At 41.1% G+C, this 254,121-nt stretch overlaps 2 protein-coding genes and 2 long non-coding RNA genes across 24 annotated transcripts; 2 read left to right on the top strand and 2 right to left on the bottom strand.

The window, feature by feature from the left end:
- Positions 1 to 16,792: 16,792 nt before the first annotated feature.
- Positions 16,793 to 20,935, top strand: LOC311433041. Its single transcript, XR_014690515.1, has 3 exons — positions 16,793 to 16,990; positions 18,905 to 19,092; positions 20,505 to 20,935. It is a non-coding gene; the product is annotated as an uncharacterized lncRNA (long non-coding RNA).
- Positions 20,936 to 23,205: 2,270 nt separating this feature from the next.
- Positions 23,206 to 189,837, top strand: THRB (thyroid hormone receptor beta). 21 transcript variants are annotated; one of them, XM_084511778.1, is made up of 12 exons: positions 58,569 to 58,588; positions 60,073 to 60,269; positions 61,961 to 62,094; positions 64,352 to 64,381; positions 79,377 to 79,480; positions 137,480 to 137,544; positions 167,803 to 167,903; positions 172,156 to 172,303; positions 174,761 to 174,966; positions 178,045 to 178,191; positions 182,437 to 182,695; positions 184,174 to 189,837. In XM_084511778.1, exons 6-12 carry the CDS (start codon positions 137,538 to 137,540, stop codon positions 184,413 to 184,415), a joined length of 1,110 nt encoding a protein of 369 aa, XP_084367904.1. In that variant the 5' UTR covers positions 58,569 to 58,588; positions 60,073 to 60,269; positions 61,961 to 62,094; positions 64,352 to 64,381; positions 79,377 to 79,480; positions 137,480 to 137,537; the 3' UTR covers positions 184,416 to 189,837. The 21 variants fall into 21 exon arrangements, with proteins under 21 accessions (XP_084367891.1, XP_084367901.1, XP_084367890.1 ...); XM_084511763.1 differs by having other exon boundaries at positions 79,009 to 79,480; XM_084511766.1 differs by having other exon boundaries at positions 79,006 to 79,480.
- LOC311430812 lies at positions 43,529 to 44,767 on the bottom strand. Its single transcript, XR_014689040.1, has 3 exons — positions 44,700 to 44,767; positions 44,307 to 44,421; positions 43,529 to 44,166 (listed from the first exon to the last, which is right to left on the bottom strand). It is a non-coding gene; the product is annotated as an uncharacterized lncRNA (long non-coding RNA).
- A 33,393-nt stretch (positions 189,838 to 223,230) lies between the features above and the next one.
- On the bottom strand, positions 223,231 to 244,041 carry NR1D2 (nuclear receptor subfamily 1 group D member 2). Its single transcript, XM_084511749.1, has 8 exons — positions 243,895 to 244,041; positions 241,462 to 241,722; positions 239,389 to 239,477; positions 238,268 to 238,412; positions 236,001 to 236,617; positions 232,469 to 232,654; positions 228,416 to 228,626; positions 223,231 to 223,936 (listed from the first exon to the last, which is right to left on the bottom strand). Exons 1-8 carry the CDS (start codon positions 243,908 to 243,910, stop codon positions 223,740 to 223,742), a joined length of 1,722 nt encoding a protein of 573 aa, XP_084367875.1. The 5' UTR covers positions 243,911 to 244,041; the 3' UTR covers positions 223,231 to 223,739.
- Between the last annotated feature and the right edge of the window lie 10,080 nt (positions 244,042 to 254,121).

Below are 254,121 nucleotides of genomic sequence, written 5' to 3'. Positions count from 1 at the left end.
TACTAACAGGTTCCTTACAAAAAGTATATGATTAATATAGTTTTTCACTGTTGTCACAGATCTCTACAATTCATGTAAAAATGCCTCCAGCTAAAGTACATAATTAATGGCACCATAAAATCTTATTCTGTAATATCAAAAAGTGATTTATTACAGCAGATAAATGCATTCATCTAGAAAACAATACATTCTTGTATTGGAGGCACACTGTTAAAGTAGATAAAGTAGTGTGGTAAAATTATCCTTGATAATCTTTAGGTGTTTATCTGAGAATTTTAATGAAAGCTAAATGAAATCACCTCTCAGTAATTTTTTAAAATGTATTTATCTCTGTACACTAAATAAAAAGAAAATTAATAAGTTTGAAACTTCAACAAATTCTTGTCCATTTAGAAAAAAAAAAAGGGTTAGTCTTTAAAAGACACACATTGCTAATCAAACACATAAGGCAGTTACATTTCTGAATTTGTTGCTCTGTAACAAAGAAATACTATAATATGTCTATTATATTCTTCATTTTTTCATAAAATAATTAATAATTAATAATTACCAATAATTTCAGTGCAGATGTATTTCTGCAAAGCCAGATGTATTTCTGAGTGTGATTATGGTATATTTCAATCCCTGTGAAGGAAAGTCACTACTGTAAGATAAACAGTTCTACACAGCAGTGCCAAAAAACAACAAAAATTCTGTTTATTTGCTTTTTTTTTTTTTTTTCAGCCAGTGTATCTGAAAAAAAAAAAAAAAGTTGATTTCTGAGTCTACCTCATGAATGGTTTCTACCCAAAGAGGAAGTTTAAGTCTCTGAATACCATGTGCAATAATCTGAGCTGGAGTTCAGAATAGTTCAGACACAGTTACAAATATATCATGTACTTACTATCCAAAAATAATGGCATAGCAGCCGACTACTTTTAATATTTCCTTCTCCAAATTTCACTGAAGTAAATAGAAATGTTTCCACTGATTACATGAGTTCTGGAACAGACTGTACATGTCTTCAACTCAGTGAAGGTTCTGCCTAAGGAAAGATTACAGAAAAAATGATTCTATTTTAAGAAATTAAGAAAATGCCTATTTTAAGAAATTTCCATTTAACATTTTTGTTCAGCATCCCAGTACTTAAAAGGAACAACAACAAAAAAAGCTAAGATAGAGTCATTTGCTTACCAAACTGCATACTTTTCTGCTATATCTTCTTAATATTTTAATCCTCTAAATGACACTTTTCTTTGTAAGTATTTAACCTCTTATGTATTCAAATATCAAGTAAGAAAAATGAGGGAATTATTTGACTAATGTTTCAATATTAGCAATATTTTGAAAATAAATAATTTAATTAAAATTATCCAGTAAGGTTTAATTAAGTATAAGTAAATTCTGGCATTTGCATTGCAAGATTTAATTGACTTCTTTGACTTACTAATAAATACTTCCTTTTTCCCACATACAGTAGATTAGAAAACTGCTGGAGGTAAACTTCTGAAGTACAGTGAATTGTCTACTCTTCATGACATCAATTACAGGCTAATTATTCTGGTCTGTTTAATTTCTTTTGGTTCCAACTAGTATTGTAATGTGTATGTTTTGCAATGCAATCAATAAATACACTAGCACTAAGGCAATAAATATAACGCACTACCTTTATGGCAGGTCATTCCTACTGGAATAGATGTAAACAAAATAAAATTTTCTCATGTCTCTGTGATTAACAAGATATTATATAAAATGAAACTTTTCATTAGAAAATGATGCACTTTTCATGTGTCATGTAAATAGCAAGATTACCATACAGAATTTCCACATATGGAGTACAATCTGTCATGATGATCTTTTTCACTAATGAGTACATATGGTTTTTCCTCATGTTTTCTCTGAACACTTGTACCTAACCCACAGCATTCCAGAGTAATCAGATATTATGGCAACAAGCCTGCATAAAAAAAAAAAAAAAAAAAAAAAAAAAAAAAAAAAAAAAGTAGAACTTTGCTTAGACAGGGAAATCAGAACTTTGCTCACATATATGTATGTGAAACTTTATTTTTTTATTTTATGAGGAATGGGGAGAGCAAAAAAACTTCATATTCTTGACAACTAAAAATTGATTGTCTGTAAGAGGGATTACAAAATGTACTTGCCTGTGATAACAGAGGACTAGTCTTGATGACTCAGTCCTATATTCCTGTTTAGGACAAGTCTGACTTAGTGTGTAGAAAATAGCTTAGGAACCCTCCAAGAGTCATCTGGAAAGGAATTAAATAAAGCTAACTCCAGTTTCATTAATTATCTATATGTAGGGAGGAACTAATATATTTGGAGTATGTTAAGACTTGTATTTCATTTATTCTGATGAATTACAATAAAGTATGGCTTCATAATTACTTATGCATGAGTTAGCAAGCCATGAACCTCCTAACAGGGAAGTTATTTTCTTCTCTTTTACCTGGAATAGGAATGTTAAATGCACGGTGGGAATGGAGCCCAGGTTTTGGTGTTGCTACATTTGTGGTGTCACTTTGATACTTGGTGATGCTGCAAGCACATAAGATACCAGTGTCCACCCCTGAAGTTTCTCTCTTCCTATCAAAGACCTAGGAATAAAGGGAATGGGGAAAGAAGTTTTGCTGAAATGCTAACTTGAACTGAGAAATGTGGGACACAGGTGGGAATTTCTGCTTGCCTGGACATCCGCACATCACCTACAAAATACATCACTTAGCTCTGAAGCTCAGTCCAGACAAGCAAAAGAAAAAAAGGTATGTCTTCCATGCCCATGCCTTTCCATCATGCAGGAAGATGATCTTGAAAAGATGTGATGTCATGACAAATAGGAAATGATAATGCATGATGTTGCAGCATCTGTATCAGCTTATTTCCTGTTGCTTTTGTGTAATTACAAGATTTTGATCATGTAAACTTTGCATCCAATTTTCTCTTGTTTTCTTTCATTCTCATCTGTTTACATAGCAATTCATAACAGTCAAATTAATTCTCTCTCTGGGCTGTCTTCTCTTTCTCCCTATGCCCTGCTCCTCTCTCCTACCTCCCTGTGCAGCTTGCATGTGCCCAGTCCCAACCAGTGGGTCACATCAGTCTTTTCCTGTCACAGCTGAGGCTTCTCTCCTTCTGAACATTATGTAGATGCCTACCTACCTCAACAAGAGATTTTGTCCACTAATCAAAGAGCAAATGGGGAAATAGAGAAGGCTGCTGGTGTCAGGACATGGCAGGGACTGGCTGTGCTGAGAGGGACAACAGGGCAGGCAGGGCAGGGACCTCGCTGACAAGGGTCCAGTCCCACTGCAACAAGAAATTAGCCTCTGCTGACTAGCTCTGCATTATCAGATGATATCTGATATCTGATGTGGTTTGTGTAATGTTGGTTTGTGTTTTGTGCTTCATTGGTTTTGCCACACCATTGGTATGGAGAAGGAGTCCAGTTTCCCCATCCATGTCACAAGTACATGGGCTGGAGTTAAACTGCAAGAAAACTGGCTGTTTTTCAAGGATAATTATAGCAAATTTTTCTAAGCTGGGCCAGCACTATTCTGAAAGTGCAGCAGGGCATTATGGCAAAGTACTTTACTGTAAATTTAGACAGGCAAAGTTGACTGTAGCAACAGTCCATGCATTTTAACAGAATACATAAATACTGTGAATAGTAGATAGTTATGTCTAATGTGAAGTCATGTTTACAATCAAACTGAATGTGTCACTAGATCAAGAAAGTATCAGACTACTGATTTATTTATTTTTTTTCCTCACCAACTTCTCTCTGAAAATTTGTTATCAGTGATCCAGGCTTTAGTGTTTGTGTGATAGATGCTTTTATCAGCAAATGTAAGTGGAAAAAATTACAAGGCTTGTGTCTGTAGCATTTTGTGGATTGACATAAGGTTTATTATTGTTCAGTCATATTAACAGACATGACATTGAGAGAAAGATTTATTGGAACCATTCTAATATCAAGATGCTTCTGCAAACACAAAAATAGATTTAAGACCTGAAGGGTATCCAGGATCATTTCAATGTCACATACAAGTTTGGCAGTCCTCTTTACTTTGATTTATCTGCTCTCTTGCTGAGTCCATAGCCTCCAGGGCTGGCTCCTTGCTGACTATCATAACATCATGGATTTCACTTGCTCTAAATAGGAGAACTATTTATGTAGCACTTTCATAAAACATGATTATATTATTAAATCATTTTTATAATAAAATGATAATAATTATGAATGGCTATTTTTTTTTTTAAATACTTAAAATCTTTTATGTCTTTATTTAAATTACCTCTTCTAAGGATTTTGTAACTGTACCAAGTAAACTGCAAAAATACTAAACATAGTAATGGAAATATAAATATATTTCACCTGACAAAACAATATATAACTCAGGCAATTATTTTCTCTTCCTTTAAATACAATACAGATTTCACATACCTTTCCTGTGTTTATCTATATTTTTTTCATAAAACTTATGATTACAAGGGCTCAAAGACCTTATGCAAGAATTATTTTTGATTAAAAAAATCACAAACATCCAGTGATTATTTTGTTAGCTGTGTTGGAGACCTGTGCAATCAATAGACATTTCTGAAAACTGTTGTCTACTGGAGACAGTGTTTATCTACTGTAGTTCTGTTATTTTCTGCCTTTAACCATTTTTATTTCCACTTAAAACATTTTTGAAAAATACTCTTCTACTCATTATGCATTGTCTCATATATAACTGTACCTAAAAAGAAAATTATTTTTTTGGCTTTCTGCCCTGAGCATTTGGCATCACCTCAATACCAGTTTTTCCATCTCATTATATAGCCCAGTTTTTCTTCCCCGGCACACAGCAAGAAGGGGATGTAAAAGTTTTAAAGGCCAAAATATATGTTTGGAATGGCAAGAATGAACAGGGAAGGAGATAGTTTGTGAACTTACACTTAATATTTTTCAGTTCTGATCTATTCAACAATAATACAACGTTCACAAACGATGACTTGTTTCTTGTTTAACTGAATTTATTGTCTACAAATCCTTCCTTAAAACACAGCTTCATACTTTTATATACCTTGACTTTCGTAAGGCAGCTGGGTTGGGTTCTTTCTCCCAGTTTAGCCTTCTGAAAGGTATTGAAGTGGTAAATGTAGATGAGTTATCTAGGTGCCTTCTGCAGTCAATGGATACAAACACATTCAGATAGTCATTTGTCACAACCTAAAATATGTCAGATGAATGGACCATTTCATAAAACTGTCTCTGTGAACTATTGCAACAGTGTAAATGATGGAGACCAAATGCCTGTCTCTTATACAGCTAAAGTTAGATAAGTCCCTCTATTGGTGTTTGTGTTGGATTTACTGTCTTGATTAAGATAGTTTTATTGTTTCTTTGTCTATTCTCTTTTGTCTGTGGTAACTATATAGTATAGTCTATTCTCTCTTGTCTGTGGTAACTATATAATCCTGTTTGCTCTAGGCATATTTTTTTTTTTTTTCCAATCCTATGTATAAATTCTAAGCTCATCAGGGTAGGAGAAGTAGTCCATAGGCTTTACCACAAAGATCAATAAGGAATAATTCCAGTGCAATGAAAAATCTTTTAACACATATCCTTTAAACAATCCATAACTGCTATTTTATACAGTGAAATGTATGATATCTGTCCATGAAAACAAAACAAAGAATTTAAAGACTGTTGCTGGAAACTTTTACTCTCACAGGAAGCATTACAGAGGACAATAGAAATATTCTTGTAAATAGAGGTTTGAAATCTGTGAGAAGACATGCAAAAATTGGAATTACTTCCATCAGTAAAATTCACTGAATTGAGCCTTTAATTTGCCATCTGCAAATGTGGCCCAATAAAGATGTATGAAGATTTTCCACCTAGTACTTACAACTCTAGATTGTGTTATGTGATAGTCCATAACTGAATAAATATATGGTATTTCTGAAGCACTGTGAAGGGGTATAAAAGCATTGCTTTCTTTGGGGCTCTTCTAGTGAAATTTCATATATTTGAACAGTGTACAACTACAAGCTACTTTTATTCCTTTTCCCAATTTTTAATTAAAATTTATGGAGGCAGGAGCCAGAAACAATATCTCTGGGTATATTATATAGGAAATTCTTGGCACCTGATAGGATTAAACTTTCAACAGTGAAAAATAACTGTCCTCTTCAGAATGACTAAGGCTACAACAGCTTCTGAAGTTGCTGATTTAAACAATCTATAACAACACTGTCCTCCTACACTAAACCTACTGGATTCTAACAGTCCTCATACAGCCTGTAAAATATATCCACTTTGTGCTGATTCTTGAGAAGATCATTCTAATACCCTCACATCTAGCTTAGTCTTTTCTGCAAGTTCATTCATCATATCAAAATTTCATAATTCTGGTTGGTTGAAATGAATCCTTTGGCCAGTTGGAATATAAAAAATGTTTTCTTTCATAAACTTCAGGGAGTTATGCTGGAATGAGTTTGAACTAGACTTAGAAAGGGCACTTTCTTGCATCTTATGTGAAGTAAGACAGAGAGAACTTACTACCTTGCTGAGCAGGAGAGTTCAGACTTTACAAAGCATTGATCCAGCTCTCAGAATTTTTCATCAGCTACTGTTCATCACTGGTATTAAACACGTAGCTGCATATTCTGTTGAACACATCATTTAAGGTAGTTTCATAGAGAACTTCTACCAACTCAGAACAGGATACTACCCATAATTAAATAAAAATATAACTCCCTTGACTACTTATGTAATAAATATTTTAAGTATCATATTACTTAGCTTTGGAAGAAGAGTTTGTAAATATTGAAATGATAAGTCACTGTCTATGTGATTGACACATCTAGTAATAAATGTGTCTACCTACTTCAAATCTCTGGATCTAACTGGTATGTTTCAAGAGTTCAGCAATCTTGTGCTTGCCTCTTTAGGAACATTTTGAATCAAACATCTCACAAAACTTACACCAGTAAGTAGCAGTGCTAGCTTTTATGAAGGCCAGACTCACAGTATACTGTTGACGAAATCACTTGCTAGAGTGGCATTTTAGTTTTTACATTGTGTGGTTAGCTGAGTCAGTCACTGACATCCATGGAGGACTCTTCACAGTGAGGTCAGTAAAGATACTTTTTGCCCCCCAGAAGTCTCCTCCTCTTTGACTGTGCCCTTACTGTTTGAAAGCTCTCAGGCTCCTAAGTCTGGGTATAGGTCATGGATATCCCATGACCAATTTTCAGAAAGAAAAAAGGTGGCTGATGTACAGCCACATGGTCCTTGGCCCCAGTGCCAAGGTTTCTGTGAAGACAAACAGGGGTTCATCAAACGGAAATGTGCTGCTGTGCTTCTGAGTCCCACCTCTGATTTAGGTGACTGGAGAACCCAAATTCTGGGGCTTAGGCATGCTGCCACCTAAGAGATGCATCTCTCCCCTTTCTACAGTTTCTTCAAATTCTTATGCTGTTGCCAAGTCAAGTTGTTTGAAATATGTTCTGTGGTGCTTAAGTATTCCCTGATAGATTTTCTTATGTAATATATATATATATATGTCTTATGTAATATATATTTTTCTTATGTAATATGTACTATTATATAATAATAATTATAATTGCCTCATATTTACTTTTGCACTTGTAAATGATCCATCTATTTTTAATTTAGTTAATGCAGTTCCTTCTACACTGAGACATTTCCCTGTATACACTGGTACAAATATCAGCAGAAATCTTAAAATGTTCATAGCATTTTCTAGTTGTTGGGGGGGGGTTGTTGTTGTTTCTTTGTTTGTTTTCACTAGGCTATGAATCACTCCCTGATACAAAGGACCTGATCCTGTTTCTATTTATCTCAACAGAATAACTTTTAATTCCCCTGGGACAGAGATGAGCTCATCGTGATACTGAGAAAAGCTTGTTTTACTTTTTTTTCCCTTGCAAAAGCATGTGTTTTGCTATCCTTTTGTAAGACTGAAGTATTTGCCAATATTTAAACCTTATTTAGGCAAAACTCCCATGAGAGCTGGTAGTATAGTCCTATACAGTATAGGACCTACTGGCTCTTCATAAGGGGAAGAGGGGAAAAAAAAAAAAAAAAAAAAAAAAAAAAAGAACAAAACACTGACATGTTTTGCTTTCCTGTTAAAGAAAATCAATAATCTATGTTCCTCGGCTCCTCTTGTGAATACTTTAATGCATAAGGGCATACTTCCCTTAGGGCAGTAGGATGAGCGTGAAGAGTCCCACGTTGCTGCCTGTGAGAATCTGGTTGAGGCTGGGGCAATGCAGAGGTTAGGGAGGCTGTGAAGGCAGGTCGCTCTGGGAACAACCCAAGACCAATTACTGTGTGGGCAATATGAAGAAGGCTGAAACCCCCTTGCTCTCTCTGACAAACTGAGCATGGTCTTGCTTGGTCAACGTCTTCACCTGCACTTTTTCCTTACAACTTTTTATTTTCCTTCTGTCATAATTAACTATTAAGGTGGAATCATTGAATCATATAATATCTGAGTTGGAAGGGACCCACAAAGATCATCAAGTCCAAGTCCCGTGTCCCTAAAAAGGATCATATGTCTGAGGGCTTTGTCCAAACGCTTCTTGAACTCTGGCAGGCCCAGTGCCATGACCACTGCCCTGGGCAGCCTGTTCCAGTGCCCAGCCACTGGATGGGTGAGTCTTCAGCTCTGGGTGCAGAACCTTTCCCTAACCCCCAGCCTGACCCTCCCCTGTCCCAGCTCCATGCCGTCCCCTCGGATCCTGTCGCTGTCCCCAGAGAGCAGAGCTCAGTGCCTGCCCCTCTGCTCCCCTCGTGAGGGAGCTGCAGGCCGCCATGAGGCCTCCCCTCAGCCTGCTCTGCTCGGGGCTGAACAAACCAAGGGACCTCAGCTGCCCCTCATACGTCTTCCCCTCTAGACCCTTCACCATCTTTGTTGCCCTCCTTCGATCACTCTCTAACAGTTTTATTATCTTTCTTATCCTGTGGTGCCCAAAACTGCACACAGTACTCAAGGTGAGGCCGCACCAGCACAGAGCAGAGCAGGACAACCCCTTCCCCTGACCAGCTAACAATGCCAGAATACCTGATACATTCTAAATTCAGTGTATGCAAATTCCCTACCAAGTCCCACAGATAAAATTACAAATTATGGTGAAATCTTACATTTACCAGGTATTAGATCTGTCAAATGAATCATGCTTCTGGGGAATCAGATGTTAAGGTTTGTACATACACAGTTGTAAGTGAAGAAAAATAACATATTAGAATAAGTTTACCATTTAATGACTTTGGGCACATGATTTCTTTAACCCATCCTGTACACAGAATGTAGAAATCACACAAATGGAGCAAGACACAGATAATAACTATTATAGCTCTCACTAAGTCATTATACGACAGTTGCAATTTATAATTATTACCAACCTAGGTCTTAAGGAAGGAGGTGCTTTTCTGGATGATCTCCAAGTCATTCTTTTTATCCTTAGATACAGACTCATTGCAGAGTGTCACAAAGTTTTCTTGCTTCAGAAGCAGGAAGGATAAAACAATGTAAAAAAAATTAAAGCATTTGATGCAGTGAAGCTGAAGACAGATTTATTTTACTTGCAAAGTTTACAAAGGAAAAAATCATGTATTGAAATATTTTTCCTGTAGTTCCTTTGATTGTTGAAATTATTCATGGATTTTCCTTTTATGTGCTCTGATGGATAAAATATATTTAAATATATTATTGGGCAAATATAAGCAATGTAATCAAATTTTTAAAAAATGACCATAATTACCATTGGATTTCTCTTCAATTGCAAATTCAGTGCTAGCTCTGAAGTAAACAGAGCCAAATCCTATTTGTTCTGTTTTCTAAAGAGATAAAGCACACCGCAAGAATCCCTTTACAGCAGAGCTTCAGATGGAAATGAGGAACACAGCCTAGCTCTAATCCAATTCAGAGGCCTGCTCCTGAAAACAATTGTGAAGTACTGTAACTGCTCAGCCCTTTAGTGATATCTAGTGCCTAATTCAACAGCCAAATTGTAATTTAAGCATGTGACAAATCTAATTTCTTATAGTATATGCTGTATAAAATAGGCAGGCCAAACTTGGTCTGGATATTGATGAAAGCAGCAAATGTCTATACTCTTGATATTCTTACTTATTTAAGTGTCACGTCATTTTAGAAATATCTCACAGGAGTCAATGAAAGTCTTAGGCACATCTCTGCTAGATGCTATACATCCATGCAGCTCTACAGTGTGGATAGTCCTGTTCTATGTGTATAAGCTGTAACTACCCACATTTCTTGATGCAAATGGCACCATGTCAGTTAATCTGCTGTAGTGATGACATCAAGTGACTGGGGAATCTTCCACCTCTTCCTACGTTGTCTGTTACAAACATGGAGAAAATTTAGCAGCCCTGGCTACCCGCATCCCACAGGTGGCAAGTTGCAGTGTAGATCTGAGCTGGGAGGTGCACCCAGCTTTGGCTGCCCACTGCTGAAATCACTGCAGGTATGGCTATCAAGTACAGATGTTAGTCTGTTTCTGTAGAAAAAAATCCCAACCCAACCCAAACTTGCCAAATCTTTTAAAGTAATAGAAAGACACCCCACATACAAACAAAACAATAAAAATCATCCCTAATACATTTAACATGCAACTAAAGTATTCTTTCTGTGACACGTGGTATTGGAAGCACACCAGCTTCAAAGGAAGATACATAACACAGCTATGGGATTTCATCTCTTTAATTATATTCCCATTACACAACAGAAAGTGACTTAGATATCAGCTTTATGGATTTTCTATTGACCTTTACTCTGACAGGTAAATTTCCTTCTGCTACAAAATGTTCTCTGACACTAGCTATTTTAATAACTATCTTTATATCATCTGCTTTTGAGAAGGTTATGTCTTAAAGTCCATTAGCAAGGATGACCCTCATTCTTCATCATTAAATTCATTAAACCCAAGAGACATAATCAGTAAACAAAATGTTCTTTTCAAAGAAATTTAAAGTTTTGAAGTTTAATCTTGCATTTTGTTTGTCTTCCATCTGATATAATTCTGTATCTTCTTGTTGGAAAAATAGTGTCAGGAGGCCTTGATGGTTTGGCTTGTATTTCCATTAATACATTCTTGCCAGATAAATTATTGCCAGATCTTCTCAGCCACTTTCTTTATTAACTCAGTTAAATTTCTCCTTTGGGTCATTGTCCGGTAGTTTGTCCAACTCATTGAGCTGCTGGCAGAGTGAAGAATCCAGTGTCCGGAAGAGTACTTTAGTGGCAAAGATGATGAAATCATAACATTTATGGGCTCACGCATTTTTTTAATTGAGAAACAGGTTTTTAAAAAAAAACAGTCACAGCAGATGTATTTCTTTCAGAATACAAGGGACAAAACAACACAGTTTACTAAAATAATTTGTTTGGGTCTGACTAGCTGCTTTTCAAAGCCAGCTTTGCTTCGTGTACAAAGCTTCTATTCACTACAGCAACCACAGACTGCTGTGTTCGTGAGGAGTGGTGCAGTGTCCCTCCCACTCAGGGAGCAGGCTTACAGTTATCTTCTTATTTGTATTCACTACACGGCTAAACTCTTCCTCCCCATTGAACTCTTTCTCCCACCACGTTTCCACAAATCTGTCTAATGAGATTAATAAATAAAGCTTTAAATGATAACCAGATCAATAAGACTTTATACTCCTGGAGCTTTTGTAGTTGGCAGTGAAGTAGGTCTTCAACATCCTGAACTACTTTCCATAAAAATCAGGAGAAGCTCCTGCTGATTTAGATGGAGCTTGTCCCAGGCACTGCATACATCTTTATATCACAAATCTATTTTCAAAAAAAATGATGCTAGAAATACAACACAACCAAATTATATTTTTATATTGCTCTGATTTGCTCTAGCCAAAATGTATCAAATTTACAAGTGGCAGGGAAAGCTATCTCCCTTCTCAGTCCTAGTGTATTAACTTGACAAAACTTGGCTCTATCAACTTGCTTAAGAAGCTGCATATCAGCTAGGAGCCTTTCTCTTGTTCCTCCAGTGTGTTGTCATCAGCAGGCCAGCTATGCCATCAGCAACACTTGGCGGTCTGATTGTCTTCAGTAGCTGTGCACACATACGACGTGTATATGTCCGATGTTGTGTAAGATAAATAAAAGAATCCGTTTCACTTTCTTTGGTTGGCTTAGCTATGTAGAGCTAACAGACGTAAAAAATAACTCCCTCAAGCTCCCAAGCAAATAAGTCAATATGAAGACACATAGGCTGCAACAAATAATGTTCAGACTTTAGCAGGATGTGATGGGAGGCTCCCCTGCCTCAGAAAGCAGTGGGAGGCTATGCCCGAGTCACAGGCACTCTCTCTCTTCCCCCTTACTGTTCCTCAAACTGTGCTGTCGAATGCCAGGTCCGCTCAGCAAGGTTAGATCTTAGTTTTCCTGGAGTTTTGGCCCATGTTATACATCCATCTTGGCACCCGTTCAGCCTGCAGTCTTCTCTGATTGCCAAAAAGCATGCTAGTAATTCAGATGCTGGTAGGCCTGGGATATGACTAGCTGGCCACTGGGAACAGTATGAGAACTTTATTGTTTTCCATGGCCCATCATAAACCAAGAATGATTAGCCACATGTAACTGAGCTGGCTTTGGATTTTAAATCCTAAGACATCAAGCATTCCAATCTACTTCAGCTAGTTCTTTTTCTTTCTATTGCTCTGTTGAAATGTCAAAAAAAAAAAAAAAAAAAAAAAAAAAAAAAAAAAAAAAGCTTCATTCTAGCACAATAAAAAAATCAGAGGTTATCAAGAGGCAGTTCAAGGACTTTTCAGGGCTTGTCATGTGAACTTATGCAGTCCTTAAGTACACTTATATACGTAAGTCCTTAATTCAGCACACCACTGAAAATGGGTCATTTCTGTATGTCTGCTGGGACATGGAATTTAACAGGTTAGTCAGACGCAGAGTTATGCAAACGTGGGTCAAAAAGCAATCCTTTTGCAGACAGTTTCAACAATCTGATCCAAAATTTGCAATTAATTCAAAAGCTGACCAGAGAGAGATAGGAGAGGAACACAGCTAAAAAATAAAACCTTGGAAAACAGATGGGATTTTCTCCAGGAGTGTACTGAGGAACTGACAGTGAGAGTTGACTCTGAGTAGATTCTGCTGTATTATGCTCTCATATCCATTAAAAGAACTGTTGAAAAATTAACCACCATGCAGGAGTTCAAGAAATCTCTCAACCATGTGTTTATTTTTCAGTCGTGACACAGCTTTATGTATGTAAGAGAAAAAAGCAACCTGCCATTTGTTTTAAAATTACAGACTCCCAGAAGCCCTCTCTCTTAGATATAAAATATATATCTCTTATATGCTAAAATGTATCTCTTATATGCTAAAAATAGCAGTACTGAAATACTATCTATCCAGTTCTCCAGCTGGACTTCTTCCAGCATGTTTCACGTGCAAGACATGTCTTACAAACCTGCTGAGGAAAAAGAGGAAGCTCTTCCTCTCCACCTCTTCTCATGGTCTTCCAAAGCCTTCAGTACCTGCCTCAGTACCCTTGGGCCGTTCAGCTCCTTCCTCACTTGCCATGTCCTCATCTAGTTACTGCTAGCTCTGTTAGGTAGGAACAATGGTTTTGGTGGGAGAAGGAGCAGCTCTTCTACACTGCAATGAAATTAGAGCAGAAAACTGTATGGGCAAGGTTGGGCACTGCCCACCCGCCCTGGTTTCAGCCAGAGACAGCATTGCCTTGTTTTCCTCTTCCTAATTCAGCCATATGTTTGTGTTTTGTACATGTAAGTGAAGTGAGCTGTAGGTTTGCTTCTAACTCCAGTGGGATTGAAATTTAACCCACTCTCTACATTTATTCTTGTAATATGAAGTGGAAGAAATGGAATTTCAGCAGAGCTTTTACAAACAGAGATAACACACACAGTTAACAACATTTGGGTGAAATTCAACCCTGCTGAAGTCAATGTGAAGTCAATCTATTTTTTTCACTACGCCTCTGTTTAGCCCACACTTGAGAAGAAAACACACACAGACACCGAAGTGTTATTGAGTTAAATAAACATTAGTTACAGGAATTGAATGGAGGAAACTACCTAATTGTTTGTGTCTTCGGTCACAACTGTGAAAGCTGCCTCCACAGTGGTATAGCTGGAGTAATATTATAGCACAAAAGTGATATTATTCCTTCAGTCTTGTTCTTTCCTCTCTAGCAGCCTTCTTGGTGATACCCTCAGCTAATTTGGAAATGCGGCAGCAGTGTGTTGCGATACTATTTTGAGTATTGAGGAAAAGCATCTGCTGTCTGTACGAATATTTGTTTATTGCTGTGAAAAACTAACAGTAATCATGCAGATCTAATCTGAGAATTGTGTGTTAAAATTGTTATGCAATTTCTTTTGTTTGCACCCTGACAGATGTTCTGTTAGTACTCGTGTATTTCGTTTCAAGGTGTTTATAAGGCTGTTTGTAATGATTTGTTTAATTACTGTGCAGTGAGATACCAGATACCAGAACTGACTTTACCTCTGCTCCTCACCACCCTGAGCTTGTTTGCAGTAGGTCTGAACCTCATAAAATTCAAGTTGTTTCAGCGGTCTTTGCTGTGCAGATGATGCAGTGCATTAAGTTGCTTTCTAAATCCCCTGGTTTGTCTATTAGATTTTATCTGTACAGTGAAGTTGCATCTAAATTTATTTAATATGTTATGTTTACTGTCTTTTGTCTGTTGCTTTTACATGGTTTTGCTGATGTGGGTAAGCAACCTCACCTCCATTTATTCTAAGGGAAAACAAGAAGCAAAGAAAATTAGAAGCCTGTTTAAGAATACAGCAGAAGATGGTGGCAGTCCTGGTAATTCTGCTTAAGTCCCTTGGTGTTGACTCTCATGCCACTGCCCTTGACTGAGCTGCCAGAAGAGAACCTCGTGAATAAGCTGGGCTAGTGGGGATGCACTTCTGCAGACCCAACTTTCAAGGGAAATTTTCCAATACACACGTGAGAGGATGTTGAACGGTAGATAAGCAGTTTTATTTTAATATACTCTTGGAGGTCTAATATTCTGTCATATAATAGTTTTTGTACAATATCAATTAATTTCAATTTCCAGAAGATTATTAAGATCTTTTCAATATAGTGGTCCAACTGTAAACTGCGCAAAACTGCTTTCAGAAGAAGATATAACATATTTGCTCTCTATAAAAAATACAAATATATATGTGTATATATACTTAGCTTTTTTTATATTTCTTTTAGAATATTTATAAATATATATATATATATATAAATATGTATACCTGTGTATAAAGGCTTAGTTCTAAAGCTCAGCTCTGAACAAGGAAACCAACTGGTCTGAGAAGCCACACAGCCTGTGCAAACAAGTCTAAGACACCAGATTTTTGTTGTAAGGCTTTTGGTAGGAGCTCACAGTTACTCAAAAGTCTACACACTGCAGCACTTCCTACAAGAAGTGGTTTCACCAGTTTTGCAACCTTAACGAAAAATCATTCCTTTACAGAGAAAAAAGATCCTATTTCTTAAAAATGTGACATGCTTCATCTGTGTTTTAGCTACTTTTAAGAATCAACGAAATGAGAAGATTTTTTTCTTAGGAACAACAGTCTCTGTCCCCTAGCTGCTTGTGAGATACCTTATGCTGCTGTGCTTCAGCTTCCCTAAGCAGCAACCCTGCCGCCCTATGGAGCCAGCATATCCTGTTGTGAAAGTATAACACACCCATGACCTGGGAGACAGAATAATTCTCCTGGATGTTTGCAGAGCCTGCTGAATTGTAAAAAATGTCGTAGTTCTGGAAAACACACCGTATTATGAGCACAGAAGGAATTTATATTTCTTTTCAGATTACATGCTTCATATTGGCAGGATGGTAAAAGAGGACTATTTATAACACACAGTAGTTGCAAAAAGTTATATCTCATTTATAAGGAATGAAAAAAAGAAAGGTAATATGATAGTTAGAAGGTAATATGGTAAACTAGCTTTATATATTTTGATGTTGATACTCAAATAATTTATGAATAGAACTGGAGCTCTGGTTTAAATTTTGAATTTGGGGTGCAATACTGTGCCTGTCCTCCCTGTTATTTGCTTCCCTTCATTCCACTTGCTCACAGGGGAAATTTCTAATGGGCTACAGCCATAGGTTAGGCAGCCAGAATTTCACTTTGCAATAAGGATCAGCAGTTCTCCCTTTTCTCCTTTCACCAAAAGACATTCTCATAAAGTGCCTTTCCAGTGGAAGAGGAACGAGCAGGCTTTTTCCTTCTGACCTTTGTTAAGTAACTTGGCGTGCTTTTCCTTTGTTTGTTTGTTTGTTTTTGCAGTTCTCATTTCCAAAACATTTCCCGTGGACGGTCCAAGTGCACTTCAAAAGTGAAAGCTGAGTATGTCTGCACAGCGTCTCCCTGTACGGCTGCCTGAGATGAAGTACACAAAGTAACTGATCCATGACTCTTAAACTAGTTGGGTCCATCCACAGATGTGCCCAGGTGCACACTGTTAATCCTCTTTGAAGCTCCAAAACGTAACTAGTTTGAAGGTTTGGGTTTTTTTGTTTTGGATCCCAGACCTCTTTCTTGGTGGAGTTCTGATCTTGGCACAGACAAGGTGGGTCTGAAGCCAAGTGAAGAAGTCAGGTCAGCCGGTCAGGGGCAGGATCAGGGTGAAGAAATCAGGTGCAGGCACAGCTGCAGCATAGCCCAGGCAGGTACCAAGGGCTGGGGCATAAATGCAGCTCTGGAGCAGCCTGATCCCAGATCAGGCAGCTGCACCATACCACAGTCAGCCTTCAGAACAGGCTGCCAAACCTCCAGGAAGGATGAAGAGGTTGACACTGAGGTTGATCACAGACATCAGGGTCTGTACATCCTTCCTTAGCTTTATTCTGATTGCAGCTCCAGCTGAGGAAAGAAGAACAGAAGGTATTTCTCTGTCTGCAGCAGAAAAAAATGGTAATTAACACACACTCTGATCTCATCTGAATGTGTTTTTAACATGGATGTTCAAGATTTTTTTTATTTTTTTTTTAATAGCCTACTTTTAACTTGGACCTCCCTGAATATCCTCACAGGGGTATTGTTACTGTAATAGAACATACTCCTACATGATCCTACTTGGTTAGCCTTAAAAATACTTTAAAAACAGAAAGGAAGAACAGAGTCTTTGTATAGGAATGCTAAAATCTATCTTCATTTATGGGAAACTGTCGATGAATTGCCATGGAAACATTTACTAATTGTCCATGTAGCCCATAAAAATAGTAACAGAAAAGGTAGATCTGTCAAGAAATGACACTTCATGAGAGGTGAACTGACCCAGAAGAAGAATTCTGAACAGAGACAATGTGGTATACAAAGAACTTTCCTTTTCCAGAGTATCTCTTTGCAAACTGAAATCACCTTAGTATCTGCCCAGATGAGACCCTGTTCCTCTTGAGGAAGTGTGGTATCACTGTGATCCTTGATGCCTCTTTACAGTCTGTCCTTCAAAACACAGTGGTTAGAAGAGGTTGGACTGTGACTTTGATCAAGTCAGGACACCCATCCATTCCCTATCCTAGGTTCAAAGATGTCATTAGTCAAATTTCTCCTTTTTTTTTTTTTTTTTTTTTTTTTTTTTTTCTTTCAAATTCTTTTTGACTATATGTAGAAATGCTGCTTTTCACTCCTAGGTATATCTACTCTAGGCTAGGTGTGATGCAAACCAAGTCGTAGCTCTTTCCCTGTGGAATCTGCGAAGTAACTTAAAGCCTCACAGCAAATCAGCATAATAAGCAGGAGATGCAGGACAAAAAATTGCACTCGGGTAAAACTAGGTTAGTCAGAAGTACATCCTCAGAGGTTCCACTGGTTGTGTTTCTTTGTTGTTGTTGTTGTTTTGTTTGTTTGTTTTTGTATATTTTGTTTCATTCTTAAGATATTTTTAAAAATTAATGCCAGAATCTTGTTATTAGCCATTAATACTCCATTGGCCAACCTAGAAGGAATTTGGGCTCCTAAAGAAAAAAAAAAAAAAAAAAAAAAAAAACTCTTCAGGTCTCTCTTTAGGTTCTTGATGTTAATTGCCATGTAGCGAAGGACTCTGTCTGTTCTAGGAAGTATTTCTGTAGCTGTTTAAGTCTAAAAATACATTGTGAAATGACAGCGCCAATTCTGCTCATGGCTAGTTCATACTGTCAGCTAGCAGTTGAGCAGTTATTGACCTAATGTGGTTGTGTAGTACTGGATCTAAACAATTCTTCACTCATCTCTTTCATCATTTAATATGGGCAGAGAATAGAACCAAATAAAAGGAAGGAAGTTGGCTTTTTTCTTTTTTCTTTTTTTTAATTCCTATTACTAAGGAATCTGTTTCCTACCTGGTCCCTGTGTGAATGACCAAGTAATGTCTTCTCTGAAATGAAATCCTCAACCATTGCTGAAACAGTGGAGCTTAGAAGGAGTTTGTACTCCTTCTACTTTCCACCTCACTGTTTCTGCAGAGAATTATAAGGAGAAATATGGATATACTTTAGTTAAAATGAGGCAGTGCCTGGAAGTGTGCCATATGGGCACTCTGAACATGCATGCCAGCCTATTTCAATGGAAGAAATCTTGAGTAAAATTGCCATTTCAACCACTGTATGTCTAATACTGATATTAAACCAGTAATTCCCCCTGACAGAATGATAACAGTGGCATTTTTCAGTTCATTTTGGACTGGAAACAAGCAATGAAGCTGCTCATGCTTTAAATGTTCCTTTTAGAAACATCAAATGTCTTTATTCTCTGAAATCCATGTCTGAAAACCTGAGCAGCCATGAAATCCTGTAGATGCACAAACTGAAGAACACTTAGGGCTTAGTCATGTAATACCTCTTTTTGCAGATCTCATCCAGGGATCACATGAAGGATTAACTAGGAGGGTGAGAGGAAGAGCTACAAGACTGGAGACAGAAGGAATGGCCACAGCAGAGCTATGCAGCTGGAAGAAAGTGAGGGCCCTGTGCCAGAGGAAACCAGAGGAGCTGGATGAAGACAGGAGCTGTCCAAGCAGACTGCTTTTTCTTCACTAGGTGGGAATGACTGCAACATTGAGGGCTTTTCTCTCTAAAAAAATTCAGCTCTTAAAACAATTTTCTTAGAGCAACAATACCAGGATAATCCGTGAAGTGATCTTCACTAAATTTGACTGTCCCTTTATTTCTTCTGTGGATGCACATTTTTGTATGGTAAGCTGGCTGAAGCAAAGCACATGGAAGAAACTTTGGTCCTGATGAAATTTTACTAGATACTCATCTTGATGGATTGTTACACAATAGTCACTGCTGGTTTAAAACAAGTTAAGACCTAGCTCCAGTACACATTGTGCAGCAGCCACAGCAGTGGCTGGTCAGCAAATGACCTAGCAAGCTAAAATGCATCCTTCTCCATGTAAGCTTTGCCCTTTTTTTTTTTTTTTTTTTTTTTTTTTTTTTGCTAGTGTATAGAGAGGGTATTATTCTTGTTCAGTTTCTGTCATGCATCATTTTTCTACTAGTCTGTTATTGTAACTTGTAGTGTCTATCAGCATAGTCTAAAAGCAGTCGTTAGAGGAAGATTGAATGACAAAAACATGCTAATATGAACAACAGAGAAGCAAAAATAAAAATAAAAAAATCACTGAAGCATTTGTCAGCCTCTATCTTTATTTGTTTTGTTGTATCTTGAAGCAATGTGTTATATCAAGGCAAGTAATTACTATCAACACAGCTTTATATCCAGGTGCATGCACAGATAAATTATGGGTGAAATGAGACTAAATACTCTGCTTGATGATTAACATTGAATACAGTTGCAATGAACAAGGCGATGCTAAAGCTGTATGAAAGCCCATCAAAAAAAACTCAGTGGAAAACCATTAAATGTTTTGGGTTTTCTATTGATTCATTATCAGAAAGGTTTAAACACCTAGACTGTTAGGCTCAATAACAGCATGCTGAAATTTTATTTTGGTAGTGACATAGGTCTTAAATGGCCACTCGGATAAGATGTTGAGTGTCTGAAAAGGTGAACTGAAAGGCTGTTCTGCATGACCATAATGACCATATGCAAAAATAATTCCAACGAGAAACCTAAAATTCAAGCATTGCTTTAAAAGGCAAAGGAGTGTAAGAAATGAGTCAAGCTGAATACCTTGGCAGTAATATGCAAGCCAGTGGGGATATCTGGAAGGAAATAATGTCACAAATTGGCAAAGCAGCAACTGCATTTATCTGCTTAAATAAGATTCAGTCCCTGAAAATCTACAACTTAAAGAACAAACTGAATATTCAGTTCATGCTATTTTCAACTTAACAGATGGATGTGAGAGCTGGAAATCTACCAAAAGTATAGACAGTCATTTAAGAAGTCTGATAAAACACTCTGAAAAAAACTTAAGACTCAGAAAAATAATAGTTTTTTTTAAATAAATGAATATATAATCTTTTTTTTTTTTTTCCCCCAGAATTTAACAATATCTTTGTGCCATATATCAACCAGAAAAGAAGATGGCTGTATCTGGGATATATGCAAGTAACTGGAAGGAAGAAACTCCAGTGTTAAAAGTATATTCAGAAGCAGAAGTGCACAGAAAAAGGGTGAAAAAAAAAAGGGCATCCTCTGCTGAACACTGGTACTGCTTATGGGACTTGGTATCGTGGAGAGGATGATGATAGCTGCTCCAAGAGATCAGAGGGCGAGGGGCTGCCCCGTGCCTGCCTGAGCCGCAGGTCCGTGACCAAGGACAGCTCCCGCTCAGCCATGGGACACTTCTCTCTGGGATTCTCTGTTCCTGCTCGGAAGTCTGCTTTGGAACCAGCAGCTGTGACTTCGGAAAGTAAGTACCCCTATTTTACATAGACTTTTGTGTAATTAAAGTCATCAATACTGAGGGCATTTGAGAGTTCTTTGGAGTCTGTGCAACATGGCAAAGTAAGCACTACAGCACACTTCACGTGATTGCACTGAGTAGCTCAAAGTTTGAGTTGATTTACCCCACTCATTTCTAAGGACAAAATCTGAGAATGTCTTTTTTTTTTTTTTTTTTTTTTCCTGAGAAAATACAGAAAGGTATTTCTGCTCTTTTTTATTTGTATACTTCCAAATAAATCATTTGTGACATAACAGAAAATACTGCAACAGTCTATGAGGAAGCATGAGCAGCAAAGTCTCAGACCCTCCTCCAGACATTGTTTTTCATTACACTGGGCCCTTTCTATGCTAAAATACTTGCCAGTTCCAGCCAGTTGTGTCTTCCTCTATAGTTCATTGGAGTAGAAGGTATAAAACCAAACGTAGACTAGAGGTGTTTACTTGCTGCTGAATGGAACTAAAGGGATCCCACAAAACCCCAAATCTTTAAGATGTATCTCAAGAAAGGTCTTGAAGACACCATGTTCTCTTGTCTCCTGATGGTCACCATCCTTGCTCTTGCTCCCGGTTACATCGCTCTCTTTGAGCAGTCAGCTGGCTTCCCTTGCCGTCCTTCACTAAGCTGAAGTTTGTCCTTACTCCCCTTCACCTTGCTCTTTTGTCATTGATTGTTTTTATTTAAGCACCATCCTTCCCCTCATCTTTTGTCCTGTAACAGTGCAGCCTCATCAGCTCTTTTGCTGGCTTATTGCAATCCTGATTTATGGACCTTCTTCTGTACAGAGCAACTAGCCACATTGGATGTGAATGATGGTGTAAGAGATAATGATGGTTTGATCACACCTTATATATTTCTACTAAGTGAAAAACTGTACACTTATGTAAAAATTAGTGTATTTAATTCAGCTCATTACCCCTTGCTATTTTAAAGCATGTAATTTTTGCTTTCTCTGGAGCAAGAACAGCCCTTCCTATTGGTTGTGGAAGACACTGAAACCTTTCTAGGCCATTGTTCACTGCAGTGAGTCCCAAATCTGGTATATCCATGAGCATGACTGGGGGAGACCCTCTGCAGCATACTGCCAGGAGTCAGGACCAAAGTATTAGATAACCTTGTTAGAGAAGCTTGTCTGCCTGCCTGCACTATTTCCTGCTCGGGTCAATCCATGTTTGTTGAGTTTTGTTGCCATTTGTTCAGTTACATGATTACATTAATTGCAGTTTAAAATGCATGTTATGTTTTAGCTGGATTACCAAGATGCTGTGTGCTTTTTGTGTAACGGTAATTAAACTGCGTATGCGAGAAGTTAGACTTTCAATATATTTCAGTGCACTGGAGCCAGATGATTATTCTGATAGCTGAAAGGCACAGATGTTTTTCCAGGACTGGAATTCAGTGGCAGCAGCTTTTACCACGTAAACATGATGCTGAAAACACTGAGGCGCAGCGAGTCCATGCAGCCCCCTCGTGCTGCATTTTCAGAGCAGAAGTGTTGTAAGGGAACAGCGTTCACGAAGTTTAATCGCTAATGGGATGGTATTGTCATCGTTTTACCACCTTTGAACCGCACTTCAGTCTCAGCTGTGGTATTATTAGCCCGTCTAGTCAAATTAATTGCATCCCCTCGTAGGAGTCATGTAGGCACTTAGCTTATTTATATATTTCCAGTGATTTCCAGTGCAGGCAGCTCTGTGATAGCTAAACTATGCTTTGTCCTCCTCTCTCTTTTTTTTTTTTTTTTTTTTTTGCTTTCGTTTTATTTATTTATTTATTTTTTATTATTGGATGTCAAAAATACCGGTGAGGGAGTTGCAAAGAGAAAAAAAAAAAAATGTAATTTCCAGAGGTAATTAAAGGCTGTAAACCAAACGAGCGTGGATTTTGGGTGCCCAGTAGCTGAGCCTCTCCACCCGGCTACCGCTGTCCCTCGGAGCGCCGCCTGGGCGCTGCTTCCCCAGCCTCAGCCCTCCGGCGTGCGCCGGGCCGTCCCTAGCGCAATTAATTAATTAACTGCGGGGCGGCCGGGTCCCTCCGCGTCCCTCCCGTCTGCGGGGACACGGGGCCCCGCGGCGCCAGCCCCGCTGCCATGGCAGCAGCCAGCGGGCGCCCGGCCCGGCCCGGCTCGGCTCGGCTCGGCCCGTCCCGGCCGCCTCCCTCCCTCCCTCCCTCCCTCCCTCCCTCCCTCCCTCTGTCCGTCCCTCCCCGTCTCCCTCCCTCCCTTCTCCCTCCCTCCCGCGTCCTCCCGCGCCGCCTCCCCGCGGGGTCAGCCGGGGACGGCGCCCGCCTCCCGCCGCAGGAAGCGCCGCAGCCGCCCCGGCGCCTCCCGCTCGGCGCTCGCCGGTGGCAGGCAGGTGAGCCGGGCCCCGCGGCGAGGCGGGGGAGCTCGGGGGATGCACCCCGGGGCGGCGGGGGGTGGGCTCCGGCTGAGGGCGGCGGGGGGCGGGGAGCCCCGCGGGGACGGGGTCGGGCTCGGGGGGTTCCCTCGGCCGGGCTCCGACGGCGCCGGGCAGCCCCCGGCACTGCCGGCAGCGCCGTGCTGCGGGCGCGGTGGGATGGGGGATGCCGCCGGTGCCCTCCCGGCGCCCCGATGGGTGCCCCCCGGACCCATCTTGCTCCCCCCGGCCCTATCGTGCTCCCCCCGGGTGGCAGGTGGCAGGCAGGAGCTGTGAGGGTGCCGCTGTTCGCTCCCGGTGCTTGCGGCTATACGGAGGGTGTTTAAACCCCGTGGTTTAAACGCAGCCTCCCAAAAGCAACCCGGTGCCCCGCAGAAGCGATGTGCCGGCCCTCGGGGAGCGATGCAGGAGGCAGGGATGCGGAGTAACTCAGCCCGAGTGCCAGGGCAACAGGTGGCGGAGCGGAGGAGAGGCTGCTCGTCTGGCATCCTCCTCCACCGGGGCACAGCCTCCCCGCTCGCTCCGACAGCGACAGCGGCGAAGTGCATGAGGCAGGATCCGCTCTTGCTATGTCTTCGATAAGGAACCAAGAGGCTCGTTTATTTTTAGGAGACTGGGAAGGCAGCTCTGGGCAAAAAAAAAAAAAAAAAGAAGTGTGTCGCGCTTGTGCCTCAACCCTGTGACCAGAGGAGCGGTGCTTGATGAGAGAATGGGGTCTTTTGGGGGTCTGATGCCGCTGTGCGTTCAGGGGTGACTTGTCAGGAAGGAAGCTCTGCTGAGCTGGGCGGCGTGCTTGGCTGGTGCGCAGGGTTGTCGGGAGGTGCGGAAGAGACAAGAGCAGAGAGAGCCTCAATTAAAGCAAAGCACTGCAGACATAACCTGTAGGATAGCTACATCAGCGCTCTTTCACACGTTAGAGACAAATTTTCCCCCAGAAACTAAGTATGCTGTAAAGGAAATACTGCGTGGGGTCTGAGAGACTAAACAAGTAGCGAAAGAAAGCAGAAAGATAACGTCATTAAAAGCCAGAAGGTCTATGTTGAGAAGCAGGATTTCCAAAAGGAGTAAGGCTTGGTTAACAATTCCAAGCAGAACAGCTTGTTGGTCTGGAAAAGTTTAAGGTCTTGGTCTTTTTCATTGCATCAATAAACATAAAATGAAAATATACAGCTCCTAGTATAAACTCATACTGAGCACTTGACATAAAACTTGAGCAGGACAAATGAAAAGGCATTGTTAGTAATAAAGTCTTGGGAAATGGTATCAGGATATATGAGGGAAATGAAGAAAGACATATTGTCTCGGATTTAAAAAGGAAATCTTTTAAAAATGAGGCCTAGTGGAAGGAAAGAATGGGAACCTGCTCATGCAACAATGCTTTGTTTTTATGGAAAAAGCTGAAATGGAAAACTTTTAAGGAAAAAAAAGGTTGGGGAAAAAAGTGAAATCCAATGAAATGTCTTTGATGATAGTGGAAACCTTTCAGTAAAAATAAGTGCTCCAGATAAGGTAAAAATTTTTAGGTTATATTTGAGTTAGTTGACTGGAGTTAGAAGAGTCAAACACAAAAAAAAAGGCAGGTTAGGAGGAGAAGAGAGAAATTTATTTTCATCACATGAATCATCCAGATCTGGAGATCAACCAGAGCACCACCCCAGAAGAGAGGCAGCTCGTAGGAAAGTCATGGAAAAGAATGGCCAAAAAGGAGTGGGAAGCAGAGCATCTGTAGGTAGCTCAACTGTGTCCGATCTTCCTGGAGACTTCTGTCTGGGAGGGAGGGTTGCAGAATTTCTGTCCTAGGGACCCGTGGGATAGTTTTGCTGTGTGGACACTAGATAAGACCCTGGGATCTTACTGTTTTATTTTTTGGGGCAAAGATGCACTGGAGAAACTTGAGAAATTGTTGAATGCTCTTAGGGATGATTTTCCAGGAAAGTGAAAAAGATGAAGCAGGAAAAAATAGCTGATACAGAATGGTGTATGTGGCTGCCCCCGTTGACGGATGTCAGAGGGAAAGCCAAAAAGTTAACGAGGAAAAATTGAAACTCCCTCACGAGGCACTGAAAACCAGGAGTACTCGTAGGAAATAAAGATTTTGTGTACAGCTGAAAGAAAGAGAAAGGGATTCAGAGGCAATTTACTGGAAGGTATCAGCAACTGTGGAAGAGAAAGAGCAACTGTGATAGGGGCTGGTGTTCAGAAGCTCACGTACAACAACACGGACTATTCTCTATGTTACAGAGCATTGCCCAAAGCCCAGGGCACCCTAGAGCCCTTATCAACCTGGGCCTTCCACGCCACAGAAAAATGAGATTTTCATTTAAAAGAAGGGGGGAGGCAATTACTGCCTCTGATTTCTTCATGCACACAAAGCAGATGTGGAACTTTATAATGTGTTTTTTTGCCATAAAAAAGAAAAAAAAAAAAAAAAAAAAGGAAAATTTGAGGAAAGCTTTAACAGAAAGACAAAAGCAGTGAAGCATTGCAGTTATGCATAGACAGTTAAAGAAAAGACATAAATAAAATGAGAAAAACAAGATGTCTGTAGTAAACTTCCTAAGCCCTCCAAGTCAACAAAGCAATTCAGCAATATTTGCAATCAGTCGTAAATAATGGCAGTCATTCATAACAAGAGGTATTCTTACATAAGGATACATCCTTACGTAGACCTTACATTTAGGCCTGACCTTGGTTTTCTGAATATATAGCAGTCTGGTTTTGGTGCTACAAAGTTCATAATACTTCCATTACAATTCCTCAATTTGCATTTCAAAAAAAGTGCTCTGCAACTGAAAACACTAATTACATCATTTCTAATCAGTTAATCTTCTGTACTTAGCAGTTTAGTAAAATGTCAGGGAGAATACATGAAACCTATGGAACCTGAGGAAGCTACGAAACTCAAGCTGGAAGAGGGCTGGAAATGCACCAGCTCTTCCAAACATTTTGTGATTTTTACATTAATGGATTAGTGAGCAAATAATGGGAGGAAGAAAGAGAATCCACACAAAGCTTTCAGCATATTAGCTAAAATATTGCAATTGTGTAGTGGCTATAATTTAAATGAGATATTGAGGAATGTAAAATTTAGTGCCTTATATAAAGGGAATTATGGATTTTGTTATCTTTCTTTAGTGAATTAACATTTTAGCTGTACTTAATAAATGTTAAGAGGTTCAGTCTAGCCATTTTTGGAAAATGACAGAATACAGAAGCCATGTGGCTATTTCAGACAGATGTTTTCCTTTAGGTTTCTAGAGATGGGCACAAGAGAAACCCTTGCCTTTCTTCTGTATGGCTAGGTCCTGGTGCTTACCTTTGATCCAACTCATGGTAAAGTAAAACTTCGGGAAGTTTACCTGTCCTCCTGATAAAAGGTAAGGAGATCTTTGTTGAGAAGTTTGACTTCTGAATGACTGTTTCCAGCATGAGTTCAAGGAATATAATACTTTGTGTGGAGATGAAATGATGAGATCCAATTTGTAATCTAGCCGGCTGAAGACCAAATGGCAGAGAAAACTGAGTAACTAAAATTGATAGGAAGAAACTTAGGTCTGTGCCAACTTTGTAATTAAACAGGGTTTGGAGTGGAAAAAGTTTGAAGTAACCTTCTTAATTTTGTTAGTACATTGGCAGGTTAATAATCTTTTAATTAAAAAAGTTAATAAAAAATAAAAAGGAACTGTAAATAAGTAAACAAATAATGATGTAAATAAGTAAATAGATAATGAACTAACTAACTAACTAAGCTTAGTAAAGTGGGGCCTTTGTGATATGAAACTACAGAACAAGTGCACATCTAGAATGGAAAACGTAAAAGTTTTTACTATACGGGTGCATATTTTGTTCTCCTTTGATCTGGCCAGGGTATATGCATTTTGGTTCCTCTACCATGCTAGTGTTTTAATTTTTAATTATTGGTTTTCACAATAAGGATGCATGAATTATTTGCTGTTTTGAGATACAATAGGAGATATATTTAGGATCTGAAATCTGTCACATCCTCTGGGATTTAGCTGAATGATTTCATTAGATTTAGAGTTAGTGCAGTAAGTCTAGAAATGGGCAGATGCTAAACATAATGCAGAATTTTAATTATTGTTTACAGTTAATTAAAATGCTATTTTTGTTTGGTTTGCCTCCCTCTGGCATCTTCAAGTCCTAATTAATTCTTACCTGTGGGTGGTGGGATTAGGATTGGCAACAACACGCACCTCAAACAGCCCACCAGCACCTATGGCTGTACATGCAGTAGTCCTGCAGAAGCAGAGATCAAATTCTTGAGAAGTTAGGTAAAGGTGGCTATTGTTGTTGTTGCCAAGATTATTTTTATCGTATTGTCAACATATGTGTTAATGTACAAACATGCAGGTAAGGTATAGAACTCATGAAATTTATAAAAGGTAAAGACTTTGTATACATGAGAAATTAGAGTGCTGAAGACAAGATGTATAGAAAATGTTAAAGGGGAGCCAATGTTCGCTTGACATATAAAGGAACAGCTTGGCACTGTTCCTTCTGGTGAACTACTCAGTGACATTTATGACACTGATAAAGAAAATCTGTGAGCAAATATGATTATCTGATGTGGTTCAAGGAGCGGCTCTTTGGCACTTTTCTATGGAGGTGGTATTTTCAGGTGCATACCCAGATCGTGATTGAGGGTTCCCTTCCCTTCCCTTCCCTTCCCTTCCCTTCCCTTCCCTTCCCTTCCCTTCCCTTCCCTTCCCTTCCCTTCCCTTCCCTTCCCTTCCCTTCCCTTCCCTTCCCTTCCCTTCCCTTCCCTTCCCTTCCCTTCCCTTCCCTTCCCTTCCCTTCCCTTCCCTTCCCTTCCCTTCCCTTCCCTTCCCTTCCCTTCCCTTCCCTTCCCTTCCCTTCCCTTCCCTTCCCTTCCCTTCCCTTCCCTTCCCTTCCCTTCCCTTCCCTTCCCTTTCCTTTCCATCGGAATACTATAAGTTTGGTTTTGTTTTGGCTTAGAAGTGCTTCTGTAATTGGTTTCTAGAGCTTTCTTGATTTGACCTAATTGGACATTTTGGAAGGTCGCCAATGTACAGACTAGGATTTTGCCAGTTTTCCATCAATGATTAATAAAGCTCATTTGAAGGATCAATTAGAGTTCCAAAAAGAAGATTTTGAACTGGAATTGTTATAAAACCAATGAGTGCTATTTTATTAATGGGCATTCTCAATGTTGAAGGATGAAATACGGCACTGCAATGAACTGCAAATGTACATTTCTTTCCAGAGAATCCCCTTCCTTCAGGTGATTATTACATTGTACCAGGAATTCTATGGATTGAGAATCAGTTTCATTTTGCTTCATAATTACATTTTTGGCAAAATTCAAATTATTGTTTTTTTAAAAAAAATCATTAGACCATTATAAAGTAGTTTTGGCAGGAAAGATTTCTTCAAAGGTTTATTTGCTCTTTATGGTGCTAAAAGTGTAAGCGCTGGCTTTCTGAAGGACTAGTGAACTTAAAGAAATGATATGTTTGGAGGGAGGAAAATCAGGCAGTGCATACAGTCATCAGTTTCTAATCATCCTCAACTCCTCCCTGAGCTCTCATTTTTATAAAGATAATTAAAAAGCAAAGTGCAAGTTGTTCAGCCAGTTTTGGCACATCTCTAATTTGTTCATTTCCCCAGTACACGGGTATAGGTTTGATGGAAAGTTTTTTGTTTGTTTGTTTGTTTGTTTGTTTCTGAAGAGAGGGCTGACACTAGTGGATAAGTTAACAAGCAGGAGGTTCCCACATGTTGGAATTAGCTACTTATCTGTCTCATCCATTGCTTGTTTGTTCACGTTTTGCTCATTCAGATGTATCCTAAAGAAAAGAGATTTCCAGCTATTAGGGTGGCTCCCATTTCTAATTTGTTCCAGGAGTTCATAGCCGTGGGTCTGAGCACACCAAGCAGGATCTGTAGGTGTTTACATATTACTTGTCATTTGGATCATAATTAGCTTTTTAATTTTAATGTTACTGGGTTTTGGCTGACCAGGTAACTATGAGAAGCATGTCCTCCAATTACATTTATGCTCTTTTCTGCACAGTGAATTTGGAGTGGAAATGATTACATCTGTCATTTTTTCATGCCTCCTTGGTGCCACTGTTCAGCTAGTGGTTTCTACCAATAGATGTGTACACAGAGTGCTGTGTGATGAGTTGCTGTACTTACTCTTCAGGAGTAAAACCTAAGCCTTCACTGAAGTACTTTCCTCTTCAAAGACTGATGCACATTTGGTAACACTGCCACTCTGCTTCAGCAAGCTTGTGCTGTGAAAAGCCAGAGCTTTCACTCAGGTAGGACTCCTCCTTGGCAGGTTCTACAGAGAGATTTTTCAAGCTGTCCTCCAAAGCATCTTTGGGGATTCCTGGCAGATCAGGTGTTCTAGGGGAAGGCACTGCTTCCTTTTTCAGACACTATTAGCATAAGTATCACAACACGAAGCCCATAATCACACTCAGAAGACGCTTTCCTCTTGTAAATCAGGCAAGTCTTGCTTAAATTGGCATTTACTGAAATAGGACTGTTGGAACTGTACCAGTTCTACATATTACACCGAGCAGGTATATATACTGCACTACGTGCTATGCTTGCAGTAAAAAATGGCAAGAGACATTCTAAAATAACAGAATTACAGTACTATACAATTACAGCATTTCTGCTAGCATCATGGTAATATTTCTTTTCCACACCTTTGAAGAGAACTTGGAAACCAAAATGCTTCAATAAAAACTACATGCCTAAATTATTCAAAAAATCCAACTGTGATTTGATTCAGGATGAAAAAGTAAACTGAGCTCGTGCATTCCATGTTTTAGGCCTGCTGAAGTAAAGCTAAGAAAAAGATCATTAAAGCGAGATGTGGAGAATGAAATAGAAAGATGATGGTGCATTGTCTTACATTTTCACTTACTGAAATGAGTAGATGTCCTAATTTTCTCCGGAGAAGAGATACCAGGCTTCTAAGTTCTGTTATGAGTTTAGCAGAAAGGTTGAATCTAGATTTCCAGTTTTTATCACTTTACTCTATGTTTCCTGGCATCTGTATGTTTCTTGCTAAGTGTTCCATAGTAATGCTCAGTTGCAAATAACATTTTGATTTAGAATATGACGAGCTGCTTATTCCATCAGTTAATCCCCCTCACACCTGGTAATTGAGGTCTGTATGGTCTTAGATTAGGAATGAGAGAACTTGCTAAGCTCTTGCTTCTGACAGACCTCCAAAATCAAACCTCTACCCAGCGGGTTTTAGCTTTCCCTCAAAGTAACCCAGTTATAATTATTGTAACTGCAGGAGTCTTTCCAAGCCCTAATCTTTTAACTGAAACCACAGTGGTTTGGGACAAAAGATCTGGTTTCAGTAGGACTTCTGGCCATCTTTACCTTCTTACAGAGCTGCATTCATGCTTGCTTTGAGTTGTCCTGAAGGAGATGTCCCTTATCCACCACTGAAAGGGAACTGTATGGAAAGCTTTGGTGGTATCACATCCATTTCAAACTAGAGACTTTTCTGCAGGTCAGTTAAATGCTGTTTCTTCTCATCTGACAGGATGTCCTCACTGCTGTCCCAATCTCATCCTTTGTCTGTTCCACTCAATATGAAGGGAGAGCTACACATCTGAGCTAATGAGCCTGTCATTAGTCATCTACTTTTTCAAATAAATATTAAAAGTACAGCTTCTGCTTTGTATTTTCATGAAAACCCAACTGGCCCACTGTCATTTTTGTGAGATTTGGAGTCATAAAAATTGTCATCACAGGTGGCAGCACAAGAATGACCTTGATTATTTCTCCAGAAGATAAGAAGGATGAATGGCCATTTTTGTTTATTCAGTAGCCCTTCTAGCCCAGTCACCTTTGGCTGTCGCTGACAAGTAGAAGATGTTCACTGTAAGACTGGAAGAAATAGGATAAGTGTAGAATTTCCTAACTCCTGGCAGTCAGAGGTTATGGGAATTTCCTGAGCCAGAGATTTCACTGGATTGCATCATCATGTTTACTAGCCATTGATAGACTTATTGACCATAAATTGTCTGGTCTGTTTTGAACTTTTTTGAACCTCCACATCATCCTTTGATGACAGTCCAAATAGCCTTTTTTAGTAAAACAGTTTTTGCAATAAAAAATGAGAATATGCACAAAATCCTATTTAGTCTGGAAGCCTGCTTCAGTGTAGGAGGGCTCTGACTGCCTTCCCAAATACTTTGTTGTTGCAGTTTAGAAACAAACATCTTAAAAATTTTTGATAACTTAATCTTGCTGTTTTTCTTTCCCTGCAGATTTTGTTGCCCTTGTTCATTTGGTTTTGTGAACTAAGCATTAATATCCTGCGTGGCACACGCATCCCTGAATAGCTTGAAAAAAATCCCTTGCTGGATTTTTCATGCAAAATCAAAAATGGGTGTTTGTTGAAATGTGTGGTGATGTGAACTGTGTATTGGAGGTTAGATTGTGCCTCTAGGTTTGTTTCTTTCACTTGCTTTCTTCCTTGTTATTTATTTTTCTTTTCTGTTTGCCTGGATTTTCATACGTCTCTTCTCTCCTCACACATCTGCTGTGGTTCCCTTTGAATTCTGATGATAGAATGGAATTGGATGTCTGTGCAAAAACAAAGTATTATTTCATTAGGTTATTTTTAGGTTCCCCAGAAGTTTTGAAACAGACATAGATTACACTGTATGGTAAACTGGAAATTGAAGATGGAAAGAGTTACAGTTAAACAATATATAGCATTAGTGGTTTAATATTGAATTCTTACAGTAAATGGATATTTGCCCTATACAAAGACTATAGGATGTTGGCCAAATACCTTTGGTTACCACTAAAATGTTTCAGCCTTTCATGGCATTTAGAGCAGACTGGCTTCAGTTATCATTAATAATAAATGAAAGTTACTCTGAAGTCATTGTATTCAAGTACTACCTGGTGGCGTTGATGTATGTATAAACACTGGTCATTCGCGGTTTAAAGAAGGACCCACATGGGATGCTTTTTGTTGTGCTGAGTCACTCCTGTTAGTCCAAAATGTGAATTATGATTCCTTCATTTCCACATTCACTGCAAGGTTTTTAAAATGAAACATTTTGGATTTTCTTTGCCAAAAGGTAAGGTTCTCATTTAATCAGAAAACTCCACAGCAATCTTAAATTACTGACACTATGGGCTGCTGTACCATAACTGATCTTGTCTTCAGACTTCATTTTCTCATGCACTGTGGTGCATGATGTTGCAGAGACTTGAGGAAATGAGAGGTCTGGAAAATTGAAAATAGTAGAAAAAAATGTTTTGTAAGACCTTTCTTGAGCAAGTGATTAGGGACTCCTCTGTCCACCAGATAATGGTGGCCGTGTCCTTCAGCTGCTGTCTTGTTCTATTGGTCTGTGCTATCTGCCTGCTGGTGGATAAGTAAATAAGCGGCTGCCCCCCAAAAACCAAACCAACAAACCAAAAAAACAACAAAACAAAACAGTTGAGGTTTTTAAGACTTCCAAGAAGGACAAATCCATTTGTATATGATCAGATTTGCTAGGCAGCCAATCTAAACTCAAAGATCCATAGGGCAAAACAAGCAAATAACTATAAGAAGGAAATCTGTAAGTTGATGGTAGATTTAAGACATCCATTACCATTAGAAAGTCCAGCTGAACTAAAGTTCTCCTCTGCCTGCCCACCCCCAATGTGTTGGTTTGGAAGCCAGGCAAAAAGTACTTATGAGGAAAATAAATAGGTAAAAGTAAATAGAAATGGGTAATAGGTAAAGTTAATAGGAATTAAAAGCTGAAATCCACCAAAGTAACAAGTTCTTTCTTTATGTTAAAATGCAAAAGAAAAAATATAGTTCCACTGAGAAGAGCCTCATGCCTTGAAAGATTTGCAGATACTCTTCCAGCTCACCTCAGAGCATGGTATTTGTCATACATGCTCCTGCTCCAGCTTTTGGTCATTTACAGAGGTCAGCGTTAACTTGGTTTTATGTTGAGGGAAGTTTCTGCCTCTTGTCTTTGGGAACAAACTCATGACCCTTAGGTAACTGATGCACTGGGAGTAAAAATGGCTATGACCATTTTTAGTCACAGCATCACAGGGGTCTTAGGGTCCTGGATCACCTAAATCTGGGGCTCTCTGCTTCACTGGTGTCCTGACCACACAGCTGCACTGCCCTACATCCAACCTCTTCGTTTGTCACTGAAATGCCATCGGGTCCCCTTCCATCGCTTCCCCCACTCCTGCCCTACTGCCTGCGAGGCACTTGCAGTCCATGTGCAGTAACATCCTCTGCCCAGGCAGGTGAGGCCGAGCAAGGAACCAGGAGTAAAGATGTCGTGGTGTTGAGATGCAAAGCCAGTGGGTGGCGGGGCGCTTTGCGACACTGACCTATCCCCTCCTAACCATGTTTTGTCTTCGGCGGGGAGTGGCACTAGAAGGCATTAAAACATTGTGCCTGCCGGGTATCTGCAAGCACTTGCGGTTGCCGTCGGTGGATGGTGGTGTGGAGCGGTTTGTGTGACGGGGACGATGACACAACTTCGGGCTCGTGTTGTCACCATCACATGACACCGTGTCCCCACATTTCAGTCATGTCAGAGCAGTGCATCACCGCCCCACTGGCTCGTTGTGTGCTTTGTGTTTAGCAGCACGTATTTATGACATGGTGAGCGAAGAATGAAGTTTAACTCATGTCCTTAACTAACCCTTAAGCGAGGGATTAACTGCCTACTGCATTCTTCTACCAAGTATTAATCACTTAGCATTATTTTCATTTTTTTTAAAAGTCCTTTGTTTCCGTAGTATGTCAGTACACAGTTTGGTTTGAAATCAGGGGTGTTCAGGGTGCTGCTGAAACATTAGTCATGGCATTACTGCTGTCGGGCTGACAAGGGACCTGTTGTGTTATGGCTTTGGGTGAAGGAAAAACTGCATGCCGATGGGCTGCAGTTATCGACGTTCACTCCTTCTTCACAAACCTGTCTTCCTGGCTGTGGTAGAGTTAAAAAAATAATTACAAGTTTTTCAAAGGATCACCCACATACACATGGTATGAGAGTTCTTTTCTTTGTTGGTTTCATTTTATTTGTACATGACTCACTCTTGGCAAAATGAGTGAGCCTCATGAGCCTGTAAAAATTCTGTTTGGATTAAATGATTTGCATTAAATGATTTATAACTGCAAGAAGGGTTTAATATTCCTGTAATTCCTCAAGGAAAAACAAACCGATCTTAGTCTTTCAAGTAGCTGTTGCCATCGCGCCTGTGCCTTCAGCCGCCATCTTCCTTCCAAGTCGATAGCTGCTGGTGGGACCCTTGGTATTTCCCCTTCCCTCCCCGCCTCACGACTTATGGACCGGTTGTTGGTGGGGATGCACTGCCACCTTCTTCCTTGCACATCCTTCTGAGCGTGACCACAGGTCCCAGAACGTATGGCTCCCCCGTACTTGCCATCAGCAAGACAAAACCTTTCGGTGACACGTTTCTGAGACCCAGCTCCCCTGGTTGTGTAGGACAGTGCCCACCGCTTCCCTGCCGGCACCCAGCTGCGTGCTCATCCCTGCACCCTCCCTGTGGGGCTGCCTCCCCGAGCCCAGACACTGCAGGACAGCGGCTGGCAGGCTGCGCTGCCTTCAGCCTCCGGTCGCACGGAGCCCTCCTCCTCCTCCTTCTCCTTCTCCTCCTCCTCCTCGCCGTGTGCCGGGCCGCCACGGCAGGATTTTCCCCTCGGCAGCCCCGCTGAGCGGCGTTGCGGCCGGAGGTGAGCGGCGGGCGGGCGGCCCCCGGGAGGGGGGGAGCCGGGTCACGGCCGCAGCCCGGCGGCGGCGGAGGGGAGGAGGCGGCGGCAGGCTGCCGGTAAGGGGGCTGGGGGCCGGAAAAGTTTTGGTTTTTTGTTGTTGTTTTTATTTTTTTTTTTTTTTTTTGCCTGGTGAAGTTGTGTCCGACTTCCCCGACCAGCGGAGCGCGGAGGGAGGCTGGCAGGCTGCCGGGGACGGGATGGGATGGGATGGGACGGGACGGGGCGGCACGGCAGCACCTGCGCTGCCCAGCCCGGGACCCCGGCATCGGGAACGGCACCGGGAAAGGCACCGGGAACGGGCAGGGCACCGGCGGGGCAGGGCAGGGCAGGGCAGGGTGCGGGCGCTGCAGCCGGCCCGCGGGGCCGGGCGGCACGGCGTGGCCCGGGGGCTGCCCGCGGGGCGCTGCGGGTTGGTGTCGCGGCTCGGCGCCGACACAGGGCGCTGGGCTTCCCTGCTTGCTGTTTCCCCAGCTCCGGCCTCGGAATAAGCCTTAGAGAAGAAGCGGAGCAGAGGGTTTGTTATTTATGAGAAATTTTCCGCGGTAAGGATGGCATTTTTAGGAGGCTTGATCGCGATCGGTGCAATGCCATGAGGGAGCAGCGCTGCCTTACGATGAGATCCTGGGGTTCCCTCCTTTACTTTGAGCGCTATACCACAAAAATCCTTGATCGTATAGCATTTTTAAAACCGACCTCACCGTGGCTAGAAGCTGGGCTAAGGCAGTGGGAAGCACAGCCCTTCGTTTTCTCCCAGAACAGCTGTTGAAGGGACAACAACAACAAACGTTTTGTGAAACTGGATATGCCTACTTCCTTCCTCACCAGCCCTTTATTTATTTATTTATGTTCCTACTAACCAGCTCTAAATCGCCCTTCGTAACAGTCCGGGGCCACTTGAAATAGCCTCAGCTTTCCTTCAGCTAATTATGACCTTCGGGTGAGTCCGTGCACTCCCCTGTTACTCGCTGACAGTGGAGCAACCTGCGGTGACACCGAGGTCTCCGCCGCCTGATGGTCCGGACAAAATGCAATCGTTCCATGGTTCTGTCCTGCAAGAGGGGGAATGTGACTGCGGTTCGTGTCAGCTTTTAGCTGTACAGGCTGTGAGCTTCAGGGCTGAAATGGCTCAAACCAAGGTCTGCTAGAGTCAGTGGAAACCCTCCGAGTGTGATTTTAGGGGGTTTGGATCAAGTCTTGCATGAACTGGTGTCGAGCACGTCGTGGCTCCTCTGAACTGGTCAGTGCTTTTGTAATCGTTGCATATCCAAGTCATTATATAAAGCCAAATTTGTGTTTTCTCCTTCTCCGTGCGGGAACGTTCTTGCAGTTTGCTGAATAGGAAGCGCACTCAGTGCTTTGGTTCACCTTCTTGTAGGATGTGGCATTAATTTTATTATACGATCATTTCCATTTATGTGAGGACCCTGTGCATGCTTTTTTCCAAATTTCTCCCAAAGTAGGAGACTTAGTAAAAGTGAATCTGCTTTCATCGAAGGCTGTTGCCCTGGAGGACAGGTTTCTTTAGGTATTTTTCCAAGAGTTAATGGCAATGGAACATCTGAAGTCATGAGACGTGCTTTCTCTGATGTGCGTATTGTACTTCCCTTGTTCTGTATGCTGTTGTTACCTGCTTGTATTTATTTATTTTTTTTTAATGTGGAAGGGAGAAAGTTGCAAGTGGTAACAGATACTGGTGCTTCTTAAAGAAGCTTGCAGAATAACACATACCTGTGGTACACATATATCCTCCTGGCTTCCCTGTTGATGATGAGCAGGATTTTTCCTCTTGGCTTTATGTAAAAATCCAGCCAAGAGAAAAGCAGGGAGGAGAAGGATTACTAAACTTAAATCATGGAAGATTGTCAGAGTTTATTGTCTAATGTAGCCTGTCTTGAAATTTGATTCTGTTTGGAAGGGAACCAAGAGATGAAACCTCAAAAAAGCCACCTGATTTGAGGCAGGACATCCTCCAGCAAGAATCTCATTTGCTACAGGAAGGGTGAGACCAGGAATTTTGGCTTGCTGGAAAAGGAAACTCTGGAGCTCATTATCTCTTCCCCATCATATTCTGGTTTACTGATTTGGGGTTTGCTTATAACTAAAAGTTGAGGAAGGCAAAAGAGGCATGAATATGAAGAAGCTCAGGTAAATAGCCTGGGATGAGGGAAGCCATTAGAAGGAAGGCAGCACAATTTTTATGGGTCCTCATGTCTTGGATTTCCTTGTCGGACTTGAGAAGCACTAATTCTTCCAGGCAAACAAATTTGCTCTTTAATTGGAGATCTCTGTCATAGCAGAAGGCAGAGCTGTAGAGCAGGGTGCAGAGTAGCAATGCGGAGATGTGTTATTTCTTCTGTCATGTCCTTTTGCGTGCTGGATTTCCAAAATAGATGAGAATCTGGCATCTGGAGGAAGGGAGGAGGTATGCTGAGGGCTGTCCTCCCGCCCACATGGAGTGAGGCAGAAGATGCATTGGCTTATGGAGTGTATGGTCAGGATCTAAATTTAAGAATTTTCTGTCAGAGGGGGCCAGCCAGGAAAGATATCCCTAGTATTTTCACTGTTCATCTTTGTCCCCTCCTTTCTGAATTTTGGAAATGGTTGTATATACATTACTAGATTCTGTCCTACATGGCTCCGTTTGAATAAATGAATGCTGTCCAGTAGTTCCAGGTTTGCAACAGCAGAATCCTGCTAGGCTGTGAAGGTACTCCTTGTATCTGCTTACCTGAAGAAAGACCCCCGAGTCTTTGTGGAAGTCTGTATTGGCAAGTGCAGTGTAGGTATGTAAGTCTGGAGGTTTGCTTGAACTAATTTAACCTGTCAAAAGAGTGAGCAGAATAATCAGCATGGCTGTTAGCATGGCCATACTGCTTTTGATGCTTTTTGAACTTGTCATTGAGCAGTGGAGGAATACCCTGTCTTCTCTGGGACGAGTTGGGATTTTTTGTATTTTACAGGGATAACTAAACAAGTAACGCATGTATTACAAGAAGCTTTGTTATGAAAATGAAGGGCAGACTATAAATAAACATAATTTCTGTGTAAAGATTAAAGAATTGTATTTCAATTCTCTGTTATTTCATCAGTTGTTTGTGGTCCGAGATGACATTTTGAATAAAGTAAATGAATCTTGCATAAGTTGTTTCTCTCATTTAATTCACAACATGTGAACGACATCATTTCCATTACTCACCACAACTACTTTAATCATGCTGTGGTAGGGGGACAGTGCTAGTAAAAAGACTGATTGAAAAAGTTGGTTCTGTTGTTAACCTTTTCAGTTTATGGTCACATTGCCAAGATGTGTGCAACAGCCTGCTACTGGGCAGGATGAAATTGTAAGCAAATAAAATGCCTTTTTAAAATATGAGTATTAACTTGTGTATCCAATTCAGAATGCTTTTGATCATAAAAATCTCATTTTATCCTAACATACTGTAGTTTATTAGAAATTAAAGGTCCTGTGAAATTTAAACCAATGAATTAGTCAGAGCATAAAGTAATAAACTGCAGTTTAAAAAACTACTATATATCCTCACATATCTTAAGTATACAGAAGTGTAATTTTTACTGATGAACTAAAATGGCAAATACTCTTATGTTATAATTAGATTATATGCATGAAAGCAGTGTGATCATTCTAGATTTTAGAGCTGTTCTGTGTCCTCTGGTGAACCAAACCCAATAAATTAGGATTCTGTTTTCCACGGGAAGAAATAAAAGGACCAATTGTCAAGCTGCGTAATAGGAAGGTAGAAAACAGGGCAAGGAGATCAGTGCTTCCTGAAGTGAATTTAAAGTCAAAATGCAAGTCTTTCTTTTGCTGGATGAGGAAGGAGTGAAGTTAGCACATGTAGAACCAGATTACTTATACGTGTGCATACGCAATGCATACTTTTTTTTAACTTGGAGAGAAGATCATTAATTATTTCTGCCTATTTTAGCACTGATCTTTGGATACCTTCTGGATTACTTCATGGAAGTTGGTAGGAGTTAACTGCAGTGCACAGGTATGGCAACATTACGTGGCTGTAGGACATGCTTTGGAAGAACTGTTTTGGTGTCAGAAAAGAAAGGAGCTCTTTGAGGAAAGTTAGAAGTACTTTCCAACTATATAAGTAGTTGGATCATTGGACAGTTGCTCAGTAATTGATATCGTATTGACACACATATGGATAAACCATCTATATTAAAAATACTAACAAGAAAAATACATTTCTATGGGTTAGAACAGCTTTCATCACCACCGCAAGACTGCTTCATGGTGTCACACATGACATGTTTGCTCTCATTACTTACAGCTGTACAGTGTTCTTGAACTCAGGGCCTTTTCCCCTTTCGTGCAGATCTTCACATCTTTCTTCCACCCTCTTGGTCTTGCACCTTGGCCTCCCTTAGTACGTTTTTAACTCTGCCTCCCACCCATGACTTGGCATCATTTCCCTTGACCTAGCTATGCCCACTACTTGCCAGATGCTCCAGCTGAGCTATATGTCAGCAGGAGTGCTGCTGCTACTGCTGCTTTGTTTCCTACCTAGAAAAAGAATGAGCACTAATACATTGGAGGCATTTCTTCCTTAGCATTGTCTTTTTTCTTCTGGCCTTGTCATTCCTGGTCCATCTGCCTACTTCCTTGCCACTTGACAAGTGGGATTGGCATTGCGTGACACCATACCATCTGTTTTCTAGCTTTAGATTAAAAAACATATATATTTCCATGGTTTATTAATTTACTCCTCGCTCTCTTTCTCCATCTCTCTTTTATATATGTCTAACTTCTAAAAAATAGGGTGCATTTGTGCGCAAGGTGCTTCAAGTAAGGTTAGGACCTGTAGCATTTCTGTGTAAGGCTTAGAGTGACTTTGTTCATGGTGAAGCCTGTACTGGGTCTGGCTGGAATGTTAACTTTCCCGGCAGCAGCCCATACAGTGCCGTACTCTGTACTTGTAGCTGGAACAGCAGTGTTATCACACCAGTGTTGTGTCTACTGCTGAGCAGCAGTGGAACAGCATTGGGCCTTTCTCTAACCCTCCTAGGGGGTGGGCAAAAAAGTGAGAAGAGAAACATCACTAGGGCAGCTGACCTAAACCAATCAAAGGGATATTCCATACCATGTGGTGTCACACTCAGCAATAAAAGGTGGAAACAGGAAGAAGGGGGGGGGGGGCTCTCGTTGAGAAGACGTTGGTCCTCCTCTCGAACACCGGCTGCGTGCGTTGAGGCCTTGCTTCAAGGACGTGGTCAATCATCGCTCATTTGTGGGAAGTAGAGAGTAATTTCTTTCCTCTGCACTTCCATATAGCTTTCATTTATTTTGTTTGTTTGTTTTCCTCCCTTTTTTCCCCTTTCCCTTTTATTTCCCCTTAGTTAAATTGTTTAGTTCATGGTAGTCTTTATTTAATTATTATAATTATTTCCCTTTAATTAAATTATCCTTATCTCAACCCGTGAGTTGTTCTTTGCTTTACTTCTCCCCCTCCTTATCTAAAGGAGGGGGAGTGAGAGAGCGGTTGTGGGGTTTAGCTGCCCAGCACGGTAAAACCACCACACTTCAGAAAACAGAATGGTTTATCTCAGGCTTTTTTTTTTTTTTTTTAAAGTCAAGTGTCTTAGTTTCCATACTGCATTTATTCTCTGAAGAAAAAAAAAATGAAAAAAAAGATAAGGTGATGCACATTATCTGCTTAGATAAACAGGGAAAGATTTTGTACAGTTGTATTTGTGTAACTCTGGAATATACATGCACATGTGCATTACAAGAGTGTTAGCCTAGAAAGCATTTGTGAAGCGAAACGAGCACTTTCATTAAATATTAATGTATAATTTTATTTGTACAAATACAGGGAATTATATCTGGAACACAGAGTACTTCATATGCCCTGTTGAACTGTATGCAATTTATGTTGTACTGTTTGGCTGATGTGACTTGCTGAAGTGATTTGGGTTATTGAAGTGCTGTTTGTGACTAGAATGTAACAGCTTAGCTGGGCCAGATGACTTGGATCATCTCTTTAACTGCATAAGTTACTGATTATTAAGGTTATAATGTCAAGCACTAAGGAAAAGAAATACTAGAATTAAGGTTGATTATGTAGCCTTCATTCCAGGATCTTTGAGAATATGCAGATAAATCAAGGTTTAGAGTCCATGGACAGCACAGCTTCACTATTCAGGGTAGTGAGTATGTAGTGATAGTTGTATTTGAAAACTGCAGCTCCTATAAACTTTGTTTCAATCTATAAAATTTCTGAACAACAGATCCCAGGACGTGCAGTTGGCTATGTACATTATGGGGAGCATGTGGTCTGTGACTGCAAGGTGCACATGTAACCATAATTTGTCACTGATTATTGTGAATTTTGAGTTGAAAACCACTTAGAAGATGTCCACCAAGAAGGTATCAAACCTTATTCTCCAGTTTAGCATTCAACTGTTGCAAGCCATTGTAAGTGTTGTAAGTGGGTCGCACATGCACTGCAGGGCTGTCTCTGACAGGGTCCTTTCCAAGGAGCGGATGGTGGCACTGTGTTTTGTGAGGCAGACGGATCTGCTGCTGTGATGCTTTCAAGAGGCCTCACATCAAAAACACTGTTGTTTTGCAGAAGTACTCGCTGTCCTAGGAAGTTAGGTGTGAGTGAGGAGGCCGTGGGCTGGGGCTCAGCTCTGCCTGCTGCCAGTGTTCACCATTTCTGATCAAACGCAGCTGGGATCCAACCTGTCAGCTGTGGTTGTGGAGCATTTCCCCCCAACTGCCTAATAATAAATACTTCATTATTAAACCCTTTGTTTTTATCTTTCTTATGAGAGACATGAAGGGTTAGTGCCCAGTGACCAGGCTTTGGCAGCACTTTTTATCTGCTGCTGAGGGGCTTTTGTAGCTCCAAACCAGCCAATGTGACATGGACAAAGCCTTTCCACCCTGTGTAGGCCATGCTTCTGATCTGATGAAATCAAAGGAACAAGCAAGCCCCAGACTGGGGGGTCGATGTGCCAGGCTGGACCTCTCTTTGCCCCAGTCTGTTTGGGTTTGATGGGCTGCCATCCACGGATCATCATGGGGCAGGCACATGGCCAGCTGGCTGTGAGGGCTGCAGTCCATGGGTCATCATGGGGCAGGCACATGGCCAGCTGGCTGCAAGGTGCTGAACTTCTGCCGGTGACGGGGCTCTCCTGGGGATAGGGCAGCCCCAGCTGCAGTCATTTCTGCAGCCAGTACCATACCTCTGCCTTCAGGCTCTGCACTGGCTTCCTTACAGTGCCTGTTACCTGGCATGGAGCTATGCACATGGAATATGCATGCTTTCTTCTGTCTTTAGATCTTCTGAAATGCCTGATAGCTGTTAAATTCAAGAAGCTGAATGAAACTTCTTTTTTTTTTTTTTTTTTTTTTCTCCCAAATACTTGAAAAGTTTCTGTGGAGCACAGATAAACTTTGGCACTCTCTCTCCATCTTTTTCCCTTTATGACTAGGTTTTCACAGAAATAACGGGTTAATTCATGACATATTGGCCTTGCTTGCCAGATTACAAGCTCTGCTCAAAGGAATAGGAGAACTCAAGTAGATGAAAGAAAGTCTAAAGTTTTGCATAAAGACCAAAAAACAAAAACAAAACAAAACAAAACAAACAAACAAACAAAAAGAAACCACAGCTTGTTCATTTGGGTACTTATGCAGAAATGGCAAGACTGCTTTGACTGGTTGAACACTAGCACATGTTGCACAGAGAAGGTTGCACTGTCACCATCATTGAAGATAGTAAAAACCCTATTGGATGTGGTCCAGGGCGTGAGGTGGGTGAGCAGGGGGCTTGGACTAGATAGTCTCCAGGGATGCTTTCCAGTAACAGCCACTCTCTGACTGAAACTTTCCGAAAAAGTTCATCCTGAGATGGACAGTCTGATATGGGGAAATTCAGTTCACATGTTTAGAGCATGATTGAAGTAATAAATAATTTAAGATAGATCAATGTGATGGGAAGCATAGAGCACACTTTAAAAATAAGCTGGTCTACCAGTCTTGCCTATAATAAATTCAGGGGAGTCAATAAAAATATTATGAATTCATACCAAAATAACAGAGAGCAAAGCTTACCACTTCTGTCTACACAAACAACTTGAGCTGTTCTGTGACTATAAAAATGTCCTACACATATTTTCCATGTGCATGTTGAAGCTGCCAGCATGTTTCAAACTTAGAACCAGAATTCATACTCTTGCCTTTGCACATGTGGGACCGGTACTCAAGATCAGTGCCTTTGAACCCATATAAAGAGCCATATGGGCATAAAAAAGTAGCCAGAACTTGACTGAGCTTAGGAGTAGTTTTCTGATCATGCTTTGTTCACAGGAATGTAAGCATAAAAAGCCAAATTTACATAAGCAAACTACTCCGTGAACCCTTGCCCTCCCCTCTCCCTTGACCTTTGCTGCCCAGCTTGGCTTCCAGAGCTTTTCCAGAGGTCTTTTTCTTGGGTTACATGTTTCTCTCCAGTGAGAAACCCAACTTCTTAAAGCAAAAAGTGGTAGAGTTGTAGCCACAAAACCTGAAATCAAGCAATCTTCCCTCTCCTGTTACCAAACCTAATGAGACAGCCCAGTGGGGACCACTGTGGGCAGTGGCTGGCAGCCAAGGCATTTGCCAGTCACCTCCTTACCTTTGCTGGTAGCTTGAGATCATCCACAAGCAGCTGCTGCAAGCTTGTGCCCGAAATATAAGTTCATGTTAGTTTAACCTGTATTTTGTTGCAATACTGCAGGCTGATTTTTTTTTTCTAAAAGCTTTCAATTTCTCAGTATTTTTTACATATTTTATTTCCTCAACTTGCAAAGACCAGCAGGAAGGGTTGTCGGCAGTTCACCTTGGAGGTGGAGGGCAAAAGGGAAGTGGATTGTTGACAGGATGGTGCTTGCTGTCTGGGCAGGCATAACATGCAGTAAAATGTAAGGCTTGGGCTCCCCTTTGGGATGTTCAGCTTCATGCCAAGTTACAACTTGAGCTGAGTCTCTTCAAAGCATGTCTGTGTAGATACATCCATAGTCCATTTTGATGATCATAACTCTGCAGCTGTATTAATGAAATGATGGAGAAGGAAAGGTATTTAAAGGAAGAGCTTTACCATTTGTAAGTGGAAACTTAAAAGATCAAATCTACAGTCTATTTTTTTTTAAATGTTTTGTTGCTAAGGGTTTCTTGATACGTCATACCTAATCTTGTTGATACTTCTCTAGGTTTTGTTCCTTTAAATAGCTTTGGATGAACATGCCATAATTTTGCAGAGATCTCTTCAAGTCAATGAAAGCCATTTGTCAACATGGGTAGCTGGAAGAAGCAAATGCACTGTAAGCTCTATGCAGTCCTGAGACAGGCTATGTTTAGGAAGTGAGAGCAATATAATATTACTGTTTGCTTTTTAAAGTTATATGATCTAAAAGAGTTTGAAACAATTTGCAGATTAGGTTTATGAAAACGTCAGTATCATTTTGTCTTCCTTAAGAGTAAAATATTGAAGCCCAGAAAGAGCAGTATACAGGAAGAATTTGAGAGATTCAACTTGGCAGATGTTGCAAGGCATCAGATAGAATAGGACTGAGATTTACCTATTACTGTGTGGAGCTTAAGACCTGCAATCTCTGCTAGGGGATCCAAATTTCACAACACTTGGGTGATGGTGTAACAGGAAGAAGGGTGTGGGTAAAACTACAGAGCGACATATGAGTAATTCAAGACCTCACCTGTTTTCCCATCTGGAGAGAAGGGCTAAGTGGGGAAAGCAGATGGGCAGATCAGAAGTTACAGTTTAAATGCTTACTTTTGAGTTTTTAAAAGAGAGCTTATCTGTATTGAGGATAATCTTTGGGGATTCACATTTGTTATACACTTTTTGTAGTTTTGGATGGAGGCTGTTTAATCAAGTCAGAAAAAACAATGGCAGGTGTTACTCCTTTTTATACAATATCAGAATGGAGAATCTAAGCTACGAGAATGTAGCCAACAGATGCCAGCAGACTTTGTGACACTTTGCTATTAATTTACTTAAGATGTGTTTCTTCAGTAATGTTCCTAATAGTGAATTGTTAATATCAATGGAGTGGAATTACTGTCTTATTTCAAAGTGCAAAATCTTGGTGACCATCAAAGACAGATCATCAGTTTAAATAGTACCCCGAAGTGTTATGTCACGCAAAAGAAGTTACGATCCCAGCAATGATATTTGAAATTCAGTCAATATTGTGTATCTTTAAATGTGTATTTACACATTTTCCTGCAATATTTGAAACCAGGGGTCAGGATCCAAAAAATGAAACTTAGTATGTAAGTACAGCAGAGATTGGCTTCAGTGGTTCTTATTGCCTTAGAAAGGGGAAAGATGAAAATAAAGGTAGGTGAGCAGTGAACTGAAGCTTAATATTTTCCAAAGTTCAACAGTTTTGTGAGGAAAATGATCTGCTACAGTGTGCTTTTAAGATGAAAATCATTTTATCTACAGTACTAAATTTGGAATCAGTATATCCAGCCATCTGCATCTGTATATATGTCAAGCCTAATATCTTGATTTAGGGATTAAATTTATACTGAGCTCTTGCTTGTTTTTTGTTTGTTTGTTTTGTTTTGTTTTGTGTGTGTTTTTTTTTTCTTCTTCAGACTGCTATATCACTTTTTTTTTTTTCTAATGTAAAATGGAATCTCATTAGTGATTTTTGTTGCATTTCTTGTTTACTGGTATCTTTGTGAACAACTTGGTGAATTTTTTTGAAAACTCAGCTTAAGAATCTTTTTCTTATACCTTTATATGTCAGTTAGCCAGTGGTTGAAAGTAATTAATGCTCTTCCCTTTTTAATCAAAGCTGTATCTGATCAACATTATGTAATTCAATAAATATAACAGAAACTACCAGATTAGCATATGGTATTCTTTTGTTTTCTCTGGATGTACAGCATATCAGATACTTCTATAATATAATAAATGTGTTATATATTATATATGAATATTTTATAGATCAATATCTGGATTCTGTCAGTAAATGCATTATATTTTTTGAGTTAAAAATATAATTTTTTATTTCATTTTCTGTCAAAATTTATCTTGAAGTTCACGTTTCTGCTGAATTACCTGTTGCTAGTTAGGAATAATATTGTCACTTTGGTTAACATAAGGAATTGTGACTTTATGAGGGTGCCTTGGCTTTGATGTTTCCCTGACGGGTTACCTGCTTTGAACCGGTTGTGTAGACAGCAAAATCTGGTTGTCTGCTTGGACAGATAGGACAGATCCCTGTTTGGTTAGGCCATTATTAAATTGGAGGAAGTAACTGGAATTGGTAAAGCAAAGACAGGCATGGCAATAATACAGGAAGAAAAAAATGAAGCAATGCACTATCAGGCAGAATGCTGTCTCTTTGCTGATAAGATTTATGGCTGTAAATAGAGGTCATGACGTCGTTCTGTGGAGATCACAGCTTTTCTCAACCTTGTACCATTTCCCTATGGCTCACATATGACTGGTTCTAGAACACCATGTTCCAGCTCTGTGCTCCTCACTATTTATTATTTTTTCTGACCAGAAGAGATTAAACAGGAGAGAGTTCAGGGAGGAGCTGGAAAAACAGTAAAGGGAGTGAAAGGAAAATGGCATTAGTGAAGACTGAAAGGTGCCTACTTAAGTATATTGGTGACGTGTCTAAATTGTCTGCAAATATTTGTAAAGAGCAACTGTAAAAAGTGAAAGTACTTTTGATTTTTAATAACAGGATCTTTTATTCGAAGGCACACAAGTAAGACTTTGGGCTGGGACAGTGTTACTACTTTGGAAGTAAGTGATCGATGGGAAACCTTTAGATCTAAGTTGTATAAAGCGTTAGCAGCTGTATGGTATAGAATGAAACTACTCCGATAGGATGAAGGATAGACAGCTACTGCAGTCCCCGCTGGTGTGACTATTTTGATAGTTGTGACATGTTTTGGTTTTATGTGTGTTGAACACTAAACAATGCCTTTGACCTAATTTAAGTGTAGTATAACATTGAGAAAATTAACTGTTTACATCATGAAAAGAAAAAAGGAAAGTACATTGAAGTATTTCCTGTTGTTTTATTTTTCTTAATGAAACATTTGCTATAATATAAAGCCAAACAGCAAAAGTCTGATTTTATTTCGTTTGCCTAATGTGGGTGTATATAATACTGAAAGAGCCATGTGACTTTTTAGATGTTATTTAATCTTCCCTTTCAGCTTTAAACTGTGGCAGTTAAAGTACCCTAAAGGGGTCTTTATTCTGGTTGAAGTGCTCAGCCTGTGTTCATGTTTTCCTCCTCCTTCTTTTCTTTATGACAGTGTTTTCAGTTTTGAGGATTATTGAGGAAGAAGTGTCATCTTTTTTGTTAAGATCATTGTCAAGTAAAGCTACTCGATGCCTTTTCAGTGATCTTAGCAATCATCAATCAGCCAAAAAATGAGCAGTACCACTTAGAACTGCAGGTTACATATGCATGTGACCCTGATTCAGAAGTATAAGTGTCTTTAATTTAAGAAACTTGTATGACAGGTTATGTGATCCTTCCTGGGCTTGCCCGTCTCACTAGCTGTCTGGGTCTTTTCTAAAAAACGCTACTTAAGATGTTAAGTATGTTTTTTTAAAACTTATGATGTGAAATCACATCATCTCAAAAACCTGAACTGTGAATAACAATATGTAGGTTGTAGATTGGTCAAAGCATGGGAGGCTGCAGTTCAGTAGTGTGCAGGGAGAAAAACAGAGGGAAGAAATGGGAAAAAGAACTGCTGTCTCCATGCCAGAACTGTCAGATTTGGTATATATTCCAATCATATATATATATATATATGAATATTATATGTATAATACTTTTATTATATATACGATGTCCACATATTATTGCTTGATCCATCACTCCCCAAAATGTGGTGGCCATACCCCACCTTGAACGGAGGTTTAATTCACAGTTGCAATGGTAAAAATTCAGTGCTCTTTACAACTTCCCAAATCTGATGTGACTGTTTCTTGCTCGTGTCAGAGCCACCACTCGGACAGATGCTAAGATGTCACAGGATGTCACAGAGATCATCAGCCTACATTTAATTTTTCTTTTAAAATGGCATATGAGATTTGCAGATGTCTGGGAGGTTGCTCAGAAGGGCTGGGAGCAGATTGTTGCAGGCTAAGACCTTACAGACTAATGGTATTTTGAATGGACATCATATAAGCATATTTTTCATAACCTTCATTTTCCCTTTGTGCCAGAGTAAGTCTTGGAGCCTAACCATGAATTTGAAAACATATAATGAAAAGGGGGATATTTCACCACAGTCAGTGATTGGAGATGAATTCCCCAGCAATAAATTCTCAAAGTATAAAAGAGGAAATATGCTAGAAGTATTCTGATTACATGTTGTAAAAAAGAGAAGTTTGACTGCATGCTACACTGTTAGATTTACTGTACCATTTCCCTCCTGATTATCAAGATCTGGAGTTTCAATGGTCTGGATTGTTTGTAAGTACAGTAACCCATCGAGAATAATGAAATAACCGTGGCCTGTTTCCATTGTGTCATCCAAATGAAAAGCCCTCTTCCATTTGTTTTTGTATTTATGTACAATTGTATTTGTCTGTTTGTCCGTAAATGATGCTTTTTAGGCATATGAAAATAGAGAGAGTCTTTCCAAGATCTTCCAACTTATTTTGATCTAATTATGGTTATTTTCTATAGCTTTTATAATTTTAACACTTTATTATGAAAAAATGCATGTAACTGATCCAATTTGCAGTGCTGTCTGTTTACCCATGTTGGAAATTATTCTTTAACTCTGTGTGTTTGCTTTTTTTAAGGATATCATGACTCATTATTTACTCATGGGTAATCATCTTTAGTAAACACTGCATCTTGTGAGAGCTAATACAGAGCTGCGTGTGTATCAGTTAGAAAGAGACCCTTCGATTCAAAAGCTCCTGCCAGCTGTCACCCCCACAGCTAATATCACCTCATAATACAGAGTTAGTTACAAAATACCAAAATAATGGCAGTGTTTAGAGAAACATGAAAGCCTGCGAGTAAAGCAAAACTCGGGAATATGGAGGAATTCAGGTCTGCAGCAAAACATACTCAGGCATATAATAGTACAGATTTATATTTTGTGCTTGATACCTCACTACTATGTTTGGCTGGTATTTTACATTTTTTTCAACTAAAGAAAGCAAAAATCCCTGCATAAAATAAAAAGAAAATAATTTAATCCTTTGCTTTTCCTGTTATGAGAAAGGAATACTTTGTCTCTATTTCCAGGATCTTTCCTTAAAATGATATTCTAGGTTTAGATTTTGAATCATTCCCTGTGATGACTCCCTCATTTTGTCTCCTATTTATAAAAGGAGTGAAAAGATTTAACTCATGAATTTTTCATGTGGACTACAGACTTGCTGTTCGGGGACGAATTCTGTCCTCGGAAGTCGGTGTCTCTGGTTGGTTGTCTGAGTCAATGGGAGCCTTGCGAATGTATTTCAGTGTAGTACCAAGACTTAAGTGCTTTGTTTCTGTCATACATATGGGAGTAAGAATTAAGCAGATGATAGATAAACTGATTGTAGAAATAGATAGGAAATAGAGGTTCGTTTTCCAGTCCAACATGCTGCTGCCAGTACTGGAGCAGGAGTAAAACCATTACTCACTGCCCTGCGGGAGCTGCACCCTGCAATGAGTGAGTACCATATTTTTAAATATCTAGTAACATCATGAAAGGCTGAAGTCAAAGCAGAAGTTCAGATCTTAATTAGTGAAACTGCCTTTCCTTCTTCAGCGCCGTGAGCCAGAAAAATCTGATTATATTTTAAACTTTCAGAAACGGGCTTTTTCGTTTCACTTCTCAGTGAAACAAAGAGGGAGGCAAGTGCAGGGAGCTGCTGCATGTGCGGTAAGGGGCTGGTCTCAGGTCTGTAACATGTCCACCAAGTTTTATGTTTAGGGCAGCCCTTGCCCCTGTATTCTTTTGGCCTCCAAGATTTTCTGTACTTTGAAGTTACTAACTGAGTTAACCTTTGACCAAAAATTTCAAAATCACCTCATGAAAAGCTCTTCCGTGTATGCTGCCTGATAAATGAAAATCTCTCTTATGCTTATAGGACTCATAAAGCCTCTGCAGAAAAGACTGCAGGCTTTATTAAATCTGAATTGCAGTTTTTCTGTATCATCCTTTTTAGGAGGAGGCATCCCAGTTAAGCATATGAAGTCCTTCCTTGCTTTTCGACCTCTAGAATGTAAAACTGGGCTTAAGTAGTTACAGGGGAAAATGTTGGTGGTGCTACCATGATAGGAGCACCTTGCCCCCAGCAGGGGTCTGTCTGGGAGATAAGAGATTGCACTCAGCAGTACTGTCTCAGAACCTGCCTGAAATAAAATTGGAAAGCAATCTGAAAGAAAATGAAACAGAAGTACTTCACCCCTCCCCTCCCCCCATGTTTTTTGCACCAAGACAAATTTAAGGCTGTTGTTTGACTAATTCAGCATCTATTTTCTGAAAAACAAAACAAAACAAACAAACAAAAAACAACAAGGCACAACATCAGCAGGTGCGAATTGCACACGTGGTTCTCTCAAGCCACTGACACAGTGGGTCTCCTTAACCTCTGTACAAACTCTTGGTGGAAGACAGGGATCCCTTTCTGGTACATGCTATATCTTGTGTCTGAACTCCAGTCACTGATCTCTGCTTGAGCATCCCAAGATTTGTAAACACATTTGTTAGTGGCTTTGTGGATTTCTGTCCTTCTCATGCCATTTTTCTGCAAATTTCCTTGTGATGCAGTCACTGGGAAGCTGGCGGGTTTGCTCTTTGTAAGACGATAGCTGGGAGCCCGGTTCCTGTGGGCTGTACAGTTCAGAAAATGCCTGATTCTCCCTCAGGAGAGGGGGTTTTCAGGCTGATGGGCAGTCTACAGGACCACCCCCAAGTGCTGTCAGAGGGGTGAGGGCATGCCTCTGATGGAGCAAGATGGAGATGGCTGCTGATGGCCCTCTTTGGAAGCATCCCAGTAGGGCGCTGTTAGTGCTCGTTTGGGAGGTGAGATGTACCTGTAAGGAACATGCTGTCTCGTAACGGCAGTGTCATTTATTATGGGATACACAGTGTGGGAAGGCAGACATGACACGAGCTATCTGCTGCTAGCAGAATAATGCAGGATGATATTTTTAAGAGAAATCGTAAACATGTTTGGCATATAGACACCATAAAGTGTCTCCTGTAAGACTCATTCGTCCAGTATTGCCTAATCAATTTGTCTAGAGATCGTTGTTTTTGAAGGTTTGATTTCTTTTATGCTTCATGTCTCACTCTGGCACTCCAATGTCTGACTGATGAGGTCTTTTTATGCTATGTGCTATATGTGTAGCCCTTATGAACTTGTCTTGCAAAATCACTAGATTTTAATCAAATGCTTCTTTGAGTACTGAATCCTAAATATGCAGACTTGTTGGCACTCAGAGAGCTTTATTTATCTATCAAAACACATTAAAAACAAGTAAGTCTATCGGAGCTGGCTATCTTGAAAGGGTTAGGATTAAGATACCAGATGTAGCCTGCGGCAGCACTGAGGAGGATAATGGTAGACAGATGGACAGAAAGATTGGGAAATAATTGACTATTAATTTAAATTTTTTTGGAGGTTATAAACTCACTTTCCACCAGAACAGGTCTGTCATTACCTGTTTGCTCTTTCTGAGCAGTTCCTGATCTCTCTGAATTCACTGCGGTATGCAATTTTGAGAGTCTTTTCATGGATAATCGTGGCTGTGAAGGTTGCACACGGGTGACCAGGGCATCCTTGGAGTTGTGTGAAGGTGTTGGGTCAGGAGCTCTGCAACAAGGCTTGGTCAGTTCACAGGTGTGAGTTGTCTTTGCAGCCATGGTGTTGAAAATCAGAACGTATAAAAAATTAGGGATTGTACCTGGCTGAAATTTAGGGCAAAGTAGGCACTTTAGATACATTTATAGGTATTCTGTAGATATTCTTACTTTCTGTATCATGCCTGGGTGGTTACAAAAACTATGATGTCTCTAGCTACTGGTTTCCTTGTTTCTTTCCTTTTTTCTTAAATTCAGGAAAAGAAAAAAAAAAAAAAAAAGGTATTACGGGATTATGCTAGCAAAATGTATCGACCTTTTTTTGATTTTTGAAATCCCATCTCATAGTGGAATTTCCTGGATTTTTTTTTTTAATCTTCTAAATGATTTTCTGCGGAGAGTTAAACTGCTCATAGAGGTTCTTAGACTTAAAATATGAGCTGTGCTGAACAAACAAATAACAGTGCCTGTCGAAGCCCGTTGAATTGATGTCTGCATAGCAACATAAACACAGCACAGCAGAAGACAGTAGTTGTGGAAAGGACCTGAGGAATCTGAGAAGTCTCTCCTCCTTTGCTGCTAAAATATCTCAAAAATGGAGAGAAAGCTGATAAAGCACCCTACCCACTTTGTTGGAGACAGCCAGCATACTGTATAAAAGCGAAAGTTTAGCTTTTGGCTTACATAATAGAAAGGGGGAAATGTCAGTGCGGATTATACAAGTTGTACTAAATGCTTGTCTATTAAAAGCAATTTAGTTTTTTCCTGCTGTGCTGGCATATAGAGCTGCTGTCGTGTTAAACCGACACAATTTCAGCTATGTTCATTTTTTGTTTTTTCAGAAAGTTTATGGCTGTCAGTCACTTATGGAAGTGGCTGGGAATTACTAATGCAGAAACTGTGCGACAAGGAAGCAGCTGCTTTCCCGCTGGTATCTGCTTTTTGTTGTCTGTGAGTGTGAGTGCAGGGTTTGGTGCTGGGCAGCAGAAGCAACAGCATGTGGACTCAGGGCAAAGCAGAACAAGAAACTTGTGGAATGTCAGTCCTTCAAGCCGTTCAAGGCAAACTGCTATTAATGAGAGTATTGCTGGGTATATTTGGGGGAATTTTGACCCTTAGCATTTATATGCAGTGGTAGAAATATGATCTGTTTGGTTTAATCTTCTGGAGGTGCAGTGCTTGAACTGGTCTGATACAGCTAGCATATGTACCCCCATGTCGAAAAGTAGACAAACTTTCATTGCTACTATTTTGTTTTTTTCATCTAAAATACAGGCAAAAGGTGTTTAGTTGTGAGGAATATAAAGTATTTCTCCATGTAAGGAAGACACTTATTTTTGTGTGTTATTGCATGTGTTTATTCCCTTTGTTCCAGCCTTGTCAGTTGAAAATCTTTTCTGTGGTGTTTTGTTTTGTTGTAGGGAAAAAAAAAAAAAAAAAAAAAAAAAAAAAGGGCTTTTCATTTTCTCCAAATTATGGTGCTACTTTGATAATAGTTACAGGAATTTATTTTTTTGCTGGCTTTTGATACTAGATACAGGATCGTGAATTTTCAGAAGTGACTCATGATTTGGCATAAGTCCATCTTAACGCGTAACCTAAAACATCTGAAAGATGGTATTCAGTTCTTACTGGAAACAAGGTTCCATTAAAGATGGTCTTGTTTTCCTGAACTCCAGACAATTCTGTCTGGATAACAAGATTCTCTATAATTTTACTGTCCTTACAGCACCCAGTGATGTAGTGGCTCTTTCTCCTTTTTGCTTGCAGTTAGAGATTGTGATGCTACGAGCAGGTGATCAGGCAAGAGCAGACGTCAGTTCCTCAGTCTGTGATTCAGCAGAGGGAGGACACTGGGAGGAGGATGCTGGATGGGGTGATGTAAAAGAGATGGGTACATATCGGGGGGCAAATGTAAAACCTCTGGAGGGTTCTCAGAACAGCAGCACTGTGATCGGGAGTGCCATTCGATGACAAATTATGTATTGATAGGAAAAAGTGGAGCACTGTGTTTATTCCTGCCGAGGAGACATTTTTCAGATCTTGTCACCAGTAAATACCTTTGAGGATAACCTGAATCAGTACCTTGTCACTGAAGCGCGGCTACGAAAGCAGTCCGTAAGCATTCACTTGTTAGCATGTTTTGTTCAGAAACAGTTTCTTTGCAATGCTAAAACAATGGTAAAAAGTCATTTCAAAATCATAAGTAAAAAGGTCTGATTTCAAATAGATGAGGCTAGCACAGCCATCTTTTGTGTTTACAACATGACTTTCAAGATAGCATAAGATGAATAATTCAAAAATGATTTTGGAATTCACCATGGATACATCCTATGTGACAGGTTTACAGTTCAGTATTGTTTTGAGTGAAGAAATCATGTAAAAAAATACAAGAAAATCTAGAATAATTCCATGTATCATGCAGAAGTTCATCAAAACAACCTGATAATAGCTGTCAGCATTCACTGGAAGACATGCTCATAGTTAATCGTTTTGATTCTTCATCGGTGAGGAAACCACAGAATATTCTGTCCAAGTTGCTGAAGATGCCATCCAAAATGCAGTCCAAGATTTTGATTAAAACAGAGTATGCCTTTTGCACAATGAGATGTTGTGGCTGGATCTAATTAACAATGAACAATTGGAACCACAGGAGAACAAAATAAAATAATGATTCAGATAAGTCAGAGAGCTTTTCCATTACATAGCCCATATGACTGATCCCAAATACTGATGTCATAGATTGAGCCTGAAATAAAAAAATAAATAAATTAAAAAAAAAAAAACAATGTTGAAATATTATATGGAACAAAAGCTCTTCTGGTTTGTAACAGGAAAAAATGCAAATTTCTGTTCCATTGTAACTTAGCTGCAATATTCAGCTGCTTTGTCATACTGTACTTCTGATGCATTTGCAGAAGAGAATTCCTTCCTTATAATCACCAAGCAAAACATGCTATGAGAGCCTTTTTTGAATGAATTCTAGAAACAAGAAAGTAGCATATTTTGTGCCTAATATTGCCTGTGGATAATTAGACCTCTGCCTCTCCCCACTTTTCTCTCTGATTTGCTTCTCTGCCCCCCTTCTATACAAGTGGGCTTTGAGCATCTCCTTTCCCCATCAGCTCCATGCAGGCCTGGGAGGAGCGTGGAGGTGATGGTACCCATTTCTTCCCCCTGCCAATAACCCGTGTACTGTGGGTTTGTTGCACGTGCCTCATACCATCATATTTTTTCCTGCACATTACCATCGCACTGCCATCCTGCATCCCTGTCCAGCTCAGGGATCCATGCCAGAAGTCAAAACATTGTAATTAATACATATATTTTTAATTTTTACATGGGAGACATTACTCAGGGTATTGACATCTGTTGCATTGGATCTGAATTCCTGTTTGCCATCTAACTGCTGGTAGTGCCTCTCTCCATCAAAGCAATTAATCAGCTGGTGTACTTTTTGTCCCATATAGCATTAGTAATTGTTTTAAGTGTTGAAGGATAACCTTGAAAATCCAGTACATACTGCCTACCAATAATTAATTATTTGCAAAATTTGAACTACGATAATTAATCACAGATCTTAGAGAAGAGTTTTGCGAAAGTAATTTCGGTTAAGTTTACTGGAGTTTCTTGAATAGCGAACAGTCAGATTCTCCCATTTTCAGTAAGTTTAACAGTAAGCCAGTAGGGTCAAAAGGATCTCAGGATAACTTTACACAAAATAACTTGACTTTTTTTTTGGTGACCTCTGACTCAATATTTGATTATGAGAAGATGTAGAAATCGACTTGACAAGAACAGAAATAGTGTTATCCATTGCTAACTAAAGAGTGTGCACCATATTGTAGAACAACTTGTAAGTTAGATCCTTCTCATAGGAAACTCAAAGTGAAACTTAATGTCCTCTTTAGAGCAGACGGTTAGGTGCTTGAAGGTGTCTTTGCTTTTGCATTTCTCTAGTTGTGGGGCAAGCTGGCTGGCAGTTGGCCCATGGCTTGCTTTGGAGCATCCTCAGAGACTGATGCCTCTTACACAGGTGGTCCAGCACAAACACAAGAGCGTGGTCTTTGTCCTCAGCACTGTGTTCTTCTTATTCCTTGTCATGTTTGTGCTGGTGGCACTTGACATGATTGGTAGCTGCAGCGGGCTCCTCGGTTGGTTGTTCTTCTGCTCATGCAACCATGCAGCTGCTCGACGGCTGCTGGTGGGGACCCTTTGGTCTCTGTTCCCATTTGGCTGCCAAGACTTGCAGCATCTGGCACGCTTTGGCAGCTTGCTGAGGTACATCATCTGCCTTTGGTGTGGTTTACTGCTTTGGGTTCAGAGTTTGGCCTGCTCATTTATCTCTCTGTGCTAACCGTGGAACAGGTATATGCTACCAAATTCAGCATGCATAGGAGACCTTGGCAGAGACGGCAGGCATCCTTTAGGACATGCATTTAAAATCCCTTTTATGGAAACATTGCAGAAAGGTCTGTAGCATAAATGGTGATAATACTCAGAGGATTTCTTTAAAATATGATTTTGCATATAGTATTTCTTTCAATGCATCTTTATGCATAAACCCTCTCAGTTTAATTACAGCTTTGTAAATCCCCATTATTTGTTCTCTATTAGTAATGAAGGATTTGTCTGTTGAGTTACAATGGCAAATGCCTCATAAGCCTGACAGCTGAGTATTATCTGTGATATGCTGGAGGGGAAAAAAAAAAAAAAAAAAACACATGCAAATACCATTGTCTTTCTAAAAATACAAAAATGTAAATTAAACTTTCCTATGGAGTGTCCAGAATGTGGAAAACACCACTTTCCCTCTTTTTGGTACTCATGCGGTCAGATGTTTTCAATGTGAATGATTGTACTTTTGAATCTCAGTACTTGGATTGAATTTTTCCCAGTCTTCTTGGGTAGAAATAAACATAAAAGGCTATTGCAACAGTGGTTTTGATACATCACTACCTATTTACTAAACAAATGTTAAAATCTGTCAGTTTGTCTCTTAATCAGAGTTTAGCTCAGTTCCACCCTTCATAAAAACCCTGGAGCTTCAGCCTGTTTGACCTTAGCTCCAGACAATAAAGCAAATATAATTTATTAAGGCTTTTATTCTTTTAGCTTAGCCAGAAAGTCTTGATTCAACAGTATTTTGAGTTTAGTCATAGTTGGTTATCACTAGCAAGTGTTTTTATTGTCAGTAGCAATGTTTACTGCTCTAAAAATGATGAAGAGAGGTTAGGCAGCTGCGAGGACTAATTAAGTGCAGTTGCCTTTCAGTGAAGATGTGTGATGAAGACGATGTAGTTGTATACGTATATATTGTGCATAGGGGAACATTTTCCAAAGCACTTCTTAGCAATACCTGTTTCTATTTCGTTATCTATTTCTTATAAAGGCAACCAAAAGTGCCATTTGAGAAACACTTCCCAGCAGAGTTGCTGGCCTGATGATTATGTCAATTTGTGCAATATTCCTTAAAATCATTATTGTACCATAAAAAAAGAAGAAATGACTCTTCTATTTAGGCTTGCTTCGCTCTGACTTTCAAATGGCAGATTACCATTTTATTTCTTCTTAGGGTATTTATGTAACTTTCCACATGTGTGCAGAGCTGAAGGATGTATTGCTTGCTCATGCAGTCTGTAGCCACATCTCTGCACTGCGCTGAGGCTGTTTGCTGGGGCAAATAGGGACTTAAATGAGGACATGCACAACACAGGTAGAAACAAAAAAAAGAAATATATCAACCCAAAACCTCAATGGGATCTTGAAGGATTAATGTGCTATGGACTAGTTCACCACAATTTGCTTTTTGTTTGTTTTTCTCTTTTTCATTAGATGCATATATTTAGCCTCTGCTTTCATAGCACTTTTTTGCTTTAGTTTTGGATGGGAGGTACTGTGAGACCAGTGTACTGATGTCATGGATGTCATCTGCCATTCCACGGAAAACCTTGCACCACTGACTCAGTTTTTACAAAAAGTTCTGGGGAACGAATAAGCATTCTGGGTGTATCATGAGTAGGTGGAGACTGCCAAGCTTTCAGCTCTGTAACATCTTGGGTTGGGATTGGCATTCAGAAAAAGATAATGTAGCAAAGTCTGTCCTGTTTCATTCCAGGACTCAGCAACCTGCACTGGCTGGGGATACTGTACAGCAACATTTGTTGTACATTCATTCTGGCCAAGTCACTGGCCATGTTTGTTCTGCCATCTCACAGAAAACACACCAAGGGTGAAGAAAACAACCATAATTGTTCTCATACAGTGGAGAGGGTATAAGCAGGAAAATATGTGCTTTCTGATCTAAGGTTTGAAGGTCCAAGTCTTAGTTCTCATGTAGTTTGTGCTTACTCAAGACACACAGACAATGATTAAAATCAGGTGTCTGGTTTGAACCTAAGGATGAAATTCATCTCCCCTCGTTTTGGCTGTCTCAGCTTGCCAGCTCTCTGGGTTCCTCTTCAGTGAGCTGATGAGGAAATTCCAGGCAGCTGTTTGCACCTCCACTCTCAGAAGTGGCAGCTTCCACCTGTAACTACAGTGTTTGTGAGGGATAAATACCCCAGTCCCCCTCGCTTTCTGTTTTGTCACCTTCATATGTTGCATTTAAAGCTTGCAGGTGCACCTAGATTTGAATATTGTTAGTGTTTTCTGACATTTTGGGCAATACTCAGAAAAATGGCGAATGCTAATAGTTCAAAAATACATACAAAGGCTGATTTTCAGCACCTCGGTGCCTTTCTTAATTGAGCTCTTGAGCTTAGGTCAGATTTTCAAGCCTGAGGTGAATGGAAGGTTTCTCATTGCCTTCAGTGTGAGTCATGGCAATGGCTTTGGTAGTCCTGCGTCAGACCCTGTAGAGATGGCATCCTCAAATACCTTTCAGAGGGAAAAAAGAATTAGGTTTAAGGCATGTGATTATGTCATGCACAGAGAGAATAGCTGCCTTTTTCTGAGACCTGCTTAGCTCTCTTGAATTTTATGCAATCCCTACATTAGAATAATATGTTAGCTTTTCTCTTTAATGGCACAAATAGCAGAATTTGCAAAAAGAGTAGAAAAATAAGTGTGGTTTTGAAACAATTACTTTTAAAGTACAGTTTTTATTTTAAAAGTAAATGGATTTCTCTTTGTCCTTTTTTAAGTCAAGGAAAATTGTGACATTAATATTTATAATGTAAATACAATCTGCTGTAATGGAACTTGAAGGCCTACTAGCCAAAATAGCTTTTAATCTTGTTAATTCTTTGTTAAAGCAGAGCTTTGTAACTGAAGTGCTGGAAAAACAGGACCATAGACATTGCTATCTGTGGATTCACCAGTTGCTGGAAAGGATAATGTTTTCTGGACAGCTTATTTGTAGCATTTCCATATCTTTGCCAGTAAAGCAGCTGTGAATTTTCACTTGTTTAGGAGGGTCTTGGGCAACAGGTAACCATAGCAGTGGTGATTGTTGGTTCCTCATTATTCCACTTCTGAGCAGCAAGGGCAACCTACCTGGCTGAAAGTTAAGTCTTCTTTAGACCCCCAGAGAATTCTGGCTTGTAAATCACTGAATTCTATGATATCTCTGACATCCAGTCATCAAAAGCAGTAATAGAGGATGGCTGAGGAAAGAGGCTTGTGCTTTGCATTCAGCTCTTTCATGGGCAGAAGGGCAGGCTTGCAGTGGTAGCTCTGAAGTGGTGCTGCTCATGCTGGTGGGGTACCAGAGCACAGACCGCATGTTCCTCTTGCAGTTGGCAATTATGTGTAGGCATCTGTAGTTGCAGCTGGGGTTGTATTCATCATTGCTTTTTTTTGGCAATGATGGTTAATTTTTAATCTGTACCTATGCCTTATACGAAGGTTTTTTTTATGTGTTGTCTGCCTTCCAGCTACAATCTTGTCTTTGCTGTCCAATCTAAACATGGGCTTTCTTCTAGCCTGTTATCCTGCAGATAGCATATACCAGCATGATAGTTATGATTAGCATTGTACTAGCAGTAAACATTCTCAGGATGCATCTGTATGTTGCAGAGAGCTTGGGCTGTGCAAACAGGCATATCTGCAGCCTTCCCATACCCGCGGAGACTGAGTCACAGTAAGGAAGCACCAAACAATTCAGACCGTCTTATGTTTCAGAAATGAAAGCGCCTGTCACGGTTCAGACTTTGGCATGCTGCAGCCATGGCTTTTCACTCTACAAAGTGCATGGCACAACTTGCTAACTGCTGCGAGTGCTGGAACTGTGAAATCGAATGGCCTTGAGTCAAGAGTGGTGGGCAGGAAGGATTAAATTGCTTTTCTGTGCCAGCAGATTTTGCATCATGAGAAGGGAGGTGTCAGTGAGATTTTCCCTGTTTTTTTATTTATTTATTTGTTACTGTTGTGTGTTTTAATTCTTAGTGGGAGCTGCTAAGTAGAACTGAAAGCTGAAATTAATGGGGTGGCTTTGGGAATGGATTTATCTCCTGGTTGGGATTCTTGGTCCCCCACCCACTTCTTTTTCCTTCCTCAGCTCATATGGAGTGAGAACTCAGTGGCCTTTCCAGGCTCAGTTGGCTTTCTGTGATCTTCTGTGGAAAAGGAAATTGTAGCTGCTTTGCTCAGTTGGTCTCCTTGTGGAGCTCTGAGCATCAGAGCATCCTGCAGGGGCTACAGAAGTAAACTGAAGCGAAGTCTGGGGCAATGGTGAAGACTAGAAAGCTGAAAAGGTTTTGATCTTTTGGTAACTTTAAAGATTTTTTCCCCTAGTTGTGTCTCTCCAGTTGCGGTCTGTGAAGGATTTCAGGTGTGTAGAAGTAATTTAAAATAGGATGAATGGTATTTTGTTGGATAATGATGTATGTATAAGAGGAGAGGAGTGCCCTCATCCCTACATATGATACCTGCTCAAAGGCAGGCAGAATATGTAATTTATATCTAAATTTTGTAAATGCACCTGGATGCCTTTTGTCCTACTGTGTACTGGATAAGTGCTTAATCATTTGGAAAGAACTTGTTTCAACTATTTGGATGTATTCATTATAAAGATCAAAACCATGATTTGGTGAATGGTAAGATGTTGCCATAGCTTCAGCTTTGCAATATCTTCTAAACAGTGTGTGACAGAAAAGATGAAACAAGAATGACTGAAGCAAGAAAGAACCCTTTTATGTGTATAACTCCATGCAGTCAAGAGTTTTCGAAGTCTGGTAAAGGAGGACATTTTCATCTATATCAATTCTGCTGTCCAATCAGTTTGGCAGTATTAATTTTCTGTGGTTTGTCTGCAGTTGGCGGTGAGCATTCTCTAAGAAGACTCATGAAGAGCGTCAGTAGTGAAGCATGTTGTTAAAACAGTTTCCATCAGTAGGTTTTTAGTGTTAGTTTTTGTATTTATAAAACCCATTCATAATGAGCTGTTCTGAGAAAGATGGAGCTTGCAAAGAGATTTATGATTTTTTGTGTCTGAACTGAAAGGATAATGTTAAACACCTTGTTGAAATTAGAGGCTTCTGTCGCAGAGCGCAGACAGTAGGCTGCTTAGTTCAGCCCAGTGGTAGCCGTGTGCTCTTGAGGCAGTCTAGCAGAAATACTGAGAGTGCATCCAAAGTTAATGCAGTTGGTGACAGGCAACAAGTACAGTTTTTACTGTAAAGAGACATATGCTTTGAAATATGACACATTTGAATACTGCAATAAAAATGTCTTTTTTTGTTGTTGAGATCTTCTCCACCTAAGCAAGGAGTTCATTAAGCACGAAAGCAGTGCAGACAGTTAACGGGAAATGTTATCTTTTTTACGTAGATGCAGGGAGCCCACATGAAGCTCTTTGCCAAGGTGTCAGGCAGGTAGGGCAGGAGGCCTGACAAATCTTCTGCAATCTTCTGCAGGACCTGCTGAGTGCCTGGAGCCTCACTTACCAGCATGGTTTTGGGCACGGTGGGGTGGAGGTTAACTCTGACTGGTGAGATGCTAGGTCATCTGAAGATGGAAAGAAGCTTGCTACTACCTGATAGAGAACAATAACCTGCACTTCTTTCTCTAGAAGTGGCCCTCTTCACCAACTTTCTACTGGGACCATCAAGCTGGGCAGGCAGGGGGTCCTGTGAGAACATGCGATAGGAGGTGCTTGTGGCTTCGTTATAGATTGCTCTGTTATCAGCTGCTAGACCAGATAAGGTAAACTTTAGCCCTTCAGCCAACTGTTTCTTTAAGCATGTTAGGAGATATATTTTTTTTTATTTTTTTTTTTTGAAGTCATAAAACCTGCCAAAGTCAGCTTTCATTCTTCTTTTAAAAGTACGTAGGATGAGTTAAATATGCTTCAAAGCAGTCCATGCTGTGAGTGTTTCTAGCATAGACATACTTCGCTTCAAAAGCTGGGGATCTTGTCACAAGTCCAGAATGATTTCAAGTCGTCTTCAGACTTCCCTCTGTACCTGCTTTGAGGTTCAAACAGGCCATCCTGTAAGATATTCCTTTCCATGCCCACAAAGTCATATGCTGATCTTGTAAACTTCGTGCTGTGGACCACTGTAGTACTGGGACAGGTGAATAACAAAGAATCGGAGACATAAAATGTCCTCAGCTGCACTCTGGCTAGCTTCAATGGATGTTTTGCGTGAGAAAGGTAAGAAGGATTTGGCTCATGCTGTAATAAATCCTGTTCAATCCTATTGAAATCCTGCGTAGCATCCAGTGATACAATACCTACTGGTCCTGTCCCTTGATTCCTGTAATGTATGCAAAACCTATCTTAAGTTATCTCTAGTGGTGACCCAAAGCCAGATTGGGAAGTGTGAAGTAATCTGGCGCTGATGCATGTTTTACCAGCTGATTATAACAAAGGGCTGCAGAAAATTAAACTTATGAGTTCTGATATATTTTACTAAGTAATGAAATGACCTTATAGTTATTCTCTTTCCTTTGTAGGCACATGTGTGCAGATGCTCAGCTGTGTTAAATCAGACATTGTAAATGTCAGCTCTGATGAGCTGATTCTTAAAAATGAGATCTTGTGCTGTTTCACAAAATGGATGTTCAATCTGATGAATTTCTGCACTTCAGGAATGTCTCTTTTCATGTTTACTCATTCTTTTTCTGATACAGGCCCATGTTAGGTCTCATAAAATACTCAGTGAACATGCTCTAAATTAAGGAAAGAGGTGATTCTACTATTCACTTAAGCTTTTCTTGCCGTAGATCAACAGACTCACAGCCATTCTTAGAGGACTGTGTTATTAACTCCTCTGTCCCGTGCAGAGTAGTATTTTCATTGTAGAGCTGAGAATTTGTATCTTTAGCTGTGGCACTGATCCCATGCTTTGAGGACAAGCTTTGAATTCATCCTTGACAAAGACAAACAAGTTCCCTTCTTGTTTTCCCTCCCTCTGTAAAACCCTAAATGCATTGATTGATGGCCAGTGAGGTGTACACAGAGTGCTAGAGGCCAAGACACTTTGCCTCACTCACTGTGAATCACTCACTGTGATTCTCTCCACTTTTCAACAATAATGGTTGTCATTTTACTAGACTTGCCTTTGTGTTTTCGACTTTATGCTGCGTATTGTACTAATTTAGAAAATGAAATCAAATAAAGTGTGATTCTCTACGTGTATATATTAGTGGCCAAAATTCCCATTTACTTCATAGTTACCAGAATGCAGTTCCCAGTAATAATGCTTTTATACCTGTAAGTAGCCCTCTCGGGTTGTGAGGGACTGAACACGTCACAAAGAAACGAAGGGTTGCTTACATTATTATTTTTGCAGACCTCAAAATTAATCAGTTGTTCTGAGTCATGCTGGAACTTTTTCAGAAGAGTGTTACAGCTTACTTATTTTTGAGGTTTCAAAACATGCACCAATGTACATTGGTAAGCTGTTAGCGAACGTGTCTTTTAGAATGGGTTAGCTGAAGCAGATGTTTAATAAAATGGCGTGATGCTTTCATTCTTCCACAGCTGGCACTGACTTTACCTGTTTTGGGATGGAGCAGAACCTGGCTTATTTAAAAACAAACATACAACAAAACTTCCAGCTTTGAATGGGCATATTGAGATGCAAATCCATCTTAAAAGAAAAAATATCCAGTGTTAAATACAAGTAATAGCAATACAAATACTGAACAGCCTACAAAGCATACCTAACCAGCCTGCAGTTCAGGTGGTGAATTAACTAAATTGGTTGTTTGTATTGTTATTTCCAGAGTATTTGAAATGTTTGTTCAGAAACAGTGGCTAGCTAAGATAATAAATAAATAAATACCTCCCAAGTTGCCGAGAGTGATTAACTATGACAAAAACGGAAATTCATTTCAGTTATATAAAAAGACACCCATAGCTTTGTGTTGATTGAAGTGAAACTGAAATAAATAAAAGTATTTTTACCAAACGGATCTTTAATACACATTTCTTTACTTTTTTTTTTTTTTTCAGTTAAAGAACAGAAAATGAAGCTCTAATAAGGTAAGAATTTGTTATTCCACTTTAGTAAAATATTCGAGTCAGTTGAAGTTAATTTTTATGAAATATGCTAAGCATTTCAGAGTGGATCCTAGATACAGAGTGGGTCTGTATGACAAAACACAAATTAAAAAAGAAAGAAGGTAATATTGCAGAATGAGTGAAGTGAAATTTGTCGATTTTTATTTTATTTTTTTTTTTATGGTTACTGAGCCAGTATTTACTCTTTTAGTCACAAATAGATACTTGCATAGATTTGGAAACATCTTTTTGCCCATGGAAAATTTATAAATTTCACTACTTGGGAAATTAAAATATTTGTTTGTAAGGAGAACTTTCTTGCAGTTTGAAAATGAAACATTAGAATATATGTTGATGAGTAACTTATAACAGATTTCTGATTTGTGAGGTATGGTGGTGAGAGCTTATGAATTACACAGGTAATTAAATTGACCTTTAGAGAAGGAGCAAATTCTTGTAGGAGTAAATATTTTCTCCTCTTCTACAAGACATGATTCAAGCTGCATTCTGGAGGTTGATACTGTATTTGCCTCCTGCTAAGCAAGAGACAGAAAGTGCTCTTTTTGTATGTTACCATCTGGAAGGGGTGTTTAAAAAATGGGGTTTTAATTTTTTTATTTCTTTCATCGTTAGCGAGGATGCTGACTTTCATGTGCTGCATTATCTAGAAAACTGTATGCTTATACTGTGAAGCAGCAATGTCAAATAACATATAATCAGGTGTGTAACAGCAAGCTGTTGAGTCAGGCAGCTGCTGTAGGAACCTGTTCAGAAAGTAACATAAATATGAAGTTACTTTTCAGTTGCTGGTTTTCAGGTAATTTCCTCAGTTTTTGTAGCCATTCATGTGATACTGAGGAAGGGAAGTGTTATTAGTAATTGTTTTCCTTTTTACCCATATTTGCCTGAATTGTTTTTTATTGGTAATTAAAGAAAAAGCTTTCAGGGTTATGTGCACTCTGTTTTCAAGTCAGACATCTTCCAAAGAGAAGCGTAATTAAAAGGAAGGGTTTTTTAACCTGCTGACATCTTAAAGCAATAAAACTTGATACATCTGCATGAACTGTGTTCCTTATTTCCGAGGGACATCCTTGGAATAGGGAGGAGGGAGGCTAAGAAAAAAACAGTTAAGCTATGCAAAATGTAAACTGTCTGAAGCCACAAGTGAGTAGAAATGTGAAATATTAGTGGAAAAAAACAGAAGTGCTGTGAAAAAGCAATGAGGTGTCATATCAAATTTTTTGTTGCAGTAGATTTTAAGGTGATGTTGTAAATAGCAGACAACCTAGCTTTGGATATTCTTGCTGTGTATTGGTACACGGAGTGCATGTGCATGTGCACGTATATGCAGTTACAAAGGTGTGTGCATACATAATGTATCTGAGAGACAGCAAGATGCTGCTGTTCTGCACCAGGTCCGTGCAAAGGACTGAAAGCCCTTCAGTCATACAGTCAGTTAAGGAACTTTATAATGTGTTGAGAATCACATGGGTAGTACAGGGATTTAGTAAATGCCAGAGGAAATTCTCGTTCTGAGCAGTCTTTGTACACTGATCTCATCAGCGTCCACGATCCAGAAAGGACACAAGTCCTCCTGTCTCCTCACCAGGATTCAGCCATACAAGAACTGGCCAAATGTTGCAAAAACGAATTAAGCTCTCTCTGTTGTTAGTTGATCACCTAGCACAAGAGAGCCTTATGCAGAGCTTCTGTATGCTACAGTAATATAAATGTCTAAGTAATATGTGTAAGTAATATAGCATGACAGCAGTAGTGGAAATTTACTCATTTTGTTTCCCGGAGTCACAACTGGAAGTAGTTTAGGGTACATATTGTACGCTCCGGGATTCCTGCCTTGGCAGTGCCTGCAGAAGTACTGGCTCATTCTGTTAACAGGATTTATAAGTGATTTTGATGTAGTAGAAAACCACCTGCCATAGGCCATTGATTTCTTTATGAGTTAACTGCAGTATTTAGGAACTAATGATCTGGTTGGAGCTTGAATTAATCAATTAAGTTAGAAGGGAAACCCTCCAGATTGCAGTGCTATTTCTCCCAAATTTCGAGGTCTTACAAACGCATTACTGCTCTGAAAGCTGGGAAAATTTATTAAAGATCTTCAGTGACTTCTTCTCGTACTTGAATTGAGTTTTCTCTTTTAGTCTATATAGTCAAAAGCTATCTGTAATACCACCAGGAAAAATAACCCCCAGCAGCTGTGTGCGTTGGATTCAGGAATCTCTGTTTTGATGTGCCAGGCAGGCAAACTATTTATCTCAAGTCAGAGAATTTCGGGGTGTGATGTGGTTAATATCTAAAAATATCTATGTAGGGAGATAGGATAGGGCTCCAACAGACAAAAACACAGCAAGATAAGCAAGTTCACATTGGAAATACGATACCGTAGGTGTAATTAACCATTGGAAATGCTTAGAAAGGAATGTGGTAGATCACTTAGAGTAATTAAATCAAGATTAGATCTCTTTCTGAAATATCTTCTAGTAGAGTTACAAGTTCTTGTGCTTTGTAAAGAAATTGCTGCGTGAGGTATTATGGCCTGTGCCAGGCAGGAAGTCAGACCAGATTACCATAATAGTTCCTTCAGGCCTTCTAAATCCACATATCCATGAACAAAGGCTCTTATGTGGTACAGGCAGCCACAGAACTTCCAAAATCACCGCTGAAGCAGCTCACTCTTGTTTCAGTGGTGACTTACCGTGATCCATTGAAAGGTTTAAAAGTCTTTAAGCAGATCCATGAAGAAGCTTCGTGGTGGGTACAGTGCTGCTGAGCTGGCAGGTTTTGCATGCTGCACTGATGGGTGATAGTAATGAACCAGTTTCTGCTATGGTTTGAGTAGATCCATAGTCCAAAGGCACTTTTTTTTTTTGTTATAAATCTTCTAATATTTCATTGGCTTCCTTAATAGTTTGCATTTGTATTAAGATCGCTGAAAAGTAATAATTTATATATGATGTTTATTGAATCCCTTCTGTGATATAAACTAACATCTTGAATAAATTCAGAACTTTCTTCAGTTATACTGTGAGCATAATGCCATCTTTAATGTAGGGCTTTTCATAGTGAAGTGCTGTATCTAAAATCTGAATATCCATACAAGTAGAAAGGGTAGGGTAAATTTCTAGTAGATTATATAGAATTTCTAATACAAAGTAATTTGCTCTCTCCCCAAACTTAAAAAGAAATATCTTGTGCGTTTGCTCTGGGACCTGCATGGGACACTGAGAGAGTGTGGAGGATGCTCGTCCTTAAGTTTTCATCTGCTACAGGGAAGTGCATCCTTGTTTTACTGGATAGGAGGCAGCAGGTCCTTTTTAGAGAAAATACTTAAAAATGGTTGATCAAAAAGTAGTTCTATACTAGAAGAAATACTATGTTCTGTGAGCAAGGATAGCCCTGAGTCCTTTTTGATACTTTGGTTGAATCATTAATTTCAACATCCAAAATTAATTGGGAATTACTGTGCAAGATCCTGCAAATGGAAAAATCCATCAAGTTGGGATCAAAATGATGTCATCCTACTGCACCTATATAGCACAGCGTCTATTACAGATTGTAGATGTAACTCTGCAGTAATAGGACAGAAGTAATAACTGAAAGTTATGTTTGCCATATGTGTGTGTAAAAAATAGTTCAGGAGCGTTTTCGTGTCATTCTGACTCTGCTTGAAAACCTGCAAAAAAGCTGTTCTGTTAAACCTTCAAAAGCTAGAGCTCTCCAGGATGATTCGATGGAGAGCCCAGGCACAGCAGAAGATTTTGTGTCCTAGTGCACGTGACGGTAGCAAGTGGTGGGCAGCCCGTACCTGGCTTGTTCCTGTCCTCTGACCATCCCTGCTGCTCTCCCTTTCAGGAATAACCCAATAACACGCATATATATTTTACACGTGTCTGTAGGACAGGACAAGGGCATCCCCTCTTAACTATGATGGCAGTCAGGGCAGTCTGATGCAGTGCTGGCACACAGGTGCCTGTGGTGGTGCACTTGACTTAGGACTGCGCTGGGGTGATGAGTACAAAGACCTGAAACATCATCTTCCTGCTACTTGTGGTGTCCTTGTTTGATAGAGGTTGACTTTGGCACCTGCAGTTTAAACTACAATTAGAAAAAGTACCACACTAAAACAAAAGAAGAGCAAAAACAGATAAGAGAAATACCGTTATGCTTGATAATCCAAAGCAACATGGATGAGATAAGTAAGTCTGTGATGCTGCACATGGAGGCTACACCTGCTTTCACAGACTTTCAAGGAAAAGGGAAAGGTTAGGGAGGATGAGAGGCTGGAAAAGGATGAAAAGGTGAATTACCCTTGCTGATAGGTAAGGGATTTGCAGCTGTGGTGAGGTAGAAAGGAGAGAAAGCTTTGATTAGTCAGGACTTGAACATATTTGGCTGATTACTGTGAAGTAACAGTTGTGATTTTTTAGTCTGATGGTTTTTTATGCACAATCTGCCTTGAAAATACATTACACACCTATGGTTTTCACAAATTCCTGCCAGCCATAATACTGGCTGCGGAGAGCATTTCAAAACAAACTTCAGGATGCCTTTATTCACATGTTTTTGGTACCACAGAGTCACTCTTACTGGCCACTTCAGTTATGAAAAGGAGGGGAGGAGGTTGTGCCATGGGAAGAAAATTGCTATCTCTGTTAATAAATGTATTTGAGCCATCAAATCGCTGCTGTTTTCTTCTGTGTGAAAGCTCATGGCTAAGTCATTTAATATAAAAGAAAACAGTCTCCCACAACACAGAAGAAATTCCTATACTAGACAGTGATACATGAGGCTGCAAAATTAATTTTGGATATCATTGAGAGCTTTCGTGGCATTTCTCTTGGTTCAGGCAGTACTGTGAAAACATTCCAGACGACAAAAAGGAGGAGCTGTGCTGAGGTCTGGGGACTTTCTTTGGCTCGTTTCCCATGTAATGCTAGCCCAGATTTTTGTATTTATTTTGAAGAATGGTGCTTCCATTAGAAGCTTAGCTTTACTGCATTTAAAAGCTATTGAATCTAGTGTCCTGTACTTTGTTTACTTAACAACCCCTGTACAAGAAGCTACGATTTTGTCTGGGGAGCTGCCTGTTCCCTTCCAGGAAATAAACGTACCCCTTTTATTTTTAATCCCCATGCTGTGTTAGAGCATGGCTCAGTGTGAAGAAGTGCCCTGGTGCTTACACTGTGTTGGCAGTGTCTGCTCAGATCAGAGTTAAGCGTGCTCTGCTCGCTGTTGCGTAATGCCACAAAAAGTGTTGATTCAGGGAAATTCGGATGCCGTGAGGGAACGAGAGCATCAGGAACGTTCCCTCCTGCTTAATGGAGACGTGGCTTTTGGTGACGACTGCATTTGAAAAATAGCAGACTGTGCGTGTGCGTGCTCATTGACTGAGTCCAACCTGAACACCATGATGATGTTAAAATCCCAGGGCACCAAGTCCTGCAGCTTGGTACAGCCCTGGGAGGACGGACATGGGTCCTATTGTGGCAGCCTTTAGAAGATTGCTTCTGAAAAACTGATGGGCTGGCCAAATAGATAAACTCCCATCAGCAGGGGAGGCAGCCTGCTGTTGGTTTGGATACATCTGCTTCTTTTGGCTGTGAGGGTCATCTCACTGATTGCAGTGGGCTCCTAAAACCTGCCTGTGTTGTGGAGAAGAGGGGCAGGTAGGAGAGCAAGCACTGTGTCAGAAATTTGGTTTGTCTTTTGGCATTGTGGAAATAGTCTTCTCACCTGGACCTGGGGGAAGGCTGGGCTGCTCATCTAATTTTTCTCCCTTTGTCATTTTACACAGTAGTAGCCCCCTTCTTTTATTCAAGAGGGATCCTGGTTATTACAGGATATTTCAGAGTACTGTATGCTGCTGCTAGTACTAGTCAAAGCCTTCTGATGAAAAATATGTATTACTGTAAAGGTGTGTGAGAATGTGGCCTGTTCTCTGAAATATCAATTCAAATGCGCAGCTAGTTACAGCCAGATGATTTATAATGTAAAGTAAAGGTTGAAAAAATCAATGTTGGGCTGAAAATCATTAGTCCTGTTCTCTCTAAGCAGCATGTACCTACCCACTCCCTGCATTTCTCCCACTTTTAGGGTCTGAGACTCCATAGAAGGCCTGCTTAGAAGCTGCTGCAGATCAAAATGGTGTTGGCTAAATCTGCTTTAGGTCATCTTTATTCTTTGGAGCAAGCTTTGGCTCTGTAGTTTCAATTTCCTTGTCTGCGGCTTTAATCCAGTGCTCTTCCTTTAATTACATCCTATAGATACATGTCCCTTTGAGTCCTCCAGCCCTGCCCCTCTGCAACTTTAGGGTCTCAGTTGTTCACACTGTTGTGTGGGAGACTTAATGTGAATTATTTAATTTTGTCAGTCGAGGTAAACAGACAGTAAAAACATACGCTGCAGCACAAAGTGTTCTCTAATCACTTATTTGACAAGTGCATTTTAATTATTTAGCATATCTTGTAAAAGTAATGAAGCCCTAGTAACATGAGACTTAACAGTCTGCTATTAAATTTTCCCTGAGAGGTGAGAAAAGACTGCTGTATTCTTGGGTGCAAATTGAGAGCCTGCAAACTAATGAGATTTGACTAAGAATACGTAAAAGGGGCCGGAACCTCTCGGTGCTTCTTAATAGTTTCGGTAATAGGTAGTAAATCCAAGAGCATCCCACAGCTAGACAAGATTCTGCCTGTGTTGGCAAACCAGAAGATACCGTCTGATGCCTTGCCAAAACAAAACAGAGTTTTCTTGGCCCAGCTGTAGTTTGACTGAATGTGTAACTCAGTAAGAGGAAAAGCCGTAAGTCACAGCCTTGCTGAAGAGGTATCATTCAAAATAATTTTCTGTAGCATGATATATTTAATGTTTCTGCAAAATAAATATTTAATCAGAGCTAATATTTTTGGTTCCCTAAGGCAGTGAGAGATGTAAAAGTTCTAACTTTTTACTGAAGTAAGTGCAAATGCAGTCTATCAGGAAGTTCAAAGTAAAATGCATACGTATCCTAGGGTTTCTGGAAAGTGAACTGGAGGTGCAACCAGCCAAGGTGGATGGCTAATTCTGTTACTGACAAAGAACAATTTATCTTGAGGTTCAAAAGGACTCCCACCTCCAAAAAAAAAAAAAAATAAAAAAATGGGGGTGGAAAGGGGAAGAACCCCAAAAGATAATGTAAACCAAATTGCAAGCAAGCATGCCTGCTTGATTGATTTGGGTAGTGAGATGAATTAGGTCAGTTAAAATTGCACTGCAAAAATCCCAAACATAAATACAGTCTCAAATGCTGTTCTTGCCAGTTACAAAGCAGGCTCCCGATGCCAACCCCACTCCAGAAAGTGGAGGGTCCACAGTGAATCTCCTGGGCTCTTTATTCAGAGGCCCCACTCATAGGATGTTGTGCATAGGGAGTGCTTCTGGTCTGAGCTGTTCCCCAAAGTGCTCTGGGTGCTGGTGCAGGCACTGGAGATAGCTTCCTATGAAAGCTTCAGCTCCCAAAATCTTCAGACAGGAGAATGGGAGACAAGGATGTAAATTTCTTTTTCCTCATGTTTTTTGGTTTTGTATTTTTTTTTTACTGGGAATTATTTTGTTTGCAGAGGGAGCAAGGACTGAACAGAGTCCACTGTATTTTTCCTATAAACATGAGCTGCTGACAGGCTCCTTCTGCAATTTTCCCTTCATCTGTGAAAAGGTAGGCTGCCGTATACTCAAGAAACAGTACGAGCTCTTCCCCTGTAACATGACGGGCAGGCCTGTATTTGTAATGAATCAGGCTTGAGGCAGTTGTCATGTTTGCATTTAAGGAAACTTTCCAGACGCATCTGTCCATTAATGCTCTCCCTCCCTTCTGATCTGTTAGAAGCTTATTCCCATCCTTCTGGCCATCAGAATCTTTCACTGCCCTTTAGCAAATTAATTTAGAAACCAATCATCCCTTCTTTGATTTAATAAGCACAGGAAAAAAAACAGCAGAAGGAAGGGTAAAATAATAAAATTTGAGGGAAGGAAATTGTACTTTCTGAACTAGCACTTGAAGTGCATGTGCACGCCGTAGAAAGTTAGCACATGTACGTGGAGGTCACCCAGAAACCAAGGAGGATGTTCTCTGCCACATCCATCTGTCACAACAGAAAAGAAGTACCGAATTTTTGCTAAGAGGAGGTCAGGTTAAAACATTTCTTAGTCCTTTAGTTACAGTAGATGTGTAGTACTGAGAGAAAATCCTATTAAGTTGTGACAAGTCTGACACTTCTGGCTTCCTTTATGTTAACACAGTAACCATACACAATGTTAGTCTCACCCCTCACCTGGGCAGATGCAGGGTGCCTTATTCCTGACAGTTCAGAGTGGGTTTGTAAATTGAAAATGCAGGCAGGGTAATAAAAAATTCATTGTAGAGCCACTTTAACATACAGTGCCACTACTAGCCTATCAAGATTTCCTAATAAGTAGCCACAATGCAGATGTTCTTTACCACGTAATTTCTTGAGATACGGGAAGTTGTATTTTTCTGGCAAATTTGTAAAATCAACTGATGGGAAGTTACTGGGATTTATGGGAAGAGCTCCAGCTTAGCTGGCAGAAAAAGGTAAATGAAAATGGCAGCGAGTGCTAACTTCTCTCAACAACCTCTCCTCAGGTGGAAAATGGCAGGCTGACCCTGGTGGTTCCCATCATGCATGCTTACACTCTATATTCTACATTTCTGAAAGTTGTTGAAAAGTAGAGCTTTCACATATAGGAGGATGTGAAAGTTAAACAAGAGCCTGATGTAAAATGTGTTAACATTCATAGTTCTGTTTGAATGTTATTATTCCCCACTTCCTTGAAAGAAAATTTAAACAGAACTTGTGCTGATTTGTTATTCTTATGGAATCCTAAAACTTGGTTCTGACTGACATGGCATCTTACTCATTGTGTCAAAGCCTTTGAGATCCTCTTAACTCTTTCTGTCTTCCTTAGAATGCCGGTAGAATTTGCTCAGGCTAATTCTTTAATTAAGTGGAAATTACACAAATAGGAGTTATTTTACACTCATGCTTCTGTAATGAGATAGAGCTGCACAGCTGACCAGAAAACAGTCCTTTGCTGCTGTTCTCAATTCCAGCAGGTTTTTCACTTTAAGGGATTTTCAAACTTTCTCCTAGTCTTTATGCGTCATTTTATGTGTTTGAAGTGAAATTCTGATGAGAGAGAGGAAAATGAACCATGGACATGAAGAAATGTGCAAGGACAGATTGTGAGAGAGATTTCCTGTAGAAGAATGGCATGGAGAAAGCAGTGCTGGAGGAGTGGTTTAATCAAAAAGCACCAGTTAGAGCTGCTTGGGATGGTAAACTGTCATATAGGAAAAATTAGATTAACTGAGAAAGAATGCATGTCAGGAGAGAGGAGTTTCATTGGACTGGAAAAGCCTTCCCCAGGGACAGTAAGTGGCATAGTTTTCCAAAGAAAGTGTCCCTATTCATTTGGAATTGTAAACTCAATTGAATAAATACTAGAAAATGTAACTCTGAAATCTGCAGTGTTGGGGCAAGCCGGGTCTGAGCAGAAAGCCTGCTTCACCTCTGTTGTCTGACTTGGTTGAGACAGCTCCGTGAGTCTAGTTCAGACTTTGGATAAAATCATAAGGTATGTTTTCTCCCTCCCTCCTTCTCTCTTTCCCCTAAATGTTATTATACTGCAGCTTGGCTCTGTCCACATAGGCTGGAGCAGACTGTGTTGTAACTTGCTTCAGCCGCCACTGAATTTAACAGCTTTTGGCTTTGTAAGCAGTGCCTTAGGAGAACTCTTGCTCATCTGTTCCCTGAGCCAAAGGAAAACTCCTCCAGTAGCTTTCCCAGTGTTTTCTCTTGCTGGAACACATAGTTACCAATTGCTAGGTGAAGATACACTACCTTTAATCATCTTTTGTTTTTGTGTTTTCTGTTTGTTCAGCTGACGTATTCTGAAACATACACTTTGACTGGAATGGTGAAAGAGCCCTTTCACAATGGATTTTTTTTCCTTTTCCTGTATTCCACACAGTTAAATTCTTCCACTGGTGGGAAAAATACTTTTCCTTGATGTAAATGTGTGGCAGGTAGCTGAGTACTCATATAGCCATTCAGACTTCCCTGTTAAGTATAATTCTGCAAATACTTTTTCATAACAAAAGGATTTATCTTTGGAATCTTGTTCAGGAACTTCTTTACACAAGTTTATCTGTTGTTCACTGTTGGTTCTTAGGAAATCAGATCCTATTGGCGTTTAGTCTGTAGCTAGAAAAATGTCTGCTGGGAACTTCTTAAATAGGACGGCAATAAACATTTGGATTATATTTTGCAAGTACAAATCACTTGCAGGTATTTGCATATTTATTGAATTTCAACTTCCACCTCTGGTTAGATGACACATAAACAATTAAATAGCACCTCTGGCAAAGTATTAGTCTAGAGAGCCAAAGACATACTGGGAATTCAGAGAAAGGTTTCTGAAGTTTTAGAAGGAATTGGGAAAGGCTTACACTTTGATTTGTCTCCACAAATTTAATATCAACTTGGAATTGATGATTTAGGCTTTCACTCTGATATATTTCTAAAAAAAAAAAAAAGTATATTAGCAATATCTCTGTCCAAAAAATATTCATTGTAGCATTGGGTGGGGGCAGGGACTGTACCTAGGTCTGCATCATTAAGGGAAAGAATGATTAATTTAAAGCCAACTAAAATATATGAAATATTCCTTTTTTTTTTTTTTTTCCAGGATCTATGGATCAGTCTCCACATTGTACTTTGTAGTAGAGGTCACTGATAAATTTGATGTGCTGGAAAGGTGTTAATAGGTTTTCTCCAGCTGTTGAGGCAAGGCCAGAGCAGTCGGGGGAAGTGTAAGACTGGCTGTACGTCCAGCCTGACTGCTAATACATTGCTCAAGTCTCAGGGATGTTTCCTGGCAAGAAGTGTCTAGCAGCTTCAGCTTTCCTGGTGGTTTTATGATGATTCAAAGGAAGAAAAAAAAAAAAAAAAAAAAAGCTCTTCAACCTCATTTTCATTGATAGCCTAAATCAGCTTCAGGCAGAGGTCTGCTGAGGCCAGTAGGCCAGAGTATAACACTGTGGTGTGCTGACCTTGCAGAGGTGGGTGTGTGGATGTGTTCCTCGCCTGCTTTGTTTTAGGAAAGTAGTTGCAAAAACTGTGAGAGAAAATTAATGTAATTAATTATAATTAGTATGGTGTTTATAGTGGATACATGTTCCAAAATGTGTAACAACAGTGAAGGAGATTTCATAACTTTCAGGAGCTGTAGATTTACAGGAACAATTAGATGATTTAGGCCAGCCTCGAAAATCTTTTGAACTTGTCCATTTGTGTCTTTTAAAATCTTTCCAGTTACTGACAATTAAATTTGATGCCTAGATGCTTGTTTACATAAAAGCAATCAGCACACTCTTTCTGATTGTGTCTCAGTGTGTCATATTTATTTAGCAGCATTGCTGGATTTTAAGTTCTGGAGATGAACCAAAGTGCTATGGGCATGAGGCTTTCCTGTATGTCATTCTCTGTCTTTTTGTGCACATGTGGATATGCACTGAAAGTGAAGCTGGTAAACACAATTTTCAAACCAGAGTTTTGTCTATTTTTATTATATAGTCATAAGGTTCTCAAGAGATGATACTCTGCTTTGTAGTTTGTTCTTTCACATCCACTTGTCCTTTGAAAATCTTACTAGTTCTATAAAATCTATATTGTTTCAAGGGAAAAGACCAATACAGGACAGTTCAGATTATATGATCCACTCTGTAACGTGGTTTCACACTTTGACAGGAATGATAAAGGATTGTAGTCAATACTTTGATATGCAAAAGATATCCTTGTTAAGTTCTTAGAGTACATTTTGTTTTTAGCCACATGCTTTTGCAATCATTTACAATTTTGCAGAAGATCCCAGTGAGTATGGTCTGTATCAGAGGTTCGTGTTAACTTCTGTTCTATTGCACAGGCATGAGAAGATACCTCTTATTACCTGTCCTCTTAGCAGAAAATGAAAATTACTCAAACTTTGTTGACCTCTGGCATGAAATTCCTACTATTACTTCTTTCATTTTCTTCCATTGAGGAGGGATCAATTTTTCCTTAAGCTGTAGCAAAGCTTCACATTCAAGAACTCCTTCCCTACATGGTAATTGCACTGCATTATCTTCCTTTCACTTGTATATACATAATTTTTCCTGCAGTTTTTGGGAACTATTTGCAGTTGTCAGTGGATTAAAATTCTTGTAGCTAAAGGAAATGGAAGATGTTTTCCACCTTTGGTCACAACCAAAACCTTTCACCTAAGTGAGCTTAGTTTAGGCTGGGCAGATGACTGCCTTTCAGAGGTGGCCAAAAGTTTAGAAAGTCAGTGGCCAGAGGAAGCAGCCAGTGCTTAATGAAAATTTAGAGTTTGTATGGGTTTTGTCTGGGCTATTTCTTTTTCCTTGAAGGCAGAGACAAGGCAGGATGTGCAATGATGCAGCAGCGAATGAAGCATAGCAGAGAAGACACTGAGACTGGATGCAGGAACAGAAGCAGATTTTCTTTCTTTGGTGGTACCTGTTAGGATCTATTTTTACATAGAAATGTCACCTGACAGAACTCAGGGGAGAGGATATCCATGTAGTCTAGACGCAGTTAGAAACAGGGAGCTGAAGGCATGAGAGAAGAGGAGAAGCAGTCAAGGTAGTCTGAATGCACAACTGTATTTAAAAATAGCAGTTGGAGGGAAGGGGTCCTTGAGGAAGATGACTGTGGATGCATGTGGCTATAACCACAATGTAAAGACATACACTAGTTGGCTGTTGGGAAACCATGTGAAAGACAGACTTGTTATGATGGAGAACTTGGGAGAAAAAGGCTGAAAGAGATGACAGTAAAGCAGAAGAGTGGCACCAGAAAAAAAGGATGTCAAGATGGAGATGACTAGAGACTTGAAGCTGAGGAGGTGCAAGTATTAAGGAGCTAGGGGGAGAGTAGTTAAAAGATGGTTGGGCTGCAGCTTGGGAAAACAAAACAAAATAAACAAACAAACAAAAAACAGAAAACAAACAGAAGAAAACAACATGAAGATCTGGAATCCCTAACAGTATGAGGAATAGACAGATATCTGTGTCTGAACACTCCCTTTCTTTAGGTGGAGAGAAAGATCTGTCAGCAGAACATAGCTAGAGGAAAGAGCAATGTTTTCTTTTCTAGGACAAAGAAATACCATATTGACATAAAGCCAAAAAGGTCCTGAAGAAGAATATTGAGACAAAGATCTCAGCATCCCTGTTGGAACAGAACAAAGATTAATGTGCCAAGCCAAAGAAAAGCTCTCCTAAAAGCTGTGGCTGTTGTGTTATCAGTACAATTATTTTGATCCCTAAGAAGAAAAGTGAGAGAATGACAAGCAAACGAGTATCTACAAACAGTTATGAAGAACTTAAGGTCATAACCTCTTAATATCTACATTTATCATACATCATATTAATATCATACAACAGCCATGTCTGTACTGGTAAATTAAATAGTGCTAGGAAGCGTTCCCGGGACCTGAAAATTGATTGTACCTACTGTTATCTGTTCCTGGCATAGTATTGGCTTATATCTGCAGGAATTCACCTGACCTATTCCCAGTATAGTTTGAAAGTAATCTTGGGATTATTCTGGATAGGACAGTAGTTTGGAAGCAACTGCCCTGCTCTGAAGGGTGAGAGAATTTAATAGCATGGCACCTTTCTGTGCCAGTTGGCCTCAGCAGTCTTGGGCATGTTTATTTTTTCTGCAGAAATATAGAAGTAAATGGTTCCCTTCAGTAGATGCAATTTTTGGAAACTTAGGACACTGACTGTTGTGGGTGCAAGTTGTGACAGCCAGTAAATAGGATTTATTTAAAAGGTTACTGAACTGAGATATGGAAATGCTCTCTCAGATTTCCTCTTAATTTAGCATGAGGGCATTATAGAAGAGCTAGTTAGAGAATATAAGCTTGGATGAAGTATGAATTTGTTTTCGTATACGTTAATACAATCATAAGCAAAAGTAGGTCCATAAAAAAGGCTCTTTCCTACAGAAGAACAAGTCGTGAAATTAAGGATACAAGTTGGTGAGATTTATAGGTAGTTACGTTGGCTGGACTAAATAGCCTTGACATTTAAAAGTGGAGAAAATACTTTTAAAATACATTTGAAACGTATCAAAACAAGGGGAAGCTCCAGACTGAAGCAGGTAAGTAATGTGGCCCCATAAGAAGATAAATATGTATCTAGGATGGAACAGGGGTAAGGTGAAGACAGTGGAGGTGTGGAAGTTTTGTAGTGATTGTAGAGTAATGTACAAAATGAAATTTCTTGTGCTGCACTTCATATAACTTAAGAAAACTTAACACTGGAACAGGTGCAGAAAGAAGAGCATTTCTGAGACCTGTATTGTAGCAGAACAGACAAGCAAAGTGAAAACTGAGACATGCTAAGCCAGAATTAATAAATACATCAGGGAAGGAAGTGCTAGAGAGCAAAGCTAGTTAATTAACCTGAACAGTGCTGACACATTTACAAACTTAAGAATAACAATTTTCTGTTCTAGCAGAAAGCAGTCAGTTGATTCTGAAACTGAGTTAGATCATCCACGTTTCTAGAGAAGCATACGCCTCTGTTGGCATTTTCTAAATGGGATCTGTTCTTAACCAGAAGCATGGGCAGTGTTTTCTGAGGAACTTCAGGGATACACAAGAGAAGTTGCACTTTTCTCTTCAAATATTGGAGCTTCTGAAGAGCCAAATACAACATCTTTGGAACAGACTGTGCAGGATATTTCGGTGGTTCTCCTCCAGCATATCATCATCCTCTCACCACGTATCCTGCTCTCACAGATCCTTTCTGCTTCAGCTCTGCCATTTAGATTTGCTCTGCAGTGAGTCGGTTTTGTACAAGCTCATCATGGTCTTGCCATCACAGGTGCTGTGCTGGTGGTGTCCTGAATGACATCAGGTGTTCAACTATTTTGGGAAATCAAGCCCACACAGCAAGAGGTTATCTGAAACAGCTTATCTCTGGGCAATGTAAGTCATGTCTGACTGTATCAAACTGTTGCATTAGATTTTTCATGCTGTGGTGTGTTACTGGAGCAGAATTTCATGGACAGCATTCAAAACATCCATCAGTGTAATGTTGTGAAAAGTTTTGTTTATATATGGCTGAACTTGAATGTGAGGTGATAATAATAACCCCAAATTGTGATGGAAATTAATTTAAATGTCTTTTCTGTTTCTGTTGGCCTTTACATGTTTCTATAAATACCGTATAGTTGAATGAATACCAGACTGATGAATGTGGAAGCCTGCCTGTCAGTGTTTCAAAGGGAAAGCATTCAAATATAAATAGCCTTTAAAATATAAATAGTGAAATCTCCATACTGTATTTATCACTGACCACTTTCTTTTTCCTTTCATTGAGTCTCCCATTTTATTTTTAGTGATGCTTACTTAAAATAGTTTCTCAGTTTTCCTGTTGGCGATTAGAAGGCCACTCTGGAATCCAAGTAATTTTAAAGCCAGATGGTGAGTGTGGAAAGTGTTCCTTGCCTGAGCAGTGAGAGTTTGAAATCTTGTCTGTCCTTCTTTACTATAGCATCAGTGTAAAGCGAAGCACGTTTCATCTCAGCTTTTTCCGTTTGATTTATTTCACATACATATTCTTGAGTTGGTTTCAGGATGTGATTCCAGCATTGTTCAAGATCTCTGTTTCTTCTTATGTTGATGCTATTCCCTCGCATATGTTTATAGCTATGGTTTTAGTTGACTTGTTAAAGTCAATAGTCTACACAAATTTCACTGCGTTGGCAGCCACCATATTATTTATTTATTTTTTTTTGGTTGGAATTCCATGAATTCTGGAGATCACCTCAGCTGCACACGAAGTAATCTGAAACAGTTAAACTTTTGTTGGTTTGTGGGCTTTATCTTGTTACAACTGCGACCTGCTGTCTGCTTACCACTTGTGTTGTTACTTCTTTTTCCTCTTCTTTTTGTGCGATAATATATACATAATTTTAAAGCAGGGTTCAATCTAGCATTAACCACACTGCTGTTTGGTAGGTAGGGTTTGCAGGCCCAAGCTGATCTTCCATCATTACTTGCCTGAAGGGACAGCTAATGCATCGCTTGGTTCTTTTCTCCTAAGCTGTCTGTTCAGGTTGAAGAAAGGTAAGTCTCATTGAGGACCAGCTGCTTTAAGCATCACAGTTTGCACTGAGGTTGCCTTGTTCCATAATTGTGCATCCCTACTCACGCTTCAGTACCTTCCCAAGTGGGTGGGAACATGGTCACCATGGCATCCTCATGACAAGCAAGAGGAAGGGAGGAGAAAGTGAAGAGAAAATGGGATTTAAGGCTGGAAAGAAAAGTTTGAAAACCTACTAGTAGCTCTCCATTGTGTTTACAGCCCTTGAAAACAGCAGCTGCCCATCCTTAAGAAGTACTGGGATTTGGCATAACCTGCAGGCAGCAGGCTGACCAACACATCTGCTGCTGAACCTCAGAGATACAACTGGCCCACCTGTTTAAGAACTAGCTCTAGCAGGGCAAGATGAAGTAATTGCATGGCAGCTTCACACCGAAGCGATGTTCACCAGAGAACAGTGTGTTCAGCCTGGTAACTGGGAGTGAGGATCCACCCTGGAGTGATCCCAAAGAGGGTCATTTGAGGGCCCTGGAGCACAGTGGTGCCAAGATCTTTGCTTGGGTTTCTCATGGTGTTTGTGGAGCCCCAAGATCAGGGATCTGGGAGCTAAAAGTCATTAGGATGAGAGATGACATTCCTGTCTCTGCCTGAGTCTGTGCTACTGTAGTTACCCCATGAGACCACTCGCACCTTGGATTCCTTGCATCTGTAGGGAGGCAAGGGAAGGAGCAGGAGTGTGTTCTGCAGCTGTGCTTGAGATGTCCAGGATGCATTGCCTTTAGTCAATTAGGAAATCCCTGAAACAGCCAGCTGCTGCTCGTGGACTAAAGCTCTTTTCCTTTCCTTGTCACGGGGGGAGTGTTTTTCCTGCCAGTATGCTGTCATAAAGATGCTTCAGCTTAACATCTGAGCAGCTTGCTAATGCATCCTAGTAATGACAGGTAAAATGGTCTGGTTTCATGTGGCTCCTAGATGTTGGGGAATCACAGAATCATTTAATCATTGATCTTTATATTTATGCTTCAAGGCATGCCAGCATCTGCAAGCTTTTTGTTAGTTTAAAATGCGATTTATGTAGTTATATTTTTATACAGCGCCTTGGGATGCTTACTGTAGAAGGCTCTTAAAATAGGTATAGCTTAATGTGCTGCTCAGACTTCTCATTAATCTGCTTGTCTTCACTCTTACCCAGAGGTAAAATACAAAGCCTACGAAGTGAGGAGTCTGGAATAAAATGATAGAAAATGGGGCTCTGAAATAAAGACATTAAGCACAGAGGACTCAGACTAGTGGTGGAGGAAACAGAACAGGATGTTCAGAAAGTCCAAACCCTTTGGCATGAATTAAGGAGCTTGGAACGTAAGCAGGGCTACAGTGAATTTGTGAAACAATGTTTGTCTTCCTAAACTGAATGCTGGAAAGCATCCACTTCACACTTCTCCTTTGCCAGCGCCCTGATATCTATTGTAGCACTCATCTTCTGGCTTCTTTATTTTCAGAGAAACATTTGACTTTGTGTTTAGAAGTTATTTGTGCTTCCCGCTTTCTTCTGGTATTAATATGATCTTCTTGTGGCTATGGAACTAAAATTTGGAGTCCCGGCCTTTGTCCCTGCTGCACTGCACTGTTTCTGGTGTTTGTGTTTAACTGCAGCCATGGGCTTGAGAGGCTCCACTTCCACTTTGCTTCACGAGGGCTTTGTCTGCATTGGAAAATCAGCAGGGCCAGGGCTTGTATTTGAGTTTTATATTATGATTGCCCATATTGTTCAATTTCTAGCACACCCCATGATGAGGTTTTGGCCAACTAGGACATTCCCAGATGAAACCTATGGTGTGAGGGGGGGAGAAGGAAGCTAAGGAAGGCCTTACTGAAAAGGTAACTATGCTTTGGAGGGCAAAGGAGTTTAGGCATATGGCGTTGAGCTGGCTGGATCCCCTGAACATCTGGATCCTGGTGCCTGTTATGTACTAGACCAGTCTCTCTCAGGCTTAGTGTTTGAGGAGGATGCTGCAATGCAAGCTTCTGCTTCCTAACTGCATTGCTAGCGCTGTTAGCAGCAGCAGCAGCGTCGAGCCGCCACCTCCTCCTCCTCCCCGTGGGCCATCTGATGAGGCTTACAGCACTGCTTACGTAGCACCAACATCTTTTCTCTTTGAATAGGAGTTAGAACAGGGGCACAGCTCAAACTTTGTGTCAAGCTTGGGTGAGTTTTCCGGAGTGTGGTCTTCCATAATGCAGCTAACTTCCATAATGCAGCTAACTTGCAGGCAGAGATACAGCAGTCGCTCACAAAGCCGGTGTTGTCACAGGCCCACAGCAGCAACTAAGATAAATAATTACTGCTGTGGTATGCATGTGTTTACTTATCACACAGGGATGCAGTTAATTGCACATACAGATCATACGTTTGTTTGCACACATGGATCTTTTTGAACCTCACACCCATAGGTTCATTCTTCAGGTTTGGACGGGAACGCTGTATGGGAAAATAGGTGGTGTTTACTTGTCTCTGTGGGATTGCCAGTCTGTGAAGACCGCAGCGCTGCAGATGCTTTGGCTAAGCATGTTCTTCCAAAAATTGCTTGTGTAGGCTATATCTTTACATGCGATACTTGTTACGGTCCTGTGTTGCTCTCTTTCTTTGTTTTCTGCTGTCTCAGTTGTTAGCTGGAAATGCAGAAGTTATTAAAAGCAAGGTCTCCCTCAGTCAGTGTTGAAAATGTGTTTTCATTAGTAGTACATGGCATGCTACTAGAATGCACATCACTAGTTGCTGTAGGCTGTTGTCCGGAAAATTATAGGATTGGCTCCACAGTGAACATGTATTTAGTATCAAGATTTAAGCTCCTGAGCTGGTTTTTGGTGCCTCTGGAGCAGCGTTGTAAGAACCCCTGCTGAGTCACTGTATGAACCAGTATAGCTCTTCCTTGTCATGGTGCTTTCTGTCCAGTGCTGCTATTGTGGGGATTAGAGATGCTGAGCAAAAGGGATTTAGTTGTGTCAGTGCTAGGTGAAACGATGGTCAGGTGAGCGCTTTATTTGAAGCCACAATGGCAACAGTCATGCAGAAATGAAAAGGAAGAGCTTCAGAGAGGTGCAGAGCCAGGTATATATAAACCACATTTGCAGTTGTTGCCAGTTTATGTTCTGCTCTCAGTATTTATTAGCTGAAGAGATGAAAAGTCAATCTGGAAGGGATTGTGCTGACTACAAGTTTCTGTAGCCCTTGGTGGTGCCAGCTGCAAAAATAGGCGAATCTGGCTGCAGTGGCAGGGCGTGATTGGGCAGCTCCAGTGCAACTGCTGCCCCGCGGGGCTTCGGGAGGTTTTGGCTGGCAGCCGTGAAATGTGTCTCCCGGGGGAGGACAGTGTTGCAAACAAACCTTGCCCTTCCCTATCAGTGAATTCCTTTGGTAGTAGGCTGGCACCCGTACATCTAAACATATTCATGACAGAGATGCAGTGAGTTTCTTTTTTTTTTTTTTTTTTTTCCCTGTCTTTGAGATGGGGACGGGGGTTTTACATTGTTTTCGTTGATCCGTATCTCCCGTATGACTCTTCAGAAGGTCTCATTATAGCAGCCACTCATTAGTGGTGGCTGTGTACCTGGCTGAAGGCCCGGTAAAAACACGTTTCTCAATTTCACTCTCTTACGTGGCCTAAACCAAATACTCACAGCTTCCCATTGACTTAAGTGGCTGTTGGTTGGATCAAGCTGCTCAGCCATAGGAAATGGAGCACTGGGGGAGTAGCTCCTATTTTTCTTCTTGAGCTTAGCTTTCTTTAGAACTGAAAGGTCCCCTGCATCTCAACCCAAAACAGTACCTTTGAAGCAGGCTGTGTTGTTTACATAGGTAAAGAGATCAGTATTAGAGGTTAAAACCCTTTAAAGTCTTTATGAGTACTTTGGAGCACTCCAGGAATAAGAAATCTCAGTAAGAGCCAGTCTCTCCTGCAGGCAGAAACTGGACCACGGCACATGCAGACAGGCCAGTGCCAGCTCACACGAACTATAATGACACTTAAACTGTTGAAGTCAGTATCCAGGTCAATGGGTAGGTCTCCCCATGCCATACCAAAGCTCGTGTTGCTGTATGACCTCCTCCTTTAGTACCTGCTGTAACAAGATTAAAGTCAGCACTGCTTTGCTTACCTGGCTCCTTCCTGAATAAAGGGGACAAATGGTCGGTGAAGCCCTGAGCACATAGAAAACAATGAGAGATTCATACTCATTTTTGCAATGATTTCAGGGCTTTTCTACACTTCCCTGCAGGACAAATTACTGTGATGCCTCAGTTTCATTAGTGTTGTTCAAACAGCAGTTTTTCAGTCCTTACCCTTGCACAAGTGCCAAAAATCACAGATGTGGAAATGGTGGACACAGTGATTTTTCACAGTGTTCATGACAAAAAGGCAGTTGGCTTCGGAGATCAGAGGCATCTTTAAATAAGAAAAAGCTCTTTAAGTGTATGCTTTTTTGTAAAGGCAGTTTCTCATTCAGAAGACCGCAGTCAAGTGCAAGTACCCCCAGCTGGAGCCCTCATTCCTCTGCTGCAGTGTGGTCTTGCTCCTGTTTGGAGTTGATGGGCTTGCTTGAGCCACTTCAGCTCATTGCCCAGGGTTTTCATCAGCTTCCGAATTTTATTTGTTTTCTGGAGTTTGTTCTCTTAAAAAATATGGTAGACATCAGTAGAAAAACAACTGAAATAAGAAGTATTGGCTTTGTTTTCCTTTTTGATACTGTATAAAAAAATTAAGGACATAGATTATTATATTCAGAAAAATACTCTGCAGTAGCTGGAAGGAAAGGGCCATGAGCTGAAAACAAAATTTACAGTACAACTCCATGTATGTTGTCAGGGACTCATTCCCATGCAGCCCAGCAATGGCACAGAGATTTTGGGGATTATGTTCAGATTAAATGTCAGCAAGAGCGGAGCCTTGGCAGCGGGCCAGGAAGGTCATATGAGGCAAGTCCCAAACTTTTACACTTAAATAAAACTCTGTTCTACTTAATACCCGTAATATGCTGCAAATCTTAACACAGCTAATGACTTGGGTTAAGAAATCACATCATAACTTGATATGTATCTTTTTTTTATTATTTTTAGTTTGGGAACTTTTTCCAGTTTATTGGTATTTAAGACATTGTCAGCAATTTTGTTTGGGTGTTAAGCATGTACTGTAGATCTTCTTTGTAGCATAACATAAAGAAACGTTAGTCAAAACTGCCACAGCTCTTCAAAATTTTCTTTTTTAAACTTACACATAAGTAGAATGATAATCTGCTAATACTTCCACAGGGATTAGTACTACACAGAAACATCCCTGTTATTTGTAAAATGGAAGTCGAATTGCTAGAGCTCCATGGTATTAAAAGGAGAATACTTTATTATTGAAGGGGAATGAAAAAAATAGATACAAATTATATAGTTGGGAATTGTTCTTTCTTTTTATCTGTGGTTGGTCTGTGCCATTCCAAAATACCTGTGGAATTTTGAAGGAAAATGCTGACAGTCTTGTACTGCATTAAGAGTGGCTTATTTTGGTTTAATGTGATCCTCTTTTGCAACAGATTGATTTTTAACTACAACAGGGCAATCTTATGCTGGGGGATATCTGCCCATGGAGTTGCAGTACCTTAGCTTGAAATTAATACTCTTTTAATCTACTTGCCATCTCTGAAAAAAAAATGAAACTGTTTTAAAGTTACATATTGAATACTTCTAGTACTCTAAATGTGATCCTCCCACTATGTACAATTATGAATATAGGATGGTTTTTATGCCTCTTCCCTTGCTCTGTGGCACTGAATTCTGCAGTATGGTGAGCACTTCACGCACATCAGGTGTTACTGAGAGCATTTTAAAGAGACTTTCTTGGATGTGCCCAAAATACTGAATCAAATCACAGCTGTTGGATTTGTTTTTGCCAGTGAGCTTCAGTATATGCTGCATTGCTCCAAAATGGCCTCATGTAAACAGGAGCAAAACTTGGAGCCAAAGCAGCGGACTGTGGATTCAAGATTCCAGCTTTCATTTCTAATTATGTATACACCCCCTATTTGTAAACCTATTTTTAGGTACGCTGTATACATGTATATATGAACATGTATTTGTATACATGTTCATATATATATGAACATGTATACAAATACATGTTCATATATATACACATGCATGTATGTATGTATAAATGTGTATGTATTTGTGCACTGAAGTTTATTTTCCCCTTCCTCCTCCTGTCTTTTCCAACCTTCCCTGCTGCAGTGAGACACCAGAGAAGGAGGAGGAGGGGGGAAAAAAAAAAAAACAACACACTTATTTTTGCTGACTAAGTCCAACTTTGGCATAGGAGGATCTGCAAACTGATCTGAAGTTTATTAAGGAAGGAAACTAGGAGATAATAATTCCAATTGTTATCGGAAAGGGTCCCAGAGATAACAGTGGGGTCAGAAATCAGAGAAAGAAGTGCTGCAAGACGTGGCTGGCTGCAATAGCAGGGCACCAGGCTGGGTGACCGGGGGTCCTGAAGCAGAAGTGCTGCTGAGTTTGGCAGTCAAAACAGGTCCAATCAGTTTGTTTATGAAGGATACAGTATGCAAGCCTGAACATTTCAATGCTTCTTTTAAGTGCAGATATAAAAATTTGTAACTTACAATAAGTCCTTTAACTAGGATAATGAATAAGGTAAATTGATAAATAATTTTAATAAACACCTTATGTCCTACCGTTTATTGGACTGAATTAGGAAATTAATAGGACTTTCCCACTACTTTTATTAGACCTTAATTTTAAGTACAGTCAGTGAAGCTGAACAGTCCTACAGCCTGAGACTTGCAAACAAATCAAACCCTATTTAGTCGTTTGAAGGTAATGTCACACTAAATAGCCAGTTAGCATGTTATTTTTATATTTTTTTTTTACTATAAAACATGCAAATATATCATCAAACCATATTTCTGTCTCAGTAATATTTAGAAACACGACACAGTGTTTCTCTTAAAAATTAAGTTTCATAAAAGCAGTCTCACATCTGCAGAATGTTTTTTCAGAACCCTCCCTCTGTTTCAAGACAAAATGTGCATTCAGCTTGGGAATATGTTCATAGCGAATCTTCATTTACCTCCCTAAGAAGCATTTCTGTATTCTTTTAGGTTTCAATTTTTTTAAGATAGTTACTTCATGATTTTCTGGGCTCCTGTTTGTGTGGCTGTAGCTGGCTGGTGGCTACGGTGCTGCTGAGTTCTGCAGTTTACCTCAGTTGTGTTGTTGTTTATGATGAGTGCAGTCTGAGTCCCTTTTTTCCCACGTTTTCCCCCATTTCCATGAACTGTTTCTCTAACTGGATGTTTGTGCCTGTGATGCTCATGAGAATCCCATGGTATGAGATCTGCTGGGTGCTGTCAGTGTGCCACGGTGGGTGCAGGTGACCCACATGTGCTGGCCATCAAGCTGGGAATTACATATTTAAGCATATAAATATGGAAGAATTAAATTCCATTTAACTCTTCAATTCTGTTCAGTTCAGGGTTTCTCTTTATAAAACCACGTAGCGTTATTAAGCACCAATCTGCTGAGTAAAATAAGCAAGTGTGCTTTGTGTGTAAGCAAGGGCTTGTAGCCTAAAACGTTGCTTCAGATGCTTTGTGAGTCAGGCCGTTCATGATTGCGGTGACGAGATTATTCATGGTAGGCTCCTCGATGTGACAATGGCCCTTTGTTTTAAGTCTGCATTGCATATGTATTACACTTCCGATTTGCAGATTGCTCCTCTGCTAGGAAACAGCATTGCAGCAGGGAACAAAAAGTGAAGGTCAGTGCTGCTAAATTCAGGATGTTACTCAGTGCTGGAAATAATTGGGAAGGTTCATAGTTGAATTAAAAGCTTTAATCATGACTTTCATTGAGATGATACTGCTTCCTATTGTTCCTGAGATTGTTTTTTGTTTTGTTTTTAGCATTTTGTTTGTGTGCAGGGTTTTTTTCCTTACTCTCTCTGCTGATTAGAACAGGGTAAATCTGGGTAAATCCTGCTAAGAGCATTTCATTATTCATGACCATCCAGGAGTCGTTTTCTCTTGGTAGTGGTGGTCCTTTATGTGCACATAATTTTGCTTAAGGATGGAAGGAAAAGAAAGCAGCATTTTTTTATGATTTGGATTCAATTTCGACATTTACTTCTAACTTTTTTTTTTAATAAACTAATGCTTGTTTCCATGAAATAAATGCTCTCAAGTCCCTATGTTTCGAGGTGGTTATCTCCTGCTGGAATGTGGTTATTCTTTGCAGCACAACCATGACTGGTTTGTTTCAAGCTCTGGTAATGCTTTCTACGTCCATGCAGTTAGGATTTGTCCCCTGTACAAACCGTCAGTCCAGATGCAAGCACAGCAAGGTGAGCCCCAGACCCTTCCCTTGAGGGGAGCCCCCCATCTGATCTTTCTGCCTTGCAGGCAGAACCTGACGGGGCATCCATTCCTCCTGGGCACAACCTGGCACACAATTTTGTGGCAGCTCTCCTGGCTGCCCAGTGAGGAGACCAGGTTGTCCATCAGGTTGGTGACGATGTCTGGATGCAATGCTCCCCTTTCCCTGCGGAGTAAGCACCACTTGCTGCAGCAGAAGGGTGAAATAATCATGTTTCTTGTGGAGGGCGTCAGCAGCTTGTAAGGAAAACACAGAGCAAACTCCATTCCTGAAAAGCACATCTGCAGCTCAAACCGTTCTTTTGTTTTTAGTTCTTTGTTGCCAGATTTTACCCTTGGAACTTGGAGGTTTCCATATGTTTCTGTTTGAAACCATTCTGTTCCGTGTAAGGTGAACAAGGCTCAAAATAAACTCTGCAGACAATGCAGGAGCTCTGTACTATTATTTTTTTTTCTCCAATTAAATACTACTTAATATATTCCAAAGGAAAAGATTGTTTAGGTTATCTGGTTTTAACTATGAATTTTCAGCCCAAATACAAATCTGATTTCCAGGTCATTTTGTTCCAAGTTAGCTTAATATTCATGCACTCACTTTCAGTGATAAAAGAAAGAAGCAGCTAATTGTTTGACAGGAAGAATAAAGTGTTTGACTTCTGGATTTTGTGAGGCATTATGACATTTCTTTTGAATGTGCAGCATCCAAATTATACATCAGTAAAGTAATACTATGTTATGCTATCTGCACTTGTACAAGCAATTTCATAATCTTAGTAAAAATATACAATGATCTGAAAGCTGCTTGCTTATATATATTTTAGTTCTGTATTACACTTCACAAATTCCCATCTATAGTTATTACATTTTTTGCATCCTGTGATAAGTGATAGACCACTGTTACTCTTGACATCAAATATAAAAATTGTGTTTTGTTTTGTTCTGTTTTTTTTAATGTGCATACTGTGAGATTTGGTGATCTCCAAAAGCATTCAGATTGCAGCTCACAAAAATGCTTCCACTGTCATCACAGAGATAATCAAATTGAGTATACTGAAACAGAAATAAACTTTGAGAATCATTCACTTAAAAATGAGATTAAATTGGAATGGGACTTTTTAATATAGTTTGCCCTAAAAAGTTATGAGGTTAGTGGTTATGAATTACTATCTTTTCACATCTAGGTCAGGGCTACTTAAATTGCAGACTTTCATCTAGATTTGGACCATGAGTGTTTTTGACCTGGCTATGACTACGTGAAGTTTCTCAGATGTTGATAGAAACATGGTACTTCATGCTGATTTCCTAGTATCTTGGGGAGCAAATTCACCGTGTCGATTTGTCAAGGTTGTGCATGGCTCCTGGATGGCCATGAAGAGGTAGATTCAGCGCACTACAACTAGCTGAACAGGCTTTAGTAAATGAACTGAGTAATTCAGGTTAATATAGTGCTATTTTGTTACTTAGCACAAAAGATTCATTTATGAATGAAAGGAAAAATATGTATATATTAAACTACAGGATTCTGTTCTTAGTGGACTCCTTGAGTGGACTCCTTAAAAAGAAAAAAAATGCAGTTTTTCAGGAGAAATAATTTCTATGAAGACATTTCAAACCTTTGATGTTGTGATCAGAAGTTAGTTACCTAGTTTAATAGGTACGATTTCTGTGCTATGCTTGAAGAAGCTGTAAGAATTCAGTGTTGTTGATGAGCATTATCAATGCCACAAAATGTGTTGGGAATTGGCAGTACAGATTTTTGACCCTTTGTGTTCTGTTTGTAAAAGTGCAAAATGAGTAGTAATTACATTGTGACTCTGATGATACGTGTAAGCTGTAAGTGTAGAGCTAGGAAATGATCTCCTTGGAGTTGCTAAGTATCAAGTTTCAGTTGCCTTATTTCTTCTTGTCTTTTGAGAAGTCCAGATAATTCTATTGTATTTGTAATTGCAATTTTACAGCAAATACCAGATGTTAACTCTTTTCAGCAGGACCACTAACACAGTTACTGCATGTTCACAGCAGGAGCAGAAATGTTGAAAATAAAATCCTCCCATTTCCAGTTTCCACAAAACTCTTAAGGAGGATGGTCACATGCAAATACTCTTAAAACTGTTTGACAGTGCCATTCAAAAATGAAATTGTTTGTTATTCTGGTCGTTAGCTCAAGCACAACCAGATAATGATAATCCTTAAACATGTGGTTATTAGTTGTTGATTTTATTAGTAACGCTACTATTTCGTTCTTTCACTGCAGCTCTCCAAAGCAGTCTATGTATTTTGTATTTCTCTTTCACTGACATAAAGCGCTTTTTCTTTTTTAATTTCCATACAGAAAAGTATACAAAACTTAAACACAGAGCTTTAATAGGGAAGAATAAGAAGGAAAATAAGATAAACTAGCCCTAAAAGTAAAGGACAAAATGAAGTCTAAAATTTAAGTAAACCTCTTGACTGAACTTTGAAATATTTATCTAGACAAGTGTGGTAACTCTTTCCTCTGTGAGCACTTTAAAAAAGAAATCTCAATTTGCCTAAGGCTGAAGCATATCACTACTAGAGATAAGTTGTTATCTGTAGAACATTCAATAACTGACAGGTAACAATCATCATCTTATTCTATATGGTAGTTAGTTTATTTGTATCAAAATCTGTTTCTTAACATATTCATGAAAGATAGACTTTTTTCTTAATGTGGAATGTAAAAAAATAAATAAAGGCACAAAACCACTACCACTAAAATCCCTTTTGTATACTTCTAAAAGAACTTCCTTGGTTCACAACTATAAGCATGCTTTTAGCAGTACCCAAACATTTATTCTTCCCTTTCTCTCTTTTTTTGTTAAAGTCCTGCAATAACTATACCTCAAGAGCGTCTTCTCTTCCTTCCTGTTTTCCCCTGTATATGGGGTTATATCTTCTGTACACAGAGACATCAAAATACTCATCTATTGATGTTTGTTCTTAACACCTCTGGAAATCAGTTTTGCCCTGAGATAGAATTTGTCCATTATTCCACTTAGCACTAGATAAAATAAATCTTCTTGCTTAGTTGGAATGGAAATGTATTTCCACACTCGTGAACCTCATGAACTTCTGCAGGGGAGTGCAATTGCTTAGTCTTCAATTTTGTTGACGCTTTCTGGATGCCTAGCATCATTGCTTTCCATTACCATAAGACTTTGCAATGCTTGTGGTAAAGGCCTTTACACCACACAATAACAACTCTACACTTCCCTATATACCCCTATCTGGACAACTGGCTTTGAACAAGTGATGGTACTGTACTTCTGTACCGTACTCATGAAATATTAAAAGAAAACTATAAACATGAAGAGAAGCTGTTCCAACTAGTTTTGCCAGGAGACAATATCACTAAGTTTTCTGTATGTATAAATACTTCTTAATCAACTGGAAATTTCATAAGGAGTTTTTGATGTAGTGTGAGAGCTTGGCTGTAGAGCTGGAGTAGCTGACCTCCAGAACTGAAGACCTTGAAATCCATCAAGTGGATTATCTTTTTGAAATTTTAGTCTTGATTTGTTTTACTAGTCTGTTGTACTTGAACTGATACTGGCCAGTCAATTTACTGCAGTACTAAAGAGTGCACAAGTAAAGACAGGTATCTTGGTAGGCAGAGTTACGAAAACCTTTTGGAAATGTCTGTTCATCTAGTGGTGCAGTGTGTGTGGAATACCCCAGAGGTTACTTTCTTTAAATATTCCCATTAGACTCCTAACAAAGGAGTACTTTTGACTGGTTGCTGTCTTGTGTTTTGGAGTATAACTGATGTCTTGGGTCAGCTGCCGATACACCAATGTGCAGTGATACTTGAGATGTCACTGAATGTGTCCCATTTGGGCTCTGGATGTGGCTGTATAAGAGTATCTCCTGTGGGAGGTAATCCCTGAAGAGATTGCTGTGAAGGTGTAAGCAGGGAGCAGAGTGAAGTCATTCTGTCAATTAAACTCATATTAGTATCTTGGTGTTTTGTTGTTGTTAATGGTGTTTTTTTTTCAACCTTGTGTGTTTGACTTTTTCCAACATTATAAGATTAAATATTCCTTGAAAAGGGTACCAGATAGGCAGAAAATGTATCAGTCAATAAGAAATTGCCTTGGTATTCCTCTTGTCTTTCAAATGATCGAAACTTAATATTTTCCCTTAGCCTTTTTAATGTGAGGATTAGCAGATGTTAAAATGTCCTTTATTTTGGTTGATGGTCTCTTCGTTATAAACCTGAAGACTTCTTAGGGAGGTTCAGAGCAGTTTTCAATGCCTTTCCTCTTGGATGAAAGCCAGAGGATTCCAGCATTGTCATTCTGGCACAGTAGGTCTGTTTTATAAAAACAGGTGTCTACGTGTGTGTAATAAATCTAGCTGTGCTGATAAATCTGAACAGATAATTTAAAAGTGTGTATTACAGTGAGCAAGACTGATAATTTACCATGTCAAAAAAATAAAATATAAGAGTCATTTATGCAATCTATGTAACGTACAGTAATTCTGTAACATAATGGATCCTCTGTGTAAGATACTTCAACATTTCTGTTCAAGATGTTTTTGATTAGTTGTGTATTTTATTTTATCCCTCTCTGTCTTTCAGTTGAAATCTGAAAACCTCATTCTCTTCTTGCTCACAGTGGTATCAAATAGCCAGGTTAGCCAGTTACAGTTCATGACAACAGGTGTAAAATTAATGAGGAAACAGAGAACTGAATCATGCAGATTAAAAATATATGTAGTAAACTAAAATTATCAGCAGGGTTACATTATCAAAGAGTCATTTTTCCAAGTGATGTTCCAGTCTACTCTTAGAAATCAAGAAAGCTTTTTAATCCTTCCCATGTCACTTACATCAGACTGTTGCTAATTAAATTACTAAGATTCATCAGAGTCTCGGGTATTCTAGAAATCTCTGAGAAACGGACTGGCCATTTTAGTGCAACGTGTTTCATCATTATCATTGTGACTTGTTAAATACATTTTCTTAGAAATTTTTGGGATCTCAATTCTTATATCAGCTTAATGCTCTATAGGATTGGCATAATTATTGTCCTGCCTTCCTCCTGATCAGGATACCCAGCCAGAGCTAAGGGTAGCCTAGGTAAATTAATCACTTTTTTCACTTACTTTCAGCCTGCTTTGATCACCCCGAGTTTAGGAGCATGAATTCCACGCAATCTGTCAGAGATGCCAGATGGAAGTGAGGGGTTGTTCAGTGCATTGTCTGAAATGTATGAATTCTCTTCAAACAGGGAAAACCGTTTCAAGTATAGCACCTTTTTTATGTGTCCTGGAACAACAGTAGTCATAGAATCTAGTTCTCATAGCTGTCTATCGTAGGGAGCCTGCAGGCATAAATTTAAACTTCTAAAGAGCAGTAGTATCTATAGGTAAGAGACTTGATGCACATGCAAAATACTGTGAGAATAATATGTGCATTACACTTGGATTCAACTGTAACTACATTTTGTGACCAAGAGGTGGAATGAAAAATGATTTACAGTGTTGTAATTGCCGTTGCTTTTTCATGCGTTTTGGATTTGGAGCTCTTTTATTATATATTGCAAATCTCTCCCAGGTGAAAGTAATAAAGATGGCAGGAATAAAACCATGATGATGATGACCATGCTTATAGAGTTGTGTGATAATCCATTCTAAATCAAATGATGATGTTCAATAAACAAACACCTACTGCAAAGAAAAAAAGCACTGGGACGTCTACACTACCCACTCAGTAATACTGCATTTCCCTCAATTGCCATATGTGTAATTTGAAAATAATTGCACCTAAATCAGCGAAACTATATCACAGCTCTAGAAAAGACAGGAATTAACTCATGCTAGGTGGTTACTGGAGACCTGCAAAAAATGCCACTACATACTGTGGAAGCACAGCATATTGTAGTCTCACCATATCTGGCATAAATAGTTAAGAAACTGAAATGAACAGAAAACATATATAGCAGTGAGCTGATCAGGAGGAGCAGTGTGAATCAGGTTCTTGCATTGTGAGCTGTTGTTGCCAGTTTTTACATTTTTTTATGTGGGAGAGTTCTGAGAGCAGACCCCAGTTTGAAATAAAGGCTAGCATAGGGGTTGTCTTTGATGGGTCCATTCTTTATAACCAGTAACAAATGTATATTTAGACAAGCAGGTACTTGTCATAGCTTTTATACTTGTTTTCTTGCATGGAGTGATTTAAACTTTTATATAAAATGTGGAAAACAGCATACAAGTTTTTTTACATATTCCTGTTTCTTGTGAAATATAAAACTTAGAATTACCAAGATATAAACCTCTTGTAACATTTTTCTTGCAGAATTAAGGTTAAGCCCTATAGTCACTACCAAGTCAATGTGTAGAATAATAAATAAAAAAAATCCCACAAGCCTTCTGTTTACCATTTCTATGGTCCGAAAATTCTGAGTTTTAACCATCCTGTTCAGCCCATGTATTATGTGCCCAGCATTTCCGCTGCTGAAGAGCATTGATTTGTTGTGCAAAAGTTGACGATACTAATTAATTTACCTGAGCTGCTTTCCTGAGTTTCTGCAGTTAGCATGACGGGGCTGTTGACTGGGATGGGTAACCCAGATTCTGGAGGCAGACTCCTGAATTTGTTGAGGTAAATCTCAACAGTGTGCACAGGGCCTTTCTGAACATGCATGCAGTATGCCATGGATATTACACTTGTTGCATCTTGGACTTTATTTGAATAAAAATGTGGAGGCTTTACTCTTACAGATGGAAAATGAGTGGAATGGACAATTGGACCAGAATTGAATTAATTGTTCCAACACCAGCTTTCAAGTGAAGTTGGATTGAAATCACCTTGCTTGTGATTTAGAATTGAAGGACATTTTTAGACACCAAAACTAAACAGAAACAGAAGATCAAAAGTTACCATCTGGTTCATGGAGAACAATCCTATGCTTTTGGCAACATACAGTGTATGCATTCTCTGTAGTACTCTGATCAATGTTAAAAAGTAGTTTGTAACCATATATTAATGTGTTACATACATACAACCTCTAGGCTGCAGGTGCAGGCCATGCGTTGAAACACTGGCACAGAAAGCAAATGTGACAGGCTGGATTCAGGCAGGAACAAAGCAAGTTTTTCTGAAGATAATTCCAATTTTCAGAAAGAATTGCACTGGGTTGACCAGGTCTTGTCACTGCAAACTAGATGCACTATTACCACAACTTTTCACAGCAGCCTTGCCGTATGATTTTTTTGTTGCTGTTTTTTTTAATAATGATGCAAACTTTATTTTTTTTTTTGTACCAGGAGAAAAAGAAGCTAATTAAGTCCTTTATAAATACATGTGGAATATGCCATAAATAAAATCTTGTATGAGTGCTACTTAAGGTTATAGTATTCATCTATCAGCCTCAGAAGAAAATTCCAATTATAATCCCAGCATGATGAGTGGTTTGTTATGTGTGTAGCGTGGATAGCATGATAGTTTACCTTCTGTTGATATACTGGTAATTTACTGAATAGTGGCATGAAATACTGATTTTTTTTATGGCTGTCTAAAGGCATACTATAGTTGTAATGCTCCATGTTCTCCAGACTGAAGTGGTTTGGATGGCTTCTGTGTTTTATCAGGGTTTAGTTCTATGTTAAATGTGTTTTACCTTACAGATTTATCAGCTTTTCGTAACAATTTCTGAGTTGTCTGAAATACTCTGCCATCCCAAATCATTCAGTCTGTGTTACAGTCCCACAGACACCACGTCCTGACAGCTGCCTGTCCTGCGTGATCATCTGTGCTTTCATTCTCTTACAGAAAGTGTAATTAGAGAACAATGATTTAGCTTTTGGGTTGACATAATCTTCAAACTTACTGCCATATTATTCTCTTTTTATCTGCTGCTGTCATCTTATCCAAGTATTATACATACCTCTTCTTTCTCTCCAGTTCACCTGCCAGCTCTCTGAGGTGGAATATCATGACCGTTAGCAATATAAAAACTTCTTGTCTAGGAGAGGAAAGGAAAGTTATGTCTCGTAGTCAACCTAGTGTGGGAATTCAGAGAGGCAGAATGTAATTAATTATCGAGCTTGAATTTTAGCCAAGGCAGTATTAGACTAGGAGTTACGGTTTATGAATTTCGTTCATCCCAGTGATGATAGGAGGAGCAGGAGGGAGACATGAGAGTGGGATTTTGTGCTAGCATGAAGAGTTTGGACTTGTACTGTGGCAGTATATTTTGGTTGTTACCACCCTGAGCTGTGCTGCTTTATGTGTCTGTGGCAGGAGGGTGGGGGTAAAAAACGATAGCCCAGCTTCAAATCAAATTATTTTCAGGATAAAAGTTGTTAATTATACATAAATCAACCTCACAAAAACAACCAGAGCATGAAAGAGCTACAGTGCATGCCCTCTGCCTTTCACAGGCCGTTTCCAATTCACTTGGTGCTTTGTGTTGTTTTTCTGAGGCAATTCTTTTCACTTTATGTGCATCAACACACATTTTGTCATAATTTGTTGATGGCAACTTTTGGGCCAGATCTGGCAAGTCTTTAGTAGACCATTTAGCAACTGGATCAAATGTGAACCAAGTAGTTGTGGTACAAGTGATTTTATATTTCTGATTCCCCTGTTGTTTCTAGAGCTAATTTTTGTAGGGAAGAAACAGATGTCAGTGACAAGTATTAAGACTGAATGCAGACAGAATTGAAGGGGAGGAGGAGCTGTGTATCAACTGGGCCACACTTGTGCCACGTTTCTGGGAGCTTAGGCAGGCACCACCAGTGGGAATAGTTGTACGCACCGGTGAAAGGAGACTGGGGAGCAGAAGATGTGTCTTAGACAAATCCATCTCTTCAGGTGCTGCAGAAATTAAGTTATTGTCATGTTCCTTTCACCACCAAAATATTCCAAATGTCATCTGTTACTTTACATTAAACTACATTTACATGTAGGGAAGTGATGTAGGAAGATTATTCAGGGTCCTAACTTTTCCAAATCTCTCGTTTTTATGCATTTGTCTTCTGAGATGCATGGTATGTGAAGTCTCGATATGCTTCTGTTCTTAAACACTAAGAAAAATAATTCAGAGAGAATTAGATCTGTTTTTCTTCCGTCTCTAAGGAAATGCTTGTGTTCTGAAAAGGTTGTAGCAGCACCGCGCTGTGTAATGGTTCTGCTGTCCTTGTGAAACGAGATGTACTTTGTCCTTTTAAAATTAGAACTACTTAAGAGATGCCGCAATTATCGTGAAATTGCAAATCATCTTTCTCCTGAGAGGAGGTGATTTTCTTTGCTGAAGGAAAGTTGGAATTAATAAGTGCATAATCGATGAAAATAGTCATAATGTCATAATGGGCATTGAAGTTTGTATCTGCAGGAATAAATGATAATGGACAGGGCAGGAACAATAGGAGGGTCAAACTTCACATCCATCATTCTCTTTCTTCTGTCTTTAGGATGAATTGTTGTATAACCAGGTAGTTGTGTAAGGTGTCTTTCACTGCTTAAAAGAGAAGAAATGATATAGAAAGTGAACTGAAGATTGGAGAGGAAAAAGACAAAGAACAAAGAAAAGATTATAATCAGTAGTTAATGTTTTAAATTAGTACATTTCTATGTCTAAGTATAATTTCTGGGTAGTACCTTGAGCCTACAGTCACAGGAAGTCTTCTGCCCTTCTGCTCATGTCATTAGTGTAGTTACATGAGCCATGCCTACTCCATATTGAGCAACCAACGCAAGAAAGGTAAAGGATTGGCCAACCCTTGCTATTTTGTTCTGGCTGTTGCTCGAAAATCACTGCAGGAATCAGCAGAAACTTTCAGAATCCTCCTGTGTTGAGGCTGAGCACTCATCCCCCAAGGAGGACAGCAGCTGAGGACCTCTGCGGGGTGGCTGGAGGTGTCCCAGCACTGACTGCGGTGGGCTCCAGCAGGGTTTGAGCTGCATGGGTGTGCAGTGGTTTAACAGGGCACAGGGATTTTGCCTATGCTAACCAAACTGACTCTAGTTCCTGCTGCTTGCATGCCCTACAGCTTTCCTACCACTGGTTGCACAACCATCTCATGTCCCCTTCATGTGTGCAAGGATGGTCAGAGGTACCCTCAACTCATCACCTCTCACCAAAGTTGCCAAGGTTTGAGGTAACACCAGGTTTTTAGCTGGCTTTAACTGGCCTGCCAAAGGTGCTTCATTTTCCCTGTTTAAAACAAGGAGGATGTTGGGATTCTTGAAGGAGAGGCTACCAGATATTATTTTCTCATTGTAAAACAATGTCTTTTTTTCCTGGCTTTTATCTTGGAAATCAGCAAACGGTTTTGGCTGATGTCAGAAACAAAATAGCCTGAGGCAGACATCCAACATGGAAAGTTTCAGCCCAAACAATTAGTCTGGCAAAATTATAAGCAAGTGAAAATTGGATCTTATGGGAAGTATTGGATAATCCTTGGTAACAGGCTGTTACAGTTGCCACCTATGTGTATTGAATTTGCAGGAAAACCTTCTTTTGAACATACGTGCAAATAGCACACACCCGAATCATAGAATCATTAAGGTTGGAAAAGACCTCCAACATCATCTGGTCCAACCAGCCCTCTACCAACAATGTCACCCACTAAACCATGTCCCTAAGCACCACGTCCAAACTTTCCTTAAACCAGGGATAGTGACTCCACCAGCTCCCTGGGCAACCCATCCCAGTGCCTGACCACTCTTTCTGAGAAGAAATGTCTCCTCGTTTCCAACTTGAACATCCCCTCGTGCATCTTGAGGCCATTCTCTCTTGTCTTGTCGATAGTTATCTGTGAGAAGAGGCCAACTCCCAGCTCCCCATGCCTTCCTTTCAGGTAGTTGCAGAGAGCAATAAGGTCTCCCCTGAGTCTCTTCTCCAGACTGAACAACCCCATCTCCCTCAGTCGCTCCTCACAGGACTTGTGCTCCAGACCCTTCCCCAGCTTTGTAGCCTTTCTCTGGCTTCAGACTCTTCATCAGCTACTTTGACTCAGTCTGTTAGGTGCGGCATTCTTCTGAACTGCATATCACTTAATTAAATAATCCTCTTTAGTGCACAAGAATCGCTCTGTCTTAATATGGCTGCAGCTAATTGCATGTTGTTAAACCTGTTAATTGGTTATCAACTATTTGCCTAGTTTCAGTTTTAGAACAGCAAACTGAGGACCAAGTGCTTAGTGTCATTTATAACCATTACTATGAGACATATTAGAATAATTATAACATGTAAATCCTCAAAAAAAAGTACAAAATCTAAAATCCTCAAAAATGTACAGTGAATTTATCTTATAAAAGGTCAGTAATTGAAATGCTGTTGTGACACAGAAAGCTGCATTGCAATTAACTCAGGAAAACAATAACTTAGCAGAAAGCCTTCAGTCTTCATTCTTCTAATACATAATTTTGGCTATTTTCATATTGCGTTGTTCTCAGCAAGAGGCAGACGAAGGCTTTGGCTGAATATTCCCTACCCCTAGCTAAAAGATTCTGTTGTTTTCATTACGTTTCCCTCACATAATCATTCACTGTTGATTTCAAAAAGCCTTTAATACTTTTTCTTTTTGAGTGCGTGTCCTAAACAGTAAGCTGACCCAAAACAAAATGTGATTTATTGCCTTATGACCTTAGACCCAACTTTTCTTTCTGGAAAGCAGCATATGAACCTGGGTGTTAACTGCAACTTGAGCACAGATAATTCTCCTCCTGAGTAAGCTACTCCGGCTGTAGCCTGGGACGTATACCCATTTATGGGGACAGTCATTTCATAGTGTTATCAGCAGAGCTGTATACTTTTGGGTTGCCTGACTGAACCCAGAAAATCAATGTTCAACATTAAACAATTGGATCTGGGACTTGATTTCAGGAATCTCTGCTACTTAGTTCTCTGGTAGATGCTTGTCATTTAGGGCATACAAGAGGGAAAATTAAAAAAAAAAAAAAAAAAAAAAACAAGCAGAGCATGTGGAAATTCATTGTCTGTGCATGGCACATGTGATCAAATCCTGCTGGAAACCCTTAGTAAGAGAAGTGATGCACAGTTAAAATGGTAATTTGCTGTCTGTGTAACTTCTGTAGGGAGAGGAAAGGTGGGTTGCTGGATCTTCAGATGGTTGCAATGAGAATGGTGGTGACTTTTCTGGTTTTACTCACCGTCCTGGCACAGGATCATGGCTTGGCCCAGCTTTTCCTCCTCCACCAGCCTTTCAGAGTGTGCAGAGCCCAGGATCATTTTGCTCAAGCCCAACGGCACCATGCCTTGCAGTCAGTCCTAGCGTGATGGGAAGTGATGTGAGAAGGAATGAGAAGGAGGCAGCGGTGGGGCAAGGAGAGGAGTACAGCCATATTGCAGTGTTTTGTGGAACAAAGGATCACACAGCAGGGGAGAAGCTGACTCTCGTGCACTGAGGTCTGCACCACACGTGCTGATCATGGTCAGTGACCTCCCCACGTGCAGGCCTGCATATTGCAAGTGGTTAAGGCTTGCCAGCAAAGGACTGACTCTGGAAGAAAGTGAAGGCTGACTGTTTTTGGCAGAGAATCCCCACTCCTTGCAGAGCCACTTGGAGACTTGCAAAGACCATGAATTTTGCAGTCTTTTCCTTTGTGGGGCTTCAAAGATGGATGGCAGATGGAGTAAGTTCCCTTGGTTATTCAGTTCTGCAGCTAAACCTGCTTTTCATTTGTGCCTGTGTGAGCTCATTCATTTGCATTCTAGTACTGCACTCTTACTTTCTTCTTTTCCCCTTGATTATCTTATTGTGGACCGCCCCCCCCAGTGTCATACCTCTAAGTCCGTGTAGACATGGGGTGGTGATACCTGTTCAACGTAAAGCTGGTGGAAGTGTCGGCAGTCCCATGGAAGGGGCCATGAGGGACTAAGTCCGAGATGTCACTTGTCACTGGAGGGTGAAGGCTGTGCCCGGCAGGTGCTCTCAGCCCAATGCGGGGCCATCTAGACACGTTAGCCTAACGAGGACTTCATACCTAGCTCAGCTCTTCCATGTAGGGCAAGGCATGCTGGCAATGGACCAGGACTTCCCAGCAGTATCATCCAGCCCTGCCCAGGATGTGTTAGGGCCTCGTAAATGTCTTAGCCTGTTCTTAACATAGTTCTGGGTGGCAGTGGTTGGTATTTTCATTTGGAATGGCTGATTCTTAGGTTCCTTCAATAGTTTTGCTTCTAGCATTCCTTGCTACAGTTTATTACATATATTACATATTTAAAACTTCCCTGTGGTCCCCACTGTTCTGCAGCAAACTGTACACCCCAATAGATGGGGTCTGCACTTTCCCATAAATTCTTTGCCCCATCTGTTTTCAGATTAAGTGATGATGGAGGAAGAGGGAGGGTGCAGGGAAAGAATAGTATAATAAAACTCTTATGTTGCATCACTTATAATTCTCAAAGAATGTTCATAAAAATTGATGTTGCTTTTCTTCAGGCTGCTGGGGGGCACAAATCTTTAGTCAATTAAACCCTTATTTGGGGATTATTATTTTTTTTCCAGCAAGACTTTTTAAATGTCTTTATGCTGTTACTTGTGTCTGGTGTCATTTTACTAGCTAAAATAATCAGACAGCTTTTGCATATTTGTAGGTATATATTAGATAAGCAAGTAATAATAGGAAACATGAAAATATTGTTCAAATTAGGAATTAAAAATTGATGTAATCTGAATGTGAACCACCTGAGCTGGAATTGTCTGACTAGTTTAGGTCATACAATGGGAAAAATAATGAAAAGGAAATGTAAGTATATTTGAAATACTTTCCAGATACAATATTCAGTGATACTGGGTAAAGTGTAATATTATCTAAAACTCAGTATTGCTTTTTTTGATCATCTCTTACATTATTGTAGGGTCAATCAACATAAAATAAGATCTGTGAGCCTCCATTTTCTAGCTGTAAAATTTTATCCTGGTAATTTGTTTTTGAGCAGGTGAATGTGGCTGTTCTTACTGTAGTCCTAATTTTCATTTTGAATAGAGATACTGATCTGGCAAACTGTACTTGGTTTGTTTTTTTAAAAAATAACAAAGACGAAACAGACTGGTAGGATATCTATAGGCCATATAGGAACAAATGTATCTAAAGATACTAGATCCTTTTCATAACAGGTCATCCCTTTTACTCAGTGTAGATTGTGCTACTGCTTTTTTTTCCCTCCTTTTCAGTTCCGTTGAGGGCTGGTATCCTGAGAAGACCTCCATTCCTTGCACTTTGTGTCTGACCTCCCAACAGCAGTACTTGTTTACCTAGAGAGATAATTGTTTTCTGGAGAGCATCCAGCTGATAACTTACTTTTTCATTAGACCCCTTTTTCCTATTAGTTATCTCCTGTTAGTCGATCTGTGTCATTTGATAAAACTAATTAGGCAATAAAAGACTGTTTCTGAACTCCTCCCTTTAATTTTGGCATGGTGAAATGTACTTCTTGGCACCTTACTCTTTCCTCATAAAGACAGCCTTCAGTTGACAAACAATTTTAATCCGAAAGAAAACAAGCCAGTTCACTCATCCTCTCTTGATATATCCCTTTGCCAGAACAAAATAGTTCCTAACAAATTATTTGTACCGAAGATAGTGACATAACCCTGGCTCTGTTTTAGAGTTTTGCAAATGTTTGCAGAGCATCTCAGGAGGCCAGACTAAAAATACTCAATGAAACCATTCAGCATTCTACTAAGAGTGTTTTGTTTCCTAGGACTTTCCTCCCTTCAGAAAGTGTTCCCCCCACAGCTGCATAGCGTTTATTAGAAGATGATACAGCTATAAGGTAGAAGCATCACATTTTATAGTTTATATGAAAAATTAGTCTAATGTTTATGTGTCCTTTTTGGAAAAAGGAAACGTGTTTTGTTAAAAAGCAATTTGAGTGAAAGGGAAGTGTATTTATGGCTTCAAGTTGAAATACACCATCCGAAGAGGAAGAACCTCATCAGGTTACCTTTTTTTTTCAATTTGAAGGTTTGAGGTGTCATGGTAGGCAGCATTTCAAGGACAGATAGCAAGGAATTGCCATTTCTACATGGTCAATGATCTCTATTAGATCCTAGCATAGTAGAAATTGCCTGAGGATGCTGGTGGATTTTTTTCTGTGGTTGCTGCATGTGTGCACCCCAGGAAGAGGGGTCTCAAAGCTTGTGGAATATGGAAGTATCCTTGTTCACCTCAGATTCTTAGCTGAAGCTAACCCCACATGCTCTGCTAAGAAATTGAGATCTGCAAGAATCACTGTGGTGCTCCAGAAGTTGGAAATATATATTGGATCTACAAGGGTCCTAACACCCAGCCCAGCTGAAACTGGAGGGAAAACATTGTCCAGGTTCAAAATGTTTTAGAATGAGCAAATTAGTTCAAGTAGGGATTTCCAAAAGCTGGTATCTAGCCTGGCTGATGCTACACGTGACCTCCCATTGGGTCCAGAGCAGCCAACAGAGGCCAGGGAGGATACCTGAGGTCATGTGTGGACAACTGAGTTGAACTCTTACCTAGTCTGGGTATCTATCTCAGCATAATCTCAGTTTGAAAAAAAAAAATATATATATATGCAAGCCAGTGAGATTAGACTAATAGAAGGATCTTTTCAGAACCTAGCCTGTGTTTTACACTGAGATATGCCCTGTCTCTTAGAAAAGTGACTTCTGCCTGTTTATTATCTAGTGCTAAATGCAACCAGCATTTTGGTCAGGTCTGAATAAATGTTTTGATATTAGTTGCATTTTTCCTGTGCACTAGATTTACTTCCATGTCAGAAATGTGAACCGTGGGGAGGTTCGGAATCCTTTTTGCTAGCAGAGATTTGGAGTACTACATCTTCTGGGGCTCTTGCTTCCCTGAATAGCAGCATATGAAATTTTAAAATCAGTGGTATGATAAACTCAGATAGTATCAGGGTATGTGTGTAAGTGAATCATATGATAAATAAATTATGGGCGATAGTGAGAGGCAGTTATAGCAATAAGAAGTGACTGATTTCAAATGAAAGAAAAAATGAGGTTTGTACTTTTGTTTGTCCTAATTGGATTTGGAAAAAGTTTTGACTTACTTTCTGCTTCTGAACATTTTTTTGTATCCTCCCTAAATGCATTTATATCCAACTCTGACTCAGGGGCATTTAGCTAAGATGCCTGAAATGGCTCTTACGCTCTGGCACTGCTGCTTTTCCTATCAGGAACACCCCTGAGCTGTTGAAATTTATGAATACCATAGTAATGTAAGCTAAAATTTTTGGTCTTTTTGATGAGTTCACCTTGTATACTTAAGCAGATTTGATTCTGCATTTCTAGTATTAAACACAGAAACTTCCAAAGGAAGTGCCAATTACCACTGCTGGGGAATTCTAGTCATGGACTGGCCTGCTGCTGTGTCAAATCTGATAACTACCTTTTTTTACTCAGAAGCAACTCTGGAAACCTAAATGACCAAGCCTGTTTGCCTTGCATGCTTTCATTTAATATACTGTCCATTTTCACTTCAGGTTTCTCAGCCCTTGTGGATAAAACTCAGTGCCACAGGAAGACCCTAGAAAAGCTCTGCATGACTTGCTCCAGTGCCGAGCGGTGCATCGGTGACTTACATCAAGAATGGTGTCGCTTGTCTTACTGTAGGCAAATTCTCCAGGATTGTAGATTTGCTAAGAGGTAGTGCTGAGGGTCTCTGTTCCCAGGCAGCTCTGCAGTGCTCAGCAGAGTGACACCCGTCCCTGGGAGGGGTCAGCACTGTCTGCCTGCCCTGCGGTGGGTCAGGGTGCCAGAGATGCTCCTGCCAGCAGGGGTGCAGGCTCTTGCTGGCCTGACACCAAAACAAGGGCACAGACAGGGAACAGAGGAGGCTCCAGCATGGTTTTGAATAGAGCTGCTACTGGTTTCTCTGCCTTGACTGAAGGTTGAGCCTAAAAAAGTCTGCATCTGTCGAGATCATGGCAAGGGACTGAAACTGCCCAGTGTTTACAGCTGCCGTCCTGCCCTGAGCAGTGCAGCAGTAAGTGAGGAGGTGCTGTGGAGCAGGAGCGCTGCTGTGGGCATCCTGGCAGGAGCTGGCGTAGCACTTCTGCTGCTTTTTGTCTGGACAGGGCAAGAGCACTCCCCTGCCCATTGCTAGTCCGTGCTGGCAGAGGGTACCAGGGACAGGACGAGCAAACCTCTTCATCCCCAGCCAGCTCACAAACAGAGGCAATGCACTTTGATACAGCGCGTCCCTTGCAACACATATTAAAACTCAGCTGTTAATACACCGTGGATTAAACCACTAATGTCCCTATTTTCACTCCAGTCTTTTATGTCACAGACACAATACAGGATGAAGAGTGCAGAGCTGGAGGTGTTACTGGTGAACAAGGAGAGCTGTGTCCTGGTTAGCAAGTAACCTCACAGCTTCTCATGGATTCATGAGGGGTCCTTACACAGTGTGCATGTAGTTGCAGTGACTTCTGCAGGATTTCTTCTACTGTAAGGATTCCTTTTTTTGCCATTAGATTTGTTTAAGGTTCAACTAAATTGTGCCTAGGAAAGGCAATTATTGTGATTTTTTCTGAATGTTCAAATCACAGAAATACCTAAACCTATTAGAAGGTTTTAAGGAGAAGAAATAACTCTATTTCACTGTTGTGTTAATGTGAGCTTTGTTGGCAATTCAATAGCGAATAGCATTTTGCAGTGCTTTTGTCTGATACTAAAAAAATACAGTCTTTTCAGACATATGCCAAAGTTACATGGAATACAAGTAAAAGCTAAAATTCAGCATATCTCTTGCAAAGAAAGATGAAAACTGGAAGGAAAATATACTAAATCAAGGTGCAAGTGAGATGTGACAGTGGCTTTCTTTGCGAAATTTAAGGCAGACAGGGAAACATGATAAAAGCTAAATAATAGCTAGTAGTAGTAAAGAGTATTTGTCTTCAAAGGGCTATAAAGATTTTTATGAATTCCAAAAGATCCATCAGAGGGATGGACGACGGGTTAGTTTACAGATACTGCAGCTGAAGCAAAGAAATAACTGTCCATAGCAGAGCCCAAATGAGATATGACTGAGGTATTCCAGGTCTCCAGCCTTGTTCTCCAGCTCTTTGACTGTCACACCAGACTGACACCAAAACGTCAGGAAGGTCTGCAAGTTCTTTCTGTTTTTTAACTTGTTTAGCAACATCAGTTCTTCGTAACAAACATCGTTTGTACCGCAGATGCATAAAAGTGGATTTAGCATGTCTGCTTCCAAATACATTATATTTTTAGGAACTGTAGAATTTTCCCCTGTTCTTAACCATTTCCTGTGGTTTTATTCTGGACTGTGATGCATGAAGAAGGTTATTTGTGTGATGTAGGTATGAGAATAGAAATTGTACATCCTGAGTTTACAGATAACCGCTCAGGATGATGATCAGTCCTTTAAGCATGATAAGAACAGGTGAATTTCCCCGTCTGCAATAGGATATTTGCCTTGTTAGAAGCATGTAGGAGGCATGAGATCTGAAAAGCAGTGTAGGATCCATGTAGTAAAAGTGATGTTAAATCAGTGAGAACAGAGTGATGGCATCCACCTGTGGTAAGCAGCGAGCGAATTAAGCTAAATGGAAACAAGACAGGCTGGAATGGCTGTTAAGACATGGAGGTAATTGAGAACAATTAAGTCTGTGTAGACAAGATCTACATAGGCTATTTGGACTGAATGGTATTATATGAGTAAAGGGTGCAGGATTAGACCCATTGTTTATAGGTTTACCTTGTGCTTTAAACTGTGTGGATGAATGGTGTTACACAAATGTTAGTCATAATTATTATTTAATTATGACCACATGTTTACTTTGAACATAGTCCTGTACTTAATACGTAAGGAAGCCAGGATAATGCTGCAGCTTCGGTGTGTGAGCTCCTGTTTGCCAAGGAGCGTTTCGCTCATGGCTTTTCCTTTTGAATGATGAAAAAGACTTCCCAGACTGTGAAGCTGCACTGGTTGTGGTATGTAATGGGCTTTAATAAAAATACCATCAACTAGAACATTTTGAAACAGATGTATCTGAGATAGCATTAATTTTAATTACTTAGCATTTTATTAAATGTGCTGGTTGTATATCATTTCAAGATATCTCAGATGCCAGTATTTCATTCTGGTTACATTGAGAGTGCAGAAAGCAAGTCTCATGGTATGATTCATAAGATGAGCAGTGCTACAGAATTCCTATAATTCATGTGTTGCTACTTGCATTTGCATTTAAATCTTTAAAATGTTATAAAATTTCAGATTCTTTAAACATTAATCTTTTTTTTTTTTTTCTAACAAGAATGAAGTTATTCCTTCTTTAACCCCATTTTGAGGTTTTCCTTTTCTCAGATCTTCCATTTCAAATGCTGAGGAAGGCTTGAGATAAGTTTGTGGGTGGCTAAAGATATAAGTAGGGAAAAGAGCTTACTATTTTTTTAATCTTTTTTTTTTTTTTTTGAGGATCCTGATAAGAAGTATAATTTGGAGGGGTATATAATATGTCCTTGGTTACAAGAGATAGGATGCGGTTCTATCCTTGTTACTAAGTTAATGCTTCTTATAATGGAGAATTTTAGCCTTTACTTTAGGCTACTTCTAGTGCTTTGATCTGAGATATCTCACTCTGTGCCTGGCTTTTTACAATGATCATGGGTGCTACTGAGAGGGAAAAAGACCTGTTTGAGCAGAGGCACAGTAAATGGACTCACAGAAGGGACAGCTTGGTTGATTCAAGAAATACTGGTCTTTCCTTTAATCTGGTAAAAGGAATCTTCCCATTCCTGACTCTGTTCCCAAATCCTGTACAGTGACTGCAGCCCATGTTTTTCTCATGGTTTAAGGCACTACTTCATACCCTGTGTGCCAGGTAACCTCCCCTGACGTGCTTGCCCCTCAGTACACCAGCTTGTGAACCAGTGCATAGAAGATGACCTGTGAGTCTTCTGGCAATGTCCAACTTGAGCTGACTTAACACTTACCATGTTCACCAAAAACACATACGTCTTCTGTGTCTCAAGCTTTCTGTGCTTCGTTAGCCAGCATGGATTCTGAGATGTCCTGAATGCCTGTTTACTTTGTGTGGAGATGGCATTTCCAATGACTTAAAAAATAAAATAAAATAATCATTTAGAGTAAGTGTGCCTCTTCTAATGGGAAAGGGGAAGACATAATGCATAATGGCTCCAGTAGGAAAGAAGAAACTTCAAATAAACTGAACGCCTAATACTTTCTTTTCTTTTTTTTTTTTTTTTTTTTTTTGAACCTTCACACAGAAAGACAATCTGTTCAAGGTAACAGTTACTACTTGAAAACAAAGAATTTTATTAGAGGTAATCTGTGTTTTATTTGAAAAGATTTCTGCAAGGAAATTTGGTTTTGAGAAACTATCTCACTCCTTCTGTTTATTATTTTGGTGCAGAAATGAAGGTAAAAATAATTTGTGAATGCAGTTTCCCTGCAAGGGCTTGAGTTTCTGCCCAAGGCTGAAGCGTTCCTTTGCCTTCCTCTGTGTTTTTCCAGCTCTGCCATAGGATTGACTGTCTGAATATTGTAGTGTCAACAGCTCCCTATGTTTTCACTTGATACAGTTGAGCAAAAGTTTTGACATTCAGCTGAAATGTTTGAGGAGCCATTACCAGCATAATTCTGCTTCTTAAGTAAATCTCATCTCGGTGCTTGAAATCTAAATGGATTAATATTTTTAATGTCTTGTTTACAATGCTGCCTATGAAAGCCTGTATTTGTCTACTTGCCAGCCTTCCTTCTTGGCCAGGAACCGCTCTGGCTTGAATCTCCACGCTGGGCTCCCATCCATTTTCCTTGAGTCTCTCTGGTTCCCTCCCTTTTCCTCAGGGGTTCTCTGGAAGATTGTCAGAAGGGCTTTCATTTCTTGAGCAAGTCAGCTTTTCTGAATATTTCTGTCCCAGCCCTGAATTTCAGAGTTTGCCAACCAACCACAGATGATTCGCCCTGGTGTCGTTACAAAAAACACCTCTTTTCTCAGGTTTTGATGAAAACAAGCCTAAAAACAAACCAGTGTTAGTGTAGCCAGTGGACAGAAAAATTGGTTAAGAAAAAAGAGGCCTGCACTACATGCACGTGTTGACAAGGTGCTTAGCAGGAGTAAAGGTGAGCCGGTAGATAAATCATACCGTTGATTATATACATTATAGCATGCTACAGTGTTTTGCAAGCAGAGCCATGCTAGCTGGCAATGCCAAAAAAAAAAAAAAAAAAAAATGTAAATTGTGACCACTAGGTGCTGTTGCTGTATCAGCAGATTTTCAGGGGTAGATCAAGCAGTGCCATGAGAAGAGTAGCTCTGGTGGCCTGGGAGGGATGGTGGCTTGGATGGATTTGCTGAGTGTCTTCAAGAGTAGGCAGGCTCTTAGAGGATCATCGGGAGGCTGGCTGAGCACAATGGAAGGCAAAGTGCTAGAGCAGCAAGCAAGTAAGTTATTAGAGAGTATAAAACAAGGGGGGTATGATCTCAGACTACATTACAGTGAAATTATGCAGCTGTAGGTATGGTGAACCCTCACTTCTGAGCAGGCCAGCAAACCCTCACTAGTGGTTATTTTGATATGCGATACCCTGATGCTAATCTAAGAAGTCGAATGCAAAACCAAAGAAACCCCAGCAACAATAACAACCCTCAGCCGAGTGCGGAGCACTTGGCAGCCTCGGCTGCCTTCTCAGACACACAGAGCAAGCGTGAGCAGTGATGGGATGCGAGGTCCGTGCGCTGGGACGGCTGGAGCTTCATGCAGTCCCCACAACTGGATGTGTGTGAGAGGAAGAGGAGGCATCTCCGCATCGCAGCGCTGAGACCTGTAATCAAACACTCCCTCCCCAGAGAGACAGAAACTTCGGACGAGGGACAGCCTGACCCCGGGAGTGAGTGAGTGAGCGTGCGGTTGTGCCTGCAGGATGCTGGTTTCTAAAGGGACTCCAATTTCTGATCCTTTCTGAACCTGCCACTGCATTTTCGAAGCGGGATATTACTCAAACTGAGATGGATTAACAAAGCAAAGTGATCTTGAAAAACTTCCATTCCAGATAGAGCATCTTGCAGATACAGATATCCTTCATGTTTTTTTGGCTAGTGTGCCCGGCACTTAAAAATTGTAATAGCACTAAAGAGGTAGATATAGCAGGGATAAGGGAAAAGGAAAACTAGATGTAATAGTTGAAACAGCCAGCTGTTTGACTTCCCTCTTTACATTATTGATCATTCTCCCTGCTTTTCAGAAATTATTTCAAGTGAGGGATTCTCAATATTTAAAGGGGAAAAAAAAAAAAAAAGCCTCCTCGCCTTTTTCAGACATCAGGATTGCAAGATGAATGTGCAAACACAAGTGTGTGAGTCAGGAAACATGCCAGTGGAGGTGGCTGCGTGAGCGCGTCTGTAGGTAAACAGAAATAAAGTTAATTGGCAGTTTTCTTGTATAGCACGGGTAGCCGGAGCCCTGCGCTGTGGAAGAAATTTTCTTTTCCCATTATCCTTCAACGTTCTCTTGGCGGGATTGTCTCAAGGGAAGTGAGTGAGTCAGAAAATATGCCAAGTTCATGTCACGGCTGTTTCGGCATTTCTTTCTCTCACTGGCCTCCAGGAGCTTTATTGGCAAGTGTTTTTAAAGGAAATGTTGGCACAGGAAGGCCTTATTGTTTATGTCATGAAAGTCTCTTGGCGTCTTCTGCCTTGTTATTTTCTGCCTTAAATGGGGAAATTAGGAGTGGGGGGGACTGAGAAAGGAAAAGACCAGAGAAAAAGAGTATCAGCTTCCAGGCTGTTGAGGGTTGCTACCAAACTCGTGCTCCCTACGTGCGGATGTATCGTGGTGAGTCCTCTCTCTGCTTTTTCTCTCTTGCTGCTCTGCAGGCTGCGCTGCAGCCAATGGATCCGTTCCTAAATGTGCGCTTCCTCTTTGTGCTTTTCAAGATGTGGCATTCAGGAAGCTTTTTGAAAGGCAGAAGGCGGCAGAGATCTGTTGGACTCCCCTCTGCCAGAGCAAGAGCCGGCCAGGCAGAGCAGGGCAGACGCGGTGCCCAGCCTGGGTCACGTCGCTGCCACCTTCTCAATGGGCTGTCGGGGACAGTCTGTCAGAGGCTTTCAGTTCCGTCAGGGGCTTGCACGTAAAACACGGTGTGATTTATGGGGCTGGCGGGGGGATGTAACTTCTGTAGAACAGATGCAGTGGGTATGGACAGGAACAATAGCGAGATGCTGACATGGTCAGAAATGCTGCTTGGGGAACGTTCAGGCAGAAGGCAAGATCATTCATTTAAATGTAGACACATTCTTAACCAGGAAAAAAAAATAATGAAACCAAACCACCTAATTCATATGCACTTAGGCAATTTTGGCACAACATAAAAGCATACCAAAAAAAAAAAAAAGTGTCCAGGGCAGTAATAAAAGTTACTGTAACCTATTGCCCTCAAATTAAGTGAGAGTTGTAAAGGATGCTAAAAGGGAATTAAATATTAACATTTCAAAGAATGTAACAAAACTTGATATTTTGTGACTTGGAAAGTGAAAAGTTAACTCCCTGCCTGTGATATGTCCTGGCAGAAAGACTAAACTAGGTTCGGTTTTATCTGTGATATTTGCCCCTCTGATATTTATGTGTGGAGCTGAGACTTAGAATGAGAAGTTCTTTCAGGTTAACGCAGCAAAGATACGCTGTGTTAAACAAAAAAATCCCATTTCTTCTGGTTTTGTTACCACCAGCAAAAAATAAATACAAATAAAGCAAATGCCTATTTCTGTAAGCTAAATATAGATAAACTGACATCTAAACCACTTTTCTTTGTACCCAGTTAAACTAAGGATTGTCTGCTATGGGATTTAATACCTATTTCAAGACTGATGCAGTTTTTGTGATGCCTCTTCAAACACTAAGTATTTGTTGGTACATAATACATCTTTTTATTGTGGCATCTCACTCACATTTTGGTGATGCTTTTTTGGAATGCTCTTTTTCAAAGAAACGAGAGTTGATTAATCTTAGCTCTTAAAACCTACATTGTTTCATTTTTCAACTCTTTCATGTGTTTTTGTTTTCCGTCTTACCTATTTATGGGTTTATGCAAAATTGTGTAGTATATAATAGTTTAATCTGTGAAAGCCCCCCCTTCCTCCCCCATCCAATTTTGTGCTTGGATTTGTTTTGACCTTGCCTTTATTTTCTGTTAAAACACATCTAAAATTAAAGAAGTCTATTTTAGGGTAAAAGTATTTTTTTTGTAGCATGCATTTCTAGACCTGAATATTCTTAGAGCTTACTATTATTTTTTTTTCAGATTTGGGATCTTGGTCAGACAGTTAGAGGAAAAATAACAGACTGCCAGCATTAGAATACAGGGAACTGGAACCTGGATTTTGCTTGGAAAACATCTCTAGAAAGAGTAGCTATGGCTCTTACTGCCTTGCTTTCAAGTATTTTTAGCAAGATTGATCTATAGGAATTACTTTGTAAAATTCTAACCCTAGAAAATGGTAGGAAAAAAAATCACCCTTGTAGTAAGTACTAGCTGATCTGTATATAATTTATTTGGATGAACATGAAACTGTAACAGTATAGTCACTTTTAAAAGGAAATTCAAGTTGTTTATAGTATGCTACAACTGAACTATTTTCAGCATGTTGCAAGTATTGTCTAGACTGACAAGCTTTTTTCTGTTTTTCTCTGTGTATGCATATATCGTATCTTATGAATATATTTGAATAGTCATATCCATCTCAAAAGATAAAGTCAGTAATAGTTGTTGGAATATCGCTGTGGATTTTCCTTCTGTAAGGAAATATGCATTTCTCTGTTTTAGCTGATAGAAACCTTTGTGCTGTGTTTCTTGCATCTCATGTCATAACATGAGAAAAACCAAACCATAAAACAGGGTGTGAGTAACTGTACTTTGGCCTTTGTCTGCTATCCTCTTTACCAGCCAGCCAAAATTCTTTAGACATTACAGTAAAAAAGCAGTGTTAAATCATCAGCCTATACCTACAGCTCCAGTGTCGAATGCAGCGTGGCAATATTGCTTTATTCCTTTATTTTTATTATCTCTGGCAACAGAACTGGGTAGGAGCACTAGGATGAAATTCCAAATGGAAAAATTACAATTCTGAATGAAAAATTCAATTCAAAATCTCTTGGTTAAGATAAGCCTGTGTTAGACCCAGGGGGCAGTTCCCCGATGCCCCTTATGTTCTGGGCAAACAGCTCCATAGTGGTTGCTGAAGCCAGCAGATAGGGTGTGCTCCCCAAGAGCCGAGGACCCTGAACTCCTCAGTTGTGCCTGGATAGCCGGGGGTCTACCACTGTCAGGTTTTCAGACTTTGGTGTCCATGTCAATCTGGGTTAAAGCTGTCCGGCAGGCAGTAGGAACAAGGCAGAGAGGGAAGGTGATGGTGGGGCGGCTCACAGCCACTCTGATAAGCCTCCTTTCCTTAAGGCATTGCATTTTCCTTCTCTGCCCTGTGAAGGTTTGAAGTCATCCATGAGCTTGGAAGCCTTCATTTTGGGCTACTCTTATAGTGCAAAGCTCATTGACTTCCTTTGCAATGAATTTCAAGAAAGCTTCCTTCACCACATTGAGGGCTTTCTCCTCTCTCCCTGTCCTACATTTGTTTTTATTGCACTGGAGAAAGAAGTAAAGAAAAAATGGATACGGGAGATAATACTCTTATAAAAAATACAAAAAAAAAAAAATCATAACCATTTCTTCTCTGGCAGCCAGAAAACGCTGTCACGTGTGCATAAAGAACTGACCTGTATGATGAGCGTTACTGAACCACAGCTACAGGTCAGTGCTGTGAAGTGCAATGAATGGGAACAGCGAGTCAATTACAAGCTGGGATTGTGTTTTCCATCATGCAGGCAAAACAGCATGGCTTAACAGGGAGAAGTCACAATTTTCAAGTTCTCCAAGGGAATAGATTTGGGGGAAAAAATGTGATCCAGTTATCTACTTGGATCTCCAGAACTTTTCAATGGGCTTCTTTAAGGCTCATAAAGAAGTAAAGCTGCCGTGCGATGAAAGGGAAACTCCTGCCCTGAATTAATAACAGGTTAAAAGTTAGGAAGCAAAGGGGAGTAAATGGTCAAGTTTTACAATGGAGGGAAGTCACCAATGGAGTCCTGTAGGCATCTGTCCAAGAGTCTGGGTGGTTTGATATATGGAAAAGGGGGGCTAAACTGAACTAATAATGCCTGCTGACAGTGCTAGAGTCAAATGAGAAGAGTTGCAGAGGGAACTCACAGTGTGACTGAGCAATAAAACAGCAGAGGTAATTCAGTGAGAGAAAATGTTAAGATTTTTACATGGAGAAGTTATGGTCATGGTGGAGTAGCTAGCAGTCAGGCAGAAGGTGCTAGTTTTTAATAAATAGTAAGAACTGAGTGTCCATGAGAAGTCAAAAACAAGCATTGGGAATTTTTGGGAAGGAACTAGAGGAAAATGCCACGCTCTCCACGTTTCACTCTATATGTGACTGAATTCAAGGGATGGGATCGTTGTCTTCTGACCTACGGGATTTTTGTGCCTGTAATGTTAGAGCACATAACAGCTCTAAAAAGAATGCCCTTTGGGAAAGGGGTTTTGCAGAACATGGTATTTTCCATCAATAGATTGATTAATCATGCTCTAGTATGGTCTAGAACCCCTGTAATACTGAAGGGTGGATTAATGTAGACTCTGAATTTATTCTTTTCTATTTTTCCAATGTTAACGCTTATCAGTCTGTTATGTTTTGATGGGAGTATCTAGCAGTTAATGTTGTTGTTAACAACATTAACAAGGGAAAAATATGAAAAAACATATCTGAAAAAATAAAACCAGTGTAGCCGTATCTGTATGAAATCTCATGCTAGAAAGAATTACAAATGTGAATAGCTTTATGCAGAACAGAAGCCCTGCTTAGTAAATATGGATAGTTTGGCTGGGGAAAGCTATACGTACTTTGCTGTAGCGTGTGTGTCTTCCATTATGTTTTATGCCAGGATGTGGTAGTCTCAAAGGACTTCTTGAATGGGTGGATTCAGACGTATGTGCACACAAGCATTATACCGATCAAATTGTGTATTTATTCCTTTAACTGAGCAGTATAACCCAGCAGAACTTGTGACTGTAGGTATTAAGCACAGACACGTAAAACTAACTACTATGCCAAAGATACTTGCAGGTACAGCAGCTGGTACATATTCTGTATATGTCTCCATTGTTCTAGCTTCAAACTTGCATGGTAAGTGTGGTAAGCATGCTGCACTTAATGATTTCCCCTTTTCCCTCCCCATCCAGCTGAAGATTTTAAGTGTTTAATGGAAGAAAAATACTCTAATCATGAGTTTATGAAGTCACTGGGTCTTTTGGATCATTTCATTTACAATTTTATGTTTTATATGATGTTTAAAATACCCTATTTCTAACAACAAAATTGAAAAATTCTTTGTGTTACCCACAAAAGGCTACACATTATACTGACTGAACTGGTCTTCAGAATCCTGTAGTTGCATTTAAATAGCTTAAAAGATTACTGTATGCCTGATACAAAAGAGGATAGGTTATGATAATGTTGTTTTAATGTTCATTTAATATATAGAGAAGCAGTAAGTAATTTTACAAATTGCATTTGCTCAAATTGAAATAGAATAAGACTGTAGTTGAAGAAAAGCAGAATGAACTGTGATAATCAATGTAATGTTTTTCATGGCAAAAGTGGTGCAAGAACTGCAACTGTATAAATAGGTTGTGCGTGATGAAAGAAAATGTTATTTCTGCATTACTTAATTTCTCATTTTTCTCTGACATTTTGAATCAAGCCTTAGTCTGTAGAACAAATTTGAAATATCAGAGGTAAAACAAAAAGATAAACTTTGTCTTCAGTATCTAGTTTCATTAACTTGATTGGGCGTTACTCGGAGCAGATCCATTTTTAACATATTACATTTGCACAGTGACCTTTAAAATGCTGTGAATGAAAACTGGTGCTGTGATGTCTTGATTATTCCCATAAAGTAACATTTAGGACTTCACTTAGATATATTCTTATGTGAAAAATAATGACATCTAATCTGTTACAATAATAAAAATGGGACACTTGTCTTCCAGGTAGTTGAAAAAATGGTCCAAAGCTAGGTCTTATTTTTCTGAAATACTGACATTCTTTGTCACTAAACACTAAACTGTCTGAAAGTTTAACCATCGTACACAGTATAGGTCTAGACACCACGTCTAAAACGGGGGAATGCATAAGTTCAAGGAGTACAACCAGAAATTAATTTGGAAAAATATCAGATAAAAACTTGAGGCAGAGTAGCTACTCCAGATGTACTACGTAACTGGGCACTTTTATTCTTCTTTCAGAGTGATCTCAGCATAGTTTAATTTGAACTGAAGAAAGCAGACTTACTCCAAAGGAAAGCATCCAGAATAGTTGATGTGTAGAACGCATTAAGTAATGACTGAAAGACTTACACATCACGATGTTGTCCCGCTGAGGTCCCAGCTGGAGTACCTGGTGAGCAAAAGGAGAGTCTAGATGGGAGTAACAAGAAATATTAAAGGCTTAGCAAGCTGGAGTTCTGAGCGACAAGTTAGTAAAGCACAGCTGCTTAGTTTTGCAAAAGGATGATTGGGAAGGCCTTGATACCATTTCTATAGAAATGCCTAAAGGATAGCTGTGAAGGAGAGGGGAAGCCAGCACTGTTTGTGGATGTGGCAGGACACACACCAAGAGCTGAATTTGCAATAGGAGAGCTCTATGTTGGGGAAAGACGCTCTAACTAAAGAAAGAGATGAGCAATAGAAAAGGTTGTTTTATGGTAGGTGTGGTGTTTGAAGCTAGCATAAATGGCACTGGATTTATGAGAGACGTGTTCCAAGTAGCAAATCTCTTCTAGTCCCACGTGGTGAGGTGTACCCCTTGTCATATGCAATACATTTACAGTAGTCACAACAGGTAACCTGTAGTATATCAGAATTTATATAAAACCCTATAAGATGAAAACCTTTTTAAACTTTTCTGCCCTTTGCGACATCATTGTGCCCCAAAACCACTTCTTTCAAATCCTGTTCATGAATCTCAAATCTACATGCATGGTGGTACCCATCCTGCTGGTGTGTCGGATGGGCAGACAATGTAAGTCTGCTGCTGGGTTGGAGATGATGTCTGCATTGAGAGGGTGAACTTCAGACTTGTTGAAACAGCCAGACTCCACTGAAAGCCCTGATTAAGTTCTTAAAGCAAAGCCTAAAGGTTTTTCATTGCTGTACACTAATGGGGGAAAATACATGCAAATTGTACAATCTCAGAGAGACTATTCAGTGTTTAACTTTCTGCTATGTTTCTTGGAAAGAGAATACAAGCTTTCTGTCCTTCACACTTGAATGTTCATTCTGAATGGCATTTGCTGTACAGCCTACTGTGGCACCTTACTTAATTAGCACTTGCTGCTTTTCCTTCCTAAAGAGAATTGTGATAGTGGCAGACTTTATGTCTTGGCTACCAGAGGGATGGGAAGGCTCCTGTAACTTTTATAGCCGATCAGCTGAGACAGTCTGGTTGCCCATGGTTCCTAATGAGCAGCACATGACAAAGTGCAGAGAATTGGCAAGATTAATGAACCCAGTATTCCTTAACAGCATGCTGACTTGTAATGGCAATATAGAGAAGGACTACGTTAGCACATTCTCAGTGGTGTGGCATTGTACTGAAATTAAAATCCATTGCAAGCACCTATAGAAATATGTAAAAATCTAAGGTTTGTATTTGCATATCGGAATTCATGGTGGATTCACCATTGCTAGAAGACAGAAACCCTAGAGGGGGACAGAGCTTGACCCTGTCTTGGGAAAGTATTCCCATTTGGGAAAGCGGACTAGAATGTGCTTCCCAACAGAAGTGTTCCCAGTTCTCTTGGCAGCATCCAAGGATACTCTTTTTCTTAGTTAGGGTCCTTGACAGTACTTCTGTGACATCTTTAAGCCATCCTGTTATTTCTCTTAACCAAAAAATATTATTGTGTAAAAACCCTGAATTAGTGCTAATTCTGATGTTTTCTGATCAGTGGATTCCTCTTAAATCTTCCTCCTTATTGGTGACATTTGTTTTCTATGTGCCATTCTTTGGAAAGCTGATGACATTTGCTATGGTTTCTGATTAAGAATGTGCTAATGCCAGATCTTCATTTGAAGTTTGGGATTTGGCAATACAAACAGCTGTAAAAAAGTATAATCTTTAAATGCTGAGGACAGAGGGAGTCTCATTTGAGCTGAATCACATATTATAACTATTCAAGTCATACTTTGGCAACTAAAGTGCTTTAAAACACCCACTGCTTTCTTTATATTTCCTGACTCTTACGGAAGACCAGAAAGATAAAATTTTAGGAGTTGGTATGAAGGACGAATGAAAGAGGACTAACAAACTGAAATAAGCTTTATTTCTTTAATGGAGAAACCAGTGCCTATGGAGCACAAAATGCTCAGTACAGTGCAGGAGTCCTTTGTAGGCAAATGCTTGAAGGCTTTGCTTTCTGATGCCTGTTTTTCAGAGTCTGAAGGTTAGTTTACGGCACTTACACGTGGACCCAGTCCAACTGCCCATAGTAAGAAATCCACTTCACTGGGAAGAAGTGGAGCCAAGTCGAACCCTACGGCTAGTGAATTTGGCTGGACATCACACCATCTGCATGTCAGGATTCACATCCACATACATTTTGGGGTTGGACCCGATGATCTCTTGAGGGCCCTTCCAATCCCTACAATTCTGTGATTCATTGATCCACAACCTTGATTATGGGGCCAGCCAAATCAGATCAGTGCCCATCTCCCAAATCCAGAAGTATATTCCCTGTGCAGCGGGCTGGGGGGCAGCACTGAGACTCTTCCTATTCCAGTCCCTCGTCTTTTTTCTGATGGGAACTCTGGCTTTGCACCTCCTTGGTAGGCAGGTAGCATTGTCCATGGCAGGGTCCCTTGAGATCCCAGCTGAAACTGTTCTTTTTATACAAAATATTTAAATATTCCCTAACCCCGCAGCTAGAAAAATGTCAGTCTCTGCTGGGAGAAGTCTGTGAAGCATGGTACAGACATCAACCTAGACTTGTTTTACATGGATTTAAAAAACAGAACAAAACAAAATATCCATAACCTGTAAAAGAACACAGAGAGAAACAAATAATCCCTAGCACTGAGTGAGGGATTATTTGGTGAATACGTAAAAGCATTGATTTCTTCAAGGGGTGCAGTACGTGGTATTAAAAAAAAAAATTAAGTGTATTGCAGAAATCAGCTATCCAATTCCAGAACAGCTGAGACTTGTCATTGATATGTGCTCAAATCCTTGTAAAATTTCAGATGAAGGCCTTTGAGTGCATTTGAGTTGCGAGACGGTGTGCTAGTAAGGGTTATGGAATTGCAAATGAGCGCCGCACTCCATCTTCTCCTGGGTGGTGTAGGCAGCTTTCTGCTCCAGGCTGCTGCCTACCTTGCCTGCTGTCTTAAGCTCTCACTGCTTTTCCGTGAAAGAATATAAACAGTGGGTAGAAGTTCTCTCGAGTTAAATGGGAACAGGATCAGGCTGTGATTCAGGATCAGACTGCTTGTCAGTTTTTACTTTTTGCAGAGTTGGAGTGTTTCAGTTGCAAATCTCATCTTTTGATGGGCAGTCACCCATATATTCAATGTGTTGGGTTTTTTGAAATGAAATCAGTGCAACAATTTTTTTTTTCTGTCTGATTTCTTTGATTTAAAAATGTCTTGGGAATTCAGTAGTTTCTAATGAGAAACAAAAGTTGTTAGACCTGCATGTTGAAAGTTTTCTCCCCTATACAACAATTAAAAAAAAAATGCATGCAGGTTGTTTTACTTTATTTAGCTTGTAAATGTGATTTTTTGACACTGCATGTAGGTTGTTCTTCCAACAACCAACTTCCAAACTATTGTCTATTTCAATAATGCACAAATACCAGCAAATGGAGCTTTTTCTGTAGCGGTTCAGAATTTCACTTCTATTGAAAAGTGGACTATGTGTAAAATATTCATCATGAGTGCATGTTTAAAAAAGAATCTATTGTATTGTTAAATATTCTAGTAGGCTGCTAACCAAAATAAAAAAAAAAAAATGCTGGCAATTGTGAATATCCAGTATCCAAGATTCCTCTTAGGAGTGGCTGGATTCTCCAGTGCTCCACTGCTTTGTGCGACTCTTTGATCTGTAGCATTCAGTACTGCTTTCCTCTGTTGTAAATGCAAATGTGAGATAAATGCAGGAGGTGCTATTCAGTCACGGTGTCGGAGGAAAGGGAATTGTTTTTCATAAACACTCTGCAGTGAGTAAGAGATGATCTGCTTAGCGAAGTTTCTGGGTTTACATCCACTGTGGATGAATTGGTGCGGAGCCAGTCAGATTTCTTTCGGCAAGCTGGTCTCTGGATTTTATTAAGGCTTCCCCTTACTGAAAAAGTCCATTTTTCTTCTTGTAGGATGCCCCTTTTATTTTGGAGGATACTGACACTTGTAGACAAATTATTTTTCCTCTCTGGTATCTCACTTCATCTTTGAAGCAAAAATTCAGAAGTCTAGCTGGCAATCAAGCAGCGTATCTGTCTGCTGTAAATCTAAGCCTTGGTGATTTCACTGATCAGCATCAGTGGTCTATGTTCTGAGCTGGGGAGCTTTGGTTTTGTGTATCTCTGAGGATAATATGTTATGTACTCCTTTAATTTGTGCAGTATGTAAAGACAGTAATACTTGCAAGGAAAATTGTGTCTGCATGAAACTAACTGGAAAGTGATCTAAAGGTTATTTTTAAAAAGTGCTAGTGGAAAAACAGAATCTGAAAGGAAACAGCTTTTTTTCACCAACTCTCTATTGCCACAAAAATATAATGCTACAATATAAGAATGCAATAATTTCACATAGCTTTTTTTTTTTTTTGTGAAGAAATATGTGCAATTCAATTTCATTACCCATTCTGCTGCTTATTTAATTTGAAGGCGCTAACTCCTTTGTGACTAGGCGAGCAGTGAAGTGACTTCTGATGATTTTGCCAGCATGCATATGTTGTGTAGAGGCACAGAAAAATAATCATCCCCTTCTAGCTGGTGATATTATCTTGGCAACGTCCCTAATATGTATGAAGCTATGCCAATGTAAAAGTGCCACCGGCTCCATCAGTTTAGCCGCAGCCATTTGGGGAGATGACACAAGGGTGGTGGGAGAGTGTTTCCTTTGGCTGGTGAGGTCAGGAGGAGGCTGATGCTGTCAGCATTGGCATGGGCACCACCACTGCAGCATACACAGTTTGTGTTTCAGACACCATATATATCATGTCACATCTGTAGTTGCTCCAGCCTGCCCAGCTGACTGGTGTCTTCACAAGGGGCAGGGGCAGCATTGCTCTGCCTGCCCAGCATCTTCCCTGGGGTGGATGTTGGAGGTAGGGGTGGATTGGGATCCACATCTGTTTCCAGCATCAGAAAGAAAAGAAACCTTACGTATGGCAATGGGACTGAGAGAGCGGTGGCTGGAGCATTGTTGGCTGCCACGTGATTTGTGGCTGAGGGCAGCAGCTCGCTTGAAAACCAGAGGCGTGAGCCAATTTGGCAAGGTGTCAAAAAGGAGCTGGGCCATGGCGCTCAGCAGGCAGGCAGCTTTGTCCCTAGAGGTAATGTCCCTAAATGAGGTAGTCCTGTGGACAAATATTTTGGGCCTGACTTTGAAAAAGCCACGTCGCTGCTAGTTTTGCTGCTTCCAAAGGGTACATTACCCAACAAAGGACCAACCTCTTTGAACCTGGTGAAAGAAGTACAGCAAGTAAAAGCGAGGCAAAGGAATAAACTCAGACTGGCAGAGGAAAAGGCTTTCCTTTGTAAAATATGAAGGCCTGGCTACTCGCCCAGATAGACTGCATAAAGTAAGGTAAAAGTTGTATAAAGGTTGCAGGAATGGCAGTCCGAGTAGACTTTATTGAGTCTGCTCAATAAAACTGAGTGCACATGAAGAAGTAAGTATGGAATTTGGCACGAGGAGCTACTCTTTGTGTCCTAATCCATGCTAGAGGAACGTGGTACAAAATAGCTGACGTCAATAGAAAGACTCCCTCTGCTTCTGTAGGCTGTAGAACAGACCCTTATCTTTTCTCTATTATCTTAATGCTGGCAGGATGACTAATACTGACAGATATCCTGGTGCTGACAGTGACAGCTTAAATCTGTCCTGGAGAATTGAACAGAGTATTTCTTTCTACATCTCTGTAGGGTTTTCATGAGTTGTAGCCCATAACTACAACAAGTGGGAGGATGAATAAAACTGAAATGAAGAAATAGACCTAAAATGTAGTCAACGGATGTATGAGTGGAAAAAAAGAGGACTGGAAGAGAGACACGTATTTTGGCTATAGCTGTTGACCACAATAGCTGAGAAATAAGGCCCTGTGTGGTTGTGAATTCCTGCAAATTGATGGATTATAGTGATGTCAGTTTGTTCAGGAGAGAATGTATTTCTGTATTACTAAAATATTTTCAATGATCCAGTGCTGTCAACTTAAAGCACTCAAGAACTGTATGTCGGGTCATTACTGGGAACTCTGCTTTTTCATTCTGAATTTTTAAGACTCGTTTCTTTTTATTGTCTGTGTGTGAGCAAGGACAGCACTTCAATATGTTCCATGAACAATAAAGCTGTAGTTCTTGTGCCTGTTCAGAAAATCCTAATGGTATAAAAATTTCACTTAGCACAGATGCACAAAGATGTTTTCAAGGAGAGGGGAGAGAAAGAAAGAAAGAAAGAAAGAAAGAAAGAAAGAAAGAAAGAAAAGAACTTGTAAGAGATACTAAGAAGGTTTGTGAAATGGAGTAGGGCATAATCAAAGAAAATCCTAATTCTAAGTCATTATAAAGAACTTGATGAAGTTACTGAAGAATCTTAATAAAGATACAAGTAAAATAATCTTAGAAGCTAATACATTTTTTGTTTACCTTTAAAATTGAACTGCTTTATCATTCAGTCCAAAGTCTGAATGACAGCTAGTTGATGGCAGAACAGGAAAATAAATCTGTGAATCCTGTTCTTATAAATTTTTCCCATAAAAAGCACAGTTGGTTGCAGTTACTTTCCAAAGATTAAAGGGACAAGAAGTTTTCTCTCGTTCTGTTAATACCTTTGGGGGCTTTCTAATTAATCTGTTTATCTGCTTCTCATTCTAAAGATACCTGGCTTTGATTCCCACAAAAGAACAACTCAGAAACTACATGCTCTTTTTTATTTTTTATTTATTCTCCAAAGAAATTTCACTATGATCTTTTGCAATTGCCACATACTGTATCTTGGCACAGAATAGTACCTCTGCTTATGGTTTGCATCATTAAATATCAGATTGGCTGCTCATTGTGTTTATAGGATACAACAAGAAATAGCCTGCTAAATCTGGCTGGTTAGTAAAACTGGTGTTCATTCAAACACTGTGCTACCATGTTTCCACATCATAAAGAGAACAAAATCTCATAAAACTAATAAGCTGTAAAATAGAATTAAAGTCAGTGGCAAAAGATATGCCCAAATGTAGTAAATAAATTATAGACTTCAGAAAAGTTATTCTTAAAAACAATCCCCAAAACAAAGTAGACCAGAAATGCAATCTGTGAAACTGCTTTGAAGTTTGTTTTGTTTTTTTAACAAAGGAGGGGGGAATAGCATGCCAAGTATACACAATATTAATAATAGCAATCCTGATGGCTTATCTGTAGATCTCAGTGGCATACTCTTGGAACTTAGGTGAGTGTTATCATCTCCACCTTTGGATGAGGAAGCTGGGTTACTGTAAGAATAAATTTTCAACACAGAACACAAAGCAGTGCTGACTCCAATTCCCACTCCAATTCCCAGCTTTAATTATTTTTCTCTGAGCTTCATTTGTTTCTCTTCATTATACAGAACTTGTTCTTTCAGCACAAGGTAATTTGGATAGCATTGAATGTAGATTAGATCCATATATTAATACTTATGAAACTGATTAATTCTAAAATTGTTCTGATAGATTAGCTCCTTCCCATCACTGGACGGGAGGCTGCCTACATCCTTAATTTAGATTGGTGTGTCATTTTTTTAATATTTTATTGCTCAGTACACTGCAGAAAGGAAAAGGATGTCCCTGGTGCTTTTTTGGCATGGTTCCAGATATTCTATGTAATTCCCATCAGGCGTATCACTTGTGGGATCAAGAATTTCCACTGTCCTTTTCAATATCCACGTGATGCTGCTGAGATAAATCAGGGGAAGCCTGTTATCAGCAGTGCAGAGATGACATCCCGTTCTGCATCTCCTTCTGAGACAAGAGGCATAAAAGCTGTCCCTGAGTGCCTGGCTAAAATCAAACTGCGTGTTAGTTAAATAGAGATGACACTAAATGCAGGAATGAAATCCACTGAAAAAGTACCAATTTCCATCATGTCTTGTGCAATACATTTATATAGAGCTTTAGAACAGAAAAGTCTAAAATATTTTAATGTGTCCAATATGCTGCACTGCTGGGTGCACACCCCATTTTATTGCTCCTTGCTCCAGGGCCTTCATTCCAGGTCAGACTCAGTGTCTTCCTGCTAACCTTTGAAAGTCACTTGTGTTTGGTATTTTAAAAGAGAGCTCTCTCTGAATGGTGATCACCTCTGGTAGCAGCTATGTTCGTCGAGGATTTATTCTTCCAGTGACAGGTACATACGAGCAGTAGACAAACATTAAGTAACTGGGGCTGTGGCTTTGGCCTTTGGTATTGGGACGGGGCAGAAAGGTCTGATTTCCTTCAGAGACACACCGTGCATCTTTCCTGCTACACATCCGTACAAACACAGCAAGGAACTGGAACAGAAGGAGAGAAGAGATGAGGGTAACGTGGAAAGGAGGAGAAAAAGGCTTGAAGGAAGGGGAGAGAAAGGAACTGTGGTTTGAAAGAAAAGTGTAGTCCACCCTGCTAACTCAGGAAAGCGGAGAAACTCAGACTGACACCCTAATGAGACCTCAATCACGAAGCCATCACGAAGTACTAGGGCAGTGTAACATTGAGAGTTTAATAAGCTTAATGAAGGGGGTGGATAAGATTTCCCTCATATAGTTTTTGGTGTGTTCTCTGGGAAGTGTCTGCTCATACATTACTGCTTTGATAAATATATACCCGAGGTACCAATACATTACCTCTGATAGGGGATGAATGCAGGCAGTGGTGAAGCTGGAAAGATTTGAGGGTACCAAGCCAATGGCTGGCAGACCAGAAGAACTGAAAATGTCCACCTCAAACCTCAAGCATAGTAAGGGGCGAAGAGTAAGGCTTTACAACTGAATTGCTCCCTCCTCATTCTTTCCCTGCTACTCTCCTGGAGGCTTGGGCCTGTTTTGGGGTTGTGTCCAGTGTGAGACTGTCTTAGCGCACTGACGCACAGGCTGCCCTCAGAGCTGTCCACTTCCTAAGTCATTATCTTCCGGTAATTTGGTTTTCTCTATCAGTCCGAGCTTCTAGCATGCCTGCTCAGATCCCCATCATTTCAAGATGGGTCATATAATGCAAAGCATATTCAGAAGACAGCTATCAGGAACATCTGAGTCATAATTTAATTCTATGGCTGCATCTTTGCCCCTATTCCTCTCTCCTAATCAAATGTAAGCTTTCTGATGTCATCATTCAGCTCTGCACAAGTTCAACTATTTACTGAGCTTTTGATGGGTTCTTGCTGACAGGCTGTGATGTCCTTGAAGGCTATCCAAAGGCTCCTCATTATGAGTTTTAAAGTCACCACTTTGCCTTCCTGTTTCATGACAAGGTGAGACCCCCAGGTGTGCTGCCCATGGAGGTAACCCATAGTTATGTTTAGGTAACTTAGCAAAGGTGTGGACTTGTTCTTGCTGGGAACACGTTCTCACTTCCAAGGTATCAGTACTAGATTCTTAATTTTATGTGGTATTAAAAGGAAGACTGACCTTGCCAATTCATATTGCCATTCTCTAAAACATATACCACACACTCTTTAGTGCCTTTCTTCTTATGTGAGGACCTAAATACTGAAAAAGTTATAATTCATTGTGTTTTCCTTTTTATCCCTCAAGAAACAAAATAGTGCCCAATGCGATGTATGTATACAAGGAGTAAAAAAAAAAAAATGCCCCCTGATATTTGCAGTAAACTTTTCTCCATCGCAAATGTGCCATTGGACGTTAAATCAACTAAGGAAAGCAGCTTAACTTGTCTTTATCTTAAGCAACTTCAGCAGTTTTTCAGAGAGCCACCTGTAACTGTGTTTCAGCAGCTCCACATTCATGACCCCATGCAACCATACCACGAGCTAAATAGATCCTACTTACTAGCAATTAAAGTGATTTAATTTAAAATACAATGACAGATGCATAATGGGTTAATTACAAAATAAGTAATTAGCAAATAGGATGGAAAAGGTTAAAAGGTTGTGGACTTTTGTTCTTTGCTTGGGAGAGATAGCGAAATCATCAGCGATTAAACTTTTTCTTTTAATTTCTGGGACTGATTCTGCTATTGTTAGCTGCAAATGAGGCAGCAAACAAGAAGATAGGTTTAAAAAATCACTGTTTTATCAGACATACTGAAAGGCCATTGTTAACACTGGGGCTGTGTGGTTTGTTTCCAGTCTGCACCCAAAAGTAGGCTTGTATCCATAACGCCTCTACGTTGTGCTAAGATATATGCCTTTTCAGAGATGAAGAGATGAAGTAGCAATAGTAGTAGTAGTCCTCTCTGCTATGTGTACTGGGCCCCAGTGAGGTCAGGAAAAACAGTTTGAAGAGTGGCTGAGATTAGAGCACACCTCTTAGGAAAACTCTGCCTAAATTAAATGAGTGAATTATTTAGTTGGAAATATGCCATAATGTGTTTGTTCTCAGAAAGTGAGGCTAAAAAGGGATAGGACTTTGAACAGGGTAACTTCTGACCTGTGAAAATCCTCAGCTGAAATCCAGTTAACTTCATGCAATGCTGCACCCTGCTAGAGAGGGTGAAAGCAATTTTCTGTTAAAATCAGCAAAATAAGAGCTTTTACTTCATTTTCGCAAGTATCATTCTTTCTCTCCATGACTCCCATCTGCCCAAAACCATAAGCAAATGGGCATTTAGATAGTTTTAATACATTCATATTTTATGACCACCAGCTTATTGCCAGGTAACTTGAAACTCTTTATTTATCTATAATAATTATAAAATATATTTATGTATGTATAAAACATGTGTTTTGTATTTTGAAATTTCAGAGGGAATGTTTGCAGAAAGGTTTCTCCAACTTGAGCCTAATTGTTACTGAAGTCATTGAATTTTTCTTTTGAAAAATAAGCTTTTGGGTAAACCTCAGAAATAGCAATATGGGCTTCTCCATTTCAAAATATCAATTAAAACCAGGCAGGAATACTTTTTAAATATAGCTGCCCTCTAACCTAATTACATGTCCACCAGTAACCATTAGCATAATTTAACTGAATTTCCCATAAGTCACATTCTTCCATCATCCCATGTTGTCTTTTGAACATGGTCATCATGTGCTCGCTTTCCTGTCACTTGGCCAAGCCATAGTTAACTCTGAACTGATATATGTCAGTCCAGTCCCATAATCATTTAACTGTACTTGTCTGTCCTTCCTCTTCTGTAATTGATGCTTCTTTGTATCTCCTCTTTTCCCTTGTGCTGCCCTACTGCTTGACATAAGGCCTGCACGTTCACATCCAGAAAGGTGCTGTCCTCTTTGGGTGCATAACATTCTTCCAACTTCTTTTTAACACACTTTTCTTTTGAGCTGCTTCTTCAGTGGTAGATGAACACTCCGGGACCACCCATTTGACTTGAGAAACTGGGAAACAATCTGAGCAGATTTTTAGCTCATCTTTATCCCCCTACAATTGATTAGGGATATGCATTTCAAAAAAGATCTGCCTTCTTGTTTGCATCCGTTACCTTAATTTTGTTGAAAAGAAGCTTCTTTATATTTTTTCCCCAGTTATAATTGAATTTAAGCTATGCATTTCAGGTCTGGAATCTGTGCTGAACATTTCAGAATTTGATGGTTTTGCAATTTGGCTATCAGTTTTTAGGACAAATAGATTCAGGTTTGGAAACTCATCAAGTCACGCAACATGCAAAACTCATGAGCCTAAATCCATAGCTGTAACCGCATCTCTTGTTTTCTTTTCCAAGGGTTTCTGCAAACTTCTCTATATTTGCAGCCTGTAACTCAAGGGCTGCAATATAGGCAATGATTTTTCATTATTAAGAATTTCTTTTTGAAACCAAGTGGGGAACCTCTAAAGCTCTGGTTAAGAAAAAGCAGAAAGCCTAAAGCTGCATTAATTCTGCTGTTCATATCTGAACCCCTGAAAATAGCTCAGACAAATGCCAGTACCAATCTTTAGGGTAATGCTTATCTCCATCCAGGAGAGTGACATTTCTAGTTTGGAATATATTTGTTTCTGCTTCACTGATTTGTTTTGTTTTGTTTTTGTTTTAGGCACTGCACGTATATGATGCATTGACAAATTTTGTTTTTGTTAGCAAGATTCATACATGTACCTCCTCTCCTGACATTTAGAAATCATCTTTCTTAATTCATATTAAATTGAGAGTGGAAAATCACCAGTTTCAATAGAAGTCTTTGAAATTTAGTATCTTTGGTCTTATCTTCAGTTAATCAGTTGTAGAGATTTACTGGGTAACTCAAGACAACCATCTAATACACGCTTCACAATGAGTAATAGGAGAAATTAGCATCAAAGATAAACTGTCCCTTGTTGAAATTTCAGTGAGAGCTAATGTTTCCTGAGTTGACAGAACAAAACAGAAAAACAAGAAAAGTTTTACGTCAAAGCTGTTGTCTGAATGAAACTCCCATACACAGGACAATGAACATATAAGGCATGAAGTGTCTCAAAGGCTCTTCAAAAAACACAGGAATAATCACTTAAATATGAGGCTTTTTATGCAATCCCTTTTACTTTTCTGTCCTCATTAGCCCTGCAAGATCCTTGTTCAATTGGATATTTAAGCAAGTATGTAGAGGTCTTTCTGAATTAAGGCTAAATCTCCAACGATAAACATCTCCCAGTGTACAGTTACAGATCAGCTACTCTTTTGTAAATCTGTTATAGCTTTCACTGCAACGCGTCATGTTAAAAAAGTCCCACAGAGGGAATATTTGGCATTAATTCTCCAAATATCCTATTTATTTTTTTTAAGCTTCAATATGATAGGCACTGAGGTATGAAGTTTTCATCACCCCCACTGCAAACAACAGCAAAAGCAAGTGGAGGGGGTTTGTGCTGTCTGTAATTCCTTTGTGCTGTAGGAGGACGTTCATGCAGCTTGCAAGACTCCTTGATCAGTGGCAACCTCATAGGAGACGCAGCTCCTGTGAAAGGAGCTAAATTTTGAGAGGTGGTTTGTGAAAGCAAAACAGTGGTTATCAAAGCAGTGGCTAAGCAGAGCTGCCTCTGGTTCTATGCTCCTCTTATGCCCTCCTGTGTACACATTCAGTAGGCCAAAGTGAAGTGCTAGGTACTTCTGTGCTTGCTGACATTTCTGCAATGGCTCAAAGTAAAGCAAAGAGGAAGCAATGTTGCACTGCTCTGACACAGTATTGAGCTGAACATAAGCAGGTATCTTAGGGTGCATGCATCGTAGGGCCAGTCAACAGCTCCATGCTATGATGATCAATTATAAGTGCTTGGGGATATTTTGTGAGTGAGATAACATTTTGTTTCTAGAAATGGCAGCTGAAAGAGAGATCACTAACTCAGTTTTCTGCTTGATGGTGGTTTAAAGGTAAGGTTGCAGTCTTCCCCTGCATATTTTTCATCATTCTTATGTGCCTGCGTTTCTGGTGTGGTCAGACTACTGGAGAACTGACTGAAATGCTAAATACTAACCCTGTTGCGCAGCCTTTTCTTTAATGGCCAAAATAAAACCAATTATTATATTTTCCATTAGTTTATAAAAGAATACATTGCCCGGGATATAATAAAACATTTTATGTTTCTGGTGGAAACATAAAAATGACTTTTATCTTGCTGCAGTGCAGTGCAGCATTTTGTGCTGCTGTTGGGACACCTCCATTTGCTGCAGGTGATGTTCAGCACAATGGCTTTGTTATTCAGCCTGTCCTGCAAACAGTATACCAGAACTGAAGTCTCACTGGTGTAGGACTACAAGAGTAATTATTTCATCTATCTGCATTAACGTTGTTCACCCTGCAGTTCTGCTTGTTGAAACCCAAGTGCTTTCAAAAACCTGTAAAGCAGTGAGGCTACAATTATAACTTATCAGACTCATTGTCTGCATATAATAATTTTCTGGCCTTTATGCTGTAAAATAGCTGCCGAAGCCTGCACACTGTTGAGCACATATCATATTGTGGTCAGATCCTGACTGATGCAGAGTTTTTATAATCTTGGCTTTCTAGTGCTCAGCAATTTTTAGAGTGCTTAAGAAGCAAGTTAAAATAGAAAATTCTTAGCTGAAAGGTAAAAAATCAGTAACAGCTCTGGGTGAGAAAGAAAAATAAGATTACATGGAACTACTGAATGATCATATCAGAAAACTTAGTAACTCCTTGCCTTTTTGATAAAGCCTTTGAGGATAGACTGCAAATGTTTATACGGATAATGCACTTAATTTTTGATTTTGTACTTTATTGCACTTTTTTAAATATCCTTGTGTCTTGAACTAGGCTAGCAATAAAAAGCATGAATAAAAGTCTGCTTCTGAACTTGTGTCTACAAACCAGTTCTGATGGATACATTTCATTAAATTCATCTCTAAGACTATAGATTTTTATTCTTTTATATGATGCACAGTTGTTTGGTGTATTTTACAAATGAAAAGATACTGCTTGCTCATACAGGTATTATGTACCATAAGCCACCTAGTGTGTTCTCCACTGAATATGTATCAGTACAAAATTCTGCTCCAAAAATATGAATTTTGCTTTCATGCTGAAAACAAATTGAAAAGTTCAGTTTGTCACCAATACAGCCTATAGACTACCTTGTCCTTTTTCCTGAGGTTGTTAGTTCAGATTTTTCACTAAAAATTAAGTTGAAGCAAGAGCAGCTTTCATGGAGGGAGTTTGCAGAACAAAAAGTACAGATGACACATCCAGTAATTCAGCACCACAAAGCCAAGATAGTCCCCAAGAAAAACAAGAGAGCCATAACTCATTCCAGGGCAGAGTAGGAGGGGATGGCATCCCAGCGCACTCAGTCTGATGGCGCTGGAGCTTTCCTCCATGCTTCCTGAGCATGTTACAAAACTGCTTCTTGGAAAAGGTGTATGAGAGAAAATGCTGAAAAGGCAAAGGCTGGGGTCAGCATGGAGGTGACTGGGCTCAGGGCTTATTCAAGTGGATTTTCTGCTCAGAGGTACAAGAGCACATCCCCATGAAGGCTATGACCATATGACTCATAAAGGTCAGGATCCTAAATCCCAAAATGTTGACTGGTTACTGTCTTTGACTATTACTCGTGTTATTACTTACATATCTGAGATTTAGCAAGAATTTTGTTCTCTCCCTGCTGGCTGGCTTTCAGATGATTTTTCCCTTAAGTAAGGCATGTACTGTGTGATCAGCCTGATGCCCTCAAATGCCGTACTAGTGTCACCTCATGCATTCATGAGCTGACTTCTAAAAAAAAAATCAAGAGATGAACATAACAGAATTAAAGACCTACATTTGTTTTTCTCTCTATTTTTTTTTGAACATCTGGGGGAGATCCACCTGCCTGTAATTTGATTTCAGCTAAGGCCTCCAGGTGCACCTTCAGATTCAAGAGTCAATCAAAGATGTTTTCAGAAAAACATGAATGTCCAACGAGAAGGGATTAGAATTTGCTTATTCAGCACTTTTTTTTTCTCTCTCTCTAGTTGTCACTATTTGTTATTCTGTTTGCTGTATTCTTAGTCTCTGCTTCCCTCACCATCTCCCATTTCCTCATAGTCTTCTAGCCATAATATGTAAATGCACCCTGTGTTCTCCTATGTAATGTCTGGAAAAAAAACATGTGGAGAGGAAGTCTGAGGCTTGCCAAGAAGTGCATGGTTCATGTTGTGGACAGGAGTCAGGATTCAGACCAGAGAATTGCCATGCCACTGGCCTAGCAGAGAGCGGTAGCCTCTATCGACAGCTGAAGCAAAGGGGCAGGGATGAAAAGATCCTCAAGCCAGAGCAGCACAACTCTTTTGTGTACTCTTAGGTTAATGCAATGCATTTGTATGAAGGAGGAGACACCTGGTGAGAGTGGGAGAACACTTAACCACAGTGATTAATGTTAATTGGTTAATCACCTTTCATTATGGGAGAAGAAAGTAAGCACAATAATTGGCAATATGACTTGACATCTTTGCTGGATTGAAGGCCAAAGGCTGAGAATGAATTTCAAATATGACCTTTTCAGGCCAGGGGAAGATTAAGATCTCAAAGATGGGTCTTTCGGTTATGATCTGTGACAAAATAGGAACATTCTTTTCTTAGTACAGGGCTGTATGTCGGAAGCACAACTCGGTCAAGAATGGAATGATTGTTTTGCTACTACTATTTGAGGTATCCAGTGTGAATGTGAGGACTGCCTTGTTAAATAAGAAGAAAACTGGGGCTGAACTCCAGTGATGGAGAGGGAGCACACTGCCCAGCTGCTGCTGTCCGGCAGGGAGATCACGCGGGATGCTGAGACAAGCTCAGGACTTAGTCCTGCATGCTCAGGGCTTGTGACTCAGAGCCATGAGACCTTGGCTAGCTTGTTGTGGGCAAACAAGTGCTCAACACATAAAAGATAATCTAATGTACACTGCTCATTGTGGTGTTTATCAAAGCTTAAACACAAAAATTCTGTCACTTCTGGCAAGAGAGAAACTTAATCTGCAAAGTCTGTGAAGACTCCCAGAAATGATTGGCCTGATGTGATAGAGGCCTCGCCAGTGACTCATCTGACTCCTTCCCAGTCCTGTCTGGTCACAGACTTTTTAGTTGTAGACTCTGAAAAAGAATTTGATTTCTACCACCACCACCCACATCTATGCCTTCAAGGGGAAACTGCTATAATTAATGTAGATACTGCCTACTCTTCTTGCTCGGGTAAAGTAGTGCACCATGCTGGGCACTCAGAAGACAGTCCAAGTTCTGGATACAAAAATGGATAAATAGTTTACAGAATAATAGGCAAATACATTAAATAATAGTCAATGTTTCTACCGATCTGCCACCTTCCTTTAAAGGAAAAATAGGAAATTACTTCTGGCATATGAAGTGCGGGATAAAAGCATACTTTTGAAAGCATTTCCAATACATTTGCAAAGTTTATTAAAATCACTGTCAGGTACAAAGCAGGTATTACAAGTGGGCTCTTTCACTATGTTTACTTTGGCAGTTGCTGAATTGACCTAGTGGAGATCTGCTTGCTCAGGGTGCTGCTAGATACACACAGTACCACCACAACCAGTTCCACTAAATTCATTTTCTAGACACAGATGGGAGGAGAAAAAGAGGATCTACGCTCTCTGTTTCGAGCCGTGGGACACAGGAAGACTGTGCCAAAGCCAGATATGTTGGTATAATGCTTTAAACAAAAGACTATATTTTCCTACAGTTATTTCATAATTAGTTTTTTTACACAAGTGACAACTGCCTTCATGCCAAATCCTGGTCTCATCAGGAAAAATGGCAAAACTCCCAGGATGGCTAGAATTTTTCTCTTTATACAAAATTCATTGAGGAACTTTACATTTCTCATTTTTTTCCCTCCCATTTTTAATAGATTGGCACAAAAACAATAATTTTACAATTAGTAACTAATTATTTACAGGAGGGGCAGAATTTTTCTTTAAAACAGTCAATTGTTTACTTCAAGAGCGCTTGTGTGTCACTGAGTCACCAAACCACAATTAAATTCTGGGAAATGGCTTATTGTTGAGGTTCTTGGGGTCCCATGACATGGTGGGGTGGGTCAGATTCTGGTTATAATTGGGGGCCTGATCTAAATTTGTATCCTCTTTACTCTTTTGATTGACAGACTGTAAAGGATTATGAAGTTCCACAAGATGTCAGTAGCAAAAGAAAAATCTTGTTGCCTCTGGTTGTGTTGTTTGTACATGGCAAATATCAAGCAGAGTATTTGCTTTTCCCCTAAGAGTTTAAGGAGATGCTGTCTTTTCTGAGACGAGCCCAGACAGAGACTTGAGTAGTTTGCTTGGAAGGAAAGACAAGGCGATAAAAATACATTATAGCGTGTATGCTGGAAGATATTTTAGCAGTTTCTGCTGTAAAACTTTCAGTAGGTTTTACTTTTCACTTGCGTTACAAATAGAGTAAACAATAAGGTTTGTATGTTGTGGGTTTTTTTACTTTTTTTTTTTTTTTTTTTTTTTTAAAGGCGTGAAGCAATGCTGAATGTTGGAGTAGCAATTAATTTAGCCTAAAGATTTACCAGAGCTGCCTGGTTAATGTCACGAGGCATAAAGTGATGGAAGAGATGGGGAATAAATCACGGGGAAGATAACAGAGCTGTTAATTCAGAAGGTCGAGATTTGCATGGGAAGGGAAAAAATAAAAAATAAATTAAAAAACGGAGAGAGGAGGGGCTGCTCAGTGAGGGTTTCGGAGCATGGGGCGAAGCCGGAGCCCCCGCCGGCCCGGAGGGGTCCCCTGCTCCCGCGGGGCCGCCAGAGGGAGCCGCCGCGCCGCGCCTCGCGGCCGGGCCGGCTCCGGAGGGGCCGGGGGTGGCTGTGGGGGCCGGCGGTGGGAGGGCAGGCGGGCAGGGCTCTCCCCGGCTCCTGGCCCCGCAGGGCCGGGTAGCCGGCCGCCGGCTGTCCCCTGGGGCGAGGAGAGGGGCGAGGAGTGCCCGGGGTGCGAGGGGCAGGGGCCGCGCCTTGAGCCCCTGAAGGCGTGGAGGGCGCCCCGCCGCCATTTCGTAGGGCTGCTCCCGGCGCTGCCTCAGGTGCCCGGGGCGCGGCCGAGCTCCCTCCCGGCGGGGCTCGCTGTTGTGCTCCCGCCGGGCTGCAGGGGGTCGATGAGCTGAGGTGAAACTGCCAGGCTGCGTCCCAGATACATTAATTATATGGTGCATGCGGTCGCTGGCGCTCACCTGCTTTCTAATTCTGGTTTTCGTAGTTTGTGCCGAAGTAGAGCAGATGCGCCCGATGTCCTTTCGGCCAGCTGTTGGGGGAAGATATTTATTTCAAGGACGAGGAAGGGAAACGCTCCTGGTGTGAAGAGACAGTGGCTGAGAGGAAATATGGACTGGGCTGTGGTGCTGAATGTACAGGGAGAAATAAAGAACTGAAAGAAGACAGTCTGTTAAAATGTTCAGGGCAATCAAAGAGATTCTTCCTACCCTATAAAATGGCAGTTCCATGCTAACGTGAAAAGATACACGTTTCCTCACGTTTGTGATCAAAAGAGGTTGACTTGTTTTACAGTGCCATCAGTGGGGTCAGCTGTAGGCGCAGGATTTCTTGTTTAAAAATTCTAATTAGCTTTTGGCTCTGTACTGGAGCAGTACCTGTAGGGTTGTGTCTGCTGGGGTGGGATTTGTCTGTCCTAAAACCACAGAGAGCTGGGATCATCAAACTGGATTCTGTATTTTGGGCTGAGATGCCCAAATGAGGGCAAGCTGCCTGTGAAACCTCTCTGAAAAGCGGTACAGCTACTGTAAATAACACCTACTGCTGAATGAAGCTGCTGCAACTGGTATCAGTGGTTTTCAGTGCACACAATACATGTATGGACACAAGAAAGAGGACAATCTAAATATTAAATCCACAAATTTAGGACAGCAAATCTAGGTCCTCACAGCTACAGTTATCTCTAATAAAATAGAAGATGCCATTGTTCAAAAGCTAAGCTAAAAGTTCAAAAAGTGAAGTACATATAAGTTATCTTTCTACCAAATGAGTAAAATGACTACTGGGTGTCTCAAAACTTTGTAAAAGTTAATAGGCTTTCAAATGATTGTAGAAGAATCAGTGTAACTGTAGGCAGAGAATTTCTAATTCCTTTGAATCCCCTGTTGTTACTGAAGCTGAAAATAATCCGCTTGTATCATTAAAAACTGTAAGAGAAAAGAATTTGTTCCTGAAGTTCCATATTAAAGGAACTTCTAAAAAAAAAAATAGGGAAAAGTGTTCCACAGAGTGGGCAGAAGCACTTTTTTTCTGCAGCTGTCAGCTTTTTGACCTTGTTCTCAAAGCCCCGTTACCCTCAGCTCCTCCAGTCCACCAGGTTTTGGACCCTGGGCTTGGATTCATTGCTTCATGCAGTTTAGCAAGGTGCATTGAATTTAATATGGCTCTGATAAGCCAGTAAACATGAACCCCATGGTACTCAAGATCCAAAATGTTCCATCCTGTTTAAATGTTACTGGTGTTCTACAGATTTGCATTTATGGATGTATTACATGTGGGATTTTTTGCTTTTCTTGGCAGGTGACATTGGTGACAGAAGAAGAACAAGAATGATTACATATCTATAACTCCCAGCAGTATGTCAGGTAATCATATTCCATAAGAGCATCTATGCAATAATTTTTGCTTTGCTGGAGTGGTTATTATTCAATATTGACTGCAAAATAGTGCCTTCACAAGTTCTGAACACATTGCTGGAAATTTAAGTCTTTCCTCTACCCAGAGCATAGAGATTGGGACACAGTAATCTCCAACAACTTTTCCCTGAAGCTCTCATCCTATTTGGTTTTCCTTCAGAAAGCAAGTTAAATTTTGTTGTATGCACACATTTGAACTTCAGCTTTTCTGCTGAAGCTGCTAGTACAGTGGCAGTTTCTGCTGAGTAGGTTGGTTTGAGTTATTTTGTAATGTGGCTGTATCTTCTGGGGTTCAACGTGAGACAGTCAAATTCATTTTACGTAGATTACAAAGTACTCTTTAGATAATAATTGACCAGGTCTGCAGGTGGACTGAAGATCCAGACTGAAATGGCCATTAACCATTTTAGGTCTCCTTCACCACCTTATCCCTGTCAGTTGTAAAGTATTTGAAGGCTATACATGAATTAGCTTTGTCAAAAAATACATATATTATAAGCCAAGAACAGGATGTCTACAAAAAAGCAGTTATGACACGGAAATCGTATAGAGAGGTTCAGACTTCCAGAACATGTTTTAGTATTCATATAAGAAAAGAAAATGTTCTGCTGATACTGTTTTTGTCAATGGTGTTTATCTCTTGAAATATGCATAAAGGGGACCTTTTAAAAGCCTGCTTGTAAAATGCAGCATGTTCTACGTAGAGAAAATCGTAACAAACAAGACTGAATTCCTGGTGTTTTGCTTAAGGAACAGTTTATTTTTACTGGCTGAGCAGATGAAATATCCTTTCCGTTCCCATTCTTTTTTTATTGACCAGCAAATGATAAAAGCTGTATTAAACAACAGGGTTGGTCTTTTAAGCTTTGAGTCCTTAGATATGAGATGGAGAGTAAAATTTATGGGGAAAAACAAAATATTAGTAAATACATAATAAAATGAATTATTTGGGAAAAAAAATGCAAAGAGGTGATATTTGACTTCTGTTTTTATGGCTTCTTTACTGTTGTTTGAAGCAGAAGTTAGGTGCAAATAAATATAAGATGGAGGCAGATGACATTGAGGCTTTTGGTGGAATAAAGTTACCCGAACCTTGATAGGTGTGCCAGGCTCTGGATTAGTATCACACCATGTGAGGGTTGGGAGGAAATTGCTATCCTCATTGCCAGGGCCCACTGCAGGGTTTTTAACATCGCTGTGCAGTCAGTCTAGGCGTGATAATTTCATTTAGGAAACAATTATTTCTGGAAGAATTTGCAGCATTGACATGTAACAGTCTCTCCAGATCTCTCATGTGCTTTCGTCTCATTTTATAACTGTTTTTTGACCTTTTAGTACAGGGCATAATTTTGCTATGGCTTTGGAGGGAATGATTAGTAGCTTGTGCTGTGTGATGGCAGGAGATGGGGATGGAAATGCAGTGCACCTACTCTATCTTCACTTACCTGTTTGGGATGTAGCTTCCTGTGGAGTGGGGTTTTATGGTGAATTCCCGCTAGCATGTTAACCAGACCTGTCCTCTGGACTTTACCCGAGCAGTGAAGCTCTGTTAAGCTCACTGAAATACAGACACTAACTGGAAGAGCCTACATTTTTGGCATTGCATTAGAAAGAAGTGGGCAGATCAAATATGTGCAAAGAAAATAATCACAGTGTGAAAAAAATAAAGGTTCATTGGAGAAGATGGCTGTTGGTACAGCTGCAGATGTCCAGCACTTTTCATTACGAGCAGTTTATATTTTCTGTTTCTCATTATACGAATGAAATTTCCTACATGAGTGTGAATATGAAAAGAAGCACGGTTGAAATAAAAAATCTTTCAAACTATAAAAACTGCATAAATACTACAATCCAGAGCCAGACAGGGCTCCTTCCCTAATGAATGAGAATGAAAGCTTAGATTCCGTTACTGAGTTACTGGAATAAGAGAGCAGAATTGCATCCAAAACCAAACCAGTTGCCTAAAATAATAGGCTGTAGTATTCTGATTTTTGACACATAATTGCTCTGCCCATGCTCCATTTTTTATTGCAGTAAGAATTTTTCTCTTGGTAGGCACTGCCCAAAAGCCTCCATTTTCTTGTGCAATCTACAGAACTTTTTCTGACTGAAGATTGTGTAATATGGCCCTTGGTAGTAAAGCTAGCCTCTACTACATTTTGCAGTTGCCATAGGAAAAATATTTTGTGTATTTTGACATCTCAGCTTTTGACGTCTCATGTATCAGTGGCACATCTCTGTATTTGTGTGTACTTAGAGCTTTAAAGAAAGAGAGAGTTCAAGTTTTCCACAATTGTTTGGGGAACTTCAAAGTTATGGAAAACATAGAAGGATTTCAGAAGTGTAGAAGCCCCTACTTTTCAAGTGCATGAAATGAAAAATAAAAAGCAAAAGGAATGCACAAGGTGTATTTTTTCATGCAGAGAGATAACCTGAAAAATAAATACTGAGTTAATGAAGTCCAAATTATGCATGCTTTTTCTTAGAATGTAACCAAAACAGAGTTCACATAGAAGTGCAGGTGGAGTTAATGAGCACCTAATATTGTGTACGCAATCACATTACAAGCTGACAAGTGAAAAGTGCAACCTACAGGTTTTGTAAACATTGCGCCTGTCAGTATAAAGTTGCCTAACAGTTTTATACACGTAACACCTAATCCTTATGATGGCCAAACACTGAGATAAAACTATCATTCTGTAGGCAAAGAGCTGGACGTAATACATGTCTTGCAGTTTGGGCACTAAGTCCAAGATGGACACAGTCAGTTCTCATAATCATGGAATATCCCAAGTCGGAAGGGATCCGTAAGGATCATCGAGTGCAACTCCTGGCACCGCACAGGTCTACCCAAAATTTTAGACCATGTGACTAAGCGCATAGTACAGTCGCTTTTTAACAGGCTTGGTGCAGTGACTAGTTCCCTGGGGAGCCTGTTCCAGTGTGCGACCACCCTCCTCTCGGTGAAGAACCTCTTGCTGACGTCCAGCCTAAACCTTCCCTGCCTCAGCTTAACACCGTTCCCGTGGGTCCTATCACTGGTGATTACGGAGAATAGGTCAGCACCTGCCTCTGCACTCCCCCGCGCGAGGAAGTTGTACGCTGCAATGAGGTCCCCCCTCAGGCTCCCCTTCCCCAGGCTGAAGAGGCCCAGTGACCTCAGCCGCTCCTCATACGGCTTCCCCTCTAGGCCCTTCACCATCTTCGTCGCCCTCCTCTCGACACTCTCGAGCAGTTTAATGTCCTTCTTGTACTGTGCTGCCCAGAACTTCATGCAGTACTCGAAGTGAGGCCGCTCCAGCGCAGAGTAGAGCGGGACAATCACTTCCCTCGACCGACCAGCAATGCCGTGCTTGATGCACCCCAGGGTATGGTTGGCCCTCCTGGCTGCCAGGGCACACTGCTGGCTCATGTTCAACTTGCTGTCAACCACCGGCCCCGGATCCCTGTCTGCGGGGCTGCTCCCCAGCATCTCGTCACCCAGTCTATATGTACAGCAAGGGTTGCCCCGTCCCAGGTGCAGGACCCCTCACTTGCTCTTGTTAAACTTGATGCCCAGCTCTCCAATCTGTCCAGGTCTCTCTGCAAGGCCTTTCCACCCTCAACAGAGTCCACAACTCCTCCAAGTTCGGTGTCATTGACAAATTTGCTCAGAACACCTTCTAGTCCTACATCCAAATCAGTTATAAAGACATTGAAGAGGACTGGCACTAAAATGGAGCCTTGAGGGACCCCACTAGTGACCATGCGCCAGCCTGATGTGGCGCCATTTACCACAAGCCCTCGAGCCCTGCCTGTCAGCCACTTGCTCACCCACAGTATGATGTGTTTGTTAAGTTGTATGCTGGATATTTTGTCCAGTAGGATCCCACGGGAAACCGTGTCAAAAGCTTTGCTCAGGTCCAAAAAGATCACGTCAGTTGGTTTCCCTTGATCGACTAGATGGGTGATCTTATCATAAAAGGAAATCAAATTCGTTAAACTGGAGCTTGGAGTATCCCTGAAATAAAACATTTTTCAAATGAGTTGTCACACATACAAATGTAAGAAAGCAAATCTGAAAGTTTAGCTTTCTTGTTTTGAAACCTGATTTCTTTGAGTGTTCATAGTCTTTTGTGAGAAATGCTGTAGCAAATCTGATGCTTTTAAAGAACATCAGTAATGCATTTGAAGAATGAAAAGTTGTTTTATTTTGTTTTTTAATGGAAGTAACTGGAAAATGCCTGCCTGAATAGTAGCACTCCCATAGTTCATCGGCAGCTTTACAGTTGACACCAGTAATTACTGTCGACTGAGTAACACATGGAAAATAGTTGTATTTAAAAATCAGTCCTGTTTCAGCATTAACTACAATTCTTTCTGCCATATATTTATACAATAAAATAGAAAATTTTAAAAGTTAGTAATACTTTCTCTTTCAGAAGATGCAGTAGTTTCAGATAACTATGCGGTATAGTTCATAACAAAGTTCTTGCTGTCTAAACACTCCAGTGAAGCTTCTGGCTTTGGTATCATTATTTACTTCCAGTAATCTAACTCTGGAGGCAGCTTTTTGTGCATTTTCTCCCAAGATGCATGGCAAGCCCTGAGACAGATCTCTCTCTTACTTCATTTACTGGAGTGAGAACTAAAGAGGGAATTCAAGAACGTGGTATAAAAATCAGAAAACAGTATTTGTATAATACAGTAACTCAGTTTCATTTCCCCTTCATGGTAGATACAGATGGAATGCAGGGAGCACAGCAGTGGTCTCAGTGAAGTCAGCAGCAGCTCTTTCACTTACTTCAGTAAGGCCAGGATTTACCTCTGATTTTACTTGGAGTGTGTTTGGTTTCATAATTGACCCAGACATTGATCTTCTGCTCTCAAACATTCACATTGTTCTATTTGGTAATGACTGTAAAGTTAGATCAAGATAGGAATTATGATAAAATAAAGTGCTTACATTAGGGAATATCATATAAATGTCATAAATGCATGTTCTCAATGAGTGGAATGTAATATGCAGCATTTCTTGTAACAGGTCCCTCATTTGGAGAAGAAAATTAACCAGCTTTTATGCAAACAAATCCATCTGAAAGCCAGTATCTGATGTTGTATGTAGTTTCCAAGAACTGGGAGAATAGGGTAGGAAAGACACCCGCTTTTCTTCAGGAGTCTTTTCACTGAATGCTAATTAGCCTGTAAACTTGCTGTTAATTCAGAGGGACGGTAGTTTATTGTGTAACATTAGTTGAGAAATTATTTCTTCTCAACTTCTATAATCATTTTCCTAGGATAATTTAATTTCACAGAAGTGACAGTCTGACACTTCTTTTTTTCCACCAGACCGTGATAAAATCCGACTAACTCAAGTGTATTATTTCTTTTAGTAATGGACTTTTTAGAAGGACAGTAAATACTTTAATATAAGGTTTTGTTATGCCAGGATTCAGCAGCTTTGTAATGAGCTTTTGGGGATTTTCAAAAGGTTAACAAGATTTATATTGTGGGATGTTTTTGCATGAAGCTATGAATCATTCCATGACGGCTCTTATTACTTAGGAGCATATTTTTGAATATGCAGTTAAAAATATCACACTTAGTAAGTTCTAGGTTACAGACATTCTGGCTTAATTTTACCTTTTTTTTTTTTTTTTCTTTTTCATTTTAATCATTAATGTTTTAAGTGCTTTTAAAAAGTACTATATAAATACAAAAGTTTCAAAAGGCAAGTAGTCTATAACATTTTGCAATGTTTCATGCAATTCTCTAATGTGTTAGGGTTTTCTTTCCCATCACGGGGAAAAAAGGCTCTTGAAAGAGGTTTTTTGTTGTTGTTGTTTTGTGTGTGTGGTTTGGGTTGGTTGGTTTTGTTGTTGTTTTGGGAAAATGTGAAGATCTTACCTCTGTGTGTTTCTAAAGGTGTTTAAGTTTCATACTCACAGCTCATGGATACCTGCTGTATTTCCCAGGTTAGATGCACTTATTTTTCAAAAAATACAGGTCTGGTTAAATTTCACAATGAACAGAGAAAACAAACATGTATTTATTTTAGCTTTGCAACATCTGCTAGCCATTTTCTTAAGTATGTTTTTTTTTTTTTTTTTTGTGGTAGCGATGATATTTTCTCCCTTTCCATGTTTTCAATAATTCACCAGTATACTTAGTCCATTTCTATAATAATTTTATTTAAACCAGAGGTGTTTCTTTTTTTGTTAACTCATCTTTCTGAATTTATTTCTGATGGGATCAGAAGATGAAGTGTTTGAAATTTAGACTGCATAACACTGTCTGTGTTACACTGCTACCTGCAGTTAGAGGGAGTACATAGTGTCAGTATAAAATATACTTGTTAACTTTGCAGAAAAAAAAAAAAAAAAGCTGAAATAGTTAATCCTAAAAAGAAAAAATCCTCGTGTTTTGTTTTGTTTTTCTAAGTCTCCTCCACTATCCTATAAACCAGAACACTTTCCTTTGCTGTGCTTGCTACCAGAGCAGCAGACTGGCATTTTATGTTCTTCATAAGCCTGACCCCAGACTGCTGCTCAGTTCTTTTGCTTACATGTCAGACGAGTGAGCTCACGCTACTTGTCCTCCATACGTAGCTCTATATGTAGAGAGGACTTGTTGATTTTTGTGCCAAATGTAAAAGCTGCTGCTGAACCATGGGGGAGCTACTACCCAATCAGACGTTCACTGGTTATTTCCACATAAACAAAATACCTTTTACAGTCTCTAAATGCATTTCTGATGTTGTTCTTTAAAAACATCGGATTTGCTATGGTGTTTATCATAATGGAAGACAAACATTTAAGGAAATGTTTAAAGAAATCATGTTTCAAAACAGAAAGGCCAAACTTACAGATTTGCTCTGTGTATATGATCACTTGTCTGAAAACTATTTATTTTAGGTCTGTCCTGAGCTTCAGTTTATTTCGCATTTTAAAAAATTCTCAGGTTCCAGTTTCCCTTTCTTGCAGAAGACATCTTTGATTGCATTATTTAGACAAACTTTGGAGGTTTTGTTGTTTTTGTTTTTATTAGTTTTTGTTGTTTTGTTTCTTCATTTATTTTTGGTTTTGCTATGTATTTATCAAGACTGCTGGTTGTAGTATCTCTATTTTCACCTGACAATTGCTCAAACCCTGGTCCGTGAACTGGAGGTCTTATTTCAAGATGTAGAGCCTCTTCCAGCAATTCTAAAAGTAAAAATGGCATGAATTAGTTCTTCATGATGAAAAAAAAAAAAAAACTAAGAGCATCCATTATATGCACATGTCCTCAGGATTTGCTGTTAATGAACAGCATCCGTTCATCAGTAGGCAGGGGTGGAAGGTTCAGTGTGGGATTGAGGAAGGACCATACAAATTGATTTTTGAGGGCTTGTGGCCAAAGCAGTATTAAGAATCAAGATTTTCAAAAACAGTGGTGCTGCTTTGAAGGGCAGCTTAGTCTCCCAAATGGTTCCACTGTGATGTACACATTTTAAAAGATGTATTTTATGGTATTTTATTCTTAATCTGTAATCAGTGTTTTGCCTTCTCGCTTTTGTTTTGGTAAACTCTGAGGCAATAAGAGAACTACCAAGCATAACATGAAGAGAGTGATAATCCGTTAATTTTCCCATACGGATACAAGGAGTGGTCTGCAGGATGAATCCTGGAGAGGATCACTCTCTGTTTTGACATCAAATTAATCTTGGTCGAAAACCAACGGAGGCAGTTCTGCGTACAAAAAAACGGCAGGTGCTGGAACTCCTTGCCAAAGACGTGAATGCAAGAAGTGTACACCAGAGGAGGCTGGACTGGACTTCGGAGAGATCCCTTGGGTATTGCTACGGTGCAGATAGGCTATGGGGACTGGGGCAATCCCTAGGGCTGACAGTAGCTGGAATTTGGGAGACTATTGGTGGGAGCTCTCGTGTACGCCTGCTTTGCTCTTACTCTTCACTTGTGGCTGCTGTTGGAGAACAGAAACCCGGCGAGCCCTGTGGTGTGAGCAGTGCTGGCACGCTCAGGTACTCCTCGCTCTCAGGAAAGCTGCCTCCCTCGTGTTGTGCAGAGCTACCAGGGGCTGATGCATTTAACATCTATGTGACTGTCCTGCTTAACGCCGCTTTTCCAATGCCATTTTTTTCCAGTTCCAATAAGCAGGTATCTTACTGCTTTTTCCTGTATACCTTTGGCCACTCGTTTCCTTCAGTATTTTTATTGTATCTGTAGCTGTCAAAAGGTTTCATATTCAAGTACAGATCTCCTGTTCATTTTTCTAGAGGGAGGGTTTCAAATATCTTTACATACCAAACCCCTGCACCATTTACTTCTTTCTGCTCAGAACCTGCCTGTGGTTAGTTTACAGATGAGCTACCACATTCCTCTGGATATTCTTTTTCCTCTAATTTTTTCTTATGTTTAGACATTTGAGCATAACATCACGCCCAGGTTCTTGATAAGTTTGTGTCCAGTATTACTTTAATAGTTATTAGAAAATCAGTGTGGTTTTAAAAGGCGACTACACTGCTTCACACTGAAGGGCTCATTATGATACCTGTCAGCAAGAACTAGGATAAAGCTATTGCACTTCACATTGCAAGTTTCTTAATGTTTCTTTTTTTACATGCTAAGAACACTTTACAACGTTTACTGTAATACCTGCACACTGTTCTTTCATAACAGTTTCATCTTTGTCCAAAAGATTCTTTGAAAATATTGAAATATACTTCATATTCAAAACCATATTGTAAAGTGTTTTAGTATTAGTATTTCATATTAGTATGCAGTATTTAAACATTTTATGATATTGCCACTGCTAAAGGGAGTAAAGAGTGTAACAGTCCTGGATTAAATAATCCTGACCCTGTTTATTTCCTCCAGGACAGACATACACACAAACATTTCTGAAACCCTGGAAACCCCCAGTGGTTTCAGTAGACATCACTGGTTCCATCTTCTGATTAGAGTCCTTTGTCTCTCCTTGTACACATTTTTCTTATAATAAGTGTTATTCTTACATTTTAAAACAAAGGATGAAAATCACATGTTCCCAAATATTTTATTTAGCATATAGTATGGAAGCATGTTTTGCATATTCATAAATAAGAATCTGGCCGACCTGTATTAGTTGTGCTCCATCCTTCCCCTTATTAAAGGATTCCTTGAACCTACTTTAAAATTCAGGAAACTCCATTGTGAATTGTTTCAGTGTCTGATAAGAAAGAATAGGAAGAAAATATTAGTGTCATCTGGGAGAAAGGGAAAAGGAGGGGAATGGGAAAGAGGAGAGAAGAGGAGCAAAACAAAGGAATGAAAAGAAAATGCTGGGAACTGACAGAAACATAATGAGAAGAAATGAAACCTTAGCCTTGTCTGGCACAGATAGTTTTTTTATCATTCCCAGCACAAACACACATGAAAACTTCATGCGCCTTCAGTTTTAGTTATTTTGTATGCTTTAAAATGCTTTCACAAAACACAAATCTGGTTTTAATTTTGCTTGGAGGAGGGGTGTCCTTTAATTGTAGGGTTTTTTGTTTGTTTGTTTGTTTTTTGTGTTTTTTTTTTTCCTTTTTATTAAGTCATTAGGTGAAAATCATTCAGAGCTATTGGACTGAGTCCATGCAAAGCTAGGCAGCTTGACCGACCCATTATGCACCCCTCAGTCCTAATCCTGATTACATTTGCCTTAGTTGATCTCTCTGAAGCCAACCCACTTAGATGTCCTTAGATGCTTGTATACTTCAGTGTTTAAAAAAAAAAAAAAAAAAAAAAAACATGTTGTCACACTTGCTGCTCAGTTCTCATTAAACTTCAAGTATGAGAAGAGGCAAACGTTTATATAAGAAACAGTTCAGTCAATTGTTTGTTTTCCAATCAGGTACGGCAGTGACAATGCAGAGACTTCTTCACCTACTGCTATTATTTTAATGAGCCACAAGTTGAAATTTTTACAGGGTGTGAGCAGTTTTGGAATGTAAAATAACTTTTTGTTGTGAGAGGAAATGCCTTTGTAACTGTGAAAAAAAATAAAATAGCAAGCCTGTAACATCCCAGAACTGTTGATTTGTCTTTTGCCTTGAAACCAACTGATGTCCTGTTGCCGAGGGTGAAAAAGAAATGTTTGTGCTCTCCCAAAACGTGTGAGCAGTGTGGGCTGCGAGGAGCGGGGACTGTGTGGACACACAACAGCTTTCGCCACCAGCGGATGTAGCTGTCAGCTGGAGCTCCCGCTGCATAAATCCGTAGCAATAACAGTGGTAATGCAAATGCCAGCCTTGGGAATAACAGAGATGATCCCGAGCTTAAAAAAAAGGGTGTAACTTTTAGGGTTCCTCAGGGAGGATTTAACGCAGCACCCACACCCATGGGGTTGGTTTGGTGAGTCCATGGAATAAGCACTCTTTCTGTCCTGTGCTGTGTGCCCTGAGTTTTTCTCAGGGTGGAAGTTCAGGGTAGGTACACAGCAAATTCCAGAAAAAAAAAAAAAAAAATGCTATCGTCCTGGCTGCCTGGCTACCAGCTCCTGTCTTTCTGGAAGAAATAAGCTATGACTCCCTTCTCTTGAGATGTACTATAGAAGGGAGAGGGGTTTTGTATCTCTTCTGTACCACTGCAGACACTAACAAAGAAGTAGAAAAAAACACACATAATTATTTGAGATGAAAACAAAGTAATTGTTCCACTGTTTTTATATCTTTTATATATTGACATTAAGATAAAAACTGCCTAGCCGAGAACAGGCCAGCCTTTACATTCACTAATTAGGTGTTTTTAGCTTGACCCACAGTAAATAATTCCAGAGGAATTCTTCTTGCCTGTACTTTTAGTTTAGCTCAATGAGCCCTTCACGTGCTAAAAATCTGCTTCTTCTATAAAACAAACTTATCTTTAGAGACACTGGTGGAAACCTGAGAAAGCTTTTTGGACTGTTGACTGCTCAGGTGCCAGTTATTGCTCTGATATGCTGCTTTTCTATCTCTGAAGTTACTTGCTAATTCCTTCACTTAGGTTGACAAGAAGAGTGCTCGTCCCTTCGTATTAGTCCCTCTTCGCTCTGAAATAAGGCCTGTGGTTTTAGTCGTGATTCATCCCAGTAGGCTGTACTGCTTTCTGCCGTGATTATTGCCATTCTAACAGTAGCTAGAGGCAGAGAGAGAGATGTTTCTCGTACAATTAGGGATCTCATACGAAATTACATTATCATCCTTTATAAAGGGTTTTGGTTTGACAAAATCAAGAGCAGATGTAGCAGATTTAAACTGCATTCTGATGGGGGGGGGGAAAAAAAAACTTTAGACAAAACTAAGCAAGATATGTGGAAAGAAACGTAGTAGAATAAATAAGGTAGTCCTGTAGTGAAACTGTAGTTTAACTTTTTAATAAGCTGTGTGGTAATTCTTAGGTTATGCTTATCTGTTGCACCACAGAAGTGGTGGAAAAGACAAAATCTGAGATCCCTCAGTGCTAGCTCCTTACTGCTTATGTAAAACATTCCTGGTGACTGAAGAGAATTTGGGAAATAAAATAGAGGCTTGTAAAATTAAATAGACTAGCCAACATAGGAGACAAAATAGACACATTTCAGAGGGAACTAAAGGGTGTTTGCAAACACAGTAATCAGAAAATCTTTTAATTTTGTGGTTTTTTTTTTTTTTTTTTTTAAGTTAAGGAGGGCTTAAGGGTTCTTTGGTATAGTTAAAAATTTGTAAGCCTTGTGACATTCTCTTTGAACCCTTAGGGAAGGAAAGCTTTACTGTTGTGGTGAGTGTGTGTCTTCTAATTAAAATCAAAGGTAGCACAAAGCCTCATAATACGAGCTAGAAGACAGCAAAGATGGCCTTTAATAACAAAGGTAAAGTGCGGAAAAGGATGTGGGAATTTTTCCCTAACGAGATTGAACAGCCTTGATTATGAATTGCTGATCTTGTTTCCAGTACTAATGCAAGAAATGAGTAATGGATATAACTGATTTTTATTTTTTTTTTTTAGCAAGGCAGAGGATTATATGGGATCAGTGGTCTTTTCAAGAAACTGATAAAGCATAGAAATATCTATTTACGAGTGAATGATAGTACTGTCATATATGTATATAATATATATATATTGCACACTCTTCCAGACTTAAAAAAAAAAAAATTGTTTTATTCATGCAGGGAGATAACTAGAATGTGATGGAGAACAAGAAGGAGGAGAGTAGCCTTGTGCTGAAGGATACATCATCTGAGGTTACCCAGCGCCTGGTGGCAGGGTGGGTTACAGTGCATGGTTCTGTCCTTGCCAAGAAGAGTGAGGTGGCTGAGTTAGGTTCACATCTTAAGGGAAGTTCTGTGCAGCTCCCAGAGGGTCTTACTGGAACAATCCAATATTTCCCTCCAAGTCTGAGCTTTTTATGAAGTCTAGAAGACATAAAAATGATACAACCATGAAAAAAAATATTCTGTTTAAATTTTTTTTAGATGCCTAATACTTTTCAGTGTTACTTTCACTATTCTATTTTAAATCTGGTTATCCTCCTACAAGTGATATTCTCTTCCCATATTGCCTGCATTTAGAGTCAGTCCTTAATTTTACTAAGAAAAAAGTTTGAAAAGAAGTTTGATCAGATCTGCAGAGCCAGGAATAAGTAGGTAAGGTCAAATTCTGTAGTGATCCGAACTGGTCCTATGCACCGAAGTCTGTGATGCCAGATAGTATCTCAGACACATTCATGCTGTGGTTGTCCAACCCAGGTACAGTGGGTGGAAGGAATGGACACTAAACTTAAAATATCAGGTGAGCTTACACTCCCAGCAGGAGGAAGAAAAAAAAAAAAAAAAGAAGAAGAAGGATGAATTTACATTTAAATTAACGAAGATACTGAGGAAAGCTCATAAATATATAAGCAGGGATTAACACAGGATACCAGTATTTAATAATAACCATAATTAAATCTTGTGAATTATGTCCTATATTAGCAATGTTCCCCTTAATAGAGCTCTTAAGATAAAACGTTCAGAAATACCAATAATATGTTAGATCTGGTAATTGATATCCAAAGTTATTTTTAAACATTTTTCTCAGGAAATAACTGACTTAGCATGCATTTACTTGCTAATATAAATCTGAATAACTTTACAAAGTGAAAAGTATGTGAAATTAACTCTTTGGTCAATTAAAATAACAAAATCCCACTATGATTAAAACCACAGTAGATAGCAGTCATCAAAAGACTGGAATTTGCTATTTTCTATATGCAAGTTAGAAAACTAATTTTGTAGTTGAATTTTGATGCATATAATATAAAATAAACTATTTCCTTAAATGTAGAATGCAACCTCTGAGGTGTCATTTCCATAGCATTTGGTTTTACTACCAAAAATAGAAAATGGGCTATATTTAGCTTTATAGATAAATCCACTAGTGCTATCTCTGTTTCTCTTATACAGAGGAATAAATCAATTTACCAAAGTATTGGGACTAACCAGATCAAATCGTGCTGCTTTAGTGCTGTTTCTTACCAACCCTGGACCCACTTGCCAGAAGTCCTGGGGTAAAGTCGGCGCCTGATGCTCGGCTGTGACCACAGCCAGGGAAAGGCAGTAGGTAGCAAAAGCGGAACTGCTAAGCATGCCCACATAAGAGTGTCACCCTTAGGTAACAGAGTGTCCCTCAGGTCAGCCTACGATAAGAGCAAAGTCAAACAAGGCTGAATCCGTGATGTTTTGTGTTTTAAGTATCTGAAAATTGTTCACGACCAGCCTCGACCTACAAGACCTCAAATGATCATATGAGCAAGGCAATAAATTGGTGGTAACTTGCCCGGGGGCCCGTGTCCTAGTTGCGAAGTTGTGAAAGTTACATCTACTATTAGCCTGGCCACGTAGAGCTGCCTGCTTGTTTAGGCTTCACAGATGGGAACATTTTATATTTAATTGTACCGAAGGGGAACTATGGTGGCTGAATGGGCATGGCTGAAGGGCTCGGCATCGTACCAGTGCAGGCAAGTGGAGCTGCATGGGAATACCGCGGTACCAGGAGAGATGGGGAAACACTTGATTTCCAAAACTCCACACCTGAGCAGGATTCTGGCAATGCCAACAGTTTGTAGCCCTGCAGTATTTGCCAAGCATCCAGAAAGTGGCCTCTTGTCATGGGACAGACCGATTCACCTTCCAGACAGAAACCAGAAATGGAACATTGTGGGCATAGCAGAAAATCATTTCTGTAGGAAAAGACACTCCAAAAATGATGATATCCAGAGGAATGGACAGCAGCTTTTACAATGTCGATACGCTTCAGCTTGGACTAGCACAATTTTACAGCCAGGCCATACAAAAGCAAACTTTCAAGTCCTGTCAAGTTCCCAGGAGTATCAAAAAGAAGAAAAAAGGTGTAAAGGTAATCGGTATTCCTATGCAGATCACAGTAAACTGTATTAAAAGAAAAAAAAAAAAAAGGCCATTACATCTTTGTTTATGGTCAGGGATTTGGCCATTGGTAAAAGCATTATTATGTGGAGGATGTTTTCTTGTTACTTTTTTCACTTAATTGAATTTAATTTTATTTTGCAGCACAGATAATTGTGATTTTTATTATTTCTCTCTATATATGATTTAGTAGCTTTGTGAAGAGCCCTGATGACAATGTGATGAGTACTTACTGGGGTTTTATGTGTGATATCTAACGTAAAATCATTTCCATTCCTATAGCCCTTTAAATATTTATTTCTTTCTCTCTGTTTATGGTCTTGATAAGCTGATCAAAAATCTTTTTTTGAACCTGAACTTTTTGAATAGTGCGTTTACTTGATACATCAAAAATGCAAAGACAAAGTAAAGCACTCATTTGCTGTCCTCAAGGTTTTCATCTCTTACCTGTGACTATTTTCTTTGCCTTTTCTTCTTTCTTATTATTAACTGTCCCCCAAAGCTTGAGTAAGTTGACATTAAGAACTCAAATAAATGGAACTCTTTGTCATAAACATTATTGGCCTCACTAGACAGAAGAACTGACCATTTTCTTTCAGATAGCATTTTTTTTGTTCATATCAGAGCAGCGTTGAAGGAGTTTATTTTAAGAACCACAGTCGTTTAGCTATTAGCACAAATTTAGTGCTTAAATTATTTTAATTCCTTTTTAAACTGGGATAAATCGGTTTTTGTTGTTCTTCACCTAAGAAATAATTCCTGTATATGCGGGAGAATGAGGGAGAGAAGGAGGACAGACAGACTACAGGTTGTTTTCTTTTATTTAAATCTTGTGTCACTCCAGGAAGAAAGATTACAGTGTCAGGAAGGATATCACCTCATGAAAAAGTTAAACTGGTCTAAGTACCTGATTTCTTTAGATTTAGTTGCTCTTTACCTCAGAATGCCTCCTTGCTAACAGATGTCAGGTGTTGATCGCTTTAACGTCTTACTCGGGGCTGTCAGGAGGCTGCCAAACCCAGACAGTCCCACCTCAGAGTCTGCTAATTCTGTTCTGTCGAGCTACATTAGCTACCTTTCTGCTCTATTTTTGAATAAACGCCATTTTTTACCTTAAAGCGTTCATGTGGAGTTGTGAGTGGAAATGAGTTGGAAAAGGCACACGTTTTAAGTGTTGGCAGTTACTTTCTCAAGAGATAAGCTGCCTAATTAAGTGATGTCTGCTAACTGGGCCTTCCAATTATGAGATATGGGCAGACTTAACAAATTGGGTTGTCTGGGTCACAGGAACTATAATTACGCTTAGCAATATTTATTCAGAGACGGTCTTAAAAGTTGTCAAACACTATTCAAGAACTTTGTTAGCCAGTTTGTTGGCAAATGTCTCAAGGAGCAAATTTTTGTCTGAAATGACAGTCTGCTGCCTTTGTTGATCATGAAAACTGCAAGGAAATCCCATTCCATTCCATTCCATTCATAGCAGAAGAAAAAGCAAGAACAAACCCTGGATGATTCTTGGTCACGAACAATCAAGCTCTGTGAACAATCCAGCTCTGTGAACCAAATACATTCAAGATGTCAAATATTTTAAGGGAGAACTGGATTTGTAGTGAAACTGAACATTTAAATACAAGCTATGACATTCTTTGTTATCCAAACAGACTAATGAGCCTGAAGAATTTCAATAAAAGGCACATCACACTGGCATTTTATGAGTCACATACAAATTCAGTGGCATGTCATAACCAAGGTACTGCAGGTTTTGCAAGTGAGGCAGTTTTAGAGAAGGAACTAACTGACACATGCTGAGAAAAGAGACGTATGATTGTGTAAATAAGCTCTACTTTGGGTTCAAACAAGAGGCAGCTAGTTTGAAATCTGTTGCAAACCCAAATATTTTATGATGGAAAGCTGTATGTCTTTTCCCTTCAACTGTACAATGTGATATTACAAATATAGTGTAGGCAAAATGACAATTTTAGTGTCTTTGTTTCCATTGAGACATACTCTATGAACTGTCAGATGCTTTTGTAAGTTTACAGCAATAAAATTCTACATACTTCATGAGTTAGTCAGAAATAGAGCTTTCAAAATAAAATATTATAGACATATTTACATTCTGTTCTTCTGAGTGCTCAGGATTGGATTCTGATGTTTGAGTTTTTCTTAGTTTCTAACACTATCCACAAGGGTCGGAACTGAAGCGATAAGCAGATATTTAGATTCCTCAAACAATAATTTTGTGCTGTTGTATTTCTGAAACATCATTGTGGGTCTCCTCTGATCATAGGGCATAAAGGGAATGAATAAGGTAGTGCAAATGTACGCATTACAGAGAGGTTGTAATTCCCTTCAGCATGGAGATAGCTGTAGTTGACAATTGATGTTGTGTTGTAAAAGACATTACTACTTCTCAAAAGACATTACTACTCCTCAAAAGTTGTTCTCACTATATTGTCTTCACGGATGTGTTCCATATTACGTGGTACGAGTCCTGAAAGTGCAGGTTTGCATTCATCTTGAAGAGCAATCTAGTAATTTTTATTTTCCCATAACCTTCATTAGAAGTAGCTGAGAGAATGCAGGCAAAGAGAAAAACTGTAAATAGGAAATACAAGTTATTTTGTAACATGTAAAAATGTGTCTTAAAAACAAGGTGCTGATAGTATGAGTGTAGATAGCAGAATTTAGAAGGGTCTAGCTGATCCTTGGCACCACATACTCAAATGTGCAAAGTTGTTTTTAGACTAAATAGTGTATTTTTTTCAGTCTGTATGCATGAAGTTTAAACACAATGAATGTAAGATCCTTCTGTTTGATCCTTCAGGAGCTGCACTCTGCCCTGAACAATTTGAAGGCTGTACAATACTTACCACATCCCCCGAATCTTTTGGAAGTGGAGGGTAGCAGCCTTACCTGCAGCCTCAGGGTAGCCAGTACTGTAGTCCAGGGCTGCACAATTTAGAAGCAGTCAGGAAAATGCGACTCTTGTGAGTAATGTGCCACCTGCACAATCGTGAAGGTAGCAAAGGAGTTGCAGCCAGGGTGGGTTACAATGAATGATGCTGGTTTTTAGTGTTTTGGGGATCTTGGCTGTTTTGGATCGTGCACAGGAATACTGTCTTTACTTAAAATTTCTGTGGGTTCATTTTGTTATTTTAGTAACCGAGTTAAGTCACAAGAGAAGTGCAGCTTAGTGGGACATTTGATTCTTCATAATTAAAAGGTTTAGTCAGAGAATTTAAAACATCAGTCAGTGAAGATCTGCATGGTCTCCTGGAAGGCAGTCTTCCTGCAGAAACCTCATTTCAGGCATTCTCAGTCGGGCTGCAGTAACGTCGCTGACTGCTCTGCTCTTGTTTCTGATTTACTGCAGGGTGAGTATTTCAATATGTTTGGGGCATTCAGGACTCATATTTAACAAAAAAAAAATCTACTTCTTTTGTTGTAATGAGCTGACACCTCAGACTGTGAAGGGTTAAAACTTTGGATCTTCTTCTGCCACAATGTCAAAATTTCTGTTATCATTGGCCTGTCTGCCCACAGCTGAGGTTTTATTCCACTAGTGATTAATTTCCATGTGTTAGCGTAAGCAGACAGACACTTGTGAACTAAGAAAATTCCAAATGTGATCCTACGTTGCTGAAAGAAGTGAAAGCTCAGTGTGACATGATTTGAAGACTAATATTCAAATCAGAACACAAGACGAAGAAGAGTTGTAAATATTGTTTTCTCCTCCACTTTCAGACTTTAGATAAAGATCCATCTGTCTTTTTTTCACATGATTTAATTCAAAGTGATACACAAAAGGGGCCTGCAGGATTGGACCCTAAGAGATTCAAATGAAAATATTTTCAGTATATTTCAGTTTTAATAGCGATGTTAAATCTTTGCGGTCTTTTTGAACTGATTTGTTTCCAAGGGAACAGCAATCTGCAGTGCTATAAACCTCTTTATTGTTAGCACATTACAGGTAAGGGAACCTCATTCCATGGCAGTGTTTATCATTCTTTTTTTTTCTTTTTTTCTTTTTTCTTTCTTTTTTTTTTTTTTTTGTCAGAAAAGGCTTCTTCTTTTCATCCCTTTTGCTTTTTCTCCTCGTTCTTTGCAGTTTCTTGTAACTTAATTCCCAAGCAATATTACAGTAAATCTGTGAAAAGTAGCACATACGACACATTTTAAAGTATTATTGACGTAGCAATAGAAAACAAATAATGTTTGAGGAATTGATCTCGGAATAGAAAGAAATTCACAGCCTGTGCTGCATCATGATACCATATCCTCAGGTTTCATCCTGGCTGCGATGGCTCTGTCTACATATGGTCTCAATTCTGTTTAGTTTTTCAATAACAAACCCAAATCAAAGAGGGAGAAAAACAAGAGAGGAGAAAATTTTGCCTCATCTGGCAGAGCAAATCTACGAGGGAAGGAATTCCCACTGAGAATTTAAAGTTCAGTTCTGAAAAGCTTTTTTTGGGTGGTGCAAAAATGTCTAGGTACTCTGCTCTGCTAACCTGTAAAATGCAGCCTCACCTCTGTGCGAGCTCCGACATAAAGTGCTGCTAGTTTTAAAGGAGATTGTTTCGTGGTAAATGAACAGCCCACGTATTGCACTTGTGGAATGTTTTCTTTCTGGAGAGCGTGGAGAAGTAAGCTTGGCAGGTTGTATGTATTGCATTTGTATGCACCACGGAATTACCAACCAGTCATATACATGGGTACGGTTTTGGGGCTTCAGTGTAAACAACTATTGCAAAGTTCCTTAGGAAACACGGGCATGTTTTTTAGGAAGTGCTGCACATCCATTCTAGAAAAATCCGGACTTGCCTAATCCACTAATACATGCCTTTTATCACAGACAAAATCCCCGTTTATAAAATCTACATCATGGACTTGAGCTAAAAAAAAAAAAAAAAAAACTTAACTGTTAATGTGTGCTTTTTCACACTGTGTTACACAAGTGTAATATGTGAGCCAAAACAAGCAAAAAGCTCTGCCTACTCTACTCAGGCTGTTGTCACAAAGACGCATTTCTGAAAGTTTATTTCATTACCGCAAACGTAAAAGATTACCAAAGAAAATAGCAAAACAATTAGCTTATTGATAATATTTAAGTAGCGTTCTTTTTGCCGATTAACTGATATTATTTCTGAAGTTTCCCACCTGTTGAACTCAACAGAAATTACCTCCCCAAATCACTGAAGTTTAAAAAAGCTGCTTTCCCATAACTGCATTAGCAGGTAATAGGGAGGATTGTACGTGTGGGGAAGGCTGGGGAGATTCATGCATGTAATTCTATAAACCAAAATCAATAAGGCTGATGACAGATTAAGTTGCTAAATTTCGTAAAACTAGACTACTGTTTGGGTCATCAATGCAGCGCTATTGGATTTTCTGTGGTTTAATGCTGAAAAACAGGATTATTGATTTTAGGATTTTCAGCGTATGCCCTCTGGGAGTTCTTAAGCAGTCTTTATAATGCTTCACACTTAAGTTGACAACTACAGTGACATAACTGTGTCCTTGCCTTAGTAATCATTTTCTAATCATATTGGGAAAGGCTGGAAACGGTTTATAAAATGATTATTGCAGACAAACAGTGGAACAGGAGGCTTGTTGGGACGTCGCTTCTTTGTCTGGTGCTCATTGCTACCTGTCTGCCATCTTCCCTTGGAATTAACTTACAGTCACAGATTAAGACCTTTGACTGTCATAAATCTGCTTCCCAATATGTTTGACTGGCAGGGGAGTTCACAAGCCATCCCAGTATAAATAGGATTTTAGCACATCAGGTGCCGCTCCAAAGTAAAACGGGCTGTTTTGCAGTCGACTTTGTTGGTGTTGTATATTCAGTGCTCCTTTCCCATTCCATGTGTATGCATGCCTGTGTGTGTGTGTGTGTGTGCGAAAAGTAGAAGCTGAGATAGGGTAACAAAATGAACTACTGTATGCAAGAAATATATGAAGTGCACCCAGCTGCTGGTAGCAATTGCTACATGCAGTCCACTGATTATTGCACATATATCGAAGATAATCAGGGTTACAGCAGTTGTGATGCTCAGGTCCTGCACAGTAACAACATATATATGGAACAGGCCTGGGCGGTGAATCAGCCTTATACCTGTAGTTACCCTGGAAACGTGTTTAAAAGCGAGTACTCTGACATGGACATGGCCCTGAATCAGTACAACCAACCTGAATATTTCACCGAAGAAAAACCTACTTTTTCTCAAGTGCAGTCGCCATCGTACTCTCAGAAGAAAGGTAGGGGCAATTTATTTAAATAACAAAAAAAAAAAATCTCTGCTTTTGTTTTTGTTTTGCTTTAAACTTACAGTTGCATCAGTTGGCTCAGATACATCTTTGAATGTGAAGGCTGCCTGTTCAAAATTGAAAGCAGCAGTAACATAGGTTGCTAGGTGATCGTAAGGTTTTCTGTGAGCAATGAGGATTTCCAGGCACTTTTTCTTAATCTATAAAAGACATTTTCATATCTGTTGCTTGCTTTCTGCTTTTTGTGGCTGTTAAGTTCATTTACTATTCATCGGTGAGCTAGATAAGAAAGTTTCTCTTCTGAAATGCCGTCGTTACATATTCTTCATCTTAAAGCTGTGTTTTCTAGTTTCCTGCAAACAATTTGTGTGAGTCCTCGTTGCCAGTATATGTGAACTCTGTTTACTCAGCAACTCAGGCAAAATATTTTGAAAATACATCTGTAAATACGTATGGGAAAAATGATTGCATTTAATAGAGTAACTCTCTTTTAAATGAAAACCATGCAGTTACTGATTACCCAAAGCAGAAAAGACTGAAAATTCAAGCTTCTTTCTGTGCAACAGACTATTCTGAATCCAAAAAGTTGCTATAATCAATATGTTTGTGGGAGAGAATCAGAGTGCAATATCAGCTCCCTTTGGATTGAATCCTTGCTTGTTTTTAGAATTTCTTCTTTCTTCTCTCAAGTAAACAAAGCAGATATTACTTCTCAAAAAGAGCCCAAAATGCCTACAAATGCTTGAAAATCTTTTCAGTGTTACTTGTTCTGAAGTCAGACGAGCAAACTGATGTATACAGAGTATACATTCTCATGTTTCTTTAAAATCACATAATTAAAGAATAAACATACACAGTCTGTTGTATCAACATAATATCCTTTTTCTATTAAGACCAGATTTTCTCTACGCAGTTATCCAAAATGCCAATGAATCTGATGGAACTAGCTAGATAAACACCATTTACTATTTTTAAAGTAGCACTGTAGTCAAAAGTAGACTGTTTAATATTACTAACAACATGGAAATCTAAAATATATTACTTTGTGCAGGCAATATTCGTTAGCGCTTGGTGCAATAAATCTATACGTTTGATGGAAAAATGTCTTAATTTTATTCTTTGAACAGCATTGCATTTCATAATTAAGGAGATAAAAAAAAACTGTGCTAGCAAGCTGTAAGAACATGATTAAACTGTAGAGTAAATGTAGTTGGAAATAAGGAATGTTTTTGTGCTGTGCAACATTTTGAAGGCTTTTTAATGCTATTTACTATTGTGTTTTAGCTGAAGAATTTATAAGTCTACACTTTTTTCATGTCTTGTTTTTGGTAAAAAAAAAATATTACACGGTATCAACTTAATAGAGATTTGCTATTGCAAAGTCAGTGAAGGAATATGTTTTTCAGAATGTTAAAGGATCTTAAATAGTAACTGATATACCTATGTCAGAGTTTTAAATGATTTTTTTCAGTACAGTTTATACGCTGATACAATTTATGCTCTGTTTAAAGTTTTTTACTTGTTTGGTTAAAAGAACTGACTTAATCACTTGTCTGTCCGTGTTTGCTACTACCTCGGTTTCACAAACAATGGCAGTGAATTTGGATGGAAGCTGTCTCTCCGGCAGGCTTTTAATTGATCATTTGTGGAGACAGAGCAGCGTTCTTTGGGACTCCTCAGAGCTGTGCTGCTGGGCTAATCAATCCAAAGTTGCATCCCTTCTGTCGAACCTTTGCAAATGCTGAGTTTGTTAAGCAGACCAGATCTAACCGTGTGGGACATGTGCGTCTTCTCCATCTCTTTTTTGTTTTTTAATTTCCATCTTTTAACCAAGCTATCGTAAAACTAACGAATCTTTTAATCCTGTCCTAAGAACAGAAGGCTCCACACAGGGCATGTGTGCTTGTATTGATCCAGAATTGATTTTGAGGGGAGAAGAGGGAGTTTGTTAGAGAAGCCTTGGTAATAGCCCATTAAAGCAAAATTAAGTCCCTAAGCAGGTGTCCATGAGGAGTCTTCGTTGTTGCAGTTGGTGTTTCTGTTAGTCCCCTGAAATTCCTAGTAAGCTCAAAAATATTCCGTCTGTTCAAATCAGGTTGTACTTGAAAGCAGCAGCACATGGAAGCTTTTTTTTTTTATCAAAACTTTTGCTAGGTTTTAAATGGTTAAGGTCTCTTCCATCTGGGAAGAAAAAAACATCAGCATTTTATGCTGAAAAGGGTACATGGATATAGGGGAGTTTAGTTACTTCTCTGTCTTAATGTCACTTTAAAAGAATTCGGGAGGTAAATTCAAAAAAAAAGAACGAAAGACTCCAACAATGTGTCACTGAAGGGAGAAAGTAAGTACTTTGAAAGTAGAGCTAGTTAGCCTAAATTAAAAGAAAACAGTTAAGCTGCTCCACCTATTACAGTACATTAGAAACTATAATTTCCTGATTATCTGTCACAAATTCAAATGAAAGTCTCGAATTTTAAGGGAAAAAAAGTTGTGCTCTGGAAAATCTGGAGATGGAGGTGTGGTTATAGCTTTGTTGCCCAGGTCTTCTGTGCTGTACTGTACGCTGCTAAAAGATAGCAGCACAACATTTGTACAGGAGCTTGCCTTTCTGTTCAGGAGCTGCTTTTGGACCTTATCCTACCCCAGAAAACAGCCGACAAGATGTACTTTGTTTTTAAAGAAACAAAACTGGGCTGATGTTTGTGAGAACGAGGTACCATACTGGCTTCTGTCCCAGTGAGTTTACACTGGAATATTTTATCCCTCTCACAGTGCCACTCACAGCCCTGCATGATGGATGAACGGCACTTGTTTTGGCGAGCCCATGCCATGTAAACTTTGCACAGAGGCTGAGAGTCTAGACAAAAACATCCGTGCATCAACTCACACCACCCATACAGTAAGGAGGAGTACCCTGTGACAGGATAGAGGTAGTGCAGTCAGGAAAGTACAAAAGAATTATCTCCATAAAGCTCCGTATCCCCACATTTGGGATGTGTGCAGTATTTTGTCCATTTGGACAACACAAAAGTAGGTCTGCAAAGTTAAAGCTGGTCTGAGGGCTGGATTTCACAGACAAAATTAACAGAAATTAACAACATTAATGGAAGATGCTCAGTGCTGTCTATGAAATTAAGCTTTAACTTCAGGTGCTGTGGAGGCAGACCAGAAATAACTAGAACTGACCCAAAACATACAGATTTGCAGGCTAAAATTCTTGAGTTGTGCTGTAGCAATGCAAGCTACCAAGCTACTCATCCCTGTTTGTTCCCATCTTACCCAGATGTAAGGTTGAGGTCAATGCCATCTTTTTAAGAGCCTCTGTATGCTGAGTGATAGTGGCTATGAAAGTTATTACTGTAACTGTAATTGTCATCAGTATATCCCTTTATATTTTCTCAAGCAGTTTGCATGCAGCTAAGACCACAAACTGTAAAACTGCTGGAGTGTGCTACTGAATCAGTCCAAACGGAGTTCTTAGCAGTGTGAAAACATAAGGGTACTTTTTTAGCAGTGTGAAGGGTACTTTTTGAATAGCCAAGAAAATACAACTTGGGGGTTGTGTCAAAATGTCTTCCTAGCAGTGCAGGGATTATGTGTGCATATAATGAAGTTGCAAAAAGATTGAGTATTTTTTATCTTTGGCTCCTGCAGGAGAGCAGCTCCAAGTACATTAACAATTAGTTAGAGTTTAGAAATGGTTAGTTTTGCTCTTGACCACACATCTAAAGTGGTAGCTGTGATCAGAAAATTGGCATCTCTTTCACTGAATCATTATGCATTTGGAATTATATCAATTTCTTTTTTCTTTTTTTTTTTTAATAAAAATATCAGCGGAAAAAGTGTTTTCAGCTCCTTTAGTGTAACCCTTGCACAACCAAAGGAAGGATGGAAGAGTAAACTAAGTCATACTTTGTTTTTATGCCAGCAGTAAAACCAATATTCATTGAGATTTCTAAATAAATAAGTTACTTGGGATACTAAAGTATAGTCTCTAAAAATATTTTAAAATTTTGGAAGAAAAAAAATTGAGGTCTGACTCTTGAGTATTATCTACAGTAGTGCATTCTGTACCTGTAACTGGTAATGGATGCAAGTATGGTACTGAGCACAGCAGTTTATGTGATAGCACAGTTTGGGCTAGAATATTTTCAAGCACATCTGTGCAAAATGCGCTACTGTTGGTAAGGTTTCTGACTCAACCCAAAGTTTAGAAAAGAGAAAAGAGACTATAAAAAATGTTCCAATTTCTAGCTTTACAGAATCTCTTTCCAAATTTTAGTAATTCCATAACTGAAAGAATGTCAGCAAAAATCAAAATTGTGGACAAGCGAGCCAGCTAGCTACCAAGAAGTGTGAATCTGTTTAACAACATTCTCTGTGTTTCCAAGCTTGAAAGAGAAGTAAGCAATTTTTCTCAGTGGGAGTGAATTAAAGAAAGTGGGAAACAGGGATCAGTGTATCAGCACCGCCTTTCCGATCAATATCGATAATTGTACAAACAGACAAGAATGGAGTATGCTTTATGCTTTTTCTGTCTCAGCTCTGTGTTTTTTCCAATAAACATCCTTTAAACTTCTTCTACACAAGTGTACCAAGGACAATATCTGGATGGTTCTTGTAATTTTCTTATGCTTTGCAAGGAGTTACAGCATGACTATGAAATCGGTAGAATAGCAGTAGGAATTTTCTTTTCAGTTCTAACACAGTTCGGGATTCTCAAGGTAGTAATTAATTTCTTCTTTTTCATTTTGGTACTGCAGTGTCTAGTAGGTGAATACTAGCCTATGAATAAGTCTGAACTCCTCATTTTAGTGAGTGGTCTCTAGTCATGCAAGCCATACCAGATGGGAAAAGATTTCAGAGAGTAAATTCAATACACGACTGTGCCATTGTGCAATGAAAATCAAAATACTGAATAATGGTCTTAAACCACAAGTGTTCTTGTGCAGTAGAAAAAATGTCTTTCCTTGCTTGCAGGGAATAAGCCTATGGTGGATCAGGAACAATCAGATAAGGAACATCTGGTATATAGACACAATTTGTTTGTTGGTCTCACATACCCAGTTGGGCAGTCAAGCACAGTCTGGGCCCTAGAATTTTTGAAGGGGTGGTTTACTCCGTGAGCCAATGGTACAGGCACCTTCAGCTGTAAAGTCCATGCAACGATGCTTTAACAAAACTAAAACTTGTGTTTTGCTTTTCTCAAAATGTGCTTTCTATAAAGTGTGCCAGGGTGCAAAGGAAAAAAAAAAAAGGTGTCATTTTTCAGGGGTTGTTTTCATTTAAATACTTCTTCTTTGCCTTGTTGCAGGGGGGCAGAAATAGCCACAGACTGTCTCTTCGTGTCCTGCCAATCTGCCCTACCGTGCAGGGTGTGCGTTGAGGTGTCGTTCCCACAAATGTGGGCATACAGCATTAACGACACCGGCTGCATGACTGCATAGCCTAGCAGATCCCAGTCTGTCCTTACAGCTGCGGGGTCATTTTCCTACAGAAGGGACTTGTTTCTTGCTGTGCCACTACAAGGAGTGTTGCAATTTAAATGATACCATCGATCACCACCAAGATTGGTTATAGTGGATTATACAACCCACTCCTCTGGGATAGGGGCAGTGGTCCTGCCAAGTACTTAGCCTTGCCAAGCCGGTAAGATTAGGCAGGCTGGCAGGTGGGAGTCTGGAGCAAAGAGTTACCGGAGGCTGCGGGGAAACACCAGACGTGGCAGGTTGAGGTCATTTATTGGTGTTCTCCATTCATAGCAAAATTGATGTTCTCCGTTCATAGCAAAGTAAGTGTTGGAATGACGATGCCAAGTCGTACATGATACAGAAATAGTAATTGTGGGGGTCATACTGGATGTACATGATAGTCCATGAGGATGCTAGACACAGGCCTGAAAGACAAGGGAACAGAACTGGCTATTACTGCACAGTTCAGTGAGGTGGGTGTTCCTTTTCAATGACTCCATTTAGCTATGCACTTCATAGTCTCTGACCAGGAAATACAGGATGAAATATAAACGCCAAAAATAGGAATCTACCTACCGCTCCCATAAGATTTGTCATCAGACACTCTTCTGTACTTGGAGATCACCTGGGTTAGCATACAGCATTTTCTTCTTCATCATAGTTTTTATGTTTGGTCCAGGCTTACTGAACACACGAGAAGCCAAAGTGTTCGCTGACATGAGAGACAATCAGTCTACCCCTCCTCTGTTTTCCCTCAGTGCTGCAAGGAGTGGGAGAAATCTGTTGCTCTGCTTCTTCCTCAAACCATCCAACACCAACACACACCTCTACTGCTGTCCATGACCTCGCAAGGTATCAGCCTTGCACTGTTTGTAGCCTCTGTGCTGGCACCCAGTTTAGAAAAATACTGTTGAATTTCATTCTTGCTGATCCTGTTTCTAACTCTGAGTAGCAACAGAAATGTACTGGAGTTGCTTCTCTGCAATTCTGGGCAAATGAAACTGCATTGAATTTAAACAGAGGTTGGACTGGATATTTGCAGCTACTAGAAATTATTTACAGTGGATGTTACAATTTGCAGGAACTGAATGTAGACCCCTTTCTTCCTCTTGGCATGGTCTGTTTGTCTGAATCATGTATATTTTTAAAATACTGCCAAAGGTCCAATTTTCCTGCTTTCCTGCAGCTTCTGACCCAATGAGCTGTTGGGAAGAGTATTAAAAATAAACAAAAGTGTGGCTATCACTCTCAGATTTTTAATACAAATTAAAAAAAAAAAAAAAAAGGAAAAGAAAGAAAAGAAAATGAATGTGCTTACATATAGGGATTCTGTTTTTCATTTCTGACTAGGACTGCCTGTACATTTCTTTTCTGCCAGATTGAGAACTGCTTCCCAAGTAGGATAAAGTCATGAAACTCCAAGGAGTTGGCCACCAGCAATCACATGTGCAGGCTGCTGTATGTATTTAAGGAAGCAGTTCAAACACGGTGTCTCCTGCTGCTCCAGTAGAACAAAGCTGCCATTACATGAGCAGTGCTAACCAGATTATATACTTAATGAAATATCAAGGCATTTAATTCAGAAGTATTTCTTGAGGAAGCAAGCCAGTGATACTGAATTTTAGAGGGCATAGCCTATGCTTCAACTAAGTCTACCTCTCATAAATAGCAATATCAAGGAGCCATTAATAGTTACAAGAAATTTAGCAGAAAATGCTGTTTCCCTTCACTGATGCTTCTTCCTCCTGTTTCAGCTCCACGTAATGTATGTGTTGTGTGAGCAGAAGGGGGGCAGGCGGGGGATAATAGCCTCTGCTAATCCTCCACCAGCATAATGTCCGTTAGGAGCCAGGGATGTAAATTAGAATGGAAACCCTGCTGTCTGTCTTCCCTCAAGGTCACAGCACCAGCTCCGAGCCCACCAGCCTTTACCCAAGTCCATAAAGGGGAAATATAACTTAAATGCAAATCTGATGCTTTGCCATACTGAAAACCAATATGATACATCAATAAGATCTCTGCTCACACCGCCAGTCCTCTTTCAGATTACAGTAGGACTATTTATAAATCTAAGGTGCAGACAGGTGGGCATGGCTTCAGAGTGGTGCTGCTTCCCAGCATTACCTAAGAGGTGTATTTGTCTCTCTGTAATGTTCAATTCTCATAATTACTCAGAATTACACTTTCATTCAAGCTGCCTGTTACTGAGCTGACCCTCTGGCACATTGGTCACAGGAGGATGATGGCCATCCCCTCACAAAATCCCCCAACAGCCCTCTGGTGCCATGAGTCCTGGTGCTGGTTGCTCTCCGTGCACCTGTGGCCTACCAAGCTCTACCAAGGCAGCAAGCTCAGAGTCAGGTTTAACGTGTTGTGCTGCAGGTGCATTAGCAAGGGAAGGGATGATGTTACAGCCAGCTCCATCCAAAGGACTCTCTCATAAATTGCACTCATAAATTGCCCTCAGCAAGTTTGAAGATGACGCATAACTGGGAGGATGGCAGATACACCAGATGGGTGTGCTGCCCTTCAGAGGGACCGGGACAGGCTGGAGAACTGGACAGACATGGACACACTGGAGCAAGTCCAGTGAAGGACTGCAGAGACACTGAAGGGACTGGAACATCTGACATAGGAGAGGCTGAGAGAGAGGCAAACTGCTCAGTCTGGGGCAGGGAAGGTTCTCAGGGAACTTCTCCATCTGTAAAAACACCTGGTGGGGGTGAGTGATGAAGACAGAGCCACTCTTCTCAGTGATGCCTACTGATGGGACAAGAGGCAAAGGGCACAATTAGAAATTGTTTCACAATTAGAAATTGTTAGAAATCCATCTAAGAGTATAAAATAACCTTTTATTTTACTGTGATGGTGGTCAGACACTGGCACAGGTTGCCCAGAGAGGCTGTGGAGTCTCCATCCTTGGGAACATTCAAAACCCAACAGGACGCAGCCCTGAGCCATGATGTCCATACTAGAGCACGGAGGTTGGACTAAGTGATCTCCAGAGGTGCCTTCCAGCCCCAGCCACTCGGTCATTCTGTGAACTATTCACTGTACTTCAGTAATTTTACAGGGTTACATGAATAGCTGCACCACTCTCTCTCCTCAAAATGAATCTGAAGTCTTTGTGTTACATCTGTACAGAGAGGTTTTTCAGAGAGAAAACTTGTATACTGTAACTCCTTTAATTATGAATTATGGCAACACTTACTTTGAAAGGTTTATATTTTACTCCATTTCAAAGTCCTCTTTGGTTTAGAATTACTTTGGTTACCATCAAAACAGTTTTTTTGTTGTTGTTTTGCTTAAATTGAGAATATGTTTGTATTGTCAAAACAAATGGTGTGGGAAAAGAACTGAGCATTGCCAATGTTTTTCATAGTAGTAGTATTTGATTTCACTCATCGGGTGTCTGGCGAACCACTTCAGAAGAGAAAATATTCTCACACATGCACATACACACACACATATTTGGATGCCCACGTATTTTGCCCTAAATTCAAGCTCTATTAAATGCAACTGTGGAACACACCCAGGTAAGTTATGATCGATACAGCTTTTGTGATCTGTTGCTGGTACTTTTGGAGCCACACCTGCAGAGCTGTTTTGAAACAAAGGTACTGTCAGTAAATATTCTTACTAGCAGGCCCCCTGAGTCACTCTGCAACCTGGAACCTCATCTTCAGTACACAAGCATATCAAAGTTTTGTGAAACAGAAGAGAGTAATATAATCTATGTCTTGCTGTTATTTATTTTTTCACATCAAAGCCTTTGAGGTAAAAATAGATATATTTATTTTTCTGAGATAATATTTCATTCAGGAGAGAGCAATCATGCTCTGACTTGTCCCTCTTGACCAGTAGATGCTGAAACACTGTGTAAGATGGAAAATACTGCAAAAATATATTTAAATACTTCTGTGATATTGTTAGCATGAGTTTTTTATTCAGGAAATGCAGTTGAGAAGTATGGGGCTAGTAGACAAGATCTGCAGTGAAAGGTACTATGATATTTTTATATCGAATGTATCATATCATTTTATATAGAGTTTACATGCCACGTCCTCTTTTTCTTTACAGGGTATATACCCAGTTACTTAGACAAGGATGAGCTATGTGTAGTATGTGGGGACAAAGCCACCGGATATCATTATCGCTGCATCACTTGTGAAGGTTGCAAGGTAAATGGCACAGTGGGAAGGTGGGAATCAGAAATAGCTCTCCAGCTCCTCCATTTATACAGACTTCCTGAACTGTGCTGTCAAAAAAAAAAAAAAAAAAAAAAGCCAAAGATTAGAAGCGAATAAGAACATCCAGTACTGATGATAAGCCATATCTGGCTCTGCTGCTGATCTTCATATGCATAAGGAATATAGTTGATTTTTGCAGTGTTTGGTTCTGCAAAGAAGACAATGAATTTAAATTTTTTTGTTGTTGTTTAACTGTTAGCTTTTTCATTTCCTTTTTTTTTTTTAATGCTTCTTTGGCCATGTTCTCAGCCAACGTACATCAGCATCCTCCCAGGAACTTCAGTGAAGCTGTTTATGCAATAGCTGAGATTCTGCCTATGGCCATGATGAATCTGTAGTGATTAACAGTGTTCCAGTGCCTCCCATCATCACTTAAAAGAAATAAAAACAAAAGTGCCTTCCACATGCTCATACAGCAGTAACATCCATCACTTCAGGAAGCATTGACACCCAGTTAAAACAGACGTAAAATTTTTTTTGCTTCTTTAACTTAACAATATTGAAATGTGCTTTCAGTCCTAAATTGCATCTCTAAAGCTACATGAAAAATGAAAAAAAAAAAAAAGGATTGCTTTGGGCAAGTAAATTAAGAAAAAGAAAAGAAGTAACACAGTCAGTCAGGCACATTTTACATGATTTCACTGCCATAAATTTGCCTGAGTAGCTTGAGATGCTGTAAGAAAACTATTCTTTCCTGTGGGGAAAAAAAAAAAGTTCTTCTAAACAAATGGGACCACACATGTCATGCGTTAGTGTCATGGGACTAAGCCACAAAAGTAATATTCTGTTCATTCCTGAAGTCTGGAATATTTAGATTTGAAATTCTGGGTTTGGATTGGTTTTAGAGCTCCATATCACAGTAACAGTACTGAAATAGTTCCTTCTATTGTACAGCATTGTCCTAAAATACATTTATGAGATGCACAAGGACCTAAATATCCTATGTGTTTGTGGTAATATTCATAATGGTTTTATACACATACATACATGTATGTATGAAAAAATATTTATATATGAGAAAAATTGTGGAACCAAACAAGTGATTTTCACCCATTTGCATCCCATATACCAGATGATAACAATTCATAAAATATATGAATATGACTTAATTCAGATACAATGACAAGTAAGCAGTAGTAGGGCTTTATGAAATAGCTTTTGCCCCCAGTTGAACAGCTATATTTCTCACCAAATTTCCTACTGAAGTTTTTGGTACTCTAACTGAAGTGTTTCTTTGTATGTCTACCAGCTATTGTAAACATATAGCATACCAAATCTACTTAGGTTTTCATAAATAATTCTTCTATCTGATGTGCAATTTAAAATAATGCTTATGTGCACAAAGAACCAAGGTAACCATTTGCAACAAGTAATTAATTTGTTTCTCCTCCTTATAGTTAGCTTCCAGACTGTTTTGTTTTGTTGTTCTTCTTGCAAATGTATTCACTGTACAAGATGGCTTGACAGCTATTTTGTGTGAACAATTTCAACTCATGCTTTGGAAGGTCTGCATATACATTTCGAGTTGTATGATTTATCAGCAAAGGTATATATAATTAATTCTCAATAAATTTGACATTTACTAGTCACTTCTACTCAAAATTACTTTCATTTTGTAACAAATTTAATTAGGGCTGACAGACACAAATTTGCTTTGTTGAGTACTTTTGTGAGCATAGGATCCTCACACATGGTTTCTGAAGAGTAAATTGTAAGGGCTTCAAATATAAATAAAACAAATTCAGATGTCCCTGAATTATTTCTCCAAGCTGTACCCACTGCACCTATTTCTGTATAGGTGCATAGTAAAAGAATTTAGGAAAAGAGAGGTTTCCTTACAATAAAATGTGCTTTCTTTTATTGTTAAAAAAATATATTTTTTATTGTTACACAGATTTGTTTTAAAGATTTGAAATCTACTTGTTCTCTTTATAGCTTAGAAATTCCCTTTTCTGTACTTCACTGTGTGTATGTGTGAAATTTCCAATGACGTAAGGGAGTCTGAATCATCTGTCAGATGAATCAAATGTGGCTGTGTGCATGATCGTAACAGCGTACACCTATTTATGCATGTGCATACATGAACCGAGTACAGGAAATGAAAGTGGCATACGTTTGTGTAAACACTAGCAAGATTACATGTAAGCCTGAAAATGAGTCTGAACACCAAGGCAGAGAAATGGGTGATCTGTGAGGAAATATTTAGATAAATATTGAGAGCAACTTCCTTATCACATATTTTCTAGAGATGATCAAAGAGTTTTCTTTTACAAAAAAAAAAAAAAAATATATATATATATATATATATATATATATATCTGAGGAATACAAAGAAATGGGAGAATGAAATGTGCTGGTCCTCACACAGCTGGTGAAAAGTTAAAATTATAAAGCTAGAGCTACATTAAGTCCCGTGCAAGGTTTGGAAGACAGAAGTTCAGTGCCACTTCCTGAGATTCATCAGAGATTTTTCTATTTCTTGCTCTAACTAGAGGTTACTCAGTGTGTCCAGAGACATCTGCAGGGAGGAGAGGGGCAGGTTCCGTCTGTAGGAATTTGTCACAGGGTTGAGAGTAAAATCCAAATCCAGTTGGGTAAATGAGAATTTGAGACCTCATCCAAACTCCATGTGAGAACATCTTGCCTTTGACTTCCTGGATTTTGGTTCAACCCAGCAGGTCCCAGTCCTGCAAAGATTTACACACATACTTTATTAAGTCAGTTTAATTATGATTTTAGATTTTTTGTTATGAAGGAGGAAAAAGTTGCACCCTTAGCTCAAGCCAGATGTTGTAAGATAAAATTCTAGTAAGGACGGAGTTCTTCACTGTCTTTGCAGGAGACAGAAGCACAAACTGAAATACTTTTTTCTCTGTGTGTCTTAATTCAACATCTTTATTAAGGGATAGATACTACACACAGCTGTAAGATTTTACCTGGTGTTACCTAACATGATTAAAAACAGACCTTTTGCCTAGTGAAGTGAATAGACTATTCATTAGATAAAATCCCTGCTCACTTGGATGTTGCCACTGTTTTCAGTGAAGCCAAAGCCATTTAGAGCGGCTCCAGTCAAACAGGACCAGGGTCTCAGCATGTTCTGTATGTCAGGGTGGTCCCAGTTTGCATTGCTGAATGTAGACAGTTTCAAACAATGCTGACAATTGAAATTAATGTAGAATTTAAATTTTTGCCTTTGCAACTTATCTTGTCCGTATTACCATGGTCATGAGAACTTTAGCTCTTGCTGAAGCCATTGAGAAAATTCTTGTTGAAATTAGTATCAGGATTAGGTCTATAATGTTCAGAGAGAAGTTGTATCTGATTTCTCTACCTAAGGCCAGAGTCTGTGGTATGTACGAATCAGTGACCCTAGTGGAGGTACATTAGTTTGCGTGAGCTGAGATCTGACCTCATATCTGTACTGCAATTGACTTTATAGATAGGTAGATACAATATATATGGAGAGGGGTAGAGCTCTTGATTGGTGATGCTTGTTTTGAATACAGAGATTTGTGGTAAATACGAATTAATTCCTTTTCTCAGAAATGCAGATAGTTTGAAAATTATGGATCCATTATTTAGAACCAAACTCAAAGACTGGGAGAATTGGGCTTGACTGCAAAATTCTTAGTCTTGCCCTGATTTGGTTGGTTGATTGGTTATTTGGCTTTGATGGAAAGATGGAAGCAAAGCTGTTGATTCTTAACCCTTTAGTAGCATTACTTACACACCAGCCTTCTTACTATTTGCAGAAGCTGTCCTGTAATTAAAAGTATGTATATGTCTCCTAATATCCTTTGAATTGATTGTATAATTTAGAAGGTGGCTCAAAATAAACTCCCATGTTCAAATACAAAAAAAAAAAAAAAAAAAAAAAAGAGTATGAAACACAGGACTGGAAGAAGACGTGTAATGGTTATTTGTTTGTCAGGACAGTTGTCCTTATATCTTTATTTATCTCAGATGGCTATATGTTTTAATTTTTAGGCTGGAAGTACCCCATGAAACTCAGAAAATGAATACCACAAACTATAAATCTGTTTTGTTCTCCTCTTTGAGAGTTTAATGGAGTGTTTTATCCTGCATCCTTAGGTGCATTTCTACCAAATCAAGGTGACTCTCAATTTGAAAAAATTACACAGTACTAATGCTTTCCAATGTATTTATTTATTGCACTTAGGGATTTTTTAGAAGAACCATTCAGAAAAACCTCCATCCAACCTATTCCTGTAAATATGAAGGAAAATGTGTGATAGACAAAGTAACAAGAAATCAGTGCCAGGAATGTCGCTTCAAAAAATGTATCTTTGTTGGCATGGCAACAGATTGTAAGTATATTTTTCTCTTTTTCTTCTTTTTCTCTTTTTTTTTATGTATTTATTTGCTTAAAGTATGTTGATTGCTGAAGATTGTTAAAGTAAAGTAGAACTGCCAGCATTTTTTGTTTTTAATAATTTGTTCTAGGGAAATATGCTTAGTGCATCAAACCACTTTTAAAGGCTATGGTTTTTTGTTTACGCTTTACCAGACTGCACCTTCTCCTGGCCTTACCAGGCGGAGTAGCAGTAGGAATGTTAACTCTTAGGAGGAGAGGAGGGAGAAATGCATCTGGATGGACACTTTGCTTGAAAAAAACATCTTGTTTAGAAAATTCTGGAGGATGTGAAATTGAATGTCATTGTATGAGTCATCCTGCAGTTGTTTGTTTTATTTTTAGCTCTGAAGAAGTTATCTGCAAAGAATTCGACTCTCATTCTAAAGAACTAGAACATATGGCTGTAAGATTAACCCTTAGGGGTCTTCTTTTCCTGACATTGCACAGGGATTTACACCAATAACTTCAATTAGTGCAAATGGGAGGAACTCACGTAAATCCCCCTGTGCATTAATGTTAATGGTTGTTGCCAGCATAATCCTCTGGAAAAAAAAAAAAAAATGAAAGAAGGAAAACAGACCCAGTAAACAACATAAGAATATTCCAACATAGTATTTTTCATTGGTAAAGTAATATATAACAATGTTTTCTGTATAGAAAGGAACAGAATAAATGTCACAATTTTAACCAGGTGGAACTCTAGGAGAGGGAGCTGAATAACCAAATAACTCTGGATCATCAGTTCAAATCCAGCCCAGTCTGACACATCAGACAATGACAAGCATCAACCATTTAGCAGCTGTACAGAAAAAGAAGTTTGTCTGAGTTTGTTTCTGACTAGAAAGTGTCAATACCATAAAGCTGTCTCTGTGGAGAACACATACAGATGTGTCAAAGGAGCTGTCATTGAGAGTGGCAGACAAGCTGGCTATCTCAAACTCAAGAAAGGTTTCTCCCACCTTAGAATTAAAATGTGTGAACAGCACTGTTTAAACAGGGCTTGTGTTACTCCTACTTGCATGCCACCAGTTGTGGATCGGAACGGTCCTCCTTCTTTTAAACAGGGCAGCCTTTTCAATGGCCTGTTCGTTTTTGTATGGGAATTGGGAAGAAGCCTTCTGTGATGGTCAGAGATGTACAGCCCTGTGTCTTGTGCACCTGGCATAGCTGGGACTAGAGGGGATCTAGGGAGCCACAGAATGACTCCATTTGTAAGGCTTGGGGAAAGAATCAAAGGCAGGTTGTTTTTGATCATATCATGCAACAGGTAGTTGATCCTCCTATGAGTAAGACCACTCATCTATGTACTCTCTTAAATCCATTACATTATACTGACTTACAAGAACACATTATGAACAATAGAGTATTGATTTTGCTAGTACTACTTTAAAGAAAATAAAAATGCATCTTTCCCAACGTGGATTACACAAAGTCAGTTACAGGAGTGTTTTGTCTCAGTCCTCAGAAAGCTTTTACATACCAGTTTATTGGTGGAATAAGCCACTAAAGACATTACAGTATACATACATGTAATATTATTAGAAGGATAAGTCATTCATTTTCCAGGCTTCTGCAAAAATGAAGTTTGGAGAGAGAAATAAGAGAACTATGTCATGTGTGGGTCATACTGAAGTACTTCTTTACTGATTAAGCACTCAGTTTGTTACCATCTGCAGATGATGCCAAGCTGAGAGGTATAGTTGGTAGGACAGAAGGGAAGGAAGCCATCCATAAAACCTGGACAGGTTTGAGAAGTGGGCCCACGTGAACTGCATGAGGTTCAACAAGGCCAAATGCAAGGTCCTGCACCTGAGTCAGGGCAATCCCAGACATGAGGACATACTGGGGGATGAATGAATTGAGAGCAGCTTTGCAGAGAAGGATTTGGGGGTAATGCTGGATGGAAAATTGGACATGAGCTGGCAGTGCATGCTTGCAGTCCGGAAGGCCAGCCATATCCTGAGAGAAGGCCGAGAGAGCTGGGGTTGTTCGGCCTGGAGAAGGGAAGGCTCCAGCGAAACCTTAGAGCAGCCTTTCAGTACTTAAAGGGAGCTTATAAGAAAGACAGAAAGTGACTTTTTACAGAGGCATGTAGTGTTAGGACAAGGGCTAATGGCTTTAAACTGAAAGAAATTTAGGTTAGATATCTGGAAGAAATTCTTTACTGTGACGGTGATGAGGCACTGGCACAGGCTGCCCAGAGAAGCTGTGGATGCCCCATCCCTGGAGGTGTTCAAGGCCAGGCTGGATGGGGCTTTGGGCAGCCTGGTCTGCTTGGCACAAACCTTTCTGTGGTTCTATGATCAGTTAAGATGTTTGTAACCAGTAAGGATATCAGGTACAGGAAAGACCAAAGTTCAGGCAACCGTAAGAGCTCCCTGCCATTTTTGTATGCTTTTATCCCTGCTAGTGGTGTTGGATGACAGCAAGCGGTTGGCAAAGAGGAAGCTGATAGAAGAAAATCGAGAGAAGAGACGTCGGGAAGAGCTGCAGAAAACAATTGGGCACAAACCAGAGCCAACAGATGAGGAGTGGGAGCTGATCAAAATTGTCACTGAAGCACACGTGGCCACCAATGCACAAGGAAGCCACTGGAAGCAAAAAAGGAAATTTCTGGTAGGGACTTCAGCCTTTTACATTGCTCTTGGAGTCAGGTTCCTTTGTTTCTTCTAAAGTCCCTTCCCAGCGTTGCAGCCACTGGTGTATCTGTATTGGCTTAAATGAAAAATTGTTGATTTTTGTAGTCAGTGCTTACTTATTCTTGGCTGAGGTTCAATCTTTGATCAGACCACGTACTTCAAAAGATAAATAGCTTATTACTCAGTTCAGGCTTACCCAGCTGGATATTTCTAATGTGCTATGATAAGAAAAAGTAGAAAAATTGTTTCACTCCTGATTAACAGCGGTATCAGTCTATAATGTACAACATATCTGATTTATGTATTACATCTAGGAACAGTTGTCTTTATTAGGGACTAGCATGCAACATATTTAAAGCGTTGAAGAAAAAATGGCAAGTTTTAAATAGAAACTGATATTTTTAATTAATACATTGTACTTCTGGTTTCCTTGTTCCAAAGTGAACACATTAATTAAAGTAAATTTGATGAAGAAAAATAAATTTCAATGAAAGTAGGATGATACCTACACTATCATATTGGGTTTGCAAACTACAAGAGGACTGAAGTTTTCAGCCTATACCTAAGGAACAGAAAATAAATGGTGATGCTCAGTCTTAGAAAAGAATTTATTTTTCTAAATCAATTTTTAAAGAAAATCCATGCAGAATACAGAATGCAGCACAAAAGAAAGATTATAGACTGCATGTCAGGAATACACAGGTGCCTTTAACAGCCTGGGTATACCAAATCAGATAGAGTATGTTCATTTTTTGCAAGCCTAGGTTCCTGCTGTCTAATCCACAATGGTAATCTTTACCCATTGTTAAATTGCAAGGAGAAACTTGATAACCAAAGCAGCTGATCCTTTTTGTAATGTTTTGTTAACTCCAGTGGCAGTGCCCAGATTTCTATATGAAAGGGCACACGTTCATAGTAGTGTGCTGTCAGGAAAACACAGCCAGTGGTCACCGGCAAGAAGCAACAGAGAAATTTCCAGTTTTCCTGCATAGCAAGGTTTGCTGCATGGGTTTTAGCAGGCCAAGAAGCTGAAACTATAACATCAGCTGCAGTGGTGCATGGTTATTTGGACAGGAGTACTGCTCTGTTGGTATCACCTGCTCTAGGATAAAACTGGGGAGACTGAGGTTGGGGTACAGGGCTGAGGCAGGGCGTCAAGTGATGTAAGGACAGGGCTGTTGGGAGAGGGGCGAGGTGGAGCAGAGGCAGAGGTGGCAACTGAAATGGACAGTGCAGAAACCAGCGATGACCTCCACAGCTGGCTCTAGGCCAGACCAAACTGCTCTTGGTGCAGCCCTCGCTCCAGGCCCTCCGTGTATTTTTTCACTCATGCTGAAGCCCTAGAGTTTCAAGGTGAGTGTAGAGAGCAGCTCACTGACACCTTACAGTGAGCACAGAAGGGAAAGTCCAAGGTGGCCTGACAACTCCAGGCAGAGGGCTTTGAAAGCTCCCTGCCAGAAGCTGTTGGAGAGCAGGAGGAGCTGACTGCACACTCCAGGAGCTATGGGTCAGCCCTTTGGCAGATGAGGCTGGTCCTTCAACAGCAGGAGCTCCCTGGAGGTCTGGACCTCTTTCTTGTTGAGGTGAGTTAGGTGGCAAGGGCTCTCCAGCAGCATGCCCTTCTGGAGTGTGTTTGTTTTAGCTAGCCACTTGAATTCTTCTGGCTTTCCCAAGGCAATGCTGTATTCTCTTTTCTTCTCACTAACAATGTTATGCGTGGCTTCAGCTTTGGGTCTTCTTGCTTGGAAGTGAAGAATATTTTTTATCATGAGCACGCAAACAATGTGGTTTAGTTTCTCAAGATGCAGGGAAGGGGAGAGCCTAAAACTGGGATTATTTGAGCTTTTTAGCAGGAGAAGCCCATAGATAATTGAGCCCAGTCCTCTTCATTGTTCTTTTACAATTGGTTCTTGTTTTATTAGTGCACTGCTGAGTTTTTTCTTGAAAGAAGTTAGATTTGGATTCAGACTGATGACAGAGATGGGAAAGGATCTTTTATGATGTGTTACTTTAAAAAAAAAACTATCGCGCACAAGTTTTTGTTACAGGCAGCAGTTTCAGCACCATGAACTCCATCAGTCTTAAAGGCGTTGTTCTCTGGGTCTTGTCCCATTTTGAACTCTCTAACATGAACAAAATGGGACCTCTGCATAGTGTTTGGCAGGTCTTTTACAACTGCAAAGCTGCACTTAGCAAACAGAGGAACAGCTTTGTCTGTTTTAAAAATACACAGTAACATTGACAAACTGTCGTAGAATCGGAAGAATGTGTTGAAATGCAGTCAGAATGAAAAACATTCATCGTGGATTCTGGTCAAACCTATTTTATTATGTGTTCCTATTGAAATCTTCATAATAGATTTTTTTTTTTCTTGCTTGGAGAAGTCTTGGTCTGAAGTCATGCAGAAGGTGATTTTCAACCAGAATTTTACCCAGATGAGTTCAAATTCTAGTTAGCTTATCCAGACTAGCTTTACATTGGCCTGTTCTTAGTCATCAGTTGTTTTAGCCTGATTTTGGAAACAGGCCTTGACAATAGCCTGGAGCTCTGTGATATTGGGCAATCTGTTCTGGGAATGATTTCAGAACTTAGAGTAGGTGAAATAGCCCAGTACTGCAAAGCTCTGAGCATCTTCTAGGGGTGTAACAAGTCACCTCTGTTCCCTTTGCTTTTAGAGCAACTTGTGAGAAACTAATCACTTAAGAAACAAGATCATGCCTATATTTTAAAACAAAAAATGCATAAACTGCACCCACAAAATGTTCAGATAGAAGCACAGGGAAGAAACTGCATGTGCACAAAAATGCAGCTGCCCACACAGCATGGGGAGTGGCTTGCCAGTCCCCCATTTCCATGTGCAGTCTTATCTTTCACAAATGCTTTACAAACAAATTCACACTTTGTGGCATAATGGTCATAACTTAAAAAGTGGAGTTAAAAAATAGTATTATTTTTTATTTTAACTTATCTTTGTTGCCAAGCAGGACTTTTTAGAGTATCAAATGCTTGCTCGAAGATAGATTGTTCCTTTAAATATCTTTCTTGATATCCTTAGCCAGAAGACATTGGTCAAGCACCAATAGTTAATGCCCCAGAAGGTGGGAAAGTGGATTTAGAAGCCTTCAGCCAGTTTACAAAAATTATCACACCAGCGATTACAAGAGTGGTGGATTTTGCCAAAAAGTTGCCTATGTTTTGTGAGGTAAGAAAAATCCTTGCATCCCTCATTTACATAGCTGTGGTTATACTGTATTCAGAATACTGGCACTGAACTGTAACAGGTAGGACTTTACTTAAAAATCATAACACTTATAATTAAAAAAAAAAAAAATCAAAATAGATGGGATTAGAATCATCTGGATTTTTATGAATTTTCTTTCTCCTGTGATTACTGAAATCCTGATTTTGTTCATCTGGAAGTTGTCATGGTTCATTAGGGACCTGAATGTCTTTAGAGGTAGCCTTGTACAAAGCAAATGACCCAAAGGAAGCTGTCCAGAGGTATATTTGATACGTTTAATCAGATATTTTCACACACAATTCCCTCTGTGCTTTCCAGTTCCTTGGCAGGTTTAGTATTGTGGAGTTGGATCTACACAGTAACAAGTTCTTCAAATGCAGGAACGCACCCCTATCCAGGAATGGCACTTGCCTCATTGTATTCCCTAGGCATGTTTTTCCTAAACGAGGAGAGTGTGCATATGAGAATCAGTTAAAGTAATGGGGTGTCATTCCAGGTAGATAGTCACATGTAAAATATACTCTAAATAGACTCAAATAGACTTGGCTGCACATTAGGAATACAGAGGCCCTAGGCTGATCTCATTTACACTGAGGTATCATTTTTAATGAAGGACCAGATGTAATGGCTGATGATATTTTTTCCTAGATTAAAAAATGTTATCGTAACTGCAGCCTGAGTGTAACTAAAAGAATATTTCAGTTGTAATAGGTGTAATAATTTTGAGTGTTGCTAATCCCTTAGGATCCACAACCGTGAAAGTTTTAACATGGAAATATCCCCAGTCCAGCCACGGAAGGATGCCTGCCTGCTCTCCCACACTGCAGAAAAACACTTGACTCTGCTGGAGAATGACCATGCTGAAGGAGTTCATTGGGCTCCCTAACATGGGAACAGCTTTTCCCTCTAATAAGTGAACAGTCAGGAAAGAAACATCAGTTAAGGCAGCCATAGCATTTTACTCTTCCGTGGCTGGCAGCTTTTCTTTAAGGTCAGTCAAGGAGAGCTATTTATGTCAGCTAATGGTCTTTACCTCCTCTGGCACCTACAGAGTAAGAAGAGCTAAATATCAATGGTTGGCATAGTGTAAATAGCTCTCCCTGGCTAATCTTAGCATTAGCTCCATCAGCCAACAGAGCATGAAATAGTGGCCCAGCATTAAGATTTGAAAAAACAAGGAACGTATCCGTAGATCAGCAGGCCCCTGCAGCATTCAGTGTCTGAGGGGAACTGTCTCCTCTGATTTAGTGTTTGTTGGTTAGAAGTCGCACTGACGTAACAAGGTAGTCTTTTTAATTTAGGAAGCTTTGGCAGTCACACACAGACTGCAGTGCCCATCTGACATCTCCTACCCCTCCTGGCTACCGTGGGCCCACTTGTGTCAGAGCTGAGCAGGAAGCATGGCTGAAGGAGTCAAGGAGTAGCTGGGCATGAACTCTGTAGGTTACACAGTTCGGCTAGGACAGGCTTTGCTTACAGCTGAGCCACTCTGTAAACCTGACACCCATACACCCATATACAGCGAGGTTTGACAGCAGAGTGAGGGGCAACTCATGGTGAACACAAGGGGATAGGACAGCTGTCCTGAGCTGTCAAATAGTTGCTGCTATAGCATAAAGAAAATGACAAATGTTTGCTCCTTTTTGAAGGGGCACTGTCTTGTTGACTTTATTTCATACATTCATGTTTTTTAATCCATATCTTTTTCTTAGGAGGAATGCAGTATGGGCTATGGACTGGTTTATGAGAAAAAAAAAATCTCCTTTCTCTCATAGGATATACACAGCATTCAAGCATTATCTCCATTCTTAATTTCCACACGGGCATAGGCTGAGAGTGCTGTATATCTCCGTAAAGGAGACTGACTAAGCAGAACTTAATCAGTTTGATGTGAGTTCAGGTGTCATGGGCATCAGTGATTCCACGTTGATTAAGTCTGAGTACACAACCCTTCTAGGTAACTCAGCTCAGCTCAGCTCAGCTCCACACACTGCGTTACGTGTGAGTGATGGCTGCCAGGGTGTCCTGCTGGGGTGAACACCTCAGGATCCTGCCTTTTGCATTTTCTCCCTACAGTGAGAAAAGGAAAGGACAATGTGTGTCAGACATCGGTCACTTTTGTTTACCCCGCTCCTGGAGGGTGCTCTGGTTGCAGTGCTCAGTGATGGGTAGTATTAAAACTAGCGTAGTTGGGAGCACAACTGAAGTTCAGGCCTCCTGTCTTTGGTAAATGCTGCTATTGGTAATAAGACCTGAGGCAGAATGTCAGCCAAACAGGTATCTAATGTAGCCTTCAGAATTAGGAAATAAATGATGGATGGGCAAAGTCAGATCACCTCTACAACAAATAATTTTTAAGAAGGTTCATGTAGGAAGAGAAGTTCTCTTTGGTTTAATGGCTCACTACTAAAACAGCTGAAGTGTCAAGTAATATCTTCCCTACTAGTGTCTGTCTGGTTTTCTTCCCCCATTCTTCATTCTCCTCCTTAGGTTTTTTTCTTCATTTCTCTTTGATTCATCTCCCTTCCTTTCTCTCATGTCTGTTTTTCTCTGCAGTTACCTTTTCTTATATCTCTCATGGTTACTCACTTTTTTCTTTTCTTTTTTTTTAATTTCTTACTCTTTTCTTTTCCCTACTTTGGCCTCAGCAGCCAAGCAGCGGTGGTGTCGTTGGGTAACAAGACTGCCCCTGTGTCTGTGCAGCCTTCCACACACTACCGCTGAGCTGAGTGTGATCCTCAGACAAAGTGATTGCCCTGAACAGGATGAGTCATTTTTCTTATATATCAAGCACTTTACACCTGAAGTTGCCATTGCTGGAAAAATAGCTGCATGATTCAACGACTTTTCTGACTGTGGCTGGCTTTGTGCTTTAAACTCTTCTCTAACAAGCAGCTGCTTTCCTCTTGTGTTAGATAACTGTCTGGCATCCACTCTCCATGGTTTTACACCAAATAAATGCAATTGCTTTGTGAGTGCACAGTTGCCACATAAACTTACAGTGTTTTGTGGTTTGTTTTGTTGAGTGTTTTTTTTTTTTTTTCATCTTGAATTGAAATTCAGGTAAATATAACTTGATATGAATCAGAAACAAAAGAATGTTTGCCTTCTTTCAATCCAAGTAGATACAAGTCACTTTTTCACGTGTGACTCTTTGCTGTTCATTTAGTGACAATCTCAAAATAGCCTTGTTTTTGTTTTGTTTTTTACTATTTTTGCTATTATTGGACTACCTATCTAAACATGAAGACATGCTTCACAGAACGCATTCTCCTAATGTGTCAACAACCTGGTAATACTTTATAAAAACAGAACCTACCTCTGCCAGTTTGGACACCTTACTGTTTTTTAAGATACGGAAGAGACAAGTCTTGCCACATGCCCTGAAGATCACAGCTTATGCACCAGCATAAAAGCTGGACCCATGCCATAGATTTTTTTGTCTGTCCAGCAATAATATGGGGAGCCTAGGGAGGTCAGCCTTACTAGGATAAATATAGCTTGATAACTTGCATTGTTTGAAATGGACAGAGAATTCATAGCACATGCCTCACTGACTGAGATACCTCTTGTAGATTTAAAAATATATATATTTCATTCTGTTTATTTACAAAGCAGCCCACTCTTCTGGACCCTCCCAAACATCTTCCACTCTGGTCAGGTGAGAAATCAGCATGGCTGGCAGTGAGTTTGACTGGGCCTTTACCAGCCCCAATTATAGGTCATTCTGTTAGGCCAAGTTATCAGCTGGGGGAGCTCAGGAGTGGCAGAGAGGAACCTCTCAGACTAAACCTTCTTAATGTTTTTTGGACTTAATTTTATAACATTCTTACAAACTAAGAGGTCTCATGGCAAGGAGTACTTCTGAAAGTTAGGTCACTTTACCTGAGTATCTGCACCGATTTGGTTTGCTGTGAGTATCTTGCCAAGGTCCACTTCCCTATCACTGTGTTATCACTAGATTTCCTAAGGGTACGTGAGGGTGTTAACCTGCCAGGAGTTTCTGAAAGCAGGAATGAGAGTCTTGGAGTTTTAAGAGGTGTTCTCGAACTAGCTGGTCAGCAGCACGTTTGTAGGGAGACTGCTGTATGCACAGTAGTGCCCTGGGATGTTAAATGTGGATTCATGGTCAAGAATTTGCTGTAGTTGTAAATCAGTTTGGTTTGAAAAACACATATTTTTCTTTACCATTTATGATTTCTGCAGCTGCCATGTGAAGACCAGATCATCCTTCTGAAAGGCTGCTGTATGGAGATAATGTCCCTCCGAGCAGCAGTTCGCTATGACCCCGAGAGTGAGACTTTAACGCTAAATGGGGAGATGGCGGTGACGAGGGGCCAGCTGAAAAATGGGGGTCTTGGCGTAGTGTCTGATGCCATTTTTGACCTGGGCATGTCTCTTTCTTCATTTAACCTGGATGACACCGAGGTTGCCCTTCTTCAGGCTGTTCTGCTCATGTCGTCAGGTGAGAACAGAAATATATTGGGGGCCCAATCATTCTGAAACTCTTTAGTCTTTGTCACAAGTCTCTCTTTAAAGAAATGGGGCATGTTAGATCTTGTAGTGCTGATCAGAGTAATATAGGTAAAATTCTTTCCCAAAATACTGATGCATTTTAAAATCAGTTTCGTGAGCACGAGGAAAAAAGGGTATTCAGAGAGACAGGCATAGAAGTGGCTTTGGTGACACATCTAGCTTGGTTTAGTGACTTAACGGGGAAGCAGGAGTGATCATCAGAAAGATCTGGTTCTGAGCCAGTTTGCCTTGACTAGAAAACTGCTAATTTAGCAACACTTGTCCTTACAGTAAGATCTCTGTCCCCATAAGTACTGTCATGCACTAGGTGAGAAGTACAGTTAATATGCATTTCCAACAGTCTCACACGCTTAGTTTGACCTTTGTTTTTTCCTACTTAACAGCACCCCCGCTTGCTAACTGGCATTTGAGAGCTGTGTTGATTCCCTGCACTGGGACTGTTTTAGCTGGTCTCTTGGTGACGTGATACACAAGCAGCATAGACCGTTTCGTATGATTTCCAAAGAGTTTCTTTCCTTCTCAGATCAAATATGTTTTCAAATATGCTTCCCCTGACTGTGCCAGCCCAAAGAGGAAATTCCATTCTTGGGTAGTGGCAGATTTGGCAAGGTTTTGTTTTAAGACCACTTTGAAGACTGGACACTGAGTAATAGTACACAGACAGCGATTAACGAGAATTAACTTTGTCTTCAAAACAGAAGGGTTTCCACATTCATCACAACACAGCACTTGACATTCCCAATCAAAACATTTTGATTTCTTTCTAGTTCCCTACACAGTGATACACAAACGGAGTTTCAGAAGGCAGTTCAGAAGACCTGCTTGCCTAGAACTGTCTCCTGAAAGGTGACCTGTGAAAGGAACTTTTCCAGCACTCACATGGGAGCTGATTCAAACATTCTGCCAAACTTTTGGCATTTATTGTTCTGCGGTGCTCCATAACAGTTTCCTTTGCAGCTCACTTGTGGATCAAAGATTGATCAAAGCCTTGCAGGCTGTAGTGAAACAGATGGGAAAGAACTGTAATTCAGATATCTGACAAGGAAATATTTTGGTTATTAGTTGTTTTACAGTAAGATATATATAGAAGCCTTGTCTGAGATCAAGGATATGCTGCTCCAGTCTCTGCAAGGAAACACTTCCCAAACAGCTATTTACAAGAAGATGGGCTAAATAGACAAAGGATGAAGAAAGGAAGGATTATCTCCTTGTTCTATCAAGGGTAGTACTGGGGCACATGTAAATGAGATGCCCAGGGTCAAAGAAGTTGTTGTGTCAGAGCAGATGTCCTTGGCCTCCATCTTTTCTTTTCTTATGAGAGAATCTTCCTATTTTGCCTAATTTGTGATCAATAATTCCTTAAAGTAAACGAGTTTTAATGATAATTCTGTTTCTTTGTATCTGCAGATCGCCCAGGCCTTGTTTGTGTCGAGAGGATAGAAAAGTGTCAAGAGGGTTTCCTCCTGGCATTTGAACACTACATTAATTACAGAAAACATCATGTTGCACACTTTTGGCCAAAACTGCTGATGAAAGTGACAGATCTGCGAATGATTGGAGCCTGCCATGCCAGCCGCTTCCTGCACATGAAGGTGGAGTGCCCCACAGAACTCTTCCCTCCGTTGTTCCTGGAGGTGTTTGAGGATTAGAGAGACTGGAGCAGTCCTCCGCACCCCTGTCACACTACTGGCTGTCATTTCATTCCATTGCCCAGCTCTTCTCACCCTTGTTTGTTCTTCTTTTGTTCTCTTCTGATTCTTGAGGCGGGGTTGGGTTTTTGTTTGTTTTTGTTTATTTGGGGTTGCTGGGGGCAGTTGCATACACATGGATGAAAACGTCCCTTTAATGCAGGTACTTGTGACTATTGCAATTTGTTCTTCGGTCCTTTGATGTGAACGCTTTGACAGCTTAACAGTGAAAATACAAACAGACCAGTCTCATTCACCAGCACTTGCGTGGTCACCAGCTCACATGCATCATTGCTTGGAAGTTATGGGAGATTAATTGAAGTGGCAGAAAATAAATTGGCCTCCAAGTTAAAACAGCTATTGTTAATTTGATCCTGGCAATTCTGTCTAGTATTACCTCACTTTGCAGGGTGCAAGTGACGATTTAATGCAATGAAATGTCCAGTCTTCATGGTTGTTTCTATTGTGACAATTACCATTATGATCTAGGATCTTCATCACCATTATGATCCCATCATTATCTGAGGATTGTTCCAATGGATGCAGTAAAACCATGCCCCATAAATCAAGTATCTAGAAAATGCAGAGTGGTAAAAGGGACTGATTTATTTTTTTCCACGTGTATAAGAAAGTAAGATCCTTCAGTTCTTACTGTGTTCAAACTCCAGATAACTTCACTGGGAGGTCTGTTTGAGTAAGGAGGGAAATTCAGTCCTCTGAGATGCTTCTTCCTGAGAGTGGAGTGATTTGCTTGTGCTGAGGTGTGTGGATAATTCAGCGCTCAGAAGGAGTAGGCTGTTTGTCAGGATAGCAGGATTTCCTCAGAATTATTCAGGGATGTGAGTGATCACAGAATGATGACAAGGAGAATGAAACATATGGGATGACCATCAGATGGAACAAAAACCAGTTGTGTTATTAATAACACTCGAAACTGTACAGCTTTATCCCAGTAATACAAATAGCATTGCTTGGCAGTAATCTTTTGTTTTATATATATATATAAAGTTTATATGCGCGTATATATATATAATTTTATATATATATAATTACAAATCTTCAGCAGATGTCTTAAACATTTTTCCATATTTTTGTTCTTTTTCTCTCTCTCTCTCTCTCCTTCTTTCACTCTCTCTTGTGTGTGTGTATGTTTATGTGTGTTGATCAGCTGGGTTCTCCCTCCTCGGTGTGTGTATGTGTTTTGTTCAGCTAGTTTCTCACTTGATTCCTTCAAATAATTTATTTCCACTAACTGCACTAGCAGGAACTGAACTGAGCAAAGACAGGGTGTCCTGCTGCCAAAATCTGCAAGCCAGTATTCACAATACTGGAATGTTTGGAGGCCTGTAATGTGGGCATTATAGGTAGAGGTTCCGTTCTGTCATCCATCTCTTTTCAGGGGCTTTGTCCCTGGATTTTAAAAACTTGATATTAAAACATTCTCTGAATTTGTATGATACATCAAAAGCATTCTTCTGTTCTTCCTGGGAACTCAGAGACTTAGTTCATCTATTTCGCACTTCCTCATATCCCACATTCTTTTGTGTTGTGCATTCATTTGTACCAGTTTCTGTCTCTGCTATTTATTGATATATTTGCCTGGCGAGTCAATGGGCATTGTTAGGGTGGTTGTGTTGGCTTTCAAAGCTCATGGCCCATATCTAAACCAATACGTTACACATTTATCCCCTCATGAGACCATGTTACTCAGGAAAATTTTATCTTACAGGTGGAACACAGAATATATGTGCCAGAGGTTAAACTATTTTCACCTCTGTTTCCCTCTATCGCTGATAAAGTGTTTGGAGTGCTATTGGCTCTTCTTTCAGGGTTGTGGAATCTTGTTCTCCCTGTTCTTTGATATCATATGCACCTGTAGTGAGTTGTGAGCATTGATGTTATTCCTTACAGGTTGTGCACGTAATTTCATGAGAATATAAAACACAATGGCGTGCTCAGGGCTTTTTGCAGGTAGCAAGTAGGCAGGCCATTGGAAATTAGTCTTTAAATGCTTGCTGGAGTTGAAGAACCTCTGTCATGAGCTGTTTGCTCCATCTCAAAATGTGTGCTAACACCATTCTCTACCCAAATTCCTGGTAGAGTGCTATGTCTTGGAGACAAGGAGCTGGAAACTCTCCTGCTTTTTGGAACAAGAGACCAGACAACTTGATGACCTTGCTTGTATTTGGTTCTGCAATCTCAGATGGGCAGCATTTGCAGTCAGTGAAGAGTATTAGATACCTGATTTGGGGTTGGCTTGATAGGGCACTGATAGTATATTGGAAGAGCACAAAACCAGCCAATCCATTACTGGCATCTATACCCCAAATGGCTCTCAAAAATGAGTCTCAAAAGTGTGTCTTTTGGAGTTCTGTACTGCCAGAGCATGGAGTTCCTTCTGAAGCCTGTCTGAGTATCTCACCTAATAGCTAAATGTGAGCTTGAGTTGGTGTACAAGTTTTTGACTGTGCTGCAGATGAGACCAGAGAAAAAATGTCATTTTCTCCTGGTCATTCACGGTGACCTCACTACTAGCCTTTTTTTCCTTGAGCTTCAGTTCCTAGAGTCACATTGCTACTTGAGAGATTCAGTCTCTCATTAAGATCAAGAATTCTCATCCTTTGGGTTATAAAGAAAATCAGTAGCCTAAATTGGAAGTCACTACCCAAAAGTGACTTCTCGTCACTTTTGTAACAACTGAGGCCACCACTACTGGCCTTTGAACACTTGGGAGTGTCAGGACTGCATTAATCAAAAAATAAAAAAAGGTCACATATTAGAAGAAATGTGAGAGTTACTGGATTGACATGGGGAAACAGCGAGAGATGAAGGAACTTGCAACACCCTGGACGGAGCTGCAGTTTGAGGCAGTGCTGAGAATTAATGCTTTGCACACAGGCTGCTGTAAAAATAATTGCTCATACAGGAACTTATCTCCAAAGGTGACCAAAGCAAATTACAAAGTTTTAAAACACAGCCTGTATAAATGGATGTCTGAATTCAAGCATGTAAGCTGCATTTAGGCATCCAAGCTAATGGCCTAACTTCCCAAGATGCAGATGCAGCTTGGGGTTGTGCTTAATCAGGGTTCAGAAAACCAGACCTCCTTTCTTAGGTGATTGGAGATGGGCCGAAGTGCCTAATATTAGGCGACCAACTTTGAATAGTTCAGCAGTGCTTTAAGCAGTAAGGACATATGTCGACATACTTTTCTAGCTTTTTAGATTACATTGGAATCTGGCTCTGATTAACAGGGGGATTAGTAATATTCCTCAATTGAAAACTAAGACCTAGCTCTTAGTCTGACAGATTTGATGTCCTGACATCTAATGGCCTCTGATCTCCTACCAGTCTTATTTGTGTGTCTTCAGTGACTTCTTTAGTCTGACTCCTGATCTACATGATCATGAGAGCAAAAATAAAACCCATGAGGATGCTCTTGCAGACTCGTACTAGTGGATTTGACCTCAGTCCTGCAATGACTTACCTGCTTCTATATAGCAGTGGTCTCAGGCCACTGTAGAATTGAGCCACTGGATTTACCACCTGTGTGGCAGACATCAGTACTGCAGATACAGTCAGCAGCGTTTGTAGGACCTGGCCTTTTGAGGGAAACAACAGACGGGCACTTTACAGTGCAGTCCAGCATCTTGTTTCTGACGGTGCCACACAACCCTCATTTTTGCTTTGTGGTCTATGTGGGGTTGTTGCATAGAAGATTCTTCCTCTCGAACCTGATGGCCATCCTTCATGGTTTTGCCCTGGGTAACACGTGCATTTAGATGCCCATTTCATGTGTAATCTCAGTTAAGTTATGATATTTATAATGACACATATAGTGCGTGATAATGATTTTTGTTTACATTCTGCCAAAATGTAGGTGTTAGAGTTAGACCTCTGAGGCCCAAAACCATCCTTGAGCAAAGTGCTTGCTTCTTCAGAGGCAGGCATCAGAAAGAGAAAAAAAAATTGTCCAGAAAGACCATTTGTGTCCGAAATCTGCCAAGACAGGGCTGTTGATCACAAGCAGAGCATGTCATCGCTAGTGATGTATTTTTATGCTATGGAACTCTAACCTGTATATGTCATATTGACTTTTTGCTGCATGAATCATAAATTATAAAAATCAGTCTTACAGTTTTGAGATGTAGCCAGCATTCCTAAGGCTAAACCTTTTTCATTGACAGAATCGAAATCCACAACCAAGGAATATATTCCTCTCACTGTGAGAGCAATTGAAAGTGTTCAACATTTATCTTTTCACAAAGGAAGAGGCAACAGGACCTCTTAATGTGTCTTGTTATTGTGATCATCTGGAAATGATTGCCAGACGTTTCCTTTTGATATAGCAATGAAGTGATCCGTATTTAAATTTTATAGAGAGAAACTTTATTCTAGTGTGATAGAGATTTATTTTCCACTTAAAGATTCAAAACAGTGTGAGCACATTTTTTTACTATGGTATATTTTTGCTTTAAAATTAAAAACAACAAAAAAAAAAAGGTTTGGCCTTATCACAAAGTTTTAGTGTGTCGTATAGATGTTAGCAAATGCAAAGAGTATGCATTATTTGTGTGTATCCACATTGACTGATGTCGCCTTCGAAAAGCAATATTGTGCAGGTAATAAGTTGTTTGTGACTGTCCATTGCACAGTTTACCTTCTTTAAAAGCTAACCTTGTTTATGCACAAGACAATCAAATGTAAATCTACATCAGCACCCAGGTGTAGATTAAATTTATGTAAATTACTGAGCACAATGTAAAACATTAAAAGACACTTTATTTAATTACACATTTAATGTTGGTAAAGATAGTATCAGGGCATGAACTAGCTGACATACTGTAATTTCTTTTTCTCTTTTCCTACTTCCTTAGCGCTCTTCAGTTTTAGTTTGCTCATAAATACATCAAATTAGTCATTCATCTTTTTTTTTTTTTTTTTTTTTTTTGAAGAGAAGGGTGGTTTGGGTTGTTTATTTGTTTTTATAAAGTTAGTTGGGAGGATTTCTTACTTTGTCTACGAGGTTTGTGGGTTTTGCTTATTTGGTTTATTTTTTTTATATCAGTTTCGTGCCCTGAGGGTAAGGCAAACATTACACAGTACAGTAAAAAACAAAATACCTTGGATGATGTATTTTTTTGCAAACAGTGTTAAGAGTTATGCTAGATTGGTAATATTTTTTCAGCCTAAAATATATTAAAAAAAAAATCTGTGATCACAAATGTTTTAAACTATCTAAAGAGAAAATTTGTATATTTGGGGGAAGAAAATAATTTTTACATAGCTTTTGTATGCAGATATTAAAATGTAATTATGAATATAGTGGGCATAGATAACTGTGTAAGCTTGAATTCTAAAAAAGAAAAAGCTTATAACCGAACGGTGGTCCTGGTCTCTCTTTCTCTTTGTCCCAGGCTGTTAGTCAGTTGTCACACACTTCCAAGCTGCTGGCATGGGAGGAGTAGGGCACAGAGCAAAGTGTGGTGTTGTCACTAATCCGTTCACGTTTCTCTCCTTCTGCATCCCTTTCATCACCTATCTGCTCTCTTATCTCCTCCCTTGGGCACCCAGCCAATAACTTTCACTTCCCTGCTCTTTACATCAGCCAAACGTAACTCCCTGTGGAGAACTGACTCTTGATTTATGTCTCACCAATTACAGATGCTAAGGGAACGTCCTTTCTGTCCATGTTCCCAATCTAGACAGGGCTTCTGTGACATAAGTGGTAGGCTCCCTGACTCCTCACGCCTTCCATACCTCAGTCAGTTGCTACCTGTGGAGAAGACCTCCTCGTTCAGATGTCCTGTCTTCCCTCATACTCCTTTACAGTGTTGATTTCTCCTCCCCTTCTTGCCCCCCTTGGCAAGAGGAGCAAGACCTAGGCCCAGGCCCAGGTGGTTTCTTGGCCTGTCCCAAACGCAACTGCTTCACCGTGACTTTGTGGACTGGCTGCCTGTTCATGCTCATGGTGTCCTTCCAAGCATGGTGCCAAGCTCCCTGCCCTTCCCCTGTGCCAGGCTTCGTGTCCCCGAGGGCTTCTTCCCATGCTGCCCATGGGAGTGGGACCTGGCTACAAAGGCAGAGGCTCCATCCGAAGAACATGGGGGAAGGCAACGAATCCATGCTGCTCTCCCTTAAATTACATCCCTCAAAGCACTTCGCTTCAGGCAGCTGAGCATGGAAGTGGTGCCAAAGCCCCAGGCCGGGCTGTGCTGGAATTGGCCCCTGTGGCAGCTGTGGGCCCAGCTCTGGCGTGAAGGACTGGTTTGCTGTGTGACAGCTTGAGGTGAAGAGATAACTGTGCTCCCACAGACCTCAGTGTGCTGGCTGTGATCTTCTCAGCCTTCGCTGTTCGTACTGCTGGGGAAGGCTATGCTTTTCCAAAAGTGGTGTGAGGTCTGTGGAGAGGAGCAGAAGCCCATCAGCTGTGTGTATTTGCTTTGGTGTACATACATCACTGCAGAGGAGGCAACAAAAAATGGTCACTTCTCACACCCGAGCAGTGGGCACTACCAGAATGAGTGTGGCTGGAGGAGTCTGATGTGAGCTGCCCTGTGCATCCTGAGCCTCTTGCTCGATGCACAGTTGCACCTTGTTCTTCCTCATGGCAGCAATGGGTGAGGGTGTTCTCCCCCTAAAAACTGAGCCACATCTCGAGGATTTTCCTAGTGTGGCCATACAAGTCTAACATTAAACACCCGTGTATTACACTCGTAATACTCGCACTGTGGTATTCCTAATAACATTAATGATTTTGAAATAAGAATGTTCATAGTAAGAGACAGCGCCTTTGAAATAAGTAAAGGATAGGTACAAAAGTCCCTCTACTGTATTTATCCTATTGCACCACTTCTTTACTGTTTACCAGGTCAAAACTCCTTTCCATACTGGATCACAGAGCATCTTTGTCTCCTCTCTCATGTCTATTCCTGGGGGAAGCAGTAGCCCTGCAGGTACTGAGAAAGGCACAAAGAAAGATGTGCCAGAAAACAGATTACCAATTTCCTGTGTCAAGGAGCAGATTTCAGGAATTCAAAAAAAAGAAAAGAAAAAAAAAAAAAAAAAAAAAAAAAAAAAAAAAAACACGAAAGAAGGAGCCTCTTTGAATCATCTATGAGAGCTTTGAGACTTCTGAGGTCAAGCAATGCTGAAAGACTCATGGGATGCCTGACTCAGAGGTCCCACAGGGAAAAAAGGGGCTCGTGGATAACCCTGATCTTGGGGTTCTTTGGAAAATCACAGACCTGTAAAGGTGATACAAGTTCAGCACCTGCTGTACAGAACCAGGATGGCCTTTTACAGGGAAATTGAGACAGCATATAGTGTGTTTTGTTTGGAAAATGCAGTTTAAAAAACAGAAAGGGACTTAAGCAAAAGCCACAAATGAGTCATTTCCCAAATGCCAGTGGAATTTGAATTTGCAAGAGGCAGTGTGAGTGGATGTGGCAGAACACATAGCTTAGAGCGGTGTCATTCTGTGCAGAAATTTCTATTTGCAAGAAGTAAAGATCAGTTTTGCAAAATCCACAGAAAAGCAGTGTATAAAGGGAAAAAAGGTATGTATGATCCATGTAGCTGCAAGTTCTTTGATATCTCCCTGCTCAGAGGTAGCAGCAAAAAGGGGGAGAAGTTGTCTTTGCTGGAATAACTATGCAGGCAAAAAGCTTCACTGACTGATGCAGTGTTAACATGGAAATGAGAAATTGTGCATACATAAATGTGTGTCTAAAGTTGCAGAAGGAGTTGTCTAAGGCTGAAAATACATTCCAAATGAAATCTGAGAGACAAACTCTCCACTCTAAGGCGCAGGAGAACAGGAAAATAAAATGAAAAAAGGAGCCCAAGATCTGGATAAACTACACCAATACAGCAATATCTGAGGCTGTGACAAGTCCTGGCAAGAAGATAAAGATCTGAAAAAAAATGGAGACTGATGAAAGAAAAGAAGAGGAAACAGCACTAATAGGAGAACACAAAGATCAGACAAAATGCGTGCCCAGGGGTGAACAATTCAACACACACAGGGAACTCACGTGGTCTGAGCAACCCATTTGCTCAAGATGGAAACACGTGTGCTGGCTGTAGGCTATCACTCTGTCTCTGCAGAATTTGGGAAACACAAAGGGCAAGGTAAGCTAGGCTTGTCCCTCGGATCAGTAAGGTGCAAGAGAGCAGCTGTGACAAGCGCAGGTGATGGGCTCTGCACTCTGTCAGTGAGCATGGCTGCAAGCATGTGTTGCATCAGGGGACCTGTGGTGAGCAGTGGTGCCAAAACTGCTGGGAAGGGAGGGAGATAGGCTGAAGGGGCCAACCTCCCCTCCTGGGTTGTGCCACTTCATTACAGGTGAGCATCCTCCAGGCCAGGACCCTCACTTGTGCAGGGTGAAGAGTGCCAAGTTCCCAGGTAGGCTCCTTAGAGCAAAAGGTGGGGAAAGATTGCTGGGTGTCAGCGGGCAGATCTTGTGCACCCTGAAGTCCGAGCTATAGCTGAAGGCATGAGGTGAGACCCAGGCTGTGGTCATGGTGAAGTTGTTCCTTGTTCCTGTGGTATGCAGGAGAGATCACCGATCCTGCCACTTGCACTAACTGCAGAAGAAAGTCTTCTGTGGCTGTGATGCAGAAACGTGTTCCATCGCTGGAAAGCAGTACGTTTTGGCCAAGCCCTAAAATGTTTGTGTTGCCAGGGGTTCCCTTTACTTCTGGCCTGGCTGGTATGGGAATAACCACCCTTTCAGAGACCTTGAGGAGGCTGACAGACACCCTCTGCCAGTGTCTCCCCCTTCCTTCCTCACCCCTTGCCAACAGCAGGGAAAGGCTTTGGCTTGGCACTCTCCTCCTCCATCCCCTTGGTCCCCTCTAAATTAGGATGAGGCAGCCACTAATGCTGGAGGGTTTGCTATGTCTCCCTGTCTCTCAGTGGGGCTCTGTCCTCTGACCCGTTCCTGCTGACCACAAACCACAACCTGTTGCTTTCTCCACACTTTCCTTTTGAGATCCATTTGCTGGAGAGATGGCTCCAGGTGGAGGTCCTGGCTGGCCTAGTGCTGGCCTGGGCCAGCTGGCCTACCCCTTGGGTGAGCCCTGCCCTGTGCGCAGCCATGAGGCTGGCTCTCAGACCAAGTCTCCTGGGTGCTAACCTCAACCTGAGCAGGACTGTGCAGGACCTGAACCTCAACAACCCCTTCAGACAAGAAAGACCATGACAGAAAAGGCAGCCTGCAGAGCAGAGGGGCATTTGTCTCATCTGTCACTTCCTGGTGGGCAAGAAGTGAAGCAACATGATTTCAGCTGGCATTTGAGTTGTACATATCAGTGTTAAACAGCCCTGTCCTAGTCACACACAGCAAGAGGGACCTCTGCTAACCACGAGGGAATGAACTGCCCTGGCTGAGCTCCAGGAGCCTGGTTTCAGGCACCGCAGTGGCTGATGGTGTGCTGCAGGCTCCTGCTGTGACTGCCAAGTGTCATTTTCTTGTCTCCATTGTGCCCAAGTTGTCTCCTAAATGTAAAAGTTGGCAGTGGAAGTGCCAATCACTGCTCTGTAGTGGCATTTGAGGCAAGTGGGAAGACGCCCGTGGTCCCCAGAAGGTGTTTGTGAGCAATCTCGCCATGGTCAGATCCAGAGGCATGGGGAGGCTGGTGCCATCACTTCACTGCAAAGTGTTAAATCTTTCACCACACTCAGAATGACTTTGGTAGCCCCAGCTGAAGCCTGGTGTGTTATTTTTTTCCGCACGTCTGGGCACTTCCTCCATGTTTACCACATCTCCCTCACCAAACACCTTCTGGCCAGGAGGCTATGCATCGCTAACACACTGCTGAGATCTCCAAGGCTCCAAAAGCACCATCACTCTCCTGCTAGTGCCCACACAGACACAGCCTGACCCCAGGGCACAGCTGGTACCTGGCTCAGCAGCTGGGGCCCTGGTGAAAGCTGTGGTTACTCCCAAAGTCAGCACAGGCACTGCCTGTAGCAAGGGAGGACCAGCAGCACGTAAGTGGCCAGGCTGGGCCTGCCTCGAGCACGGTTTGGCTGTGCTGTGCTGATGGGTAAGGAAGGGGCCATTTGCTCCACATATTCCTTGAGGAGTGGGGGATGTGAGGCACACAGCAGAGGCTGAGCCCCTTGGAGGGGATTTCTGGATGCCAGTGAAGCTGCCACAATGCCCAGAAGCTTTTACCTTCTCCTGGCAGATGGAGAGTGGCTCTGAACTAGCACGGCCCCAGCAGTGCAGTGCTGACTCAGGCTAACCAAGGCTCTGGCTTGTTCGTGGCTTTGCTGTGGGTCTAAGAAAAGCCAGGGCATGCCCTGCTGTGGGAAGGAAATGCCAACCACAAGCTGCTTGGCCAAACAGAGAGCAGAGGGACACAGCGGGCAGCTAATGAGTGTTGTGCTGCTCCTTGCCAAGAAGCTGTGCTGGCTCCTCACTCCCAGCCAGGCGTGAGGGCTGAAATCCCAGGCTACGGAAGGAGGAGCTCAACAGAGGTGTCCCAGCTGTCCTTGCTGGAGGCACAGAAAGAGGGAACGGGGACAGCCACCAGCTCCAAGGGGTATCTAAGGATGACAGAAAATATATGTACACCCTCTTGCTAGATATCTGAGGCAGCGACAACCATAAACATCTGCCTGCAGGAGATGGGTGGTGATGACAGAGACACATCTGCTGCCTTGGAATCCTGTGCCTAAAGTTGAGGTGCAAAGTATTTTTTGTCAGCAGTCTGCAGTACTAAAATGGGTGTCAGGTTGTTATAAAAAAGCCTGCATCCACTTGTCTGTGCTCCTCAGAAGTATCGTGTCACCAGAGTTTGCAAGGTGGCAGTATTGTTTCCAAGGCCCTCAGAGGGAATGTTGAAGTCTAAAGGAAGAAGCTGTTCTGGCAGAGGTTGAGGTCTCTGAGCTGCCTGCAGACTCTGTGCGCAACAGCTTTGCATTGAGCACAGGGCTTAAAACTCAAATGGGACTGATCCATCACTGCAAAAGCCTATGCTGCAGGTTAGTTGAGGATTCTTCTATTGGCTTCTGAATATAAGTTCTGGGGCTGGCTGCTCTTTTCAGGTGCCAAAGACCTCTCTGGGTCCTGGGCTGACCTGCAATGAAAGCAAGCAAATCCTGGGCTGGGAATGTCCACGTGAAGTCACCACAAGAAGCCACCCCATGCCCTGGGCAACAGCTGGCGATCCGGGGGCCTTTAGAGGTGCCCTTTGGCAGGGCACAGGAGTTTGGCTGCTGAGCTGGGCTTGGAGCAGAAAGGGCACACAGAGACCACTGGGGCTACTGGCGTGGGATTCCTCTCAATCACATTTGTATTTAAAGTTTTAAAAAGGAAATTAAGTCATCATCCAACATTAATTATACCTTGTCACATTTCTAGCTTTGCTGATCTGATTTGCCTCTAGCCTTGGCTTCAGACAGTTGAACGCACCTACACACTCCATTTTTCCCACACATGTTTTTTCCTGAACTGGGGCTGATGACAGTCAGTGTTTCAACTCCAAAACAAAGCTAACAATCTCTTTCTCTCTCTCTCTCTCTCTTTTTTTTTTTTTTTTTTTTTTTTTTTTTTTTTTTTTTTTTTTTCCTTAATGGTGGGAAAGAAGGCAGTCATGAGGATCTCAAGAAACACCAAGACAGGACTGGTTTCTAGGACAGGGCAAGCAGCTGGACAAATCAGCCAAGTTTCAGAGTCACTTCCACAAGCTGCAAGGCTGCACTTTTACCCCTCCCCAGTAATATTTTCATTTTTATCAATCAAGTAATGATTTCTTTTTAATTATTATTATTTTTTCTTTCTCTGGACTTCAGAAGAGACTCAGAAGATGTTTGACTTCCACTGGGGAGCCCCTCTCCTCTGCTGGATGTTGTGGTGTGCCTACTGCAGATGAAGCCCTCTCCTGCTTGGTGTACATTTTAAGCACGGAGGTTGCTCAGTTACAGGGAACGCTTGTCTGTACCAACCACTTGGCCATCACCCTGACATCTTTTACATATGCACACCCTGGCTCCTGGGCATTTTCTTTTTTAGCAAGCAGCAGTAACTCCTGCCCATGGATCAAAGTCAGGTGCCAAGATATTTAAGAGCAAGGGTTCTTCTGGGTGTATGCTAGAGCTTTCTACAGGATGTCTTCACTCTAAAAGTACTACGCTGAAGAGAAAAACAAAACAAAACAAAACAAAACAAAACATATATTCTTGGTGAGAGAGAGCATGGTGAAATTTTTCCTATTGCGAAAGTTAACAACCAGTTAGGAAAACCTTGCTCTTCTCTGCTGTCGCAGGCTGTGGGATGGCTCAGGACTGCATTATTCTTGGACCAGTTTTGAAGTAGTCTAGCACTGAATGCAAGAGCATATTCTGCACTTTAATTTGTGTGGCCCTAATTTTAGAAGTTGATGTCATGTTATTGTATTGAGCAATCTGCTTGTCACTTTCCCTCTGAGCTTCCTTCATGTCCCTGAAATGGGTACTGAGTGGTTTCTACTGAATTTTCCCATTTTTTCCCCTGTCATTTCAGGCCCACTGGAGGTAGGGTGCCAGGAGTAATTTTTGTATAATGCAAAGTAACTGATGAGTAATAACAAGAACCAAGATTTGAAACTGTTTTCATAATTCCCCTTCTTGAAAGGAGAAGTTGAAAAAAAAATATGTCCATTTCCCTCCTCTGTGTATGTATATGTGCAAAATGCCTCATACAATATCCTTCTGCTTCTGCATTGGAGAATCTGCATTTTTAATTTTTTAAGTACAATTATGATAACTATCTGATGAAAACTACAGCCTTCAACAAGTAAACACAGAGGTAAGTGATGGCTGAAGGTTCTTGCGGTTTGAAGACATGACCTAGACATGACAAGAGATGACCTACCTGCTGCTGATGGGGTTGTCTCTGTCCTAAAAGCTGTTCAGAAATCAGGTGGCTGTGGAAAAATATCTTACTTGCCTGTAAGAGTCAGCCATCCCACCAACTTATTTCATCTTTCTGAGTGAAACATCATCTCTTTTTCCTGAAGTGGTCTTAAAAGTATTGACATATTAGTCAATGCACAAAGTCTGGCCTTTTTTGCTGGTTGTGCAAGGACAGGCAAAGGTTCAATAGTCTGGCCCCGCACAGCCTATGCCCAGGAGTTGGGCTGACCCACAGCAGGAGGGATTTGCAAAGCTGGGCCAGCTGAATGCGTGTGCCTGTGTGAGGCCAGGTCTGTGCCATGCAGGCAGCACATACAGGCTTGTGTTTCACCTTGCTGCTCTGCTCCGGCCTCTGGGCCAGAGCCCAAAAGAAGCAAAAGTGTGGATGCCACTGAGTGCTGATGCTGTGAGAGCAACCCATGACAGCAGCTATGGTCAGACCATGCTGGATGTAAAGCAGGACAGAGGGTCTGCAGCTCAGATGTTTGAAACGCCAGGACTCTTCCCACATGGAAAGGAAAATGCATTGTGCTGTGGTTATTGGTTTTGCACCTCGGTAGTTTAAGTGGTAGCTTTTGTGACATACAGATAAATAGATACAGAGGAACATTTATTACCCATCATTTCTCTATTGAGAAATACAGCCTGTTCTTGGGTCCTGGTGCTCCTGTGTTCCTGTCAGAGCTTCCACAAGGTCCACAGTGATTTTAGTCTGATCCTGCCTAAATTTTTTTCACCATTCAAAATTTCCTGCAACACACAGCTGAGGTGGGCATGGGTGAGGGAGGCAGGAAGTTTTGCTGCTCAGAAATCACATCCAATGCAGATGTGAGATACACGGTTGGAAAGTGGGCTGAGCCTTGCCCCTTTGAGCAGTGTAGGCACTAAGAAGCTCAGGTCATTGTTTCCCTTTGGATTTTCATTTGTGACTGCACACTGGGCTGTGTGGGACACAGTGTTTCAAACTGGGTTATGTAGAAAGGTGCCCTTCCAACCAAATTAGATGATTTGTAGAAAGATGTGGAAAAAAAATAAATTAAAAAAATGTGCCTTCCCAATCGAAATAGATGTTTTGTAAAAATATGGTCATTCTTTCCAGTAACTTTATCAATTCTACTCAGGCATTCTGCATGGCAAGGGGGTTGGACCTTCAGAGGTCCCTTCCAACCTCAACCATTCTGTGACTCTGATTCTTCTTCAGATAAAACACTGCAGTTTGTCCTGGGATGGGAGCATGGGCATCAACACTGGAAAACACACTTTCAGCTGGAACAACCCCAAAACAGTATTTGGAAAAACAGCCATAGGATCTTATGAAGTTCATTGATGATCATCCCCTGGCCAGACTCCCTCTCTCATCCCTTCCCATCTGTCCTCTTTGTGCAATGCCAGAGACTGCAGAAAGAGCTCGAGGCTGATGAGCCCAGCCGGTGCAGGAGGATGGGGACACAGCACCCACCCCACTTGCTGCCAGAAAGCCTCTCTGACATTTCTGATAGAGAACCGTAGGAGGAAGGGGAATTTAAAGCTTTTCCTTCAGCTACCTTCCTCACCAAAGTACTTTGCCAAAGCTACAAAAGTCAAAGAAAGAGGAAAAATCCAGCTAATCAGAAATCAGCTACAGAAAACCCTAGGAAAAGGAGCTTGCCAGACTATGTGATGAACAAGGTTTAGAAATTATCTACTCAGACTTACCCTTCTGCCTCCTGCCCACAGTCATTTGATTTCACAAATTTTGCAAGGAACGCTGTCATTTACATAGAGGAGCTTTGCCCAAACCGGTAGCAAAAAGCGCTGGAGAGCTGAAAACCCCTTAAAGTCAAAAACAGGAAACTTACACCACAGGAATCCTGAATGCTCAGTTTAAAGAGGATTCACCCGTTGGAAAATGCTAAATATTGACTTGAGAGTTATAAAAATAATGAATGTTCAGAAAATAAATTATGTTTTATTTATTTTATTTTATTTTTTCTAAATGAAGAGTAAGGCAATCCAGCTAAGAAACATGATTTGTCCTGCATTAGGGGAAACCTGAAATCCCATGACTATGCAAAAAGCCTGGCATATGTAAGGGTTTAAAACTTCACAGACTGAGGAGCTCCATTAAATACTAGGCTTCATGAAACCTCTAAAATTTGAAAAGAGATTGCAAAGCTGTGCCATAAAGGCCAGAAAATGTCCGTTTACTTTCTTCAAGTACCAAACAGGCCTCATGAGACTGAGGTGGTCTGGAGCTCCTGTACCACCAGGTCTGGAGTTCCTACACCACATCCTGCCAAGGCCACTGCATGGGATCATACAGGAACATATCTTGTCACTTCTTTTACCAAACTTAAATCTGAAAAGGACACCAAGACACAACCACCTTCCCCAAAAATGTGGGATCCCAAACTGGTCTGGGACAAGAAAGAGACATTTCAGCCTTAACTGCAGCTCCCGTGGGCCCCCCTGGTCTCCAGAGCCAACTGTGGGGCTGCGCTTCCCACCCCAGGCCCAGATCCCAGCCCTGTCCTCAGCCCAAGCCGCACATCATAGGGAACAAACCACAAACTTTCAAGCTGAGAACGCTAATTCCCACCTGGTCTTTGCCATCATAGAGGTTTTTTCCAGCTCACGTGTATATGCAGCACCAATGCTCCATTTTCATCCTGCTCCTACTCCATCATACAGAATTGGCAGAGCTCCTGCTGCCCTTATGGTCATGGGAAAGTCACTTCCTTATGTCCCTTAGTTCCATTTATTCTGTTTGATCTTTGTTGATTTTTATCATTAACTTAATTCTACTTTTCCATAAAATGTGATGTGTGCCTTACATGCAGGTATAACTTTCACTTCTTCTATTTACTTTCCTCGACAGGTGTAATGCAGTAGCTTTTAATTCTGCATTGAAGTCCTGTTGCTGCCTGTAGTAATACATTAAATTGTTCATCATGTACAGTTTGCTTTTATGATGATGTTTTCATTCACCTAGAAAGAGAGGGATTTATGTAGAAATAATTGAGTAAATTAACTATCTAGGAAATCTTAGGTAGAATTTAATAATGTCCTTAATACGCATTTGTGCTTAAAAACTGCAACGCTGTAACACAAGAATTTCCTGGTTTTTCTCACCTCTTTGTATAATAGGACAGGACCTGTTAAAACTAGCCTGAGTGCCAGGCTTGCCAGTAATGGAGAACAGGAAAATCTCAACTGCCATCAGATCACGGAGGTGCCATGGAAGGAGATGCACTTCCAGCTGGGCATGAGAGCTGTGAGCTTATCCAAAGAGTGGGGCTGGGATGCCGTTATGTTGCTGTGGGCATTTTGTTGCTGGCATCAGAAAAAGCCAAACAACCTTTTCTGGCTTGTGGGGGTCACTGACCAAAAAAGAGCTCTCTTCTCCTCACTTTCAATATATGAAGAAAATAATTAGTCATACTATGAAGAAAAATATTAGTCTGGAGTCATCTAGCAGTCTGTTCCTAATGTGTGAGATCTGATGGGTCTAAAAATGTATAAGGAAAGAAGTGGTAAGACTTTGTCTATGTGCCAGTCAGTACATGTCCTCAGATGCAGACCTGCCTTCTAGCATTACCTCTCTGGTTTGGAGCAATCCAGTGCAAAGAAAAACACTGTAATGAGAAAATACAGAAATGCCAGAGATCATATGAATCAGTAAATATAACAGAGATCAGTAAATATAACACAGAATCAGAAGCCAGATCAGAATCAGAAGAGCTTTTACTATTAACACCCCTTTAATTAAAGTATATACACACAGACAGGAAAGGAAAGAACATACCGTGAGGAAAGCATTTCTAATCTCAGCAGAGTATAGAGAAGGTGTTTATAGTTTGGCACCCTCTCATTTTTTCCTCTTAGGATGCTCTGTGTAAATAAATTAGGTTCTTTCTCTCTCATTAAGAGAATTTAAGAGAGAGACAGAAACAAATGGTAGAGGTTTTTTAAAAACATATAATCTGTAAAAAGCTTGCACAGTTTAACATCAACCATCTGAACTGCTTTAAACTGTAGAATACCAGAAATTGACAGCTTTTGGTTGCTTCTCACGTGTTTGCACATAAATTACCAAATGCATCTGTACTGCATTTCTATTCTGTTCCACCAAAAGGTAATAGCCATTCCCTCAGCTTACAAAAACCTAACTTTTCTAATGCCAGCATAATTATAAGCAAAATCGTAAAATATTTTTATTTCTCAAAATATTTAAGACCACAGATTCCCGACTTTCTTTCTCCAATGGATTATTTATAAATCCTGACTTTGAGACCATCTTTGCAAGCCATTTGTAAGGCACATTCCAGTTGCAGAGTAATCTGGCTCCATCAAGTGACAATTGCTGTTACTGCTAGTCTACACCTGAAGCTAAGATGATATGAGTCTGGCACTATACACAGCAACAAGCCAGTAACATTGGTATTTCACTGGAGAGCTTTTAGCTCCAATAATTCATGCCCCTTAGATTGTTTTGCCGTGGTTTAGGTGATAAATGAAGATGCTAGGATGCTGAAAAGTACTTATTTTCACCATGCCTGTTGGATAATACTGAAAACTGTTTTACAGAAGTGATAAATTTGTTGTTACTGCAACAGTAATACCCGTGGAACAAATCACAGTGGGGCTGAAGAAAAACAGACTGTTTCCCACAAATTAATTTCAGAGCTTTCCAGATGATGGGCAAGATACATACCTCTAGGAAAGTGATGGGAACATGAGAGGAGTGTAGAATTTACCATCCTATACAGTCTTCATCATACAAAGGTCTGAAAAAGCATGCATTGGAAGTCTCAGACAAAGTGGAGAAGCTTACTGTCATGCAGCCATAAGGCAGGATGTTCTCTTATCTGTTCTGCATAACCATATTTGAAAGAAAAGGTATGCTGAAGGACAGGAGTGAAGTGGCTGAAAGGCAGGGATAAATTATGCACAGGACAGTGAAACAGATTGCTTTGGAAGCCAACTTTATGAACCCACTCGAATCCCACACGTAATCTTTTACAAGTATAAAAGTGTGGGGAAAAGTATATATGCTGTGATCTGAAACTGTTTTGATAGATGTTGTCATTTGATGCTGTTTTGGCATCACTTGTTTCCTAGTCAATTAAATTTTACCACAGACAGTAGGATTTCCTTTACCATTGTTATTATTTGCATTTTTGTCATTTTGGGTGAGAAAAGGTACAGAAGAGAGGAAGCAAGTCCCTACTCTGTAGGTCAGAGTAGTCCTTCAGTCAATTACAGTCAGAGAGACAAATGAAACAAATTGGTAGCACTAACCAAATGTATGCAGGCTAACCAGGAAATTAACTGTTGTAAACTCAAACATACGGATACTCACAGGTGCACACATGAACTCACATATAATATGCTGGAGAGATGTATAAGCTATTATAGATGCATTTAATGTCTTGGGTATTACAGTCTGTTGTGGTCCATAGCTACAGTGGAGAACATGGGCACATATGGGTGCTAACACAGATGATGCAGCTTTCTGTGCTCTGTTTCACAGTCCTTTGAAAAGACTGCATGAGGTGAAAGAGAAGGCAGAACGACCCTGCAAGCAGAAGGGGGAAGAAAGTCAGAGGGACCACAGAAAGATCAGACAACAAGTCCTTAAGCCATTTACTTAAAACCACCTAGAAACTGAGAAAAGTCTTGTTTCAGTCATCAAGGGCAGTATGTGTGTATGTGGGTGTGATGGTGTTTGCGGTGTGCTTTGAGCTGGAGGTATTGGGAAATTTGTTTTTGCTGGCTTCTGACTGCATGCTTATTACTGCCGTGTGATGGAGATAGCTGGGAGTCTAGTCAACTGGTGGGTGATTTAATGACATGCCCCCAGTGAAAAAATCCAGAAGAAGTGCTATTATACATTTTATTGACTTCTGTTTCCCCCTTTGCTCATTATATATAGTAACATACGTGTTACCATTCTATTACTAACAATACCAGTGTTATTAATTGGCATATGTATTTTTGTAACAGTGCCATGGGATTAGGGTATCCTCCTGGGATTCTAGATTTTATCTGAATCTGAAATGACAGTTTCTGTGGCAACTTAGATGAGTGTGTGTCAAAGTATTAATAATAAATTATGTCTAGTGGAAGAGACAACTGTATCTGATAACCCCTGTATATATTTTCTTCTCTGGAATTTCTTCCATAAGTAGATCAAAATGTTTATTCATAATTTATCTACTTATTTACTCTAAACGGGTGAATAACTAAAAATGTTTCAGAACAAATCTGTACATCAGGAAGACATTGATATAATTAATGCAGCTATGATAATTTAGAGCATATGCATTTTATCTTAAAAAGACATATGTTGGCCCATCTTCAGCTAGCTCATGCTTGTTTGCTTTTATTTTGTATGTGCAGATTCAATTATAAATATTCAGAAGCTTTAGATAGAAAGAAAAAAAAAAAACATAAATTGTTTAAAGAAATTCATTAAAAATATAACAGTAGGAACTAACATAATATTCCATAATTACAAAGGCATCTGAAGCAACCTTGTGTGCCATTCACTAACCAGCCTCTCCTTCTATCCAAGGGTAGAAAACATGAAAATACCCCTTCAACAAACACTTGCAGTGGGGCCCCAGAGCATGGCTGCCCTTCTGCTCTGGTCATTCCCTACATGACCAATGGACATCACTGAAAGTGAGTTCACACAGCCAAATACAGTGAGTTTAACCCTTTGACTTCATGAAGTGATTTAAGTTGCTCCCTTGTTCGAAGTCAGTGTGAATTTTTAAACTATGTTCTACCAAGGGCTGGATTTTTGATTTCTTTTACACACATTAATAAAAATGTTATGAATCCACTTATTTTGAGACTTACTAAAGCCTCACTAAAGCAATCAATTAGTATTACATAGGATACTTCAGATCCAACTGCTTGCTTAGATGGGAAAAACATTTTTTTTCTGATTTGAAAGCCCTTTAGTTGGCCCTCTAGCACCATGTGTTGGACAACAGTATGTAACACCACACTCGGACTCAAATTCCAGTGAGGAATGCCTTGAATGCTCCCAGCACCACAGCTCTGATTCTCCTGATGTAATGTAACTATATGATGCAACTCTGCCCATGTGCCTTGGTGAGGTGAAATCAAACCTGAGCTGAGGTTGCATCTTTTAATCCTCCCATTACTGTAACAACTTTCTGCCACATGATTACGCCTACTTGTGATAAACTATTCCAGACATAATGTAAGATCAGCCTTCATAGAGAGAAACTTTATTTTGCTTGCAGTAGAGTCAATCAAGCTAGAAAGAGGCAAGAGACATTATAAATAGTACCAGATAATACAAAGGAGGTAGCTTGCAGATAAGCTAATATAGTAACAAAGAAATGCAAATGTTTTAAGATATGAGTAATGTAGAAATAAGTCCAGTTTGGTAACAGTTAAAACAAAGAGGAGATTATCAGAATATAAAACCTAGAAATTTAGAAACAAAGCTCGAAATGTGTCTGAGCTGCAACTACATTTGTCAGTACCACTAAAAACGGTAGTAAGAAAAAAGTGATGAGAAGTTATTTTATCTTGTTAAGCATACTTGGGGGAAAAAAGAGAGCAAGTTACTAGGACTGGCTTTTGGATGGCAAAGAGGAAAGCAATCAAACACAGTCCATTTAATCATAGTGTATTTGTGTGAAGCACATGGATGAGTAATGGCTAAACGACCTTATCAGCATTGCTAGAAACCACTAATTGCTAGCTGACCAAATGCAAAATGTGTTAGCCATAACTAAGGCAAAGTTTATTGGGAAGAACTATTATTTTGCTTAGGCCAGCTGCTGTTTGGCTGGAAAAACTAGAAAGCTTAGTCTAATATAATTATGAACCAACTAAGTAATTTCAGAGACTTGTATTTACATTTGAAAATTCTATACAGCACACTTATTTTTCTGACTGGAAAAGTAAAAGAATTCAATGCAGTAGCAATTGATTGCTCTCCTAAAAAATACTGCTGTTCATTAAATTCTAGTGGTTTTTTTTTTGTTTGTTTGTTTTGTTTTTCCTTGAAGGACTTCCACAATATGCTGCTGGAGACGGTGAAGTACTTGGAAGTGAAATGGAGGTTGGTAATAATAGAAATGAGCCTTCTCATTGTATTTCAGAGGTCTGCCAGCAGTCTGACAATGCCATTTCCTTAATGAAAATGACTCCAGACAAAGGTAAACAAATCTAAGTAGAAGCTAGGCATTGTTTCTAAAACATAATTACTGCTTTTGAAGTAATTGTGAAGTAATTTTCACTTATTATCATCAAAAGTATACATTAATGTCAGGAAAGGATAAACCTTTTGAATGGAGATGCCTAGCAGAATAGAAGAAGTTGAAGATGCATTTTCTTATCTCTGCAGTCTATTTTCATTATCTACTAAGCAGTTCAATAGAGACAACTATTGTTCAGTGGTGCAATTAGTGCTTATGTAGTCAACAGCTGTTACAAAGCAAAAGATTTAGAAGACCTATTCAAGAAAACAGATGTGGCCTGCAGCTAAAATTCCCAAACTGCTGTTGTTTAGAAGAATTCTCGATCAAAAGTCCATTTAAAAGTTTCTTTCTGAAGGACTTGTTAAACAAAGACTATTCTGGTTGCTTAATTTTTGTGTGTGTGTGTGTTTTTTTGTTGTTGTTGTTGTTGTTTTGTTCTGTTTTTCTTTTCATTTATAGAGGCATGCATCAGATTTTCCACCTGGACAATGCCATGTCAGAGCTGGAAGATGTTTTTTCAAGTCAAGAGTAGAGGCCAATTGATAATATCTTACCAAAAAGTACATCCACTGGGCACTACTATTCAGAGATAAGAACTCAGGATGTAGGTTATAGATGTAATTTGGACCATCCAGAGACACACAATTAAACAAGAGAATTTTCTTAGTGGAAGAAAATTGAACTGGAAAGTCTAGAGAAGTGTACTGTAGGAAATATAATTCCAGTACTTTTCCAAAATATATCCAGGGTGTAACAATTGAAAGAAGAGCCTGAGATATCTTAAGAGTATCAGTGTAAGTCATTATTTAATATTCCTTTAGTATTGTCTCTAACACATATAGCTAGAAGTTCATGTCTGGCACTTTCATTGATACTGTCTTTTAAGGCCCACATTTGCCTGAATCATACAAAGCGTATGATAAAGCATGCCTTGCAGTTTTGAAGAGGAGCACCTTCTGAGCTCCTCTGGTGTTGTCTGGTGTTGGTGTTGTCAAAGCTGCTTCGTCACCACATCACTGTGAATGAGCTCAATTGTCCCAGAAAGTGAAGAGCTATCAGCTCCAAAGTGTAGGCAAGTTGTGACCTTACTACCTCTAAAAGGGTGAGTGTTGAAAGGCAGCTATCTTAATGAAATTAAGGTATAAATCAAATACCAAAAACTATCTTTAAATGCAACTTGGAGGGGGAAATATTTAAATATGAAAAATACATTTTCAATCATTCATTTACAGAAGGACGGAGTAATAGCACTACAAGGAAGCTCAAGTCCAAACAAACATCTTGTATTGCTAAACATTGTGTTTCATCGTCAACTACCTGATGGACAATATTTCCTCACATAGATGGGGGAAGGCAACGTATCCATGCTGCTCTCCCTTAAATCAAATCCCTTTTTAAACTTGTTTGCTGGAGGTGAGGAGATAACTCTGCTGTCATAGACCTCAGTGTGCTGGCTGTGATCTTCTCAGGCTTTGCTGCTTGTACTGCTGGGGAAGGCTGTGCTTTGGGTACTGCCAAAACAAGCATGTTCTCAGCGTTGTGAGCTGCCTTTTGTAGCACCAGGGGCTAGCTGGTTGCTTTTAGCTCAGCAGATGGCACCAGAGAGGAGAGAACAAGCTGGTTTAAAGTGACCAAGAATATATGGACTATATGGTTTGAGAGGTGACCTGTGTCTCTGGTCATCTCTGTGGGTAAACCTGACTGTCCAAAGGCTCAGAAGAATCCCAGTGGTCACCACCCTTCTCCACTCCCCCATCTTGCACTGGGCTGCATCGCAGGGCAACAGGTCGCTGCCAAAATCATACCAGACAAGCTCTGCAGTCTAGCGTGTATATTAAAAACTGTTTTTATTTTATTTTATTTTATTTTATTTTATTTTATTTTATTTTATTTTATTTTATTTTATTTTATTTTATTTATTTTATTATTTTTTGAATTAAAAAGCAACATCCATTATGGTGCATGTTACTGGGACCAACCTGACCCTGCAGTGTCTTCATGACCTTGGGAAAATCTCAAACTTGGAAAAGTGATACCAGTTCACTACCTGCTCTGCAGGATGAGGGTGGCCTTTAATATGGGAAAACTTATAGTAGATTGTGTTTGGAAAGCACAGTTAAAAAAACATAGCAAAGGACCTAGGCAAATCAAAAGCAAAACCACAAATGAGTAATTTCCCAAATGCCAGAAGAATGTGAATTTCCAAAAGGCAGTATGAGTGGATATGGAAAAACACATAGCTTAAAGCATTTCAGTTCAGAGGGATGCTGCATAGTTTCCAAGAAGAGAGATCAGTCTTTGCATCTCTCTGCTCGCCTTATAGAGGTAGGAATATTCACTGCCTGATCTAAAATTTAAAATGGAAATGAGAGCTGGTGCATACCTGGATGTCTATCTAAAAATGCTGTACAGGTTTGAAGACAAAAAACTACTTTGAGCATAGAGAAAAAACTTACTGGAGCTTTGAGTGACCTCAAGGTACATATTTAAAAAAAAAAAAAAATGTCTAAAGCTGAAAACATGTCCGAAGTGAAATCACAGAGACATACTCTCCACTCTAAGGAGCAGAAGAACAGGAAAATAAAATGAAAAAAGGAGCTCAAGATCTGGATAAACTACACCAATACAGCAATATCTGAGGCTGTGACAAGTCCTGGCAAGAAGATAAAGATCTGAAAAAATGGAGACTGATGAAAGAAAGGAAGAGGAAACAGCACTAATAGGAGAACACAAAGATCAGACAAAATGTGTGCCCAGGGGTGAGCAATTCAACACAGGGACTTCACGTGGTCCAGGCAACCCATTTGCTCAAGATGGAAACACGTGTGCTGGCTGTAGGCTATCACTCTGTCTCTGCAGAATTTGGGAAACACAAAGGGCAAGGTAAGCTAGGCTTGTCCCTCGGATCAGTAAGGTGCAAGAGAGCAGCTGTGACAAGCGCAGGTGACAGGCTCTGCACTCTGTCAGTGAGCATGGCTGCAAGCATGTGTTGCATCAGGGGACCTGTGGTGAGCAGTGGTGCCAAAACTGCTGGGAAGGGAGGGAGATAGGCTGAAGGGGCCAACCTCCTCTCCTGGGTTGTGCCACTTCATTACGGGTGAGCATCCTCCAGGCCAGGACCCTCACTTGTGCAGGGTGAAGAGTGCCAAGTTCCTGGGTAGGCTCCTTAGAGCAAAAGGTGGGGAAAGATCGCTGGGTGTCAGCGGGCAGATCTTGTGCACCCTGAAGTCCGAGCTGTAGGTGAAGGCATGAGGTGAGACCCAGGCTTGGCCAAAGAGAGGGCAGTGGGCAAGTAATGACTGTTGCACTCTGTGATGCCAGGGGCTTGGTGCTCTTTTCAGGTGCCGAGGACCTCCCTGAGTCCTGGGCTGCCCTGGAGCGAGAGCAAGCGAACCCCAGGCTGGAAACATACACGTGAAGTCACCACATGAGATCACCACGTGAAGTCAACACATGAAGTCAACATGTGCCCTGAGCAGCAGCTGGAGATCCGGGGGCCTTTAGAGGTGCCCTGCAGCAGGGCACAGGAGTTTGGCTGCTGAGCTGGGCTTGCAGCAGAAAGAGCACAAAGGGCACACTGAGACCACTGGGGCCACTGGCATGGGATTCCTCTCAATCGCATTTGTGTTTAAAGATCCATTAAAAGAATCAATAGTGAAATTAAGTAGTCATCCAGTGTTAATTACACCTTGTCACATTTCTCACCGTGCTGATCTGATCTGATCTGATTTGCCTCTAGCCTTGGCTTCAGACAGTTGAGAGCACCTACACATGCCATTATTCCCACGCATGTGTTTTTTCCCGAACTGGAGATGATGACAGTGTTTTCAGCTTCTGAACTAAGCCAGCAACATAATCCTTCTCTTCTCTTCTCTTCTCTTCTCTTCTCTTCTCTTCTCTTCTCTTCTCTTCTCTTCTCTTCTCTTCTCTTCTCTTCTCTTCTCTTCTCTTCTCTTCTCTTCTCTTCTCTTCTCTTCTCTTCTCTTCTCTTCTCTTCTCTTCTCTTCTCTTCTCTTCTCTTCTCTTCTCTTCTCTTCTCTTCTCTTCTCTTCTCTTCTCTTCTCTTCTCTTCTCTCTTCTCTTCTCTTCTCTTCTCTTCTCTTCTCTTCTCTTCTCTTCTCTTCTCTTCTCTTCTCTTCTCTTCTCTTCTCTTCTCTTCTCTTCTCTTCTCTTCTCTTCTCTTCTCTTCTCTTCTCTTCTCTTCTCTTCTCTTCTCTTCTCTTCTCTTCTCTTCTCTTCTCTTCTCTTCTCTTCTCTTCTCTCTTCTTTTTTTTCTTTTTTTTTTTTTTTTGTGGCAAAAAAGGGGTGGTTATAAAGGCTTCAATCCGTAGGTATCAAGACAAGACAGGTGTCTAGGACAGGACAAGAGTTGGGGCAAATAAATCAGGTTTCAGAATTGCTTTGATGAGCCAGTAGCTGCAGTGCTGCACATCTACTCAATTGTTGCAGCAAGCCAATCCCAGGAATATGTGCAATTCCCCTGATATTATTAAGGAAGTAAAGAAGATTTTTTCCCCTTTTCTGGGATTCAGAACAATCTTAGAAGATATTTAACTTCCACTGGTGAGCCCCTCTAGGTTCTTGAGGTGTGTAACAGCCAGATTTGAGAAGGAAGAAATCCCTTTTAGTGGTGTCTGTTGTAGAGGAAACACTTTCCTCCTGCTCTATGTGAATGTTATGTAGGGATTTACCTATAGAGGAGATGCTTTTCTGCACTGATCATTTAGTCTTCTTTCCTGTGTCTTGTACACCTGCATGCCCTGACTCCTGGGCAATTTCCTTCTTAGCGAAGGGATGGTCCTGGTCAGAGGTCAAGTGCCAAGGTTTTCTAAGAGAGCAGGCTGTTCTGGGTGTACACCAGTCCTCTCTGGAGAATGAAAGCCACCTGCACTCTAAAAGTACTGCACTCACAAAAAAATCACTTTGTCAGAAAGCAGAACGTGTCTGTTGCTTTTGCAAAAAGCCAGAAGAAGTACAGGGATGGATGTTACTGAATCCTGCCTTTGCCCTTGACCTAAACTTCTGATTTGTGACTAGGAAGCTGGGTGTTTGGTCAGACCGTGGCAGCTGTGGGGCAAAGCTGGCACTGCAGCTGTTCAAAACGTTCTCCTGACATGGAGTGGTTGGTTCGTTGTGGTGTGAATGTTGGCCGTACACCTATGTAACATAAAGCAGCTTTTGTGACAGACATACCAACAAACAGGTGTGGGGAACTGTTTATGATCCAAATTCTCCTTGCTGAGAAATACAGCCTGGCTGATGTACCTGGGTTCATGTCAGAGATCCAGGGGGATTTTAGTCTGAATCTGCACAGATTTTTGTGGACCACTCCATCGTTCCTGCAGCACACAGCTGAGGTGGACATCATGGGCTGCCTGAAGATCCTGTAGTATTTTTAATGGCATAAGTAGATGACTATATCCTGACCTGCCTTTGGGCTAACTGAACGTTACATAAGAAGCCACTAGACATGATTTAAGCGATTGCCAGACACGACAGCTACCAACGTGAAAAGCCGACAAAAGTGATGTATAAGAAATGGTTGGATTTCACAGATGGTTAAAAGTGAATAACCAAAAGAATAACCAAACTTCAAAGACAACTGTAAGGGGGTGTTAGGGACCTTCTGAGGAGTGGGGTCATGCAAGGTCCATAGTGCCTATGTAACCGTATCAGTCATATCACATTAAGTCAAGAGTTTCTACATTTCATTATCAGAAATACAGAATTTCGGTATGGATGTAATCAAATTTGGATTGAGGGGAGGGGGAAAATCAATTATGAACAACTTGTTTATTCGATGTGGAGAAAAGGAGGATCAAGACATGGGAAAAGAGGTAATAGATGTAAATGATGTAATCCCAGCTGTCTGTGGTACCTGTTCTTTATCCCTACAGCCTGGAGCAGGCCAATAAGGCAAACCTGTTGTTCTGATCATCCCACACGTCTGACTTGTTTCCACAGCCAGGAGGCCTGGGGTGCATTCCCATGCCAGCAGAAGAACACCCGGGATGGACAAATCGAGCATCCCAGCATCACCACCTCAGTATCTGTTTGAGGCCTGATGGCATCATCTCCCTATCAGTCTAGCATCAGCCTACCAGCATTCACGATGTGAGTGTTAGTTAACACACTTCATAACAGGTTGATTGCCCTGCTTTGAAACGCTGTGCGTATTTTACTGACTCACCTTGGAAGGTTTTTTGGTTTTCAGCCAAGAAATAATGAGGAGAATGATCACAGCCTCCAGAGAGGACCTGTAAATTGTGGGATGCAGGTATCCCTGTGAGGAGTGTTGACACAGAAGAGCACTGAGAAGCTTGGATAGTTGTTATGGATCAACATGGATCACTCTTTGGATCAACATTTGTGACTCCAGCTAATCTACACTACCACAAACCCCAGGACAAGGAGATTGCCAGACTGTACCATGAACTGGATTTAGAAATTGCCTGCACAGTGTTACCCTTCTGTTACTTCTCAGAAGACATTTGACATCACAAGTTCTGCTATTTTAAAGAGAGAAGTTTTGCCCAGTCCAGTAGGAAAATGTACCAGAGAGCTAAAAAGAAATTCCAAGTCCTGCACCACGAAGCTGTGTGCCCTCAGCTGAGCACTCCAGTCGTACGGTGTTTCCTGTGCTTGGTACCTGTCCATTGCTGCACCCTGGATCATGCCCTCTCCTCACAGAGCCCTGTGTCTGGAGAGCTGATGTTTGCCAATTTGCCACAAAATGAGCTTTAGAGGACCGTCCTGCCTCAGATATATTGTCTGTAAATGGGAACCCAGGAGTGTGGGTCAGTGAGGGATTCCTTCCTGTTTTTTTTTTTCATGTATTTCTCCTTCCTCCCCTGGGCCATGACCATCCCAAGTGTATCTGCTCCCAGGGCACCTATGGGCAGTGTCTCTGCCTGCAGATCTGAGGCCCACCAGGAGGTGATGCCTGCACCACGGCTTCCCCAGTTGTCCCTTGTTGCCCTCTGACTTCTGGCCTGGCTTACGTGACACACCATGGTTGCAATTTGGGTGCAGAGCTTGTTCAGCATTATTTGAGGCTGAGATAGGAAAGGGATGATGATGATGATGATGATAGGACTGGAATTCAGGAGGTCCAAAGTAAATTCCTGCCTTATCCAAGGTTTCTTTGTGGGATCTTGGGCACGTGTCTTTCACTTACCTGCCTGCCAGATGGAAGCAACATATCCCTGCCTTCCTGGAGCACCGATGATATAGCAATAGCACAACGAGAGACATATTTACACCTGTAAGAGCAGTGAGGGACAGACTGGTCTCTCCTATACATGTTACATTGAATATCACCCCTTGAGTATAACATTGTCAGCAAAACTCCCTGCAGCCCTTAGAATCAGGTTTGCTTCTCTGAATGAATTTCTCTGGATGGTGGATTTAAAACAGCAATTAATAGCAGCACAGGCAGTATTACTACGTTTTGCATGGCTCCTATTAAGAAACAATTGTCAAGATGAGCCATTGTCATCTGAAGACTCGAGGTCTGAGTCTACAGGGTGCTAATAAAATTAATTGAACAGAGTTCAATTAAGAATTAAGAGTCTTAGAGAGGACAAGACCTTTCCTTCTGGCAAGTGCAGGCATTTTGCACGTGAGGTGTGCTGTTCTGACACAGAAACAGAAGCAGTGAAGTGAAGAAGGCTGCTGCTGCCCCAGCAGACAGTGATTTGGTCCACATGCCCAAGCCACCTTGCCGTGTCCTCAGCAGACAAAAGCACCTCCCATCTCAGGATGGTCCCGTGTTAATGGCAGGTCTTCTTGCCAGGAATGAGCCACAAGGAGCAGGAAGTTTGCTTCTGCCTCTGCTACATTTGATGCTTTTTTTTCAAAGGTCAGGTAACTTAAATTCCACCAATATTTCCCCTGTGATTTCTTGGGCTGTGGCATTAGCGGGTGTGCATAAATGCTGAGGAAGAAGTGCTCATAGCACACAAGTTTGAGGTTCCGGATGTGCTTCCCATTATGCTAATTGATGGCTGACAGTACCAGCAAGATAAGGTCTTGAGATCAATCTCAGAGTGAGTTCATTACTCTGCCATTCGGGAGCTTGGGCAAATTGCTGTCACTGGTTTCAGCTCAGGAAAGGACCAGCCGCCTCAGGAGACTGGTATCTCTGTGCTGGATGTGAGGCATAACATGGGGAGTTGGAGGACATCAACACACTGTGGGTTGGGTGTTGGTGGGCACCAAAGGTGTGATCAGCAGTTCTCTGACCTCTGCCAGAGGGCAGCAAACTGAATTCTGTCCTGCAAGTAGCAGGAAGGTGGTGGAAGCATAAGCATCATGAAGAAATTAATAAGGGAAATGAAACACACAGGAAATTAAATATACAGGTATTTTTTATTATTAAAAATAAAATAATATTTTATTTTACTATATTATTTTTTATTCCAGCTTCTAAAGGTGCCCGCAATCATGCCCTGTGTGCATGTCTCTCTCTCTCTCTGCTTTCGCATACCTCTGTCAATTTTACCCTTCCCTCCCATCACCTTTTGATTCATGGTGTTTTCTAGAGGAACAGAGGTCTCAAGAGTGCCTGTCATGAGGACTCAAGACAAAGGAGAGGCCATGTTCCCCTTGCAATGGTGTAAGAGGCACTCAGTGCTTATTCAACAGAAAGGCTTCCTTCCAAGTGGGAGGGGAGAAAAGTGAGAGAGCAAACGAACACCCAGGTTGCAGAAATGCTCCGGTTAAAATTACATGAAGCCACAGCTGACTACTATCACCACCCTCAACATTTTTTGCAGCCCATGGTATATTTTTATTACCAAAAATGAAGTATACTGTTTCACAGGAATTAATAAAGTCAGATTAAATGCCCATACTTTAGTTCTGAGGCTGTTGGATGAGAAGATGGAGGTATAAACTTCTGGAGGGGAAAGAGAACAAGAAGAGGAAAAGGAGGCTAACGAGTTATTTTAGGACTTCAGGCCCAGTGATGAATTTGTTGTTTATGTTCTCTCGATAAGGATGATGTGAGCTGTTTGCACTACTTCAGGATGCCACACCCCGGTGTTACAAGGGCTGCCAGGGAGGTTTGGAAGAAGAGGGCTTTGGGATGAACTCCGCCTCCCAAGGTTCACACTGCTGGCTGGAGGGGATGCTCAGGGGCACGTGCTCGCTGGGCCCTGGTGGCTTTGTAGTGGTTTTCACTGATGTGTGGCATTCAAGTGGTAGACTTTGGAGTCTGAAAAGGGATTTGGATGCTTTTGAACTTTATCTAAATATTATTTCTGTGCAGTTCTGTGGTTTCAGAAGGTTCAGGGAAAACAGTTTACCTTTGAAGAGCCTTAAAACCGACCTGTCAGGTGTATGCCTTTTCTTCATTTGCCCTTGCTCTCCAAGGGCTCTAGATGTTCTGCAGGTAGGTGAGAAGGCCGGGGCCTTCAGCAATCTTTATTCACATTAGCAGCCTCAACCGTAAAGGTTTCTCTTCGCTGGGGGATTTATGATCTCTGAAGGGAAGGGACAGATAAGAAAAGGAATATGATAAAGTGATGGTGTGGGAAAGTTTAGCTGTGTCTCCCCCATCCAGTCTTCTGGCTTCATCTCACTTTGCTGTTAATTTTCATGTTTATATTTGGCATCTTTCTGAAGTGCTTCTCATCACAACGGAAGCAAAAATCATGTTAATTAATGACAGCAGCAGCCAAAAAACAGAGCTAGCACTTCTTTGCCATCATCAAGGGCTCTTGAAAAACTTGTCCTTGGCGTTGTTTTGGCTGAAAAAAAAAATTAGAGGCATAATCATTATTAGATTTGATCGAGTTGATATTTCTTTGTATTACACTGATGAAAACTGTATGACAGAAATCCTTAGCCTTGTACAACCACATTGCCACATCCACATATTGCTAAAGAGCTGAGCACCGTCTCCTTGACTTGGCCATATAGCTCTGAGGGCGTTGAAATGTCTGAGGTAGTCCACAATGGCTCTGGGATGATGGAGGAAAAACCCCTTCCTGTTGACGTAAAATCTCTGTCAGGCACGGAATGAGGATACAAAGCTATGAATCACCGCAGCACGGCCGGAGAGCCCATACCTGCTAAACCTTTGGTGGCTTCTCATACTCATCTGCAATCATCCGATGACTACGAATTTAAATGGCCCTATTTCTAACCTCGGATAGCAGCTCCTGCTGTTCATTATGGGATGCTGCTCTCCCAGCCACACAGTAGCAGTGTGCCATGCTCCAAGAGACAATGAGACTTATTCAATTCAGAGTAGACACCAGTGCAGCATATGGAAGCCCACCTCAGCAGAGACAGGTCTGACGGGCAGAGCTCTCCATGGAGGTTCCCTTCTGTATCATTACATCCCTGAGCCCAACAACACACCATTGACAGGTTCTTTAAATCTTAGCAAGTACTTTCCCAGACTCATTACTTTTTTCTGTAGATGTGATCTTGCTCACCCTTGCACATGGTATAATGACATTTTTTAACTTCAGATCAGACCCAAGGGACAATGTTGGAGTCATGGGGTTTCTGCAGAACAGGTCTGCTACTACTATTCATCTCACCCTAATACACTTTCTGCTAGTTCAGAAAGAGGATGGAGAGGGAAAAAGATGTTATTCACCTCCCCTCCTGCCTCTTCTCTGTCTGCTTTGTCCTCACTCTCATGCCCTGTCTCCCAGCAGATATGAGAGTCGTGTGATGCTCCTGGAACTGTTTGTCATCAAAGATCATCCCCTGGGGAAGCCTAGGAGAGGCTTATGCTGCAGGTCCATGCCTGGACTCCAATGGATGATGGTCTCCATCATGTCCCTGGTGCTGGTGCAGGTACCTGGTATTATTTCTATCTGTCCCCATGTTGGGAAGGAGCCCAGAGGCTTGCTCTTAGTGCTCACACCCTCATCTTTCTCTGTCTGGAAGAAGCTGAACACAAGGGCCCCATGGGGCAGGCAGCAGGACTCGGCACACCACGGTGCCCCCGGCCACCACCCCACGAGGGCTTTGGCTGCTGAGGCTGTGTCCTTGCCCCCATGGCAGTGCTCAGTACCACTTGGGCCCCTTTCTGACCCCGGCCTCCTCCAGGGCCCGGCCTGGCAGGGTGAGGAATGGCCACGCAGGGCTGAGCAGCTGGGAGCGGTTATTAACCAGGCCTGGCACCGGAGCTGAACTATCTGCGCATCCGCGCGGCTTGAATCGTTCTTAATTATGTTTGTGTTTTATTGTTTTCATTTCGCACTGCTGCTGCTGCTGCCGTCGGTGCATCCCCGTGCCGTGCGTCTTCCTTCCTCCCAGCCCGGGGTAATTGCTCCTGGTCGTGCTGGGTTTGCCATTTTAATTTGTTATCATCTCTGTTACTTTCTTTCCCTGATTATTCGGTTATGTCATTCCCATTTGCCCTGACATTTCAATAAATTCCCTGCCACATTATCCTTGTCCCTGGAGCTGCAGCTCAGCCTCTTCCAGCGCCTCCTGCCTCAAAGCCGGCTGCAAACCAGCCCCGGGCCGCTCAGCCTGGGGACAGAGTGCCCCCTGCCGCCGCGCTGCGCAGGTTCAGGTTTTATATATATTTTTTTAATTTAATTTAATTTTAAATTTCATTTTATTATTTATTTTCTTTTATTATTATTATTATTATTATTATTATTATTATTATTATTATTATTATTATTATTATTATTATTATTATTATTATTTTAAAATGTATTCATTTGTATTTAATTTTATTGTATTTATATACATAGATATATATTTATTTTATTTTTTATTTTTTTCCCTTTGCAATAGCTTATTTCACGCTGAGCTTCTGGACGGGACGCTGGGCTGTGCCCAGCACCAAGTTTTGCTGCAGGGTTACAACTTCAGGCGCTGCCCAACAGCAGCTGGCAGCTTGGGCTAAAGGGGCTGAGGAGATGGGGTCTGGCCATGTTTCCGGACTTTATGGCATCCGTAGGGCACAGCCTGCTGCTGGTGGAGATGTGGGATGGTGACAGGACTACAAAGCTCTCCTGAATGATGCTCTTGTAACCTGCAGGCTTGTAGGTTTGCCAGTGTTCGCCCTGTCAGCATACTCTGAAGCAAAGTCCTCATGAATAGTTTGGTTTCTGTACCACCAAAGTGACCAAGATCTCGAGCTGTGGGTTGTGTGAATTCACCCCAGCAGCCACATGTGTGCAGCACTTTCTAAAGCTTGGTTTGGCAACTTCTGCCCCCTGAAAGGCAGACCAGGGGCAGCAGGCCAGCCCTTCATGCTGCCGCTGCTCTCGGCTCAGGGGAGGCTGTGGTTGTACCTGTACCAGGGAAAGTGTGAAGGAAGCTGGCTGCCCATTTGAGGGAGGTATGGCCCCATACAGTTCCTTTGTAAGCATAACACTAGGCTTAAGGTGAGTTAGAAAAATTATGCAACCCTTTGTTGTTACCGTGATTAACCTGTATTCATACATGAGAAGCGCCATTTTCCTTTGAGGTGCTCATTTTAGACCGTATTGAAGTCTTGGTGTGTTGAGGAGCTGAGCCCTGGGAGCCTTGCTCTCTCTCAGACCTGGTGGTGGTCTCTGGAGGACAGCAACCCTGTGCTGGAGGCACCCGTCTGCCCTGTGGCAGCCATGGAAAACAGGAAGGGAAGATTTCTTGTCTCGGTTCAAGGCTTTCTGGGGCTGGACGTGTGCTGGGTGCAGTGCAGGAACCAGACAGAGCCTGCAGTGCTCCCTGCCGCCCGCTCGCTTACACTGAGGACTTTTCTGGCTGCAGGTGCCAGGTAGGCCCTGCCCAGGGCGACGTGCACCGCTGCTGTCATGCTGCCTGACCGCGGCCATGCAAGGCTCCCTGAAAGAAGGGGAACAAATGACAAAAAGTGACCACTGACTGACAGCACTGGGCTTCCCAAGAAGCCCTGGTTTGGGTTTAGCACAGCTGGGCACGCACCGGGTGACTGCAAGTGATGATGACTAAATTCCCCTGGCCAAACACAAGACCAGTGTTTGGTTTTGGTTGCGTTAACCTGGATGTTTTATGTGTGCTACTCCGAGGGGACTAAGGGCTCCCTGCTCCAAGCCAGGCAAAGAGGTCCCAGTTCAGACCTTGTGGAGATGCGGTGTTATTAAATAACTCGTGTCATCTGTCTCCAGGGGCCCTGGTGCATGTGTTACACGGCCATTCATCCATGTGTTTTCCCTTTCCCAGAGCATCGTGCAGTTGGCTACCAGGATGCTATAGCCATGCATGGCCCTGGGTTGCTTCCTGGGGCTTCTGCACCAGCATTAGGGCCACAGGAGGAGGGAGAAGGGGACACTGAAGGGTACCCGAGTTTCTTCTCCAGATTCTCCCTGTTGTGGACTACACAGGGACTGAGTCAGCCTCCAGCCTAAGTCAGAGGCAACCTTCAGCTGTGCATCAGCAGGTGAAACTACACAGAGGCATAACGGGGGGAATTAGTGCCAGCCTCGTTTTATAAACCATCACCACTTCCCACACCTCACAGCCTTCAGTATCTCCATTCAGGTAAATGCAACACAAGACAGCAGTTGCTTTGGCAGAAACCACCCAAAGGTCCTCCTCCAGGCAGAAGCAGAGGCCCTCTGGGAGAGCAGTGCAGTTTGTACCGTAAACACAGAGCCTGCTCTGGGATTCAGGGCAGACAGACGCAGTTATTTCCATAGCTATAGGCAAACGAAATGCAGAGCAGCGGAGGTTCAGCCCTGTGCTGTCGCAAGCTCTGCATTAAAAGCAGAAGTGCTCGGGCTTGTGTACGCTTGCAGCAGGTAGCAACTGCTCTGCGAAGGGCCCCGGTATGGCAGTGCAGCATTTGCACAGACTTTGTCAGAGAGGACTGATCCATTTGCTCCTGATAACCAAGCATTCACAGCCTTGCGGGCTCCGCCGATGTCTGCTCAGCTCCTCTTTCTCTTGCTGGTGACACTGCCGTGTCCTTCACCAGCCCTCCTGCCTGGCAAAGACAGCCCCAGCAGGGTTTCCCAAGCTGCCCACTGCCAGGGGTGGGCATCTCCAGGCTTTTGAGCTGCCTGCATGTTCCTCTTCCCCTTCCTCCCCACTTCAACCATAAAACAAAAAATACCAAAAAAAAAAAAAAAGTTATTCAGTGATTAGGGATCATGCAGCTGCCTGCTGCACTCATCAAAGAGAAGGAAGTGCCAATTATTTCCTGGTACAAACTGTTTCTGTAACTGAACTGAAGAGAGCTTTGATTAACGTTTATTCCCTCCCACCCCATGTACAAGCAGTCGCTCACAAACTCCAGGATGAGGCAACTGCCCACGCCCTGCTCTCTTCATATTTTCACAGCACCGCATTAATACCTTTGTTTCCCTGCAAAATTCACCATTTCCTTGTAGAGTATGCACAGAGCCCAGGGAGTGGGGCAGGGGCAAGTTCACAGCAGCACTGCCACCTCCAAGCTCCATACGAACAAATAGTGAATACCCAGGTCCCAGAGCATCCTGCCAAACTGGGAACCTCATCTGATGGAAGATGCAGGAACAGGATTTTTACTGGGAATCTTCTTCCAACCCCCAACATGTGCTGCGTTAAGAGAAAAATTACTTTTGAGCTTCCAGCAATGTCTCACCTGAAGCTGACAAGCCCTGCCCTAGGGCCTCCCAGGCCCTGGGACCTCACACAGCTCACAGCCCTGCTAGGTGGGAATAGGAAGACATGGCAGCTCCAAGGGGAGCCACACAAAAAAGCCTCCACAGAGAGCATGCAAGGGAGAAACAAAAAAAAAATTTTTTTTTGTATTATTTTTTCCAGTGTTGGTAGCTGCAGTTTTGTTTCTGTTTTGATTTTGGTTTGTTGTTTTCTTTTAAAACACTGATAGATACAACGCTTTCTGGAAAAGCTTATCTCCTAAAACAGTAAACACATCAAGTTAGGAAATCACACTGGGAAAAGAAAACCAAAAAAAAACACCAAGCAGACCTTCACCTTTGTATACTATTTTCCACCCAGTTCTCTCACAACCCATCTTTAAGACTGCCTTTACCTAAAACTAAGCCATGTGTCTTTTTTTCCCAATTACCATGTTCTTGAAATGCCGTGAAGGTGTTTAAATTGCTGTCTATTTTAACGAAGCAACCCCAAAAAGCCCATTAACTGTAGTAAACACAGTGTGTGTGATGCAGTGCAGTAAACCCCACTCAGTCACCTGCACAGACCCATACCAGAGGAGACCAAGGCACGGTCCCCCAGCCACCATGCTCCAGCACGGCCCTGTGACCTTAGAGCAGCTGCTCTGTTCAACTCTGCGCCTTGTCCTCCCCTCCCCATTTTGTACAGAGAGATGCACAGAACACAGAGACACGGTTTAGCTTGCTGACATAATGCCCATATTTAATCTTTTAAAACAAGAACAAAATCAAGAATAAAATCAAGAATAAAAATTTCATTTAAGTCATACAGTACATTAATCTTTCAGCAATGACCCAATCTACAGTACTCGAATGCCTGGCATGAAGTCTATTATCTCAGCGTTTAACAAGTGTATAACCAGTGACACAGTAAAAGAAGAGCTCACAAGACATGGCTAATACGATGAGTTTAGATTTTCTTCTACGAGTCCAGCGAGGGTTTGTGATACACGGGTCACTTTGAAACAGTACTTTAATCCACTTTTTTGGTTCAGTCAATCTGTTTGGGGCTTTTCTCTGTTACACAAGTTTTTCCATTATGTACAGGAAGATTCATTTCAAATGAAATTGCACAAGTCAGAATATCTATCTATAGGCATACATGGTCAATCTAACTAAAAATTTAATAAGCGGTAATTACTCAGTCCTGGTTATACATTCCTAAAGGCTTAATAATACAGTTTTAAAAGAAAAGAAAACAAAACAGAACACAGTTGTAGGGTGGCAACCTCTGTAAGAAGCCTCCTTCCCTCTGAAAACAACCGAGTGTTTTTACTTTCTGCATTTGAAATGGGGTCTACAAAGAAGTCATTTCAGCTCCTAGATAATGCAAAACATGTGACTGTGTCCTTTCTAAAGTCTGAATGGTTCAATGCGTAATTCAGTGAAGCTCTCATACAAATAATACTGGTAGGATGCAGACTGTTAACAGAAATTAGGACAATATGCCCTGACGGCATATTTGGATAGCAAAACTATGGGTGTTCGGGGGCTAGGATCCAGTGGTTAAAGCAGCTTGAAGCAGGACAACCCTCCCCGCGGTGCAGAGGAGGGGAAAGGGCACACTCCTCTGCTTCAGCCAGGGCTGAAGCTGGGCTGTCCCCAGCTCCCTTCTGGTGGGGCACCTGCCCCTGCCTGCTCTCCACCCTCGGGCAGGACAGCTTACCAGCTTCCGAGGGCAATCCTGCAGACCTGGGGCGACCCGAGACCCTTGGCTCCTGGTGCTGGTGGGCAGGGGAAGGGCTGCGTCTGCTCCTGCTGCGGGGCTGAGGGCTCCCTCGACTCGCTGCTGCTGAGGAGCCCCGCAGCCAGGAGGCTGCCCGGCTGTGGCCGCAGCTGCTGCGCACGTCTGAATGCAGGAACGAACGAACAGGAGATGCCTCTCCATGGAGTAGTGTTACCAAACATGAAAGACCCAGAGGGCTTAACCTCTTGGGTAAGCTAGCTAAACACAAGGGTAGCAGAACATCACCTTCTCACATTAGCAAAACAAACGTCATCAGCTAACACAATTGCTTTGACTTTTTTTAATCTCTTTTGTGGCATTGGGTCCTGCTACAAATGGAGAAAACCCACAGACAACCGCCTTCCTAGGTGGGAAAGCAGCAGAATCTTAAACCTTAAGGATCTGCTTTGTAATTTGCTACTGGCATAAACAAAATGAGTCCCATTTGTTTGTGTTTTTTGTTTGTTTTTTTTTTTAAGAAAAAAATCCAGACCATCCAGTGCACCTTCTCTGCACATACACACGCACACACACACACACACACTGATGGAGAGCTCCAGAAGAACAGGCATGGGAACCACAAAGCTCAAACTGTGAAGAGACATGGGCAATCTCTCATTTCTATATTAAATTCTCATTTAGCAATGAAGCAGCAAAATGACACGTGGTAAGAAATAAATGGTCACAGAACACACATACACTCAAATGCAACCATGGGTAGGTTTTTAACATTTTTTTCCTCAAAAGCTGTTATTCATCTGATAGTTTCTTTCTGGCTGTGCTGAAGTTTCTGAAGAGCATCTGGTGCTTCTTTAACCATTATCAGAGTGTACGAACCTCAGTGGCCATGGACAATCAACCTCATTAGTGCCACGAACAACCACCTCCACTTGAGATTCTCTACAAAGCCTTTCTAGAAGTTGAATCTGACTCTGCCCCTTTGGTGCCACTCTTTTTTTTTTTTTTTTTTTAAATTAACAAACACAGCGTATTAATGCAAATTTGATTTTTTTTTTCTAAAAATTAGAAATGCTCAGATTATTAGTTCAGCAATATGCAAAGTGCATCTATTTGGTTCTTTCCATAGATCGCCTTCTTTCGTAAGTTTAAATTCCTTCACAGTTTAAAATATTGTGAAGAAATTATATGTATACTTTATGTATAGAACTATTTATATACATACACGTATATACACACAACTCTGTACTTTATATAGTCATAAACACCCATTACTTAGCTATTTATAGTATATACACATGGCATGAACACACGCTCTGTGAAGAGTTGGTGCAGGCTGAAATCATTCCATCAGGTTTAATGGAACAACAACAGTGAAACCATGAGTGAGTTATCAAGAGACACAGACACACATATATTAGATAAGGGAAAGACCAATTAAATCAGCTCTTCCATTTTTCCTATTAACACAGGATTGTTCCCCCCATTCCCACCTTCCATATGCTCACACACAGCTATTCTGCATTCAGTTTACATGAGAGGGCAGTGGTGGTTCTTCTTCCAAGTGAAAGAACAGTCCATATTTACTCAGGCTCATTGCAACCTCTTCTGCAGAAGTGCAGCACAGCTGGGTCTGGCCATCCTGGAGGACTCCGAATGCCGCGCTGTTGTTAGCTGAAAGCACCTGCTGAAGCGTTATTGCATGGTTATGGAACAGCTATCAATTGCTCACAGTCTGTGAACTCCCTCTCCAACAAGTGGTACAACTGTATAAATACATATTTTAGCACAAAACAGTTTAACACGAGGCAAGTCCGGGTACGAATGAAACCTAAAGGCCTATGGGTGAACTTTAAAGGCCAAGAGTTCTTCAGAGTGCATGTTGTTTAAGGAACGCAAGTCGGGTAACTTCAGAAGAAGTTTTGTGAAAATAGAGGCTTCATTGGGGTGATTTTTCATGATTAAGGTCCTTAATGCACGGATTAGTGTTTCCTGAAGTGCCTCCACAGAATTGACATTTTCTATTCCAGAGCGATCTAAAGAAAAGAAAAGAGGGGGGAGAAGAGAGAAGGAGAAAAAAAAAAAAAAAAAAAAAAAGAGAGAACTGAACAGATGTAGTTTGCAACATAAAGCCACTGTAAGAATTAATCCATTAGCAAATGAACAATTAAAACACAGATACCAAACACCTTTTCAAACACTATTTAGCAACAGCTCTGTAAAGTATTAAGTTCACCATGCTGAACTGGTGGCATTCAGTCACCTTTCCTGTAATCACTTACCCACCTTTCCAGAAAAGGACAGAAGCATGCACTTAAATGTTTTGCTGAATCATAACTTTCAACACAAAGAAGAGACAAGGAAGGCACTTTGAAGTAGACTTTTCAATTAATTCTCAAGGCAGGACACAGAACCCTAAACTTGTGATTTACCTTTGGTTACGGAAATCCCACTCAGGACAAGTCCTGCTTGTTTTTGCACAATGGGATCCCCAGTGGCAAAGGGAGTACAAGCCTTGACATGAGTGGGCACTATCTCTGAGTGTGTTCTGCAAGCAATGACTAAATGAAACACAATGCACCCAAAAATCCCCAGCAAAAGGAAAAAATTTCAACATCAAGAAAAATAATACATCTTCACATACTGCACTCACCTTGCTTCTGAAGCTTCTCTTTCAAGAAAGCTGTATTTAAGTACATGCCTGTTTTCCTTGGGTGGAAGCAGTAGCTTAAAATGATAAACTTTAAGCAGGATACCTCACCTACTAATCATGCACAGTAGCTGTTTTTTCCAGGCTGTAGCCAGCTGATCCTAAACTCCATGGAAATTCAGCAGGGCACACACGAGTGACAGACACGAACATAAATGCACTTCGATGCGTACGTGTACTTAACCACTGGGACACAGCATTACAGCAGCTTCCTGGTGTAGCACTGAGTCAGATCACACAGTCAGAGTGGGAATCCCCTGCCTTACGCTGTCAGCACCAATCTGATCAGAGTTCTCAGGTGAAGAGAGTGCACAGAGTCCTCCTGGACTATTTTCGGTGCAGCTCCCTACCATTATGGGAAGAAGTACTATATAATCCACTTAAGGATCCATCTTAAAGCAGTTATCCTTTTTTTTGTTCCTGTAGGAAGATGGTTCCAGAACCTTTTACTCTAACAGTTAGGAACCTCGATTAATGTCAAGACACGATAATTAGCATTCATTCCACTCTTCTGTACAAATTGTCTATTAGGTTTGATAGCTGCTCTTCAAGAGAGAATGTATGAGAATGTAAGCAAAAAGAAACTTCTCTGCCTTTGTTAAGCAAACTATTCCTCTTGCCCCACCTCTGCAAACCCTCTAGCTTTGCTCTGCCCTGAGCAGGGATGATGACATTTGCATCAAGTTTGCCAGGTTGACTTTTCCTCAAGAAATCTGTACAATGACATTAGTGCTTCCTCACCTCAGCAAAGGCAGTCCAGACTTTCCTGGTTGCCTTGGTTGAGTTGCTGTAACCTCCTCAGCTCAATAAATCTAAGTATTTCTTCGCCCTCTCAGTCTATTTCTGGTTGCTCCCAATGGCCAGCTGAAGGTTTCCTTAGTGCTATCCAAATAAGAGAATAATAGAGGGTGTGTATTTTATATTCTACCACAAAGCATCACCCTCAGTTAAAGAGATTATCTGGTCTCTAGACCTGCACAAACCACATTCTTTCAGCTTTGCTTCCATCGCACTTCCTCCTTCTTCAGTGCCAGTGATCTGTCCTGCCACTTCGCCTCCATCTTCAACAATCTCAGCTAACTGAAGCCAGAGGTCAAGCATTCATTTCGTTTTGGAATGGAACCAGTGTAATTCCTCAACACCACCAGAAGCACTTCCATGGCCTCACAAGACCCTGGTTGTTCTTTCCTTGACATTTGACACCAGAACAAGGGTTATATGCAGTTACACTCCTTGCTACTACCATGCTTCTTCACCCTGCTTATTCCGAATGTCCCTCGTAGGAGTAGTTATTCAACCAGCCTCATGCAGAGACACTTCAGACAAATGTCCTCCCTACCAGCATTATTTAGAGGCTTATGAATGTTCCTTTTTTTCCCCTCCACCGACAATTTCATAGACACAGTTTAAGCAAGTTAAAGTCTTTTTAGAGGATTTTTAAATAGCACAGCACAGAATTTTAGTCCGGTTTACTTAATGAGCATTCAACAATCACACATTCCTGTCTGTTTCTGGAAGTGATGTGAATCTTGACTATCATCCTTTTTTTATCTTCTCTTTCTACCTTTCATTCTGAGATGAAGTAGGCATAGATGAAATAGACATCTTAATAGCCTTACTCTTCTACCTTCAGTTCGTCTTCCAGCTACAGCGTCTTCTCCCTTTGTTTGCATCTCCGTGTCGTTTTCTCTAATGCCGTACCCTCAAACTCTTCTTCCTCCTTTAACTGAGCTCTTCCTCCACTTCATGACCAATGACTCCCTGGGTCATGCTTCTCCCCGAGGGGTAGGGTGCAGAGGACCTGCCTTTAGAGATCCGCTTCATCAGCAAGTGCACAGTCCTACAGGTCCCTTCTACTTCTGGCAAGCCCCACACTGCAAGCATCTTCCTCAGGAATACCAGAAGGTTCTTCTTTTTCCCCAAGCTCTGTCAGGGAGCACTTCTCAGGCACACACTCAATTATGAAGATTGCTCGATTACTTGTGGATGTCATGACTGTGGCATTTTGGTTCTATTGCAAGCGACAACGTAAAGTTGTTTCCTTGCATTGTTGTATTCCTTGCATGTTCTGAACTCCCAGTGACAGCCAACGTTACCACTGAGCCTGAATACATGGCACAAACTCAAGCCTGGGCCCAAACATTAAAGACCAATGAAGTTGTGTTTTGTAAAACTCAATAAACATTTTGTGAAGAACTCCAGTGAAATGGTGATCAGACTCCATACTGGGTCCCAAGGAAGCTAAGACAGGCAGCACAAATGTCCAAAACCGTAATCTGAAGAAACCTCAGATGCAACAAGAAGCCTAAATACCGAACACTTCATCTTTATGTCCTGTTCTGTGGCTCTGACACTGTGGTTGTATACCTGCCTAGAAGTGTTCAAGCTAGATACCATTCCTTGGCTAAATTGTACTGAGAACCAGCAACAGCACGGAGCAGTGCTTAAATGGCTGGGGGGAGGGAGAGAGGCTCTGTGCTAGGACACCTAACAGAGCAGAGAGCACTTACACTCAAAACAGGCAGTACAGACACCGTGATATTCTAGGGCCCTGCAGCTGAGCAACGAGAACGGCTGTGGCCTAGTTATGATGTTGCACAAGGAGGGAGGAGGCCCAGTTCTCAGTCCTCACTTTGAAGGTTGTCTTCAGTTCTTGTCAATTTATTTTTGGAACGATACATGTAAAGCAGAATCTGGAAAAGCAACCAAACCCGCAGATTTCTGCCCGCTACCTGAACATTTTCACTAAAAGACTATGGTACCACACTTCTTTCACGCTGCCTTTCCTTCCAGCTTTGAAGCTTGCAAACTCCCCACCACCCACCGCTCATCACCACCGTTTACAAACTGAAGGGGCTACAGCTGCTGCATCCTCTGCTGCCACATTTCAGTCAGGCCATGCACAATGCTGCTAGACTGAACTGTCCCACCTTGTTTACAGAGGCTTCATGTGCCTACAGCACCATGCCTGCAGTGTCCCTCCCTGATAACAGACATGGGCCTACATCACTCACATTGAAAACCTCTTGGCCAAGAGGTGAACAGCTCCCAGACACTGGCTTGTTGTATAATGGGCACTGCCAGCATTCCTCCAAGCTACCTCTAGAGAGCTCCTTATCCACCAAGCAGGGATTCTGCATCTTGTATTCCAGGCATTATATGCAGAGCTAATGTGCCTAATGTGAGGCTTTAGATAATACTACAGAAGTAGGTGCTTAATCCTTCTTTGAATCCGGGCCAGGGTGTTCTGTATATCCAGGGACTGAAACAAGATACGAGGCTGGTGGAGATGTTAGTGGATTGGCAGACCTTCAGCTGTAAGAAGTCACGATGCACACAAATAGGGCTTTCTTGCTGACATGGGCAGAGATCAAACCGTTGGATTTAGATTTAAGTAAGATACGCAGAAGGCTTCGATGACCATACTCAGAAGTAAAAATACCACCTTATCCCAAGACTTAGGCTGTTCAAGTCAGGAGCAATTTCATTGATGCTGTCCTGTGAAACTTAGATGAGTCAGGGAAGAGTCAGACAGCTCCTGAATAGCCATTGGGTAACTATGCAATGTATTTTTGAATTCTACAGAAAGCAGAAGGAAAACATAAGCCCCTTGACACGTTTTTCCAAAAGACCATATTAGACATAAGGGATAAGGAAAAAAGCAAATTATAGGCTGCTAGTAGTGTGAAACCTACTAAATGGGACTTAGGCTTGAAATAACAAGATACATTGTTTAAAGAGATCTTTTAGTAGAGAAACCATATTCAAAATTTAGCCAAGATGTAAATTACTCTTCTCTCCTTACCAGCAGATACCAGGACAACCGCTGTAAATAAACTCATCTCCTCATCACTAAGTTGCAGGGCATTTAGTTTCTCACTGAATTCAAACATGGAGTTGAGCAGATCACCGGCTCCCATCGAATGCAAGTCGTCCACACTGTACTTCTTTCCACTGAGGAAGGTGACGGTACGCTCCTTTGCATCAAACAAAGATGCAAACCGTACCATCAAAACCTGGTGGAGGAAGAGACAAAAACAAAAAGCAGAGAAACAAAGGTGGATTTCTCAAAAAAAAAAAAAAAAAAAAAAAAAAAAAATTAAGCTATTTAACATCATTCAAAACTGCCTCGTTCTTATTGACTACCATACAAGCATTCTGTATAGAAACTCCCAGCATGCTGTTGAGTTGTAGGAAACAGTGCAAGCTCTGCCACAGTAGTATTAGAGAAACGAGCAAAAAACTTAGGGAGTGGATGCAGGAAAGGGGCTATGGAACACGAAAGGGAGGAAAATTAAAATTTAAGCCTCAGACAGCCTGAGCCATGAGCACAATGCCGTTCATAAATATGCAAGGAGGACAACTTGCTTAAGCCACTGAACAGCCAAAGGCATACAGAGCATTAGAAGAACTGTTTTCTTGGCCACACTTAGGAGCAGCGAAGTAAAGGTATTGAACCAGATTCTCGTTTGGTGTAAAGTGAAGCAGCTCCATCGGAACAATGCTGATTTACACCACCTGGTGATCTGGCCCACTAGGCATTCTTTGGGAAAGTACCATGCTGCATCACTGTTTCCACAGGAATGTTAATGAGCTCTGGTAGAAAAGAGCCACACATACAGCCTTCAAAAGGCTACAGAAGCGGGGCTTGAAACGGCACCTGGTCTGTAGCTGCAGCTGGGAATACCCCTTTGGTACAAGCACCTGGGCTGGAGCAGTTGACATGTGCTGAACTTACCCCTCTGGGCTGAAATTTCTCTTGTGGTTTCTCAGCCGTATTGTGAAATGTTTCCCTGTGGAATGGCTTGTAAAGTTTCATTTGCTCATGTTCAACAACCTCATTTACATTTTCAAGGTTTAAGTTGCACACAACAGCCTTCTTATTTGGAGAAAGTGAACCAACTGGCACTGGTTAAAACTTCAGACTTGCTGTACCTTCTTGGCATGAGTCATCTCTTCTCACTTACGCTACATAACTGCATTAATTTAAATGATGTTTACTACAGATGAACGAAGAACTGGGTTTTCAGAAAAGACTAGTGCCTTTGACAAGCTTAAAAAACAGGAGGGTTCAGGGAAAAAAGAAAAGGTTTGAGAATTCAAACACCATTCATGCACATTACGTGACCTGATGCTACATTTAAACAGCCACATGACATGCAGCAATCTTGATGGACGCATGAACACTATATATTATTCACCTTTGTCACCTAAGCTGTATGTCTTTGGATGACACTTACTACAGGGAGAATAAACCTAGGCTCTACAGAAACCCTCAAAAATGCAACAAAAGGAGACTGGAAGTGCAGACAAAGCTGAACTCGTGCATTAGCAGGGACCCACCACTTTATACTCAACTTTCCCATTCAAAACACTACTCCCCTTACTGGAACGGGCTTTAGAAGCACAAACCACTAACTTCGGATAATGGCCAACCAGCATAAATGCTGATCTTCAAAACTGAAGCCCACGAAGCTGTGATGATTTATTATATGGCAAAGACCTCTCTTAGGGATTTCAGCATCACAATTCTAACCCAGGGAAGCACAGTTTAGACTATGGTATAGCACGTGATTAATTTTTCCTGTTTCACCTCAAGCCAGACTCGTACTTGTGCATGCTGAGGACATACCTGATCAACCCTACCACCTGACCATAGCAACACAAGAACATAAAACCCCACAGTCAAGTGTTTGCTCACTTCCCCACCACCTGCAGCCAAATTACCAAGTGAGTCTGTACGTAAATTGAGCCACTAGCCCCGTGGATCTAAGGAGCTTGTTAGCTCTACCGTTAATTACATTTGGGGTGGGGGAGGACCAGCTCAAGGCCAGCTGAGGATCTTACTTTAGGCTCATTGTTGCCCTCCTGAGCTGGCTCCCACACAAAGCCATGCAAATGCAACTACAATATACTGAGCTCCACAGTACTCCCCGTTCTAAGGCGGATTTGTAGCTCACACGTGTGAATATATAGAGAGCTATGTTGCTTCTGCACCCACACCGAGTCCATGCATCTTCTCATCTTCAAATGAACAAGCACTCCTTGAGTACAAGCTGCTGTTAAGCACAGTGCCAAGACAGCTACATGCCAGTGCCCGAGGGAGACAAAACAGGGTCAGAGGCAGGAGTTTTCTCAGGCTTTTCTATTAACATGCAGATGCTGGGGTATCCTAGTTTAGTTACCCAGAAGACAGAAATGACCTTGTAGACACCAGGCTTTGAAGATGCTTTTGCTTCTACTGAAATGGTTTCATTAATCCTGTAGGTTTTATTCATTGCTCTGCAACATTATCTTTTTGATGTTTTCTCTGTTGCTAAAATGCCACACAGGCCTCTACCTACAGGTACCAGTCCACTAACAGAAATCAGTATTAGTGTTTCTTCTAAATGGGTGAGTAGGGATAAGCGTGCAGCCAGACATTAGTAATTCCCCTGAACATAGAAACCTTTTTATCAGCAGTGCTTGTAACTGGCAAACAGGCATATGAATGAAGGTTTAGAAAAGCTGGAGGTGAAGAAATGCCAAGACAAAACATTTTACTTGCAAAACATGAGGGTTTGGCTTTAACTTATATGACCAGTTAGAGCCTGATTTTCCACCCTCCACCTCCTCTGAGGACACAGGACACTATTCGGCTTTGCAGAGGAGGAACCAACATTTTTGTGCAATGTTTACAGCAATGTAAGAGGCTGAGACTCAAGGAGTAAAAATATTGCCCCTAACTACAGAAGAGTTCTAGATTAAAAGGTCAAGAATAACAGGAAAAAATACATGAGAACTAAATGGAAATACGCAGAGAAACTGACACACCCCAGACACCAAGTCTTCCGGTATAACTTGTACCTTCCATCCTAACTATTATCCATTTTAGAACTGGGCTGCTTAAAAGACCCAACACATTACAAGAGAAATGTCTTCAGATCAGGTAAATACAAAATACAAAAGCATTCCTCTTTGAAAGGGCAAGTCAGGTAAACAAGAGCAAAAGCATCAGCAACCCTGCCCTCCCCAGAAAAGCACAGTAACACTGAATACTTTGGGCTCCATCTCATCTCTATGCTTACATTTCACACTTGTATACCTATAAAATGTGCACGATACCTATAAATATACACAAGAGTCTGGAAGAACAATTAGAACCTTAAGTAAAGGTCCCCTCACAAAGGTCACTAATTACAAAGCAGCACCGAGCCCTCTGGCATCATTTCCAATTTACCACCACTAGTGCACATTTATGTCATGACCACTAGTGGGTGAAACCAACCGTGAGGACCTGGTGGGATTAATGTCTACTGTAAACCAGGCTGCAGCTGGTACAGGGGATTTAGAGAGCTGCAGCAGCAGCAGTTAGCTGCCTTGGAGAACGATGGGGGCTTTAGTGATCCCCAGCTGCCACCGCAGGATGGGTGCTCCAGCAAGCATATAGAACATCGTGGAAGAAGGGAGGACATCCAGAGTGATAAATGCATTCCTCTGCAAAATTGTGAAGTCAATGGATAGCTTTCTAAGCTATCCACCCTTCCAGATGCAGTCTGCTTCTCTCCACGCTAAGCGAAGGTAGCTATCAGAATAACTGCTGCTATATAAAACCAAGAAGCTCCTCATTAGTCATTTATTAATGCCCAGGGAAGCAGGAACAGTAGGAGGGCTGAGTACTTTTTGTCTAGTTGGAAAAGAGACAGCTCACCAATACCTGACCAAGCAGCACTGGACGCCACCAGCTTAAGGAAAGCTCAGAGCTGGCATCCGTGAACAAACTGGTGCTACCCAACCCAGCTCTATTGATTTTTGTTCTCAGGGGGGTCAAACTGACATACAGCTTGTCAAGTCGGCAATACACACACAGTGGTCTCACCTCGAAGGTCCCAGCCTTCAGAAGATTAACCTGGTCATGTTGGGAGAGATCTCGGAAACCTGGGATGCGCTTGGCGAACTCCACCACTTCCTTCACTGCAGGGGTAAAACTCAGGGAAAACTCTTCCCAGACTTCATGGCCAGACTTGTTTGGGTCCACGTGGGGAGTCTTACTCATCGGGCAGACCTAATATTTACAAAACATACACAGAAAACAACTCATAGATATAATTCCAAATATTGACAAACAGTTGAAAGAAGCAGGTCTGTTCTTCAATAAAGTTTTGCAACAGCGCAGAGAGGAGAAAAAAAACATAGTATTTCTCAGTCAGCCCCCTAAACAACCAGATTTTTCCCTCCACCTCCCTTTAAAAAAAAAGGAAAGCAATCAAAAAATGTCCATTAGCAGTCTGTTTCTAAACACTGTTCATGGTGAAAGACTTGAGAGAATACGTGTTATTCTTCCCTGACCTCTCACATTCCTGACACCTGGATTTCTCTTACTCGCATTATCACTGTAATCTCACCATTAATCATGATTTCAAAATCGATTGTAATCTCACAATCACTACTACATGTATTCTCAAAGATCCTTCTTGCTTTGCACGCACCTTAAGTAATTCAGCCAAGGTGACAAAGATGTCAACACCAGAGCAAGGAACCGAGCCTTGGTTTACTGAGTCACAGGCTTACACCCTTATTACTGACGAGTCTTCCTATCCTAAATGTTTGCTTTTACTCCTATCACCAAGGTAGGACCCAGGAACTCGTATTCCAGTTTTGCTCAATCACAGAAAGATAAAATGTTCTCTCTTTTAAGCAAACTTACAGAAACTTTTCATAAGGAAGTCTGAATCCATTTAATGAGATCAAGACACATTCGTCAAGGCTGACTGCCAGGAAATTCCCTGCATAAAACTCAGCCACGTGTTCTGAGAGACTTTCAGTTCTGCTTCATAAAACTTACATCTTTTAATGAAATTTAACCATTTTAATGTTTATTTCACCTGTCATCGAGGACAATAATTCCTTCAAGCACTCTTCAAAAAGTATATTAAATGGTCTACGAAACCCTACGTAATGTCAGTAAAGCAAACAAAAAGCAATTAAATAAATTAATAATTCCACAGAGCTATACTGCTTTTGCAGGGCATCTTGAATCTGTTAACGATCTAGCAATTTTTTGCTTCTAATGTCCTGAGATCCACTACAAGAGCATACTCAATGTGGGTATGTGTGTGTATTTGGTAGCAGAGAGGGAAAACAAGATAATCAGGTATTTCTGTGTTTTCCCCCCACCACGTATCAGCTATTAAGTGGGCATTCAACATGCAGAAAGCTCTCATCTTTTAAGAATCAAGAGAACTGCAGATTTTTTGGTTCACTTGTGAATCAGAATGGCATTTTGTGTTTCCGAGGACAACCCCCAAAACCAAATCATTACCTCTGGACTGGAAGAGGACCTTTTCCTTAAGCTTAAAATCGTTCCAAATCAAAACAAAATGCTTTTCATTTGGCAATATTTCTGACAGAAGGAAAGGTCTAGGCACCACTGCCGAGGTTCATGCAGGAATTGTTAAAAACATAGTACTCTAAAAATAAGGAATCTCTGGTTCAGCATCCCACTGTGGACCTGACACAAAAAACACCTCAGCTTCTCCTCCTATGGTTGTTCATCCTAACCCTCATGGCAAATGGTCCTGAGGGGAAGCTGACGCTTTTCCCCCCACCGTGTGTTATGTCCACATTCTCTTGAGAGATCTCTGCCCAGGAGTCGTTCCTATGGAAGTTTTTGGCTCTCTTCGGGGAACCTGTTTCAGGAACGACTGCAAGCAGTACGTTTCTAGGTGTGCATGTCCGGGTGTCATTGAGCAAAAAACCAACCAACCAAAATAAAAATCGCCAACCCCCTGAACATCTGCCTCTGCACTGGTTCAGAGTCTAGTTACACTCCCTGACTCCTTTTGGTCAGATCCTGCTCGCCGTGAATTCTCTGGCAAAACTCTCCTTAATGTCAGGGCTGCAGCGGGGGCCTGCAGTTCTCTGTTTGATTTGGTTTTGTTTCCTCATTGCCGGCTACGTTAAAGCTCCCTGCAGCTGCTACAGGCAGGTCAAACTGACTGGTTGGGTCTCTGCAGGCACAGCCACTCCCTGCCCGCCCATGCTGACAGGTTTAACCTCTGCTTCTCAGGAGTGCCAAGAATGCTGTCACAATGACTCCACATACTTTCCCTGCAAGGAAGAAAGGTTGGGAATGATTACTATTTGCCACTCTGGAGTGCCCTGAGTCTGCAATTAGAGGTCAGAGCCTGCTAGGGATGGCATGACCCACATATGCCACAGTCCGAGAAACACTGAAATCCCGCCTCAAAACAAACAACCTTCAGGACGTGGAGATCTTTCAGAGGCCTGCAAGAACCTCTGAGGAACCTTTATAAACTAGGAAGACGAAAAACACGGGGAGCTCAACCCCTTCAGAAAGGTCAGGGGCTTGCACTTCTCGACAGTAAGACAGGATGAGGACAAGGATGTTATGTTCCCTCATCCCAGGCAGTCCCAATGATAAAAAGAAGGACAATCTATTTTAAGGGGCTTACAGAACTGCCTGCCTGAATGTCAGGGAAACAGCAGGTGCAAGGCAAAGGGGAGGGACCTTTGTTAAGGAAAGAGGAAGAAAAAATATGCAAGAAAATAGGAAGCATCTCTGTTAAGAATGCAGTGAAAAAATGGTCTGGCTAAGTTGTCTAGGATACCTAGAAGTGTCTTCAGACCCTCACTTGTGCAAGCACTATAGAAAAGACCTTGAACTTCTCTCAACTGGTTTAGCAGTGCATTTTCCTTCTGTCTCTGTTCAGATTTGAAGATGTTCTACATGAGAAGGATGCTTACCCAAGTTCAATGGGTCCCCCATCGAACCTCTATTTTACACGGCCTGTAACAAAATAAACCTACACCCGTTATGAATAAATAAAATACAGCCTACACAAGAAGAGAGATTTGAGAACACATCAGCAAGGCATCCAACTGGATTGACTTCAAATCCTAGCCCTGAGCTTTCACTCCAGGAATTTGTTTTGAATATCTTTTAAGGAAAATATAGCACACCTGACTGTGTAGATTATTTTAAAATGAAGTCTTCAAAAGGATTCAGTGAAGATGGGAATTTGTAAACTCATAACATCCCTTTTCATTTCTAAATCAAGAAAAGAAACGGAGCTTTCTTCAACCAATGCCCTTTGAGATTAGTCTATTTTATAATTGTCTAGAAACTGATCCAAGAAGCTCCATCGCCTGTACGATTTCAGATCCTACACACAACTCAAGCCATTACTCGCCCTCATCACAACTTGTGCTGTCAAACTTGTACTGCTATGTTAAGTTTCAGCAGCTGTGCCAATTGTATGGAGCTTCGCCATCTGAAGGTGCACAGCTCAATCCATTCTTAGGTATTAAAGGTTTAAAAAACCAACCCAAAAAAAGCCCACACCTCTGGCTAAGCCTTTCACCCAATCAAACAATTGATATCAATATACCAGATGCATTCTTCCTCCAGTGCTGCAAGAGTAAGTGGTATTCCTGTTTGGAGAAAAGACATCTTCTGGGATCCTATCACACAGCCGCTGAGTGTAACCGTTGCTGAAGTTCATACAGTGGCCATTTGTGAAACATACGGCGTGCCCGCTTGGGTAATGCATCGTGCTTCTCCCTTTGTACTGTCCGCCAAGGTGCTGCTCACTTTCAGGGTACTGCGGGCCGCTGAGCCCACTAACACAGTGCTCACTGCTCATCATATATTGTTCGGCGTTCTTTGACACTCTCTCCCCACCCTGGGTCTGCATCATCTCTGCTGGGTTTTGGGACTGCTCCTGGTTGTACATGAAAGTATCTTTGTGGGCCCTAGTGACCATACCAATCACTTCTTCCTTAGCCATGTCAGAGCTAGGAGGGGGAGAGGGGCTTTTGAGGGTTTCCCGCTCTTGCTTGGGTTTAGAGGAAAGCTCTTCTTGAGGTGTTTGATCTTGATGTTCTGCTAATGCTTCATTGGGTAAGTGGCCGCTGAACTGACTGTTCATCATGGTTTTCATGGCACTCTGCATCTCAATCAGCATCCTCTGCTTCTCGCGTTTAGGAATGCGGCCAAATCGAACAGCTACCAAGGAGGAGAAATAAAAAGTTAAAGTCAATCCTGGAAGCATTAGAGCAGGCACAGACATCAAACCAGAACAAAAAAACAGCGTGAACATGTACAAAATACACATCCCGACCAATAACCTTGCTTGAGGGTTTTTAGTGCTTTCAGCAGAGCTGCTGCAGGGGTATTACCACTTAAGTCAAAGAGTTTCCTGGGCACAGCATAGGCATGAGATATGAACTATATGATGCCGTTTACATACAAAGAAAAGGCAGCTATAAAGCACATAAACACTGAAGTCTTTCCCCCTTCTTCTACAAATTTAGCTATGGACTATACACACAGTTGAGTCAGTTAATTAAGTGGCAGGCTTTGAGGTTGGATCAATTAAATCAGCACAACTTTGTGTGCTGACAATTAGCTCTATTTAAACACAGTTCATATCATATTTGTACACAAGTTCTGCAAGACAGCTCCTCATGGACCAATTATGTAACTTGCCAAAACAGTGGAGAGAATCAGTGCGGAATGAGGCTTACCTTGGCAAACTTTCCTGATAACTTTGCCTTGACAAAGACATTTTCTGCTGGCAAAGGGATGGGCATCATTGTGGCTGCAGCACTTTTGACCCTGTCCTGGGGAATCTGCACCTGCCTCTACCACCCCGTCCAACCACAGCCTTACAAGGGCTTGCAACCAGTTTCGACTGATGTAATTAGGTTCATGCAGTAGTCCATCATTAATGTAACTAAATCTCTTTCATTAAAGCAGGTGCAACCTCGTGCGCAAACAAGCGCCTAGGGGATGAAATAACTCCTATGCACGACAAGAACTCAGAACAATTATTTAAAATAAGTTTTAACACCCCACCCACAGAATTATTAGCAGCCCAAGATTCCTAGTTCTTGTGAAATAAAAACCCAGAGAAAATTAAAAAGTGAAACAGAAGGAAGAGTTGTGTTTTGTGACAGTGAGTTGTAGCAGACTAAAAGCTACACTTTCAGCGCTACATTTAAAAAGTCACAAGGATTAGATAGTCAGCAACGTGACCACTCAGCTCAGCATTATTCCCTTCCTCCCTGCTCCCTCAAGAAAACAAAACAACAAAAAAAAAAGACAAAAAAAAGACAAAAAAACAAAACCATGATGATATACACATGCTCCGTGCACCCAAAACTAACCCATTTGGCTCCATAATGGTTAAGTCTAAGGCTATCCCAACTGCATAAAATCCAGTGAGCCTGATCCAACTCATATTAAAAAGCTGTTCTGTTCAATTCAACAAGAAACAGCCCAGGCAGAATTCCCTTTTACTGAAAAAACAACAGCAACAAAGAATCTTGTCTGGATTCAGGAAGGAACCACTTCAAATATTAACTGAGTAAAACAAGATCAAGACTCCTGTTCCATCTATGCCCCTAACAGACCACTGCAGTGCACCACACCCTATCAACCTCCAGGCAAGGGAGGACGGTTCCTTGGCCAGCATTATGGTACCAGTTCGGGACAGTCACAGGGCAAGGTGGCAAGCTGATCTAAACGCACTCTGACGGGGAATCTGGCCCTGACAATAGGGTCAGCTGTGTTTTCTGTCATTAAGACCCTCAGCAATGGGTTTTGTGGTGGGCAGCAGATTCACTCGCAGAGGATCGCTGCGCAGGAACATACCATCTCTTGACATTCCAACAGACAGACATTTTTTGAAACGACACTGCTGGCACCGGTTCCTATTCATTCTCATTATTGAGCAGTTGTTATTCTTCAAGCACTTCTTATACTGGATGTTTTGCTGAATGCTTCTTCTGAAGAAACCCTGTAAACAAACAACAAAACCCCCTCAACTATTATTACAGCACATATCAAATCCTCCTGTCAAGATTCACCCCTCTGAAAGGATGGAGAATTTCACCTCATCTCACTGTCTGCTTCAGGCCAACAGCCTGGAGTGATTTTAAAGAACTTGCTGCTCCTCGTGACTTACTTCCCCTCAGCCTGTGATCTGCATATAAAGCAATCTAGTTACGACTTCTAACTACAGAAGATGCTAAGTTCCTCCCTGCATAGTCAGCACCTAAGAGCACGGTATCTCCTGTATTATTTTCATCGCTGTACTGACAGTTTGTGAGATACTTCCTCAGCCTCCTAACGACATTCGCTGCAAAGGTGAAAGCCAAAATCAGATATTTTGACTTCAGCCTCCGTAGTTTGGCAACAAAACCATCCTCTTGCACCATATGACTTTCGAAGGTGGATCTTCCACACAACCCGTGAATTGACAAACTCCTTCACAGAACATAGTATCTGCAGTGCTACAGTATCTGAAAATACACATCTACTGATGCATGAACATACATGCATCCTTTTTTTTTTTTTCCGCCATGGCGAAGAATTGCTCTTCCAAAGCTGTTTTGTTCTGTGTCCCATCCCAGGTTACAACTCACACCCACCACCTCCTAATGCAGATAACATTTGCATATCTTGCGCACCGTGGTCCTTACCACCTCTGTCTCCAGTTTCTGCTCCCTGCCATGCACTCCAGGTCAGGCAGGATTGGAAAAAGGGAAAGGACAGAAAGTACTACCCTTTGGAAAATGCTGCATATCATTAACTAGTTTGCCTTTTCCTACAGCTTGTACTCTGTCTGAAAATTCTCAGATTTTTAACAGAGAATCATACCAATATATATATGCGAGTATATACATATTTTTGTCAGCAGTATCACCATTTTTCCCTCAAAGAAAGAACTAGGGCATTTCACCAGCAGGAAGGTGAGCAGAAATATACCTCACCTTGCAGCCCTCGCAGGCGTGAACACCATAATGAAATCCTGAAGCGACATCGCCGCAGACTTTGCAGAGAAGAACCATTCCATTGAATTCTAGAATCAGAACAACAACAAAAAAAGTCAAGGATGTAGAAAATCAGTAACAACTGCGGGAACACGGTTCCAGCTTTTTAAAACCTAGTCTAAAAACAAAATATGTCAGGTCAGTCCAACATACAAAAAAGTACAGCAAGGGGACAGAAAACAAGGGTGTACAAAAACCTTGAACAGTTCAGAAGGTACCAGTGAATAGGAGGGGAGGAAAAAAAAAAAAAAGAAAAAAAACACGAAGCACTCAACAGAATAAGGAGAAAACATGTATTCATTGGACTTTCAATCACAGTAGCACTGTACTCATTTGTAGAAAACGAGCCTGCTTACATTTACGCATTTTTAAAAGGATCATTTAGGTAACTAGGCCACCAAAGTTTCAGCTCAATCTGTCTTTGCATCAGGACAAGGAAGCCCACATAATGGCTGCAGTTTCCTCAACTGAAAACAGACATCTTTTCTTACACACTTCAGCTTGAAAATACCTCCTCAGCTCTGTAAATACGCTCATAGCTTAGGTTTTTGAAGTTTCTTCCTGCCCAGTTTTATTTCAGTTTATCAATAAAGAACTCCTGCAAATCCTCGGCACTGGCCTAACGCTGGTTTTACTAAGCAAATGGGAATTTTACCAATGACTTCAGAAACCACAAAGTTACCTTAGCACTGAGTAACAGACACAGCTGGAATTACTCCAGCAGAACCATGTTCTACCAGAAGAGCAAATTTCTTTGACATTTGGGTTTCATTTGTAAAGTTTTTTTTTTTTTTTTTTTTTTTTTAAGTTTTGAAAGAGAACCAAACCACAAAATTTCAATATTTTACAGAACTTGTATTGAGCTAAAATGTTATCTATCCACACACCTCTACAGTCTACAGCAGGTTTTGTCTTCAGAAACCTCCTCTGTCAATACCATAAACCTAGCTGCTAGCAAATTTAAGAGCAAGTAAAGTTTCTTACTAAGGAATTAGAGTAGTAACACTTTGAAGAGAAAAAAAAAAAAAAGATAATTTTGACAGATTTTTATGGTAGAACTGTTAGATAGTAATTCTAGTTTCGTAACAATTCAAAGTGATAAAACAATTCTGCCAATTAAAAGAATCCAGCCTTCAAAAAAACAGCTGATTGTTGAAATACTCATTCCAGAACTTAGCATGATGCCTGCCCTTCTAAAACTCTTCAAATGTATTTCCTTATTGTGGTCTTCTGTGAGTATCAGAAAAAGCATGAAGCAAGTATAGCAGGAGCTAATTGTTAAACGCATTTTAAAAGGCTATGCTTTAGTCCCAACTTATGATTACTTTGCTTTAACATCCACAGTTTAAGACCTAGGATCAGACACACACACATATATATATGATATATATATATATATGTGTGTGTGTGTATATATATATCTACACACGTACACACACACGTACACACACAGGTCCAAGCAGCAGCTATGTAGGTATAACTTAACATTTTGGTAATTTATTTTGTTTCTCAAGAAATCTGGGGGTAGGGGGGAAGGAAGGTAAGTGGGCAAAGGAGGGAGTAATAAAAAAAAAAAAAAAAAAAAACAGACAAGCTAGATTTGCAAACCAGTTCCATAAATACTCCTTAAGGCAGTTTCTGATCACTATTATCACTGCATTATTCAAAGCACTTCAAGATTATAGAAGACTAATTCATCGCAACTTTGTAACTGAGGGTTTGATTCTTATTAAAGATCGGTTTTCATTAGTGAAGACCTGAGATATAGCAGGACCGTATTTCTGGACTGTTTGAAGCTAGCAGCAACGAGACCCCCATCTACAAGCATCTGTATGGTAGTATCATACCATATGTGTTGTCAGCAAGTAACACAAAAATAAAAAAACAACTAGGCTTTGCTACACGCCAGCAAAGGAAGGCACAGGGAGGACCTGCTTGTAACACACACATAGCTCCAGACTATCGGGATGTGAAGGGGAAACTGGCAGTTTCACCAAGAGGCACCAAACATACTTGTGACTCCGTTATGGCCTTTTGTCAAGCCAGCAACACCCGACTGGCTTGGTTTAACAGTCTCCTCCAGCCGGTCGCTCTTTGGTGCCCCGTCAGAGCCCTCGCTGCTCCGGCCATTGCAGCTGCTTTCTGAGGAGGAGCTGTTCGGAGAAGATGGTACAGGCGAGGAGGATGACTGGAAACCGCTGTCTGAGCTCTCGCTGTGACATGAGGCTGGGCTAGATGCCGAGCTTGAAGAGCTGATGTAAGCTATCACACCCCCTAAGGCAAGAAAAAAAAGGCGGCATGTAGTGACATAACGAGCAGGCATGCACCACGGCCATGTGAGCCACGCCATGACCCAGCACCGCCAGACCCGGCTCTCACGTGTTCCTGGATGCTCTCCTTCCCTGCCCTCCCTCGCGCTCGTGTCTCCCCATCAGCCCGCAGCGGGTGACCTCCCCGCCTGCCCCAGCCGCCTCTCTCCCCTTATCAGCTGCCTTCAGTCGGCGCCACAACCGCACGCAGCCACGGCACCCGAAAACAGAGCAGAAAGGCACAGTGCAGGGAGGGCTTCCCCGGCAGCCCCCTGAGCAGACCTTGTCAGAGCACAGGCAAAGGCCAGGGAAGAGAAAGGACCTCAGCGCTGCGAGGTCAGGACAGGTGAGGGACAGAAATAGGGCAGAGCACAAGGCTCCACGCAGGCTACAAGCTGGAGGCACGGAAAGGAAGGGCTGGGAGGTGCTCCCGATGCAGAAGGGAAGCAAGCTAGGGAAAGAAGTAGCGCTGCAGCATGGTTAGCCTATTAAATGCCATTTGTCCTGTGGCAAGCCTTTGCAGCACTTCGAGCAGCAGCCAAGCTCCGATGGCCAGGCTGCTATTTGCAAGACACGGCAGGGCAGAGACTGCTTGCAATCTGACACACTCAAGGATCCTTCAGATGAAACAGCTTTTTGTCCTCGGGCAGACACGGAAGCAGCCGCGGCTTTTCGCAGCCCTCTTTTCCTTGCTTTATAAGCGAGAGGAATTGCTCTCACTTCATTTCGAGCCCGTCCCTGCGACTCACTATTTCCAAAGCCAGTAGGAAAGCCCTCGACATTTCGCACGCAGGGGTCCGACAGCAGCCTCGTCACACCGGGATTCCCCAGGCCAGCAGGCATTACGGGCCGTGAGGGCAGCCACGGGCTGGCTTCCTTCACGGGTCAGCGGCGTTTGTGCCAGCGGAGCCCTCACCGAGCATCCACCTTGTGTGGCAGCTCCGGCATTGCCCCCTCACAGCCAAAGGCTGATGGGCCCTGGGGGTGCCACACAACCTGCTCCTGCGGGCAGAAATTTTGAGTTCTGCGACAAATTTTGGAGTTTGAATCACCCGCAGTGGTGCTCCCAGCATTTCTGCACCAGCTCTCCCGGCCTTGTGGTCTGTATCACCGGGGAAGCCCCACGGCAGAGGTCAGCCCCGGCACACGCCCGTGTGCTCGGCTGCTCCTCGCCCCACCGCCCTCACCCCTCCGTGGGGCTTTTTATCCCCATTCCTAAGGAAAAAGCTCCGCTGCCAGCCGCCGGGGCAAAGCTCAGAGTCCGCCGTGCCGTGCTGCCGGCAGGCGCCACCCTGCTCCGGGCGGGTCTGCAATATTTGGGGGATTTCGGAACCCTGGTTTGTGTGCCCCCAAATAAAAAACCCAACGGCTTAGCGCGGCCAGCCGTTACTCGGCCGTTCCCTGAGGGGCCGCCTGACAGCAGCACCCGAGGGGGCCCCTCGCTCATCACCCCCCGTGTTAAAAAAAAAAAAAATCATAAAGAACACATTAATTTTATTTATTCCATCAAAAACGCTGGCTTTCCACCGACCCAACCAGCGGCGCGGCGCGGGGCCGGTGCTGGCCCTGCCCGGCCCCGTTACACAACGCCCCCCCCCCCCCCCCCCCCCCCCCCTCCTCCTCCTCCTCCTCCTGCCCCCCCCTCCCCAACCGGCACCGGGCCGGGCCACGTGAGGGGCGCGCGCACACGGCCGCGCGCGTGCGTCCCCCCCCCTCCCCTCCCTCCCGTTCCCCAACGGCCGCCGCCCTCCGCGCCAACGGTCACCTCCCTCCCTCCCCCCCCCCCCCTATATGTAGGTCAGGGCAGAGCCGCGCGGCCGCCCTCACGTGTCCCCGCCGCCCGCCGCCCCGCGCCGCCGCCCCGCGCCGCCGCCGCCGATTATGCAAGGCTGCGCGTCACGGCGCGGCGCGGCCAATCAGCGGGCGCGCCGCGCGGAACGTAAACACAGCGCGCACATGGCCCCGCCGCGCCGGACATGTGAGCCGCCCGCACGGCGCCGCGGGGGCGCGCACAGGGGAAGGGGAAAGGCGAAAACGAAAAGGGGGGGGGGGGGGGGGGGGGGGGGGGGCGCGCGCTGCACCGTGCACCGTGCACCCACCGCGCACCCGCCGCACCACACCGCGCTGCGCCGCTTACCCGCGCTGACTTCCATGGCGGCGCCCCGCTCTGTCCTGCCCTGCTTCCCCTCCCGGCCGTGTCTCCGCGCCCAGCTGCCCGGAGCGGTGCCGGCTGCTGTCAGCGCGGCGCCCGCTCTGCCGCCCGCCCGCCCCTCCACAACAAAAGCCAGCGGCGGCCGCGCACAGTGCGGCACCGCCGCCCGCCCCGCCCCGCCCCGCCCCGCCCCCGCGGCGAGGCCACGCCTCCTCCTCCCCGAGCCACGCCCCGCCCCCCCCGCCGAGGCCACGCCCCCTCACCCAGTGACACAGTTTTCCGCGCCGCGCGCGCTCACGTGCGGCGGGCGCGTGCGGTGCTGAGGGTTGGGGGGGGTGCGGCAATATGGCGGCGGGGGCTGAGGGAGCCGCCTGAGGCACCGCAGCTCCGATGCCTGGGCTGCGCCTCGGGGCCAGCCCTCATACAGCGCCAGTGTGTCCCTCAAAAAGCACCCCCCAACCCCCCGAGGGACACGGTTCTGTCTGTGTGCGCCCCTCCACGCAGGGCAGAACAAATCCTGTCACGGAGAGGCAGCGTTTGTGCTCGTGTGGCGCCTCTCCTGACAGCGTTTGTGCTCCTGTGGCCTCTCCTCCCCACACAAAAATCAGGGAGGCTCCTGGTGACCACCTAGAGAGATGCCTAGAGCCCATGCCTTTGGTGCTTCAGCCTCCATTTGCTGAGGGAGACCTCGTTGCTCTCCACAACCACCTGAAAGGAAGGTGTGGGGAGCTGGGGGTCAGCCCTTTCTCTCAAATAACCAGTGACAGGACTAGAGGGAATGGCCTCAAGTTGTGCCAGGGGAGGTTCAGGTTGGAAATTCAGAGACATTTCTGCTCAGAAGGAGCAGTCAGGCACTGGGACGGGTTGCCCAGGGTGGTGGTGGAGTCACCATCCCTGGGGGTGCTCAAGGAAAGGTTGGACATGGTGCCTGGGGACATGGTTTGGTGGTGACATTGGTGGTAGGGGGTGGTTGGACCAGATGACCTTGGAGGTCCCTTCCAACCCTAATGACTCTGTGACTCTATGTGCTGTTCCCTGCAGAAGGCTCGCGGTGCTGAGAAGAGACCGAAGCAGGGTATCAACACACCAAGGAGCAGAAATGGGGAAAAGCACAGAACATGAGACAGGAGGCTTCCACCTGCAGCTTCTCTCCTCCCTTCTCACCCCCAGGAAGAAACACAAGAATTTCCCCTCTTCCCCCTTTACCCCATGCCCATGGAGCAGCCCAAGCTGCATCTTTAAATTCCTGAGATAGCCAAGCGACTCCCCGCCTGTGCTAAACACTCCCCTGCCCCTGGGTGGGAGACCGCACAGCGGCATTGCCGCAACGAGGGCCGGCTGGGCTGCCAGCTGCAGCTGATAGCTGGACGGTGGGACAGGATGCGCCTTGGCCACCTCACCAGAGGTATGCGGCATCCGATGACTCCTCTTTCCTCAGGCCTGGTGGTTGCTGAGGTCAGGACAGGAGGCCGGTCCGTGCGGAGAGGCCCTCCTAACCCACCCCACGCCAGCCAGGGACCCACCAGTTTCTGTCAGCAGGGATGTGCCTGCTTTTGGAAGGGTTGGGTTTCTCCAGTGCCTGGAACACGTACGGCGGGATTCATTTGATCCCCAAACACCCACTTTGCAAAGAGGAAAAATATGTTTACGCAAAGCCTGCCAAGGAGCAGCATCTTTTCAAGCCTCAACACCTCCCGGTGTTTTCTGCTTCTTTGTTCCGATTACTCCAGGAAAAAAATCCTATAACCTATTCTTTCTCTCGTTGACTGATGCTCACAACTACGCTGGCATTTTCACAGATCTACAGTGACTCTAAGGTCTCTTCCCTGCTAATTCACAGCTAACGATGGTTTACAAATAATGAAGGTTATTTTTGCCCCACATGAAATACTTTGTCAATGCTTTTCTGTCTGCTCGGTTTGCTTCCCGAGGTCCTTCTGAAACACGCAGTAATCTGTCCTGATCGATTTTGTGCTCCGCAGCTGCAGGTGGAACCAGTTCATACAAGCACGCTTCTCTTAGGTGAGGCAGCTGATACCAAACCCTATACCCACGTTTCCAGCTTCTTTACAGCAAAGATTTACCTATTATCTTCTGTCACTAGCTTAAACACTGCCCTCTAAAAGTCGCTATGATGATAGCTATAGCCACGACTTCTTACCTACATTAATGATATAAATAGCAATAACTCGCCTAACTAATCTCAGCCTCTGGAAGCCAGTGGAAATTTTTCTATTGACTGTAGTGGGTCAAGCCCTACACAGTGTTTCCTGACCCCTTGCCCTACTTATTCTCTGTTTCTGTTTCCCATACACGTCTAACTGTTCAGCTGGCTGCACTTTGTTTTTCTCCATGTTGAAGCAAAATCCTGATAAGGAGGTCCCAGGGGTCTTCAGCTTGTCATCGCATCCCTTTGCGGACTGAATGTGTGCAGAACGCTTTAGGAAGAAGCAAAAGCTAAATATAGACCGGTTTAAAGCCTACCCATTAAGGGCATGCCTACATGACACGAATGCAACTTGCTTAGGTACCAGGAGCAGTGTAGTCATGGAGCTAAGTATAACCGAAACAGAGGAACTGGCTCGCAAATTGTTCACCCGCTCACACATCCTGTCTCTCCGTGCCAAGTATCAGAGGCTTGGAGGAAGATATAAAAGCTCATAATAGCCAGTTAAATGCTAATTTGCCCATAGGGTAACTTTCTTCCTGATTCAGCTCTTTAGCAGCCGGGTTATGGCCTGAAGCATGTAACACTTAAGCTTTTCTGTCTTAACCAAGTGTTACTGCAGATGTGCTTTTTATACACAGAAACTGGTAATACAAGTGATAATAGAATTAAAAGTACAGGAAATAATCTCTTGTAGAAGTGGCACGTTACACCTAGCCTCAGCTGCCCCTGCAGTTTTTCATGGACAGTGAGGACTTGGACCTTTATTCCAGAAAGACAAAACATTATTTTGCATTAATAAAGCCTGTTCTTTTTTTTTTTTTTTAATGGTAGTAATATTGCTGCCCACCTTTTCCTTTCTGTGCTATAAATTACTTCATCTGCCGCTACATCAGCTGCTTATCCAGCAAGGAAATCATCAGCTAATGAAACAAAGATGAGAGTATTTATTGCTTGATTGGGCTGATCACAATTCTGGGGAGATGAGCAGAGCAGATTGTGTTAAGGATGCAGAAAAACTGCCCCTTACTTTCACTGAAACACCAACATTTGGTGCCACAGCATCCCAACCCTATGTTACAGGGACCATTGGTTCTGACGCATTGGTCCAGAGGAAGAGGGTTGCCTTTTTACATCCTGACAGAACAAAAGCTACTACACTGAAATCAGAGAAGTTTCTCTGGGGGACAAACCAAAGCATATTCCTGCACAGAGAATGATCACACGCAACTACCCACAGGATAGCTGGCAATTTAAGAGCCAGGACAGCTTCATGCTTTTATCAGCTCTGCGTAGAGCAGAGTTTTTTCCTGACTGTTGTTGTTGTCTCAGTGTGGCTAACTTGGAGGTCATTAGATGAGTTAAGGTCTGATGCTTCGTGGTGCTGGGTTGCCTCAGGGGGTGAAGCGTGAAATACCCCATCAGACCTTGTATCCTCCTGGATCAGGCCCAGCTGATGAAACTTCAGTTCCTAAATGCTGTCTTCCCTGTTCTGCCAAGAGCCCGAAGAGTTAAAGTTATTAACTGGCTTCAGAATAAAATGCATTAGGAATAAATATGCTTTAGGATAAACCTATTAAATGGATAAAAATGCCATTACCAGTGGTGAAATACGATTGTGTGACCTTTTAAATAAATAAGCCTGCTATGCACCAAATTATGTCAGATAATAAGCTTTATACATGATAAAGTCATGCAGTCGCTCTCAATCTTCAGGCTTACAATGAGATATCGCTAGCCATAAAGGGCTTCTGAAATGTTACAGTAAAGAAAATTGCTTCCAGCTATAAAAATTTAACCACTAAAACAAATGTAGTTTCTCATAAAATTCTATGCGAGGCATTGGTGGTTAGAGGGAAAACTTGCTAGAAACAAACCAGAGGTATCCAAACTATTTTGAAAATACACAGCCCTTCGTAAAATAACTCAGATTCTGGTTAAATCTGGAAAAGCTCTGTTGGAAGGAAAAGGGTTATAATCCCATAACACCAGTCAGATCAAAATTGTGTTCCTATGGTCATAGAAATATGCTTGTGGGATATGTCTGGATACAAACGTTGCTATGGATCCAGGCTAACCTACACCAGTAATTTTGGTGCTTGAACAAACAGAGGAAATGCTGAGCTCTCCGGCTGCCCTGCATCTTGGGGCTGTCCGTGCTATGCCTCAGCAGCTTGCCCAGATTGCTTCTGACGTAGCGAGGGTGGAAACAGAGCTGGATACGATCAGCTTGGTGGGTAGAGTCAGATGTGTTTCATCAGTCAGCTACCAGCTTCACGTGGGGCAGAACTGGCTCTCTGCTGAAAGTCAGAGGCCATTTGAAATGGCCTAAACAATTACCAAAAAAAAGAATGAATGAAGCAAAATCTCTCTTTCATTCCAGCGATGATGAGCAAAAACCTCCTGGTGAGGCATGTACAGTTTTAATCAAATCATCAGGGTCGCTTCATCTATTGTTACATGAACATCGGCGAACGCCTGCAATTCCCAGCTGGGGTCTAAAAGACAACGCCAGGGACTGAACACTCCTGGAATTCCCCACCACAATCAGTTATCATCTCCAAAGGCAATGTTGAACAACATATCAGATGTTAACACAAGGAAGCATTCCTGTTCTGCTTTGTTTTGTTTTTAGAGCTGGGAGAATGTAAACACTTTATTATTATTATTATTATTATTATTATTATTATTATTATTATTATTATTATTATTATTATTATTATTTTGAGGAGAGAAGGAATCTTGTTCACCTCCAGTGAGCAGCACTGGCAGTTTTTCACCAACACCCTAGCCAGCACAAGCCAATACATCTGTCCAGGCAGGAGCTCAGCCACATCCCGAAGTGCCTCCAGACCCTTGCCCTCTTGTTTTATCGCAGCTCCTCAAAAACAGTCAATTGTGAGCATAAATCCTGCAGAGCCGGCACGTGATCGGCGGCGGAGGACAGCTGCTCATTATATAATCCCTCCAAACCATTGATGCAGCACTTCCCAGCGAGCAATCGCCTTGCTCTGAGTCATCTGGAAAGTCTCCGGCTCCGTGAGCTTCCAGGAGCAGACCCGTCCCGACAGGTTGGATTTCCACTTCCCATTTCAGATTACAGGAGGTGCCCTCTGTGTCATCCCGCACACGGACACGGCCCGTGCCGGCTGCCCCGTGGGAGTTGCCAGCAAGCGCTGGGGCTCACGGCTCGCTGCTGGTGACTCGCCTGCGGGCATCGAGCAGCACAACCCAGGGCATCCGCAGGGCCAGGAAATCCTCACCCTGCTGTCAGCCCTCCGCTGTGACCTGCCGCTGGGAGGACGGATGCCATCAAGCACCGTGTCCCCGCTACTGTCACCAGCATGGGGGCTCGGTTAGCTCGCTCACTCTTCTTTTGTTCCCTCAAGGCAAAGCCAAGTCGTAATCCGGCCACGGGTCGCAGATCTCAGCAGGGTGCAGTGCACGGGGTCTACCTTTGGATGAGGAGATCTCCTGCCAGCTTAGGGGATCTCCTGCCTCCAAGTTGGTGCCTGACAGACAGGTAGAGCAATCTGCGCTACCAGCAAAGCTGAGGAGCTCATTTTTCACAAAACCGACTGATCTCAACTATGGCCATCTCACTCGTACTGAACACCACAACCAAAAGAAAAAAGAAAAAAAAAAAAACTGAGTCAGCAGCAAGCAGGGCTGTAATAAAACTGGGAAAAACAAGACTGGTTGGGTTAGGCTGGCTGGTAGGTGCTGAGAGAGCTAGGCTGGTGTTATCACTTCCAGGGGGAACAGGGGGGAAAGGTGGAAAGTAACCCCTCTCCTGATTCTCCTTCCCCCACATACAATGCAGTTTCTTCAATCTTTACCATCATCACAAAGCTGCTACAAAAGGATCATACCAGGCAACACTTAAACTGTAATAAAATTGATATAATTTTAGGACAAAAATTGCAAAACCATCAAGTTTCGGTGTTCATTATGGTTTGGATAACATTCCAGTTATCTCATTCATAATGATAATTAATAATCATAATTTGGCTAAAATATTAATTTTAATGGCTCAATCATAAATGGCTAAAATATTAATTCAGACTCAAAACTCTTATTTCCTCATTTTTTTAATTATTTTTCTTAAAATAAATGAAGAGTGTTTCCTGAATTGTACCCGCTACAAGGCAAGACTGTTTAACAGAGTGGTATTTAACAGTTTTCAGCCCTAAGTGTAACGGACCATCAATGGATAAAATAGAAGTCCTCTATTCCCTATATTTTACATAGTTTTATGATACTTGCATTTTTATTAAACCAGCCAATGAAAATAGTAACCATAGCCAAGTTTTCATTTAGTTTCAGGAGTCTGAACAGTGATTCAGTTGTTCACAGTGGGTTGCTTTATTTCATCCCTTTTTTCTTCTCAGCAACAGAAGTACCATAAAGCTAAGAACTGGGTTTGCAGTGTAACCCATCATAGTAATTCATTCACTTTTTGTTTCCTACGGGTAAGGTATAACCACTGCTTTAACATTGCTGTTTGGGTACAACTGGGTACAAAACCCAAACATCAAGTGTAATCTAAAATATGCGTTGTTCATAAAGGGCAGATACCATCTTCCCAGTACAAGTCATTGGCCTTAACATGATGAACTTGCTATCTCATTATCAGTTTGTGCTTTATTTATGTATTTATTTATTTTGTCTCTATTAAGAATGGACAGGCAGGCACCTGCCAGAAATAAAACCATCTACATTGAGATTGGGAACTAGACTCTCCAGATAAATGGAATCAATTGAATCATATAAATTGAATAAATAATGAATGTATATCCGTAAAAAAATGAAGAAAGTTGCATTTATTTCCAGCTCTTTTCCTAAATTTATGAATATTTATCTCTGGTTTATCTCCGTCCTTAGTTCTTACAGTGCAAGCAAACCTCGTGTCTTCTCCCACAAGATCATAAGCAGATGTTCTCCATCGACAACTGCAGCAATAACTTGTAAACAAAGTGAAAATAAGATGGGATTTTCTACTCTACTTAAAAGCTTTCCGGTGACTTTGTTTAACCACACACTGACAGAGCTGCTATGCAAATTGTTGCGAACGACACAGCAACTTGTACGGCACCGCTTTTATGTCTAGCTCCGAAGAAGCTGAAACACCGAGCTCAGGACTCCTCTCCGGTGGGTTGGTGGAGGTTGTCTCCCCCCTCTCCGAACCCGTCTGACTCACAACGAGCCCCGCGGAGGAGACAGGTGGGTTGGTACGGCGGATGAGTTGAACGGCCGTGGTTCTCACACGAGGAAAGGCTTCGGATAATTGCTCGTTAGTCACCGGAAAGCAATGCTGGAAGAAAAATGCATGAATAGATGAATGAGTGAACGCCGGAGTAATAAGCTACTTCCTACACGTGGCGCGTGAGCTCTCGGCGATGGCGACTCATTTTCATGACACGCACAAGGGCTGCAGGCAGGCACCGCAGACACACCGAGCTGCTTCCGTGCTGGGGGAGCCTGGGTCCGGCACGATTTGCTGCTGCTTCAGCACGCTGCGTGCCCCCAGCACGGCCACGGCCATTCCCTGAGTGGTGGAGAGTTGACAGAATGAGATTAAATGGCATTAAATGGCATCTTCGTTACACGAGAGCCTTTAATTATACACATTATTGCTGAATATCACATATTGCTGAATATAGTGAGGAAAATGCTCTTCCAAATCTCAGGCAGTGAGAAGGGGCCCAGCTGGACTGGGTGCCCGTCCTGGCTTTGCCTGAGGCCTCTCCTGCCACGTTAGCTCAGAGCACGAGAGCCACCGAATTGAAGGTTGCATAAGCAGCGCAGCCCGGCACTTCCTAACTTCAGGGAGCGAGACTTTGCAACCTGTGTGTAATTGCTAAATTGGGGCTGATTCAGAAGCTTGACACACAAAGATAAGAGCAGCCCACGGGCTCTCCATCCTTCTGCACAGCCGCACGTTGCAGGCAATTATCTGAGGAGGATTGGATCAACACGTTGGTTATTTGCTCAGAGCCCTGGGACAGCGACCAGTTGGGCTCCAGGTTGCCTCTGCGTGGCTGAAGCAGCGCTTCCAGCACTCCGGGTGTTTGGGCTCGGTACCCTCCGAACCAGACCTGTAGGTGCTACAAAGAGAAAGAGCTGTCCGAGGGCTAAAAGGTGGTGTTGCCATTCGGAGGGCGAGTAGGTAGAAGAGTAGATGTCTGCTCGGAGAGGGAAATAAGCAGTCCTGCATGCAGTGAGGCAGATGGCTTGGAAACGGTTTACCGAATTCCTTGGTGTCTCATAAATTTCAGCATTGAGTATAACTCGAGTACAAGTAGGGCTGAACTCCTCTCCCCAGGACAACTGTGAAGTCTCACTTCACTGATTTTCACCAAACCCGTAAGGAACACACATTGGCAGTCTCAGTTGAACTTGCACAACAGGCTCAAAAATCATCAGTTATGAAAGGCAGGGATCACATAACCCCTCTATGCCTGGTTTCCCTAGCTGACAACCCCCCAAAAAAAATGTCCTCGGTGTTCTGGGTTTTATTTTCTCAGATTTTAATAAGAGGGGATCATTTGCCTTTTGTCTTCACACAAAAATTGTGCTGTAATTCCCCCTCCTTCCAACCCCAAGCACAAGAAACACCCAGGGTGAGGAGATGCTAGGGCAACCTGATCTCCTGGAGACCCGAGATGAGCTGTACGTACTCTGAGCTTCCCTTGAAAATAATACCCCCTGCTTCAGGTTACTTCGCCTGCCCGGTACATACCATGCCCTCACATGCATCTTCATCAGCGGACTTGAACGAACCCTTTGAAGGGGATGGGTTTTTCCGCCCTTTATTTTAGAGTTCAAGATGCTGAAGGAATGTGAGGGGAAAGCTCACGTGAGGTTAACTGAGGATTCTCCCTGCACCACGCACACCAGTGTTTTGTTTTTTTTTTAAGCCCTTAAGCCTTAAAATGCAGGGAAGCACCAGCTCCCCTCCACGCTCAAGGGAGGTCTCATTCACTGAATTTGCTCTTCGGTCCTCCCCCCACAAAAAAGGTTAAAAAAAACAACAACAAAAAAAAAAAAAACAAAAACAACCCACCCTTCTTTCAAGGAGCAGATAGCACTTTTTAACATAGCTACAGAAGAATCCTTTGATTTTTTTCTTGTTTGAGCCAAACAAAATGTGGCATCAAAGAAAGGATTTGTCTCTTGAGCTCTTCCTGACTAGAACACACTGCCAAGAAGCCTCTTCTTCAGATCATACTCCTGAAAAACAGACCCATCAGAGCAAATGAGTTAGGTTCTTCAATTTCTCAGTTGAAATCTTGGACACTTCAGTCCCAAAACTTTTTTTTTTTTTTTTTTTAAAAGTCCTTTCCACGCAACCCAAGTTGAACGTCTGGGAAAAAACAAGCTACTTCTTAGGCCTTCTAACAATCCCTTCTCCTATCACTACCCAATGGAAATGGTATGAAATTTGTGAAAGCTAAAACAGCCGCACAGGTGAATTTACCAGAAATTGCAGTTATTTTCCTCTCGGTGTGTATGTACAAGTTAACTTCATGCTGAAAGGTCATACTAAGTTCTCAAAACACAGCCTGTAACACTCACGTATAGCAGTCTGTCATCCGAATGTGATTGTTTCAACACCTGAGCGTGCTGAGTAAATCAAAATGCTGCTCTTCAACACCGCAGAAGTGTTCTCTGGTATCAAAAGGCAGATCTAAGACACTGTCTCCAATACAAAATGAGTGGCCTGGAATACCGTACAAACTGCGTAACACCTACACTACAGAAAATATTAAAACACTGCACACCTCAACGAACAGAGCAAGCTGCGCCTTTCCATCCTGTGCTTAGGTGGTTTAGCCTATGCGTGCTGATACGCAGGCTCAAGAGCTGCTTTCGCACTGAAGACATACAAAAAAACAGAATAAAATAAAATTGTCATTAGTATTTAATCACCTGTAAAAAATAAACTAGCAATTTCAGTTTACAACTCATTGCACAAGATCAAAGCAGGCCTTCGGTCTAAACACAGGAAAGTGACTCCCACCTACGGGCAGTGAAGAAATATA

The sequence above is a fragment of the Aythya ferina genome, assembly GCF_964211825.1.
Source record: "Aythya ferina genome assembly, chromosome: 2".
NCBI lineage: Eukaryota > Metazoa > Chordata > Aves > Anseriformes > Anatidae > Aythya > Aythya ferina.
The sequence above is the reverse complement of the archived record's forward strand: the minus strand, read 5'-3'. Positions and strand labels throughout refer to the sequence as shown.

Excerpts from the sequence above, each read along its gene's own strand:
- THRB (XM_084511765.1), top strand. Across the intron at positions 167,904-172,155 it reads TCACTTGTGAAGGTTGCAAG|GGATTTTTTAGAAGAACCAT; the intron begins GTAAATGGCACA and ends TATTGCACTTAG. Across the intron at positions 172,304-174,760 it reads TGTTGGCATGGCAACAGATT|TGGTGTTGGATGACAGCAAG; the intron begins GTAAGTATATTT and ends TATCCCTGCTAG.
- NR1D2 (XM_084511749.1), bottom strand. Across the intron at positions 238,413-239,388 it reads ACGCCTGCGAGGGCTGCAAG|GGTTTCTTCAGAAGAAGCAT; the intron begins GTGAGGTATATT and ends GTTTGTTTACAG. Across the intron at positions 223,937-228,415 it reads GGTTGTCCTGGTATCTGCTG|ATCGCTCTGGAATAGAAAAT; the intron begins GTAAGGAGAGAA and ends TCTTTTCTTTAG.